Source organism: Microtus oregoni, unplaced genomic scaffold (genome assembly GCF_018167655.1).
Source record: "Microtus oregoni isolate MIOR12 unplaced genomic scaffold, Mior012 000001F_ref0000356, whole genome shotgun sequence".
Taxonomy (NCBI): Eukaryota; Metazoa; Chordata; class Mammalia; order Rodentia; family Cricetidae; genus Microtus; species Microtus oregoni.
In genome coordinates, this window is record NW_024543060.1 from 74692467 (window position 1) to 74949679 (window position 257213).

Sequence of the window (257213 nt, forward strand, 5' to 3'; positions counted from 1 at the left end):
GTGCCATTTAAGTCTGAGTCAGGCCCCTCTCTGTAGCAAACTCCAGAAATAATGCTTCATGGCAGATTCACCCACGAATTAGTTGAAAAGAACCCAAATCATCAACAAATTGAGAATATGATCTCTCTCTTTTTGTAGTTAGCCGTGTGGTGGTAGTGTTCCTGTTTCCTGGACTTGGATGACCTTATTTTGTTGTACCCATTTGCTGTAAATTGGATATAGGATATTATACTTCTTACCTAAGATAGTATAGAGTAATAGTTTAAGAACAGCATCTGTGGGAGAAGAATTTCCTGCAGTCAAATTCCTTTTCTATCATTTACCTGCTCAAGGTCTGTTGTGCTTTTAAGCAAAGTGCTTCATCTTCAGACACAGCAGGTTCCATGTTTTTAAAATGGTGATATTTTGATGTCATGTTTTGTTCCTTCAAGTTTCGTTTACAGAATTTCTATTTCCCAGTGGAACGGCACAGGAGACGAGGCCTTTAAGAGGCAGTTATGTTTACAGGAGGCCATGCGCGAGGAGTCCCAATGTTGGGATTAGTGTCCTCATAATAGTCCTGTTTTAAAACTTTTAAGAAAACCTCCATGTTCTCTCTCTCTCTCTCTCTCTCTCTCTCTCTCTCTCTCTCTCTCCTCCCCCCTCTCTATCTCCCTCCCTCTCCCCTCTCCCTCCCTCCCTTTTTCCCTCCCTCCGCCCTCTGTCTCTCTCTCTCTGATTTCATACAAATTTTATATTTTTCCTTTGACTAGTTCTGTTAAGAATATTTTGAGGGGGGGTGGTCCAAATGCTTAGTGAGTGAAGATGCTTGCAGTGTGAGTTTAATGACTCAAGTTTGATCCCAGGAACCCATGTATACGTGGAGGAGGGAACTGCTTAACACACACACACACCACCACCACCACCACCACCACCACTGTATTATTAATGTAAGTATCTGAGCAATGGAAAAGACCAATAATGTGTAATAGTATCCCATATTCTTAGATCATACTTTGAGGATTAGGAGGGAAGGGAGACCTGTTTGGAGGGTGCCATCAGATGAAACTGAAGACAACCTAAACATACACTATAAAGTAGGAGTCTGAGAAACCGAGTGATACCCTAGTCAGTTCATCATACTGTATCAAAGTACAAGGTGGGTATTTTATCAATGATGGAAGTTCATTCTTCAGTGTGTGGAGTCTCGTAAGTCCATGGTTCTGACTAGACTCGGAGCCTGGTAAGGACTTGTCTCCTGATTTATAAATGATGCCTACTGGCTGTGCTATCACATGGCAGAGGAGGGCAAGACACATGGAGCCTCATTTACAAAACTTAATTAGCACATATCAATTATGCACAGCAATGAACTTCACTATGATGTTTTCATATGCAATATTATAGCTCAATCACGTTCACCCACCTGCTACGTTTTTTTTTTCTTTCCTCACTCCCACCAATCCCCTCCCCTCTTGCCCACTAAGCTCTTCTTCTCTTGCTTCTTTTTATTTTCATTTATTTTGCTGATCCAATGACCTTCATTAGGGTCGTTTACAACACAGGCATTTTGAAAGACGATGTGTTCTGTTTTATATTTCGGATGCATATGGGTGCATTGCCCATAAGTATGTCTGTGCACTATGAACATGCCAGGTGCCCGTGGAGCGCAGATGAAGGTGTCAGATACCCTGAGACTGGAGTTACACATTGGTGTGAGCTGCTCTGTTGGGGCTGGGACTTGAACCTTGGTCCTCTGGAAGAGCCAGTGATTCTCACCACTGAGTCATCTTTCTGACTTCACAGGAACACACATAGAATTTTGTGACTAGGAGCATGTGCGCCCTAATAATTGTCATGCCACCGAAGAAACTCCCTCCCCTTCTCCCATCAGTCATAAACGTCACATAAACCCTCTGAGAGGGCTGAGGACCCATGAGACACTCTCCTTCCAGAATAGGGTGTTGATGGGCCCACGAACCTTCTTATTTATTTATTTTTACCCCCCTTCACGAACTCCTTCTGTTACTACTCTCCCTATCCTTCCACCCCCTTGCACCCATCTTTGAGTTTTGAGTGCAGCGCACAACCTCTGTCTGCGCTCTATGTGCTACCATATAGAGATCCATTTCAAGATTTAAAAAGAAGAGAGAGAGAGAGAGAGAAAGACCGCTCTAGTCACTGGTAAGAAGCCCTTTATTCTATAGCACCCTGGAGGCTTATATACCCAACAGTCAAGTGGGCCAACAGGTGAAAACCTTATCCTCTGATCCTCAAGGCCAAGGCAACATGTGCTTGTGAAGCAGAGCTGGTAAACAACTTTGACACAGCTTTCAGTAACTCAAATCAGAAGGAAAGTAAAGATCTCTAGCAGGGAAGAGCAGCTGGAAGCCAGGACTCCAAATGGTCCCAACATTTGAGATTAATTTTTTCTTTTTTCCTGCACAGGTCCGGCTTATGTTGTCCAGCTTTTCTTGGGAACAGACTGCACTGGCATATGGCCAACTTATCAGGGGACGCATCAGCATACAACAACTATCGAATGCCAATAGTTGCTCAGTTAGTGATGTGATTCTGTTGCTACCTTCCCACCTCTACGCTGGGATTTTTGTCTGACTGGAAGTTGTTCGGGACTTTTGCACGCTGTCACAGTAACTGTGAACTCATGTGTCATTCTTCCTGTGTCTGGAAAACAGCTTCCTTGATGTCATCCCAGACTCTTACAGTCTCTTCACCCGCCTCCTCCGCATAGATCTCTGAGCCTTGAGGGAAGGGATGTGATGTGAATGTTCCGTTTGGGGCTGAGTACTCCCCAGTCTTTTATTTTTGTCCTCTGTGATGAACACAATCTTATAGAGATCTTAGGCAGGTAATTACAACTGCCATGAGTTCAAGAGTTCAATCGCCAGTTCAGTCGCCACGTTGTTCCTGGAAGTCTGTCTCCTGTACACCGCCCACCACATTCCTCCAGGTCCTACAGTATTTCAGCCCCTTCTGAGACATTTTCAGAGCCTTGGCAGGGGTGTCATAGATGTCTTACTTACATCTGGGCATTCGACAGTCACTTATTCTCCGTGCTTTGACCAATTATGAGTCTCTATAATCATCACTTATTATTGTTTAAGCTTCTCTGATCAAAGCTGACAGCAACACTAATTTAGAGCCATAAACAGTTATTTATTTATTTTTGTTTTTTTTATTTATTTTTTTTAAATTTATTTATTTATTAAGGATTTCTGCCTCCTCCCCGCAACCGCTTCCCATTTCCCTCCCCCTCCCCCGATCAAGTCCCCCTCCCTCATCTGCTCTAAGAGCAAACAGGGTTCCCTGACCTGTGAGAAGCCCAAGGACTGCCCACCTCTATCCAGGTCTCGTAAGGTGAGCATCCAAACTGCCTAGGCTCCCACAAAGCCAGTAAAAGTATATGCTCAACTATGTTCATGGCAGCATTGTTTGTAATAGCCAGAACCTGGAAACAACCTAGATGCCCTTCAACGGAAGAATGGATGAAGAAAGTATGGAATATATACATATTAGAGTATTACTCAGCAGTAAAAAACAAGGACTTCTTGAATTTTGCATACAAATGGATGGAAATAGAAAACACTATCCTGAGTGAGGTAAGCCAGACCCAAAAAGAGGAACATGGGATGTAGTCACTCATATTTGGTTTCTAGCCATAAATAAAGGACATTGAGCTTATAATTCATGTTCCTAGAGAAGCTAAATAAGAAGGTGAATCCAAAGACAAACACATAAACAGTTATTTAGAAGGCAATTTGACAGACACATCATGTCCATTTAGCAAAACAACAGTAAGTAGTTTTGTTACTAGGGACTATGACATTCTCAGCCACAGGTTTTTGACCAGGTTTATACTCCCAGATGTGAATTCCTTCCTGGGGAATAGGCATCAAATACAGTCGGAAAATGGCTGGTTACTGCTATAATAGACTTGCCACTCTTTCAATAGTGGGCTCATCTTTCTTGAGTGATTGGTATAGACACAGGGGTCCACAGGAGAATGAGTCTTGATGCCAGGTCCTCAAGTGGTTTGCACATCACCTTCCAGCTCTGTGGGAGCTCGCTAGCAGGGAAGGAACCCCCAGACCGGTCTCTCTGGGTCCTACAACCAAGGCATGTGGCTTTCTCAGCAATAAGGTCTTACCAACTAGTTCTGGAAGACTACCAACAGTAGGAATGATTTGGCTGTATGGCTTTGCGGGGGGGGGGGGGGAGAAGTCTCATGTCTCTGTAACCAACAACATACAGGGAGGCAACCCAGTCCGATATTTCCAGTTAAGGAACAATGGTTTCTGGGAGCAGCTTTATTTACCTAGACAGGAAAACTCCATTCAGCCCTTAATTTTTTTTATGAGCATACCAAATGAGCATACAGAATGATGAATGGTTTCTTCATACACACCATTAGTTTTGGTTGACCTACCCCCTCACCCCCCTCTCCTTCATCTCCCTGCTTCCTTTTTTGCTTAATCCGTTCTACCCCATGCATTCTTCCTTCCAGTTTCATATTGAATACACTTTACTCCCTGTTTTAAAAAATCTCTTCCCACATCATGGGTCTCTACTTACTTTTGTACTAAGCACATCTAAAAAAATTAGGAGGTTAGATCCACATATTAAAATATGAGATATACGTCTTTCTGAGCCTGAGTTACTTAACTGGATATGGATATAATATTTTCCAATCTAATAAATTTCCTGCATGTTTAATAATTTATTTTTTTTATGGATGAGTGATCCATTGTACCTACGAACTTCATTTTCATGATCCATTATCTGTTTTATTTCCTTGCTTTTATGAAAAGAACAGCAATAAACGTGGATGCGCAATTACCTTTGTGGTTCTATAGAAATAGGGAAATATTAGAAATATCATGGTATATAGCCATCATAACAACCATTTAAGATAGTTTATTTATTTATTTTCTCTTTTGCCAGATGAGTACACCTCAGTCACAAACTGACTGGGAAAGTGCTACACACCAGAAAAACACACACAAGTAACAGCATACAGACTGAATAGATCGTATTTATGATTTAGGAATGCACACATGAATATATGACAGCCACTAGCAAATAAAGAGAGCATGAATGTTAAAAACAACGAGGGGTTTATGGAAGGGCTTGGAGAGCGGAAGGGGAAAGAGGAAATGATATAATCATAATTTTAAAAATAATAAAAAAGAAAGCTGCAGAACTGGAGTATGAGCCATTGCAGACTGGGATCTGAACAACCAAGTCATGAGCACTGCCGTGTCTCCATTCACCCTGTCAGTAGATGGAGGTCTCCACGATCTACTGAATTTAATTGAAATTTTCTGCATTCAGGTTCTTAATATATATGCAAACATATACCAGGCATATATAGTTGAAAATTTCAAAGACAGCATAGAATTTGTGTCCCTGCCATGGTTTCTTTCTACCAATATTCGTATGTCGGATTGCTAAGCCCGGAGGTAATGGTATAGACATGAGGCTTCTGGGGGACGGTGGGTGATGAGCAGAACATCCATGAATGGTATAAGAATTCCTACAATAGAGGCTCTGGACATATATGGGCTCTATATCTTTATACCCCATTTTATGTGTTTTTTAGACTAAATGGATTTCATTAAATTAATTTCAGAATCATTTTCTCTAATTATGTTTTTATGTTCATGAGTCCCTGCTCATGAACTTTCTATGGAGAACATACTGAACACTCTTTAATATGACCACATTCCTTCTTCTGTATTATTCTTACAAATCACATACTATGGGTCTCCTATTTTATTTTTATCACTTCATTTAACATTGTATCTTTTAAAGCATGTATATATATTGGAATATTTTTCTGTTATATTTTCCAGTGGATTTTTATTGAGGCTTAGGAATATTGGATATCACCATTTTTTTTCTTTTTTTCCAAGGCAGGGTTTCACTCTAGCTCTAGTTATCCTGGAACTTGCATTGTAGAGCAGGCTGGCCTTGAACTCACAGACATTCACCTTCTTCTGCCTCCCGAGTGCTGGGATTAGTGGCATGTGCCACCACTGCCCGGCGATATCACTCCTTATACATTGTTTTAATCCACAAATCTTTAGATCCGTAAAACGGCAACAGATGAATATGAAGAGTCTTGAATTTTCTGAGTTGACAACTTTAAGTTTCACGAATGATAATCAGCTGAATGGTGTATTTTGTAACATGGGAATAGCATTTCCCTCAAAATGATTTAAAAAATCATGGATGAGTTAAGCTTTTCTGCCTTTTCTTCACATATTTGTACGCACGCTTGAGCTTGGCTTCTCTACTCTTGCACTGTTTTTAGTTTTGTTTCAGAACACAGATAATCTGGCTTTCTTTGAAAATCAAATACAAGTACATGTACCTTTAGAAAAATTCTGTGTTATACATACAATTTTAAAGAAAATTTGCATAATAATGAGATTTTATTTTCATATAAAACATTAAATTGTAACCCCACATTGGATGCTGTAGAACATAGAGAATCCTCGTGCTTTTCAGGATGGATATCCTGATTTTGTAATCGTCAAAGCTAAGGAGGATTTTTCACATAAAAACATAATACAAAATGGCAGAAATACATTTAGGACCCTTTTAGAAATTGTTAAAGATTTCATCTTAAACTTAAGCCAACATTATTTTAACTACTATTTTATGAAACTCAATTCAGAAACTCACCCATCATTTAAAAGTCAAACCTTTTAATGTAATACAGTACAAAGATACACTAATTCGATTCTTCATTAAGGGAGAATGATGGTAGGAAAATATTTAAAGTCTTCAGTGTCCTTTAATTACCCCATTATGTTTCTAATTATACCACTACATTTCTCTAAAAGCAGATAATATGGCATATTCAGCAAAAGCACCGCAGCTCATCACATCTTCTCCCGAGTCTGAGACGTTAGACAGAAGATACCATGTATCTGAACCACAGAACATGAAGATGTCAAGCTGGTACGCATCTAGCTTCCAAGATGCAGGAAGGTGCCACGTCAGCTATGGGAGAAGAAGAGAGAACATCAACTACCCTTGTGAGTGTTGTGAGCTCCAGTAACGACTGGCGTGGTACAATGTGCCACAGGTGCAGTTGTGACATGAACAACATCAGGACAGCTAGTCACTCTCTGATTGAACTTAAGTCCCACTCCACAGAATGAAACCCATACTTGACACCATTATTAGGCTAAAAACCTATGGCGAGACAGGTCAGAGACCCTTGGCAAGGACGTATTATTATGCTGTTTAATGAACACAGCCTTAAACCAACGACTCTTCCCCATATAAAGTAGCTGTTACCACCTTCCCTCATCTCCACTGTTTCTCTCCTTATCCCAGCCTTCATCTTCTTTGTTCTGGGTCATCCAGTCTTCCCAGCACACTTTTAATTAGTCTCCTTGCTTCTTCTCCCTCTCTCCTGACTTTTTACTTCAGATTTTAGTAACGAGGCTGCTAGGATGAGCATTTCAGTCTCTGGGCCACACTGTGTGCCTCCTCCCCTCAAAGCCACCCCGGGGGCCTCTCGCCACATGGCGAGCAAAAGGCAAGATTGTAAAGTTGTTGAAACTACAGAAACAGAGCATGGAATGATAGTTACCAAAGGCTGGGAAGCTGCGGAATGAGTGGTCAGTTGAGTTGTTTACCAAACAATACAAAATTAGATAGGAGAAATAAATTTAAAATTATGTTGTGGGGGGGGGGGCGGCGGAGAGATGCCTCTACAGTTATGAGTCCTGACTTCTCTTACAGAGGACCTAGGTTTGGTTCTTAACGCTCACATGGTAGCTCATGACCACCCGTCACTCTAATCCGTTACTCTAATTTCAGTGAATCTGATGCCTTCTCCTGACCACTGTGGGCACTAGCATGAACATGATTTATCTGCATAGATGCAGGCAAAACTGCTTACACACATAGGATAAAATAAATGCATCTAAAAAAAACCTCCTTTGTATAAGATGATGATCGTAATTAATGATGATAGAGTGTATTCTTTAAAAATGTCAGGAGACCCCCTATCAAAATGATGATGATGGGAGATAACACCTTTTTAAATTTGCTATATATGACAGTCCTGTAATGTATGTATGAATCAAAATATTATATGGCCTATGATAAATAATTTCATTTGTTCATTAAAAGGGCCATAAAGGCTCCCAAAGTTGGTCCTTCTGTGGAACTCTGGTGTTTGCTCTGTCCCTTCTTTGGCTCATTTTTCTTGTGTCACATGACTCTCTTGCTATTGTTTGAATCTATCACGCACACTGCCCCCTTCAGGCCTTTGAACTCCCTGTGCCGTCTGCTTCTGTAGCTGGATCCCCAAGGGTCACCTTCTCATGGGGTCTTCTGATCCTTCATCGGTTTCATCTGAGTTAGTACCCTTCTTCACACTTCTATTTTATTCTTTATTTCCTTCTCACATTGGTTTCTTTCTTTCCCCTAGACTGTTTATCCTCTGACATAGTGTTCATTTATTTATCTGACTGTGACTTGGCTCCCACACTGGCCCCTTATCAGTCAATTAAAAGCATTCTCAGTAGGAAACGGGCCGTTTGGTTGCCCATTTTCCTCCAGTACTTTATACGCTAATTGCCTTATGAGAAGTATAGAAAATTCAGTAGTTGAATAAATAGACAATAAAAAATCTTTGCATTCTTAAGGTATTATCCGTGTCAAAACTGGCTTTAGTTGTCACCTTTACACACCTGGGAAGGGGGAACCTCAGCTGAGGAATTGCCTTGATTTCTGATGGATGTAGGGAGGCCCAGCCCACTATAGGAGGTCCTATCCCTAGGCTGGGGGACCTGTGCGACATAAGAAAAGTAGCTGAACATACACCTGGATGTGAGCCAGTAATCAGCCTTCCTTTATGGTCTCTGCTTCAGTTCCTGCCTTTAGGTTTCTGTTTGAGCTCCTGTCCTGGGTTCCCCTTGATGGTAAACAATAACTTATAAGTTGAAATAGAGTTTTTCTTCTCCCAAGTTGGTTTTGTTCAGTGTTTTGGCTCTACTGTAGAAAGCAAAGGAGAACAATCATGTGAATTTTGGAAACAACAGCCATCACACCTGCAGAATGGCGTTGGGGGACACCCAATTCATTGTATATTTAGAGTCAGTAGATTAACGAAGTTTGAGGGTCCTTGGGTTAGTTCTTGGTTTTAAGGCTGTGTTGTTCTTCTTGCTCAGGTCCAATATTTCCGATGAAACCATATCCCTAGCAGCGAGTGGATTGTTGCTTAAGCTTCCTCCAGGTTTACAGAAGTCTCAAGTTGGCTGCAGCTGCCAGCAGGCTGCCTCGACCTGGCCACTAACCTCTCCCCACTGCCTTGGCTCCGCGTTCTGTTTGTGGTTCACGGAGATATTTATCTTGATTTTGTACCCAGCTAATGTCCTAATGCTTTTATCTTCTTTATATAGTTCTAATCATGGCTGAATGTTTCGGAGAGAGAGGGTGTGGTAATTTACGAACTCACTGAACTCTTTTAGAGTTAGAAGCTAGAAGTCACCCTACATTTCTAAGCAAGAGTCGAATCGTTGCCATATTGAAAAGTCCACGGGACAGCACATAAAAATTCAGATTTACAGTTTAGCTTGGAAATTGGTAACATCTGGCAGCAGGAGGCCTCCGTTTTCATGTGTGACAAGTGCTTGGAGGTGAGTAAACACCGCGAGAGGCCGTGGGTCATGTCCTCTACTGGCTGCCAAGTTCTCACGCTGCATACTTTCCTGGACCTGACAGGGTGACTTCACTTGGTTGCCTTATCTGTGTGACCCCTGAAGGTCTTTTAATTTGTGGTCCCTATTTTGAGTACACCGTGAGCTAAAGCATCAGGCGATTTATTAAAAGGTTAAAAATAAAACCTGCGAGTCAAAAAAAACTTGGTCTTTCTTTTGAGCAGGAGGGAGAGAAAGAGAGACAGAAAATGAGAGAAAGAAAGAAGATAGGAGGGGGAAGAAGATGGAAACAGAAAGAGAGAGAGAGAGAGATGGAGAAATTATGAGAAAGGGACCAGGAGGGGGATGAGCGAGGGTGGAGGAGACAGATGAGAAACAGGCAGGGAAGAAGGGAAGAAGGGGGGGAGGAGGAGAGGATGAGATAGAATGTGTGTATATGTGTACGCAGGTGAATGCATGAGAGAGAGACAGAGACATGGAGACACAGAGAGACAGAGAATTTGATGTTCCTCCCCCGTTTATGAGTACAAAGCTTCAAACCCTCCCAAACCTGCATTGTTCCCATTTTAGGTGAGAATATGCCACTAAGGAATGTTTTTCCCATAAAAATGTCACATGAAGCCGGGCGGTGGTGGCGCACGCCTTTAATCCCAGCACTCGGGAGGCAGAGGCAGGCGGATCTCTGTGAGTTCGAGGCCAGCCTGGTCTACAAGAGCTAGTTCCAGGACAGGAACCAAAAGCTACGGAGAAACCCTGTCTCGAAAAATAAAAAAAAAAAAAAAAAAAAATGTCACATGAAACTTTATATCATGGTGCCCTGGAATAGAGGGAGGTGTTTGCACAGAGAGGAGCCGGACCCAGAGCCTGTAATGTGTGTTCTTTCTTGTCAAGGTAAATCTAACTCACCCAGACAGAGCCGACTCATTTCATGATATTGATAAGCTTCTTATCTTAAGTGAAACTGTGAACTTCCGATGTTTTTATGAGTCCACACCCTATAGGTAATCAGCTCCTTTTGTACATGAATACAAACGCTTCATGGTAAATCACGACTTCTGCCCAATGATGTATCATTTTTTTTTTTTGCCAGGGTGAGAATAGAGTAGACATTTGCTGGGGGTGATCATGAGGTAGACGCCTGCCACTTCGTGCGTCGCGTGCAGCATCAGGACATCCTGCTTCTTACCCTGCTGGTCTGTCATCATGCTAGAGGTGACCACGTTCCCCATTTATTCAGTGTAATGTTTTGAAGTGATTGCTTAGGCTTGGGGTGTTTTCCTATGGTCAGAGCATCCAGGCTTGCATTGGTAGTTTACACAGCACTGCTCACCACGTCCTGAATACTTTCCCCGGAGACTCTCTGCCATGACTTTCTGCTTGTATAACTTTTCCACTTACTTGTACTCTGATAAGGACACTTATCCGTGGTCCGGAGGGCTTATTTTGAGAATTCATGTCATTGGAAATGGTGCTATGTTATATATAAACACAAGCACCCATACGTGACACATTGGAGCTATATGTTTGAAGTTGTTATTGTATCTCTTTCCTGTTTCATCAATATTCTCCCTATCTAAAATTTAGAATGCTTTCCCCAAAAGGGAAACATCACCACAAGGTTACCCATTTCGAAGGCAGACCCACTGCATGAAAGGTACTTAAAGAAAATTAAGCATCAGTTAGAATTAAAGCTGAACATTAAAACATCATGACTAATAGCACAACCTTTAGCCCAATCTTATTTTTCTCTTAAACTTGTCACAAATATTTGTTGCTATTTGTCATTTTTGTTTTGTTGTTGAATTACAAACTCCAAGGGTTGAGTCCGTTCAGCGTTTGATCTCTCTTTAAGAGGAAAAAAAAAAACCTTTATTTATTTAAGAACTAAAAGTCATATTACAGTGTTTTGAGGAAGTTTGGTTTGATGGACAGAAAAATGTTTTTGTTGTTGGTTGGTTTGTTTGTTTGTTTTGTTTGGTCTTTTTGATCTTTCTGCATCACTTGATCCTAAGGTGAATTAATCCTTTTTGAGTCATCCGGACTTGTTTTTCTCTTACATCAGGACATTTCTTCCCTGAAGTTCTGCCCGCGTCCGTTCCCCTGCCTGACTATTCTCACGTATTTAAAGTCCTCATCCTCAACCTTCTCCAGTTTGGCTGTTGATCCTACTAGGTTACAAGGTCTTTTTCTCATCCACCACTTTACAGATTAGCCTTGCTTGCCCTCTGGAGCTGCTGGGAAGCCCTGGAAATGTATCTAGTTGACCAAGACACCAAGGTGTTTGTTTCCCTAGACTTTCCCAAGTCTCTAGGACAGGGCTGTCAAGTAACTTCATATGCTTTGGATACTGGCAAAGGTGCGATAGATGTGTATACTTACTGAAATCCACTTTAGCATTCAGAATTCATCTACTGCAGTTGTAGAGTGATCTCTTCACCCCTCTCTCTCTCCTCAAATTCAACAGTATGTTTGATCTTATTTGGACGTCTAATTTCTTACTCCCATTAAGTCTGATATGTAGCCAGCGCTATTAGTATTTCTTGAGAGCTGTCACACATACAGACTCCCAGGTCTCTCTCTCAGCTCAAATCTTATTCCTGAAACTGTCAAGAACACCAGTCCTTGAGAAACACAACCTTAGTATGCTGTTCTAGCCTCTTTTTTACCTCTTTCATCTCTTTCCTGCCCCCTTCCTCTCTTCCCCATCTCTTCTCTTCTTCTCCCCTTTCTTCCTTTTTTTGGGACAGGTTCAAGGCTGATCTTGAACTCACTTTATAGTGGAGAGTGACCTTAATTTCTGGTCATGTAGCCATTATCTTATGGGTGCCAGGATGACAGGCATGTACGATGTGATGCTGGGAGTGGAACCCAGGCTCTCATGCAGGCTGAGTAAGCTTTCTCCCGACTGAGACTCATCTCTCCTTGTCCTTTTGTTATCATTTATCTAGTTTCTAATCCAAAGTCAATTGTGGAAGTAATGCTCTCGCAGATACTCTCAGCTCCCAATGACTCATCGGTGTGCCTTCTTGAAGTCCATAACCCAAGCAACCCGGAACAGCCCACAGATGCCACTGCTTGGAGCAGAAAGGTGCCAATGCACGCATCTCATGAAGCCTGTCATTGTCCGTGTTCCTGGCAAGTCTCTTCCTCTCTGTGACAGCTGTTATGTGAAAATTCTGCATTCTATCCAAGCATCATACTTTCTCAGCTCCCCATTTTAAACAGATGACTTTTCCCTCCCACTTCCAGCAGAAAGCAGAAGGCATCAGATGGGAACTCCCTCAGCTTCTTGCTACTGATCCCATTTTGTTCCATCCGGGCCCACATTCTCTTCTTCCTCTATTTTTGTATTTGGATATCAGCTGATCTCACCACCTGTGTTTAGAATCCCATCCCTCTCACTCGGTTCCTCATTTTCAGTGATCCTTCACGCTGCTGTTTACCGAGCATCTCAGGCAGATTATTCACAGTCATGTAGAAACCTATGCACTCTCCTTCGATCTCAAAACAGCTCTTTCTCGAAGACCATAGCCTCTTCAAAAACCCCCTTTGTGTTTTCCTCCCAGGGTTTTCATTATATAGTGAATTTCTTGTCTCATTTCTAATTCTTCAACATCATCCAACTTGGCTGTTGTTCCTAGTTAGTAGCGCTGGCCAAGGTCACCAGTGACTCCCATGATTTAAATACAGTGGACGCCTCCAGTTCTTTATTTCTGGGTTCCCACCATTTTTGTCCATTCTTCTCTTTTGGGTGTGACATAGGTGTTCTGTTTTCTTCTAGCTTCTAAGACATCATGCCATTTAGATTTACTATCTAGCTTTCTAGCCTTTCCTTCTCTATTACTTTGTTGAGTTCTCTTTCTCTAGCGATGGTAGTAAGCACTTTGTTCTTTCCATTCTGTTCTTTATTAGGTTACATCTCTACACTGGTTGTGATCGAGCATAAGTTTTGAGTGCGTCAGATTTCTTTTCATCAAGCCCCAGCAGGAATGGTAGAGAATGGCTCAGTCCATAAGCACTTGCCTTGCCAATATGAATTTGATTACAGAACCCACATAAAAATGCCAGGAGTGAAGGTACATCTTTGTAATCCTAATCCCAGGGATGTGGAAAATGAAGATCTCTGGAGCTCAAAGGTCAGGGAAGCTAGCGCAATCACTGAGCTCCGTGCTGCTGAGAGAGAAGTTTCTAAAGAGGTGGATAGTGTTCCTGAGGATAACCCCTGAAGCTGAGCTGCAATCTCCATTTGTACATGCATGCACACACATGTGATTCTGCATACACATGCACCCACTCTCACATAAACATACACCCAGTTCTGCACACGAATGTGCACACAACCACATGCATTAAAAAGCCAGTGTCTGTGCAATGAAAACTAGCAAAGGAGAAGGAAGTTGAATTTGAAAGCAGGATCTGTAAAGCTTTGGTCAAAGAGGCAGGTGTCCAGAATCACCTGCCTGTCCATCATTAGACTGAAGTGTCTTTTACATGACTGCCTTGGCATTTTCCAGATGTGGGTGCCTGGAAAGTAATTTCCCGTAAAGAGGCTTAGATAGGGCAGAGCTCATAGAGCTAAGAGAGCTCAGAGCTGGAGACTCTACTAATCTAATTCTTGTCAATGTGGGCATCAGAACTGTTGGTAGGTGATCTGTAGAGTGCATTGCTTTCTTGATCATGTATCCTATTTTACATAGAATGTTTTTTATACATATGGCCCAGTGTTTATTAGTTGTCTGAGAAGTCCTAAATCTACACTCAGACTCATGTGTTTTTCACATTTATACCCAACTGTCTATTCAAAATCTTTATCTTTGTCTGGGCATCTCAAAGGATGCCAGGATCAACTTGTCTAAGCCACATCAATCAACAGAGCTTGCCAGATTTCCCTCTTACATTTCTGTGAAGCCATTAACTTTTTTTTTTTAATTCCATTGACACCACTCTAGCACACAGCACTACCTTCTCTAGCCTGGACTTGTGCAAAGTTATTCTATTTGGTTTTCCAAGGTCCCCCTTCCCCGCTTCTGCAGGTTCTTCTACTGTGGCCACACAGTGCTTTCGAATGAAATTTTGAGTCCATTGATTTTTTGTTTTTGCACCCAAAATCCCTTCAGTGCCTTCTCAGAATTACTTCTGGAGAGAGGCTAAGATAACTTTGAAGGAATTATCAGTCTGTGTTCTGTGTCCACTTCTAATTTGACTACTCTTTTGTTCAGTTCCTATATTCCAGTGACAACGTGCATGCCCCAAACCCCTGGGAAAGGGGGAATTCTCTCAACACTGTTTCCTTTGTTAGAAATAATTGCCTCTCGTTCTTCAACTGATAGCTTTTCCATCTCCAGCCTCATTTCTCCGATAAGACTTCAAGCCTGACTCTTGTAGCATTTTGTTTTATTTGTTCATAGTACATATGTTAGAATGCTTATGTATACATACCCATGATTATTGAAATAGTGTTTGACTTCATATAAGTACTCCCTGTGAGTATAGAAAACCACTTCCATTTTAAAAATATTCTCAGTGCTTAACACTGACCCAGAATGTCTCTCCCTCTCTCTCTCTAAATATATATATGTATATATATACATACATACATATATATATATATATATAAAAAATTCATGAAACCTCCTAAGAATACCTGAAAGGTTTGTTATCCACCATTCAATATGGAGTTTAGTGCACAAGACTTCTACCCTAAGCTATTTAATAGGCTCTTAATTCATTCTGTCCATTAAAGAGGTTGAATGAAGTCTGAAGAAGCTCACTCCATGTCAATCTTGCGTTACAAGGTAGGTGGGGTTTGTTTCTCAGAAGGGTGACATAATGGATCTTAAGTGTATGAGAATCTCTTTTCCATTTTAGATATCTGACTGATTATGTATATCGACTAAATGACACCATCAGTCTCTGTTGTATATAAGCGGAATAAAGCCTGCTTGTATACTGTTTCCTGGGCTGGGTACAATGCCCTTCTAGGGGCACAGTTCTTAGCAAGCAAACCCTCGCTAACCTCCCGTTAACTACCACTGAGCAGAGTTGTAGGAAAGCTACCGTAGGAATGTTTATTCTAGCTGAAGGCTGCAGAAACATTGAGTTTGTATAAGCCCGTGAAAACTGACGGATGCATTTGATCGAAAAATTCTCAGTGTCATTAGCCTGCACAAAGAAACTTCACCCAACTAGCCAGGTCTAAGGCTGCAGCTGGTGGTACCCATTTAATGCAGCACAATAAACCTTTCAAAATGCAAATGCAGAGCAGTGCCTTAGTCATCTGCAGCTTCAGGGGAAATTGAGAAAGCCAAATGCAATTATGCAAATGGGGCAGCTGCCAATGAAGGAGTTGGCCAACATCTTTAATTTTGCTAAGAGGGATGTTATCAATTTATGTATGTATCTATCTCCATCTGCCCCTGGAGAGATAATGAGTTCTTCAGGGTACAGAGTGAAGAGATATTTTTCATGGAGAGTCACTCTATATAAACAATAATGCGGATGCCAAGGTACATATAGCATCCGCTATTAAGCAGACACAATTATGCATTATGCTGCATATAATTAGACAATGTTAAAGTATTTGGTCACGGTCTAGAATTTCATTTATAAATGAGTTTTTATTTCTGCATTTTGAATACAGGAGTTCAAGGTCAGTCTTGACTACCTAATGAGTTCAAGGCTGGCCTGGACTATAGGACACTTTGTCTCCGAAATCAAAAGCAGAATAACAAATGTTAATACATAAATCGATTGATTCCCTTACTGTAGAATCACTTGCTTGGGTACTAGCAGCATACTGGGTGTTAGGTGTACAACCACAAGCACAGTTCCTAAATTCTTAGCGTTTATGATGTAATAAACATGGCAGAGCTTAAACAAGCAAACACACAAAGAACGTTAAAGCCATCGATGTAGCCAGTCAAGTCAAGGAGATGTGCCCAGGGCAGTTGCATGAAAGAGGAAATGAACTTCAAGTGTTGGATATCATTAAAGAGGTCAGGAGGGGCTTATTTGGAAACTGGATGTTGGAGCAGGATGAGAAACAACCTTGACAGACAAAAATGAACACCGGAACTGGACATTACCCTATCCATGGGGAAGAACAAATGGAGGACCGGTGAGGTTACAGAAGTAGCAACACACAGAAGCCAGCCATGACTTGGGCCAGCAACAGTTATAAATGCTGTTAGTGATGTGTTAATATATTTGGCTTTCCTTTTTCGAGTAATAGAAAATGACAAAGTAGCTGACTAGAAGGTAGCCACGCCCAATCAATTGCCATTAACTCCTAAGTTAACGCCAATTCAATTCAGACTATCAATATATACTTGCTAAAAATGTAAGTAGAATAGCAGATGCACACGAGACTGGTGCAGAGTTTGCTTCATTTCACATCTTTGTACTTGAGAGTTGTTGTTTTGTTTGTTTTGTTTTTTTGAGATAGGATCTTACCTGACCTTATTCCCACAGTCCTACTTTGATCACCCCAGTAGTAGAATTACAGGCATGTATCCTCCACACCCATCTCATAATTGAATAATTTTAAATGCTTTCAATGTAGATGGCATGCTTCCAGGAATAGAAGGACAGGGAGATTATATCTATATATCCCTATCTATCTATCTATCTATCTATCTATCTATCTATCTATATCTATGTATCTATCTATCTATGTATCTATTCTATGTATCTCTCTATCTATGAGAGACAGTGGAAAGTATAAGGTAAAGTTTGGATATTCCAAAACAATAAAATAAATATATGGTTAAGTCTGGGCGAAAAAATTGTCTAGTTTGAATTCCAAAGAGATACTTGGAAATAAAATGAAGATAAGTTTTAGGTTTTGAGTCCCACTGTTTGGTTTTGTCAACCTTGCATATCTCTATCCTAAGACAAAAAGAAAAACAAAAGTCACTCTACTCCATATTGGTGATAGGGACTGGCTTCCTCTCTGAGTTCTGGGGATAGCTGATCAGGGTACTCCATTTCTTGTCCTGCATTGATTGACTTAGGGCTAAGAAGGGACAATAGGAGTCATTTTTGAAATAATTTCTGAAATGAATAGGAAACATGTATTTCTTGGGGGTGGGATGGGAAGATTACTCTGTTACAAGAAATTAAGATTCAGTTGTATCCCTTCCCCTTCTTTCCTCCCCTCCTCTCCTTATTCTCTTCTTTTCTTTACCATCCCTCCCCTCTCTTCCCTTCTTTCCTCTTCCCTATCCTTTCCTTCCTTCCTTTCCTTTTTCCTTCCTTACTCCCCTCTCCCACGTCCTCTTCTTCCCTCCTTTACCTTCCCCTCCCCTACTCTGCTTTCACGCTCCACCTTTTCTCTTCTTTTCTTTTTCTACATAGTCACTTGTCTTGACCTATCACACAGACACACACACAGACACACACACAGACACACACACAGACACACACACAGACACACACACAGACAGACACACACACACACACACACACACACTCCTCCTTCGCTTCTCTTTTGTGTTTTAACTGCTATAGGCTGAGCTCTGCTGCTAGTGTCATTAGATCTGTTTAGGCAAAGCTCGCCCTTGCCTTCTGTATTCAGAATCTGTTCTCTCCTTATCTGCATTGACCTCTCGGCAGCACTTGGCACTGTTGATGGCTCTTGCTTAGAAGTGGTCTTGCTCCTTATCTTTCCCGCCATGAGCCTTCTCTTTCATGGCATTCCTTCTAGCTCTCAGGGTGTTCGTGTTTACAGCTGCCCACTGAAGGTTCAGTCTGTCTCATGACCTGGACTAACTAATGTTAGAACTTTCATTTGCTGGATACTGACTTAGTGCCAAGCCCACCAGCTTATGTATTTATAGTAACTCTTTGAGGAAACTGAGATCCTTGTTCTCTGAAGTGAAGAGGTGAGACCGAGACATAGCTTGTTCAGGGTTGTGCAGGTTGGAAGACATGGAGTCAGGACTTCTGTTCACAATCTTCTTTATGATGAGTAGTTAGGATAGTGGTGAAATTATGATATACAAGCAGAAAAGTGAATAAATGGGATGGACTTTAATAAAGTATATTTACTTTATTAAATTTAGTTATATTTATAGTTAAAATGTATGTAAAATGGTTTTTTATATACATCTGAGGTACCAGCACAAAGACAAAATCCAGAATGTCTCCAGCTTTCTAGACCGTTTCCGTCATCACGACATCTTACAGATGTAAATGACATCCAGGATTCTCACGCTGACCATGAACTTGGCCTGTTTTCAACCTCAGATAAATAGAATTGTGGAACCTTACAGAGTATGTGTGGTATGTTTTGTCATTAAGAGAATGTAAGAAAAGCTCGTTGCTAAACTTTAGTTTTATTGTCTAGACACACCATTATTCTATTCTCCAAAGAGCATTTAGCTTGCTTCCCATATTTTGCTACAACAAATAGTGCATATGTATATTTTTCTGTACCCATTTCAGTGGCCAGCATATGCATTTCTTTCTGCTGTTTACCCAGAAGTGCAATTTTTGGGTTATGAAGCACCCTTGGAATGGTTGTAATTGCCTCTTTTGAATAATTTCCCATCAAGTTTTTGAAACAACTAAGTCAGATAGGATCTTTCCAATCTAAAGACATAAATTTCTAGTATAACAAGAATGGTTTGGGTTTGAGAGATTTCCCAGTGATTAAAAACACTGACTGCTCTTCTAGGAACCTGCCTGGGTTTGATCCCCAGAACTCAAATGACATTCTACAACTCTCTCTAAATCCAGTTCCAGGGGATTCTACACTCTCTGTCCTTGACTGGCCTCTGCCCTGCTTGTGGTACACAGACATACATTCAGGAATACACTCATTTCAATGAAAATAAAGAAATCTTTAAAAAGAAAGCTTTTCTTGCTTTTATTGACCACATCTGCATGTATCCTTCAGTTAGATATTTTTAAGAATGTTTCCTTATGTGTTTGTACTATGTCTACATGTGTGTGTGTGTGTGTGTCACATGCACGCAGTTGACATGGAACCAGAAGAAGGCATTGGACTGTTGGAACTGGAGTCATAGCCGGCTATGAGCTACCTGGTGTGAGAAACCCAGGTCCTCTACAAGAGTAGGGAGTACTCTAAAACTGCTGACCCCCAGGACAAGTTTTTAATTTTGAAAATTTTATTCATTCTAAACACAATATTTATCATTGTCTTAGCATATCTAATCTCCTTCCCTTGCCCTCAAAGAATCTGCCTGAGTATAATTCTTTCTGGGCATACTTTGTTCTATTATTCCCCGCCTCCCCCTTGAGACAAATGCCTTATCTGCTAAGCAGTTGTCACGTGTGTGCCTGGCTTTTCCCTTCCACCTCAGGTGGAAACATTATTCTTACATTAAGAAAATAGTAAAAGGAAAAATTCTGTTCTTGCCATTGTTGAAACCGTCTTCAGGGAGGGGAGATTCAGCTTCAGCGAGCGCTGCACTGGTACAGTGCTCCGATTGTTGCTCCTTTTTGTGTCAGCCGGCTGTCACGACAGAAGACCATGTGTGATGGATCACATACTCCTCACCCAGTGCTGCTTGGTAAAGGAACCCCATTGTGAGGGCTACATTTCCAGTGTATGCCTTTGAATAAAGTCTCTCTTCATTCTTTGAGGGATTCTTCTGTCCGGCTGGTATGCATAAGCTAAAGCCTACCATTACCCAGCCAAAATGTCATGTGAACATATGCCAGCAGAAAAAAAATGCTCCAAATAATACCCCCATGTGTTGGGTTGACTTATATTTGATCCGTGATTGCGTCACTCACTTTTCAGCTCTTCTATCCATTTCATCTAAGGGAGCCCCAAATCGCCCAAGCACCTAGATCTACTGTTTAACAGGCAGAGGAAAAAAAAAAGTCTGTATTTTATCCTTCCATGAAATTGCATGTTAAAAATGAATTTATATTTGTAATATAAAATTATGCATCTGACTACTGTGGGAATACATACTTCAAGGTCACCAAGCCCTTAGAAAACAGCAGTCCTTTGTTGGGTTTGAGTACTTTTCCAAGATTTTGACATTGTATTGCACAGTGGCCGGCAACATTCAGAGTCCTGGAGATTACTTCTGAATAGAAATAATAAGAAAAAAAAGTCCCTAGAAATGAAGGTTTTTAAAAAAGTTTTTGTTTTACTTTTGCAAATGCATTTAATATCTACATGAATGGTGTTCCACTAACTGGTAAGAAATTTTGTGATGATTTTGAAATGGGACAATAATTTTATTTGGATTCTAGAATATGTGATCCAGGCCTCTGACCAAGCTTGCTTGACAGGGTTGAGTAACTTATGTCTGATATTTGGTCCCTTCAAGGTTTCTCTCTTATTGCATGTGGTAGCTGTATTCCGGGGGCAGAGTAAACATCAGAGGAAGGGAATTCCTCACCACCATCTTGGTTATTTCAGTTGCAAACTCTAAAACTCCTGGCCATTTTCTTCATAAGTAATTTTCAGATCCTAATATCTTTCTCCTCGCTTTATTCAGATTCACTAGGGTGACCAGAAATTTTCTTTTCCTTCGTGCAGAGGACAGTTTCTGTTTTTTGTTTTCTTTAGTACATTGGTTTTCCCAAGAGAGAGGAAGATCTGTTGTGAGCTGGTAGTTGGTAGAGTTGAAATCTCTTTAACATCCCTGAAGTCATCACAAGGGTTAGAGGTCTTGACTCAGTACTTCGGTTTCCATGATAAGGTCATTTAAGAAATTCATTCATTCTAAAGTTCCAGGTTTCTGAGATACATGTTGACTTTAACAGACACCCTACTTCCCATTGTCACTGCTATGCCCTTTTCCCATTTCTTTATTGACTATGGTACGACTGTAATAATGACCTAGGTTTCCTGAGCCAGCCATTATTCCAAGCACTTTGTATATACTAATTTAAATATCTACACAATAGCTCTTACAGATACTCCTGGGGTTTCTGATTCACTTTTAAAGAAAATTTATCATTATTATCTTAGCTTATGAATGAAGAAATTCATTTCTAGGGTGGTTAAATTCCTCAGTCAAGTGACAGAGAGAATAAAGAACAGAGGAAGGAGTTGAAGCACATGGAATCAGTGATTAATAGTGCTTGCTATTCTTGCAGAGGACTAGGGTTCGGTTCCCAGCACCTAAGCCAGGCAGGTTACAATCCTGTAACCACAGCTCCAGAAGATCCAACAGCCTCTCTCGTATCTATGGGCACTGGCATTCCTATGCAAATACACATACCTGTGTGTACACCCAGCTAAAAATGAACTTTAAACTGCCTAGGCTCCCACAAAGCCAGTACGTGCAGTAGGATCAGAAACCCAGTGCCATTGTTCTTGAGTTCTCAGTAGTCCTCATTGTCCGTTATGTTCAGAGAGTCCAACTTACTAGACCTGGATGGAGGTGGGGGGTTCCTTGGACTTCCTACAGGACAGGGAACCCTGATTGCTTTTCGGGCTGGGGGAAGGCTTAATTAGGGGAGGGGGAGGGAAATGGGAGGCGGTGGCTGGGAAGAGACAGAAATCTTTAATAAATAAATAAATTAAAAAAAAAGATTTGAAAAAAAAATGAACTTTAAAAAGAAGTGAGCCACGCTTCACTTTGCCAGGTAAAGCTGTGAACATCAAACGGATCATTTGGTTAACCACACTCACATGGTGAATATCACCTTGTAAATGTTCAGTTGATGGGATTGTGAGTTTCGCTGGGTGAGCAGGCCGAGAAAAGGTATAACAGCGAGAAAGGGAGGTAAGGTGTCTGTAATGTTTACTGTGGCTTTCCTATGTCTGGATTAGCACTTTCCAGAGAGTGAATGAATGCATATGTGATGGTCTAAAAATTGATCCTTGGACAGTCCTAAGTTGGGCACATTTGACAAAACCTAAGTTGTTATAAGACTGTCCTTAATACTCCCATGCAATCAATGATCCTCATAGCTTGTTTCAGTTGTGATAATACAATTGACATAGTAAAAGAGGGCTATTAGGAGAGAAGCCAAAATTCTGTTTCTTTTAAGAGTTTTTTTTTTTTTTAAATCAATTTTTCTTATTAAGAGTAATCGTGTTGGCCTAGTTTTCTTTCTGTTGCTGGGATAATATACTCCGACCAAAAATAACATAGAGGAGGAGAGAGTTTATTTCATCTTTCAATTCCAGGTCACAATCCATCTCTGGGGCAAGTCAGGGCGAGGACTCAGGGCAGAAACCTGAAGCAGACACCATGGAGGAATGCTGTTTGGTACCTTGCTTAGCTAGCTTCTATAGAAAGCCCAGTACTGCCTACCCAGGAAAAGGGTGTTCCTACAACAATTGCCAATTAAGACAATCCCTTGAAGCCATGTCCATAGACCAAAGTGATAAAGACAATTACTCGATTATCCCTATTTTGGGTGATTCTAGGGTGTACCACATTGATCATACTACCTAGGGCAGATGCCTCTCAAGAAAAAGGAAAGCAAAGAAGAAGGAATGGAAGGACTGATGGAGGAAGGTCATTGGCTAATAAAGGAACTGCCTTGGCCCATTTTATTGGTTGAAAGATAGGTGGGAGGAGTAGGCAGAACAGGACGCTGGGAGGAAGAAGAAGTGAGGTCAGACTCGAAGGCTCTCCTCTCAGGAGCAGACGCCTGAGAGAGATGCCATGCCCCGCTCCCAGGATGAAGCTCCCACCCAGAATGGACTAGGCTAGAATCTCCCTGGTAAGCACACCTTGGGGTGCTACACACAGATGATTAGAAATGGGCTAAATTAATATGTGAGAATTAGCCTAGAAGAGGATGGGCCAAGCAGTGTTTAAAAGAATACAGTTTGTGTGTTGTTATTTCGGAGCATAAGCTAGCCGAGCAGGCAGCCAGGGTGCTGGGGATGCAGCCCCGCCGCTGCCTTTATTACTACAAAGGACAAGAAAAGGAAAGGAAACCTGTAGGAAGTTGCCAAGGAGGTGTAAATTTGTCATGGATAAAAGCAAGGAATCACACTGATTTTCCTGCTTTGAAAAACTAATGGTTATTTAGTACTTGGAAATTTTATGAAACTATTTCAAATTTTGAGACTGGTTTCAAATTACTCTTTTGAATGAGTACCAGAAATAATGCTACATCTAAAATTTTTGGTAATTAATCTTTATGAGAAGACTCATTCCATTAGAGAGTGCATAGATTGGCAAATATTTTTTGTATGATAATATTTTGTAATATAGTTTAATGGCTGTTATTATTTGATGGATAATAACACAACTTTTAAGTTAATTAAATAACACATTTTCATCTTTAATGGTTCAGGATAGTAAATAGTTTTTATAGCTACGTGTAATTAGCTAAAAGTAATTGCCAGATGATTGACAAAGTGATAAGTGATGTCTATTTTTCTTACATATTTTAATTATGTAACACTTCTTCTTATAGAACAGCAAAAGGTCAAAGTTCAGCACCCAATGAGCAGTCTCCATATTGCCATCACAGTATCGGTCAAGCTCTGAGTCTTTGCATGTCCAGATAGAGCTCTATTATTTTTATTGAGAAAACCAAACCATTATTTTTGCAAAATGATGTATTTTTGAGTTACACTAAAAATGTATAGCTTCATTGTAGATGAAAATTTAATACTAAAGCAAAATAAATCATAGAAATATGTTCATCTTCATTGCCTAACAATTGTTCAACTATTATAATTCTTATAGTTCAATGATTCTCCACAAGTTTCTGTTTTCAGTATGCCTGTAGTGAAAGAGCTACTTCCTGTTGTTGATTTACTCGTTAAATCAGTATTTAAAAATGTACACATTTTCATGCACATGGAAAATCATATACTTAATATGCAAATTGGTTTGTGTGCTATGAATTCATCGTATGTGTATTCTAAAATGAGATTAAGCCAAAATATCAGCAAGAAAAGTATTAGAGTAAGGAAAACCAGGTAGGTTACCCACAGACCTTTTCTTTGCTCTCTATCCCCCTACCCAGTTTTATACCCAGCTCTGAAACAGAACACCCTTGGCAGCATCCCATCTCCCATCAAGCCCACAGATCCTCCTCCTTCTAGCCTTCCTTCCCCAACTTGTTGCTTTGCCCCAGACCCTAATCTCTCTTGCTAACCCAAAGGACCTCTCCTCCCAGGGGAATAAATTGGCTGATGATGGGTCCACACCTGTCCTGCTGCTCCTGAAATCCACCCCACCCCAAGTCTCATCCTCAGCTCTGTAGCAGAAAACACAGTGCAATCTGCTTTTCCTCTCAAATCCCACATCAACAAAGCTCTTCTCTCCCAACCCTCCTTTGCCCAGCTCATCCTATTATCCCAGCCTCCAACACACCAGCATAACACAAGAAAACAGTCCCCAACTCCAGCAGGCATCCCAAGCTAATCCAGAGGCAATACCTGCCAGAAACTAGGTAGACTGCCTTTTCTCCTTATGTTCTCCAGATGCAATCCCCGAGTCTCATCCCTAGCTCTACAGCAGCCAAGCAGCTGCCCCCAAACTCCATCTCCCTTGGATCCCACAAATCTTTCCTTTCTCTAGCCCCTCCCCCAATTCGTTGCTTTTTCCCAGGCCTCAGCTCCAGCAGGCACTCCCCATAAACACCCCTGCTGAAGCCGGGGAAAACAGGCAGCACACAACCATCACACTCTTCAAAATAATCAAAGGGAGAAACAGAAACCAAGGAAGAAACCTCAGCCCAACAAAGACAAATTCAGAAACTAGCACCTAGAACTAAAATTATCCCAAGCCCAGATGCCTAGATGTCATTGTAAAAACACAACCAACAACAACCAGGGTTATATGTCTCCACTAGGACCCAGCTGTCTTACTACAGCTGCCCCTGAATGTTCTAACATAGCTGAAACACAAGAAAAAAAGACATTAAAAACAGCCTGTGTGAAGATGATAGAGGTCCTTAAAGAGGAAGTGAATAAATCCATTAAAGATATCCAAGAAAACACAAACAATTGAAGGAAATGAGTAAATCCCTTAAAGAAATCTAATAAAACACAAACAAGGGAAGGAAACAATTAAAACTGTTCAAGACCCAAACATAGAAACAGAATCAATAAAGAAAACCCAGACTAAAGAAGTTCTGGAGATTAAAAAAAAATACAATTCATACAGGAACTAGAGATGAAAGCTTTACCAACACAATACAAGAGAGGGAAGACAGAACCTCAGGCATTGAAGAAATGATAGAATAAATAAATATATCAATCAAGGAAAATATTAAATCTAAAACCTCCTAAAATAAAACATCCAGGAAATCTGATACATTGTGAAAAAGACCAAACCTAAATAATAGAGAAAGGAAAAGAATCCCAGCTCAAAGGCCCAGGAAATATTTTCAACAAAATCATTGAAGGAAAATGTTTCTGACATAAAAACGGAGATGTCTATACAAGTACAAGAAGCACACAGAACAAGAAATAGATTGGACCAGAAAAGAAAGTTCCCTTGACACATAATAATCAAAACACTAAATGTACAAAGATAGAATACTGGAAGTTGCAAGGAAAAAAAACACCAAATAACATGCAAAGTCAGACCTATTAGGAATATACCTGACTTCTCAGTGGAGACTCTCAAAGCCAAAAGACCTGGACTGTTGTGATTCAGACTCTAAGAAACCACAAGTTCCAGCCCAGACTATTATACCCAATAAAACTTTCAATCACCATAGGTGGGGAAAATAAGGAATTCCATGAGAAAGTCAAATTTAAATATCTGTCTACAAATACAGCCCTACAGAAGGTGCTAGAAAAAAACCTCCAACCTAAAGAGATTAACCACAATCATGTGATACAGGGAATAAATAATCTCAAACCAACAAAATCAAAAAAAGGGAAACACACACACACCACCACCACCACCAACAACAAGAACAGCAAAATAACAGGAATTGTGGAATATTCCTTTACACTCTGAAGATGTCACTCTAATTGGTTTAATAAAGCCAAATGGCCAATAGTTAGGTGGGATGTTCAGGCACAGAACATGCAGAAAGAAGAAGATGCCAGGGATGCAGAGCAAGCAACATGGGCATTATAAAGCGAAAGTAACCAAGTCAAGAGGTAGACTAGAGGATACGGGTTAATTTAAATTATAAGAGCTAGTTAGGAGCAAGCCGAAACTATCAGCCAAGCTTCATAATTAATAATAAGTCTCTGTGTCACTATGGGGAGCTGAAACTCCCAAGGAGAAAGCTTGTCTACAAGGAATTTACAATCATTGCTCATTGATATCTCTCAACACCAGTGGTATCAATTTCCTAGTAAAACGACACAGACTAACAGAAATGGATTTGAAAGCAGAATGCATCCTTCTGCTGCATACAAGAAACCCACCTCAACATCAAGGATAGATATTAACTCAGGTAAAGGGTTGGAAAAAGTTATGCCAAGCCAATGGACCTAAGAAGCAAGCTGGTGTATCCATTTTGATGTCTAACAGAATAGACTTCAAACCTATACTAATCAAAAGAGATATGGAAGGACAGTACATACTCATCAAAGGAAAAAATCCACCAAGATGACATTTCAATTCTTAACATCTATGCCCCCAAACACAAGGACACCCCAATTTGTAAAAGAGACACTACTATAGCTTAAATCACATAATGACCATCACTCTGACAGTGGGAAAATTCAATACTTCACTTTTACCAACAGACAGGTCATCCAGACAACAACTGAACAGAGAGATGCTAGAGCTAATAAAGGTTATAAACCAAATGGACTGACAGATATTTACAGAATATTTCACCATAACACAAAAGAGTATACCTTCTCTGCACCTCACAGAATTTTCTCCAAAATTGGCCACGTACTCAAATACAAACAAATCTTAGTAAATACAAAAACAGTGGAATTAAATCCCTACATCTTCTATGACCACCATGGATTAAAGCCAGATATCATCAACAACAGAAACAATAGAAAGCTTACAATCTCATGGAAACTGAACAGCTTCCTACTGAATGAAGAACAGGTCAAGATAGACCTACAGGAGTGAAAGACTTTCTAGGATTCAATGACAGTGAGTGCCCATCACATCCAGACTTATTGGACACAATGATAGTGGCCCTGAGAGGAACATTCATAACGCTAAGTGCCTACATAAAATGTTAGAGAGACCTCATACCAAGCGACAGCAGGAAACTTCATTATCAGCCAGTGACAGTGTGGCTACTGCAGCCACCATTGGGCAATCTCCTCATGCGAATGCACTATATCCCCTTATAAAAAGGAATCACCTCTTCTCCCTCCTCTCTCTTCTTTCTCCTCTTGCTCAGTGACTGCCCCTGCATCCCCATCCCCCAATAAACTTCTCAGGTGAGCTCTGATACTTGGTGTGACTTGTGGCCCCCCTTGGCTCCAATTGCTAATTCCATTGGTTGAGGATAAGACTACTATTAGTTTAAAGGTAAATTTCAAGCGAGTTTTAATTAAATACTGGCTTGGTGGATGGGCTCTGCCCAGGTCCATAGCCAGGTTCCCTGGAATTGGCCTCAAATTAACTTTTGCAAGGTTTAAAGAAGGAGAACCCATAATTCATTGCATTTTCCATCAGGTCCAATTAGGGGAGAGCATACATCCTGACATACTTCCTGTCTACATACCTACTGCCTACATGTGATTTAGAACGCCCGGTGCATATGGGTGAAATGATTTGTTTAGGGGAGTGAAAACACATGGCTTGTTATCTTCCATAAACAACAGCCTCCAGCATTTCAGGAACTCTCTGTCTTTGGGCAAGGGACTTGCAAATCAGAGGCATTTTTGTTTCACGGATCTTTAAGACAAAGTAACTAAAACTCAGATGGTAATTTTTACTCTCACACAAGCCTCTAAGGTACAACATGTAAATTGTTATTACAGAGGTATGTAATTCAGAAGAGAAACATTGGACCCAGAAGCCAAAATACCTAGGGTTGAAAGCTTCTTCTATTGCTTGTTCAATGTTGGACGACCTAAGAAAAGTACTATTGAAAAATTAAAATCCCACCATGTATCTGTTTCTTTATCTAATGATGGGAATAACATACCTGAAAAGAGCATTGTGATGAGTGAACAATTTAGTACACAAAATTAATAAGAATGATGCTTTACATACAATAAACAACAGGAAAAATAGATTTGATAAATACAGCTTTTTTTTCAGTGTCAATATAAATTAAATAGTTCAATACAAGGCATTACAAAGTAAGTGTGAAGATTCCATTCAAATTAAGATACAAACATCCATAGACACAGAAATCAGAAGCTTTCTAATAGCTTTTCAAACATTTTTCTGAAGACTACTCAATTTTAACAATTTTCTTTTATTAAAATATTATCTAAATGTACATAAGCATTACACTAGTCTTAAATTCTCAGGGCCTTTAGTTCCCACATGACAATAAAATTAAAATAAATGGAGGAAACTATAAAACAAATAAAATGGAAATTAGAGACATTAATTTAATGTGATAGATGACGCTTTGTTGAAAGGAAATTGCTACTTATGAAAACTCATTTTTATAGCGTTGGGTCATATGAATCTGGCTGCCTGTAATATATTGTATGATGACTCACTTTTACCATCTTAAAAAGAGTTGGAGTACAAGGAAATCTCTGAACAGACTTCTGTGATGTCACCTTGTCTTCATGTGCCATGGTCTCATCACCTAAGGATCCAGGGTGGCCTTGAACTCACAGAGATCCACCTGCCTCTGACCCCCAAGTGCAGGGATTAAAAGTGTGTGCCACCACTTCCTGGGCTCTATGACTAACTAATGACTTAACTCCACACTCTGATCTTCAGGAAAACTTTGCTTATGAGATCACAAACAAAATATGACCACGTCACACTAGCAAACAACATAATTCTTAGACATTAAGAAATGTCTCTTTGCATATATGATTGAACTCCTGAAAATGCCATTGTTGATGGAGCATTTAAAATGACATTCATTGTTCCTGCATTCAAAAGCCACAGTAATTGAGACTGCTTATTTTTAATCAAACTCCACCATAAACTCAGCAAATCAAAGTTATACAGAGTTAAAATGAAACAATTACTCTATAGCAAATATTTGTTCAAATTTTACATTGAAAAATTACCTTTGACCTCTGAACTCTCGGCCATGTAGTGAATTCTTCCATTGTCTGAATTGTTCATTCCTTGGTGAAAATGTTAACCAATCACACTGCAATATCAGATGCTAAAAGCAAGCATGAAGTGTATCTAATTCACAAAGTCAAGCAAAGAAGAATGACCAACCAAACAGCTAAGGTGGCATGGAATGTATCGGTTATAATATATCAGCAGAGCAAGTTTAGGTGTTCAGAATTCAGGGGTGGAAATAGTGTAATATCATGTCCATTTTTTTTGCTGTGAATATATATATTTAAACAAATGAAAAAGGGGAAAGATGAGCCAAATCTTGTACATTCTTACATGGTGTTTGAATTTAGTTTTGTCTTTTACGTCTGGGAGATATGTTAATTCTTGAACATCGACATAGAAAGGAGAGCAAGATGCAAATTTCATATTAAAATGTTATGTAATCTTCTGTTTTTAAAAGTCAACTGAAATCCTCATAAACAGAACTTCCAAAAAAAAGACAGAGACACGTGTTAGTGACATATAAGAACTAACATATTATCAAAGGCAATGTGCTAAATTGATATATGGATGCCATATGTAATGATCAAGTCAGTGGAATTGTCATCTACTGTGATGGGAACCTTTACATTTCTCTCTCTGTTGTGTTGTGTGCGTGTACATGTGCGTGTGTGTGCACATGTATGTGGGTAAGCATGCTTATGTATTCTCAGCAGTGCGGAAGCCAGAGCTTGTTTGCTGACCTTGAAGTTGTTCATCTTGCTTCTTAATCCAGGATTTCTGGTTTCTCAATAGGTTCTTCGGATCACCTGTTTGACTGGGCTGACTGGCCAGAGAGCCTCAGGAATCCTCATGTTTCCATCTCCCCAGCACACGGCACCACACCTACTTTTTGCTCAAACTCAAGCTTGCATGTCAGAAAATTTCCTGACTGAAGCTTCTCCTCTGCTCCAGTTGTGAACAATAGTTAGTCTACTGTGTTGTAACACTAGAACTGATGCTACACATAAAACCAGTTTGATGTCTGTTACCTAGCTTCTACTACTTCCTTCTTTCCCCCTACCTAACTTCTACTGACTTTTGGCTTTCTCTCTACAAAAATCAACTCTAAAATAAAGTTCTGCATATAAGGGAGAACATATGGTATTTGAATTTTTGCGCTTAGCTTATTTCAGTTAACACACTCTTCCATATTGATGCAAATACAAGGATTTCATTTTATTTACACATCTAAATATATTTTCTTGTGTTGCATGCCACAGTTTCACTGTGTATCAGTTGCTTCTCTTGTTTCTGTAGCCAGTTATATGACAAAGGCTACTGCAGTGGTTTGAATAGGAATGCCCCTCCCCCAAGCTTTTGTATTTGAATGTTTAGTTCCCAATTGGTGAACTACTTAGCAAGTATTAAGAGGTACGGCCTTGTTAGAGGAGGCAGTGGATTTTGAGGTTTCAAAAGGCCATGCTTCTTGCTATGATGATAAGGACTAACCCTCTGAAACTGTAAGCAAGCTCCTGATTAAATGCTTTTGTTCATAAGTTGCCTTGGTCATGATGTCTCTTCATAGCAATAGAACAGTTACGAAGAGAGAAACTTAAGTGGGAAAGGATTTATTTTGGCTCTCAGTTTGAGGATGTAGTCTATCATGATAAGGAAGCCATGGTGGAAGGAGTTGAGACAGCTGGTCACATGATATTCACAGTCAACCAGAGAGTGATGATTGCCGGTTTTCAGCTTTTTTTTTTTTTTTTTTTTCCAGTCTGGGATCCCAACTTATGGACTGGTACTACCCACAGTTGAGTGTGTTTCCCCACTTCAACTAACCTAATCTAAAGCTCCCTTGAACGTATGCTCAAAGGATTATCTCCTACGTAACTCTAGAGCCTGTCAAACTGTCAATATTAGTTGTCACACCTTGATTAACTTTATGTATCTCAGCTAATGAAAATTTTTATCATACAAGTCTTTCATTTGCATGGTTAGAGTCACCTAAAGATGTATTATTTGAGGCTGTTGTGAAAGGTGTTAGTTCCCTAATTTTATTCTCAACCTGTTTGCTGTTTGTATATAAGGAGGGCTACTGAATTTAAGTTAAATTTGTATCCAGTCTCTTTGCTGAAAGTGTTTATCAGTTGTAGGAGTTCCCTGGTGGATGTTTTGTTCCTTGATTTCTGTTTCCTCTCTGATTTTAAGAGGAGTTTGGTGGCTGTCTGTTGCTTGGTAGGAAATTTTCTGTGAGTCTGATACGTACGAGCACTGAAGTTTCCAGGGACAATGTGTTTCTGTGCATTGGGGGGCTGACATTTTGGGATGGGGATAGGATGTGAGTTTGACAGGGGTTCATAGGAAGGAGGAAAACAGTGTTCTTGCAAGATATGTTCATTTAATCTTCTTGTCATTTAAATGTTTTGCTTTATAAGAGTTGCTGTGGTCATGGTGTCTCTTCATAGCAAGAAGAAACCCTATCTAAGACAGAGGGGATTGGATCCTGAAGAAGAAAGACAGAGGTAAAATCCATTGAAATGTAGCCTACCTGCTTTCCTGTTTTCCCTTTCTTAACAGTATATCTTAAATATCTTTCAATAAACGTACATGGCTGTCATTAGTCTATTTTGTCATCATTGGTTTAATTATTTCTTTATTTTTATGTCTGGAATTCTTTACAATTTTTTGCCATGAATGAAAGGCATAATCAATATAGTTATATATATCCAATTATGTAAAACTTGGTGACTATGTCAGTCAGAATAAACCAAGTTATGCTTTGTTAAAAACTTATGACTAAATAAATTAATTTCTTCCTCATGTAAAGGTCATGGCAGGATTAGGTGAATCATCTGAACAATTATGCCTATGTGTTTATTCTGAATTAAAGGATGCTTTGATCGTATGTGTTACCTATATCAACAAATACTTTTATAATCACCGTGTTAGAAGAATTATGAGCTGGAAAGGCAGGTATTGGCAATCCTACTATCCTGAAGATAACCTTTGCTACCATATTATTAACCCAAGAAAAATCAAATAGTCATGCTTACCTTCATGAAATCAGGGGATGCCACTTTTCTCTGGGCCAGGAGCATAGTGTAGCTCAATACTGCTATACAGAAGACGTGACCACCACAGTGTACAGGGCATCTCAATACTGACCCACAGAAAGGGTGACCCAGAGGCTGAGTCACTGATTATGGGAAAGAAGGGAGTCCAAAATAACAAAGAAGTTGTAAACTTAAGTAAGCAGAGGGCAACATTAATCAAATGGTATAGGTTTCATCTGGAAATGATCAGTGTGACGTGGGCTTCGGGAAGGAATGGAATCAGAAATAATATGAGCCCTTGACTGGAAGAGTGGCCCAGCAAGTGCTGGGGACAGGGAATTTTCAACTAGAGAAGAAAATGGGTGATGGTGTTGAGAAGATAGCGAGAAGCTATAGTCTCAGCATAGTGGGCAAGCATCTGGAGAGCAGGTCTGGGAAATCCATGGTTGATGGCCACTGAAATTCTAGCTTTGCAATTGACTCTGGAAAATAAGATAAGGTTCCAGGATGTGATTCAGGATCAGAGATGTAATATCTCTATGAAGTATGACAAGACCACTTCAGTACTGGATCTGAGTTTATGAACATATTAGCTATTTTCTAATTCTAGAAGAGAGCAGCTATTATTTTTAGAGTAACTATTTTTGAAAAATTAAAAACACTGTACTATTGTTGCACACACCACGATATATTCATTTGTGTTGATCATCTCTTTGCGTAGAATCACTTTCTGTCCTAAATGTCGCATTTTCCAGGGAGTCAGCCCCATCTTTCTCCCGTGACTGAGTCTCATCAGCTTCTGCCCTTTCTCCCTGGTAATTCCTCTTCTAAACCTCTATTAGGTTCTCTATATCACTGTTATTGCCATAGCTCAAGCCAGAAACCTATATCCTGGAGAAGTTAAAGTTTTGTAACAATCTTCAGTCACATTGACTGATTCTAATTTATCACCCATACTGTAGGCTTCAAGTCAGAATGAATAATACGTACACCCCGACTGCTTTAAAATGATTAAACTGTTTTCTGTTGACTTTAGAACTGAGGAAAAAACTAATATGGTGTTAATGATCTACAAGCACATTAGTCATTTGATCACAACCTACATTTCCTTTTTAAACTCAATGATGTGCCTTGGTCATCCAAAATGGCCTACACTGACTGTCCATCTGTGGTCCTTCCTGTCCCTGATTTTGCAAATTCTATTCCTCTTCTGTGAATACTATCTGCACCATTCCCCTCTAGATGGTTTGACCGTGTCTTCTCAATCATTGCTAAAGTGTTCTTTGCCCAGTGGAACTGCCTCAGTCCATTTTCTGTACTTTAATAGAACTCACGTGCCTAGGAAATTTATAAAGAATGAAAGTTACTCACTGTTTTATGTAGCAAGTTTTCTTGTTGGACGATCTTTGGATTGCCAGCCCCCAAATAAGGACACAGAGACTTCTCGTTAATTATGAAAGCTTGGCCATTAGCTTAGGCTTGTCCCACTAGCTCTTATAACTTAACCTGCATAGGTCACAGAAACCATTGGCTTTGGTGAGGATCCTTGGAAGGAAAGTAAGTGCCCACTGAGAGGACAGATGGCGTTACATTGCTAAAGGTCTACTTGTGAAGGTTGATGGTTATGTCATCAACCCTGAGACCTTTCCCAAGAGCCTCAAGCTTCTTTGAGTTGTAGTTTCGCATTCTGTGAAACCATTGTCTGTGAAGGTCAGCACCAATAGGATGCTGTCTGCGTTTACTTAAACACACCGCCTTCACACACATCATCAAAGTTAACGTCCACACTGAACCTTTGAGGCAGATTCTGTTTTTTATTCAGTTTTATAGAGTATTACTAAGAGGGGGCAGAAGAAAGAAACAAATAGAGTTCTCAAGTTGGAGTCGCATCTCTTGCTAGTCAGTTGACACTAGGATGAGAGAAGATTCCAGCACTGGTGGTTGGTAGAGAAACAGGGGATCCTGATGTGCTCTGAGGCACAGTGGCTGGAACTTTATACTGGGTGGACTGGGATGGAAACTCTGATCTATGGGTATTATATCACATGATTTTTCAGAGGTGGTACAGATATTTTTGGAGGAAAATGGAATCTTATGACTTTTACCTAGTGACATTTGTTGGGGACCATCCTTGACAAAAACCACTCTAGCCAGGGTAGATGTATGGGGGATTCAGACATATTAGTAAAGAATACGAAGACATGTGTGAAAATAATAAAACAGAAACCACAAAGAGTACCAGGAGGGAATTCCAGTGAATACTGAAATCATCTGTGTTTAATTTCCTACATGTTTTTATACCCCAATACAAAAGAGGGAATAAGGCAACAAAAGACGTCTTTACCGTGATACAAAGGATCAAGTTAATGCTTTAACACTTTGAGACATCAAGTTGTTAGCATTCTGTTTAGGCAGTGAAGCGAACCTAGACCAAGTATCCTGAAGGCAGCCACTCCCCAGGTAACCTCATATCACAAAAGAAGAAGCAGAAGTACATTTGTATATCCTGCCCATCTGTCAGGATGAAATTAGGCTCACATTTTTGGGCCTCCTCTGACATTGATGCATTAGACAAAGATATCTCAGGGGACCAAATTATACACTACAAGTAAAGTGTGGAAGCCAGAAGGAACGTCTAAACAGCATATTGAGACTCAGCTGTAGCAGTGTAGACAGGAAAATTCCAGAGAGATTTGTGAGTGTCGGGAGTCTGCTTCCCTAGACTCAAGGTTTTGCCTGAGGAGGAATAGGACCCTGAGACTTCAAATAGGGATGTCCTTCTCACTGGACCTAAAAATCTTGAAATTCCAGATTTTCCTGAAACTCATGGTCTTTTAGAATTGATTTCCTTGTCCTTATTAGAAGCCATTCCCCTCCCCTTTGTGTTCCTTCTCCCCCCAATGTTAAAAGCTGAAGAAGACACCTGTCTAAGCATTATATCAGGCCCCTTCCTCTTTCTCCATATCAATTTCACCATTAAAAAGAGAAATTTGAACAGAGGCACCCTACCCCTAGAAAGTAAATACAAAAAACAACAAGCAAAGCAAAGCAAAACAAGCAAACAGACAAAAAAACCCCTACACATCATAGCACGGAAGGTCACAGTGAAGCACCCAGGTTCCTTTGACCCTTTGGGTAAAACATCTTCCTCAGCAATTTACACATAATCTTGTTGAGCATACTTCTATTTATATTTTTGTTACATAATGTGCATGAGCACGTTCACATGTGCGTGCACACGGTTTTCAATGCGTCTGAGTGCCCGGGTAATTCAGTGCATATCCAAATGTCTGTAGCGGCACATGGAGACCAGAAGCTGAAGTCCAGTGTCTTCCTTGTTTGGCTTCTGATGTATACATTAAGGCAGAATCTCTAGCTGAAACGAGACCTCACCAATTTGGTAAGTCTAGCTAGCCAATTTGCTTCCAAGATCCCCTGTCTCTGCCTCCCAAGGGCTGACCTTAATTATATTCTGGCTGCCATTTCTGCCTGACATTTATGTGAGTTCTCACTGAGCCATCTCCCAAGTCCCTTGTGTGTCTATTTAAGCCTTATTGCATACAAATTTTGATTTGTTAATATTCAACTCATGACCAATAGCACTGTACTTAGCGTCTGAGTGAGTCTGACAAATTCTATTATCTTTGTAATGTCCATTCAGCGTAGTTGTGCGTAGGTCTCAATAGCAGGTCAACAGTATGTTTGCTTTAAACAGCAAAATGGGGGCTGGAGAGGTGGCTCAGAGGTTAAGAGCATTGCCTGCTCTTCCAAAGGTCCTGAGTTCAATTCCCAGCAACCACATGGTGGCTCACAACCATCTATAATGGGTGGGGTCTGGTGCCTTCTTCTGGCCTGCAGGCATACACACAGAATAGTATATATAATAAATAAAAAAAAAAAAAAAAAAAAAAAAAAAAAAAAAAAACCAGCAAAATGATGAAAAAAGTTGAAGGAAGGAAAGCATATGGCATTCTAATAGACCTCGAAATGATACTTTTTGCATTACAGGGGTTCCTACTCAGTTGAGAACATACTATTCTGTGTATTCCTCAAAAGTATGATGAATATTGATTTGGTGACTGTGGTAGTGGGTGGTCATAGTGATGGTGGTGGTGTTACTGATAAATTTTTAACACACACTGAATCCATGAATAATAGAGACAGACTGTATGTTGTCAACCTGGAGGGCTTCATTGAGGAATTGAATGTGTGGTTAGTTGGAGCTTAGTAATGAGGATGGGAAAAATGGACAAAAAGAACGCAGTTCCTCATGGGTTCTGGTCCCATCACACTCTCCAAGTCCTGGTCACAGATCTTCTCCTCACTCTAGTATGCCTTGTTGCCCTAAAACTGGATCCTTGAACTCCCCAGAGTATTACGGAAGGAGTTCTCCAATAAGACACAAGAGGCATCAAATTTATAGAATAAACATTATTCAACTTTTCTTCCTATCTAAGATAAACTTCTGAGAATTAGAGAAATCTGGGGATTTCATTCTTGTAAAAAGATTTTATTTAAAAGGCTTTGGCCCATCCTATACTAATATTCAAACAAGAACAGATTATTGCTATTATTTTGTTACTATCCTCGCACATTTGGCAGAGCAGAGATAAAACACTGGAGGGTGGTTAAGGGAGGCTTTCGCGTCTTCCACTCCCCGAGTTAGCTTACATTATCTTTGGCTGTCATTGTTAAGTGGGAAAAAATGAGCCCCCTTCACTCTTTATTTCAAACATTACATCTTAATAGTGATAAAAATAGCATGTAGGTATTAGTCAAAGATTTGTTTTTTCAAGACTTGGCTCAGTACCAAACTAAAACTTTCATGTGCTCCAGGAAACCTAGGGTTTCTCATAGGTTGCTATTTTTGAGGCCTGTTGCCATGACGACGGGCTTTACATCAGCAGACAGAAAGGATGAGGTATGAGTGATTTATGCCCACTGTTTGATATTTTAGGTCACTCAGCACTGCTCTTTTCCTTTTCTGTAGAACGAGTATACGAATATTTTTCTTGTAGAGCTTTTGGATCTTCAGATAAATGAGTTAAAAAAAATCCGCCCTCTATAGTCACAGTCAGTGGCCATCTTGCCACACGTGTGGCTAGAAGCTGCCGTGGTCCTAGAGAAGAAACAGGAGTTACCGTTGCTGACGATCTCTATTGAAAACCATGCAGTGGAAACGAAAAGTCTACCAAGCATTAATTCTGTAATGCTAAATTGGGGATAAAAGCATTTAAAATTATTATTAAAAGAAATTAGCTCAAGAGTGACTAAGAAGAACTAATTTGCCTTTTAGGGTTAATCTTTTCCTTGTTAAGTCCAAGACCATGGAATGGTCACTAAATAGGAAGGTTTGTTTCCCTTACAAAGGGGAAGCTAGCAATTCTTAGGGGTTCACTTGTGGCCCATGCTCTGTGGCCATCTTTGTTGCTGATTATACTTTAAAGGAAAACGTTCACTGATCCAAAAGTCAGTTTGGATAAGGTCAGTGGTACATGTGCCTCCGACTTGCTTCCTTTTCATCTTGGGCTTATCTCTTCTGACTCCCCAGAGCCCAAAGGTCAGGGGTCCCCACCATTCAAAATGAATACGATGACAGTCTGAAATTTTGTCCAAGAACTCAGGGCTTTGAACGGTCCACTTGGTAGCAAATACTGTAACTTGAAAAGAGTATTTATACCGAGCTATGAACAGTGAGTGGAGGTGGAAATACACTTACGTAGTTGATTATAACTATTAAAAACACCCTGCCTTCCAAACTACTAGAAAGCCTTTGAATTTACTGGTAACTAGTAACAGGTTCTGTATTTACAGAAACCAGTCACTTTCTTAGTTCCTTCAAGCTGGAGTTGGGCACAAGTCATTTTTACAACTCTAGAATTTTTTTTTTTTCTGCAGAGAAAGAATGATACAGCCAGGCTGTCATTATTATGCAAAAATTAATAAATCTTTCTCTATTTCTGTTGCTCCAGTTCCTCTACTTTCACTCAGTCCCTTCCCAGGGTTCTCATTTCAAAAGGAGACAATGCTGATATAGATACAAAAACCCTTTCTTTCAACAGAATGCCATCTGCACACGGGCAAGCCTAGTTGTCATGCCTGCTCCCTGGACCCTCTTGGTTTCTTCTCTACCTTCCCTATGGCCACCACGGCTCAGCAAAGAAGCTTCACTTCACAGCAAATGGGGCCATCATCAAAAACTACAACTGGACATAATACAGAGATTGATAAATTGTGGGGAGCATCTGAGTCTATGGCTAAAGGAACAGCATGGAAGAGGGGGATGAGGCCGAAGAGGAGAAAGAGGGGGAAGATCTCAACCAGAACACCAGGAAGTCGGCTGTGAAACAGTCTCTCTCAGAGATGGTTGCATAACAAGACTGGAACAATGGAGCAAAATCAATAAACACGTTAACATGGGAGGGAGGAAATTTTATGAGGCCCCATCCCTAGGCAAAGAAATGAAAGAAACCAGTGACTGCTGGGAGAAGGGGATTAGCCAGAGCTGCTTATCCATACCAAGTGGTCATTCCTGAAACCAATTACGTTCAACAAACAACAAAAGCAGACCCATCAGGTTGTATCTATATATTTGTGCATACACATACATATATGTGCATACTGTTACATACAGTAATACTCAATGAAAAAGGCTATCATTTTGAGACTGGGAGGGCATGGGAAAGATTGGAGGGAGGGTACCCGGGACAGGCTGGAGAAAGGAAAAGGAAGGAAGGAAGTGATGTAATTTTATTTATTTGAAATGTATTAAAATTGAGCTTCAAAAACGATTTGGAAAAATAAAAACTCTCTTCAATTTTCACAGCTTTAATATGTATGTAATATATAATGTACACATGTGTAAACATCTTCATATATTCGCCTCCCTCTAATACAGAACAGACTTGGTACTTAGGATTATTCTCTTTAAAAATCAAACTGAATTAACTCTGGGTTCTCAGTCCCTGCTGATCAGAGAGCATTAATAAACACTTGATGAAAATCTTGTAATTCCAGCACGCTGGTGAATAAACATTCAGAGAAAGGCGAAATGGAAAGCCCCAGTTTTGAAGAGTGAGCGTCTCTTGCTGCAGTTCAAATGTTTGCTTTACAAGCACATTAGAAGTTCCTGCAGAACCCCTTGCTCTTATATACAGCATATATACGGCTTGCTCCTCCTACGGGGAGGCTGATGCTACCAGTAGAGTTTAAACAAAACGTGTGGTACAAGTCAGCACAGGCCGAATGCCTCTGAGTTCTTTTAGTTCTTGTGGTGGCCAGTGGGTGGAAGGCATATGCAGGTTTTTTTTTTTTTTTCCACAAGGAATTCTAAGTACTCTGAATACCTGGTTGTAAGAATCAAGGTGGCCACATACCTTCTCATTCTGGAACTTTTCCTTCTCGCCACCCCTTCTCAACATCCTCCCTTCTCATGTGAAGGCTCTTGAACGCTTGCCAAAAATAGAAAGCTGGGCGGAGACTGTCTCCCCTCTCCTCTATGTTTTATTACAGGTACAGCATAATTCAATAAACATGATTATTTTTCTTCTGATAACAAGTTTATCTGGAGGCTGTGAGGAGGGACAGTATGATATAGATAGGAAAATATGTCCTTGGTTCTGCATTCAACTCATATAATCTAACTGTTACAGTGACATTTTTATTGTGAAAGCTGTGTCTTAAATCCTCATGTAAAAGACAAGGTGAAGTCTCATGCAAGGGGAGTATTTGTTAAGGACCAGAACTAATTATAAGGAAAAGTTGAGCTGTGTGCCCCCCCCCCGCCCCAAAAGGGAGAAGTTGCAGGAGGTATAAGGCTATGGTATTGATGTCTTTGTTGCATTAAAAGAGAAAACCCCTTGGGAAGGGCTCAGTAATTTGTTTCCTTTCACATTTTAGAAAAAATTCTGGAGAAAGGACGTTTGGTCTCTAAGGATCAAGCCATGGTCTTATTTCTAAAATGTACCCTTGTGTTCTTTTATGCAGCCGTGTTTCCAAAACAAGTCTTTTTCTTTCCCCTCTCCTTTTCTACAGTCTTCTGCAACTTCTAGACCCCTTGACTGACACATCTATGAAGCCTCCTGGACACCTTCGCGTGGGGGTACTCAGGCTACTGAAGGTGGTTACCAAGCCACATTGTGTGGCCGAGCAGTTCGCTAGTTCCTGGGGTGTCACTTTACTCATGAGTGCGCAGAGAACACGCAGAACCCACCTCCCAGACCGGCTGTGAGACTCTGGGAAAGCACTGGACAGATGTGGGTGTCCCTGTTCATCTGCAGCAGCCCAGGGACTGACAGCATCACCACTGTGTTATTTCTGTCTGCTTGTCGCATCAATGACCTTACTACTCCCACGTTTGACCTGTTCATATGTTCCGTGTGTGAATTTCATCAGCCAGAGGCGTGGGATTAGCTTTTATTCTCTCCTTTCCATCACGTCTCTGCTCAACTTATTATCAAATCTTGTGGACTTATATTTTAATGGTTTTGGGACCCATCTCATTTGTCTCTAAAGACACAGTCTCTCTTATTTCAACTACAAGAAGACACTTTGGGTGATCTCCTTGAACCCACTCTTGCATCCTGTCTCCTTACCATTGCCATAGTGATTGAAAAGAAATTTGACTGTGTTCACCTCAGCTTTTACAGTTTCTTGGATGCCAAAAGCGTTTACGAGAGTCCTACTGCCTGATCACCTCTTAACATTCTTTCTTTGCTCTTGGACCTTGTCACACCTATCTTGTTCTTCTTTCTCCTATCCTCCTCCCCCTCCTACTCCTTTCCCTCTTCTTCCTTTTCCCCTTCCTTCTCTTCTTCCCACCCCTTTCCTCTTCTCTCCGTTTCATGTTTCTGACTGCAAGGTCTCCTTACTTGTTTTTCCTCACTTCCAGAATATTCTCTTTTCTCATCCCATGGTTGATTATTACTAAGTATTCAATGCTTAGCTTAAATGGCATTTCTTTGGCCACATAACTCTTTGTCATATATTCAAATTAATTCTTGTCTTCTTTCCCTACGATTCATTTAAAATGTAACCATGCCGCTTCCCAGTTCCCTTTTATGCGAGCATACAAGCTCCATGAAAGCTGCCTTGTAACTCCTCTTCGCCTTCTGCAGAATGCCCTGAACATATTTGGCATTCATTAAATGTTTAGTGCCTGACTTTGCTCACTTGGAAACTTAGAAATAGTTGAATATGTAGGAAGGCCTGTGTTTTAAAAATATCCACACCAGGTGTAAGGCATGTAGCTTAGCGATAGAGTGCATAAACGAGACACTGGATTTAATCCAGTACCCCCACCTCTCTCCGTATCTTTGCCAACAGTGGGTGTAGTTCTAGACAGTTGACAGAAAATACTCAATAAATGCTAACTTTTATGATTTACTTCTGAACATTCAAGTTTGATTGGACCTTATGGCTTGAGTTTTACATTTTAATGTAGTTTGTATTGGAGACAGTCTGATACTTCCCTGACCTACTGACTTCGCCTACCTAGAGTTGTTCTGTGAAGCTGAGAATTCTGTGTTCATTTCCACTTTAATATGAAAACCATTTTAATGCTCCTAGGTATGAATCCTGAGCTAGGTGCTATGAGGAGACATAAAGAGGCACTATGCAAAGAACCAACCGAAAGCATCTTCCCAACCAACAGAGGAGATAAGAGAAGCATTTGGATATCATGATTAGCTGCTTTTGCTGTTGATTTTACCAAAATCCCACCAGAATCTACTTAAGGGAGGAACACTTTAATTTGAATCACAGTTTAAATCCATCTTAGTTGTGGCAGAACAGCTCAGCTCACATCCCGTAGGGACAGGAAGCAAGATTATGAAAAAGGATTCAGTTAGTTACAATAAGTGTCAAGGAGCTCCCCCCCCCCCCCCCCCGTGACCTATTTCCCGAAGCTTGGCCATCTCTTAGGCTTGTAGGATCTCCATAAATAGCATTCATATCATGAGCATATGCTTAACATATCCAAGTCATAATAATATCCAAAGGCAATAGATTCATGGTGGGGAGAGGATCTACTAAGGAACGTTCTAAACCCTCTTCTTGTTCCCTATCCAAAACTAGGAATTACAATCGCTGTAACTATTGTAACTGTAAGCATCAAGATTCTTTGTGTGTCATTGCTTGCCTACAGTCACTCAGGGGAACTCTAAAAATATTTGAACTTGGCCTCAGTTTAATTTGAGATGCCACAGGACATGCTCTGTGCTGTGCGTGGTAGCAGGCGCATACATATTTGGGGAAGGACCCAGCTCAGTTAGGAGAGAAGGCCATGCTTCCTCATTCTTTCAGGAAGGCAGCCTTGGGTGGGAGGGAGCTAACAGCAAGGTGTTAGGGCTGGGGAGGAACTGCCTACTCAGGCATGTCAGCACAAGGCACGTTCTTAGATGTCTATTAATGCCACAGAGAAATGTTCATAATCATTTTATAACATCGATCTTCAAAAACATCCAGGTGAATCTGTTTTTAGATTAGTAACCAAAATGTGTTAGAATGTATAATAAAAATGTGCTGAGAAAAAAAATGTGACTGAATTAGCAATTCTTGGCTTTGAGTAAAATTTATTTAAAGCTGTTCTAAGAATATGTGTAATAGAAGTAAGTGTGGATTATAACATTTGTGCAGGGGAAGCTACATCAAAATAAATTTAATTATAAATCAAGCATAAAATGTGGTGATAAATAAATCCTAGGGCTCATCTTTTATTTTAAAGTCAAGGTTATAGAGAAACAACTTAGGGTGCTTGCCTAGGTCACACACTAACTGTTTGGGGATGGTATCTTCCACACTGGCTAAATTTCTAAAGGAAGTGGGAATAGCGATGTTAATTCTTACGATACTATTTTAAGATAACTTACAAGTTTAATCTTTGTTCTGCTCATTATCGTTAGTTTTGAACAGTGTATTAATCAAGTTTCTCTAGAGCATCAGCTCTCAACCTGTGGGTCGCGACAGATCCCCACATATCAGATACCAGGCATATCAAATATTTACCTTATGATCCTAACAGTAACAAAATTACAGTTATGAAGTAGCAATGAAAATACTTTTATGGTTGGGGTCGCCACAGCATGAGGAACTGTATTAAAGGGTCACACAGCATTAGGAAGGTTGAGGACCACTGCACTAGAGGAACAGAACAAATATAATGAATATAATTGAAAGGGGGTTTTTAAGACGGGCTTGCATATTGCCCAGTATTGCACAATAGCTGTCTTTACACAGAAGGGGTTGAGAACTTGTTTCTGTTTAGTTCATGAGGCTGGGTAGCTCAGTCATCAACCTGGAGAGACGCTGGTCTTCATTCCATGTTGGAAGGCAGGTGGAGTTTGGTTCTGACATCAGGGAAGAATGGCGGTCTTGTGGCAGCCATCCTTCAGATGAAGTCTCTAGCAAGATGCACAGGGAAGCAGTCACAAAGCAACAGCTTTTTCCTTGGAGCCCTCTGCATCTAGTTAGCCTAGGAAGAGGCTGCCCGCATTTAGTGCGGGTCTTCTCACTTCAGTTAGCTCAATCAAGAAAATCTCTCACAGGTGTGCCCAGAGGTTTGCCTCTTAGCCGATAGCAGATCTAGCCAACTTGACAACCAAGATTACCCATCACAGTGTGCAAATTATTGTAATGACATTAATCAATAAATTGAATGAATTACTTTATAATCATATCCTATATAAATACTGAAATATATATTAAAATTTGCAATTATCATGAACCTTGATGTTATTATAAAAACTTACAATTTTAAGGACATTTTTATATCTGCCAGGTAGACCTGGCTTCCTCTCAGTATGCTTCTCTTTGCCTACCCAGGTTTCATGATTCTGGATAAGAAATGGTAAATTGCTGTGATTCTAGTTAAAGAACACTTGCTAACAGGAGTTTATGGGACAGTTGCCAAAAAACCTTGGGCTTTACTATCAATATGTGACATTATTTTCCCAAGAAGTCTTGAAAGGCTGGTTCCCAAAGGCACCGGGAAAAAAGTCACTTGCAGATAAACCATTTTTTTTCCACCAAAATATGAGCAGAATACGTGTTGTATCTGTTCAGTTAAATACAGGACCAGAGATTAGGGTATCATTCAAAATGAAAAGAAACAAGATCCACAGATTCAAATCACCACAGCTATATAGTACTGACTAGCACGTTTGTTGACTCCAGAGTCATGGAACTTCATAAGAATGTTAGCATTCAGTGTCTGTGTGTGGCCACCTTCAAGCAGAGATGACAAAGGGAGGCCTTTGGCCCTTGGCAGCCGCTTCCTTGGATGAGATCATTATTTTTCCCTGTCCTCATTGGGACAAGGTAACCTCTATATTTCAAGGACTGTCTTCATGCTGATGGCATAGCATCTGGTCCGCAGAGGGTCCCAGAGCCTCAGACTGGTAATCATTTTTTAGGTCTAATTCTCAGTGGATGGTCCACATTTTTGTTTATTGTGCTTTTCCAGAGACTATCTTTTATATCTTTCTTCTTCTTTTCTGACCATAATTTTAGTTATCCTTTCTTTGTTTTCTATATGCATTTCCTAAACCAAGATACGCACAGTTTTTTCAGTACATATCCTACAAGAGTTGAAGACTTTTGGAGCCATCCTGTGATACACAAACACACACCTATATTTTATGTGGCAATAATGCTCATTATGTGGGATGCTTTGGATTATATAATTCCACACGTTATAACCTTTTTGTCTATATTTAGCTAATCATTACATTATAGGAGACAATGTAGGAAAACCAATTTAGCCACAAATACTATAACAACACTACCTAGTCTATAAAATAGTCTTTGAGGTATTTTCTTTCTTTTTTTAAAATTTCATTTTACATCCCAAACACAGTTCTCCCCTTTCTTCTCTGGCCCCTTTGCCATTCCCCTAGCCCTCCAGCCATCCACTCCTTCTAATGGGTATGGGCTCTCATGGGAAGTCAACCAAGTCTGGCATTAAATTGGGGAAGGACCAAGCCCCTCCCGCTGCATTAAGGCTGAGCATGGCATCCCTTCATAGGGAACTGGCTCATGTACCAGGCAGGGATAGATCTTGGTCCTACTGCCAGGGTCCTCTCAGATAGTCCAAGCTTCATCACTGTCTCCCTACAGATGGAGGGCCTAGTTCTGTCCCATGGAGGTTCCACAGCTGTCGGTCTATAGTCCATGAGTTTTCATGAGCTTGGTTCAGCTGGCTTTGTAGATTTCCCCATCATGATCTTGAACTCCCTTGCTCATATAGTGCCTCCTCGCTCTCTTTGATTGGATTTCTGGAGCTCAGCCTGGTGCTTGGCTGTGGATCTCTGCATCTGGCCTCATCAGTTACTGGAGGAAGGCTCTCTGATAATAGTTGGGGTATTCACCAATCTGATTACAGGGGAAGGCCTGTTCTCATACCTTGGTTAGTTTACTGGAAATTCTGTTTATTATTTGACAAATTAAAAGAATATTTCTGTTTACCAACAATGTATTTGTTTTAATTGTTCACAAATTTTATAATAATAAATTGTGCAGGGTGTTTTGTCCTTTAGTTTGTTTAAGCTGAGATTGCCCAGATATCTGGGACCAACTGCTGGCATGGCTGTGAACAGAATTGTCTAAGATGGCAGTATGAGTTTCTTACTGCTGCCATAACAAATTATTTTGAACACTATGTACTGTTTCCAGATTATTGAAAGCAAAAACCCACTTGTAAATTTTAGTTTTAGAAAGTTGGCATGTGGATATAGTTTTTAATTCAGGCATTGGATTGATTTCTTTTCAGTGAACTGACTTTAGAATATTTGAGTTTTGGCCTATTGACTTGATCTTTATTAAGGACATTATGTCATTTGAGTTTTACTGAAATTCTGATCAACACACTAATACGGAATAATTCTTTTTGTGGGGGACAAGTGGGTGGGCGCACTTCATATCCAGTCTTCTTGGTACAAATGATTTTAAATGCTATGACTCATATTGTAAAGTGTTATGTGTTGCCATTTTGACCCAGATTCGTGTCGTAAAACTTGATCACCTAGCTAACGTGTTATTTGGTAGATTTTTCTATTATTTAATTATGTTTTCCATTTGCAGTTGGTCATAGTCTATATGGGCTTTTCTTTCAAAATGTGTAAAAGTTCTCTGCATCAAACATTTACCCAGTGATTTTAGGATCCGTTGATGATTCTTGCTTGGATTAATTATTATGTGACTGATGACACCAAGGTAAATTTCTAATATTTGTAACCTTTATTTTTTATGCGTACAGGTGTTTTGTCTGCATGTACGTCTTTACACCATATGCGTGCAGTGTTGACAAAGGCCAGAGGAGGATCAGAATCATCTGGCGCTACAGATGGTTGGGAGCCATCATGAGGTGCTGGGAATTGAACCTGGGTCCTCCAGAAGAGCAGCTAAGGTCCTTGAATGTTGAGTCGTCGCTCTGGTCCTAGTTTTCAGATGGTAATGTTCCTTCTACGTGCGCATATTGGCTATTTCGTGCATTGCTGGTTCAAAATGCCTGGGAAAAATAGCTTAAGGAAAGATATTTCAGATAAACAGCTTAAAGTTAATTTGACTTATGGTCTAGAGATATACTCCACCATGGTGGGTAAAGAGCAAAAGAAGGGGCATAAAGCTCCTGGTCACATGACAGCCACAGTCAGGAAGCAGAGAGGTCAATACTGGAGCTCAGCTCACTTTCTCCTTCTCTTCAGCCCAGGACCCCAAATTATGGAACCATACCACCCATATTTAGGATGTATTTTCCACCTGAATTAATACAGTCTAGAAAATCTGCCGCAGATATCCCCAGAAGCTTGTTTCTGTGATTCTAAATCCCATCAAATTGATAATCAAGATGAGCTTTTGCTTTTTAAAAAAATAATTTAGTGTTATCATTATTATTCTTGATGCTCAACTTAGCTCAAATCTACTACAATTGGGGAAGGGAGAGAGAGAGAGAGAGAGAGAGAGAGAGAGAGAGAGAGAGAGAGACTCCACAGACTGGTTTGGTATACCCTCTGTCTAAGATACAAAATCACTAACTTTTCTTTTGTTTTCTGAGACATGGTTTCTCTGTGTAGCCCCGACTGTGCTGAACTCACACTATATACCAGGTTGGCCTCGAACTCACAGAGGTTTGCCTGTTTGTGGCACCCAAGTACAGTCTTTGTTTGTCTGATCTTTCCTTGCTAGGACACTTTTCAGAACTCGTATCTACCTTGGGTCCCAAATCTAGGGCCTGGCCTAGTCCAGCGAGCTCTTCAAGTGCTATCCCTCACCGCCAGGCTGAGGCCAAGATACACAACGATGTGCCAGCCAGTTCCACTGTGCCTGATTTCAAATCACCTATGCCATATCCAATCGCTAGGCCTAGCCTAGCCTGCATATCTTGTGTGTGGGTCCAACTTGGTGTGTCTACCTGTTCCTACCTTGCCTGCTTACTCCCCAGTCCTCAAGGTCTAGCTTTCATAGTACTGGGAAATGCTGTGACAGAAACAGTTAATACAACTTGTAGTCCTGTCCAGCTTTGATGCCTATGAAACACAAGGGAAGAGGGAGCAGAAAGATTGTAAGAGCCGGGGACTAGGAAATCTGCTGCAGGGTGTATCTCCTAGAAGCTACAGCATAATACTTCAAAAATATGGCTGTGTAAACCAGACCAGAATAATGATAACACATAGACATGCTGACTTGGAAAGCAGAAATCTCATTGGGTCATACCCTTAGACAAGGGCTATAGGCAATTGACAATGGAGAATTAGTCTTCCACAGCCATGAGCCCCCTAATTGGCCATTCAACACCAAGTACTCAGCTCTGAAAATATAAACATACTACAACACTAAATTCAGTAGGTTGTACTTATATATTTTTGCATTTATATGTTATAATAATAGCTAAAGAAAGAGACATGAAGACAGATGTTTAGTCAGGAAACATCATTGTTTTATGGGATATTAAAAATACCCACACACTGGCTTTTAAACCATTAGGATATTGAAATTGAATTGACCCCATATCTTCAATTCATATTTCAGTATTGTCCATAGTAACCACTGGTTACATACAATTTCAAAGGAAGAGAGGCACAAACCTACCACATGCCTAACAGGGAATCTTCAATGACAGTTACACTGATGATTACACCAAACATTATAATTGTTACTTCATTTTTATTTTCATTGTTTATGATGCTGGAAAAGGAACTTAGGACCTCATTCATGTTGGGTAGTACTTTAATACTGAGCAATATGCTCATCCTTAAAAGTGTACCCATGTATATGTGTGTGCATATGTGTACCTATTTGTGTGCATGTAGACAGATGCATGTATGTGATCCTATCAAGCTTAATCACTAGAAAGCTTATAAAAAATACAACCAACACATCAATGCTAAGACTTCAACTATTCTCTTAGATCAGGTCCCTCAGAAACTAAAGGGTGAGGTAAGGAATCTGAGAAAACTTTCTATTGGGAAATCAATTCAATCCCAAGGAAACCATTGTGAAAAGAAGAACGAAATAGGGATAGAGAATCAAATGACAATGTCTTCTGGCCTGGTCTTTGAACCACCTTGTACCACACATGACTGCTTAATCAGTCTCGGAGGGCCTCTTTCCAAGAGGCTGAATTAAACCATTGAGCTCAGGGATGCTATTGTCCTATCCTGTGGAGAAGAATTTAACCTTTAGTTCTTATGTCCCATTGCTCGGAGGATTTCCTCTAAAATTGTTTACTTCCATGAACTACAGTTGTGCTAGTGTGTTTTCTGAGCACTTGCGGTGTGAGCATCTGCCTCAGTGGGGAAGTCGAAGGCAAAGAAGATGGAGGATGGTCTGTTTGCAGGGAGTCTGGGCTATTGGAGAAACTTATTGACGCTTGCACAAAATTTGTCATGGGATTGGACAAAAACTGTTGAGAGTATCTGTGGCGGGATAAGAGAGGTGTCTGATAAAGCCACATTTGTTTCTGCATTTGAATCAGATCTCTGTTTTTTATTTATGAAGTAGAGACACAATAACTATCTATGATACATTAAAAATATAAAATAAGATTCATTGTCTATTCCCTAAATAAGACTTTTTTTTCTGTTTTCATATTCATGCAGCATATGAATGACTCAGGATTTTTTGGTTTAAAATGTTAGAAAAACTTGGACTCGGAGCACGAGCAAGGAACTCAGGACCACGAGGGGTTCACCCACACACTAAGACAATGGGGATGTTCTATTGGGATCTCACCAAGGCCAGCTGGCCTAGGTCTGAAAAAGCATGGGATAAATCCGGACTAGCTGAACATAGTGGACAATGAGGAATACTGAGAATTCAAGAACAATTGCAGTGGGTTTTTGATCCTACTGCACGTACTGGCTTTGTGGGAGCCTAGGCAGTTTGAATGCTCACCTTACGAGACCTGGATAGAGGTGGGCAGTCCTTGGGCTTCCCACAGGTCAGGGAACCCTGATTGCTCTTTGAGCAGATGAGGGGGGGGGGGACTTGATCGGGGGAGGGGGAGGGAAATGGGAAGCGGTTGTGGGGACGAGGCAGAAATCCTTAATAAATAAATAAATTAAAAAAAAAGAAAGCTATGTACCTACATATTGTACACATGTAACATATAAAGCACATTTATAAATTAAAGAAAAAAAAACTTGGACTTCTTCTTGCTCAGCAATTACATTAGGAGACTTTTCATCCTGACCCAATGTCCACGATGGCCATTGAATCTTTTATCTCATCCTCCCTCACCTAAGCTACCATTTTCCCTCAGGTTTTGAGTACATTTCGCTCGGAACAGCCACTTGATGTTTCTCTCTCCTCCCGCGACATCTTTCTTTTGCCAGAATAATCCTCTGGAGGCATCTGGCCATATATATTTTTTCTTCTTCAAAATATCAATTGCTTCCAAGAGTCTATTAAATTAAATTAAGCCTCTTTCTGAAGGAGGCTTACACAAATTTACACAAATTAATGAAATCTGGCTTTTCTAGTTCCTTCTATTTCAGCAGTATTCTTATACTTAATTGCAGCCCCCAAACTGGATTTCCAGTATTCTTGGACACACTGTGCTTTCTTAAAGCATAGCCTCATCTTTATTCTTTACCAGTCTCAAGAGCCTTTCTTGCTACCACTTTGAAACCATCCCTGTTTTTTCTTTTTTTCCAGACAGGAAGCATAGGTACCTTGGTCAAACCTGGTTTCATCATGACCACCACTGAATCTGTTGCCTTGATATTCTTTGCCTATCGTGTGGGCTATCATTTATTATTGGTGTTATTCCCCCCCCCACACACAAAGAGGTGGAGGGTTATCCAGGGTACCCCTTAATAGAGCTACAGTACTATTTCAAGTATCTCTCTAGTTTAGGACCTAGGTTTAAGGCTGGGAAAAAAAAATAAATCGGGCAGGATCAGATGATGGGGATCAGAGGGAATTATACTGCAAAGATATTCATCCTTTGTCCTTCTAAATGAATTATTCTGGATCATAGACATCTATGGCAAGATTTTATTCCCTTCTGTGTTGAGAAAGATGTTTTACATGATGGAGACAGATACAGAAAAGTGTTTTAAAAGATAGCCGGGTGGTGGTGGCACACATTTTTAATGTCAGCACTCGGGAGGCAGAGGCAGGCGGATCTCTGTGAGTTCGAGGCCAGCCTGGTCTACAAGAGCTAGTTCCAGGACAGGCTCCAAAGCTACAGAGAAACCATGTCTTGAAAAACCAAAGAAAAAAAAAGAGTTTTTAAAGATAGTATCTAATATTTGCTGTTTTGGACCATCTGGTAAAACTGGGATGGGGACGGAAGAATATCAGGTAGTGAATCCCAAGGCGGCCAATGAATCTCCTATATCCACAGTGTGCAATTACAAGCTGACAATAAATGCAAGACATTTATAAAATGTGGCAAATAATAGCTCAAACAATTAGTGTGGACACAGTCATCTGACATCGTTATGTTAAAGTCACATGAAATCCGGCTCCGTTGACTCACTTCCAGTCCTTGGCTGTCATTTGCTTTAGTTGGGTGGAGCTATTTTTACTAATCACCCGGGGAGAAATGAGTCTTACTGCATGGAAGCTAACATTTTGTACTAGTTAGAACATATTTTGGTAGGAAAAAGATGAGGGCTAAAAATAGCAACCTGGAAAAGTCATTTTTATCAGGCCTAGTTGACTGAGAAAGGTCTTAGAACTCTAGTCTTAAAGATGAGATCTGTTTTTCTTTTTAGTTATCTCAAGAGTGATGAATAAAAGATTATTTTTTTGGCAAATGGAACTTTATCTATGGAGAGGACATTTCTTCTAAGGAGAAAACTGGCTAATTTTGGCTCATTTCCCTAGGGTCCCAGTTTCCTATCTGATGGGAATCGAGGAGCTCGATTGTTTATACTTGAGCAAAGACAGTGGGGCCACTCTCTAGAGAGTGACCTTTTGCTCTAGTGACAGCAGCAGAGTCTAAGATTCCGGAATTAGGATTGTAGGGCATTGGGGGTGCAGCTTCTTGAGCCAAATGTGATGTAAATGTGAGTTCTGGGAACACAGGACCTGTCAGTTTCGAATCTGTTTCTCCCTTCACTTCCGTATAGGATTGGTGATGTATCAGTGTGCTGGCTGAGCTCTTGGACACCAGATTCAGCCTGGTCTCCATTTGGTGTATGTTCAGATCCCGGTGTCATAATGGCAGAAAAGGTGTTTCTCCTTCCACCGATGTGATAACTAGCAATAAATGATACAAAGCAGCAAAACCAAAATCCCTATGCTTATGCACCAAGAAGTCATAAGAAAATGTTTAATCCCTAAAGGTGACCATTCCCATCATTTTGTCATCCTTCTTTACACTCTCACCGCGTTGTACTGATTTGTTGACAAGCACATCATATTTCACCAGCAAATTCTGTATTGACTTACATATTGTTAATCATTAATGTATATTTTTGTGTGTGAACAGGTGAGTGTAGACATGCGTGCCTGCGTGTGGATGTGCATGTGAAGTTGCTCTCCATCCTACTTTTTTGAGACAGTGTCTCTCCTCAATCGGAAACTCACCCATTCAGTAAGATTACCTCGTCAGAGAGCTCAGGGAGTCTCCTGTCTGTGTCGACACCTCTGGGCTTGCTTCCCAGCTTCAGCTTTTGTGTGGGTGCTAGGGTTTGAGTTGAGCTCTCCATGCCTACACAGCTAGCTCTTTACCAACTGAGCGATCTTCCCAGTGCCTATCTTTTCTCTACATGGTAGGTGCTATAGTTTGGATCCACAACATCCTTCAAACACTCATGCATTAAGGTTCTCAGCAAAGCATTGTTGAGAGGTAAGAAATATTCTCTCTTTGTCTTTTGATTAGTTTGGATAGATGTTTGTCAATCTTGTTGATTTTCTCAAAGAACCAGATCTTTGCTTCATCAAAATTAATAAAATAAAATTAAAAAAAAAAAGAACTTCAAGTAGTGAGACCTTAGAGATGAAGCTAAGGGATCTGGGACGTACCTTTGACATGATATTGGGAGTCTCTCTCTCTCTTTGCATTACAGTTTTGCTTTGAGGCAAATTATTTTGCTTCTTCATGGACGCCTCATTGCCATGTGTTGTTTCTTGCCACAGAACGACAAAAGGGCCAAGTGACCATGGAATGAAACTTCTGAAGCTATGAACTGAAGTAAACCTTTCTTTCCTGTAAGTTGATCATCTCAGGTTTTTGTTACAACAAAGGAAACTAACTAATACAGCAGGTATTCCTTACAGTTTTACTTAAAGATGTTATTTATTTACACGACTGTTTTGACTTGGTTTAGAAGATACAATTCAACTAAAAAACATTGATGCTGATTATGTATCTATCACTCCTTAAAATCCAGATATCACAAACTTGTTTCTTTGGCTGTCTTTACAAATTTAAGAAGCTTTGCTTGATTTTTTTTCTTTATGACCAATTAATCTTCTCTTATAAATCAATGCTTGAGGTTTTTAATCTGAAAATCAAACCTTTCACATGTTTGCACATTTGCTTTTTGCTAGAGGAACAGATTGTAAGTAGCAATAGAGGAGGGGTTTGTATCCTTCTGTTTCTCACTCTTGAGTACGCGTGTTTCCACCATTTCCTGGGTTCCTTAAACTTGAAAAATGTACAAACTCCTTGAAGATACACATATATACATACCCAGATATGTATACAGGTGCACATTTACACATACATACACACATAATACACACATATTCACACACAACCTAAGGATCTTCTCCCCTCTGGAAAAAAAATCACTCTCCAGTTTGAGAAAGACTGCCATAAGAAAGTGTGATTTTATTCTATGGGAATTGTTTTTTATATAGCTGTAAGTGGATTGTAGATTTATAAAGGAGTAAAATAAATGATTCCATCAACATTAAAAAATTTCATATTTTCACGAACGTTTTTTTTGTTTTGTGTGTGTACTCGGGTCTTTTGGTAGTACTGGGACCAATGGAGTCTTTGGGGCAAGACAAGGGGAGTGGTTCGAGCTCTTGCGTTACCCGTTTTCCACTCCCACAGTTGGTTCTGTGCTGTATCCTTTGGGGGGGGGGTGGCTGCTATCAGAGCTGGGATCTTGTTCCCTCTGGAATCAGAAGTGCTGGGCATTCAGAGTTTGTTCCCTCTCTCTCCTCAACTCATTCTTGAAGGTAGCATAATTTCTATGGCTGGCGGATTGGAGTGGAGGGACGGGATAAGAGTAGACACAAAGGCCCGACTCCTTGCTTCAATTCAGCTCCAATCTGAGGAGATCATCCCTCTTCTGAGGACCCTGTGGGACGCACCATGGCCTGAGCTGAGACTGCATTTCTGTTTCCCATGTCTCATCCGATTTTATTCAAATCCTTGTAAGCATAACTGATGTAAACATCCCCAGAACAATCATTCGTATGAAAATATCTGGCTCAAGAATCCGTACCAAAAAAAAAAAAAAAGGTGAAGTCAAGGAAATACTTAATTCAAATAAAAGAGAACGATTTCTAGCTGTGTTTAGTGTAAGGCAGGACAAGCGGGTCTGCTTCTCAGTCAACAGATTATCTTCTCAGCTCCTTCTTCGCATTTTCCGAAAAGGAAATTCTTGACTCTAACCCGTGAACTATAGATGTTGAATATCTGTGAGAACCTCTTCATTCTGGGACACAGTTTCTCGGAGCTCTCTTATCCCTCCCTAGAGGCGAGGATCTGCACAACAAAGTGGATTCAGCTAATTCAGGCCAAAACAGACGAACCCCTAGGACCAGCTCAAATGATCTCGTTTGGTTTTATGAACTGGCAGAGTAAATAGAACAATTAACGGCCAATCTTCACTCTGGATCATGTAGGTGATATAAAATTATAACGCAATGTTAAAGCTAACAGAGCTTAGCTGACGTTATGAGCATGGCAATACAGTGTAAATCAGGAATAGGAGTTTCTCCATGGTTTTATGGGGGACTAGAGGCCAATCCTTTCATCCTTTAGTAATCTTAAGTGGGAACAATTTGTATTGAGTTCCAGTAGCTGGAGGTGTGCCTGAATTACTGAGGAGTAAGAATTTGAGAAACGCACAGGGAGAACACAGGGCAACAGTGCTCAGAGTGGGAATTTAGTTTTAGAGCGTGATCTTGTAAACATGAAATAGAAAAGAATGCAACATCATCCTATGACTTGTACAAATAATTAGAGCCTCAATCCATCTTAGGCTCCATCCATCTCATTTGAATCTTTGGTTTTTTTTTTTTTTTTGGTGTGTGGTTGATTTTTTTTTTTTAAAGAACTACAAGTACCCCTCCCCCCACACCCCCAGGATAATTGCCAAATCTATTCTCTTCCTTTGCATTGTTCAGGTAAATTAACCATATTTGAGATAATATTTAGATTGACATACCTGGGCACCTCTACCATCTGAATCAAGTTCTAGGGTAACCTTCCAACATATGTACCAGAGAAGAAATAAGTGAGCTGTCACCCCAGCAGCAAAACTTCCATGTTCCTTTTGCCTAGCCATCGACAGGTGTTGGGATGAGCAGTGGAACACAATGGTGACACCAAAGGCTGTCATTTCACTATGCTGTGGGGGAAAAAAAAAACAACAACCAGAAACAAGATGAGATGCCTAGTCAAAATGGAAGTTAGTCATGAGACACAGTGCAAGCTCCAGGGCTCGGCTAATTATTATTATCAAATGAAAGAGCTGGTTTAAAATGTGGCAGCCAAGAAGAACTCCAGATGTAGACTGAAAAGATAATTTCTTTGCACGGTCTTCGCTGATGGTGTTTATACAAGTGAATGTCAAGGTAAGCTTGGCAAGCAACAAAAGAGATGAGTCTCATTCCTCGGGCCCCAGCCCCAGATGCTGTCTTTTACCTTTGGGAGTGTGCGCGGGTCTGCGGCTGGGTTTCTGCCGGGGAGAAGTATGCAAACACTCAAGGAGCAGCAGCACAGTCATTTGTCATGGGAGCTTTGTTTTCATTTCTGTGATTTGGAAAGACCAAGTTTCCAAAGGCAGAGGTCCGTGTCATTGCTCGGCACTCGAGTCCTTGCTTGCACTCTGGACGCTGTAAAGCAGCTAGGTTAGAAAAAAAAAAAAAAAAAAAAAAAAAAGATGCATTTGGATGAAAGAGCGTGCAAGCTTTGAGTCGAATGTCCCCTTCCCGTGTCTTGATTTTATATCAAACAAAAGCAAGATTGTTTAGAGAGTAGAAAGGTGTGGAGAACAGTTGTCAGGACCTTGGCTATTTTTTACTTTATGCATATTTCCCCCGGGCGACTGCATCTGTGCCATCAAACACTATGTCATAACCCATGGAGCCAACAAGTATTTTGAAGCGAGAGTACCAATGCCTTCTAGAATACGTTGAATTTAAGAATAAATGTGCCACCTAATTTACCCATTAATTGATTGGATTATTTGTCTATTTGCTATTGAATTCTTAAAATTCTTCCTCTATTTTTGATCCTTTGGTGGGTAAATATTTGCCATAGATATTTTCTCCCATACTAAAGGATGTCTTCTCTGTTGATTGTTTCTTTTGTTGTGCAGAACTTTTAAATTGGATTTATTTTCATTTATCAGTCCCTGCTATTATTTTCTGACCCACTGGAACCCTACTTAGAGAGTCCTTGCCTAGGCCTACATCTTTTTTTTTATTCCTTTTAAACATATTTTTTTTAATTGGTTCTTTGGGAATTTCACGTCATGCGCCCCAATTCCATTCATTTTCCAGTCCCTCCATATCCCCCCTTCCCCCTTGTAGCCTCCCACTACCAAATTAAAAGAACAAAAACAAAACCGAAAAAACTCACTTGATTCCTTCTTCCTTCCTGGCTCTCCATCACCTATTCATTCCTCTTTGCAGCACTGGGAGCTGTAGTCTGTCATGCAGTATACCCTTTTGCCCAAACAGCTTTGCTTGCAAAGATCATTGCAATGAGTTGTTGGTATGGTTCAAGGTCTCCAGCTTCTGGTACACCATCAATACTGGACCCTTGCCGGAATTCCCCTTAGACCCTTAGATAACCTGCTGTTGCCCTGAGTCATGGATATCAGGCACGACCAGTTCCTTGTCTCACTCCAGCAAGTCATACTGGTGTAGATGTTGGGGTGGATCTACTCTGAGCACTGGATGTGGGCCTGCGTGGTAGCTGAGCTGTTCAGACTGGGCCTCAGCTAGGACCGCCCCCGCTCAGGTGTGGGGAGGAGCTATCTCTTTGTTACCTTGGTGAGGGTTGGTCTTGGCTCTCCTGAGTATGGGGGGCAGGCACAGCTCTCCCAGGGCCTGCGAGGGACAGGCCAGCCCAGCACAGCCCTTGAACTTCCACAAGCTATACCTACATGTTGAAGTGCTTATCTCTAGAATTTTAAAAGTTTCAGGCCTTACATTAAGGTCTTTATCTAGTCAGAATTGGTTTTGTACATAGTGGAAGATATGGATCTATTTTCCTTTTTCTACGTGGAGTTACCCGGTTTTTCCAGTACTTCCTATTGAAAGGTTTCTTTTTCTATTTGTGTTGCTCAATCTTCTGTCAGTTTGACACAAGCTAGAGTCATTTGTGGACATTCAATTGATTGGCCTATAGGCAAGTCAGTCAAGCATATTCTTGATTAATGACGAATGTGGGATGGTCCAGCTCACTGTGACTGATGCCAGTCTTGAGCAGGTGGTCCTGGGCTGTAAAAGAAAGCAGGCTGAACAAGGCAAGAGGAGCAAGCCAATAAACAGCAACCCTTCATAACCTCTGCTTCCGTTCCCATCTCTAGATTCCTGCCTTGAGTTCCTTCCTTTGACCCCCTCACTGATGAAATGTGACCAGAGAGAACTGTAAGCTTCTGGTCATGGTGTTTTAGTTTAGCAATAGGAAACTAAATGGACATGCATTAGGCATTTTTGTCAAGAATGAGATAGTAGTAACTATATGGATTATTTCCAGAATAACTAATCCATTCCGCCAGTCTTTATGTTTCTGTGTTAGTACCATGCTGTTGTTTTTACTATGACTGTGTAGTACAGTTTGCTATCAGTTAGATATTGTGATGCCTTCAACATTGCTATTTTGGCCTAAGATTGTTTTTAGCTATTTGTGGATTGTTGCTGCTTTCATACAAATTACAGAATTATTTTCCTAGATCCGTGGAGAATTCCATTAGAATGTTGGCTGGACTTTTTATTGAATCTGTAGATTACTTTTGGTCAGGTGAGTATTTTCTGTTAATTCTGTCAATTGAAGAACAGGTAGGGTACTTTGTAAGATAGAAATAAATACAGATAGCCAATCCATACACAAACTTTTTCAATAATGTAGTCATGACGTGATGTGGGATGCCCTTCTGTATGCTGTGAATATGTTTTATTATCAATGGTTAATAAAGAAGATTCTTTGGCTTCTAACAGGACAGAATATAGCTAGGCAAGAAATCTAAGCCAAGATTCAGGGAGAAAGATGGCGGAGTCGGGGAGATGCCGGCAGCTTCTGGAGAAGCAAGAGGTGGTGGTATAATATAAACAATAGAACAAGCGTCGTGGTATAATATAAACTAATAGAAATGGGTTAATTTAAGTGTAAGAGCCAATAGGAAGTCTGAGCCATCGGGCAAACAGTTTGTAATTAATATTAAGCCTCAGCGTGGTTATTAGGAACTAGCAGGTGGGAGAGAAACCTCCAGCTCCAATGGTGGAAATACAAACCAATCTGCACAGAGATTCCATTTCACACCAGGCAGATAGAATGATTAACACATACATATTCTCTCTCCCTCCCTCCTTCCCTTCCCCCCTCTCATTTCCCCCTCTCTCCTGGTAAAGATATGAGGGGAAAGGAATGTTTGTAGTGTGAATTAGCTCGGTGACTTAGAAATCAGTATGGGGGTTTCTTTTTTTTTTTTTAGAATTTTTTTTTTATTGAGAAAACGAGAAAAAAAAACAAGTTTCCACCTCCTCCCAGCCTCCCATTTCCCTCCCCGTCCCCCCACTCCTCTCCCCGTCCCCCCACTCCTCTCCCCCTTCCCCCACTCCTCTCCCCCTCCCTCTCAAGTCTGAAGAGCAGTCAGGGTTCCCTGCCCTGTGGAAAGTCCAAAGTCCTCCCCCCTCCATCTTGGTCTAGGAAGGTGAACATCCAAACTGGCTAGGCTCCCACAAAGCCAGCACATTAAGCAGGATCAAAACCCAGTGCCGTTGTCCTTGGCTTCTCAGCAGCCCTCATTGTCTGCCATGTTCAGAGAGTCCAGTTTTATCCCATGCTTTTTCGGTCACAGTCCAGCTGGCCTTGGTGAGCTCCCAATAGATCAGCTCCACTGTCTCAGTGGGTGGGTGCACCCCTCGTGGTCCCGACTTCTTTGCTCATGTTCTCCCTCCTTCTGCTCCTCATTGGGACCTTGGGAGCTCAGTCCAGTGCTCCTGTGTGGGTCTCTGTCTCTATCTCCATCCATCACTAGATGAAGGTTCTATGATGATATGCAAGATATTCATCATTATTGCTCTAGGATAGGGTCATTTCAGGTTCCCTATCCTCAGCTGCCCAAGGAACTAACTGGGGACCTCGCCTTGGGCACCTGGAAGCCCCTCTAGGTCCAAGTCTCTTGCCAACCCTAAGATGGCTCCCTTAATTAAGATATGTGCTTCCCTGCTCCCCTATCCAACCTTCCTTTATCCCAATCCTCCTGTTTCCAGTATGGGGGTTTCTTAAAAAATTAAAAATATCTTGCATACTCTCATCATGGAATATATGATACATAAATTTGTGAGGGATTATATGGTCCATAAATTTGTGGTTGTGCCTCCAAGTAATAAAAGTTAAGTTACTATAAAGATAATTGAATATCCATGTTTATTGTTTCACAGTATCCAAACTATGGAATCAGCGTAGATGCCAACGGCAGACTGAGCTGGCTAGTGTTTTGTCCACTTGGCACAAGCTGGGGTTATCTGGGAGGGGGAAACCACAGCTAAGGAATTGACTCCCTAAGACTGGCTGGTAGGCAAGTCTGTGGGACATTTGCTTGATTTAGTGATTGATGTGGGAGAGTCAGGCCTATTGTGGATGGAGCTTTACCTGGTCTGGTGGTCCTGGGGTGTATAAGAATGTAGGCTGCATGAGCTATTAGGAGCAAGACCTGGTCTGGTGATCCTGGGGTGTATAAGAATGTAGGCTGCATGAGCTATTAGGAGCAAGACCTGGTCTGGTGATCCTGGGGTATATAAGAATGTAGGCTGCATGAGCTATTAGGAGCAAGACAGTAAGCAGCACATCTCCATGTTTTTCTCTAAGTTCCTGTCTCCAGGTTTTTGTCAGGAGTTCCTGTCCTGACTTCCTGGTTGCTGGACAAGCAGTAAGATGAAATAAACCCTTTCCTACCCAAGTTGTTTTTGGTCATGTTGTATTACAGCAATAGAAAGGTACTTATGATATAGATGGATGATGAAAATAGTATGTGTATTACATACATACACACAATTTTCATCTATAAAGAATGATGTGTTGCTTGCTGGAAAATGAACAGGATGAAAGATTATATTACAAAGTCAGACACTGAAAGTTTTCTTTCAAGTGTGTCATCTAGAGGCAAGGTGAAGATGAAAGTAAAATGGCATTATTACGAATGTGAGGGGCAATCATGGGGGTTAAACGATCAGCTATCATGACAAGCACGTGCAAATGCTGCAACAAAGCCCCGCCCTTTGTGTAGCTACGAGGTATTGAGATGCTGATTATAAAGCCAGGAAGACACCACTTTGCAGGCTACTAGGCATTCCATAATGAGGTTGGGATGCTGCTTCCTCAACAGCGATGTCTTGAGTGACTCTTTCATGGTTTTAACTTTACCTTCGTTTCTAAACTTACCTACATCCTCTGATATATGTAACCCAATTTCCTCCTCGCTGTCGTTATTTCCTGATGCCTGAATTTGGTCTCATCGCTTCCTGAAACTTTTGACAGTCACCAGTGATGCTTTAGGACGAGCATGTGAAGATGTTTTAAGGCTGACTCATTGTTTTGCCCTTTCCATAGCATGGGTCTTGTTGATTATCCACCCTGTCGCACAATGCTTCCTTGTTCTCTAAATTCCAGTTTAAGGCTGTGAAACCGACTCTCAAAAGCAGCATGTCTTCTTCAGGTTAAAATCATGAAGTCATTTTTGATGCACCTCCACCTGTTTCCTGTTAAGCCTTCCTATATTTCTTTTGTAATATTCTGCCTTTATGACTTTAAATCTCACAATTCCTACTGTCGTCCGAGTCCGGAAGCATGCTTGTTCTTAACCGAGTTTGCTTCTTGTTCCAATCATTCCTGAAAACTACTGTGTGTTTTTTCGTCCACGAACCCCTTTTTTACTGAATAAGCTTTGCCATCATGTTTGGTGGCTGGATTCAAGCTAGTGGCAAACACATCTGTTCTAATGATACATTTTTTTTTTTAATAACAGAAAAGCACTTCCTGTGAAGATGTAGGGAAATAGCATTTGCCGTGAATAGATTAGGGCATTGCTGAAACCCTCCTCAGAGAAGCTTCTTGCAGTAGATGGGAACAAAGAGAGACCCACAACCGGACAGTTCGAAGAGAGTAAGAGATTTTGGAGTGCTAGGTCCTAAATGGGATTTTTTTTTTTAATCAAAGCCCTCCCCTCAAGGCTCAGGATATGAGTGGAAAAGTGGGAAAGGGGGCTTTAAGAGCCAAAGGAGACGGATGACTCTAAAGAAGCCGTGTCTTCCAGGACAACAGGATTGATACACGAATGAGCTCACAGAGACTTTGGTGGTATGCCCGGGACCCGCACACAACCCGCACAGACCTGCGCCAGATGGGATACAGTCCTATGAGGGGGAATTAGACAAGCATTCCTTCCACTAACCAAGAAGTTATTTGCAACTGATGCCTTCTGGGAAAAGCAAAATCAGTTTTCTCCAGTAGAGTGTCACTGACTACGTCAACCACACTCCAAGATAGGACCCATGCCTAGGAAGAGTTGACTAGAACAAAATGAACTCTTTGATTTGTTGTTGTTGTTGTTGGATTTTTGTTGTTGTTGTTTTGGTTTTGGCAATTTTTGTTTTACTGGTTGTTTTGATTATTATTATTTTTTGAGACAGGAGAGAGAGAGAGGGAGTATTAAATTGGATAGTGAGGAAAGTAGGGAGAATCTGGGGAAGTTAGGAGAGTGAAAATACAATAAAATTATATTGTATAAAAATTCTGTCTGTCCTGGAATCCGCTTTGTAGACCATGCTGGACTTGAACTCACAGAGAGAACTCTGCCTGTCTCTGCCTCCCAAGTGCTGGAATTAAAGACATGAACCACCTCCATCTGGCTATTTAAAGTTTTAACACTCAAATGTTCATAGTAGCTTATTTTCTTTATTTGTTTTAAATAATAAAGTAAAATATAATAAGCTGAAACAAACACTAATATCAATTTGACAAAACAAACAAACAAACAGAAAGAAAAGAGCCAAGGGGAAGACATAAGAAACAAAGACCCACTCTTTTGCACACTCAGGATCCTCATAAAAACACTAAACTCAAAGCCATAATCTATATGCAGAGACCAGGTACAGAACCGTGCAGGATCCAAGCATCCATCCGGTATGCATACATACATTCACAGGCAGAACAGTTAGGTTGGCAAGGTTGAAGAAGACTAAATAGTGAGGTTAAAGTTTCCTAAGCTACTTTGCATCATTTCCCCATGAGTCCCTTTATATAAATTTGCTGTTTTAGCTATCTCAGCCAGTTACTTGTTTTACAATACATCCCCACCTCTGGAACATTACTTATCTATCAAGCGATTACATGATCTTTCTTCCCAGACTACATGATTTTTATCTTTTCTTGGATATTTACTTCACAGGAAAGATTACCAATCAGTTCTTATTTAAAAGAAACAGGAGCAAGTGTCAGCTAACTTAGCTCTCTGTCATCCACATATGGTCCTGAAGAATACAAGAATTCCAAGCATACTGGGAGGCTCACAGATTCCCGCTTGGCCAGGAAATCCATGCAGGCATTAAGGAAGTCTTGAAAGAAGCAAGTGTCATGGCAAGATGAGCCTGTTCAAGACTATCTTCACTACTGCTGCCATGACCTTGACCTTACACTGTCTCATGACCTTGACCTCAAAACTCTCCAGCTCCCTTAGAACACCATAGAGCATCCAGTGAGGCTCCATTCCCTGCTTGTCCAGTGCATGTTTCCCTTTGGGGTGGAATCTCTCATAGACTGACCTGCTCTTTAAGGTTTATTTGGTATATTGCCACCAACATTTAGTATTGTTTTTTTTCAATATTCTTTATGCTCAAAATAATGTAAACACCTTGAGGGTAGAAACCTTATCTCTGTATATCCCTATACTCAGAAAATGACTTTCCACATTGCCTGTACAGTTATAGAATATTATTTTAAGATGTGTTATATTTGTTTACGCTTTGGAACATTTGTTTAATGATGCGAAGATGTGTTGCATTCTTTTAGGTTGTATTTGTTTAACTCTGTGAAGCTGGGTTACTTTGCCTGTCTAAACACCTGATCTAACAAAGAGCTAAATGGCCAATAGCGAGGTAGGAGAAAGGACAGGTGGGGCTGGCAGGCAGAGAGAATAAATATGAGAAGAAATCTGGGAGAAGATCAAGGAGCGAAAAAAGGAGAGAACAGCCACCCAACCTGACAGTCAGACATGTAATAAGAAGGAAAGAAAAGATATACAGAAAAGGTGAATGGTGGAAACCTGGAGGCAAAGGCAGATGGGATAATTTAAGAAAGTCTGGCAAGAAACAAACCACGCTAAGGCCAAGCATTTATAAGTAATAGTAAGTTTCCAACTGTCTTTATTTGAAAGCTGGGTGGTGGGCCCCAAACGAGTCAAAGAATAAAAAACAAACAAACAAAACAACACCTGAACTGCAATAAATATGTTTTTTAAAGATTATATTGATCATATACTTCTTTTTAAGGGGTTGGCATCCTAGGAGAATTTACGGCGTGTCTCAATTATTTTCATGTTGAATAAAACAAAAGATGGCAAATAGCACTCATCACACACTATTTGTCAAGGAACCATGGAAAGAATATTCTTTTCTATAGCAAGAATAAAAACGAAAACACCTGGGGTCTACTTAGCTTTACAACTGTGAACGTGTATAACTCTGGGTGACTTCTGCTCACTTTTACATCCACTCCTCAGCAACCAATTACGGTGGGCACCATTGTTTGGGTCTTATAAAAGAAATGGATAGTATTAGGTTCTAAAGAGATGGCTCAGGAGTTGAACACTTGTTGCTTTTCCATTGGACTCAAGTTTCAATTCTTGTCACCCATGATGGATGGCTCACAATAGCTCACCCTACAGGGTGTTGGACACCTCTTCTGGCCTCTAAGGGTAACCTCACACACATGAAACTATGCATATACATAGAAATAGATTTTTTTTAACAAATGAAATGGGTATTATTGGTTATAGAACTTTAGGAAGTTTCTCAAAGTTTCATATCATGTAAGTGAAGAACTGGAGCCCAAAGCCTCTTGGGTGTTTTATATTGTTGGGGAAGCAACAGCAGAGGGAAGGTCTCCTTTCTTTGAGGATTGATTCCTTCAGTTTCTTGGGATTCATTATGAGCTCATTTGAAATGCAGGTTCTCTAGACCTCTACCACCTCAGCAGCTGTGGAGGAAGGACTGGGAAATCTGGATTCCAGCAGACTCTCCAGCTGATTACAGAGCACAGCAATGTCTTAGAACCACCAACTGATATTCAGTCTCTAAATGAGCATCCTCACGTGGATTCGCACATTCCTGGGCTGTGCTGATTGAAACCCTACTACCTGACAATTGAATTCTTTTGAATATCACTATTTGTTTTATTAGTGTTTTACCATATTTTGTAATTCTTTTTCAAACGTCATTCCTTTATTTGTATCTGTATGGATATTTTTCCTGTATGTATCTACAGCACATGCGTGCCTGGTGTCTTCAGATGCCAGAAAAAGGCGTCAGGTCCTCTTGGGCTGGAATTACACACGGTTGTGGGCTGTCATGTGTGTGCTGAGAATCAGACTCCGTATTTTTAAACCTTGTACTAATAAATTCCTAGTTTTCACTGATTTTTTTTCCCACCCTAGAGTTTTTGGTGGTTTTCAAATGTTCTAAGCATACTCATGATTTAGTATTTGTTTTTTTCTCTGCTTGGAACGTATTTTCTCCAAACAGCCTTAAACAAGACTATAGGTCATTGTTCAAATTACCCCTACCAGAGAGACCTTTCTTGCCCAACCCTTCCGGCTCTGTCATCACTCTCTGTGATTTGTCTTTCTTTTTACCTATAATGGATTTTCTAGGCTTCTGATACACTATATGTGCCTTGTATTTATCTTCAATTCTTACATTTTCCTTTCTCTTCTTCTGTGCCACTAGAAGGTAAAATACACAATAGTAACGATTTTTTATCGATTGTGTTATCCTGTATTTCCAGAGACTTGAAGTTTGCTTAGCACATAATAATAATTCCTAATTATTTTTGGGCTAGATTAATGTTCTCGCTTACATATAATTATACATTTTATCAATTTTGTAAATGAGATTTTACTAATCTAGAATGGCTACTTTTTTCTTTTATTGAAAATAGATTTCTTAGCCAGGCGGTGGTGGCACACGCCTTTAATCCTGGGAGGTAGAGGAAGGCAGATCTCTGTGAGTTCGAGGCCAGCCTGGTCTACGTGAGCTAGTTCTAGGACAGGCTTTAAAGCTACAGAAAAACCCTATCTTAAAAAACCAATATATATATGTATATATTTCTTTTTTATACAATATATTCTGATCATGGTTTCTCTTCCCCAAGCCCTCTGAGATTTCCCCCACCTCCTCTCCCATTTATCATAAAATGTGGTGGTCATTCAGAATCAAATCAATAGGAAACATTCAGAATTTTATTCTATTAAGTCAGCTGTAGTTAGCCAAGAGTCCTATGTGGTCTTTATAATGAAATGCTAGTGGCTACTATAATTTCATATTATTAATGAGTTTCTAGGCTAGTAGAGGAAAAAACGTCACCTAATTGATGTTTTACAAAACACACAATTACCGCTTAGTTACAGATGCTTTTAGGATAATTCTTGCTGAGTAATTGTTCCTTTTTGTTTACATAACAAAGGCCATTGGTAGCAGGTTTCAAAGGGATAGCTTTAGCTGCCTGCTTTGATGAACTTGTTTAGGAACAAAATTGACCGAAATCTCCTGCCAAATTAGATATTTGACCCAAAACGGATCAGAGCACTGACGTTTAGCTTAGTGCTCAGGACTTAATCTACTTTTCAAACAATAATTAATGCTGAAAAATATCCGAGTGTTTAATTTTAATCCTGATTTTACAGATGAGGAGCCAAGGGGGAAGAAGTTAAAGGGCTTATTTAAAACACATTACAGATTCACAGCAAGCCGGGACTCCATGCGCGGTTCTCCGCTCATGTTTGGAAATTCGTTCCTGCCTTGATCTTCTGCTCGTACAATCGCTAGCGTTTAGGCCTGAGAAGTTGGTGATTGATAATTGGCCTTCTCCGGTGCTAATATGCTAACTGGAAGCTTCCATTAACATTTGATCTCTGCGCTGAGACCTGGCTTATGTTCATAAAAAGTGAATCTCTAGCTGAATTTGTATCATTATTTTGGTTTCTCCCAACCCTTTGGATAGAAGAGTCAAACTGGTAGGCTCCATGAAAAAAAAAAAATCACAAAGTTCCACATATATGTTAGCAAGAGCATATAATTGTTTACAAAGAAATCAATTAATCTGGGCTCATAATTTCTTTCTCCGAGGCATAGATTCATCTTCATATAACACTTGTAGACTCTCACAACGCAGTCAAAGAGAATGCAATAAAATGCTCTATTTCTTCACAGGGTACAGAGAATTTCTGCTGAAGCCTGCCTGCCGTTGGGTATGGGCTCCTTTATTTTAGGAAGAAAGGCTGCAAAGTGTCCAGCCACTAACTTGCTGGTAAGATTATTTTGTCTCTCCCCTGCCTTCATATGTGTGGTTTGCTCCTCAAGGGATGGTTATGGTAAAAGTTCTCTAGAAAAGTTGTCATAAGAATTAGGTGAAGTGGTCCCATATGATTGTTTAGCACAGTGCTTGGCATGTGGCAGGAACAGTGTCATTATTAATGTTATCCGTCCTCCTTGATATTAAATGATGATGGCTATTAAGTGACGATGGGAACAGTATCCTCAACACAAACAGGAATGGGGATAGTACGTGATTATTTTTCCGTCCTTGTATTCCAAAGACTGTCTATGAACACTTACCCTAGTCAGACCTAACAAAGGCTATAATATAACTATTACCTACTTTAGTTGTCAAATGATTCTGGTACTCAGCACAGATATTTCAAGCTACAATTAAGCAGCCAAAGTCAAGGAAATACAATCTTTCTCTTTTAGAATAAGAAAGAAATCGCAAGAGCACTATAACTGGCTACAGCTGATCAGGGAGTTAGTTGTCTCTAGATAGTGGAATCAAGAAGGAAGGCAAAAATGCAAAGTTACTATTCATTTGCTGTATTACCAACACAGATGCTTTCTGAGTGTCTGTGAAGTGGCGGATGCGTAGCTAGTTCCTATCCTAAGCACAGCGGCTACACATGTCTAGGAGGATAGACACGCAGATTGTCTTGCTTAATAAATCATCAACTTCCTTTCAGTGAGTGAGATTGGAAAGCTAAAATTCCACCTTTCCCAGACTCTATTAAAGCAGGGATGTCTGTCCGATGTGATGTGAATTAAGGGTATTGAACAGATTCATGTGAGGCTCAACTCAGATCTTTAATTACCCTATGTAGCGAGGAGGAGGGCAAACACCTGTTTTCCCTAGTTCCTGGAACCAGGGCTGTTCTGGTGCTGTGTTATGTTTTACTCTTTTGATTTTTTTTTTTGGCTGTTTAGTCTTTTTTAACTTTTTTTGGGGGAGCCCACCACCTGGTTCCCAAATAAATCACACACAGAGGCTTATTCTTATTTATGAATGCCCAGCCTTAGCTTGGCTTGTTTCTTGCCAGCTTTTCTTAAATTATCCTGTCTACCTTTTGCCTCTGGGTTTTTATCTTTGCTTATTTCTGTATATCTTACTTTCACTGTTACTCCGTGGCTGGCTGGGTGGCTCAGTGGCTGGCCCCTGATGTCCTCCTCTCCTTGTTCTCTTGTTCCTCTTCTTCCTCATTTCTCCTTTTATTTATCCTGTCTGTCAGCCCTGCCTATCCTTGCTCCTGTTTTGCTCTTGGCTGTTCAGCTCCTTATTAGACCATTAAATGTTTTAGGCAGGCAAAGAATCACAGCTTCACAGTGTTAAACAAATGCAGCATAAACAAAAGCAACACACCTTAAAATAATATTCCCTAGCAGTTCTGAAGGTAGCTGTTGTAGAAGCTGCTGTCTCAGAAGTCTGTTTCTGCGGTTGGGCCTTGGCTGTTTTCCTAGTACACTTTGCTTAAGCTTATTAACTTAGCTATTCTAATCATTCTGTAAAACTCTTAATATTTGGGAAGGGTAGCATTCTCTTTCTGTCCAGAAAGGCCAACATGGATTCCATCTGCTGTAACTGAGCCTTGACCAATAAAACGGTTTTCTCCTGGTTAGAATTTTCAGGGTTGAAATTTGAAGGCACATGGAATGAATTCCAACTTCATTCTTTCTTCTCATCCTTTTTTTTTTTTTTTTTTTTTGCCTTGGTCAAACTCCACTTCCCTTCTTAAATATTCCCTGATGCTCCCCAGCTAATTGACTTTCTTTGATCCTCTGGTTTTACAATTTAATAAGCGTGTGGGTTTGTTTGTTTTGATGTATTCTGTTTAATTTCCATCTTGCCTTCCTACTCACCAAATGCAAATGCTTTGTGGGATGCAATATTAAAATATTACTTAAAGTCCTTTGCATTTTCACGGTGCTTATCAGGGTGTCCAGGTGTAGTGAGGGCTGGAGGAATTTACTCAGTATTACCTAGGCAGGCTCCCTTTGAAACACTGTGCCTGGGGGTCCTTTACCAAGACTTTGGACAATAACACGCTTGCTGATGTCTGCTCAGTCTCTTTTCCTATTTCTTGAGCTGCAAACCCATCCGATCCATAATGCCCATGAATTTGCACTTGAACATGCTGCTTATACCCTAGGTCAAGCATTCTTCAAACGGGATTCATCGCCTGTACCCTCAAGCCTTCCTTTCCTTTCAGATTGCTGTTAACGAGCAGGAGACCTCGTTTTCCACACCATCTAAGCAGTAACAAGTTGAGAATAAAGTTGAACAGCAAGGATTCCAGAGGTAAGGGGACCTGGTTAGGCTCACCCTGGCTCTGTCACCTGGTGATTTGACTAAGTGGCTTCATTTCTGATTACTTTAGCTTTTTGTATAAAACGTGACTGATAACCACCCCTCCTGTTAGAAGGCTTGAATAAAGGAGACTATTAGAAAGTGCTTATGGTGCCTAGCTCATAGCGAGCATGTTTAATATTACCGAATTTTTAAATTATCTTAGTGTTGTGTGATTCTTATTAAATAAGAGATTAAAAACCCAATGTCTCTCAGAAAATACATAGAAGTCAGTACGTTTTCTATTTATGCAACATCTACCCACTCCACATTTATGAAATTAAATATAGAATAACTTCTTTAAACTCATCTCATCTACTAACTTTAACCTCCAAAAATTTAGCTTCCACAGATAGGGTTAAAACCTGGAAACCTGTTAATGAAGTATGGTCTGCTTTTGGAGAATCATAAAGACCTACTGATGTTTATATAGCTCTTCCAGATGAACACTAAAACTTGACAAACCTTTTGTACCTCTTCTTTTTAAAGGGAGGTACTGACTATAATTTGTTAAATTTTGTGAGCTCTTTTTATATTGTATAAAGTAGGATGGAAAAAGAGGCAAAAAGTTTTAAAACTAGGAATTGAAATAAAAGCAAGATGTGTAATTATCCTCCTACTATCTTTTTTTTAAATATTTATTTATTTAGTATATGGTATTCTGTCTGTGTGTATGCCTGCAGGCCAGAAGAGGGCACCAGACCTCATTACAGATGGTTGTGAGCCACTATGTGGTTGCCGGAAATTGAACTAAGGACCTTTGGAAGGACAGGCAATGCTCTTAACCTCTGAGCCATTTTTCCAGCCCCCTCTCCTACTATCTTTTAACCTTATTTTAAAACTTTGTTATCTGCTGTACAATACATAAACTTGCTGATACATGAAGACATCCCACCATACCTGAAGCCTAGACAGGTTAGTGAACATGTATATGGAGTTTAGAGTTGTCTTTTTCCTCCTTTATTGGGAAAATGACTTCAGAAGACTTGCTTTTTAGCCATTAAGACAGATCATGGAAATAGAAAATCGGCGCATGCTCACTGTCTCCTGCTTTTGACCCGAAGATGTTGTTGCTTCCAGAAAATGTTATTGCCCTGAACCCCACTCTTTGCTACTCAGGCTCTGCCATGGTCCTGCTCAGTACACACACAGTGAGTAGAAAGACAGGAGTCTTCTGATACCAGGCAGACTTTTGTTTACTAAAGAGAGCCAGTCTGTTTCTACTTCCCAGTCATGTTCTGGGGATCTCTGAGACTCAAAGATCTACTATCAGTTAAGATTTTTTCATGTCTATTTCACAAAGGGAAATTACTTTCTTTTCTTCTTCTTCTTCTTCCTTCTTCTTCTTCTTCTTCTTCTTCTTCTTCTTCTTCTTCTCCTTCTCCTTCTCCTTCTCCTTCTCCTTCTCCTATTCCTTCTCCTTCTTTTAAAGACAGTGCTTCTCCAGGCAGTACCTGCTGTCCTGGAACTTGCTCTGTCCACCAGGTTGGCCTCAAACTCAGAAAGATCCGCCTGCCTCTGCCTCCAGATTGCAGGCATTAAAGGCAGGCACCACCACCATCTGACCTATTTCCATCTTTTAAAGCTAGCATCAGAGTTCATTTTGGATTTGCTATATGGTGGTTTGAAAGAAAATGACCCCCAAAAGAAGTGCCATTATTAGGTGGTATGGTCTTATTGGAGTAGGCGTGGTTTTGTTGGAGGAAGTGTGTTACTGTGGAGGAGGGCTTGGAGGGCGCATATATGCTCAAGCCATGCCCAGTGGGGCCAACCACTTCCTGTTGTTGCCTGTGAATCAAGATGTAAGGATTCTTAGCTACTTCTCCAACATCTTGTGTGCCTGCATGCTGCCTTGCTTCCTGCCACAACGATAATGGACTAAACCTCTCTGAACTGTAAGCAAGCCACCAAAGATGAAATGTTTTCCTTTAAGAGAGTTGCTGTGGTCATGACTCTTCACAGCAATAGAAACCCTAATAGGCTTTGTAGGAAGCACAGAATGGCCATTCTGAGGATGTTTGGGTTGTGTTCTTTATATATTCTATCTTCTCTCTATTCTATCTTCGCTCTTGGGGTCAGTCAATTTAGGAAAAACTGAGACAAAGAGAGAGAGCTATCTTGCCCACTTAGTATACCCAGTGGGAGAAACTTAAATTTCTGAAACGTGACTGCGGGTGGGGGTGGGGGTGGGAAACTTGATGAGATGTGGAAGGGGGGTATGAGAAGACTAAGATCAGCATTCCCCATTAAAACCCACTAAGTCGCGTGGACTCTTTTAGAAACTACAATAAAAACTAAAAAGATCCAGTAAAATAAATGTTGTATTTTCATTTTATGTGCCATGTCATCTTTGGACACATGGAGTCAGCGATTGTATACCGGACACTGCAGTTGTATAGAGAGGAGTATTGAGGCCAGTTGTCTGAAGTTCTTCAAAGAGATGTAGTTAAGGTTCTGAGTTGTGGAATGAATGGAATTATTAACTTAAATAGTCTCATTCATTCCCACTCCTATATCAGTAAATCTAAGGTTTTTTTTTTTTTTTTTTTTTTTTTTTCAGCACAGCTTTTTTCTGTCTATCCTGGTAGGGGTTACTATTTTCTAATCACTCAACCACTGATGCAATGTTTCTCTCCTACTTTTTAAAGACCAGGGAAGCCAGCTCTTATTCATTATTTAGTCCAGACACTTGTATGTGTGCCTTCTATTTCTGCATTTGGCCTTCCAAAGGAAATGGGGCTGTGTCTTCTTTAGTTGGGTTCTTCATGACAGGGAAAATGAAAAGAGTCATCAGAAGGAAGCTGTGATGGAGCTAGGGACCCAGAAGAGAGGAGCAGTTTGGGTGGTGGGTGAGCCTGAGGCATGTGTCTCCCAATCCGTATTGATGGGGGATGGGCTCTTTCTTAGGTAAATAGTGAAACTTAATCAGGAGAACATAAGTCTACTCAGGCAACTGGTAGTTTTTTGTAGAAAGGGGTATAAATGGCAAGCTGGGAAAGATGTGTCATGATGAACTAATCTAAATATTCTAATGTGGGAAAATAATTTGGTAATAAAGGTTGAGCTAACCTACTTGACATGAATTGGCATAAGGCTATACATGGTCTTTTTTCCCCCTCATGTATAATGGGACTCTTCTTATATTTTGCAGCAGATATGTTAATGTTTGTGAGTTCTTCCCCATGTCTTCATGGGAAGTTACATCATAATCTAAAATATTCCAAAGATTCAGAATTTGAAACTATAATCGTCTCTTAGATTTTCAAGGGGGACTCACTGTGCTCTTGAATTTGGATTTGGTGCTGGGATGAGTGGAAACAGCTTTTCCTGGTACCCCTTAAATCAGCTTGGGGCATTGCTGAAGTTGTCCATCTTTATTTAAAGTGATACTTGCAGAGACAGAAACACCCATTCGATTAAATAAGTGTTCTTATTCCCACTACCCCTCTCTGTATATCTTCTACCTCCTGGGATACTGTGGCATTGGATATAGTTCTTGACAATAAGTTCTTGCATTGCAGGCCTTCACAGGAAACTCCGGAGTTAAGAACGCTGTTCCTCAGGAGTGCACCTCAGAGTTTTGTGGTGACAGTAGAGCATATATGGATGTGGGTCCATCATGACTGATGTTGGTTGCTCTTGGTGACACAAAGTCAGAACGGGGATGATAAACATGTGCTCAGTGGTACCCCACAGTCTGATTGCTTGCTTTCTTTTTCCCTCCCTCCCTCCCTCCCTCTTTCTTTCTTTCTTTCTTTCTTTTCCTCTTTGTTTGTTTGTTTCTCTCTTTTTTTCTTTCTTTCTTTTTTGTTTTTTTTTGAGACAGGGTTTCTCTGTGTAGCTCTGGGATCTCTGGGTATCTTAGAACTCGCTCTGTAGATCAGGCTGGTCACAAATTCACAGAGATCCACCTGCCTCTGCCTCCTTGAGTGCTGGGATTAAAGGCATATGCCACAATCGCCCGGCTGAGGTGAGCCACTCTCGTGTTGTGCTCCTCAGGGCTGCTGCTTCTATGTCTAGAAGATTTGTCATCTTAGGAGATAAAATATTAGTCTAGGAGGGGATAATTTACACTCCTAATACAACTCCTTGCTCAGATATTTCTTTGTGCATGTAAAAGCACTTCAAAATGCCCTGCCACTTTGTGCCTCTCTTAATACGATGTCTGAAGTGGGGAGGTGTCAGGAACTGCAGAAAGAAGTATGTCCTCTTTCAAACAGAATCCTGCCTGACCTCAGGTCTTTGTTCTCTGTAAATTTTCTCCAGATTTTTTTGTTTACCTTGCCGAGCCAAATTTCTTTCAAAAGAATTATAGCTGTCCTCTATGTGAGATTCATTTTAAAAATGCTTCTTTGTCTATGCAGCTATGGTAGAATAATGTGTTCTTTGCTGAGCAGAATGCCAAGTAATTTCTTATTCAATAAAAATGAAAAAATGAAGCTGTTCAAAAGAAACTTCCAAATTTCTCTGCAAGCTAAGCTTCAGGGAGATGCCCCAGCAGCCCCTGGGGACCAGTAAGTTCTGCCCAGGACCTCTCCATCTTTTTATCTCTCATCTGGGCAGTGGGCATTGTGATAGTTACTGGATGTTTGTAATTTCTAAGACAAAAAACAAATAGTACAAATGCTCGAGGAATCCTTGCTGCTCTACTTTATTCAAAGCAAAAATCAGAAGTAGTCTTAAAATTCACTACCACTAACTATCATTGGTTTACAGTGAGTGGTAGGGGCCAGGACCTCATTGGGGTCCTGGGTGACTGATGTATACAAACCCATTCGTTCCCTGAAAAGATGCTAGCTCACATAACAGTTTCACACATTATGAGAAAGTGCAGATTCTCAGAAATCTCATGTCTGTACACAGTGTTAGTGTACAAAAATAAGCATAGAAAACAAGTAGGCAGAGGTGCTTTTAAAATGTCTTTTATAAAAAAGATAATTTCTGTAAATGATGCTACTTTCTATGTATGTTTTAAAGAACCAAAAATGCATCTGAATAATGTTTAATTATTTATGAAATTATTTATAACTGACATAATAGATAAAAGAAATCACAGCAAAATTATTTTTAAAAATCCTCATGAGAAAAGGTAGGCCTAAAGAAACCAACACAGATTTTTGCATAAGTCCAAAATACTGTTTTATGTGGAGACATTTAAGAAAGAATTACAGCTACAAAAATCAATGGACATAGAGCTATCATGCTTGTATTTGAATTAGCACTGTCTTCCTGGAGTGTGGGATTTTGTCTCTGCTTGCTGTCTCTCTTTGTCTGGGCTCCTTGCTGTGAATGGTTCAGAGTGAAAATGATGATGGCAGTGAGAAGTGAAAAGAAGTACCAAAGTCAGTAACCATGGTGAATGTGGATGTCTTTCCACCTTAGGGGACCTGTGAGCATGGCCTTCTATTTACAGAGAATAGCATACAGGGTTGAATGAAGTCCAGCAAGAAATGGTTGAGCATCCACTTGCCCAAAGCTTTGTCGTCCACTTCACAGGTGCCAGTATAATGAGTTGGTTAGTTAGTGAGTATAGTTAGTTATTATGGTTAGTTCTCTTTACAACTCTGGGTCTTAGTTAATATTAGTTGTCATTTCCACCCTTACTTTTGAGATGAAGATATTAATACCATAAGTGTCAAGCAACTGTCCCCCTTTAATTCAAATAGTTCAAGATGAGGCATAAATGCAGGTGTCTTACACTTTTCCTTTTGTCTTCTCTCTTTCCTTTTCACTGTACCATTTCCTACCAGAGACATCTTGTCAGTGAGGACTTGTGACATTGGACCATCTTCTCTCAGTGAAGAAAGGTTGAAAGTTGCTTGAGCATGTTGGGCTCATGGACAGAGAGAAAGGCCTGACCTACAAAAGTATCACTGGGAGAAGATTAGTGGTTTATGGGGTACTAGGAGTTGGGTAGCAGAGCACAGAGAACCAGTTTTCTGATTTCTTTTACTGTCAGAGATCACCCTCAAATTGTACGGTTTGATAAGGAGGAAAGAGGACATTAGGAAAGTGGAGGGCAGATGCCTAAACAGTTTGTTTCATTTTTTGCTAGTGAAGATCTTGGTGTTTTTTTTCCCCCTTCCAAATTCCAGCTCAAAGCTGAAAGGGCAGAGGTGCTGGAACAAATAGCGACAAAGACACAGTATGTTCTAAACCATGTGACAAAGTAGATGCAAATAAATAGCTGAACTTGAGGGCATCTGTCCAGAAGAATTCAAGAATTCAGAATTTAGCCTGTGATTCTTGGGTGATTTATTGTCATAGATGACTTTTGCATGTCCCTAAAATTTGAGGATCGGTATCAGACTCAGTTTCCTGATTCAAAAAGATCCAATCTTTAAAAACCATATACATAGACTTTATTAGTCTTTAGCACCATTTTAGATTTACTATGAAGTTGAGAGAAATGCACATAGATTCTGCATGTATGGTAGTGTCAGTCTTTTGGGGCTGCTAGAATGGATTTCCCTCTGTGTGGTGAGTAGACAACAGAAATGTGTTTCTTATAGTTCTGGGAGGTGGAAAAACATAAGCATGCATACACAGATTTGGGGACAGATGCAGGTCTGGAGCTTTGTTCATAGGCAACTATGTGTTCACTGTGTTTTCATATGGCAAAGGAAGCAAGGAGCTCTATGGGGTCCCTTTTATGAAGGCACTACAATGGTGAATTAATCATCATTGAGTCCCCGTATCTGACCCAACACCATCACTCTGGGGATTAGGGTACCAATATTAGAATTCTGCAGAGATATGTATAGTCTGCAGCTGCCCTTCATACTCCCAACATCTCTCTCTGTCAATAGTCTCCACTAGAGCTGTTCATTTGTTACAACTGCAGAACCTAGGCTGACACCTTGTGATCATCTAAACTCAGAGGTCACATTAGGGTTTCTTAAATTTCTCCCATTTATGGCCCCATTCCCCTGAGAAACTTTATGTGACCTTGGATTTTTAAGTGTATACATAATAGATATTCAAATAAAACATTTGTTAATAAATAATAAATAAATTTAAAAACTATCCTTTGGTATACATAAAATTTTGTCATATATTAGGGAGAAACACAGTTGCCTGCTAATGAGATGGAAGCACTTGTCTATTATTATATAAAGGATGGAATCTTGTTTGAGTATTTGATACTGCAGGACAGAGCATCTTCAGCGTGTTTCAGAGTTGATCAGTATTTTAATTTTATAGTCATCAAAATTATGTGATTTCACATAACTATCTAGTCCAAAATGGCAACTTATGGTCATTTCCGAAATAACCATAACCTGAATTGCAAGACAAAGTTTATTTAATAATTTTTTTAATGAAGCTCAAGTCAGCAACTCAGACTTTTTTGTTTGTTTGTTTTATTGAGACACAGTTATTAATTGCCCAAGCTGTCCTGGAACTAGCTCTTGTAGATTAGGCTGGCTTCGAACTCACTGAGATCCATCTGCCTCTGCCTCCTCAGTACTGGGATTAAAGGTGTATGCCACCACTGCCTGGCTATAAGGCATTCTCATGAAACATAATCCCGAGATATATTAACTTGATACTTCCATGTTGAGGCATGAAGATGTGAAAAGGTCTTATAGTTAAACCATGTGTTTCTATAAGAGTGCAAACCCTTGCATCTACAGTAAACCATCACAATTGCTAGCAGATGATAGTCTAGACTCTGAAGTTGAGGAGCTTTAGACAATACGCACTGGCTTTGCATGGCATAATGGAATATGTGATACAGAATGTGTGTTCAGAAGCACAGCTTCAGTGCAGTCCTACTGCGCAACATTGGATAATGCTCACATTCATTGTGTTTGTTTTTGAAATAAATTTTGGTTGTTGTATGTTGAAAAGTCTTTTACTGGTGCCATTTAAATGGTGTGTGTGTGTGTGCGTGCGTGTGTGCGCGCGCGCAATAGACTAGTTACTCCCTTCAAATGGGGTTCCCTCTTGGTGCTGTGACAGTCTATGGGTTTGTATAAGCTCATTTGAACATGCATCCAATACAGCAATGTCATAGATAACAGTGTTTTTCTTGTCTTAACCCCCACCACTGTGTTCTGCTTATTTATCACTATTCATCCTCCCCACTTTCTACCCTCGAAGTGATTTCTCTCTTCATCTATTTCTGCAATTTTGTCTTGACTAGGATGTCACATAGCTGGAATCACAATACGTAGATTTACACATTGTCTCTCCCCAGTTTGTTACATGTATTCAAGCTCCCTTCCTGGCTTTATGTGGCTTGGTGGAGCATTTTTTTTTTAAATTCAAATAGAGATCAGGCCTGAAGAATTCCCAGAGGAGACAAGAACCAGTCCAGCCTTATAAGTGACTTTATCCTTGTTTCACTGGCAAACAGAAGTGAAACTGAACCTGAGCTATTTCTTGTAAATGTTAATATTAAAAAAATGAAACAAAAATTCAACCCATCAAAGCTACAAATTAACTTTTAAATGTATAGCTAGGGCCATCTCTCAGTGCAGACCAAGTAAAGGCAATTGTATAGCCAGAACTAAACCCAATTATTCCTGTTCTACTTGTATATTGTCTTATAAAAGATACCCACTTGCAATTCTACTTCCAATGCTGTGCCATCCATAAAACATTATTTGTCCAAGTAAATGCTTTGTAATTCTATTGTCCCACAGCTCACCTTTAAATAATGTTGACGACCATAGACTTATTTTGAATAAGACAATTTATTAATTTATGTACATGCTTTCATAAACAAGACTGTTAAATATCCATGTAGAAAATTGTGTGTGTGTGTGTGTGTGTGTAAGCAAAACTGTAGATTCTTCTGGTTAAATACTAAGAAGACTTATATTTCCACGGAGGGGGAAAATGTGTGCTTGGTTTCATTAGCCAAACCAGGGTTGGGGTTATAACTTGGTTAGCGTGTTTGTCTGGAACGCACAAAGCATGATGGTGCAGATCTATAACCCCAACTCTGTAGAGGTAGAGGCAGGAGGATCAGCAGTTGAAGGTCATCCTTGGTTATACAATGAGTTTGAACTGTGCTACAAAAAACAAGACCAAACAATAGTAAGCCGCTTCCAAACTGTCTTGCAAAATGACTGTACCATTCTGCATTCCCAACAGCGACACATCAGAGTGGCACCGTTTTGTTTTTTTTCAGCCTCTGGGTTCGAGCCATTCTATAGATATGTATCCAACAGCTTCAGTTTCCATTTTCTGAAGTCATATGATGTGAACTGTCTTTTCCCATCCTTGGTTGCCATCTCTGCCTCTTCTCCATTGTGGTATCTTCATGTCTTGGTCCTGTATTACAATTGGGGTATTTGTTTCCTTGTTGTTGAACTTGAAGAGTCCTCGTGAATTTTGGACGATGTTTGCCTGTTGCAAACAGTTCTTGCTGCTCTGGAGCTTATCTTCTCATTTTCTTCACATTTTTTTTTTCATCTTCTCAGTTACTTTTTTTTCATGGATCTTGCCTTCTATATTGTACTTTTTAAAGTCATTGCTAAGTCACCCAAGGTTCCTCCTTTGTAAGCTTATAGGAGTTTTCATTTTAATTTTAGGGTTATTATCTATTTTGAGACAATTTTCATTAGGATCTGTTTCTGGATACATTTTAAAATGAAAATAGCAGATTCTAGCACCTTCGTTGAAAAGACTGTTCTTTGCCGGAGATAAATTGACTTTATGTATATATATATGAGTCTACTTTGGGTTCCTTTTGTATTCTGTTGATCTATTCATCTTTTGTGAATGTCACTGTCTTGATGATTGCAGTCTGACAGATAGTCATGTCACTTCTTCAGCTTTATTTTTCTATTTTATTAGCAATGTGTTGGTTATTATGAATCTCTTGCCTTTTTTACGAGCACTTTGGAATCAGCTCATTGACATCTGTGAAACGATTCGCCGGGACTTTGAATTGGATGCCTTTGAGTCTGTAGGTCAAATCTGGACTCGCAGATGTACAGGTTCTTCTGGGCAGATTCTCCTTCCTTCCTTCCTTCCTTCCTTCTTTCCTTCTTTCTTTAGCCCTGAGTTCATACAGCACTGCCACCTCTTTCGTCTGCACACCTTAGAGGTAGTAGACACCTACTGACAGAAATTGCTCTGTGGCTTCCTCATTCATGCCTGTTTGCTCAGCTCCTGTCATCTGTGTGATTGATGCCCTAAGTTAAACTTTCTGCTATGAATTCTGAAATGGTTCCTGGTTCACTGGCTGATTCCTTATTGATGCTTGAATAGAAAGTACTTAATATAATATCTGCACAATAATTTTCTTTATGCAATGGATATAAACAAATAACTGAAGTGGAAATTGGTTGATCTGTAAGAATTTTAAATCTGAGTAAAGTACCACAGGCTCCTAACCTCTTTTTCATAACTTCTAAATCTAGAAAGCTTTGAAAACTGAATTTAAAATAAGTGTGTAGAAAACTCATTTGATTGCAAATTCTGACTTGAATTGATAAGAAGCTACCTGTACCTTCTATATAGTTGTTTCATATACAGGCTTTATTGAATAAAAAAAGATGAATGAATTTGATTCCAGAAGAGAACCAGTGGGGACGTCATGAGTTCAGTTTCAGGAGACTCTGTTGAGGAAGTATTACAGTGAATGGAATTTGCACATAAAATTCCAAGTGACTCAGGGCTCGGGAATCCATTGGATCCAGGTGTAGGGTAGACTTTGTAAGACCCTATTACATTTAAATTAAGAAAGAGTTGTCTTTAAAATAGTCCTCATGGAAGGGTGAATGGCAGAGATGAATAGAAGGAGTATTCTGAGTAAGAAGAAAGCTATGAAGAAAATCACAGGAAAAGGGAACACTAATTAGTACATGTATGAAATACTATGTATGAGCAGGAGTAGGTAAGAAAGAAAAATGAGTATTATATAAATAATAAAAACATCAGATATTGAATATTACTAATAGGAAATTGGGAACTTTTAAGGCTAATAACTTTGATGTTGTGCTGAAAGTCATTACATGACTGGCTTGTGGTGGAAATTTTGGAGATGGGGTTACAATTTAACAGGCTGCTTTAGTAGAATAGGCCAATGAATTGAAATAAAGCAGCATAATTTTAAACAAATACAGATTATATGAATATAGAATCTAGAAGAGGTGATAACTGACTGGATGGGCATGGCACAGAAGGGGAAAGGGTGAGTATTTAAAGTGCTGTCAACAGAAATCTCCAAGGAAGGGGGAGGAAAAGAAGTTGGGTGATGAATGCTTAAGTTAGGATGTACTGAGGAACCCAAATACGAAAGCCATCTGGAACTGGTGGAATTTACCGAAGATGGCAGATAAATACGAGCTTCCCTAAAGTTATCCGCAGATTCATGGGTTATACAAAAGGGATTTCAAGTGTGTTCGTCATTTGAATTTAGCATATGGAAATTTGACTTCAGAATGGGGAGATCTGCTTTCACAAGCTCTTCAAAACAAAAGTCTTGCCAATGCTACCATTTAAAATAGATTTCTGTAGCTAAGAATAGAGGCGCCTGTTTCCACATTAACAATTCACTTCCCTAGCATATACACTGTGGCTTTAGAAGTGCAAGCTGAGGGGACACACAATTACAAGACGAAATTTCAGAATGAGTTCATGGTTTAGACTTTGTGATGATTTTGCATTACGCACCAAGGGCGGTATGAAAAGCCTCATTCCTCAAAAGTGGTTTTATTAGACAATTTCCCCCTTCCTTTGTGCAATGCCAGCCACCAAAACCACGGACATATTTTTATCGTTGCTCAAGTGGCATTGAAACCGCACTGCCACAGTGGCAGATGTGCCTCTCTTTATGGAGACAGCGCCTTGCTTACAGGCCAACATGGTTTTTAAGCTTACAGCTAGTTCCTTTCCACCACGTGGGTCTCTTTGCGGCTGGGATGGAATAACCTGTGATATGTGTATAGCAGGACACTTACATTCGTTCGCTAGGACTGTTGTGACAACCACCACAAACTGAATTTTGCTATTCTAGTTTTGGAAGAGAGAAGCTTGACACCAATGTGTAGTATGAGAGAGTGGGGACTCTTTGTTCATCCCAGCTGCCTGGCTAGCTTAACCCCCGAAATAATCACACAGAAATTGTATTTATTAAATTACTGTCTGGCCCACTATCTCTAGCTTCTTATTGGCTAACTCTAACATCTTGATTTAACCCATTTCTAATAATCTGTATTGCCACTTGATTGTGGCTTACCAGCATGAGTCTAACCAGTGTTCCTCTGGGGCAGGAGAACCATGGCATCTGCCACACTGCCCTTCTTCCCAGCATCCAGTTTTCTTTTCAACGCCTATCTAAGTTCTGCCCTATCAAAAGGCCAAGGCAGTTTCTTTATTCAACCAATGAAAGCAACACAAATACAGAAGGATCTTCTATACCACCAGCTGTTGGTGAGGTGGTGGGATCTATTCTGGGCCTATGTCCTTTGCTTATGGACACTGTCTTTTCCTGTGTCTGGTCACATCATTCCCTCAATGCTTGCCATTCTCTCTGTGTATTTTTATTTTTTTATAAGAACGTCAGTCACTTTGGATCAGGGTCTACACTGATGTTCTCATTTTGATATATTACTTTTATAATGACCGTATGTCCAAATAAGGGCACACTCTGGGATACTCAGGAATCCACTGTGTCTTTTTGAGGCACACAGTTCCAACTATAATTGTATATTGTTATTAGGTGTGCTCCTATGATGTGTGCGTCCCTGTTCCCCATTGTAACATGTAAAAGAGACTGCTACATGAGTTCAGAACTGGGTAGAAATAGCAGCTGTGGACTCATAAGGGTCTCCTGGATGATGGTCTGGCCCAAGTACAAAGTGGATTACCAACTGAGAGGTGACCGTTTGTTTATGGAGACGTCTCTTTACTCTACAATAATGATATTTTCTTGGTCTGGGAGTGTAGCTAAGTGACAGAGTACATCTCCGGAATGCATGAGATGCTGCGTTTAAGCTCAAGCACTGAATTTTTTTTTCTGTAAAAAAATAAAAATCATATTATGAATGCATCACAACTGTTTGTGACTAAAAGCAATAACTTGGTTATGGAAAAACTTGAAGAGTGGCATTTTATTTTACTTGATTGTTACAATCATTCTTTTAAGACAGTGTTTATTGAAGCATTACTTTCAGTAGCAACAACTAGAAGAAGCACTCCTATTTATAGAATGTGTAAATAAACACTGTATATCCCTGTACAGTGGATATATTGTGCTTCCCATAGTTAACTTTTATTTACCTATGGTAAGTTTCTGATGGCTAGGCTTTGTTCTTTTCCCAACATATAAATTACTTAAATGAATCAACTGTAGAACATATCATTTGGGAGATTCTATTGTTACCACTGCTTCATCATTCAAGGAGAAGAATAAAAAAAGAGATATTTTTATTGGGGTGATGATCTCTAAATATCATAAAAACACTGCAGTTTTAGAACCTAGACACTGGCAGAAGGAATCCAGTCCCTTCTTGTACAGCAACAAATCGAGGCTCAAAGGGATCACATTTCTGAGTTCACCCTGGATATTAGTGTCTATGAACAGGAGTGTTGCACAGTAGAAGAGTAGGCACTGTGAACTGAATCTTATTGCTGTTGTTTCACACACCACAATCTTTAAGATCTCCGGGTCAGGGTCAGTTGAGGGTAGGCTGATCTCAGCGAGGCTCAGCTGGGTGGTCCTGTGCACGATCATCTGGGATCACTCATGGGTATGGACGTCAGCTAATGTGGGCTTGGCTTGGCTGGATAACTGGGTTTTGTTTTCTGTGTCTCATTCCTCCCTTGGGACCAGTGGGACAACTTGAGCTTGCTGTCAAGGCCATGACTGTGGACCACAGGAGCAAACCCAACTACATCAAGTTCTTTCAGGATATGTTATGGGCTTCAAATTCTATTGATGAAGTCAAAAGGCTGCTGCCAAGGCAAAAGAAAGAAGAAATACTCTTTTCCCTGTGGGCAGAATTGTGAAGTCACATGGAAAATGGTATTGATATTGGGAGTGCTATGATGAATTAGTGTCAATGAAGAATTAATCCTACCATAAATGGTACAAGATGGAAACAGGAGGAAAAAAAGAATATATGGGTTGTGTTTATTTCACTCTAAGAATATGGCACATGAATCTTTGCTTCGTGAAAATTAGCTCTCAGTTTATTATAACATAATTCACAATATCTGTATTACTGAATAATTATAAAGAATAAAAAGATGGCACTTATAAAATACTAGTCTTTGATCCATTTGGACTTGAGTTTTGTGCATGATGATCGATAAAGACCTCAACATAAAGCCAGCCACGCTGAACCTCATAGAAGAGAAAGTGGGAAGTACACTTGAACACAATGGCACAGGAGACCACTTCCTAAATATAACCCCAGTAGCACAGACACTGAGAGAAACAATTAATACATGGGACCTCTTGAAACTGAAAAGCTTCTGTAAAGCAAAGGACACGGTCTGAAGCCGCAAAACAACCCCACACCAGTAAAGAATTATGGATAATAAAAAAAAGGTTATTTATATGAGGGAAAAAACTTACAGATCGCTGTCCCAAACAACAGTCCTCTCATCACAAACAGGAAACAGAGAGTCTAGCAGCTGGAAGCAAGAGAGCACACAGGGTTCCAGCTGCTTTTTAAAGAATAAGAGACCACGCCCCAGCGGGCTGGTATCTTAAAGGCTATTGGCTGAAGGAGCAGAATGTGCTCCCACAGCACTGGTCAACAAGACAAAATGACAGTCCACAGAATGGGGAAAGATCTTCACTACATCAGACAGAGGTCCGATCTCCAAAATATACAAAGACCTCAAGAAAAATTGGTCATCAAAAGGACATATAATCCAATAAGAAAATAGAGTACAGACCTAAACAGAGAACTATCAACAGAGGAATCTAAAATGGCTGAAAGACACTAAAGGAAATGTTCAACATCCTTAGTCATCAGAGAAATGCAAATCAAAACAACTCTGAGATTCCATCTTACACCTACAAAAATGGCCAAGATCAAAAACACTGATGAAAACTTATGCTGGAGAGGTTGTGGGGGAAAGGGAACACTTTTTCATTGCTGGTGGGAATGCAAGCTGGTATAGCCCCTTTGGATGTCAGTGTGGCAATATCTCAGAAAATTAGGAAATAACCTTCCTCAAAACCCAGTAATACCACTTTTGGGTATATATCCAAAGGATGCTCAATCGTGCCACAACGACATGTGCTCAACTATGTTCATAGCAGCTTTGTTTGTCATAGCTAGAACATGGAAACACCCTAAATGCCCCTTGACTGAAGAATGAACAAGGAAAATATGGTACATTTACACAACAGAGCACTACACAGCAGAGAAAAATAATGGCATCTTGAATTTTGCTGGAAAATGAATGGAGCTAGAAAACATTATTTTGAGTGAGGCAACCCAGACACAGGAAGACAATTATCATGTGTACTCATTCATAAGTGGTTTTTAAACATAAAGCAAAGAAAACCAGCCTACAAATCACAATCCCAGAGAACCTATACAACAATGAGGACCCTAAGAGAGACTTACATGATCCAATCTACATGAGAAGTAGTAAAAGACAAGATTTTCTGAATAAATTGGGAGCATGGGGACCATAGGAGAGGGTTGAAGGGGAGGGGAGTAACAGGGAGGAAAGCATAGACAAAAGTTGAGCTCAATAAAATCAATTAAAAAATAGTAGTCTTGTAGTATACTTTGAATTATGTTAGAAAATTTCCAGTGTATACTTTGGGGGCCAACATATCTAAAATTAAAAAAGACAAAAGAATACAGCAAATCAAGTATATAGTGATATTTTTGCATTAATGAAGAGAAAGAATAAGGGGAAACTTTCCTGGCATTAAGAAATTATTCAGTAAACATGGATGGAAAGGTCAGAGAGGATATTCCAAGGGTAGAGGGGGACTGGCATAAAATCAAATGTGAAAATGATGTTGAATATCTTTAGATAAGCTCATTCCCTCTGTGTGAGGAAGAGGCAAAACACAAGAGAAGACCCATGGAACTTGCAACTTGGTATGTTTTACTTTTCTTCAAGCTTCTAACCTTTTTTCAACTTTAATAACCATTATCTCTAACCCTTGCTAGAATGTGCATATTCTTAAATTCTTTACTTATTAATTACTCCCCAGGTGTCTCCAGTGTGTAAAGCATTGTATCTGATGTGGGCAGGGCTGTCGAAGAAGTTGAGACGATGTGTTTGTTTAGAGGTAAATGCCAAAGAAACTGATGTGATCCAGGAGTCTAGACAGCCTGGATTTGCTTCCCAATAATTTCTCTTCCCTCCTCTCCTCTCCTCTCCTCTCCTCTCCTCTCCTCTCCTCTCCTCTCCTCTCCTCTCCTCTCCTCTCCTCTCCCCTCCCCTCCCCTCCCCTCCCCTCCCCTCCTCTCCTCCCCTCTCCTCCCCTCCCCTTCCCTCCTCTCCCCTCCCCTCCTCTCATCTCCTCTTCTCTATGGACTTCCCTATTCTGCGCCCCAGGCGGGTGTCTACTAACAGCTGCAGCTGAGTTTTGTGGCCTTCTGGCTTCCATTTGAGTTTAGGCCAGAGGATGTGCCAGCGGTGGCCAGAGGCTGGGAAGGCCTTCCTGCTGGCCTGAGGGCTGGACTGACTCCGTTCATAGAGGTCCACTTCCATGCAGCAGGAAGAACCAGGCTTCTCTTAGAGCTCCAGCGGCCATCTCCCCTGCATTCTGGGAACTGCTTCTTCCCTTGGCCTTCAAAGCCCACTCCTGTTTCTCCTGAAGTACTTCTTCAGTTCCCTATACACACTTTTATAGACGGCCCCTTTTTACTCAGTCTTTTTAATCTTTTTATTTTATGTCATCTGTGTTGTGTGGAGACCCTGACTGGGAGCTGAAAGAAAAAGAATTCCCGTTATAAAGCTAAGAAATGTGTGGAAGGTCAAATGTTGATAATACATTTTCTTTGCAAATGTGGGGAGTTCTGGGGTTGTGATACCTTATTTTATTTTTAGGTACTTTCATAAATTTGATTTTGGGTTGGAAATGCTTTTTTAGTCTATACTATTTGACTTTCCTGAGATACTAAGGATAGCATGAGCTGTGTAGTACAGAACCTCTCCCCTCTCCTCCTTTCCTTTCTCTTCCTCTAAGACTCTTTGCTTCCCTCTTTTTTTTGTTTCCGCCCCTACCCCCTCCACATTACTTTCCTTAGTTTCTGTGTGGAGGAGATCAAGAAAGCAATGTATCAGAGCAAAGTGATGTTTGGGCAAACCTGTAGAAGTATTGATTTGTGGAAAAAAACATAAACATTCAGGAAGATAATTTGATACTCATGATATCGTCCTAAAGTTTTAACCGCTAGTATTCATGCTTATGCATTATACTTTCTCATACCTTATAGGTTCTAGCCCAAACACTCTTCTCTCAGGAACTTTTATGTTTCTTAAAGCTTCATTCAAAATCCTAGTCTACTTCCCCAACACCCTAGGGATTCTTTTCTATCTTTTTAAAATTTCCTTTTATAATTCTGATCTATGGTGTATTTGAAATAGGGGAAAGTGAATATTCAAAGAATTAATATTTATCTTGCGTTTTCCATATAGAAAAACTCAGAGTAGCACGCAAACACCTCATGTTGAATCTTGTTGGGAGCTCACACTTACTGAATTAGGGAGAACGCAGGCCTGCCATCTGTTCCTGTGTGAAGCTAAGCCTCTTTAGATGGAATATCAGACAATAATCTTATCTGTTGTCTCAATGTTGCTTATTGTGTTTGCTGACTCATCCTTTGATGGTCAGTTTTTGTTTACATGATGTCACACTGACCCCCTTTCTGTCCCCAGACCGTGCACTGTATAATTATCCTGACTCTCTTTTGATGATGTAGTTTTTTCCCCTTCTCTTTCTTCAACTTCTCTGCTTCAAATGAGCAAATGTCTACTCTAGTTGACTGCTCTCATAAAAAAGATCATCATTCAAATCTCTCTGGAATAAGGTTGTTCTCATCACACAGATTGGGAATCGAGGCTGAGTGCTTTACCAGAATCATAATAACATTGATAAAAATGATAGTTGCTAAGGTGTAGTTAGTTGGAATTTCTGCTGTTTCCAAATTTTGTGTCTCACTTTGTAAGTTAACTTTGTGTTTTTTTTTAATTGAGAAAGTACTTGAGATAATTAGGTTAGAAAGATAAAAATGACTCATTTGGCTTAAAGTTAAGGGGTTACTGGTCCAGTAATGTTTCAGGGAGGGAGGCTGAGGATATACACATTGCTCTGAGCCTCTGATGAGACGACACAAAACGGCAAGTGTATGACAGAGCAAACACATGAGCTAGGGGGAAAGAAAGAGGAAGAGACTGGCCCTACTTCTTAAAGGTTGCTTACATTCCATAACCTCTGTGCTGGATAGTTTAATGTCACCTTGACACAAGCTAGTATCATTGGAGAGGAGGGAGCATCAATTGAGAAAATGCCTCCATAAGATCAAGCTATAGGCAAGCCTGTAGGGTATTTTCTTCATTAGTGATATATGGGGAGGGCCCAGACAATTGAGGGAGGTGCCCACCCTGGGTTGGTGGTCCTGGGGTCTGTAAGAAAGCATGCTGCCATGAGGAGCAAGCCAGGAAGCAGTACCCCTCCATGGCCTCTGCTTCAGCTCCTGCCTCCAGGTTTTTGTTCTGTTTGGATTCTTTCTCTGCCTTCTTTTGATGATGAACAATTTCGTGGAAGTATAAACCAAATGAACCCTTTCCTCCCCAACTTGCTTCTCGGTCATGATGTTTCATTGCAGCAATAAAAACCCTCACTAAGACAGTCCCACCATGTGGGATCTCGTAAAATATGCTCATACAGTGAATAAGTGCAGAACTCGTAATATTCCCTAATTACTGGAATTGAGAAATAACTTAAAAGCTGTCACAGTTTAGAACAGGAGGAGAGAAAAGTTAAATGGTGGTAGACATCGATACCACAGAAAAACGCTATGCTATGAGAAAGCAGGAGAGTTAGATCTTGGAGAGCTAACACGTAAGTAACCTTGAAATATAAGCAAGACCTCCCTAAAAGGAATGAATTTCAGGTTGAGAGTATTAATGCTGTCTTTATTTGAAATTTTGGTATTTCCATGTATTTTCATATTGGTTTTGATTTTTAGGAATTGTGTTTAAAGAGTTGTCTTGACCCTTGGGGTCTCGGTAACCCTTTGAACTTTCTTCCAGCAGTGAATGAAACTTCAGCTCACTATTCTCCCAGGAATAGTTGTGACATTTTCCATGAAGTCACGGGAAATTTAGTGAGTAAAGGGTGTGAGTCTGTGGAATTGGTGGGGACATGGCGAGTGACCAGAGATGGGGCTTCACGTGGTCCTGAGGTGACTTTCCCACAGACTGAAAGCTTTTACTCTCATTTTTTCAAAAGAAAAATTGAAAGCATTTTTAAAAATTGAGAGAGACGTAATTAGATTTGATTTCTGGAAGATCCTTTCAGAGAGAACTGAATTGATGGGATCGACACTGGAGACAGAGCAGGAAACAAATAATTTCATCAAATAAGAGAAAGAGAAACTTTGGGAACCCAAATAAAAGCAATGAAGATAGGTAACGATTCGGGGCAATATGAATTTATAATTGAGTTTTTCTTTTGCTAATTATGCAGTTGCTAGCTTGTTTTTCAAAGAAGCCTCAGGATCGGTGTTAAGACGTCATTGTTTGATATTCCTTTTAATGTCTTGCCTGTCTTTAGTTGAGGGGTGAAGTAAGAACACATTTGCACCTCTTCAACGCAATACCTTATCTGATGAACCCTGCCTTCCTTTGTTCTAAAAACATCAGCCTCAGGAAACCTCAGAATTTATCTCACTTAGCGTCCTACCATCTACTGAGGTCCAGAAGTAAAATAAGGGTGACAGTCTGAGGACTTGAGTATAGTCTCTGGTTACCTGACAACCTTCTCTTGTTAATAAATGTTTCAGCTCTGGGCAAAAGAAAAGACCTCTGTAATGTCAATGTTGGATTTATCCTACTGTAGATTTTTTCCCCTTCATTTGTTGATTTAGTAACAGATTTGACCCTATGAGGTCTTTAAAAAATTATAGCCTAAGTTTTATAGGAGTAAACATTGCTTTAGTGAAGGCAGCAAATATCTTTGAAAGACAATTCGCTCAAACATAACTCAACAGAGGTTATGTCATGCTTCATGACTTAATTTGTGCTAAATAGGTCGGGAATATCAGAGTTGCTATTCCGGGATGGTAAGCTATAATAATTTGAAAATAATAGATAAAAAGGATAAAGGTCTGGGGATGATGGCATTTCATGTTTCTAACCAGTTTGCTTTATGCTTTCAACAATATTAAAGTATGAGCTTGCAAAGACTAGAGCTAAGGCTGTAGCACGTTTTCCTGGAAAAATGTGTCATGTTGAGAAGCGATAAGTAACTTTATCTTGGCAGTGGCTCCTGGCTCCCTTGGAGCGTATTGTTTAATAGATTTTTCTAAGTGTTTTCCTAATAGGGCATCTTCCTCACAAGCCTCAATGCCAAGTGCTTTATCCTGGATATTACATGTTCACATTCAGCTTACTTAGGGAAGGGAGTTGAACAGCTTCTAGTGAGTTTGGGGAATAGAATTTTCTAGTCATGAGGGTCCTGCCATCTTTGTCCTTCCTCTTCCATCCCTTCCTTTTCTTAACTTGGCAAATTGTCTTTTCCAGAAGTTTCAAATAACATTTCTACATTTGTAACTAAACTATACCAACTCATTCCATGTTTCTGAGACCTAGAGCTACAGGCTTACCCACTCTCTGCACTTTTCTAATGGGATTGCTCATTTTTTTTTTGTCTACTTAAACTTGTAGCATGTGATCAACCTTTGATTCCTCCTTTTCCTTTTTTTTTTTTTTGTCTTTCCGATCTCCCCACTCTCTTCTCTCTGCATGGCTGTACTCACAGCCGTCACAGTAGGGCACTTGTTATGACATGCCTAGACCATCAAAAACCTCGTCCCATTGTCCTTCTACATGCTTTTGCCTCTCCCTATTCCTCCAATTTCTTCTCCAGCCCAAGAAGATGATAATTATTATGTTACTCTTCTGTCAAATTTAGGGGAGGGGATTTAGCTCAGCGATAGAGTGTTTATCTAACAAAGAAAAGGTCTAAGATTTGGACCCAAGCACTGAAAAAAAAAGTCAAAAATTATTATCTCAGGGCTAGATAGACAGTTCAGTAGATTGTCTTCCAAGAACAAGACCCTGAATTCGGGCTGAAGAACCCCACAAAGCACAAGAAACCAGGTGCAGCAGTACATGTCTTTGGTGTCAGCACTGGGAAGGTGGCAACAGGTGAATTGTAGGGTTTCTTGGCCAGACAAGGTTCTTCAGGACAGTAGCAGACCCTTCTCCAGGGGACGGTGGATGCTGCCTGAGGAACAGCAGCTGAGATTGCACTTTAGCCTCCATATGTGTGTTCACATGTTTGTGCATCCCCTCCCCCACAGACAGACATGTACAGACACACATACATGTATGTGTGCAGGCATACCCACCCACCTTTGTCTGCTTTTCCTTTTACCATTTCAAGTCAAATATCTCAATCCTAACCTATCTTCATTTTATTGTGTTTTCTTCTGTTTTATGTTTGAATTTATGTAGCATAAAACTTGGTGTGTGTGTGTGTGTGTAGTTCTGGGAATGTTTTCATCATCACAGTAAGTAGGTTTTATCTTTCTCAATTCTCATCTCATGATGTCTCTCTGTATCTACACTCTTCCTTCATCCTTATCCTCATCAATCCTTGGTCATTTTTATATCCTTATACTTTTTCTTTTCCAGATCATGCTGCAAATAGAATCACATAGCTGAATCTGGTTCTTTCCAATAGGATGATGAAATTGGGATTGATCCCTTTCCTTACACATACTAATAATTCATTCTTTTTTTTATTGTTGAGCAACAATCGTTCAACAATAATTGCTTTATATGGACCACCCATTTTCTCATTCATTCATTCATTCGTTTGTTCATTCATTCATTTTCCCATCCATCTATCCATCCATCCATCCATCCATCCATTCATTCATTGAAGGATATTTTATTTTATTTTGGGAAAATTAGATTTAAGTTAAATACAAATGTTTATATGTAGCTGCTTATATGAATATGCTTTTATTTCTTTAGAGTGAATACCTAAAGGTAGAATAACTGAGTCATTAGTACGTGCATATTTGACTATAAGAAACTGGCAAATTATTTGGTTGAGTGAGCATACTAGCTTAGTTTCAGGAGCAATGTTATGAGCATTCCTGTTGTTCTAGCATCACTAGCACCTTTTAAAAATGTTAATTGAAATAGAATTTCACTATCTTCTCCCTCTCATTTCTCTCTCCACCCTTCCCAAACCCTTCCCATACCCCCTGTCCAGTTGATAGTCAAAGAAAGTTTCCAGCGACTCAGGAACAAAGTTTCAGTCAGTATAGATTGATTTGCAGCTGACCAGTTAAAATCTTTCCAATGGCTAACCCAGTGTTCATCAGAGGAGATGATGGTTGTTAGCTATGCTGGCTAGCTTGTGATTTTTGTTAGTGTTGGACAGCAACTGCTTATCCATGAATAGAAATTCACAATTCAGAGAGTTTTGGTTGTAGAGCTCTTCTCAGATATCCCGTACTTACTGAAGCCCAATTGCATATATACAATATGCTTTGCCAAACACTGGTATTAATTTTAAAGACTTTTCTTGATTATTAGTTGATATACATTTAACAATATATATTTAAAATGTGAGATGATTGAGTTCCAGTCCATAGGAATACATAGTTAGACCCTGTGTTGATTTTTTTTTTTTTTTGAGACAGGGTTTCTCTGTGGCTTTGGAGCCTGTCCTGGAACTAGCTCTCTAGACCAGGCTGGTCTCGAACTCACAGAGATCCGCCTACCTCTGCCTCCCGAGTGCTGGGATTAAAGGCGTGCGCCACCATCGCCCGGCTTAGACCCTGTGTTGAAAAAACAAAAAACACAGTGGTAAGTTTTAGCATATGGACAAACTCATCAAGATATACAACCACAACAAAGTAAGTGATATTTTCATTATCACCAAAAGATTTCTTATGCTTCTTTGCAATTTTTCCCTCCCATTCTGTTGAAAAGAATGATTCTCCCTCCTCCTTAGCTAGCCATTAATCTGCTTTATGTAATTATACATTAGTTTGTATATTCTGAATTTTATGAAATACACTATATATTATATGCCTTTTTAGTTGAGGTTATTATATTCAGCATATATTTTGATGCATGTTCTAGAACACATAAAATGGAGTATGTAAACATTGTAGATATACGTCAGCATATTAATACATTCATCTTGTCACAGCATTTAGGCCGCTTTCATGTTTGTCTAATACAAAAAATTTCTTTGGATATTCATTTGTCATTTTGTGTTCATAAATGATTTTATTTCTCTTTGTTAAAAGTTGAGAATAGGACCATAGATCAAATGATAAGTATATATTTGACTTTAATTTTTTTTTCAATAATTTTGTAAAATGATTGTGGCATTTTACAGTCCTCTCCGCAATGGATGAGAAATCTGGTTGTTTCCTATTATAACTAGTGACAAAACTGATAATTTTTATTTCAACCTATACTAGCATAATGAGTAGTGATAACATGTTTTTATGTGCTTATTTATTGTCCACATATTTCCCCTTATTTTTACTTTTATTTATTTATATTTGAAAAGCCACAAAGTTGGGATGGGATAAGGAGATGAAGGATAGACCTTGAAGTAGTAATGGGGAGGAATGGAGGGTGAATATGGTTTAAATACATGGTATGAAATTCTCAAAAAATTGATAAAATATTATATAAAATTATTTTTCTTGTCTTATTAGCAAGTTTTAAAAAAATCTATCAAAAACAAGTTCTTGGTCCCATTTTTAAGCTGATTGTTTGTTTTCTTGGTATTTAATTTTTGAGTTCTTTATACATTCCAAGTACTAACTCTTATTCAGAGTAATGATTCCTTTCTCCCCAACTTAATATTTAAAGAATGTATTACAAGGTGATTTTTTAGTTGGGAAATAATATTTTTGAGATATGTCCTATAATAATGAAATATCAGGTAGGCTGAAAGCAACAATTAAAAAAGATTAAGTAGAGTAAGATAAAAATTCACTCAAATAAATACTACAGTCAATAAAAATTACTATAAAGAACAGCTGACAAGGAATATTCTTATAAGCCATTTCTTTCAAAAGTATTGAAAATTAAGGCTGTATCTTTGTGGTTCCCAACCTGTGGGTCGCGACCTTTTGGGAGGTCACATATGAGAGACCCCGCAATAAGCTATTTATATTACCATTAATAACAGTCGCAAAATTATAGTTATGAATAGCAATAAAATAATTTTATGGTTGGAGGTCACCACAGCATGAGGAACTCTATTAAAGGGTCGTAACATCAGGAAGGGTGAGAACCACTGCTCTATCTTATTTTATCTAGTAAGGATAGTTTAAAAAAAATGCTTACAGTCAGGCATTGCGACTAACACCTGTAGTTTTAGCACTTGGAAGGCTGAGGCAGGAGGATTGATGTCAGTTTGAGGCCAGTTTGACTGGATTCCTTACCAACCTGGGCTACAGAGTGAGACATTATCTCAAGAACAACTCTACTAAACTAAAATGAACATCCTCAAAAGTGAAAATCACGATGTTATTATAGGAACACCCCTATTTTCATATGGACTTATGTTGATGTTAGGATAAAAGGCAACTTCTTGACTAATGAAAAGGCACCTGTAGCCTTCATGGCTAGACTCCAGTATAAAACCCAAACTAAGCCAGCATTTCAGACACAAACTAGTTTCATCCCAAACAATATTTCCATGGTCACTACTTTTCTTTTCTGTTATATATTTAAACTCAGAGAAGTTAAAACTGTATGGCGTGGTGATTTCCACAGCAAATGACTTTATGGCAATTCTCAAAACACCCTTTACTCCTGACTCTTTCTGTCCTTCTGACGAAACCGCTATCTTTACTTGTATTGTCTATTCCTAGTTTATTTTCTCACGTCTGAAAGCAGGCTTTCTGGGAAGAGGAGAATCCTCCCTTCAACAGTTGGAGGAGGGAGAAATGGCCCATTTAGGGGAAAGAGTAATTAGCATTACTGAAACTGATGTAGTCTGCCTAGGCTTGTGCTACCCAGAGCTTGTGATTCTTGACTCTCCAAAAACACTGGACTCCAAGCTCTCACCCTTTAGTTAGAGTTGAACCCCCATGCATGATTTGATGAGTTAATTATTGGGGGTGGGGTGGAAAGAGTAGCACCAAAGGGCTCTTTTGAAGCGGCCTTGCAGCTTCAAATTGAATAATAGACTCATAAGCAAAGCTTGCGTCATGGCCACACCCCCCAACACACTCCTTTTTTTTTTTTCTGTTATGGGTATCCAATATGAAAAGAGCAACTTGGTCACCCAAATGACAGATATTAGACTGTCCCTAGTCTACCTTGGTGTAGGGACTCAGAAGATTTAATTCAGTTTTAGAAAAAAAGAAGAATAAGCTTACTCTTCTTGAAGTTAGTAATTTAGTAATTGAAGGTAGAAATGTCTTTCAAGAGGACAGCCAGCTTCTTGACGTAAGATCCCGTCTCTAGAAGCCCCCATTCATTCAATATGAGAAAACAGCTACCTTTCCATGCGATGGGACATGCAAGGTGAGCCAGAAGGAATTGATATTGTATTGATAAGGGACAGAGCGGAAGTAGGTGTCATGTTTAGAGACATTGACTCTGAGGTCAGCCCACTTGGATTCTGATGCAAGGTTTGTCCTCTTACAAGTTAATATTAATCTCACGGTGTTGCAATTTCCTTATCTGTGAAATGGGATCATGACACAATGACCTCAGAATGCTGTTTTATTAATGCTATGATTAAGTGAAATGATATGTACAAAACTTTAGTGCCGAGCACATTTGTCTTCAATAAATGCTAGTGATACGTATTTTACAAATGACAAACAGCTGTGTCTTCAGGCTTATGTAGGAAAATATAATAAGATTTAGTTGATGCTTTCACAGTATATTACAGAAAGGTTTGTGGTAGCCCTATAAGACATTCCCTAACAATCGTATGCGTTCTAAGAGATGCATTAATTGTCATTGGCCATTAGAGTATTTCCACAAATTGAATGGCTATGCTATCACTAGCAGATACAATCTTATGAAATCATCATCTTTGTGTGGACAGCTGTTATCCAAAGTGTTGCTATGAGACATGACTAAAATAATAGTAGAATAGAGAAAGAAAGAGTTGGGTGAAGTCAACAGGGCATAGGTCATGAACGCGCGCAGCCCTGTGAGTCATATAGTCAGCTGCGATTCCATCTGGGAGAAAAAGAGTTTACAGTAGGCATCCATGACTAGCTCTCCAAACAGTCTTTGGGGCAATGCCCTTTCTGAATTTCCTTCTGCGCCCTATTGTATCTTATCAATGTAGCAATGGCTTAATTTCTCCGAAGGAGGAATGTTTCTAGAGCTGAACTCACTACCATTTCTTCCAAGTGAGTTGTTTCTTCCTGGATTCCTAATAGGCTAAAGGTTTGACTCTGTGATTAAATTTCAGATAAGAAACCTGAGGTTTACCTTTGTCCCTTTTGGCCTTCATCTGTTCAATAAAGGCATATTCTGTATTTCATAGTGTCCCCCACCAGGTCCATCTTCCTGTCTCATTGGCTGATCTCTTTGGATTCAAGTCCTCACATTTTACAAAGTTTTTTTTTTCTTTTTTCTTACTCCCTGGTTTTTCTTCTGCACTTTCCCCCCTCTCATCCTGCTTCAATATCTTGGATACATCCCACTCAGATGCATTGTCCCCAGAGACAGAGTAGTCATATTGCTTACCTGGAAGCTTTGTGGGATGGCTCTGTGGGCAAAAGCATGAGTGATCAAGCCTGATGACCCAAGTTCATTTCTCAGGTCCCACAGGGCAGAAGGAAAATGACTGAATGACTGGCTGACTCCCACAGGTTGTCCCCTGATCTCCACTTCCAGGTGGTGTTGTACATATGCACACACACACACACACACACACACACACACACACACACACGCTCTACACTCATTATTAAAAAAATTTAAAAGCTTTGAGTGGTTTTCATTACAATCCAAGCCAAGCAAAACAACCCGATAATCATTTTCATCCCCTTTAGTCTTCTTTGGTCCTCACAAACACCTAGCACTATTCTATCTGCTATTCCGCCGTCTCTATGATTCTTTCCTTCGTTTTGTATATCTGTTATGTATTCTCTTCCTTTTTATATTGCACACGACACAGAGGACACTACCTTGCTAGGGCAAAGAGTTCAGCGAGAGCCGACCCAAGAATTTTGGTTCCTGAGAATTCAAACTCTGCTGCCCTCTTTTGGTTGCAACAGCCAAGAGTCCCAACTGCCAAATACGGAATCGTGCTGCGGGCCTGACTCATCTTTTCCTTTCGGAGAGCTCTCATGGAAACAAACAAGACAGGGTGAACTAATTCCACTCTCTTTTCTCATTTTTCCCTGACTTCAAAAGTTATTTGTTTAGGGAGATAGGAAGACGATAACATCAGAGCAGGAAACAGAACCTTCTTATAGTAAGAATAAACTCCAGGAAAGCCAATGGTTACTTTGACCACATCTATTACTCCTAGGATCTCCAGATTAACACAGACTTCCATGTTTATAAGGTAGGAGCTGACCAAAGCAAATGTTCCTAAAGGCCCTTTCAGATTGAGAATCAGAATTCCTGATTTAGGGACTGCAGAGGCAAGGGCAAGGTTATTTTTCATACTTAAGTATCCACATGAGTAAGAAAGAGAGAGGATGGCCTAGAAGGTGAAATTCTCCTCCTTTAGATCTCCTGTGTGTCAAGCCTGCATCAGCCATTCTGTTCTTGAAGATCTAGTAGCAGCAAAGCAGAGGAGGGCTTGAGCCCAGCAAGAATGAATGCCATATTTTTAAGAAATGATTTACGGATGAGACATTGATGGGAAAGAGCACCCCAGTGACTGAGGGAATTTCGTAGGATAGAAGTTCTAGGGTTGTTGCTTTTCGAATGCTCTTACTGTGTCTTTGTTATGAATCGCACTGCCCATCCGAGGATACAGACAATGACAGCGGGCAGGCATACACTATTAATAACAGGGCAGCTCGATTAAGAGCGGCCTTGTGCTTGATCTCACATGTGAATAAAACCCAGCTTCCTTGGATCTGAAAGGGAAAGGCATTCCAAAACTGAAACTCAGCGGGTGACAGGAAGGCCCGCACCTCTCGGAGGAGACGTAAAAAAGGCTGGCATGACTGGTGCCTCATGCAATCTTGGCACCATCGTCGATGAGGAGCTAAGGTTAGCAGAAAGATCAGGTGTCCCACATGAGAAAAGCTGTTCTCCACTGTCCTGAGAAGGTCAGCAGATCCCTGCCCCTTCTTTTTGAAACATGATCTGGGGTCCACAAACAGCCACAATGAGTTGGATCGCTGCCATGTGCTCTAAATTGGTCTAAAGAAGTTGACTTAGTGCCAGGACTTGATACAGGATGCAGCTTGAAATATTTGGCTGGGGAGGGGGTTGGGCCTTCTTTTTCATTTTCAACAATGCTATTTGAAGAGATAGGATTGTACAGGGACATCAAAGAGTAAATTAAGTGTGACTTGTCATGCGCCGAGCAGAGGAGAACCAGAGATGGCTGAAACTTTTTTGTGTTCGATTCTAGTTCCTGTAGACCACTTAGCTGTATCAGGAAGGTGGTGTTCCTTTGAAAAGAGGCTGACCTCCTGAAACATGTGCATACACCTTGTGGAAAGGCTCATCAGCAACAAAGGCTATCAGTCTTCCAGGCAAGGATGTGACTGCAGTGGATAAATACGGTGTCTTTTATTTGCGTGTGAATTGCACGCAGCACCTCAGTGGAGCTGAACTTTCGCTGTATAAATAAAACCATCTGGTGTATCCGAGAATTCCAGTCTCCAGAGAGCAGGATCATAAACAATCGATCCTCCCCAGGCTTGTCAGTGTTTTCGTCGGAGTGAAGCTTTCCCACAGGGCTGTTCTTCTTGTTCTAGCCTTTGTACTTTTCAAAAGAGTTTATAACGTGGCTTTTCCAATCTGGCGTTCTTGGGTCTGAGGGAAGAAGTCTACACCATCATTTTTTCAGTGTGACAGAGGAACAATGCATCTTTTCAGGTGTTTTGATTGATGATGTTTTATTAAATATACATGCAGGCAGATTGATAGAATGCTGGGAGAGGATGTTTTCTGATGGGAAAATGAGACAGAGTAGTGACAAGTTCAAGGTCCCAATGTCCCTTAACTATTAGCTTCTAAACATGATCCAGATTTTGTGAGTCCCAGTTGAATAATCCTTTTTTTTCTCATGGTGACTTTAATTTGATGTTTATTTTCGTTTCAGCATGGTTAGCAAGCAAGTCTCTGAATTAAATATGGAGAATCCAGTCTTTGACCAGTTGACCAAATAAGATCCAACACCGGGGACATTTGTTAAGTTTCTTGAGATTGGATTTCCTTTCTTGTTTTTGTTTTAAATCTCGCCTGTCTTTCATCAACAATAATGTTCACTAGCAATCTACTTCTTAGAAAAATAATTATGAAACTAGAATATAATGGCTTAGAAGACCAAAATGGACTCTTTGCAAAAGTCACATCATGGAATACTGACTAAAGAGTATCCACATTCAGAAAGCTGAACGAGGGAACATCTGGGAAACTCTGGGAACAGATGAAAAGGCTTGGGTCCCTTATCTAGAAGGAAGGATTTCATTGGTCTGGGCGGGGCTCCCTAAGATGATTCTAAATGTTCAGGCTTATGAATAACTGTTGGCAGCACCTGGAATTTTTGCCCCTTCTTTGTTCAGCAATAATTTGAAGTGAACCTGACATCAGGTCATAATAGGAAAGAGAGTTTAGGAGGAAAAGAGAATGGTTTAAATAATGGGAAAGCTCATTCCAACCCAGTTTCTAGATTGCTGTTGTAGCCTTAGTGAGCGTTTTGAAATAAGACTCCCCTTATAGAGACTTCCCTTTTCAGCTTCAGAAAGAGATGGCCAAGATCTCAGGTTTAAAAATTGGTTCTAATATTATAGACTCTTTCTGTTTTTTTTTTTTTTTTTTTTTTGGTTTTTCTGACACAGGGTTTCTCTGCAGCTTTGGAGCCTGTCCTGGAACTAGCTCTTGTAGACCAGGCTGGTCTCAAACTCACAGAGATCCGCCTGCCTCTGCCTCCTGAGTGCTGGGATTAAAGGCAATCTTCACCACCGCCCAGCTGATTCTTCCTTTTTTTCTGGACATAGAGCAGTGTTGTTATTGGTGTGAATTATGCTGGCACATCATGGCATTTGTGGCAATTATCTTCCCTGCTGGATGCCTACACTGATACTTGCTGAGTCATATGTTTGGGAACAGTTTGTGCCCTGGATCTTAGCGGACTCAGGAAAGAGCTTCCCCCAGTCTGGGAAAAGGCAGACTTCAAGTAGTACCAGGTTAAAAACCATAATGCTTCAAAGTGATATAAAGTTACAAGGGAGCACAGCAAATGCTCGTAGCTAATGTCCGCCTTTTCCTTTGAGAGTTGAGGCTCCCCTGTTACCGAGCAAGTGTCTGTTGCTTGGTGAGAATCTATTACAACTTTAGCTTTTTACCAGAATTAGAGGCAATAGGTCACTACATTTCAGCGCAAGAGTGAACACATGTTTTGCTTAGTGGTAGTATTCTTAGTGGTTCCTTTTAAAACATAATTCTTCCGTTACTTTGTAGTTCATGCTTTTCCCAGGCTGATGTAGCAAGCCCTGCTAAGTCTGTAGTTAATAGAGAAGCCAGCCTTTCTATTCAGTGAGGCTGAGTCTCCTATGAAGTAGGCTTTGCACTCCCACAGGGAAATAGGCAGAAGGCATGGGGTTTGCCGTCCACAGGCCTCAGACTGCTCTTTCTTTACCTTCCAGAGTTGGCTAAACCTTGCCAAAGGACATCTTGAAGTTTGTTTTTATAATGTGGCTCTAAAATTATTGGATAGTGCCCAGAAAATGTGTTGGAACAAGAGAGGAAGAGCTGAGTGAATTAAAAAAAAATAGCAACAAAAAAACCCCTTAATGTTTCTTAATGTATTGATATCAACTCAACAGAACCAAATATGGTTATACGTTATGAAGTTTTATTCTGTTTGATATTTTTCCTTTAAAAATGAAACGTTTGAACAGTTGACCTCCCAAGATAGGATACTGAGTTTTTATTGACATCTGTATAGGTTTTGATGATGTTAGTTATAGAAAGTAATGGAGATCAGCAGGCGTGAGTTCTGGTCCCAGCTTTGTGACTTTGAACAAACGATCGTAAGCTCAGGGCATAGGGGAGGAGGCTGCAGGACCTGCTGCAGCAGGTGAGATTTACTTCCCATTGAATGGCAGGTGAGCTCTCCTTCAGAATTGCACTCAAGGACACCGGCTTCTGAATGTCGGTCGTTTTGTTAGTCATCTGCCAGAGGACTCAGGTTCTTCTCAAGAACACACTATTTAGCAAATTGCTGTGAAAGACACATCAGTTTCAGCTCTGACGGTTGTTTTTTCCTTTCACCTCTCATCCTTTCTGTCTATGGAAACCATCTATTTCCCAGAGCTGTATCTTGGAGATTTGGACAAACTATATCTGTCACAGTGGCATGTACGCAAGATAAACGGTGAACTTTAAGAAGCGGTAGTGAATTTTTTTTCTTTTGGTGAGGCAGAATGAACCCAGAGGAAACTTTCTGTTCAGCTATATCTTCTCTTGTCAGGTCATACCACGCCGATGGTTTTCTATTACCCACAGAACCCGAGCAGTACCAGGAGGCTCTGGCTTACTTGTCCAGCCAGAGTTGACCCCATACCCCTGACCAAGATGGCTGTTGTCCAGCCTTTACCAGGAAGCCCCGTTTTCCCCACAGAACTTTCTCATCTCCTGATTTCAAACTCTTCTTTCTTTCCTCTCACCGTAGGATGTTGCTTCCTCCCAGTCTTAGTGGATAAATGTATTAGATTAAAAGGACATTTCCATTTGGAAACACGGCTACTGGTAGAATACACTCTTAGGCCTTATGTAAAAGTACAGTTCTCCAAGGTGCTGGTGAGAGATTACTCAACTGCAACCCTGGTTACCAAAATAAAAATAGCTCGCACTTTTAACAAGCAGAACATTTTGAAAGAAAATGCTGTGTTAAATGGAGCGAAGAAAGAACATGTATATTTTTGTCCGATGTTTTATTATATTTTTAACAAGATCAAATAGCTGTCAAAAAGAAAAGCTTATGGTAGTTTATTAAAACGATTACAAAAGTAGAAAGTGGCTTTTAAAAATCCTACTTGCTCTTTGTGTGTGCACATGAGCGTGTGTGTGTTCGCACTTAAGTAGTGCTGTGCACAGAGGCCGGAGACCGATGATAGGAGCTCAGCTGCCTCCCCCATCTCATTCTGTGAGACAGAGGCTCTCACTAAAACTGCTTATTGCAGTTCCGGTAGTCTGGCTGTCCACGGAGCTTCTAGATGCCCCGTCTCTAATTCCCTGGCCTGGGACCGGAGGCATAAACCCCCACACTCTAATTTTTACATGGTTGTTGAGGATCTGAACTCAGGGACTCGTGTTTCTGTGGCAAGTGCTTTCCAACATCTTTCCAACATCTCCAGCTGCTCATATTTAATTTTTTAACTTATTAAAAACTGAGAAGTTCAGAGTACATATTTTATGACTAAAAACATAAAACTGGCCCTCAGAAAATCAACAGTTTTCCAGCCATAGATGAAATGGGCATATTCACAATATTTTTAACAAATGAGATATGATCTTGAGAATCATTAGTATGATTATAGCAAGAATTAGTGTGTTGTAGACATCTCTGAGAAGCCCCTTATACCCCTTAAATGGAAGAACTCAAACTGTCCTCTAGATGGAGCACCAGGCTTTCCTTTATGAGGATAAATTTTCGTATTTTTGTGAAAGTACTTTTAAACTTTCATTTTAACAACAACAAAATAATGTAAAGAACTGAATTCTTCCCTGTGGCATTTATTGCTGTGAATCCTACCTTTTAATGAGAAAAAATGTTATATTCTGTGACGTAATTTATTTGTGTAAGCACTGCAGCAAAGTATATTCGTGTTTAGGTTTTATCATGAGTTCACTGAGTTCCAGAACCTCTTGGTTTCAGGTCCAAGAGCTAGGGGAGCAGGAGGTGTCTGCAAAGGACTACGCTGTACCTAGAGGAAAGGGTATTAGGGACTGGGACTGTGGGTATAAGGCCAGGTCCCTTGTCTAGTTGGAGACATTTCCAAAGGTGACTTTAGGGTCTCCCAGTAACCTTCGTGAGCACAAAATCTAGATCTCTGAAGCCGTCCACTATACCCATCTCATTTTATGAAAGAAACGGAGACTGAGTGAGGTGGCTGCTTCTCTTCCCTTGATGGAGGTGGTGGTGTAGAGCACAATAAAAGCAGCAGTGTGGTGAATCTTTCTTGTTTTTCTTGCCTCTTCCTAACATCACTGTCTTCTTTTTGTTGTTTTGAATTTTGTTCCTCTAAGGATATGGAGTCTTTGGAAAGCTTACCAAGGAAGCTGGGGTGTCCCGGGAAACTTCTTATGTGTAACCAGACATTAAGCGTGTGACCAGTTGGTCCCGTGGGGACTTCAACTCTTCGGCAGTTTGTAGGAAACACGAAGCCATGGGAATGTCTGACTTGAGATGGATGATAACCTAGGATCTAAGACACCCGTCTAATCGTCCTCACAGTTCTGGGGAATTCCCCTGTAATTTTCTGGCAAGTTCCCTTTGTTTCTAAACCGGCCAAAGTTAATTTCTGATGTTTTTGTAGCCAGAGAACATTTCTGTCATGTTCTCCAACCACGCAGCACGATCCTTACACTGCAATTTTAAAGAACTTGGAAAGATCACCAAGGATAATTCTAACTAAGCTACACAAGAAAATCAGAGCGCTTTTCTCTTATGACCCGAATAAGAAACATAACCACAGCTATGCATCTTTTTAGCTGTGAGTTTAATTATAGTTATGACTAGCTAACAACATAGTTATAATAAATACGTGTATAAATGGAACTTGTTTTCTGTTATATGACATTATATCAGAGAATATGCTAAAAGCCATATTGTGATATAGCTTTTACACTGATTCTTTTCTGATTGTAAAATTAATATGTATTTTGCCAAGTTTTCCCCCAGGTCTTAAGAACTATATAAAATGAATAAACTTTAGTGCATTTTCCTATTGAAAATGATAGAAAAACAAACTCCATGTTGCCAAAATACTACAAGCAAGAAGCCATAGCAAAATATGATGGTTGAATCAGACTGAAAGGATGAGAAATAATGAGACCTGGAAGATTTTTTTTCACCCTTTCAAATCATTCTCACAAACATCTGGCTTAGCACTGCTATTTAGAAAATAAGTTATAGAACCTCATATTTTCTTTTTAGTGTAATTCCTTTTCATGTATCTAGCGAGCAGACCATTCCCCCTTGGAAGAATTAAGAATGTCAATTTTAAAATGAAGTTGATGGTTATTAGTTTCTTCGGCTGAATTAGAACGAATCTATGGACTCACCCAACATTGATTTGTGAGCTAACTTGTCTCCTGTATTCACAGCAAACTCTCCTAGAAGTCGCCACGTCATTCATACCTTGTGGCATTTGAAGACAGAGTGCACAATTTTGCCGGGCCAGGACGTGCAGAACCCCGTCATCAACGTTGACTTCCAAAAGTGACCAGCAGAGGGCTTCTCTGTGCTTGCAAGAAATGACTTGCTAATGGGCAATACCTGGCATAAGTGGAAGAGAACTGACTTGATTAAATATAAGCTCAGGTTAAGGGAAAATCAGTTTTCTGAATACAAGCTCTGCTGGATAAAAATAAAGTAGAAAGATTGGTTACATGAACAAAGTTTATGTGACTCTTGGCTTTAATACTTGGCTTGCTCATGTTCTCCTTGAAGAGCATGAGGCAAATGTCATAGAGAGGAGCATAGGTAAAATCCAGCAGTGGGTGAGGCCCACTCGTGTTAGCTTTTGCTATATACAGTGCTCTAATGAGGCTTTTTAACTGGGGTACAGTTGTGTACTTGATCTAGTTTTTATTGGCTTGTGAACAATGATTAGGAAATTCGCAGGAATTTTACGAGCCAGCTGCAATTATATTGTACTCAAAGTTGGCAAAACTGTGAAGATTTATATCATGGGAACCCACAGATGCTGCAAACCATGGTCCTTCACGTTGCCCAGCGTGCGAAGTATTTACCTGTATTCCACTGGGTGTAAAACCCTGCTCACACCAGATGTCAGCACAATCGCCATTGAAAGTGTGATCCATCCCTTTACAAGTCCATAGATCTACTGGGCTCTTGGTCCACTGCTAAGTGAGCTGGAGGCTAGAGCTGGCAACCACCCTGGTCTCAGGAGTGCACAACAAGGAGTGGAGAACGAGCTGGTTAATAGAAGACTTGATGTGCCTGGGAGCCCTGATCTGCAATTGCTGTCTCTGTTTCCCTGGCTTATTTAGCCCTCCCTGGCCATTTACCGGGTGTGGTAAATGACCTTTTCCCAGGAATGGTTAACTTATGTTTTAGCACTATCCTTAAAATTCTGCCACCTTTCAGTGACACTTCATATGGCCTCTGACATGGTTGATGTACTAATACTGTTATTCATACACGTAGTGGGAGTTCAGATTTATTAACGCCACACTCAGCTTGGTTGTCAAACTAATTTGACTTATTATTAATTAATATTTATTAAAGACAGCGTGTCATGTAACCTGGGCTTCTTTTGGATTCACTATGTAGTCCAGGCTGGTTTAAAGTTCTGCTACTCAGCCTCTCTAGGATTAGAAGTGTGATAACTGGGTGGTGGCGCACGCCTTTAATCCCAGCACTTGAGGCAGAGGCAGGGAGATCTCTGAGTTTGAGGCCAGCCTGGTCTACAGAGCGAGTTCTAGGACAGCCAAGGCTACACAGAAAAACCTCATCTCAAAAAACAACAAGAACAACAACAAAACATGTGAGCTATATCCCTGCTTTATTGCCTTTTTGCAAACCAACAATCTGATTTTCTATGTTAGAAGCTTCCTTTGGGATTCTAAAGGTGACACACTAGCTCTGTTGAAGACAGCTCCCTGTCATGTGTTTTCTTGCTGTGTGTACCTGTGTGATGTGTATTATGTGCCTATTAACGCACACCCTGGCTTTAATACTCCTTAAGATCCCTGCCTCCTCAAAATGGTCCCCTCTTCAGCATCCTCTCCTATCTTGTCAGCACTTTATTCTTTATGACACAATTTCTATCAGCTTTAAAATAACCACCCAAAGTCACTTCCAGTACTACAGGTGATGTCAGTACTCTGGAGGCTGAGATAAGAGGATTTCATTATCAAGGCCAGCAGTGTCTACAGAAGAGTTTCAGGCAAGCTTTGCTGCATAAGATCGCCCTCCCCACCCAAAACAAACAACACCTGACTGGCCAACTAAACCAAAATTGTCGAACAAAAAAGCCAAACGAAGCTAACCAAGCAGCCACACAAACAGAAACTGGATGACAACAAAGGGTACCTGTATCCATTTTCATGAATAAAACAACTTGCAGTATATATTCATGATATCCAAAAATGACATTACTGCCCATTCAATTAGTTATCCCAGAAAGCATCCTCCCTTACATTTCCTTCCTCTGAGAGCCACATTTGATTAAACAGCAAATTCTACTAGTTTATTTCTAAATATTTCTGGACTAATATCTTTCTTCAGGCTGCACATGTTCTATCCTAGACCAAATGGCTCTCATCTTTTAGGGACTTTTACCATGCCTGCTTTTCTTCATTTACGGGTGTCTTTGAATACAGACTGGCTTTTCAAGTTGCCAGAGACAGATGCGTGTGTGTAAATGTCTCTGGGTTCATCCTTGCATGGGTGTGCACACATGCATGCAGTCCTCTGCTGCTCCTTTGCTTCAGATGCTCCACTAGCTTCCGTGGTCTTTGAGAAAGAGCCCAAAGGCTTTGCTTTCTCCTCACTTTGCTATCTCCACCTTCCAGCCCTCCTCCCGGCACTCCCTTGCCCATTCTTCTTCATATACACTAGGTCTCTCAATCAGCAACATAAGCAATTTTTCCTGCTTGGTAGCTTGGGTGTCATTTAAAAATCACCTTTCAGACCTTCCATTTTTTCCAACTGTCTCAGAACACCTTGACTTTAATCACATTCCCCATAGTTAATTAGTTTTAGAATGGTTTTTAATGGAACTTATATTATGGGATTTTTGGGGGGGGGGCATCTTATTCTTCTCCTTATTTCCTTTGTCTAGTATTGTGACACCCTTTGGATTAGCTTTCCAAGTGGTTTATATGTCTTATTCTTTGATATTTCATGTCATCTAACATAACATTTTAAACCATAGTAGTGAGATCTCTGAACTATTATTTATCATTTTTTTGTGACTGGTTGGATTTTCCCATCTGTCTGCGTCTAGGAATTTCTGACTCTTCTTGTCTATATGAACAGCAAAGTAATTTAGTTCAACCAGAAAGTAAGCCTGTTGTTAGACAATAAAACACAGAGCATAATGGTGTAGGAGAGCCATTCTCCCCCACCTTTTAATTTTTTATTTCTAAAATTATTTTATTTTTATTTTTTTATTTTTTATTTTTTTTTGGTTTTTCAAGATAGGGTTTCTCTGTAGCTTTTGGTTCCTGTCCTGGAACTAGCTCTTGTAGACCAGGCTGGCCTCGAACTCCCAGAGATCCGCCTGCCTCTGCCTCCCGAGTGCTGGGATTAAAGGCGTGCGCCACCACCGCCTGGCTAATTTTTTATTTCTAAAATTATTTTATTTTTAAAGGTTATAATCAAATTGCATCATCACTCCCCTTATTTTCCTCCCCTCCAACTTTTCCTATGTATCTTCTTGCTCTCTCTCAAATTCAAATATGTATAAGTGCATGCGTGTGTTGCACATGTAAGCGTGTGTGTTTGTGTGTGTGTGTACTGTGATCAGGACATGGAGGAGAGTATGAAAAATAGCTGCCATCTTCAGTTCTGCCCAGGCCCTCAAAGGGAGGGCCCACAACCTGAGGACGGCCAATAATTTTTGTCTCTATCATTTATATTTAAGTAAATGCGAAAGATATGGATCAGTTCTAGGATTAGCCATGTGTTCATTTTATAGAGACCTAAGTGCTTATATTGGTGGACAGAGGCTATAACTGCTCCTTTGCTTCTATAACAAATCGCCACAGACTTCATGACTTAACACAGCACAAATGCAACTGATAGGCCTGAATATCAGAAGTCCAAAATGGGTTTCGCTGGGCTCACAACAAGACATGGGCCGAACTGCTTTCTCCTTTGCCTTTTATGGTTTTCGAGTCTTGTTTTCTTTCCCCATCAGAGCTTCACTCTGACTTTTTCTCTGCCCTTACCCATCTTTACCCTGGACTCCCAGGTGTTCTCAAGGATAATCTCATCTAGCAAGCATAATCACGTTCTTAAAAACCTGTGTTTCTTGAGTAATCAATTTTCCTGGTTCTGAGAATTAGGGACGTAGGCATCTTTTCCTCAGGGTTAGCGGAAGAACAGCACACCACACCTATTCAGTGGGAGTTCTGAAGGTGTGTTGCCAATGGACCAGAAGCTGTAAGAGGGAGGATTGCTTTGGAGAAAAAAAACCTAGAAAGAGTAGAAAAACTAACCATGCCCATATCATCTTCCCAAACAGTTAGCTTCTGCACAGTGGGCAGGGATGCTCACCTTTAATTGTCCCCCCTTAGTTTTCCACCTCTGTTTCTTTGTTTTCAAGAGGAATTTATCAACTCCCACTGTACTTATAATTTGCCTGTATTCCTTCTTTCCTACCTGTTTTGTGTTCTATTTCCTTAAAGCCAGATGCTCTCATTATCAAAATGTGGATGCCTGATGCCCTTGGAGTCAATCAGAAAACATGAGCTGTAGGGGAGCTGGGCTTGGGAATCCGTGTCTCTAACATGCTCCCTAGGTAATTCTTGTACACACCAGTTAAATAGCTACCACTTTGTTCTAAGTAAAGTTGATAAACTTATCTTGTTAGAAGAGAAGACTAGAGAAAAGCTTCTAAGGGGACTAGGACATTGTCACTGCAGCCTTTGGGAGGTAATAACAATTTCGTATGCCACTCAGTAAGAGTCTTATTCAGGCTGGGAGTAGGGAAGAGGTCACATTAAGATAAGGGGGTACACACTTGGGTTCTTGACCAACTGTTATTTGATTCTCAAAACACAACGAAGAACTTGGTTTCTTCTGTTGTTTTCATATTGATGTGTGTTCTGCTGGAAAATCGCGGAAGACCGTATCCCCAAAGACCTTTCAGAACCCACCATCCCAATGCAGAGGACGTGATTGATTAAACTGACTTCAGGCACTATCCAGAGGTTACATTGGCAGCCATAGTTAGCCAGATTGTTACTGTTTGAGCTGGAATCTTGGTGCGATAGCACGGCATTGAGGAATCTGACTGGTTTGGTTTTATTAATATCATTTTGTTATTAATATTAATCACCAAATTTTACTTGGATAATTTATGCAATATGATCCGATGATGAGCTGTTTTGATGTTATTCCTTAAAAAAAAACCACAAGTCTTGCAGTTATTTGTTTTGGATAATTTTCCCTTATAATTAAGCTGGGAAGGGAAGCCACAATTAAGCTGATAAAGAAAACAAATATTTAAAGTACATCAAAGGAACAAAACCTGTCTTTGATGGTTGGTGTTTTGGTTTTGGCAATATGGTAATTCATAATGATCTTTAAATTTACCACTTATAAAGCCGGGAGGAGATACATAAGATGGTTAACCACAGAAATCACTTGATGCTTCCACATAGCTCTAAGGGACATTCCCAGAAACCAAAGCCAAAGCAAGAAGAGGACTTAGATTTCCTTCAATATGAAGTCATGATTATAATTCAGACTCTAAGAACATTTAGGCTAAGAAACAAGAAACTCCTAGAACATATGATAGCAGTAGGTACATTTTTAGGGGTATGGGGGGGTGATAGATACATCCTAAACTCTGGTGATAATAGGATTCTCCCAGAAAATGCTAACCATATAAACAACACACAGTACTGCAAAACCGTTGAGAGAAGCAAACTACAATCCATGGGATTGAAACCATTGCTGCTTGCTCCCCAGGACCTTAAAATACTTTCTCCCTGCAATTTTAAAGCAGGTGCACACAAATACTCATGATACAAGCAAGGATCACAGGCATGAGAAACTAGTTCCCCTCTCTCTATTTAGTACCTCGTGCAATGTTCTAGATCGTGTAAATCCAACATATTGTAGTAGTCCAGCGAACACGAGAGGTGCAGAAGTAAGATGTTGACAAGAGGAGATGTGTTGGAGGAACATTACTTCTTTCCCCATTGGATAGTGCAAAGCCAATCACTCTACAGCAGCCTGGAAATGAATGTCTTTATAATCTATAGCGTGGTGACTTTTGGGTCTAAACTTTAAGTTGAAGTAATGACAAATACAGATATGATTTATGAAATATTACCTGTCCTCATATGGTAAAGCTAAGATAGATCTCACATCTAAAATAAATTATATGAAACATCTCAGGCATAATCACACAACACACAGCTTGAAAGCATATGTACAATTCTTCAGATTATTTTATTGTAATAGGTAATCTTATATTATTATAGTATTATAATAAAAGAGTGAAACTCATAGTGCTAAAATTCATCTTAGAGGTATATTTTTTGGTATCTCAATGACAAGACAAATTCTGGAAAAAAAATCATGGAACCAGCAATGTGTTAGGTTTAGCAAAGCAAATGAGGAATTTCATTTGTACTGAATTTGAATTTCACTAGTAGACTGTGATATTGTGGCAATCACATGTTAGCTACTGTAGATGTGATCTCAATTTATGTAAATGGATATTACATAAATATTCTAGGGAAATACATTTTCTTCCAAGGCAACGAATTTTATTACAAAATCCCATTATCATTGATACACACACACACACACACACACACACACACACACACACACACACGCCATGAGGTCAGAGTTTTCCCATTCTTGCAAGTTGTTTTGAATGTGGTGGGTTGGGGCCAAAAGGTTGTTAGGTGTCAACTTTCTGAAGCTCATATTCCATGTGGGAAAATGCACAGTGCTTTGTGGCAAAAAGGGAACTGTTTATTGCTTGCATTTTGTGCTTGACTCAGGCTTCTTATGAACTTAGAATCTCTTCATAAACTGGCAGATGACTCACATTTTGCCTAAGTTCCTTTGTCAGGGTAGAAAGAAATATAAAAGCTGTCATTCTGACGGCAATAATCGCACATAGAAATAGTCATAAATTCCTGTTTTGTGTCCCTGGGTCTAATCTTTCATCTAGACGCTCTGTTCTGTTGGAGCTATTCACGGAAGCCTATTTTGCTTATTTTAATGCTGACTACCATTTCAGGTAACAAGTTCAGGATGGAGTTAGTTGAAAAAGAACTTGGCATTTCGTTATTGCTTTCTTTGTCATTGTTTCTTCTTCTTTTGAAATTTCTTCTCTATGAAAAGCCTCGACAGAGAGGAGTGGAGAGAAGGCACACAGCAAGCCCCTACTTATAAAAGAATGCTACGTTGAGGATTATTTTCTTTAGGGTGGTAATTTTTACTGCTTTGTAATAGACAAAACACCTTCCGGTTTCTGAATACCGAGTTTAAAAACAGAAAAAGAGAAAAAAAAGTCAGATGATATAGTCTTGGAATTTTCAATTTTACTCAGTGAAAATTGAAGTGATACTTTTGAATCAAAAGATACCAGATGAAATTTGAGGTGAAAATTCAGTTATTAAATTTAATTAATTTTTTGTGCTCTCAAAGTTTATATGAGAAATGTGAAGTTCACCTGACTTTCTAGGCAATTTTCAAGCGCACTAAAAACAACTAGGTTCGTAATCCAACTATCAAATCATAAAACTTCACTTTGATTTCAATTCAAGAGTTTTCTATATGTGCATCATTTTTGAAAAAGTTGTTTCAAGGCAAGAAATCGAGGTGTTATTAGCTAGAGAAAACAATTCTGAATTATGAATTCCAACATCTGTCACATCATACACTGTTTCATAAGCAAAGCTAAGAAGAGCTGTAGACTAGCCAGGGGAAGGGAAGCAAAGGCTTAGTAACATATGTTGATTTATAGCATTTTACACAAAAAACTTACTTCCTTAAATCTGAGAAAGTTCTTTGGAAGGCAATTTTTCTTATGTTCTAAACAGAGTGTAGCCATCGCTTCTCAATTAGTCTATATTGACACATTAAAAAAAGAGATGATTTTGTAGTTTTGACCGTGGCTTAATAGATACATATTTCTGGACCATGTTTAGAATGTAATCTTGAGTTACTAACTTAATTATCTGTGCAGACTTAGTTGTCCAATTAGTTCAAGGATAACAGATGATGGACTTTTTAGCAAATATTATTGAATGCATGCTTTACTTTAAAACATATGCATTAAAACTTCAGAAAGAGTGTGTACGTGTGTGTTGTAGACAGGCACGTAGCTATTTTTAATGCTATTTGTGTGTATATTTCATGATTACTTTTTATTGAGTGGGCATACATTTTTTGTTGTTGTTGCTTCATGGAATTAGGTGTTTTTCATTAATGGAGAATTAAGATCGCATGGAACAATAATATCACGTGATCAGGGAATGTGGGACAATAACAGGAAACGGGGTATGCACTGGATATTGAATGTTTCAGTCATTGGATACTTTGAACTTATTGCAGAGCAAGTGTCTGGGAAACACCAAACAGTAATAATTGCTATGTGGTACTGATGTTGTCAGATGCTTTTTCTTATTGTAGCCTGTCTGCTGAGTGAGAGGGACAGGGGCAAGGTAGTTAGAATCTGCTCTAGGAAATGTGAACGCACTGCGTAAGCCTGGCGTTCATTTGTTTGTGGGCTCAGAGCATCTCTTTTGTTGCTCAGTATGAAGGATAGCATTTCTCTGATGCTGCCCTCGGCAGTCAATCGCTTCTGGAGAAGCGTGCCCAACTGCGGGAATAAGACCTCTTTCTTTGTGATCTAAACAGGTATTTACCATTGAGGATGGATAAATAGAATATTAGGGAAAGTTTTTAGTACGTGCTGAACTGTTTTGTTTCCTTCTCAAATCTGCATTCGTTCTAAAGTGTTTAACAGCTCTCTGGGCTGATGAAACCGTCAACTTAATTGGACCGTAATAAAATTTCAGTCGAAAATACGTGCACATAGTTTTAATTTAATTTTTAAGAATAAAATGCTATATTGTAGACACTGTAGGGAAAGTTGATTAGATTTCATTCCACCTGTCCTCGTCCTCACAGGCTACTCTTTTGTGACTAAGAAGATGTAGATAATGAACCAACACTTAGGAATTCAATAGTTATTCCATGACGTTAGAAGACATAACCAAGTATTGTTTGGATGCTCGCATCTTGCAAGGTTACAACAGGCTGATATCAGATAAAGAGGTGTGTGATGTGCAGGTGTGTGGCCGGCTGTAACTGATACGGGCTCAGGCAAGAAGCTGCCTTTCATCGCTAACGAGAGACTCAGCCAAAGGACTGAACGTGAGTTCTACAGCCTCAGATGCTGTGTGTAGCAAGGTGGGGTTTCCCTTCAATCCCTTTATCCCATAACGGTGTTCGTCTGCATCTGAGCCCACGACGAGCACTCCCACTTGCAAGATGTCGTTATAGTGGAGACCAACAATTTGGCTTCCGTTCAGGGAGAGAGAGAGAGAGAGAGTCCACTGAAATGAACATTGTGAGAAAGCTCAACTTAATGGTACCTTGGAGTGTTTTCTCGTTTCAGGTGTTGCTGTTTTCCTTACAAGGTAAGGACTTTCGTGTTTTGACCTTTATTTATCGTGAAGGTCATTTATCATTTATCTTCATTCTCTCTTGAAATTTATATAGTTTCCTTTTCAGTTAGTTCTCAAGCATTCTGAAGTCATTAGAATAGGTATGTACTAAATAACATTCAGGCAGTTTTACTGAATTCTTAAGAATGCAGAGAATTTTAAACCTTTTCTTGAAACTTTTTGAATTTTCTTTAATGACTATTTAAAATCATGCCTTTGTCATTATACTATCAGTGTAACTTACTCCTATCAAACACTTTGCAATTATTTCCTTTATTTAATTAAGCACTTGTAACTTTATGATAGAGGGGAATAAAGTGTTTAAACTTGCTTCATGTTATTAAAATCTAAAAGATTAGCATTTGAGGTTGTGAATTAATTTTCAATTTTTATAGCAAGTTTATCTATAAGCTAATTTTTATTCAGTTTTTCATGGAGATGGCATTTATTTATATCTAATTTTTACTTCTTGATCCCTAAGAAAGAGTCTATGTTTTGGAGCTTAGGGGGAAATGGGAAGAAATGACGGAAGTGTGACAGACTCATCCAAGTTGCTATCTTCCTCTTACAGTAGCACCTTGTTCTCAAGGAGAACGGTGTAGCTGCTATGCTGGAGGGACCCTGAGATTGGCTTGTTCACCATGATCATTGTGTGGCTTGCTTTATAGCATGCTCCAGCCTGCCAACTACTAAGCTGCAGGGCCAGAACTCAAACAGTTCTGTGATTCCATGCCTAGCCCTCACTTCCTTGCGTGATGCCACTGTAGAAACCCGCAGACCGTCACTATAGTTTCTGCCTTGTTGCTCGCCTCAGGTGGATCACAGATTCTTCGCTGGTCGGAGTCCTCTAAGAGAATAAAATAGCTAATTGCGAGTCTCAATCCACGTTTTAGAATCTGGGTAAAATGATTTGTTAAGTAGCAGTGTGTTGCAGTCTCACAGTCTGTGTTTATCTCTGGCAGGATACGTTTGTGCATCATCTATCCTGACAGAGACATCCGAGTGAGTATTTCTTTATCTCTCTGTTCTGAAACTCCAAAGCAATGAGACTATGCCAAGTTCAACAGACGGCTTTGTCTGTTTTTTTTTTTTTTTTAATAACAAGTGAAACATTGACCCGAAGCTTGAGATATTCTTCTTTGAAAGATTTCCAAATATTAGAAATGAATGGGCATTCCTTTCCTGTTTGTAAGAAGATCTTGGTGTTGTCCACTGCCCGTAGGTCCCAAAGAGACATTTCTTTCATTTCATAGATTTAAAGAAGTTATATCCAGTAATATGTCTCTTTACGTTTTCACATTTATTATTGACTGCTAATGTATTATTGTTAACATCAATTAAAACTGATTTTAGTGCTTAAATGACTAAAAATGGTTCTAGTAATAAATAATGAAATAGTTTTAACTGCTTTGCTTAAAAGCAGAATTATAGTAATAGGATTTTAAAAGAATACTTTTATTGATAAAAATAAAATAAAAATATCAAATCCCATAGCTTATGTTATGTGTAACTTAGTGAACTAATGATTTGATTTGGATAGCTGGCAATTAAATATCCTTACATTTTTATATCATGCTACTTTTAAATGACATGGAACAGATGAAATTTGAATATTACATTTGGAAAAGTAAATGCCCCCTTGATAAATATTTACTTCAACAAACTCACAAAGTTCTAGGGAGACTAGACTATGCCTTTCGGTGATATAATACTACATTATTTTGCTTGTTACTCAGTCTCAAAGTTCCTTCCTAAAATTCCATGTATATCAGAGCCCAGTGAGATTTGGGGCCAGTCCCGAATTTTGTAAAATGAGACAGCTTCACCACCCAAATCTCACCCTTCGGAAGAGGGGAGGGGGTCCTTTAAATGTTAAGCCAAGAAAGGCCTCTTTGATAAAGGGATGGAGATCTGGACACAAACACCAGCTCCCTCTTGGGAAAGGCTGTTCAGGTTGCCCAGGGGCCTCTGACTACACAAGTTCTTTGTGTTTTCTTGCAGAAGTGAGTTCCATGAAAAGGGACAGAAAGGAGCTCTGTTAGGACCGCAGGTAGGTTAAGCCTCAGCTGGAGCGAGGCAGAGAAAGAATTCATTCCATTGTGGCCTCTGCTGTCACATCAACAATGAGACCTTTGTGGAGGGAATGAAATGCTAAAAACAAGACAGGAAGAAGCGTGATGGCCTGAAGGCGTTTCTCTGCAGCTTTTATTGTGTTTTATTTTTTGCGACCCTGCACTATATTCTCGGTTCTCATTGACTTGTTTGGAATGAAACGCTTTTTTCTTTCTCTTCATCCACCTCAGGAACCCACACATAGGCTTCAGTGTTGATGTCGATTGGATACAATCTACTTGCTGGAATCTTTGAATGATTTAAAAATTAAATACAGTATTGGGCAGGACAGTAGCAACAAGGCAAACACACCTAAGAAGAAATGGAGAAAGACGGAGATGATATGAGTTAGATACATCCAAAGGGCACTGAACATATTCTTATATACTGACAGACATCTTTTGTAGTTTCTAAAAAATCTAAACTATGGCTATTTCTGAAGAGCAGCTTACTGTAAATTTGAGAACACTTTGCTTGCTCCTTCTTATATATAGAAGGGATACTGAGTAACACGATTGCCGCATCATCAAAATATGTTGGAATGTTCAAGTAAATGAGCTTCAGGAAATATTTCTCTATGAAAGACAGATAATAAACTAGAGATTTAGTGTGGGGAAGACTTTCTTTGGGGAAGTAATATGACTTGAGTATTTATGTACTTAACGTTCATGGGAACCCTTGACAAATCCTGAAATCCAAACGATTTCTCTTTGGAAATTATTTTCACTTATGGGTAGATGTGTGTCTACATGCCAGTATGTATACCTGAGCCCGAAGCATTGGGTTCCACGCGCTGGTCTTTCAGGTGCTTGTTGAGTCGCCTGATGTGGGCACAAGTAACTGAATCCAGTTCCTCTGAATTCAGCAAGTGCTCTTAACCAGTAAACTGTCTCTTTAACCTCTGAAATACGATAAGTATTTCCTGCTTGGTACACTCATCCTTTGTGGGTATATTTTATTAGAGTAAACTGAAGAAAATGAATAGATGCAGAAGACAAATGGGTAGCAGTTTTTCTCTTACTGCCAGCCCCCAAATCATGACATGGAGACTAATTGTTAATTATGAATGCCTGGCCTTAGCTTAGCTTATTTTTTTCTAGCTAGTTCTTTTCGGTTAAACTTAAATTAAACCATTTTTATTAATCTATATGCTGTCCTGAGGCTCGTTTTCCTCATCCATACTGTCTATCCTGCCTTCCTGCTTCCTCTGCTCTGGCTGACTGGCCCCCAGCTGCCTGGCTCTTCTTTTCTCTCTGCCCGCCAGCCCCATCTGGTCCTCCTCTGCCTAACTATTGGCCATTCAGCTTTTTATTAGATCAACAAGGCGCCTTAGGCAGGCAAGGTGTAATAGCAACACATCTTTACATAGTTAAACAACTATTCTGTAATACAAACAAATGTAACACATCTTTACTTAGTTAAACAAATATTCTCTTCCAGAACACAAATACGATATAATATATTGACAATTTAGAAGATAAAACAAATTCATTTTTTTTTTGTTGAGATTAGAGATTCTCGTGTGTGTGTGTGTGTGTGTGTGTGTGTGTGTGTGTGTAGTTTGGTGTATTTGGACATGTCATTGAGACTGCGCCTGCAGCTCACAGGGTTTGCATCTCCATGTCATTGATAGATAACTTCCATGATGCCCCGCAGGCTACTTGGTACCTTTGTTCCTGTGAAATCTAGCCAGCAGGAGGAAGCTTTCTGCTCCACTTGGTTTCTTCATATCCTGTGACCAAAGTTTATTGTCCATGACTTTGGCATTTTCTGTGGATGGATGGAGATTGAAACATAAGCAGATACTTATGCTTCCATAGGAAGTACTTCATCGACAGAATCATCTTCCTTGTCATGGGGTCTTAAAAAAACCTAGAATAGCCATGGAAATAATAATTCAGTTTAAGGAGAATTCTGTATTTCAGAAGCCGCAGTAGGAGGATGATTGGTTTCAGTCTAGCCTGGGCTATGTAGGGATACCATGTCTGAGGACAAACCAAACCCCCAGAAGAATGCTTGTGTACAAAGCTTCTTGTCTATCGTGGGTAGCAGTTAAAATGAGTTTTCTGTGATAATTTTGAAGGGCATGCTTGCCGGTAGAGCGTATTAACCAAAAAGTTCATCTGTATAATTCAGTAGAAAAATATGGTGGTGAAGATAAAAAGCCTCTTCCATTCTGGTGAGTGAACACTCTGGACTGAAAAACTTGTGTGAGCTGGGCCCTAAATGGGCATATAAAGAGCCCCGTGGGTGGAACCGACCCAGTGTGCATTTACATGTCATGAGTATCTATTTAATCTGCCTACAGGAGTTAGGCTAATGCCTCCCCTCTATTACCAAGAGGGGATGCACTTGCTTTGCCTTGGTGTCCATTTTAGGCAGGATGAAGAGCAGGAGTCTTGCTTGCCCTTCTGTTTCCTGTAGTCTGTGAATGCATGTCAAGATCAGTTAACGTCGATTAAGGTCTCAAAGGAGAAATATGACAGGGAGCAACGAGGTCACAGTCATGTAGTGCACTGCTTAGAAAGAGGCTGGAAGGCCACGCACGTTGAGTTCATTCCTCAGCCGTAAGCAAACAGCCCTGATGGATGGATAACTGTCCGCAGAAATATGCTGGTAGTGACGTCAGCAAGGCAAGCCTAGGCACAGACTTCTATAAATGGCAGGCATGTCAGTGTTACAGTGCGTTCCCTGTGCAAGGCACACGTCTGTGGTCCCGAGCACCCTCCTGTGGAGGTGTGACCAGGAACAAGAAAGAACAGGCTGTCCTCTTTCGTCAGTTGTGTGAGAGTGTGTATCCACTGCCACATTCTTTGTACTACATCCGATAATTCTCCTGCAGCAGGCACTGAGGCCAACCAAGACTTGGGCTGAAATCACATTCCTATCCACAGTTCTGAACAGCATGAAGCACATTCCCATTTGAACAGTATCTTTTGTTCCAGTTCAGTTGGTACTTGTGGCTGACATGCCAGGGGTCATGTTTTATACATATAAACAAGAATAACCATGCTTGTAATTCAGAAATTTCATGTCTCCAGGGATCTGTGAAAATAGCATTTCTGTTCAAGTGGTTTATTGAGCCTGAGTCACCATGAATTATTTGATGTTATGTACATAACACAAGAAAAAAAATGCCCCACTTATCAAAGTGGTACACTATTCTAACTTCAGATATGCTCTGAATCTAAAACTGAGTATGAAACATTATACAAGTGAAATGCATTATGACCCTGGGTAGACAGAAGGGATGTTGAGTTGTCAGGGAGCTGGTGTGCTAAGTGGTCATTGGGATTTCCTTAGAGAAGGTCAGAGTTGAGTGGAACAAGAAAAAAAATACATGCATTTGCTTGAGTCCAGTGTTATAAAGTATATTAAGTTTAAAAATTACATTTCTTTGTCTTTGTGTGTGTGTACACAGGCATGCGTATATATGGAGAGAGAGAGAAATAAAAAGAGAGAGGGGGGAGGGAGGGAGAAAGGGGGGTGCTCTTGTGCTGTGGCAGATACATGGATGTCAGATGACAACTTTTGGGAACCTCTTCCTCTTTCCATATTGTGATCATGGGAATCCAGTTCAGGTCATTGGACTTTACCTGCTGAACCATCTTGACAGCCTCTATATTTTATTTTCAGTTAGTAATAGTAAGGAATAGCGAGCCTTTCATTTTTTTAATGAACGATGATATTATTAAAGTGGTGATTATTTCGCTTTACACTTCTGATTCTATAAGGGAGATACTGCTATTCCTTTTTATTTATTGGGCCATGAGGCTACATGGAGTAGATAATTTATTCAAGTACTTAGGTCATTGGGAGGCAGAGTTGAAGTAGCTATGCATTTTTCAGACATCAAAGATGATGGATTTATTTCCATTGCAAGGATTGGCCAAACAGGTGAAAAGATGGTCTATGCTCAACAATGTTGATGTCCCTTTGAATTAGGCAGCTGGAAACAATATGGTGAAGGTGAGAATTAAACTTGACACCATGGTGGAACCATGGTCATAAACTGTTGGCTGAGTCTAACTTGTTTGAAGCCAAGACAAATAAAAGTGGATGAGACTGAGCAGCGGCAGTAAAACATGGAGGATAAAACCCAATTTGTGAGGAGGAACTAATGAACGTAAGAACTTGTAGCTATAGGAGGGGAAAAGGAGTTTAGAAGTGAATCTTTAAGAGTCTTCAACAAATGGGAGCGTTCTAGTAGTGTCAGGTAACATAGGGTGAGTTCGCCTGTCAAAGAATGTACTAATGGTCTAGGGAGGTGGCTAGGTAGGTACCTTCCATAGAAGCCCAAGGACCTGAGTTTAGATTCCCAGTGCAAAGCCAGGTATGGCCTTTTACCACTAAGTCCAGAGTGGGGAGAAGGAAACAGGAAGATCCTTGGAGTTGATTGGCTAGTCAGTTTAACTGAATCCCTGGGCTCTAGGTTCAATCCCTGTCTCAAAAAATAAGGAGGAGAGTAATTGATGAGGTCAGCAAATGTCAACCTCTGATCTCCGTAGGGAAAGTGTGTACCTACGTGAATGAGTATACACACACACACACACACACACACACACACACACACAGAGAGAGAGAGAGAGAGAGAGAGAGAGAGAGAGAGAGAGAGAGAGAGGAAGAAATACTGAAACGGAAAATGCTTTAATCAAGCTTCTTGCGTGTGAGGATGATCAGAATCTAGAGAAGAAAGGACCTAGCTCCTCACATCCCATTACTCTTCATTCTTATCATGCATCCCCTTCCAGTTTTTCCAACATCATCATCTACCTAATTTGATAATCATGTGGCAAGGTTGAGTCTATGTCTTCAGGTAAATATAAAGTGCTCTTGGTAAGGATACAATCCTGCATTATATATGCAATTGGGACTGAGTTGGACTAAAATGCTCTAAGTGATTAGCTCTAATAGCCTATAATTATTTGCAATAAGTCTTACACTACAATATTTCATAACGGTTGTTTAAAACAATATCAGCTTCCTTGCTAGTCTTCTGTGGCGAGCACTAAAGATTAGAGGACCCTTCTTTACTTCATTGTTATACCACACGCTGAAGCAGGTGTCAAGGCTGTTCCCATTTTGCACATGGAGACATTAGGAAATCTGCCTAAGTAGAGGTAATGTAAGTCAGAAGTGTTTCTGTGAGTGGGGTTCTCGCTGTCTGGTCCATAGGCTCGTCATCACTGACTGCTAGTGTACCAACTCTGTGCCTTTCCCCCCTACCTCATCTGGAAATGTCAGAGGACTGATGCCCTTCTATGGAAAGTATCAGCTAATATAAATACAGTGCTTCTTTGGAACCCTGTTCACAAAGTAATGATGGGCGTGGCTAGGAGCAGAGGGGTTGAGGTCACAGAGGACAAATATCTTGCCCAAGTCACCCACAAGACAGAAAGAAGACTTGAAACCAATTTTAGGCATCACTCCAAGGGAACCCTTCCTATCTCACTGAGACGGTCTCAACGATAGCTTTCTGCGTTAAGTCAGCACTTGACTTGACTTCATCGTTTCCATATTTGCAGACGCATTCCAGAACTTTTTTATCTGCACGTTTGACGTATGGTAACTAAATGAGCTAATTTGTGTTTTTATTTCTCTGCTTTGAAGTTTGAAGCAACCTCTCCGAGATACTTTTTCCATGAAGCGATTAATTGGGGCGAGAGTAAAATCAAAGGTCAGTGTGGAGATTTGTTCCTTTGTGTATGGTTTCTGTGGCCATCCCTTGGGGGGGGTGTATATTAAATCAGTTCTGATTGTTTCCATATTTATTGGAGGGTACTGAGCCAGGGTAGTAATAATAGCAATCGTTTAAGCTCCTGTCCTATACACATCCAAATTATTTTTAGAAATGCCCAGAGCTAAACATTTAGACAAAGCGGATGACAGTGTGACTGGAGAAAGCACCAGTGGGTATCAGTAGCTTTTTCTCTTGCTCCGAGTCAGTGTGACCTGTTCCTTCACTCCCTGGCATCCGAATTTTATCTCAGCAGTTTACCAGTTCCATTACATAGACAGCTGATGGTCACTTCAAATGTAAAGAAGCAGAAGTAATTCTTATCATTATGTTTAAGTCATAGTGATTAGTTTTGGATTCAATTTGATATTTACTTTCAGGAGAGTAAGCAACTTTGTAAATACGTTTTGAAAAAGACGTATTTGTTTATCTAAATATTTAGACACCGACCCATTTGAAAAATTTAAGACTATTTGATCCAACACAAAGTTTAAAGGTAGGTGTGTCTCTTAAAGAAAAACCAAAGTGCTTGGAAGTTTGCGAAAAGCATTATTTCTGCCTATATTTTGGTGAAATATATTTTGTTTTAAGTTAAAACAGTTCATTTGTTTTCCTCATCTAAAATTTACCTGGAGAGCTTAATGCTTTGAAATGTAGATAAGTCAGTGGATTATTTAGGGGCAAAATGATAGCAAGACTGAGTCCTTCTTGTGGTTGGCAGACTGGGTTTATAATTGCAGCTGGGAAGTGTCTTCACCATCTTCCAGACAGGCCTAGCTTCTTCAGCAACATTTCACAGTGACTCAAAGACATTCTTTTCACTCCTGATGTGTTCTTGGGGTCCTTAGGACTCATTTGCCTTCTGAAATTCACTCAGGAGATACCTGTGAAATTAGGAAAAACTCGTAGCAATTTGCTTCTTCTTTTTAATTTATTTATTTGGGACAAGCTTTCTTTCCACAAAAAAGTCCTGCGTTGCTTCTGCCTCATCTTTGTTAAGCACAGATCCCAAACACTGAGTCATTTATAACTGAGCCTCAGTATTCATGGGCAAACTCCAAACGACATGTGACACCCTTCTCATCAAAGGTGGGTGTTTCCTTCTGCATTTTAGACTGTACTTGAGCCCTCCCTGAAGCAGCAAAGTCTGAGTTATTCTTCAGCACAGCGCTTGCTCCGGGAGAAAGTACTGGTGGGATGCATTCCAAACTCGGTACAGGGCATCTCCAGCTTGGGTATTTCTGGTTCTCATCATCTGGGACAGGGATTCCTTACATGGGGACTTGACCTTTGGATTGCTCGAAGGAGGCTAACCTCTCCTCACAAAATACTTTGGGATGCAAAAGCCTGTCTCTCTTGCTTCATAGGACACATAATGAAATGAATAGATAGAGATTTGATGGCTTAATTCTTATGCACCACAAGGCAAAAGGCCCAGGGTTCTGTTTAAGTTAATAGTGTTACAGTTAGTCCAAGCTAAATCGTGACATATTGTGTTTATATGAGCTTGATCCATGCCAGAAGATAAGTTATTGCTTTGTCCCTCAGGTTCTTGTCCTCATGAATGCCTTAACGGGGCTTTCTGTTCTAAGACTGGTACGTGTGACTGTCAAATATTCCAAGCTCTCGGGACAAGGTGCCAGATTGGTAAGTTTCAGGGATATTTATGAGAGAATTATGGGATATGAAAGAGAACATTAAGTCATGATTTTCTTGGAAGCATTGGTCCCCTGGGATTTGGGACATTAACTAGACAGCTCCAAGTTTATTTTCATCAATTTGAAGGAATTCAGAAACACTGTAAAAGAGCATAGCTGTATGTGCTTTCCCTTCCCACTGATCTCTGTTTCCTCGATTATTTTTTTTTCTCCTTTCCGTTGCACTAACCCGTAGGACCATCTTTTCAATTTATGTGTAGCTCTTCCTCAGTATATTTCACCTCAAGCTTCTCTTCTTCTTATTTAATAAGTTGGATATTCCGTATATAGACTAGAAATAGTACTGAGAGTTCATCAGGTATGGAGATCATTTTTCTTTTTAAAATATTTTTATCCATAATGTCTAAGGGGGGATCTTATATTAATAATTATCAACAGATATTAACTGATATTTTGCCATTTGAAAGATTATATGCTAGGCATAAAACAAAGTGTATTTTGAGGAATACAGACATGCTTCGTTAACTAGTGGTGTGTAAGAGGTAAGCCATCCTTAAACATGAGTACCCTCGAGGAAAGCGTGGAATGTAGGATTACACTGCCAGGGATGATAGCCAACAAAACGAACTCATCAATGTCTTTCCCTGAGTGGACCAAAGTTGGATGGAGCTGATAAATTTAGGGAAATGTTTCAAAAAGGAGGAGACACTAAACACTGGCCCTTATGTTTCTGTTTGCCTTAGTGTATACAACAATTCACCAAGCGACTTTTTAGCAAACATCGCTGCTTTTTACGTTATTATAAAGTGAATCATTTAAAATATAAAAATATGAAGGGTCTGTGAGATGACTCAGCAAAGAATCGCCTTGTTGCCAAGTGTGATGCGGGGAGTTTTATCCCCGGAACCCACATATTCTTAGGTAGAAGGAGAGAAGCAACTCCACAAAATGGTCCTCAGACACCTCCTTGCTTTGATACAATATGACCCTATACACCCCACACCTACAGCAAAAACACCAATGATAATGCATAACATAAATAAAAATAAAATCGAGTAGAAGTTTATCTAGAGGAGAGACATAATCCTAATAGATGTCCTTTGATTTAAAATAAATATTGCTTGAAATTTCACCCATTTGAGATCATCATTTTCATGATTCCAGGAAACAAAATGAGTAATGCCTCCAGCTCCATTTTCCAGGCATATAAACATGATTTTTTTTGCCATCATTAATTTTCTCTCTGGATACCATAAAGACATTTTTGAAAGAATTATGGAGGCTGTGGTATTCTGCTGCTGCCCACGCTGCTCTAGGATACTCCATGGTGACCTTTTTTTCTCTTCTGACTCACTCCTTTGCGTTGCCGACATCACCGTCTTCTTTTGGATTGCCTTCCTTACTATTCCTTTTTTTTTTCCTGAATCTTTCTCTTGGAAACAAAAATTAGGGGAGTTTCTAACATAAGTCTTGTCTTCATAGCAACTCAAAGACTGGGTTTTCTTAAAGAGTTGGGTAGTTTTAAGAGCAGCTGATACTTCAATGCCACTTGTGTCTTCCTGCACCATGAACTACCCAATTGGGGAAAAACACTTATTTCAGTGAAAATTACAATGACTTATCATGACTGAACATTTTGAGATAGCTGTGATTTATTTTACACTAATATTATTTATTTATTTTACACTAATAATACTAACTATTATTTAATTTCTTTTTAGTCCCAAACATGGGAAGTGGCAGAGATGGCATTTGCAAAACCTGGGGACAGTATCACTTTGAAACATTTGATGGGATCTACTACTATTTCCCAGGAAGCTGCTCTTATATATTTGCAAAGGACTGTGGTAATTTGGAGCCTCAGTACACTGTATGGGTAGGTAGTACTCAAATTTCATCAATCAAAAAATTACCTCTGGAAAATAATGTATTTTAAAAGTATTAGACAAATGATGAGTAATGGACAATAATTATAGAACACTCAGGGACTCACTTTTAATGGAATGGTCCAATTTTGTGGTCATATTAGTGTAATTCTATTAAGATGATGTCTGGCGTGCTAGCAACAGGGACTGAATCCATGAGAGGGTATCTTACAGGCTGTAGAGAAATATATGCTGATTACCATAGCTACTCTCATCAGTATCCCTGATATGGTTTTTTTTTTGGTAATTTGGAAGAAGGTAAAGTCAGATATTAATAATATTATTTATATTTTCTCCTTCCTTGCTATTTTGACTTGAGACGTCCACTTGTTTTCGCGTTTTTTAAATGCCCCTCCTGGGCTAAGGAATGTAGCTCATTGGTATGGCAAATTTTTAGTATGCACAAAGCCTTGGTTTGGATCCTTGACTCCAAAAATGGATGAGTAAATAACACTATAAAACAAAAGCAACTCTTGGTGTGTAGAGGAAGCCATGTTTATGACAGCAACTACATGAATTACGTCATTGCTAGGTAGATTCGTGCTGCATGATAGAGCTCACAGAACTCACACTAGGCTTCAGAATTCACAAGTCCAATGAAAATATCTCAAAATTCAGTTGCAAAAGAGCAGTAGCTGAAGCAAGGGCACCAGAGACTTCCTTTCTTGTTTATCAAGGCATCTCAAGTCACAAGTAGGGGAGTACTGTACTGTCCAATTTAAAAACTAATTATTTATAGACAAAATGTTGAAATCTGACCTGTGTTTTGCTTCTAAATCATGTTGTAGTTGTCTGAATTCCCCCTTGCCGGAAGATGAAACATAAGTATATATAACTTTTACAAATCAGTTTAGAGTGAGGATTTAATTATAAGGATCATTTATCATATTCACAAAGCAAACAAAAAAGCTTATTGTTTCTTTGATTTCAGGTTTCATTGTTTCGTTCTGCCTTTCATAGTATAGACTAACTTCAGGTGATAAACAATCTATGACTATTTGTTTACATTTGAGAATACATGCTTAAAAATTGATCCAGAACCGCTGACATTTGCAGAGGGCTTGTTTGCCTAATGTGAGGCTGAGGAAAGACACTCTGGTTTCATTAGCAAATCCCCCTTGTGTTGATAACTATCAGTCTTCTCCATTTGTTCTCTAAAGAGGAATCCTTCAACAATCTGGATAGGATTGGATAATGGTTTCTGGATATTGAGAATATTTCAGTCAAATTTCTTCCCCTAGCCTTCATATTTATTGTCTTTTTTGGTTAAATATGTTTCCATGTTTTGTCCCACAGTTTCCCCTCAAGCCCCATCCTTTCTAGAATTTTAGTGTCTAAGAGAAGTTTTCCTTAGCCTGGCATCTAAAATCCTCTCCTAAATCTTGATGTATATATACTATATCTTCGCCTCACCTAGTACTTTTTTTTTTTTAGTGTAATCAACACTAAATATTTTATCTCTATTTAGTTGCACATTTTACCTCTTTTCCTGTCATGGGATAAAAATTTAAGGGAGGCATTATTTTTGTCTGCTTTATAGATGGAAATAGTTCTAGAGTGTGTGTTAGATACATAATAAGTCGATAACATTTACCACTTACAGCCGGGCGGTGGTGGCGCACGCCTTTAATCCCAGCACTCGGGAGGCAGAGGCAGGCGGATCTCTGTGAGTTCGAGGCCAGCCTGGTCTACAAGAGCTAGTTCCAGGACAGGAACCAAAAGCTACGGAGAAACCCTGTCTCGAAAAATCAAAAAAAAAAAAAAACATTTACCACTTACATATTAAATTAATATATTTAAGCTTTCTTATTATTAGTGATTTATTATCCTTTTCATATTTGAAAGTTCTTTTGCATTTGTTTAGTTACCCATTTTTCAGTTGCTTTGTAGTTTTATGACTTATATTTTGGCGTTGGAGCCTTCTGAAATGAATCTTGAGCTAAGGAAAAGAATAACATTCACTATCTCTTTTCTGCTCTTTCCCTGCTTTGTGTTATATTCCAAGTAAATGGAATTCTTCCTAATGTCTGAAGTAGAAATTTATTATTTAAATGGTTTCTTTTTTTCTAAAGCATTTGGGAATAAAGAGAATCAATTTTTATTTTAAGCGAAGTCATATTCACTTTGTCAGCCTATAAATATTGCTTGCGATTGAACACCATTTAACATTCTCCCATGATAGTCCATAGATGCCCTAACGGGGCATAAATACTCCAAATGTGTTTCCTTGTGGTGTTTATGATTCTTTTGTCAAACTAATTTTTCACAGTATATATCATATAGCTTCAGAATATTATTATCTAACATATGGAAGCTAAGGTGAGCACACAATGTCCTGAATAACTTGCATTTTATAAAATTATATTGCTCCATTTTTTGAGGCAAATATTATTTTCCTCTCAAAAACCTTAAGTGTAAGAGTAGTTCTTACTTTGTAGGGTGTCGTGGGGCCTGTGATGCTGCAAGTTGTAACGATGTTCCAAGGGTTTAATTGCCCATGTGGATACTTGCGGTTGTTTTCCATGATTTCCTTTGTGTTTTTCTCCCTTCCAGGTCCACAACAGCCCAAAGTGCCTTGGTTCTGTGTATTCTTGCTATCGTTCCATCAGCCTATTCTTTTCGAACCAAGAAGAAATTAGAATTTATGGTCACGAAATAAAAATGAATGGAATTAGGTAAGACAAGAAAAATATGATCTGTGCAAATGACACCAGAGGTTGATTGACAGTTCCGAGGTCTCAGACTGAAAGGGAGTGGTGGAGAACAGGAATAGAGGGTTGACTTGTGCAGTAGTGTCAGAGAGACATCACACCTTCCGTGGCACTGGAGCCCACCAGGCAGCTGGGAATCTAGCTGGTCCACAGCCTGGTATTCATGATGCAGATATATTTGCAAAGGTGCACCTAGGATTGAAGATGTTCTCCTGAGGGCACAATCAAGAAATGTCTCTATATAATTTAATTCTGATTACTTTGGGCCTCTTCAATATTTTCTCTTTCCCTTCACAGAACATGGTACAAAAATTGACTTTATTTTCTCTTGGGAAGGATTCTGGAAGCCCTCCCAAGTCTATGACAATGAGTTTTGGGCGTCACTTGAGAGTTTCCATCGAAGCCTTGACAAAGACTCTGAGCCAGTAAATAACTGTCCTTGTTGATAGATCAGAGCAGCTACAGTGGCTTCCTGCCTGCCTGAGAGTTGTAGGGAAGGGGATGTTTATGTTACAAGGAGATTTCATACAGTTAGAACAGGGAATCATAGGGAACAATTTCCTTTCTGATCTAAATAATTACAAAGACATCCAGTGTAGAACATTTCCTAGCTCAGCTAGGCCAGAGAAAGTAAATATAGTGAGATGGAACAGTTTTATCCATCCTTCAGAACTCACTGTTAGTTGTGTGAACCATGGGATTCCTTCCAGGGTAGGATGGTGATGTTGCTTTTCCTCCAGGTAGAGTCAGCCAGAGGCAGGAGCAGCACTGTAAAAAGGTGAGCCTCAGGGAACATTGTTTCAGTCCTGCAAACAAGAGCAGCCTTCACCATATTTGGTGGTTATTTAATTTTTGATGCCTTTTCCTCTTGATGCAAGGTCTTGCCATATATCAGCAACCTTCTGTGTCATAAACATCAAAGAATTAGAGGTAGCTATTTTTTTTTCTCTTCAAAATACATATTGAATTAAATTTACAGAAAAAAGAGAGCTGGCAGACAGAGGTGGCTGGCAGTTAAACACAGCAAAATTCCCCTCCCCAGAGCTACACCTCCCATGAATTAGCACCCCATTAGTGTAAAATATGCTCATAAAATATGATCCACTATTTTAAAATACAGATCTTTTATAAACTTGTAAATTCAAACAAGGAATATTTTTATTGCTGTTTCATGCTGACTTTTGCTATGAATTCTTTACATTTAGTTTTTAATCATAACACTTCTACTTGTCACTTATTCTCTAGCTATAATGCATAGTTATTTCTATCTTCTTGCAACTATTGTCTATAAATATTTATATGTAAAAAAAAATCTTTGTGTAAATGGTTGGAGGTATTAGTGTTTCTTTGGGAATTATCTATAGTTTGCTTACTTTTGCAGTTTTTGTTGGACAGAGCCCTGCTCTTTCTAGAACAGAAATTACTAATTTGAATTTTGTAGAGGAAGGTGTGACTACATCCGTTAACTGCCTGCCTTCCATCATGGTTTATAAATTTATTTTGATATAACTACCTTCATAAAAGTGAGCGTCTCAAATTTATTTTACGATTGGGACCTGCTCTTTACAGCCTCGTTCATAAATGGAAGGAGGACAGGGTTCTTTTGCTTTCCAAGTGACTCATTTTGCTTTTGCAGTGCCCATTTGGTTAGTTCTTTTGGGTTGGGAATAAAATCAGAGCTCCAGGATACCTGCATATTTTGACTATCATTTGTCTGTACTTTAGAACTGTTAATTTTTAGATTACCTTTAGCTGTCTGGATCAAAAGTATTCTTTAACCCTTATTCTATGATGTTGATAGAGCTAGTTTCCATGTTGAAAAGATTATATGCAACTTTCTGCTGGATTTTGAAACAACCACTAAGTTGTAAGTATTAAGTCTACATCAGTGGCATCTTCTAATCTAAATATTAATAGAAATCTAAATATTGTCTTTTAATCTAAATATTAAACTTGTCAACAATGTTGAGGTTTCCCATGTATTTAAATGTTTGGGGATCTCACTCTGTGTAAAAATTCTCTTTCGCCTGAATTGTCATGAGAATCTGGTATGTGTAACTATAACTTGGCTGTGGTTCAGATATTAGACTGTTCTGTTTTTTTTTTTTTAAGCTTATCTCTGCCTCAGACAGTTGGCCAGGTGTACTTTGAGAAGCTAGCCGACTACATTCTGGTGAAAACTACCTTTGGCTTCTCATTGGCCTGGGACGGAATATCGGGAGTTTACCTCAAACTGTCCGAAGACCACAGAGGGAAGTCCTGTGGCTTGTGTGCAAACTACAATGGCATTCAGTCGGATGACTTCATGATTCAGCAAGGTAAGAAGATGGAGCACGAGAAAGGGGTGGGGGAAGGGGTGTTCTCTTTACACCCCTTCGGCCAATAGCAGTTAGTAGCCAGAAGACTTGACCAATTGTAGAAAATCCCTGGCTACCATCTGTCTACTCTGGTGATTCCAAGTGGAGATCAAGTTGGAAAACATTTTCTGATTCCTTGACAATGTTTTCTAGGTTGAGATGCAGGGCTTGCTCACATAGCAAATGTTAACTGAGCATTTAGCTGGCTTCAGGAGTTTGAGTGATAATATATACACTGTCAAGGGGACTTGGGAGCTGCAGTGAACAAAATGTGGAATTCCCCATCCTTGGAGTTCATAGTCTAGTGATTTAAACCTTTCGACTTGAATGCATTTACTTTAGGAGAAAAGTTATTTTGTATTCAGTCTTAACAGTAATAAATTAAAATGACTTCCAAATGATAGTTTTGTAAATATGATGAAATGAAGTCAGGCTTAGCCACTTTGCATAGCAACTGGGAAAAGTTTTATATACCTTCCTAGTCACTCACTGTGTCTAAGGCATGAAACTTACCTCGGTTAGTCACTAGTAATGGAGTCTATTTCTGTTTACAGACTCCTGAGGGGTAAGAGCACAGGCCATAAGCATGAGTCAAGTATACATGAAGAAGCTAAATAAAAGAGAATATTGTTCTTAGTACCAGGAGACCTGACCTTGTACCTCACTTCCACTCTTACATATGCTTGAGATTGGATCATTGAATCTTCTTATTGCTGTAAAAGAGGAACACAATAATTCTTGACTTACAGAGTAATAAGTGATAACAAAAATATACTTTATCGTTTGTCATAATGTTTAATATGGCCAGATAGCAACATTATTCCTATCCCTCATATCATCTTGTAAGGCTTTTAGAATATAAAATTCTTAATTTTCGAACAACGTCACAACCTCCAGCATAATGCAGCTTTAAGAGTTGGAATAGATGTTATTAATTGCAAACAACTGCATTTAAACCACAATTTGCTATATGATATTGCTAGTTTTGCTTTACGAAGTTAATGGTAGTTAGCTATTTATTGTACTTTAATGGGTGTTAAAAGAACATTTTAGAGCATTCTAGAGTATTCTGCAAGTCAGAATGTGGAATAAAAATTCTGCTTTGCTATTTATTACATTTTTTTTATTTTAGTGATGTGGCAGCATTTATTTTCATAGAGTGACAAGGATAAAGTGAGATAGTGCCTGCTAGTATGTAGCTTTCTCATCACACAGAGACCACTCAGTTCATTTCATGTCCTTTGTAATTGTCTCTAGTGTCTCACAGGTATAGAAATATGTCTTTGTATGTCTTTTACAAGCCCTTAGTAAAATGCAAACATTTACTCACACTACGTGGGTAACTTATCGTCAGGGCTAGTTAACCAAGAACTAGAGTAGAGAGCCTAGCTCCGCTGGGCCAATGTCCTAATATGTAGAATAGGAATAAAGAAAACAACCCACGGTGCCTCCCAGTCTGTTAGTATCTAATGAGAAAGTGGCAACAGAGGTGCTCAGGAGTCTGTGAGTTCAATATGAACACACAGGATGAGGAACACTGGGGAATGGTCACTTTTATCCATTGAGGGCTGGGAATGAAAAGGTTTACAGATTTTGAATCTGGAGCCTGTAAGGAAGGAGTATTTGGAACTAACATGGAGTCAATCAAATGGCAGTTTGGGATGAATTTTCCTCATCTATTAATTTTCATGAAAAACATAACAATCAGTCAAGTTCTTAGTGTGGGAGTTGGACAAGATTGCTTTGGATGAATGACATCCACCAGGACATCCAGGAGCCTGGTGTGGAGGTGAAGATGGAGGACAAGATCTACTCTTGTTAGGGATAGGAAGACAGGATAGGCATTCATATGTAGTGCTCTTGTTAGGGGCAGGAAGATGGATTGGGCACCCGTGTGCAGGAAGATGGGCTGAGTATCTGTGTGAAGGAAGATGGATTGAGCATCCATGTTCAGGAAGATGGGTTGGATATCTGTGTACAGAAAGATGGGCTGAGCGTCTGTGCAGAAAGATGGGTTGAGCATCCATGTGCAGGAAGATGAGTTGAGCATCTGTGTGCAGGAAGATGGGCTGAGCATCTGTGGCAGGAAGATGGGCTGAGCATCTGTGTGCAGGAAGATAGGCTGAGCATCCACTTGCAGGAAGACTGGTTGGGCATCCGTGTGCAAAAAGATAAGTTGGATATCCGTGTGCAGGAAGATGCTGGGCATCCGTGTGCAGGAAGATGGGTTAGGCATCCATGTATGGGAATATGGGTTGGGCATCTGCTCAGGAGCTGTGGGACAGAGAGTGGTTTTTGGCAGTGAAGTAAGTGAAGGTAGCAAACAACAGCCTATTAGATGATGAGCAGCGGGAAGATTGGCAAAGTGGAACTGAGTTAGTGCTGAGTTGTTGACAGGGAAGTCGAAAGACTCTTGAATGACTGTGGGAGAAGTCCAGAGACCAGCAATTGTCTCAAGGCAGAATTATTAAAGAAATCTCATTTAAAATAACTTGTAGGGACATAAAATGAATATACTCTTCTATTTCTTCCCCTTGGTAAAATTCAAGGCAATTTCCAGACGAGAGCATGTCTGCTTTGGCTCTAGTGTTTGTCTGAAAGGCAGCATGCCCTTTGCTGGTCAGATCAAGAGTTGCATAGTTAGCTGGAATACTATTGAATATGCAGATTCCCAGGAGAAATGAAAACTGTATTTCTCTTTGCACCCCTACTTATCTTTCAAAGATGACCTCAGAAAGAAATGAAACTTTTCAGAATTTCTGTTCAAGAGGGAAGAATTGAATTTGTTGTTCAGTTGGGAATTCCGTGTTCCCAGGTTATGCCTTGGTCTTGCTTCACACCAACACAAAGGTCCTGGTCTACTCTCACGTCTCCAACTTGAAAACTAATAGTGCTTCTTCACTATCAAAAGTGTCTTGATGTGCTCAGCGAATAATTTTACTTTTAGCATCTTCCACAGGAGGCATTGTGATTCTGGTTTAGTCTGCTCCTGAACTAACAGATATGGATTTAAAGTCTCACAACACACAGCACATATGACTCTCTTACTAATTAAATGTAATATAAAAGGTTGAAATAATTGGGACTTTTGAAAATATTTTTATTCTTCAGACCATGAAAAAATGGTATTCTAAAATGAAATACGGCTATAGCTTGACTTAAGGAGATCATCAATTTTTCCACTTTAAGTGTTTTACAACAGCTTTTGTTCTGTGTATAATGTTTCCAGCAATTCCAGAGATCATGAAGAAGGCAAGACATTTTTGTAAGATCAAGAATGTAATTCAGTAAATATTGAACATTCATCCATATTCTTCATTTGTTTATTTGGTAAATATATTTTGAGCATTGCTTTATGTTGGATATTAAACTAAGGATACAAGAACAAAACAGTGAAGCTGGTCTCTTTTATTGCCATAGAAAGTAAAATAAATAAGGAGACAAATTAAAATATAATCCTTGGGAAAAATACTAGTCTTGATGGAAAGTAGGAAATGAGATAAGAACAATAGAACAATGTGTGTTGGCAGTGATCTAGAACTCGTTTTCAGAAGGTCACATTCAATGAGCCCTAAATGAAGAGAGGAAACTGGTGTAAGAATGTTTTTAAAATTTGTTCACTTTTACAAAAGAAGGAATGGGGACTTCTGGCCTTGTACACACCACACAAGGGTTCTCTCCCTATGCTACACCCTTGGCCTTTTTTTCCTTTTGAGACTGACTCTCATTAAATTACCTAGCTGGACCTTGAACTCACTTGTCGCCAGGAAAAACTGAGCTGGAAGTCTTCATGCTTAGCATCCAAGAAGAGAGGTTTTGAAGGAGGAGGAGGCCCATGAAATCTTGGGCCCCGAGTTGCGAATGAGCAGCCCCCCAAACCAGGTTATTGGAAAGGACTGTGTAAGAGCTAGAGCAGGAGGATGAGTCGGGGGGCATGAGGTGGGAATGGCAGGTGCCCACCCCGTGCAATCTTCTAGGTTATAAGCAAGCTTGGAATGTAATATAAGGAGCAAGAATTCCTGTAAACAATGAATTTAATTGGAGTTTGCTAGTAACCCACAGATATTAGCTTCCCTATCTTAAATTGGTCAGGAAAAGTGGGGCAACATTTCACTAGAGATTTGGATTCATTAGTACAGTTATTGCCACCCGCGGCTGACCTGTGACCATCAAGTCTGGATGGTAGAAAACCAAAGCTTCAATCCGAATTTCTTCTGTCTTAGTTGTTTCTGCTAATCCCATGAGATTTGAGATTCAGCCTTTGTCTGAATATGGGGCAGGATTAATTTTTGTATCTTGTCTTGAACTTATTCAAAGACCCAGTGGTGACACACTTAGGCCTGATCTGTTGCAGGTTGTACACTACCTGTTGGATCATATATGAACTACTAAATCTTGCCTCTTAATTATTCTGGGGTCAGATAGACTTTTTAATTCTAGAATCTGTTTAAAGCATGTTCAACCTATTGTTCATCATATTTAGGTGAAATAAGTTCACTTCTTAGCATTATTTTCTTTGGGTTCTTTTCTAGTCCTTTCATTGCCTATAGGGGTGTTTTCTGAAAAGTTTTTATGGTTTCAATACATTTAAAAAAACTGTTGTTGTTTACTCTCCAAATGAAAGAGAACTTTAAAAAATGTGTGCCTGTGTTTGTGTGTGTGTGTTCAACTGTGTGCACATTCATGCACAGATAGATGTGTATGTGTACACATATATGCATTTACCTGTGGAGACCAGAGGACAGCATCATGTTTCATTCCCAGGAACATCATGCACCTCCTTTGGAACACAATCTCTCACTGTCTTGGAACTCAACAAGTGTTCTTTTTTTTTTCTTTTATTTATTTATTTGTTTTTTTAAATTTATTTATTTATTAAGGATTTCTGCCTCCTCCCCGCAACCGCTTCCCATTTCCCTCCCCCTCTCCCGATCAAGTCCCCCTCCCTCATCTGCTCAAAGAGCAATCAGGGTTCCCTGACCTGTGGGAAGCCCAAGGACCGCCCACCTCTATCCAGGTCTCCTAAGGTGAGCATCCAAACTGCCTAGGCTCCCCCAAAGCCAGTACGTGCAGTAGGATCAAAAACCCACTGCGATTGTTCTTGAGTTCTCAGTATTCCTCATTGTCCGCCATGTTCAGCTAGTCCAAGTGTTCTTAATGTTCTGGCCAGTGTGCTGTAGGGATCTCTTTTTCTCAGCCTCCCTAGCATTAGAATTACAAGTGTGCACCATTGTGCTTTGCTCCACACGTTTACACGGGTCCTGGTGATCAAACTCAGGCCCCCATGCTTGTGTGGCAAGCACTTACAGGCTGAGACCTTTTCCTCGTCTCTGAAGAACAATTTTAATAAGGCTTATGAAAACGCCTCTGTTACAATCTGACACAACACCGTTTATGCTTGTTTGCAATAGAGGACTACACAGAAGACATTGCTACGTTTGCAAACAGCTGGATGGTGCAAACTCTAGATGACCCTAAATGTATACCCACTCCCTCAGACTTTCCAAATCCATGTTCCAGTGGAATGCCAGCATTTGAGGTAAGTTTGATACAAAAAAAAATGAGCATGTTGGACTTCATCCAAATCTTTTTTAAGTATTTAGCATTAGTCATTTTAGTGCAAATGCAGTATAATTAAATTACTGAATTCAGATCATGGAATTGCAAAATGGAATGGTTTCACATTCATTTCAGAAATAGTGGCTAAAATGCAATCCATTGATGCAGTAATTAAAAAAATACATAGCTTGAAAATTGTTCATTACATTTGATGAGCGCAGACTATCTGCCCTTTACTGGTAAGAACTGAGTCGGCAAGTAGATTAATACCAAGAGAAGGCGAGAATTCTTGTGTACCAGGAAGATGTTCTGATGATTGGCATCTGTTTCCCACCACACAGGCAATCTTCTTCAAATGCCAGATATTGTTGCAGTTCCCTTTCCTGAGCTGCCATGAATACATCGATCCATACTTATATATTGCCAGCTGTGTTAATGATCTGTGCAAGTAAGTGAAACAATGGGTATTTGGAGCATATTTCTTTATGCAAAAACCCCAAAATACAAAACAAACAAATACAAAAAGCCTCAAGAGCAGATGCACTTCTGTGATGTAGCCACGTCAGCAGCTAGCCATAGAGGGCTAAGTGTAAAGCCCAGACTGGACTAACAGCTAGTTATAGGAACGGACTGTCTAATGGGTAGCTACATGTTTCACAGAGCGGGAGCAGAATCGAGTGGCTTTAAAACATTTTGTGCCACTGTCCACTTTTTTAGATTCTAGAGGTGTCTCTAGAAACTTCTATGCAGTGACATTTAAAAATCCTCAAAATAAAACAATTTTATGAAGGAAACTAATGAAATAGCCATCGAAAAGGTGAAAGGAATCAATATTTAATATGTGTATGTGCTTTAAAATAAATTTCATATTTAATAACAGCTGAAATTTGACATCATGGATACAAACAATAATTTGTAATTTCTACAATTATAACGAGAAATTAGAACACATGAAAAATAAATGAGACATGTTGCTGACAAAATCACCTGTGTTGCTAACATTTTGTGATTTGATTGATGCCTTTATGCACAATTGAAAGAAATGCTGAATTTCGATTGGAGATGATTAGAAACACACCTTTAATGTTTGTATAATTCATAGTCACAGATTGATTGATGTTATCCCAGGTTAACAACACCCAGAATAGGAAGTTGTCTAGGCAACAAATTGATCACACTGTGTTTATCATAGCATTTAAGACAAATTACCTATTGTTGAACTATTTTTAAATTTTGTTTATTTTAAATTATCAAGTATATATGATTAGCCATCTTGAAGATTCAAGAGTACATTAGGGATTTTGTATATCTGAATATTGAATGAGTCACAAGAAATGTAAGTTGTGTACTTGAAAGCTTTTGTAGATGAGCTGACTAGGTTTTAGCTGAGTAAAGCCATTTGAATTTTTGATAGCTTGTTAAGATCTCTGCTTTTATCAAACACAATTTAAAAGAAGTCAAAATAGTTTGAAATTATGTTACTTGTAAATACTCTTCTTTAGATCAATTATTATAACAGTATATTGAATATACTAAGATTTTCCAAATATTAAAATAAACTTATTGGCTTTTGGTTTGCCTTTGCATAGAGTGCAGTCAAGACTTGACTTGGTAGATGGTCTCCAAATCCACGGGTTCCTAAACAAGCACAAAGCTCTCAGTTAGCTTCTCCTCTCCACTGATGGTCCATGACTTATTATGCATTTTTACAAAAACCTCTTTTCTCTCTTTTTTAAAAATAAGCACTGATTGTTATGCCTTTGTTCTTTTACTAAAACTGACCTTTTCCCTTTCAAGATTCGCAAAGGTGGGCTTGTCCCTTCTTTCCCATTTATATAGAATTAAAAATTATTCTTCTTTCCCCACAGTGGTTTGTGTTCATTGTTTCAAATTTTCCTAAGTTGCTCTGCCATAGGCATCTTTAACATGCATTTCTTTTTGTAGGCTGAGATAAAGACTCATTTGGTATATTCAAGAAGGTCACTCTCTATTCATTAATTTGGCTGCTCCAATAGCCAAAGGAACAGTGGATAAACTTCAACAGAATGTTTATACTTCTCTCATTTAAAAGTTCAAGCCAGTAATTGCTCTTGGATTAACATCATGGCCCTTTTCCATAAACTTCACAGTGACTTTGCAGTCTTGTTGATACAGGGTGTCCTTGTTTCTGTTCTCAACTTCAAGGCCCAAACTGGCTCCTCTTACGTCTTCATGTTAACTATCAGAAAGGGAGAAAGGAAACAAAGGGACAGTATTTTTAACCTAGAAGATTCATATACAATCCTCATTCTTAGTCTTTTGGACCAGAATGTAGAAACATGCCCCATACCTAGGTGTACAGAAGGCCAGTAATGTGTCTTGTATTCATACACTCAGGAAATATGCAAGTTGCTAATAATGAAAATAAGGGAGAATAAGAGATAAAAGCATTTCTCTTCTATGTCCACATCATATAAACTCCCAACTTTTTATTTTAGTTGTTTTGAATCTCTGATTTTTTTCTTTCTCTATTATAAATAGAACAGAGCAGTCTGGTGCAGCTAATTTAAACTACATTACCTTGTGGTTTAAATTAGCTGACCTTTAAAGTATGTGTCTGAGGTGAAAAGACTGGATTGGTGAAAAAGACAGATATTTTGATATTTGTTACATCGTCTCAAATAAGAAGAAGGGCCTTGTGGTTGAGTTTCATGGACAATGCCAAAACAGAAGAGGAAACTCCCAGAATAAGTTTCCACTTCTCCTGGTATTTCCTTCTGGGTACTCTGTACTCCTCCTCCTCCTCCTCTTCTCCTCCTCCTCCTCCTCCTCCTCCTCTTCTCCTCCTCCTCCTCCTCCTCCTCCTCCTCCTCCTTCTCCTCCTCCTCTTTCTTCTTCGGAAATGAATGATTCTTTTCTTTACCTGGACCATGAAACAGATTCAGAAAGATTCTGTTTGATGAAAAGGTGGATTGACTATGGGCACACATTTGTTTCTTGCTTCAGCAATGATGGCTCATTGAAATTGACTTGACGCCCATCTTTTGTGCATCCTAGCTAAGCAGTGTGGTACACATGGAATCATAGAAACCATGTTCCTATAGTCTCTCCTCTGAAAGCTCTGTTCTAGTGGGGTAGAGAAGTGGGTTCCCAACAGTGGCACCCACCTTTGCCTCCTGCTTGTGATGGACACAGAGAAATCAAGGGCTGCATACTAAACTCCACTGAAGATGTAGAATTTGATGGAAACAATACGATCCTTGTAACTATGCCTTCTGGGTTTGCTTCTAAAAACTTGGCAGCAAAAAAATGATTTTTAATTTTTGGCATGTAAGAGTCAATCAAATTAGAAACAACTATTATTTAATGCTTGTTTTTCTCACTGGAGTTAACATCCAAATGGAAAATCAGCTCATTTCCTTTCACTAAGTTAAGATAATGAATTCCTTCTTGAACAGTTTGATGTATTTTGTTAGGTGCCATAAGAGTGTGTGCCTCAGATAGTGCCTCCCTGGAGTAACATAGATTCTCAGTAAATGACAGATATTTTGATATTTGTTGCATCGTTTGGCAAGCCCCAAATCACTTTCTCTGTTAACTTTCAAAATTACTATTAATTGTAAGAAACACTTACACCTTTTAAGGTAAACCGTGAGATTTCAAGGTAAATCTCTTCCAGAAATGCAACAATTTTTGAAATACACTTACTTCCTTTCAGGAAGACTTTTCTGTTTTGTTCTCTGAGGATTTTCTGAACCCCTGCAGTTAAGCGGACAGGTTTCTTTTTTGCCTTCTAAAGCTCAGTTAATTGGACTAGATAAGCTACTTGGCTCCAATTACAGTAGCACAGAATAAGGGCAATTTGAGAAGGTGGCTTTTATAACAAAGACTGCAGACGTTAAGAGTCATAGAGTGGAACATTCTTAAGGTCATTATCGTGTAAGACGCTTAACGATCCAATTTTGAGTACGGACCAGGTTGAAAACCAAGCTCGCTACCTTGTTAGAAACCTGTTTATTTTGAAAGCGCCTAGTTAATCTGCTCTGGGAACTGGCAGATCCCATAAGAAATTATTGTTTAAAGAGCTTCTAGAGTGATGGCAAAAAAAAATAATTAGAGATAATTTACTTGTGGCAACGCTGTAAAAATGTCCAGCTTGGAAATCTCCTTTGAAATCTTAAGTTAAATATTATTTATTAAGTCTTTGAAAAATATTTTGGACTGTTATGGCAAGAACTGATATGGTATGAGCATAATCCTTAGGAGGGCCACAGACTATTGGGCAATTCAGAATGAGGTGTTTCCAAAAAAAAAAAAAAGCTCATTCTTGATATTTTTGTAGAAATACAATTTTATCTGTTTTTATTTCATTAAATTTTGTATCTGCATTTAATGACTATTAAATTCTAAGATGTCTAAAATATTTTGTGAAGATGTAAAAGCACATGTGAAGATTTAAAAAATTTAAATATAAATACTTTTCGTTATAGTATAGTATAGTAAAGGGAAAGGCTTTGATAAAGGTGTGGACGTACATTGTATTAAATTTAGGTGGGTGTATTCATCTAGGATCTCTTGTATGTGTTTTCAACATTCTTGTCTCCTACAAGGTACGGCATGGAAGATAATGCATTCTGACATTAACTAATGTTAGCGTCTTTATTATACAAACCCTCATTGCTTTTAACACTCAGGGGGGTCTAAGGTCCAAGGAAGATTTCTGTCTAGATTTCCAAGTGTCCCTGGCTCAGTTTTCTCTATCTTTTTTCTTTTTTTATTCTTTCGAGAACGGATGATGATGAAACTTACTGTCGGGCAGCCACGGAGTACGCCAGAGCCTGTTCTCACGCTGGCTTTCCCATTCAAGACTGGAGGGACGACTTCCCAGCATGCAGTACGTTTGTGGTTTCCAAGCCATGTAGTTTACAAAAAGTTTCAGTCTTATCCTAGAATCCAGCTTGCCTAACTTCTCTAACACACTGCAAAACTTTAAAAAATGGCTGACATAGTTGTAAATGTATCTATTTCCTCGACCCCGTTTTTTTTGGAAAAATTGACTTGTCACCCACTGCGTGCCCATTGCAGTTGATAAATGCGACGACAGCTTTGTCCACCGGGACTGTATCAGCTGTTGCCCCCCTAGCTGCACGTTTGAGAAGCAGTGTCTCGGGAGCAATCTTCACTGCCTTGATGGATGCTATTGTGCTGACGGTAAGCGCCTTGCGAAGAAACCCTGCCTGCACTCCTCTGTCGTGGTACTCGGTTATGGGAAGACCACATCTTGGTCTTATTGTCCATTCCCTGGACATCAGAGCAACCGCAACTTCATACCCTCGTAGCATTCAATCTTTTAAGTGACTGAGAGGAACGTTTCCTCTTCTTCAATAAAAGGGTGTTTGTTTTTTTTTAATTTTGCAAAAAAATTCAGAAACTTGGACACTAGTATTTTTAATTCCCAAGGTGATGAATGTATTCTTTTACTATATCATAGTACATTATATATTCTTATTTCCTGGACTGTGAAAGTGAGTTTGGGAAAGACCCTTCCCATTTTTCCATGATAAGATTTTAGTTCTAGTTGTAGATTTAATATTTGAAATGAAAACGACAACAGACAGTAGAAGGGAGCTTTAAAGTTATTGTATGGATAGACATCTATAGAGAAGAACAAAGCTGTTTTCTAGCTTCCTCTCTCTCTTTCTTTGAGTGTGCACATGAGTAATTAATTATTGTGCATGTAAGCATCTGCATGCGGAGGCCAGAGACTGAGGTTATGTGTGTGTCTTTATTACTCTCCACTAGTTTTTGGAGAATGGGTTTCTCTGAACTGCGGAGCTTGCCATTTTGGCTAGACTGGCTCACTACCAGGTTCTAGGATTCATCTGTTCAATAACCCAGGGCTGGGATTTTATGAGCGCATCACTAGGCCTTCCTTATCTGCATCCTATAGTTCCATACTCAAACCCTGTACATACACAGCAAACACTTTACCCACGGAGCCACATTCTCAGTCCAACATGTTCCCCACCCTTAAAAAAATACAAATTAGGAAAAGAAGACTGGGCATGTAGCCCAGGGCTAAAGTACTTCCCTAGTATTCAAAAGACCTTGGTCAATCCCCAGGTCTCAAAATGAAAAAACATAAAGGTGTTAAGTGATTTTCCCAGCGCCTTTTTTGACTTTCCAGTACGGTGAGCCAATGGTAGTCTTGAGGTGTTTGCTTACAGTCAAACCCTGGATAAGGCTGTGGCTTCAGGGCCTAAGTCCATATGCTATGGTAGGCCAATCTTTTTTCCTGTAGAAACTTGCTATGAATAAAATCAGTGCATGGAAAAGCTGATTTAAATTTTGCTCCATCCTCATTTACCTTCACAAAGTTTTTTTTGTTTTGTTTTTTTTTCTGTTCTTTTTTAAAAAATTTATTTATTTATTAAAGATTTCTGCCTCCTCCCCGCCACTGACTCCCATTTCCCTCCCCCTCCCCCGATCAAGTCCCCCTCCCTCATCAGTTCGAAGAGCAATCAGGGTTCCCTGACGTGTGGGAAGTCCAAGGACCACCCACCTCCATCCAGGTGTAGTAAGGTGAGCATCCAAACTGCCTAGGCTCCCCCAAAGCCAGTATGTGTAGTAGGATCAAAAAACCCATTGCCATTGATCTTGAGTTCTCAGTAGTCCTCATCGTCCGCTATGTTCAGCAAGTCAGGGAACCCACTAAGGCCAGCTGGCCTGGGTCTGAAATAGCATGGGATAAAACCTTCACAAAGTTTTAGCAAATGCACTTCGTCGAACCAGTGAGTAGCACTGTTCTTTAGTGTTTGCATAATAGTGTAAATCTCATTTATCTATCTTTGGCTGATCAGAACATAAACTAAGGATATACTATCTCACTTCTTTCTCTTCCCTTAAAGTCCAGGAAGCACTTTTCAGCTTCCTTTCTTCTCTTTGATAGGCTTTGGGATTTTGATGGTTAAGTACAGGGAATCAAAATTGAAATTTCATTGACGTAAGCCTTTATAAGGGAGACATGACTGAGAGCCAGGTTGCTAGAATCTTCCCTGACAGTCAAGGAGCTTTTGCTTCTAGCACCTACTATAAGCAAGGTCTCAACACTTGACTGAATTGTTGTATCTTCAAAGAATGTAACCCTTACTATTTCTTTTGAGAATATAACCTTTATTTTTCTTAAACAGGCCTCATAATGGACAATGGGACTTGCATCTCCTTGGAAAGTTGCCCATGTAGTTTCCATGGGTTAGCTTATTCAGTTGGCTCAAAAATTGAGCAAGAGTGCACCGAGTGGTAAGTGGTCCATGGGTAGAGAATAGTTTCTAGGTACCATTCTCCTTAACAACTTGGTCATGACAGTTATCTTGTAGAATCTACCCATTGCTTAGTTTCATCTGTGAATTCTGAAACGCAGTTTGTATTTTACTTGAGCTGTACACGTTCGTTGTCTTTATGTGTTTGTATTCTTATTATTTCCCTTGGAAATTTCATAAAATCCTCTGCCCATATGCCACCCATCCCATTTTGTTAATTCATAAGCATTACTTCACGCATGCTTTTATTCTTAGAACTAGGTGGTGGCCCTGGGATTACATACTGGGTACTTTATAAAGTGACTGTCTATTGCCAATTTTTGGTCATGATCAGTAAGATTTACAATTTCTTATCAACCTAGCCCAGGCTCTGGGTAAGCATGAAATTCCTCCAGGACACTCCCAGGCAAATGCAGAATGCTACATGACCATGGTCCCTTTCTCTTTGCTGTCAGTATGCACAAAAGGCATGCCATCGTATAACTAACCATGTTCTCAGATGCTGGTGTCATCAGAAACCCTTTCTTTCTCCAGAAACCCCTCACTTTGTCAAGGTGGGAAGAAGCCTATAGTCTGTGTCTTCCACAAGAAGACATCTCTTTCCTCTTGTCCGTGGCTGGTGACATTAAATAGATACATAATAAACAGCCATTTATGAACCATCTGGTTTATAATGATTAGTCTAACTTTTTTAGAATACTAGTCAGATAATAGAGAACCTATTATGTTTTGTCTATTAATCGATATATTGAGGCGAATGTCAGCATAATGTCTGTGTCAGGCTAATATCTTTATGATTTTTTTTTAGTGTATGTGTTGGTGGAGTTTGGAACTGTACTGAGCATGACTGTCCAGGTAATTTTTTCAAATGTTAAAAACCAATCTTGAAATCTTAAAAAGAAGTTTTTAACTTGGAAGGGAAAACAACAGTGATTTTTATGAATGCATCTCATATATATTCCAAAGCATGTAATAACATAAAGTTTGCTTGAAGAGGATCATTGAGAAATTGAATACATGGTACCATTGAGTAGGCAACCTCGGTAAAATTTTGTCAAAATGGGTAAATATAATGCCTAAAACTACTTGGAAAGGCTATCATTTAATAATTTTTAAATGAAATTTAATGACTTATTTTGAAAACTAAATTTACACTTTAGATTTTCTTTTGAGTTATGCTTATTTATTCTAAATTGTTATCCTCCTGCTGTTCACGAATTAACACACTCTTTCCTCCCTCCTTTCTCTGTGTTCTTCTCTTTCCTTATTTGTTTTGGATAGTTCAGTGCTCTGTTGTGGGCGACTCTCATTTTACCACCTTTGATGGGCGCCATTACTCTTTCATTGGCTTGTGCCAGTACATCCTCGTGAAAGGAACTGGAAAAGATAAATTCACAATTACTTTACAGAAAGCTCACTGTGAACAGGTAAGCGCTAATGCCCAACGGTAAGCAGGGGAATAATCACAGTTCAGACTCCAACTTCACATTCTGATTAAGTGACAACTCGGATTAATAAAATAGATTATTCTTAATGTGTTGATTTTTAATATGTCATTATTCGTAATATATCACAAAAGAATGAATAATGCTCACTGTTAGTCATGACATATATTGATGATGTGGTGAACCTTGACTTTAGATGTATTTACATTTGCAAACAAAAATAACTCAAAGTTATTTATGTATGTTCTTTTTTGAAACTTAATACATGATTTCACTATGGGACTAAGCCTTAATTTATTGTCAAACTCTTTGTGTAACAGGGTAGTTTTTTTTTTATAGGATCCAGTAGGTTTCATATCATTCCAAAGGGATACATAAAATGTAATAATATAATATATAATTCTTTGACTTATTATAATATCGATGTTGGATCTTTTCTTTAAATAAAAACATCATTAATCTGTTATAAAAGGAAAAATAATTTCAAAATTTTACCTAAACCTTTAATAATCAGGTCAGGTAATCCTATAGAAGAGTGGGGATGGGTAAAGGATTGTAGGAGCCAGAGGGGTCAGGGACGTCACAGGAAAACTCACAGAAAAAAAAACCTGGGGTCCACAGAAACTGAACCAACAATCAGGGAGCCTGCGTGGATTTCACTTAGGACCTCTGCATGTATGTTATTGTTGTGTGGCTTGGTGTTCTTGTGAAACTCCTAATAGTAGGAGAGGGGGCTGTCTTACCTTCTTGTGCCTGCTTATATTGGATCTTTCTTTTCCTATTGGATTACTTCATCCAGCTTTCATGTGAGGGAAAAGGCCTAGTCTTAGGGAAACTTGATTATGCCATGGCTGCCTGATAGCTATGAGAGGCCTTCCCTTTTCTGAAAGGAAACGGAGGAATGGATTGGGGGCAGTGGGAGGAGAGGAAGGTGGAATGAGGGAAGAGACATTGTAGTTAGGATGTAATATGTAAGAGAAAAATAAATAAAAAATAATTCCAATAAAAGGCCATTTTCAACAATCCCCCCCTCCATAGTTTATTTTATTTTATTTTTTTTAATATTTATTTATTATGTATACAATATTCTGTCTGTGTGTATGTCTGCAGGTCAGAAGAGGGCACCAGACCTCAATACAGATGGTTGTGAGCCACCATGTGGTTGCCGGGAATTGAACTCAGGACCATTGGAAGAGCAAGCAATGCTCTTAACCACTGAGCCATCTCTCCAGCCCCATAGTTTATTTTTGAGAGAGACTCTTGCTATGTAGTACAATCTAACCTAAGATTTTTAACACTCTTCCTTCCTCAGCATCTGGAGTGCTGGGATTATTCATGTGAACCAGCATGCTTGGCTCCAACTTGATTCTTTCATTGATATTTATTAGTGTTGAATTAGCTTTAGAATGAGTCCTACATTGTTGGTTATACAATGCAATTGTCTTTCGTGACAAGTTTGTCAGTTGTACTTGCTAAGTGATGCACCATGTATCTTAGAAGACAATTGCTGGCACTTGACTGAAAATATTGCTATTACACAGTTTCTGCAATCTGTATCATATTTGATATATTATAGCCAACCATACATTGCGAGGGGTGGGATTACATGTAATGGATTAGGTATCAGTTGTTCATTATATCTATCACCAACACCAAGCCTCCATTATAAATGAGAAATTATTTATATGTACTCTTTTTTCTGTCTTCCCCTTTCTCTCCCATCCTTCTCCCATCTTCTTGCCTCTGTCCCTTCTTTTCTATCACGAACACTTTGACTTTTATGCAGAACCTGGGTTTGGTCTGCCTTCAGTCGATAACTCTAATACTGGAGGATGATTTCAACAAACAAGTGACGCTCAGTAGAGGAGGCCAGATCCTCACCAGTCCCAACCACGGCTTCACTCTGAATGGTAAGAAGCAATGCTGTGCGTGCATTAGCATCAATAGCAAGCACAATCTAAAGATTTTCTTCTTGTTCGATGACAAAAACATTTACTGGGTGCTTGTGTTGTTCTACCAAAATACTGGAGGCATCATATTTACTATTTTTCTCAAGTGGCCTAGAGTTTGCACAAGCAAACAGATTCTCAAAATAAAATGAGATAGACTCAAAGATTTGTGGAGGAATTTGAGGGTTTGAAGGAGGAGGAGTAACCCATTCAACACTGGGCAAAGGGCTTTATGGGTCAAGTGAAGATTTGAAGCTGAGAAATTCTTAGGGTGAAAAACTGAGATAGTGCTGTGGAGGGAAGTGAGGGATAAATGTATGAAGCTTGTTTAGGGGATAATGTAACCAAATTGACATTGCTACATCATTGAGAGAGCCAACAGAGACTATCCAGAGCTGACATCAGGAAAGCGAGTGGGGTATGAACAGTGTGTCGAGGGCTTTGTATGTGGTAGTTTCCTGAGATGGACCTTGTTGATGTCCACATCGCAACATAGATATTAAGGATATTCTTTTGCTCTCCCAGTGAGAACTCTCAGCCGTGTTCCAGCTTGTGTTCCAAGTCACAAGTCAGTGTCACGCAGGTATCATGTGAAGAAAATTCATATAGAAATCAATATAAAATAGTTACCATTTTATGAAATGGAAATCTCATACACTTTAACCAAATAAACAGTGAGTTTTAAGGAGTTTCTTTTGTTTTCCTTTTTTATGACTATGAGGACAGCGGTGTGGAAGTGATTTTGAGATGATATCAGCCATACAACATGAAGCATGCTGTCTAGTGAGGCATGGCAGAGCCGAGGAGGAGATGCTCCAAGGCAGAGAGAGCAGAGACGGGGAAGACAGACTGATGAGGGTCTGTCAGAACACAGTGGCCGGCACTTACTGCTGGATTCATTGGCGATGTTTGGGGAAAACAATGAGGAAAATACAGTGGTCAAAGATTTTTCAGGTTTATGGCTTTAGGGACCAAATTGAGAAATTTAAAATCTTTAAAAAAAATTGACAGAGGAGCAAAGAAGAGCTTTTGGTGACAAAGTCACTCTCTTAGTTTTGAGCATGAGTTTGTCTGTGTTGTGTCTCATAAAATAGTGATTACCAAGAGCTATACTTTCCATTTCTTTTTGTTGGCATTCACAAGAATATGGAATATATGTAAGGAAATTGATACTTCCTAATGGATCATGGCCACTTTAGGATAGCATCACATGTCATGCTACACCACAGCATACACATACATACATGCACACACACTGCATCCCCATAAACACACACAAATGACATATACACACAAATATTTACAAACACAGGTCATATGCCACACCTCCACCCCCAACCCCCCCATATAACTATACCCCTCATCTCTGCTATACTATTCATTCCTTCCACACACAAACATATACACGTACACCACACACAAATACACACACTATAAAAAATGATTAGAATTCAAATATCTAAGATCTACCACTTTAAGGTGTTTGACAATGGAAATTATGTGTTGATAACAGTCCATATGGAATACTGCCAAAGACTGAGAAAGTGAGAGAGAGGGAAGGAAACAAGAGAAAACAAGAAGCCACTAGGAAAGATTCATCCCTGGAGCATAGACAAGTCCTGCCAACTGGCTACACACTTGCAGGTGTCATAGAAAGAGAGGCCTACTGTTACCCTTGGTCATCTCAGAACACTGCCTCTGTGCGACAACCCTCATTTATATATGTTATTTCCCTCCAGGCATTGTGGAAATCCAAACCCTCTCATCCTTATTCATTCTTTTGAGAACCACCTTTGGCTTAAAGATCCTGTTTGCTATTGATGGAGAAAGAATTTACATACAGCTTTCCAGTGCATGGAAAAGAAGGACATTAGGGCTGTGTGGCACCTTTAACGGCAACATCAGAGATGACTTTCTGTAAGTGTGATTTATGTCCAGCTCGTTGAGTTTAATGACTGTCAGTTTAGAGGAGGGCGATTCATTAAAAAATGTTTACATAACGGATAGGAGGTCAGCAATCGCTGGCTAAGCACTTCACATATACCATCATATTTAATTTGTATAGCCAACCCCCATTAGAGTTCTTGTCTCAGTAATTAGAGAAGAAACTAAGACCCCAAGGGGACAAAAAAGTCATTCAAGGTCACTTAGGATTTCTTAAAGTTTTCCCACTCAAGATCCCTTTTATCCATGAAGTTTTATGCAGTACTACATAATATATATATATATATATATATATATATATATATATATATATAAAATATATCAAACATATAGTGATAATAAGCTATAAGAAAAATTATTTTAAGCAATTCTTTGCTATAATATAATTTTACTGTTTAAGATGAAAGCAAACTTGCATAGTGAGAAGATGATTGTGTTTTTACACAAAGAATTGAATTGAATATGTCCTACTGCAGGACATACAGCCAGATTCACCCAATATTTTGGTTTTAAAAACATCAATATTGAGAATGCTGTTTCACATAAAAATGTAGTAGAAAATGGTAGTGCCGCGTTTAAGGTCATTTCAGATGTTCTTGAAAAATTTGTCCTAACCTCAAGCCAAAATTTGATGACTTTTAAAACAAAACTCAAATCAACAAGTAAGATGCTTAAAAAAAAAGCAAGCATTCTATCAATACAGTCTAAAGATAACATTAATTTGATACTTACATGAGGGAGGAATTATGGTAGAAAATATTAAAAATACACTTTCTAAAGCAAAGCTGTTGTTTGCCTAAGAGCAAACATCTTTGTGCAGTTTAAACATTGCAGTTCTCAGCATACAATATTCTCCAGGCAGAGATGAGGTGCTCCAGGCAGCGTTTGTTGACGTTGTATGGCATGACAGTACGTAAAGCGGGTAGCGTGCGTTGTGTGGCACGTCAGTACGTGAAGTGCGTAGTGTGCGTTGTGTGCTGTTGCCGTAGAGTCACGTAATGCCTCGCAACTGATTGCTGAAACACCTTGGAATCACAACGTATTTAATGTGATGTGATTGCGTGTGTGTGTGTGCTTGTGTGTGTGTGTGTGTGTGCTTGTGTGTGCTGTGCAGGTCAGGAGTCAACCTAGAGTGCTGCTTTTCAGGGGCCACCCACCTTGCTTTTTGAGGCTCTCTATTGGTCAGGAGCTCCCTGATTAGTATAGGCTGTGTGCTCGAACGCCAGGACTCCAGCTGACTCTACCTTCCCAGTGCTGGGATTCTAAGTGTGCACCCCCATTTTCTACAGGGATTTTAGGGATCAGAAAATGTCTTATGTAGCCCAGGATGAATTCAAACCTGCAGTGCAAGCCAACGTTGGCCTTGAACCCCTGATCCTTTTGCTTCCACCTCCCAAGCATTGGTATTATAGGCACCTGTTCCGCATATGACCTCATTTGTCTTGGAATTTAGTTTGGGTGGCTGGTTTTTCAGAACCCTTTGATTGCTGCCAAACTTTTCATGACCACCTTTCATTTGCACAACTCTATATGTGTCATGACCACACTTTAAGATAAACTATGAACTAGCCCACATTCTGGAGTGATGCTTGACTTGACTTTATGCAATGGGACTCAGGATGTGGCTCACTGCTGCCTCCTGTGTGCTCCTCTGCTACATAGCAAGTTCAGTCATCTGCTTTTAGAAACTTGCAACCTTTTAGAAAATCCTAATGTCATTTGTATTAATTATTATTTACAGTACGTGCTGGTTTTGTTTGGCACTGCTGTTAGTTATGAGACAAATTCTGGTGTCTAAGTTCGTTGGATTTTTCTGAAAATTGCTGTTGTGTTGGCAGAAAAGCAATAAATTACGTCTGTCTCCTTGATATGAGAATATGCTTTTGCAAAACCTGTTTGAATCAACAGTATCTAGTTCAGGGTCATGTTGTGAGTACTGGTCCTTTGGTCCAAAGCCTCCTGGGAGACAGTTAAGTGATGACAGGGTACTTATCCTCTGCAAACTGATCTTGCACTATCAAGGAGGGATTTTAACCATTAGAAAACATGGAATTAAAAGCTAACCACCCTGATGGCTGTCAGGAGTGGTCGGGAGCTGGGCTGAAGGTGGGGCTGGCGGAAGGGAGTTGTTGACCAGTGGATGACTAGAGATCTTCCACCCAGCACAGGAACAAGCGTTGATGTGTTAGATACTTAAACATTGCTAAGAGGCTAAATGGCAAATTTCCTCATGCAATAATGACAAGAATATGAGGTGACACCTGTGTCTGTTAGCTTGGCTCAACCCTTGCAGAGTGGATACGTGTAACGTTAAAGAATTGTATTGTACATACTAAATACATACAATTTTAAGCTGGCCCGTAATATCCATATAAAAGATTCTAATGATGAACTATTTGGTGACAGGTGAGAAGCTAATAGTGCACATAATATATTGAGGTAATTTCAAAATAATAAATGTTGCCCTTCGTGGTCATAACCAGAAATAGAGTATAAGCTTAGAGGTCGCTGTGGGCTGAGCATCCAGGGAATATGTCATAGAAGAGCCATTCTCTAAATAACATGTGATTTTTTTCCCCCCAAATAACTCCACACATAATCTTTCCCTCTGTGGTTTTTCCCTTTATAATCTTAATTGTAAACTCTGGTTTAATAATCAAACCAAGCAGACAGTGTTTGCTTTGTAAAATTGAGTTTATATCTAGCTGAAGTCAAGTCTGGATTAGCTGCGAGAAGAACATCATTTATTGGTTTTTGCACCAAACTGCCAGGTTTGTGAGCATTAGGAGGCACTACCCTTGGTCACTGTAAGCGTAGAACTTGCTCATCCCCAATAGACAGCCGAACTGAGCAGAACTTTTAACCATGCATCAAGAAGTTCACTGAATGTGTAATGAAACAATGAGAGCTGATGCTTTAATTAAAGTTTCAAAAGTAAAGTTTATCTTACATTATCTCTAACGCAATTTATTTACTTTCAGATCTTTTTTTTATTTACTTGAAGTTAAAATAACAATGTGTCTATCACATTTTCAAAACAGAAACCAGGCTAGGAGGCTTGGCTCAGATGTCCAGAAAAGACATTAAGCCCTCTTTCTTGGCCTTGTTTGTCAGAACGGGTTAGCAGTCAGAGTTTAACAGATGGCAGATCTGTCTGCCACTCTCCGAGGCACCAGTCCCCTCCATGCATAAACATTCAGGCGCGATAAGGATGCAGGATAATATTTCAGTCAGAGATAACTCTTCAACAGTGTTTAGCTTTTCAGCTAAAGTAGTTAAAATTCTTTACTTGACAAAGGTTAATGCCAATCTACAAGCATAGTTTAATGGAAAAGTATTAATTGAGAATTTATTTTACATGCCCTGTCAGAGTAAGTCAGGTATGATGAGCTGAAAGACCATTTTATAAAGTGAAATACAATAAATAAACAGGCCTACATTCTGGTTCCTATCTTTAACCAATTTATTGTTTTAAGTCAACCAAGTGAAATAAGAGAGCCAGGCTCCGGGTAGCTCCTCCTGGGAACCCTGAGATATTTTGCTTTCCCTGGGAGGAGGCAGGGAGAAGGAAGGCAAGGAGGAACATAAATAGAACTCAGGCAGTTTCTTGAATTTTAATACGTTCATCTGAACAAAATGAGACTTTTATTTTAGGCTTCTCATAGTTCTTTAGCATCCTGGGGGCTTGCTGGGAAATAGGAAAAGGAAGGAGAGGATGCACGGGATGAGGGGAACTGTCACCCAATGTCTTGTGCACCGTTTTCTTTCTCTCCTTTCTGTGCCATTGAAGAACTGGTCTCAGCTAGCTGGTGACCGAAGCACTGACCTTTTAGCGTGCTGTGAGAGTGGAAGTCAAGCCTAGACTTCTGCTCAGGCACATCGTGGCTGTGAGCACAGGCCTATATATCCTTCAGGAGACTGGATTTGCTTTCTGGATCTGTATAAGTAGACTTCACAGGTCCTGGACTAATAGGAAATCACTTAGCCAATGTTGTCTGTTGAGTTAATGAGTTTTGAGGGCCCCTGAAGGTGGAACTTCATATTTGCTCCCTTGATATTGTAGTCTCACTTTAAAAGGGTGGTTGTATCTCTTCTGTTTTGGTCTACTGAGGAAACTGAAGAAGTGAGGAAATTTGAAGGAAGGGTGACGTTCTATCATTTTTTACCCCAATTTTAATAGTATTAATTTTGCTCAGTATTTCAGGCCTTATATAAATTGATATAATGAGTCAAGAGTATAAACCATTTTACCCTATGCTATTTGCCATTAGCTTGAACAGACCATAGGAACTTTGCACTTCTACATTCCCACAATTACCCTAATCCACACTCAGACTGGTTTTGGTTATGTGGGTACTGTGGGAGCCAGGACTGATCTTTTGTTTTCTTGAATACCAGCTTAATGAAACTGATCAACATTTCTCTGAGGTACTTTTTTGCTTCTTTTATAAAATGGGCATAAGGAGGATTTCTTCACAAAGCACAAATGAAGATTCAATCACATTACATATGTCGATAATTTCACACCTTGAAAAATCTCAATAATGGGAAGCTGAAATGTTTATGTTTCTTAAAAATTGCTAGCAAACTTGAAGTTCTAAGATTTACTTAAATATTAAGTAAAGGAACATTTGCTTATTTGAATATTTGAAGGATATGCACGAATAAGGTGAATAAGAGAGACGATGGTGAACATTTTCTTGGCTTTCCAGCTCTCCATCGGGCATGATAGAAGGAACCCCACAGCTTCACGCACATGCGTGGAGAGTTTCCTCCACTTGTTTTGCTCCTGTCCACGTCCCGATGGTGGACCCCTGTAATATTAATCAACAGAACAGTAAGTCTTCCTTTTCACATGTAGACTTAAGGGGAGATGCTCAGTATGTTACTCTAATTTTATAACATTATGCTATGATTTGAAATTATGATTTATTCATTATGTAAGAGCACTCACTGCCATTCCTTATGTGTTTTTGTTCAGTCATATGCCTACATCCATGCCTGTTAAATGTAATTAGGGCTATTTAGAAGAACAGAAAACAACCCATTACTTTGCATTTAAAAATTTATACACCATGGGTATTTATAATTTTTCTTCTTCTTAAACACAGTCTGTGTTTTGGGGTTTTTGGATGCTGGGAACACTCTAACACTGCTGTCAGACTTTGGGGATGCTCAGCTTCAGTTTCATGGTGTGATAACTCAAGGACATCATGGATTTATTCCTATGCACAGCATCTATTATAGCTTTATGAGCAGGGAGTCCATAATTTAGTTTGGATGTGCTGGGAAGAACAGATAATCTTGCTCCCAACACTTAAAAAAATTAGATGTTTTTAACTTGATGAGGAGGATTGTCAATCTTGCTCGTTAATCTCAAGAGTACTGGAATCTTGGCCTGTATCATTTATTATGTTGACATCCCATTTCCATTTTTCCTCCATTCCATTCTGATACTTTAAAAATGAATTTACTTCTTCAACTAATCTCATTTGGCTTTTGATATCTTGTTTCTAACAGTGACGATTTCCTTCTTGCTGTTGCAGCGACTTTATTATTTGTCAAGTTGCCCTGTAGAGGTTTCAGTGGGGTTCTTGCAGAGCTGTGCCTTCTGGCTGTGGTTTTTATCAGCCTCCACTGTGTCCGTTTTACCACATTTTTCATTGCTTTGTGAAGTAATAAGGGCGGCGGGGCTGCGTCCCCAGCACCCCGGCCGCCTGCTCGGCTAGCTTATGCCCCGAAATAATTACACGGACACTGTATTCCTCCAAACACTGCCTGGCCCATTCTCTTCTAGGCTAATTCTCACATATTAATTTAGCCCACCTCTAATCATCTGTATGTAGCACCCCAAGGTGCGCTTACCGGGGAGATTCCAGCCTAGTCCATCCTGGGTCGGAGCTTCATCCCGGGAGCGGGGCATGGCGTCTCTCTCTGAGGCGTCTGCTCCCGAGAGAGCTGTGGAGTCTCTGAGCTCACTTCCTCTTCCTCCCAGCGTTCTGTTCTGTTTACTCCTCCCACCTATCCTCTAACCAATAAAATGGGCCAGGGCAGTTCCTTTATTAGCCAATGACCTTCCTCCATCATTTCCCCTTTTTTCGGTTTAAACAAAAAAAGGCTTTAACATAGCAAAATTACATATAACAAAACAGTTATCAAGTAAAAGTTACAATAATCTTTATCATAACTAAGGAAAACTATAACTATAACTAACTATTCTTAACTCCATCAAAGACTCCAGAAAGATATAATATTACCTAAGTAAACAAGAACTAAGAAACTTCAAACTCTAGAAATGACAAAGACATCTCGCTGCCTGGACAGTCACCCAAAGTTCTTTTGTACCGTTGGGGCATCCATCTTCAGCCTTCAGGCCCATGGTATCCAGCAGACATTTCCATAAAGCAGGAAAATTCAAAGTCAGTTCAGTCACTATCTGTTGTGTCCTGCAGAATGTCTCGCAGACTCTTTCAAAATGAATCAGGAACCCCGAAAGATCATCTCACCTTAGGCAAGTTCAGTAGTCCTCTCTCTGCGGGTTCTCTGTGTCCAGTTTATGCAATAGTCCAGGCAAGAGCAGTTTCTTGCCCAAATGGCTATCAAAACTCCATAACGAGCCTCTTCAATGCCCATCTTCCTCTTGAAGTAGATTGGTGCTGCCAGGAGCAGAGTGTCTCATTGTCATGAAAAGTCCTCAGTTATTAAAACATTAAATGTCCTATTCTGTAATCTTTGAAAGACATGAAGAATGTCTATCTAACTGAAATACATCTCTATATATCTAGAAAATCTAACTAACATGACTACAAGCTTTACTATTATCGATGATTATCCATTAACAACCTATATTTCTTAATTATACAGTACATATTTAAATGAACTACACAATCACAATACCTTAATCAAAATCAGAAACACTTATACATATAACAAAATTGACCTTAAATCTCTATCAATAAAGCAAAATCTATACTAATGCAAATTATTCATACCTATATCATATCCCCCTTTAAATGTAAAAGAACGTTTATAAACCATATTTGGGAACATGGGCGCAGTTTTTTCTTTCCAAACTGCTTCCTGCTGAATGGGGGCGCTGTTAATCAGATCATTTAGGGTGTAACCTGTGTGCCAGGTTTATCTCAGTTGGCAGTTGAGTGAAGTAATTTTTTGAAGATGTTCACTGAAACCCTTCAGGAGGGCGTGGTCCATCATACCACATTGGAATAGAAGAAATGAACAGCGTCTCATCCTCTGTGAAAACAAAATAAGAAACTCCTTTCCAAAGCATCATGTCCTTAGATCCAAATTTCAAAGTTAAGGCATTTTCAAAGTATCTATGTTGGATTAGTTCAGCAGCATTTATAAACAAATATCTTTTAGCAGTTGTTTGTCCTTCCTCAGCATTCAAACGATTCAAAGAGAGCATAATAGTATACAGTATCAAGATTCTCTGTGTATTTTCCATCATCGTGCGGCTTTATTTTAATCTCTATTTCGTTTATTTTTACTTTTAACTTTTTGTTTTTTGAGACAGGTTCTCTGTATCTTTGACCTGAAGTAACTCTGTAGACCAGGCTGTCTTTGAACTCTCAGAGATCCGCCAGTCTCTGCCTCCCAGGCATTGGGATTAAAGGTGTAAACTACTACACCTTGAACTCACAGAGATCTGTTTGCCTCTGCCTTCTAGGCACTGGGATTAAAGGCGTGTGCTACCACACACAACAACTCTCTTCCTTTTTTTTGTTTTTTATTTTAAGAATGTCAACTTTTAGTCTGCATATATTTTTAACACACTTTAAACCATTCAGAAATTTTTTCTGTCTTTGAATCTCTCTTTACTGTATATCTCTCTTTTTCTGACCACATGAATCTTTAATTTACCAAGCAATCTCAGTAGGACTAAAGGCGTGGCTTTGCCAGCTAGATCCAGTCCATTCCTTAGCTTTCCAGCCTCATGGCTGAGGTATCGGCCAGAGCCGCATTCAGTGCCACAAGCCTACAGTGTTTCAATGTCCCTGTCAGCAGGCGAGCTTAAGCAGCCTGTGCTTGCAAACCGTACGAACCGCCTGTGTAAAAGAGTCAGAGTTTGCCCTGGCAGGACAGCCCAGAAAGCCGGCATTTTTAAACGGCGCAGCTTTTTTCCTGCTTTGGCTGAAAACCGAAAAGCATGTGTTCAGCTTTTCGTCAACACCGTTTAAGTGTTTCGTGGCAGGACCTCTTAATGAGCTGCAGGCTTTGCAGCTAAAGCTGAGTCAGGAAGCCTCTCTTAGATGAGGCGCTTGCTTGCCTCTAGCAAGCAGAGTAGAACCGAGAAATTGCTGCTACCAAGAAACCAGGCACAATGCTTTCACTTTGTTCTAGAATTACTTCCCAAGCTGTCTCAGGCTTTATGTGGAAGCAGTTGTCCACGTGGGCGCCATATGTAATAATAAGGGCAGGCGGCTGGGTTGTTGGGGACGCAGCCCCGCCCCCGCCCTTATTATTACAGCTTTGCTTTCACACTTGATGCCTTCTGTGGTGTATGCTTTAGAGATTTTCTTTTTTGCTTTTGCTGTGAACTATGATTTCTTGAAAATCCCAAACACGCAAATTAAAAAAGACCCAGGAAGAAAGGAAAAATCGATAAAAAGACAGTAACTTTGAACCAAACTCTTGATATTTTCTCACAAGGATCTTCTTGAGTTACCTCTTATACAACAGCAGCATGATTTGATCTACAGTTTCTTAGGACACAAAGGAATGGCCTTATCAGTGTGTTCTTTTACTCTTTCAGGATTCTTGGGGTTAGGACTGTGTCTCCCAACTGTGTATAGTCATTTGTTTTGGATTTGCATGCATATTTAATGCAAAAATAGTGTTTAGGTAACTACCAGGGTTTTTATTATTAATAAATATGTCAGATCTGGGAGGAGTTGGAGGAAGAGTTGGGTGGTGAATATGATGAAAATGCATTGTATTAAATTCTTAAAGAATTAGTAGAAATACGTTATATTGCAATTAAATATCCTTGGTGTCCTCAACAAAATCAATTCAGTATTGTTCTTTGAAAGTAAAACTATCTGATGTCCATCTGCCTCTCAGTCACAATGACAATATAAAGACTGGTTTTTATCTATGAGGAAACCAATGCATGTAAGGTACACTTACATCAAGGAACCACATACCCCACCTTTTCTCAGTTTTCTGAAAGATCTTAGCTCCCTGATCTGGTCAAACTTGTTTTGCTAGTCCTACACAGGAATGCGTTAGGTCAAGGACTGATTTGAAGTTGGCGATTGTACAAACTTGCTCCAAACACTATAATGACAAATACTATAATTCAAATACTATAATGATATTTGTGTCTCCGAGACTTCAAAATATATTCCAACTCCTAATCATTGTTCACCCATTCTTTCACACATAGATTTATTAACCAAACAAGAGTGAGCTATTCACGTTTGCTAGATATTGGCCACTGCATTGTGTAGATGTTGAATCGAATGACTATGACATCTGCCCCATTGTCTTTCACCCCTGAGACTCCATCAGAAGGAATGCAATGATTGCTAGACCTGGAGTAAAGGGTTTTCTATAGACTTGTCGGCTTATCCATTATCTGGAACCACTTTTCTCGTGCTCAGAGGCCTGGAAGTCATATTTGCCAGGTTCTCACAACAGGTTTCCTGAGGCAATCTTCAGGTTGGGGCTGCCTGAGGCTACCACTTCTGTCAGTCTTTCTATTGCTCAAGTTATTCAGGTACACTGTAGTTTTGGCTAAAAGACAATTGAATGTGGCTTCAGTGTTGTTACCTAGGTTACTCAACATATTGACTCTCATTTAAAGTAGCAATACAATTCTAAGAAAGGGAGATACTTGAGTAGGTTCAGTACCCCATTCTTAGGGTAATTCCTGGCCTCGTATACGAAAGATTCATGGCTTCTTGTTCTGTTAGTTGGCTATGCAGCCCACTGTGACGTCATCCACCAGGAGCTCTTTGCTCCTTGCCATGTCTACGTGAGTCCAGGGCTGTACTATCAGCTGTGCCGCCATGATGCATGCAAGTGTGGAAGCTCCTGCCTGTGCAATGCTCTTGCCCACTATGCTTACCTATGTGCCCAGCGTGGTGTGCCCATTGATTTCAGATCACAGATCTCCTTCTGTGGTGAGTATGGCAGCACAGGAAGATGACCAGGTAACTCTTGATAGGTTTGTATTCAACCATTGCCACTTTTGACTTTATTAAAGAGATGTCAATATTGTATGTAAATTATTTGAAGTATTCTTATAGTGTTTAAGTACTGAACATAAATGAATACAGAGTTTGTTTAAACTAGATATATGTTGGATAAATGAACTTATAACACAAGGATTGAGTACTATAGTGTTTGCTTAGTATGTGAGGTAGAGAAGTAGAAGAGGTAGAGAATATGGTAAATGTGATGATGACCAAACTGGTTAGTTTTGTCAACTTGACACAATAAGAACCATCTGGGAAACAAGAATCCAACTGAGGAAATGCCTCCATCAGACTGGTCTGTTACCATAACCGTGAGACATTGATTGTGAATTGATGAAGGAGAGCATAGCTCACCACGGGCAGCGCCAAACCCAGATAGGTTGTTCTTGGCTTGTTTAAGAAAGGGTAATTGAACATGTGTCTGGAAACAAGTTAGTAAGTACCTTTCCTCCGTGGTACTCGAGTCCGGTCCTGTTGGTATTCCTGTCTTGGCATTTCTTTGTGATGAACTGTAGTTAGGATGCATAAGTCAAATAAACTCTTCCTCTCTCAAACTGGTTTTGGTCAGTGTTTTATCAAAGCAATGATGAGCAAAGTAGGCTAAAGGAACAGCACTATGAAGATTTCAATGTCACACAGGAATTTACTCAGACTGTTAAAGATATCATCTGTAAGAATGAATAAATATGGTACAGGAATCAAGAATGGCACAGAATGTCTAAGTTAATGGCCTCTCGAATAGGAATTTCACTTCCATGTTATACCCTTAATGAGGCCATCTTTCTGTTTGTCTATCTATTCATTCATTCATTCTTTGATTTTATTATCAAATCTGTGATGTGTTTATTGCTGCAAGATAGTGTTTGCTGCACGACTTATATCTACTTTGGACCTGTGAGTGAGCACATGTTTCTATGCGTGTGAGATTTTGTAAGTGACGCTAGTTTGTCCACAGCCGTGGTGTGTCAGAAGGGCATGCTGTACCATCACTGTTCCTCATTCTGCCTCCGCTCCTGCACCTCCCTCTCCTCTCCTGAGCAGTGTAATGACGACTGTGCGGAGGGATGCAACTGTCCCGAAGGCAAATTCTACGAGGACACCCTTAACTTCTGTGTGCCCATGTGAGTCACAGAGACGGCTGGACGGCAGCCAGATTGTGTCTGATTTCCCTCTGATAGGTCAAATCAACTTTTGCTCATGGTTCTTTACATGGCTAAGTATCTTTCCCCTTGTTTTGTTATTTACTTTTTTTCTTAATGTGCTGAGATACTCACAGAAAGATACAGAAAGCAGTTAAAGATTCCACCAGTTAATCCTGAGGCTTTTTCCTACTTGATTTCTCCACACCCAAAATCACTAGCAAGAATGACATTTTCCTGTCACGTGTGGTAAGATTATAGGGTCCATTCTCAGAAAGGTCTTAGCTCTCAGAGGAACCGAAGACTTTGGTTTGCACATAGGAGTAAAAGACACAGCAGATATGTTTTTTTCTGAAATGCATTCAGAGACTTTTCTTAGGACTTAACGAGCAGTTCAGAACTATTTTGATCTTCAGACTCTCTAATTACCATGTCCAGTTAGTTTCTGCTATTTGCACATTGGAATCGGACCCTACAGTGGCCAATTGCAGAGCAGGGAATCAATTGCCATTTCAATTGTGTTGGAAAAAATTCATATTTTATTTACTTCACCTTTCTGCTTATAGCTATCACTGCCGGTGCCATTACAGGGGGAGCATTTATCAGCCTGGGGAGCTCATCCCAACACCCTCAGGATTATGGTAGGTGTCAATGAATATATTAATTCCATATATATCACATTGGAACATGGAATAGGAAATGCCCGAGACATGTACTGGTGAAACAAAAGCCCTTTAATAGGTTTTGGTTCTTTAAGAGATGTCAGGAGTGGGGTAGTAATTCAGACTGCATCCTGAGGGCTTATAGGTTCATGGTTCATCTACTGGCTCAAAAAAAAAACATCAATTCTGGAATGGATCAGAACAATAACCTACATAGGGGTCACTTATCACCTCCTGACGTATATCAAAGCTGGTCCAATAGCTCTGATAGGATAACACCCATTCCAGATATAACCTGTCTACTAAGTGAAGACATGTCCACATAGCAGGACCAGTTTATCTAGACCTCTCTCCCAGAATCCTTCTTCCGGCCCATTACAGGTTCTCACAACTGATCCGTAGGTGTCGATAATGCCAACAATTGTACAGAGCCAGAGTTTTTATATTTCCACTAAGCGTTAGAATCTTTCTGTCTGATCTAAGTCATACCCCCCCCTTATCCTTTAGAATTGTTCAGACTACCTAAATGTCAGTTATGAACAGATTTTTAATTTTTTTCTCTTAAGTTTTAAATGTATTTTTGTGTCAAGTATGTCACACTGTATAAATCAAATTGCATCTTTCCCCCTGTTGCTAGAAGCACTTGGGCCAGGCCATTCACAATAATGTGATATTTTTATCATGATGTCTCTCACAAGGCCGCTTGCATGGAAGCGTTTGATAAAATACGTCAAAATGAAATAGTTGTCTTCAATAATTATCTATATGGATCACACTTTGGCGATCTACAAATTAACAACTTCTTTACTTCTAGCCAGTGCTCAAACGGGACTGTGAAATGTGACGAGCCAGCAACCCCCTCTACTGGTGAGTTTCAGATAAAGATTTTCCTGTGGAATGTGTATCCCAAGAAATGGCTCAGTGGTTAAGAATGCTGCCCGTTTTCTACCAAAGGTCCTGTGTTTGATTTCCAGCAACCACATGGTGGCTCACAACCGTCTGTAATGAGATCTGGTGCCCTCTTGAGGAAGAGACCTGGTCAGTCGTCCTCATCAACTTAGACCATTAAACCCAATATGGACAAGTTCAACAGAACCGCCATGTACGGGCTGCCCATGCATGCTTCAGCATTGCCAGGGCAAAAATTCTATTCGTTCAGTTTCACGTATCTCAAACACTGCCTCTTACTTACTAGAAGGCATCCAGTCCCTCCCAGGCTTTGTTACCCAAGCACATGCATACAGTAATATCATGTAGTCAGCATAGCATTCCAGTGTTTCCTGACTGTCTTCACATCAAGAGTTAGAGTATATGAGGGACAGTTAGAGGTGAACATACGATGCTGCCCCTAGCTGTGGTTCTCAACTGTCCTGATGCTACAACCCTTTAATCCAGTTCCTCATGTTGTACTGGCTCCCACCCGTAAAGTTACTGAATCGCTGCTTCATAACCACAATTTTGCTACTGTTATGAATCATAATATAAATACTTTTGGAGGGAGAGGTTAGCCAAAGGGTTGTGACCCACAGGTTGAGAATCTCTTGATTAGAGCCACAGCTGATTATGTAACCTTTACACTGTCCACTCAAGCACCACTTCGGGTAGCCAAAAGGTTTGAGGGAGCTAGCCCAGATGCTGGCTCTACCAGTGCTGTGGATCAGAAACATGAAAACTCTGTCTTAGATTAATGCTTCACAGTTTTTAATGCATGCACAAAGTGCTGATGATCTTGCTGAGACCTAGGTCCTGATTCTGATTCAGGAGCAATGCTAGCGATTCTGAATGTCTACAAATGGCCAAGACTATGTCAGTGCTCCTGGGCCCTGGGGTGTGTCTGGGTAGCAGGGTTCTAGTATTAGTTGCAACGATCTGAAAATAGCATAGGATAAGAACATGGCAGCACACTCCTATAGGCCAGCAGTGAGGGGGTGGAGATAAGGCAATCCAGATTGCAAGGCCAGATTCAGCTATGCTGAGTTAGAAGCAAACATGGCTTATGGAAAATCCCATTATAAAACTGAAAAGTAGAAACAATAGGTTTATAAAATATATCAGTTACCATTTCTCTTAGAATGTCACCTTCCCAATAGAGTCTGTATTCCGAAAATCTTCCAATTAGGGAACTGTATGAATCTGTATTCCCATCAGATGAAGAAATAGCCTCAGACTTTCAGGGACTACAGAACAATTCTGGGCAAATGACAGTTCTTGGTTTTCATTCTGTTAGGTAGTGAGATTTAGGCTCGGCTACTTATCTGAATACGCAGCTATTTATCATTATAACTCAGCTGTGGGCTGAGCCTTGTGGCGCATATCTACCCTCCCAGTTAAAGAAGCTAAAGCAGAGGGAGGGAGTTAAGGCCAGCCTGGGCTACAGAGTGAGAGCCTGTTTCTTAGAACCCAAAACTAAACAATAAGATCTCCTTTGAATTGTGTGTTCTGGATTTACTTTGTCATGATTTGGGTCAATCTGGAGCTTCTCAACAGGCCCCATATACAGGGCTTCATAGCTAACAAGAGCTACTGGAAACCTAACTGTTCACCCCTTTCTTCAACAAAGCTCATAGTTGAATCAAAGATGCCTAGGTAGCCTGCTTTTTCAATGGAGTGAGTCCTCACCGTGCTATTCCTCTATGTAAGGGTCTTGATTCCTGACAGACCCAAAGACTTCTGGAGAAACAGGAAGTCCCTGTCATGCCTCTGTAATAGTGGTTACTTTTGTACTTTAGGGAATAGTAAAAACTGATGAAAATAATTATTATAGGTTAGGCAAGTTCAAGGAGTAACATATATTGATGATCACTTTATAATTGCTGAAATATGGGCTATAGTTTTTAGCTCTTAAAAATTGGTATGTTTGAATTAATCAACATACCCCCTTTTTTGTACTTCAAGAAATTAAATTTATTTAATTTATTGACCTTTCAGGGAAAGTGGGTAAGATTTTCCAGTTTGAAAAAGGTTTTGGAAATTTTGATGACTGAAAAACTCGGACTAGATAATGTTGCTAAGCTCATCAACTCAAGGATCAATGAATGAGAGCATCCTTTACTTATAGCAATGATTTGGTCCATGAATTTTGTGCTCAAGTGTGTGAAGCCAATACAAAGTTAAAGCCATGTTATCCTTGCTTGTATTTGAAGTTCACGCCTGCCCAGAAGGGAAGGAATACTTTGACTGCAGGTTTCCTGACCCCGAATTACCAGCTGGTGGTATAAATTGTGAGACCACGTGTGCAAACCTGGCCATGAACTTCACCTGTGCCCCATCCTCACCCTGCATAAGTGGCTGTGTTTGTGCTCCAGGGTGAGTTCCCTTATCTTGCTAATACGATCATTTAAGATTTTCAGGAAAAGTACGGGTTCTTCAAAAATATTCTTGGGGCCAGCCAGATGGTTTAGTGGTTAATAGAGCTTGCCTTGTGAATCTAATGACCTGAGCTGGATCCCTGGAAACCACATAAAGGTGGAAGGAGAGAGATGATTCAAAAAAGCTGTCCTCCTACCTCCATAGATAAAGCAGGAGACACTTAGGCCCATGTATGCACATCTTCACGGACTTACACACACACACACACACACACACATACACACACTCAAACTTACTTAAAAATATTTTAAAACCATTCTTTCAAGAATAGTCGAAGTCTTTGTTTTGACCAGCGGTTAACTTTGAGTTGCTAGCTACTAGACTATTGTAACTATTTTACTAAGCTAACTCAACGTTGTGCAATGTATCTGGAGTCACGCACCGAATTGAAGAAGGTGCACATTTTAAGATAAGGTTGGGATTTCTCCCTTTTCAGTTGCAGGTGGGAATATGACACCATCAATTACCTTTTCTCAAAGCACTATCTAGGTATACATCAAATACGTTCCATTGATGCAGGGATCATCAGTGACATTGATTTGTAATAGTGAAGAAGACTGATTTAATTATAAACATTTCAGGTAACAATATTGAGGCTAGACAGGGGGTTGTTTTAAGTGGGAACTCTGACCGCATTCACACCGGAGCTCGAATTCCTGCTCTGCTACTGTTAGCTGAATGATTTTTTTCTACACATTCCTCTGAAGCCTCAACTAGATAGGCATTGTAAGATCTGTAATATATTGTAAGATAAGTGTGTGTGTGTGTGTGTGTGAGAGAGAGAGAGAGAGAGAGAGAGACAGAGAGAGAGAGAGACAGAGAGAGAGAGAGCGTGCATGCGTGCGTGTAGAGTGTGTTCAATATATATGAATCACAATTTAATTGCAGGATATCTATTCTTCCTTCATTTCCTTCAGTTACAGAAATACTGTGTACCTGTGGTACATAGAATACAGAATAAATAGACAGACAGAATCTGAATGCTGTTAGTGCTCATAGAATCAGGTCTCCTTGGCTCTTGCTTGTCTAGTGATGGATAGAGAGAGGGCCATCTCAGGTAAATGGGTCACTCATTCTTCCTCAGTGAATATGTTCCACAAAGACATTCCCAGGAACAACTCATAAAAGTCAGAGCACAGGAGGAACAGGCCTTGTTGCTTGCCTCCCAGGAGAATCACCTTTATCTAAATGGCTGCAAAGAGCCAAGTATCTGGGAATGATATCAGTCTGTTTAGAGAAGGGCATAGGAGGGAGAGAAAGAAGGTCACAAAAGACAAGAGCCTGCACACAAGAAGAGCAAAGACAGGTGGAAATCAGGCCATAGAACAAACAAGCAAGGAAAACAATTTATCTAAAGGACAAGGGAAAGAAAATTTTTATTGTGGTCAAATAATTAAAACCTGCAACATGACTTGGTCTGTTTGATTGTGACTGTTGGGATGCATGACCCGTTAAAACCGTATCTAAATTTTATTTCAGCGTCTGATGCTGTTTGCTACTACCTTTGACTCTCAGTTCAAACTTGACATTTATTTCCTGGCTAACCTTATTAAGAAACGTAGAGAAGTGCCACCTCTCTTTCCGTAATTATATTGAAATAGCGCTAGAAAGAACGGAGATGCTTCTGGTTGTTCAGAAAAAAAAAACACAAACAAACAGAAACACTTCTAGTAAAAGGTCAGTGATGGTAATTAAGTTATCTTCTCTTCAGTATGACCTTTTCTGGCTCATGTTGAGACAATGCCTTAGTATATCATATATTTTCTGGGATCCTGATAGGTTTGGTGGCTGTAAAAGATCTACACAGACCTAGTTTAGAAATCCTTGCCCTAATGCAAAATCAAGAGAAAGTCAATATAGATGGCTTCAAATATTGGTCCTCCTTATTAAATAACCTTGGGGCACATTTACCCAGTTTCAATTTCTTTTAAAAATGAGTGTAGTACTGTTTGTTTCATGGATGGCTGAGTATATCACAGCAGACCAGTTACACAGTAGGAGCCCAGTCAGTGCCCATTGCCCGCTTCTCCCACCCCCCAGCCAACCAGAAAGACACAAAAGGACAGTGTCTTCCTCCTTCTCCCAGGCTTTTAGTAGGTGTGAAAAACTCATCAGTCTTCCGTATAATCACTCAAGACTATTGCTGTGTCTGGGTCTACAGAGATCGTGGTCCATTTGACTGAAACAACTAAGGTTTATGAAACAGTATTTTGGGAAAGGGATTTAGGGGAGGCATTAAAATACATGTGTAAGGTGAAAACAGTTTACTGTAGTGCAGTGTCTTTAGGTTAGTGAGCCTGTGGTGTATTTGAAGATAGTGTCTGTGTAAAAGTAAACAAAAACACTTGCTTTTGTTATTGGGGTCTTTATCACCCATATAATCAAATATTTAATCCACTTGATCAATCCTCAATGAGGAGTTGATACAGACTGTTAAGTGCCGAAGCTGGTGAGGAAGTTAGGGACAGAGAAGACTGAGAAAAGAGAGAACTAAAGTGAGACCTAAACGATGAGAATAATAATAATAATAATAATAATAATAATAATAATAATAATAATAAAGATTTAGAGTCAAGAAGATGGACAGGTTTGGATGAGTGAGGTAAGGGTGTGGAACGAGGGGAGTAGCTGGTCAGTAGGAAAGAAATTGAATCAGACAATACATCATTGGCACACACAAGTTCCTTTCTCCAGTCTTTCTCAACAAAAAGTCTATTTCATGGCTAAATGATAACGAATACCACTTTTCTCCTGAGTGGTGTGTAAAGTCTAACAGACTGTATGCACCCATAAGAAAGCACCACACTGTATACAAAGCTATGAGGACAGCAGAGGTCTAAAAACACACGCGTGGTCATTTATGAATTCAGGATTAAAAACGTTGATGGTAATTTTTTTTATTGTTCTGGGGATGGAATCCAGAGGTTCATAGGTGTTGGGCAACTTACAAATATTGATGTAAATCCTCTTCAGCCCTTAGCCCCATGTTTTATAACATTAAATTATAGCATTTAAAAAATCATAAAAATGCATTCTATATATTTTGGTAATGATATATTTTAATCATTTGTTTTTGTTTTATTAAAATTATTTAATCAATTAATTATTCATATAAATATTAATATCTGTTAATTCTTGAGGTTCACTCAAATGTTGCATTTTATTGACTTTACTATATAATTACATAATATTTAAAGCATCACAATTATATTTATTATTATTATGCTTGTTAATTATCTTAATTTATATACAGGATTTTAGGCAAAATATAAGAATATTGAAAAATTATATTTATAATGAGGGTATTGATATACATATAATCTATGCAATGTAGATTTATTTAACCTTAACATCAGAACATTTTGATAGCACCTTATTTCCTCCAATATTATGAGTTTGAATTGTTACATTACTATTAAATTATATGTTCTAAACATTTTATAGTACTAGATATCTTTAGATAGTTTGTTCTGTGGTAACTTTTTAAGATGGGAAAATGCTTCAAACCACACATTCCAAACAGCATGCTAACATAAAGGGAAGTAAAATACTTGATATATTTCATTTAAGTACACCTAAATCCAACTGTCATAATTTTATATCTTAGCATCGAGAAACAAGCTTGTTTGCTCTCTAAATCCTTTAGCAGAAAATATTATTGTTGTCATAATTTATTGTTTTACCAGGAACTGTCAGACAACACGGCCTCTTTTAGTAGCTAATAATGGTGACTGGGCCACCCATTTTCTCTTCAAATATGTTTTTTCTAGAACAACTCGCCATGTTAACGAATGTGTTTTATAATTATTGTGCTATATAACAAGAGGTCAAATCATACCTGATCATGTTAATGGTATTTAGTTAGTACTGTGATACACCGGGACCTTATAGGGGAAAGAGGGGAAGACCAGATTCAGTTTTCAATGCAAACACAGAGGTGAGTATGATAAAATTAGAGCCTGAGAGCCCGCCTGATGCTTGCCTGTTTCTCTACTCATGTGACCTCTTCATTTGAAAGAACGGCCGAGCACAAGGGAAAGTGCTATGTTCCCGAAAGCTGTCCTTGCGTCTGGAAGGACTGGGAGTATGTCTCTGGGGAAGTCATCTCCACGCCATGCTACACCTGGTAAGGACAGCCATTTATTCCGTGGAAGTTTTCCTCAGCGATTGTATTGACTTCAGTTGTTTGACTGCCGAGACTTGACGTGTCTGACTAGCAAGAGGGATTCATAACCAAGCTTGCCCGTATTAGAGCTGGAGGCTAATGGATGTTGAGTCACTAATTTTTCTGATGGGATAATGGCATTTTAAGTGCATATTTGTTAGCCTAGAAGTAGAAAATAAGACAATTTGGCAACAATAGGAGAAACATCACACACATAAGAAAATGCTAAGGGTTACTAAGAGCTGGCCTTATTCAATAAAAGTTTTATTGTTTGGAAGTCAGCGAGAAAAGTGTCATAAAAATAATTAATTTTTTTGCTAAAATTTCTGTAAAATATATGCAAGTGTTCTAAAATTTTGAATATAAAATCTTGAATTTAAAATTTTCATTCAATTGCCTGTTTTCTGTGTGTTCCAGACTTAATTTTGGTGTCTGGTACTATAAATGAAAAAAACATAACAAATTTTTCCCTGTAATAGGTGTTATCAGAATAAATTGGTGATATTTATAAGGATTATTGACTCAGACTGCGTCTAAGAACCAATTAGAAAATTGCTACTGCTGCAGTGTTGGCTCCCAGTAGAGCACTGGCTGCTCTTGCAGAGGACACTGGTTTGAGTCCCAGTTCCAGGGACTCCAAGACTCTCCTCCAGCCTTCACATGTCCTCTGCTCCCCATCGTACATAGAAATACGTTCAGGCAAAACATACACACACACACACACACACACACACACACACACACACACACACACGTATATAATAAAAATAATAATTTGAACCTAATTTTTTAACAAAACAATTATTGTTATCTTTCAATAGTGTTTGTCGGCGGGGGATGTTCAATTGCACGTATTATCCATGTCCTGCAGTGTGCACAGTATATGGGGACCGGCACTATTATTCCTTTGATGGGTTGGAATATGATTACATCAGTGATTGCCAGGTGTTTTTGATAAAGGTTGGTCATAATTACTTTCTTGGTTTGAACTCAACTCATATAAAGACGATGTGAAGAACAGCCCGTTGTCCATGGCATATCACATTAGTATTTACTACTACTAAAACGTAGGAAAGCCATAGTGTTTTCAACTTATTGCTCAGCTTTAAATTCTTTTTAAATTTTCTTATTTGTAATGGACACACTAATTCTTCAGCCCCGTGCCTTTTGCCTTGTCTGTGAAATGAAGATAATGAGTATACCGATCCCAAGGATAGAAAGGGCTTGATTACACAGTAATTGCTCATTAAGTATAAATTATTTCAATTATTGTTAGCTTGGTGCAATAAATATACATATAACTCATTAAAATATATATTTTATTCTTATGAATATAAAAACCAAGAGAGATTATTTTTTATTCTAGAAATGCTATTTTGATTATACTTTGGCAAATTCCTGGATTTGTATATATATATGAGAAAGTCTTAAAATTTCTTATATATAAACTGTATAGATAACCTATTTGCATAATTTGTTTATCCACCACTGATCCCAGAATTTAATTTCTAAATAAAAATATGTAATTTTTTAAGTGAAGTCACACAAAAACGATGAACTGGACACCATCCACTGGCAAATAAATATGCAATTAATGTATTTTTCTGGGCATAGCCTTTATGTCACCTTATGCTTATGTGTGGTTCCGTTCTGTGAGCTCTTCTCTAGGAAGTAGAGTAATTAGGTATTAGAAGCAATCCTAGTTAAGCCATTCGTTCAATGTCTGGTTGAAGATCAGTTCACTTAGTCAAAGAAGACTTGAAGAAAACCAGTTCCAGAATTGTATCTACCTGTTTATCTGGCAGTGTTCTTTTCCCAAAGAACATTGTTTACTGAGTTTTAGGACTAAGTTTTTGCTGAATTTTATTGGTAATTTAAACAAAATGAACTTAATGGTGAATAATAAGGTAGGAAAATTTCTTATGATTTTACCATGGGAAATTTTACTGAAACTAATAAAACTATATCAGGGCCCCAAATGTTTCAGGACAAATTGACTATGACACTCATGATAAGCTAATAAAACAGAAATCTAAAAAGGGAAGCCATCTCATTTGGTCATAAAACACAATATTGTGTGCCAATGGTAACTTAGTGATTAAGCAATTTAGGCTAATTTTCATAGTCTTAAAATAAGATTATGTCCAATTTCTTGGTGCTCAAATTCTTTCCAGTTTCACTTTATTAGTGGTAATATTTCTTGATGCTCACATCATGTGCCAAGACTTCCCAAGGCCAAGATGTCCTTCTGGAAATATCAGTGCTTCTTTTGAGACTGGAGGAAGTATATTATTTTCTTTCTCAGATTTCAGAGTTGAACTCTAATTCTGTGAGCTCATAGCAAGTAGCAGGTACCTGTTAGACTTCTTCCCACATAACTTCTTTTAGATAAGGATTTCAATGTTCTCCTTAGCGGATCCTTCAAATGTAACTGAATTCCCTCAGCCCCTGAGAGCTTTCTGATTTCATTACTCTGAAAATTTTAAACATTGCTTATATTTTCTCCTCCGTGATGCCTTATGTGTTTTCTACAATGTCAGTCCTAGACTCAGAAGCTGGGGTACAGTGTTGAACAAAAATTCATGTGTGTTCACTTTTATTTGATTCTTGGGTCATAGGGAGAATATTATTTAATTTATATAAAACTACAAAGAAAATAATTACTTAGATGTGAAATCCAGTTTAAGGACTTTGTGTGTGTGTGTGTGTGTGTGTGTGTGTGTGTACATGTGGATGTGCAGTGGCCAGAGGCAGATATTGAATATCTTCATAAATATTTCCCCATTGTATGTTTTGAGACAGAGGCTCTTATTGAACTTGAGATAAAAATTTGGCTATCCTTGAGTTCCAAGAATTTATTTCTTCCTAAGAACTGGAAATGTAAATATGTGCTACTGTGGCTTTTTTGTTTGTTTGTTTGTTTTTTGAGACAGGGTTTCTCTGTAGTTGGTGCCTGTCCTGGAACTAGTCTTATAGACCAGGCTGGCCTCGACCTTCCAGAGATCCTCCTGCCTCTGCCTCTAGAGTGCTGGGATTAAAGGCGTGCACCACCACCGCCTGGCTGCTTTTTTTTTTTATTTTAATACAGATTTGGTGACTCAAGTTCTCCAGCTTATATACCAAACGCTCTACTGACTGAGCACCTTCCTCTAAATCTTTTTTGTGTGCATCCTGTTTTCGAAGTCACCCTCGTCTTCTTGTTATTCTTCTGATTCCGTTCCTCTGTTTCTGATCACCTGGTCCTACTTTTGGGCCTCCATTCTCCAGTCTCCTTCAGACTCTGGTTCTAACGGATTCTATATTTTTATGTGTGTTGCTTGCCTGAAATTCTGCCCTGCCAGAGTTTCATAATATCGTGCAGCTACAAACCCTTCTTTATTATTTGTTGATTCATAGGAACCTATCAGCAGGGACTTGGTATGGAATGGTTTACCTTAAAGGCAGTTCGGGCTCATGTGGGACAGGTGTTGACAATGGCCTGTCAAGCACAATACTTTTCTACTTTGAAAGGTGCCAACATCTCAAGTTTTGGAATCCTTCGGAAGACTATTATCTAACTGAGCTTTTAGAATGAGGAGAATAAAAAACTTTGATATTGACCTTTTCCATCTAGCTTTGTAATTGTTCCTGTGTTGCCTAGTAACTCTGCCACATTATTTCCAAACCTAATATTAACTTGAAGTAGATCAGGAGGGGGAATTATAGACACAGGACTCTTAGCATTGCTATTGTTTCGGATTTCTGTCAGCATAGCAGGGTGTTAGGAGACAGACCATGTAATATAGAATATTTCTTGACATTTCTGATTTAATATAAAGAATAGACTAATGCTGAGTTACTTTGATTAACGGTAACAGAAATGTAATTGTAATAGAAGCTTTGTAGCCCACTTTTCTTGTCTTTTAATCTAAATAACTCTTCCCAAGAGAAAGAACAAACAACACCCTGCATTATATTTTCCTTTCTGCTTTGAAAACCATTCATAAAAACACATAAGTGTGGGATTAATTTTTTAGTAGAACAATGCTATAATCATCTTAATGGCCCTCATTATGCTGCTTTTCAAAGTTCAGGCAATGCTTTGCAGAAGGAGCATTCAGGAAGAAGCCAAGAGCTCCCAGCACCCATCAAGGAGAAGTGAATCACACAGACACATTAATTATTCTGTCAGCACTGTTCACCAAACCTCTCCTGTAGGCACTGCTGCTGGAATTACTAACAAGCAGGAATAATTTGGCCAAACTAGGAAGCATATTGATTTAGGATTCCTATTGCTAGCAACCATGATTAAAAAGCAGAGAAGGGAAATGTAAATGAAGGGGAAACTGTAAAGGCAAAGGGAGAAGCTAGGGTTGCTTCATCCAAGGTAGCATGACAAGAGAAAGAGGGAGAAAGGTGATCAGACATTCTAAAACTGTCTCAGCGCTTGGAGGTTGAGGAAGGGAGACCTCCACCTCCAGGCCCCCCCTCTGCATTCTAGGAAAACCTATTCAGAAGCTAAAGGCTAAGAAGATACTAGTGCAAGACAAAGTTGATCCACTAAGTTGAAATTAGACATGAAATAGGAGAAAAATAAAAATGAAGGAAAGGAAGTGTTCCTGGGAAGCAACATCTTTGGACATCCCTTGCATGAGCATGGATGCTGGCCTGCCCTTGTAGTGTCTTTCATGCAGGTGCAGGCCTGTGTATGTGTGGTACACTCTAGTCTACGTCTCAGCTCAGATTTCTGCCTCCTTGAAAATGCGTGATTGCAATTCAAAGCTTTTCTCACCAGCTAGTGGTATTCTGCAGGTCATAGCTCAACGTGTAGTTCAGTGACTCTTGGGCTAGGCTCCCAGAGTGAGCCATGATGGGAGGGCAGTGGGCTCTGGAGCCACTCAGCTGTTAACTCACATGGTGATGAGGGCTTACATTCAAATTGAAAAAGGTTAAATTTCTGTAAGTGACTTATTATGTTAGCGGTTATATATTGATAAAGAGAATATAATGGTTGACAAGTGGAGCTATGATGGTTCTGAAAACTTTGCTGGAACCAAATTTAAAACATATTAGGTTAATTATTTGAAGACTGGTATTCCAATAGAATATTTTCTCAATTTCAGTTAAGTATAATTTTTATTTTTGCTTTTGTCATATGATCTTTTTCAATTTGAATGTAAGTCATTATATAAATATTGGTTATCTTTACATTTGTTAATAAAAATAACTGAAACTATATATAGTATACATTTGTGTCAATAAAGTGTTCTTGACATATTTCAGAGTACAGATGATTCTGATATCTCTGTGATTGCCCAGAACAAGAAATGCTTTGACAATAATATTGTTTGTTCTAAAAGTGTTTTGATATCAATTGGGGACACTGAAATCTACCTCAATGAGGCTCCTTACAAACAGGTAAGTGAATTCTTTCTTTCACAATAATCCCAACTTGTGCTACTGATATAGAAAACGGACTAGAAATGGTTTCTATACTTGGATACCTCTGATTATAAGTAGTTAGAATATTTAGATTTTTTTCTTCATTGGTTTGTGTTGTTTTGATAAACCATACATGGTTTACATCTTCTGCTTATATTGTTTGTTGTCATATTTCAATTATATCTACTAATTTTTCTTTCCATGATCAATTTTCTGGTTTTGAGAATCACACCTATTATGTGAGTTCCTCCAGCAGCCTCCAGTCTGTCTTCCTAATTCTCCAACCAGCCCCTTCCCCTTTATTCCATCCCATCCATTGCAGCAACAGTGGCTTTCCCATACAGAAATCTGATTTCCTATGTCAATTGTGCTTCAAAATTTTCAGATGTCTTTCTATGCCCTGCCAGGTTCTCACCAATTAGGCTCTTGTCCATCTTTCCTACCTCGTCTCTCATGGTTTTCTTTTTCAATCCCATATCTCACATAGGTTGAATCATTTTCCAGTTATTTACATATTCTAGGTTCTTTTTACTCTCATCTGTACCTCTAGAGAAAGTGATTTATGAATACATCTGTCTGTTCTCCATATTCTGTACAGTATGTCCCATCTCCTTCAGGAAATGTTTCAGGATGCTCTCAAAGACCCTGTAAGATCCCCTTCAGCCCTTAGTCAAGTTCCGTGTGTGTTTTTCTGTCTTCCCGTGTATCTATGAACAATATATGAAATAAGATCATTGCATCTTTCATTTATTCTTGTATACCAATAATTTGTCCAATCAAAAGATAGAATCCATTTTATTCATTCATCTACTTATTTACTAATTCATCAATATCCTTACCATATACTAAAACTTGCACCCAATTTCTAGGCTGTCTTAGTGAAAAGACACTGCTTGCCTTTAATATACTCAATAAAATAATGATTCTCTAAAGGAAATAAGATTGGACAATGTGATGTGTTACGTCAGGATCTACATAAGCTCCTAGAAGAACACCTGGGAAAAACCACTAACACTAAAGCAACCCTCAATTTTCAAGGAGATTTGGAGCATAGACTTGGGAGTGACTGAGAAGTGATTTAGCGCCTCCACCCATCACCTACCTGCTGTGCCATTCCAGCAAAGTTTCTTGGGCTTCTCAAATTTCAGCTCCCCTCAGCGTGACTACAAAACCACCTTCTTCGGTCCCATGAAGATTACAATGGAAGTCAGTAAAGTGAATTTTAAGGACTGACCCCCTTCCTTTTATTATCCTTATTTTCATATAGAGTCAGAACCTGAACTATACACCGTAAGAAGAGATGGATGATGATAGATAATAGACAAATGACTGGAGATAGATAAACGAGGATCGGTAGATGAAGAGCTCGAAGGATAGCATTGCAGGAATGATCACACTCAAAGGAGCAGAGTTGAAAGACAAAATGTCATGGTTGGTTTAACAATTGGCTTGGGTTGAAACAAAGCCCCTGGGATGACAGAGCAAGGGTGTGGCTGAGAATCCAGAAAGCATGTGGGCAAGAGGGCCTGCCAAGGGTTCTAGGCTCAGATTGGAAGCTCCTGGACAGCACAACCCATGTGCGCTCATTTTAAAGGCAGTGAATTTGTGGATTTGAAGTCTGTGGTCTGACGATGGTCTTTTAAAGCTCACTGTTTCAAACAGAATTCCCAGAACACCATTTTGCCAAGTTTTCTCTGAAACAGATCTTCATGAAAGTCATTTGGAACATTTGCTGTAAGGATCAGTTTCTGTGTTCTGCCTCAGCCACTGGAATGGCTAAGAGTAAAAAGACATGGCAGGAAACATGAACCCTCATGCTAAAAAGAGGGCTATTTCTCAGTTTTAAACAAAAGGCCACACTTTTTCATTTTGGATAGGTCCTGTAATTTGTGTAATCTGTCCTACCCCTGGATTGTTTTTTGACATTTTTGTTACTTTGGATTTAAGTCTTACCCCAAATTTCTGCTGTAGTTTTAGAACCTTGAATCTCAGGTAGGAATGCAAAGAGTAACAACTCAGCAATCAGACAAGACAAAATTGCTTCTGCAGTCGTATTGACATATATTTTAAGTAATCCCAAATGTTCATCTTAGCCATTAGCTAGATATTCATTTATAGGTGAAGGTCTCTTTATGATCAAGGATGCTTTTTCAAAAGGGGAGAAATTGGTTAAATGCTCATATAAAGACAATTTGGCACATTTCTGAAGTGGTAATTACAGCTCCGTGTAATTCCCAGCCTCCAATTTTCAGCTGTACACAGGTGTTGATGAATCTCCTTTATTTAGACTGCGAGGAATGAAGGAAGATTAAGAAAAGTCACGAGAATAGTTTGGTCCCAACAAGTTCCCAGCTAAAATGTCTTTCCGGGAGATCATAAGTAGAAATCTAGCAAGTGCCACTTGCTTCATAAACTAATGGGCTGTTCATCCAGGGAGATGAATAAACAGCCCTCTGCCCTTTGTATAAATGCACAATTATAATTCAATCAAACGTGCCAATTAAAAATCTTTTACAAATTTGCCAAAGCTGTGCTCGGAAGTGTTTTAGTGATCTTCATTTCTGAACTGATTTTTCTAACATCATTTAGTTTTGTTTGAAGTGCTAGTCTTATAAAGCCCAGATTTCTACTTTGGGCAGTTCATTCTTGACTCTTTCAGATAGAAGCTTTAGCTGATGAGCTGAAAAGCAAGGATCACAGTCATTTCTTTTGATTAGGAAGGACATTCTTGTCACAGGCTGCCTCACCTAATGAAACGAGCATCTTATATCTAATGGCAACTAGCTAAAGGTGTGCTTTTGATTTGGAGCCAACTGATTTAAAACCAGACTGTTGGGATGGGAAGAGATGACAAGGCCAGGTCAGGTGACAAATGCAGCAGCAGCAGCAGCAACAACAACAACAACAACATCAACAAAAACTACCGAAAAGCACAATGACGCTAAAAGTTGATGCCGTAGCAGAATAATTTGGTTGCATAGCAGGTTATACAAATTGTTGGGCATCCATCAAATGAAAATGTAGGATCCTTGGGGGAAAAGCTTCTGTCCCCCCTTCTTTTTTTTGGTGAGGATGTTTTTCTATTCATTGACATGTGCCCTTTTGAGCACAGATGTCCTTTCAGGGTGACTGTAGACCTCCCTAGTGTGGAGCTCCTCCTCTTGTCACTTTTGGCACTTGGGTCCCATCTTCAACCTACCATTGTCCTCACTTTTTGGTGTAGATGAAGTATAGCAGTGGTCCCCAAGCAGAGTCCAGGAAGCAAGAAGCTGAAAATCAGTGCTGAGAGGCGGGAGATGGAGGGCATAGAATGGATGTGAGCAAGGATGCCGTGGCACAGATGTGGGATCTTTATTCCACTGGGCTTGACTCACAAATCATAGATTCAAAAGAAACTTGATTTCAAGATGGAGGTTACAGAACTTTAGAACTCTAAGTGCGGGGTCAGTAAGTCAGTTTATTTGGGAATGAGAGATATTGTATGGCCTCATGACAGAGGAAACCAAAGAGGGAATCAATCAGCTATGCCACACTCTGGGGCTATAGTACTTAGCAGGAGGATATCTAGTACATAGATTTGAGATGGTTCAAACAATAATTAGATTAGTCTAGCCAGTGAGAATAGGTAATTGAGGGGTAGAAGATTTTGAGGCTAGGTAAAGCCAGTTAACAATATGGATAGCTATATTTGCTGTGTAGAAAGTAACTATAAACATAATCTTGGTATAGTAGATAGAAAACACCTTATAAATATGACTATATGACTAAGTCTAATTTACCTGTACTTTGGAATGCTTGCTTCAATACCACTCTAGACATTAGACATTCTCCCACTACACTTAGTTATATTTAGAGAAGAAAAATGAATAAAAAAATTTTATATGTTTCCAATTTTTGTTTCCTTCTGGATAAATCAGTTTTTTTTCTCATTAATACAACCATGCATTTTCAAGATTACTTTATGAGCTCTATTCATGGCCATGGTTATAATGACAGGTATTCTCATTTCCCAGGGTATTCCCCATCTAATCCCTTTTACCCTTCCTAGTTTCAAATGATTTCCCTTGAGTTTCCAAATCATAGGCTATTAGTTCTTTGATCAAAGCCTTTATTGACTGTATTTTGAACAAGTGATAGTTACTTTGTTAGGGTTACTTGAGTGTTGAGTCCCCAGGCTTCCTTTGTCACGGCACTCATGCTACAGCTCTTTACTGCTTTTCTTAGTCCTGAATGTATCCTGGACGGCCCGGCATCAAACGTTTGTCTAAGTCATCCCTTCAGTTTCTATGTCTTCGTTTCTTCTCCATTCTCATTGCAGCTTTCTATGCAGATTCTTTCCCAAGTATAACGCCTCCCCTTGTAATCCCTCTAAAATCTCTTTGATAGTAATTCATCTCTCCTCTCTCTGTCTGTCTGCATCTCTATCTCATTCCCATATGCATACTTCCATGTATGCCCGTATATGTATATGTATGTATATATATATATATATATATATATATATATATATATATATATATTTGTATTGTGCTTTCTGTTTTCAGTTATCAAACTTCTTAATCTTGAAATTTTCATTGGACTGTGAGAGCACTGTATCTTACCAAATGTAACAATTCCATTTAAAGAATTCATTAATTCATTAAAGAGTTTAGTAACATTGGAAGACTGGTTTTATGCTATAGAATCATAAGCAAGGATGCATTTTTCTTTCGAAGGGAAGGCATGCCTTTTCTTTATCCTCAGTCTTTTGTATTCATTATCTGTTCTTGTTTTCTGTGTCCTTTCTCTTTCTCTTCTCTTCGTTGTCACTGGATTATTTTTTTACCTTCCCCATGGTCTCTTGTTGAGCCCATCTTGTTTCTATTATGAATATCATTCTAATGTATTTCTTACTTAATACATTGTTTTTGTATTAGAGAGTTAAAAAACCTAGCAAACAATCATGTTTCATAGATACTGGAAAGCTTTAATGCTTCACCTTTGGTTAGAGAGTGTGATATCCATTCTAAGACATTTAATCCTTTTGGAAGAAGCAATCAGGTTTTTTCTTGGAGAGCAAGCCTGCATACCAGTTGTGGAAGGCTGGGCACAACATAGTAGTATACTTCCCAGAGGAAGATATCACCATTCTGTGGGACGAGAAGACAACCATTCACATCAAAGTTGGGCCACAGTGGAAGGTAGGCCGGCCTAACCCCTAAACGGGATGCAATAAATGGAATTGTGTTGATCTTGTTTATCATGTTATTTAGAAAAGAAAGATCAGGGCTGGAGAGATGGCTCAGAGTTTAAGAGCAGTGACTGCTCTTCCAGAGGTCCTGAGTTCAATTCCCAGCAACCACATGGGGGCTCACAGCCATCTATAATGAGATCCGGTGCCTCTTCTGGCATGCAAGCATACATGGAAGGAATGTTGTATGCATAATAAATAAATAAATCTAAAAAAAGAGAATATTAATTAAAAAAAGCAATATCTAACAAAAGATTAAATTTCTTAGGCAAATTCAGTTTTAGAAGATCTCTTTTTGAAAATAAACTATAGAGAGCTAAGTTTGAATTAAGCTATATTTTCAAAATTCCTAGTAATATAATATTTTAGGACTCCAGGAATTGGGTGCGGTCAAGCAAGTGGTGTAACAGTACTACTTAACAATATAAAGGAATAGACTATTAGTTTGCATAATCTGGGCCAATCTTATTTTGTTCTTTTTTTTTGCTTTAACACCATACTATCTGTTGTTGTTTCATTCACGTCTCTTCTTTCTCCTCCCTGGAGTTTGTTATATAAGGTTTTTTTTTTTTTTTTTTTTTTTTGGTAAAAAGATTCACTTATTATAATAATGCTTTCTTTATTTGCTTCATCTTGTAGCTTTTTAAAAATAAATTCATATATAGTATAAAATTGTTGTAGTACGTGAATAACAGTAACGTTAAAATTACCTTTATGGTTCTGTATATTTTGAAAACTATATAGACTCTTGGTCTAATATTGGAGCTTTTTACAAAGCAAGTCTACTAATACTGACTTTTCATCCAGGCGTCCCCCTTATTGCTAAGTTTTACCTCCACCTCCACAATCTGGAAAAAAAAAACCATTCTATTTCCATTGTTTCTATATCCATTGTGTTTTCCTTGCCCAGATATCATTTATGTGTAATTTTAGTAGTTTTTGAGATCTCCCGTCTTTGACTTGGCTAAATAAATATAAAATTCACCCATATGGTATTAAATAGTGTTTTTTTTTTTCACTTTATAGTATCATTGTAACCTGTGGTATGGATGTGCCACGGTTTATTTACCCATGGGTGGAAGTGGTAACTGGTCTTCTATAGAGGCAGTTTTTAAGACACAGGTCCCTTGCACTGTCTGCTTTTCTGAACATGGGAAGTCGGTCCATGTTACTTCAAAGGGTTCCATTGCAGGCATCACTATGGAGGAGAGACTTCAAGGAGTATCAGTTCAAAGCTTTAAGCAGAAGTTCCATTCTTGTTGGAATGTCTCCAGTTTTGAACTTCTTAGAGGATCCTGCCTCTAAAAGCATTTTTTTTCACAGTATTTTGAGTAAATCCAGTAGTCAGTGCTGATATGAATAGATCCCACAGCTACTCCTTCATCATTTCACAATCTGTAGTGACCTAAGTTAGTTTTTTGTTTCAACATTTATACTGTTACAGAACCTTAAATATATAATCTAGTAGGTTTTTCTTCATAAAATTATTTATGCTTATATACAAGATATGTGTATCAGTATATGTTGTATGCACATGTATGTATTAATATACTTCAGTATATGCTTTTCCACTTACACTGTTAGAAATATCAATGCTAAGATGCTATAGTTAGTGTGGTTTATAAAATATTTGGGGGCAGTTAAATATTATAAATGTAATTTATAATATTTGATATAAAGCTGTTTCATCAAAATATCTGTTTTAAATTATTTCTATGAAAGTTGTTTATATATCTTAAGTCATCCAAGTTTTTTTTTTTTTTGTTTTTTTTCGAGACAAGGTTTCTCTGTGGTTTTGGAGCCTGTCCTGGAACTAGCTCTTGTAGACAGGCTGGTCTCGAACTCACAGAGATCCAAGTTTTAATACATGTGAGTGTTAGAATGAATATAAAATTTTTCAACGTAATTTTATTTCTGTAGAACAAACTGGCAGGATTGTGTGGGAACTTTGATAAGTGCACTTCAAATGATATGACCACATCTAATAACCTGGAAGTGAGAAACGCACAGGTGTTTGGGGACAGTTGGGCCTTGGGGCAGGTGAGTTACAGAATTTAGAACAAACCAAAGAGCATTCCAAAGAGTCAAGTTACTTAGTTATTTTTTACAGAATGTTTTTATAAGAATGTATAGTGATGAACTTTCATACTTACTTTTCTATGTAATTCTTATGATAACTTTATGGTGCAAAAGTTAATATTAGCCCCACATTTCAGATAGAAAGATTGTGTTTCAGAAAGGTTAAATGATTTGTTCAATACAAATTAATGTACAGAGAGTAGCAAAGGTGACATTCAGATTTATATCTTCTCTCATGTCTGTTCAAGCATAGCAAAATATCTTCTGCTTTATATCCATTCAGTAGATTTTGTTTAATATGTATTTTTTTGTTTTTTGTTTTTATTTTAAGATAGGGGTTCTCTGTAGCTTTGGAGCCTGTCCTGGGACTAGCTCTTGCAGACCAGGCTGGCCTTGAACTCACAGAGATCTGCTTGCTTCTGCCTCCCAAGTACTGGATTAAAGGAGTGCACCACTACCACTTGTTCAAGATAATGTCTTTTATTATAATATAGATACAGAATATGAATATGATAGTCTCTGCCTTTAAGAAATCTCAATGCTTAAGTCAGTAGGTGATTTAGAAAATTACCAAAAATATATATTGATATAGATAAGCATTTTAGTAGAGGTTGTTACAGTCCAAGGAGGATTCCTGGAACAATTGATGTGGAAATAAGGCCTTTATCATGTACAAGATACAAGAAGATAAAGTTTTTGCAGTGGTTTTCAGCCTTCTTAATGCTTTGACCTTTAATACTGTTTATCATGTTGTGATGACCCCCAAAACCATAACATTATTCTCATTGCTACTTTATAATTATAATTTTTGTTACTGTCATGAATTATAATACAAATACTTGATGTGCAGAATATCTGATATGTGACCCCTGTGAGCGTCACAACCCACACGTTGAGAACCACTGGTTTATGGATAGGAGGATGGAGGAAAGGGAGGGAAGTCCCCTGGCTGATTTGAACTGAGATGGAGAGAGTACAGGGTGTAAAAACATCTCATAGTGTTCATATGGTGATGACATAGGGCTAATACCCTAAAGACCAAAGATAAATCTTAGCAGGGGCAGAGGCTTTTATAGTACAGCCAGGTTAGCTCTTGGGGGGGGGCATTTAGAAAACTGTAGAAACTTGAGACCATAAAAAACAAAAGCTCCCAATATTTGTTGAAGGACGTTATTGAGAAGGATAGATTTAGAAGACTCAAAAAAAAAAAAAACCCTTACCTTCTGGTATCAGAAATATCAGCTGGAGTTCTCCCCTAGACAGGACAATGAGGAGATAAATGTGTGCAGAAGTTGGGCTCAGGATATACGATGTATTGAGAAAGAGGTGATGGAAAGATTTTAGCTTGAAGCGCAGGCAATAGCCCTGACATGTATATAGGAGAGATTCATGTTCATAGAATTTTTCATGAAAACACTGCATTTGTAAAAAAATTCAAAAGATTAATTTCTCTCTCTAACATCACTCTGTTTAATATTTAGCTGTTTCTCAGAAGTGATTTATGTTATTACTATGTAACCTCTATCGATAAGAACAGGAAATGGGTAAAGAATGTTGAAAGAGTTAAACTGTATTCAATGCCACTGTCATGGGTGTAGGGTGCTTTGATTTCAGAGTCCAACCCCTTTAAGGTCTTTCATTTCCCTTTGCTACTCAACAGTGTGAAGATCCTGTTGAAGCACTGAAGCCTTGCGAGGCCCACCAAAACAAATTTCCTTATGCCAAGAAAGAGTGCTCCATTCTGTACAGTGATGTTTTTGCTCCGTGTCGCAATGTGGTAAATTGAGAACTTTCACTGACATCTCAAATATAGAGACGTGCCGCTGCATGTGCTGAGATGAGTGGAGGCAAATCCAACAACTCCCGTTTCTCAGGTGTCCTATGGTCATCGCTAGGGGACCCTTGTTAGTGTTGCTTCTCTGTGAGCAACAGGATCAGTTGACCTCCTTTCTTCCTCAGCCCATCTTACCTAACAGTGTGCATCTGGAAATGATCATCACAACTCTAGTTCATGAAATACAATTTATTCACAGTGTTTTTTTTAAATATGTATAAAACAAAAGGGGAAATAGTCGTGTCTCTGTCGTCAGAGAGTATTTCAAATGGACATTCTTTTCAACGTAAGTATAGTTTAACAGGATTCCTGGTGACATATTTAAAATAGTTTTAGAAGCTATTTTAAGAACATAACTTAAATATCTAAGCTCCTTCCTCATATGATAATTTGGGGCCCCAGTAGAAGTTGGGAAAGTAATTTAGTACAGTTCTTAGAGCCAAGAATACCTCCGCCACATGCCCCCTGTTTTCTCAAAGAAGTTACTTGTGCATTTTTTGAGTTGTGAGGCAGGTTTGCTGTTTAGTTCCTTGGAACACCATTTTTACTTGAAAGAACAAATTATAGAAAAATATAGTCATTCAGACAAGAATATTTGGCAGATATTTTCTTAAGGAAAAGAGAATAAGTCTGAGACTTTAAGGCAAACATCTGATGGCATCTGTTGTCCTTAAAAATATTTAAACTTTTTGAAGTGAAAAATAGAATTTTGCAAATCTTGGTTCCATTGCTGTGGATTTAAAAGTTTTGAGATACTTTTCTGAAAATACAGCTGATTGTTGTAGGAGGATGCTTGTTTGTTCCCAGCTGCTCAGCCCTAAAATAATCACACAGAAATCATATTATTTGTAATACTGTTTGGCCAGTAGCTTAAATTATTTCTTGCCAATTAATGTTTTAAATTAACCCATCTCCATTAATCTGTGTATCACCATGAGGCTGTGGCTTACCTGGTAAAATTCCGGCATCTGTCTCCAGTGGGGCTGCATGGTTTCTCCCCAACTCCGCCTTCTTTCTCCCAGCATTCAGTTTAGTTTTCCCAGCCTAGCTTTGATCTGCCCTGCTTTGCTATAGACTCAAAGCAGTTTTGTTATTAACCAATGGTATTCACAGCATACAGGGGGAATCCCACATCAATGATATGATATGAATTAATGTGACCTGTTGTCTATAATTAAATGCATTAACATTCATACCTTTGTACACTACACATTTTTTTCAAATAATCAATGCCCAATGATATGGAATCACACAGGAGTTAAAGATTATTTGACTTTAAGGCAAGTTAAGCCTAAAGAGTTTAATCAAGCAAAGTACAGACTTCATTGGTGTGATTTCAGACATCCATTTCAACCTAGTCTTTGTGGATATCAATGTGGAATTTCTTAAAAAATTAAAACAAGAACTGCCCCATAACCCAGGCACACCGCTTATCACCATTACAAAGAATCTGCGTCCTATTATGGAGATACTTTCTCATTCAAGTTTATTTATGCATATTCAAAGCAGCGAAGCAATTCTATCAGCCATTCAGATGTCCATCAACAGGTGAATGCATAAACGGAAATGTGGTATCTGTACACACTGAATCTTATTCAGCGGTAAAGAAAAATGAAAGTAGATGGAGCTGTAGTATACTACGTATGGACTCAGAAAGGAAACAGAAACTGAAACCCATGTTCTATCTCTTAGACACATCCTAGCCTGTAATGTATACATGTTTGCATATAAATAAATGTAAGAGGATAAAGTCTAAAAATGTAAGAAGGAAGCCAAGAAGGTAATTAGTAGGTGATGGGGAAGGATAGGAAGTGAGCTACAGGACAAAGGGACATAAAAGAAGTAAGGATTCCCCCCTCTGTCCCCAGGAGGCTGTGAGGGGGGAATCAGGGATAGTGGGAATGGGACCATGAAGGAAATGTGGGGGAAGAGAAATCACTAAAACACGATTGCAAATGCCATAATGCTATCTAACACAATATATCCTGGTTTTTTTTGTTTTTTTTTTTGTTTTTTTTTTAAATGAAACAAGAAAGCTACAGTTATGGATATAGCCTAAAAGATTATTATCAGTCACCCTCCCAATGTATTAAATATCATTGACTTTCTAGTTATACGTACATAGAAAACTTTCCTTGGATTTTAACCAAAACCAAGCCACAGCAAAAATAGTACAGCATATCAAATGGGAAATCAGATATGAGAGTCAAGTTGTGTCTTGTGAAAGGATGTTAAAGAAACCTGCAAAAATGTAAAACATTGCTCTCTCCACTATTTTAATTTTGCTTGATCAAATTCAGGGTTTTACTAAAATATGTTAACATGTAATGAGTTTATAATTATTATTTTAAACATCTCAGGGGTAAGTTTTTTTTTTTTTTGTTTTTGTTTTTCGAGACAGGGTTTCTCTGTAGCTTTGGTGCCTGTCCCGGAACTAGCTCTTGTAGACCAGGCTAGCGTCGAACTCACAGAGATCCGTCTGCCTCTGCCTCCCGAGTGCTGGGATGAAAGGCGTGCGCCACCACCGCCCGGCTCAGGGGTAAGTTTTAGTATGATAACTCTGCTATAATATCAAAACGTTTTTAGGAACTTAAAGGGAGTCCAGGACGGCTTGCTGCATTAAAAGGACATGGGTAGTCTTGAGTCCCGTTTCTAAAGAGGCTCCATTTTGAGATTTTTATGCCTTTTGAGACCATAATTCCTTGACAGGCAATATGACGTTCATTCCGGACCCATGCCACAGTCTCAAGGCTCCTCTCCTGGATGCTACTTAAAAGATCAACCCATGCATTGGCGTGTAACATGGAACACAAATAGCTGACACCAAACCTTTCTTTTGTGACACATTGTCAGCCCTCTCTATTCAATCCAGTCAGTGATTTCACAAGTGCAATGCAAAGGAAGCAATTAATTGAATATGAGACTTCTTTCTTTTTTTTTTTATTGAGAAAAGGAGAAAAAAAAAACAAGTTTCCACCTCCTCCCAGCCTCCCATTTCCCTCCTCCTCCTCCCACCCTTCTCCCCCTCCTCCCACCCTTCTCCCCCTCCCCCCACTCCTCTCCCCCTCCCTCTCCAGTCCAAAGAGCAGTCAGGGTTCCCTGCCCTGTGGGAAGTCCTAGGTCCTCCCCCCTCCGTCCATATCTAGGAAGGTGAACATCCAAACTGGCTAGGCTCCCACAAAGCCAGCACATGAAGTAGGGTCAAAACCCCGTGCCATTGTCCTTGGCTTCTCATCAGCCCTCATTGTTCGCCATGTTCAGAGAGTCCAGTTTTATCCCATGCTTTTTCAGTCACAGTCCAGCTGGCCTTGGTGAGCTCCCAATAGATCAGCTCCACTGTCTCAGTGGGTGGGTGCATCCCTCGTGGTCCCGACTTCTTTGCTCAAGTTCTCCCTCCTTCTGCTCCTCATTGGGACCTTGGGAGCTCAGTCCAGTGCTCCAGTGTGGGTCTCTGTCTCTATCTCCATCCATCACCAGATGAAGGTTCTATGATGATATGCAAGATATTCGTCAGTAGAAACTGCCATTGCCACTCACTCACCACCAGCATACTGCCATTTAGGAGACGAAGAAGTAAAAGAAAACAAAAAATGTGAAGCGCATTTAGAAATAGAGCAAGCTGCTTTGATGCCGGGTGATTATGCCAAGAATGAAACAATCCAACAATACACTTTTCATAAGTCTGAAATCTGCCCTATTGCGGATGTCAAGATTGATCGCTCTGTTATTTTTACTTGGTTTGCTAGTTGTCTGAGGTGGCATTTGTTTAGTAACTCCGTTTCCTTTGGCAACACCGTGGGTTGAGACAATTAGGAATGTGTGGGTGGCGGTATTATGCGGATGTCACCCATCGTGAAAAGTGGGCAGTTTCTCTTCTCTCAGCCGTTTGAATGTAATCCCAAGCGGCACTTATTGAAATCCTATTATCTTCCCTTTTACTTCCAGATCGATGTGACCTCTTTTGCCAAAAACTGCCACGAAGATACGTGTAACTGCAATTTAGGTGGCGATTGTGAATGTCTCTGTACCAGTGTGGCCGCCTATGCCTACAAATGCTGCCAGGAAGGCGTGCCGGTGCGCTGGAGGTCACCCACAGTTTGTGGTGGGTGTCTTGCCTAAGACGTCATTAAGTGGATAGTTTTTAAGAAGATCCGAATTATTTGTTGTTTTATTTGTTGTTTTATTTGTTTATTATTTGTTGTTTTATTGTTGTTTTATTCCATGGAACTCATGGAAACACCGTTTTTAGTTGTCTAAATTTCAGAGTCTTTTGACAGTCAAAGAGAAAGGAATTTGCTGCTTTCTCTTATGTTTGACTGCTGCTCCTGCAACTTCTGAAACAGAAATTACATACCATCCTCATAGAAATTGATTGTGATCCCAATCCTCTTACGCCTGTGAAGCTTCATCCTTCTGATAATAAGGATGTTCTCTTAAAATCCCATCTTGATTTCCTGTCAGCTCTGACTCCTTAATAATTTTATTTACTTATGTAGGGGTTGAGTCATCTGAAGAACAGATTCCAATTTGGACAGTGTCTATGACTGACTTCTAAATTGCCAAGCATTTTTATCTACTTTTAAAATAATGTCACGAGTCCTCTTTGTGTGGAACTCCTAACAGCAGGAACAGGGGACTGTCTCTGACTCTTTTACGGGCTTTTGGAGCCCTCTTCCTCATCCTGGGTTGCATTGCCCAGCCTTAATAAATGGGGAGGTGCTTAGTGTTGCTGCAACTTGACATGCCATGTTTTGTTGTTACTGATCGGAGGCCTCCCCTTTCCTAACAGAAATGGAGGAGGAGTGGATTAGGGGGTAGGGAAAAGGCATGAGATGGGAAGGATGGACTGAAAGGAGAAGAGGGAGGGGAAACTGCAGCCAGGAAGTAGAATAAAAAATAATAATGTCATGAAATCTATCTTGTTGAAACACACCATCTTAAAAATAACCGTTGAGTAAGACCTGGATGTGTGCACCTGTTTCCCGGCACTTGAGAGGCTGAGAAGGGAGGATCAGTGTGAGCAAGTTTGAAGCTGACGAAGGCTTTAAGCAGGATTGTTTTGAAAACATCAGCTTTACCTCTGCGTGAACGAGTCTGTGTTCTCCCACAGATGCCCACACAATCGCCTTTGCTCGTAGGAAGTTTCTAAGCAATGATGTCACTCTCTGTTATTTTATGTAGTTATTAATAAATGCCTGCCCCTTTGTTGCACATTCAAGGACAAATAATATGTAATTTATATGCAACTCATTATTTATTTTTCTTTCTTTTAGCTCTTGATTGTGAATACTATAATGAAGGTATGTGACACATTCATGACTATCACTGCAATGGTCTGTCAGGCGCATTTTCAGATAAAACTTTTTGAACAATTTATACTGTGAACAAAACACAAATAATTCATGAATCAAAGTTATGAAAGCTTTTCTTTCTACATTTGATCTAGTTTAATGAGGACTGATGCTGAATTTATTTTCTAAGAATCAAAGTGTGTAATTTAGATTATTTGTACTTAAAAGGTCTTCCAAAAATACCTTTGGAATGATGCAAATGAACAAACAGTTTAATTAATTTTAAGTAAAATGCAAAAGTATATTGAAGGCATATCTTGCTTTATATAACCATTCATATAACTATGAACCCTGTTAAAATGTTTTAAAGTTTCCATAGTTTTAAGTTCATAATTCCATATATTTGCAGTGAAATACAGTGGTTTTTTTTTTTTAATAAACACACAATTGAATGATAAGGTCAGACGAATTAGCATGTCAGTCATTTCAACATTTACTCGTTGTGGTGAGAACACTTAAAATCCTTTCTTCTAGCTGTTTGGTATTTAACCAAAAGTAATAGTAAATTCTTTTTACAAAGTCAGTACAGGATTTTGGTGTAGTTTTCTCTGGTTCTCATGTACCTGGCTTGACATTGTGCATAGTAAATACTAGTTACAGGGCAAGAACCAACTGTTACTTGTGTTGTGGGAAAATTCTTACTACTCCTGTTCAGCTCCACCTTGGCATGTGGACAGTCTTTCCAGTCCCATAGCTATGCAGGAGATCCAAGAATTTCACTCATACTTGGAAGCTCTTCTCTCATAATCTGTGTGGCTCCAGCTGCTCCATGGTGACCAATTCTAGGTGATATTAGTATAGGGGACAGCACTGAATCCTTCCCTCTCCTGGTCTTCCAAAAATGCTTTTTTGGAAGGCATCTTATTCCTCCAATCCTGTTATCCCCTCCTCGACCCTTTCCCCCTTCTCTGGACTTGAGTCTTTTAAAGGAGGAAAACCTTATTTTACATTCATTGAACATTTTTTCCTTTCTTACCTAGGGTGGGATAGAAGATAAAATTGTGCTTGAGCTAAAAATTAGAAAAGGGGAAAGAGAAATTTATCAAGTGTAACATGATAAATCTTTTAGGAGATGATCCACCATGCTCATGGTAACTCCGAATGTAGTCTACAAGGCAAAAATATGCACACACCCATGCAAAGTATATAGTTGGTCATAATGTAACAGTATGTATCACGATTCATAAGAAATTTCAAAGTTTTACTATACTCAGTTATATTAAGGATACTAGTAGGACAGAAATTACATAAAATAGCAATTTAAAAGTATCAACAAACATCATTTCTTTACTTGTTTTTATAAGATGAGATTTGCAAAAATATTTCTCTGATGAGTTCTATGCCTGGGTCTAGGCGTTTTGTTTCCTCTTTATTTTAGACTCACCTTCTGTTGAAAATTAATAATTCCCCAAACCGTAAAATATTGGATATTGAATCTTTGAATTTTTTTTCATGCAGTGCAATTAGAAGAGCGTTATAACATGAGACCATTAGTACAGATAAAAGTCTTTAAGGTTTTATTTTATTTATAATAGCCATTTAGTGTGTGTGTGTGTGTGTGTGTGTGTGTGTGTGTGTATGCTGTGTGTCATAGCATGTGCGTAAAGTCAGAAGATATCCTTTATGAGTTGGGTTCTATCTCCAACTATGGGCTCTAGGGGTCAAGCCTACTCCACCAGGCGGGTGTAGAAAGCATTTTATCTGCTGAGCCATTTCATAAGCTCTGATACAATTAAACTTCATGTGTTTATTGAGGATATCAGTATCCTTGGGTTTTAGACTGGAAAGCAACCTAGACAAATTTCTTCTAGAGGAGAGAGAATTTGAAGACTAAAAGATTAAGTCATTTCCCACCTTGTTTTGTTTTATATGCATAAAAATTTCATAATGCACTCATGTACATATTTACATACATAAATACACACATACATTTATTTTTGTATAATTTAATTAATATATTTTAAATATATACACTCTCTACTATACTACTTTTATTTGAAAAACTGGTTGTTAGTTAATCTGAATAATTTTTAATTGCCAAATATTTATGGAGTATTTTTCTTTTTAAAAATTTAAAGTCCCATGCTAATCTATAATTATCCTGCTTGTAACTTCACCAGGACTTGGAGAAGGACCATATATGCTGGCAAGCTATGGGCAGAGCGGCCTTGTTCTAGGTGCCAACCTGACCAGTAGAAGCATTTTCTCTTTGCCAAGAAGTAGTAATCGTGGTAATTTGTTTTTTATTTTTATGATCACTCCGGGCCTTTTCAAAGAGAAGACATCTTGTAAGTATAATTGAAAATGTAAATATAGTTATTCACTTACACGTTTTCATTAAATATTCCCCAAGTAATAATTAGATGCTTCATACGCTATGACATTTTCTAAGTTCCCCAAATAATATAAAACAAAATTTTGCCATATGTATTGGCATTGCTATGTTAGAACTGCTCATTCTGAGTGTTTTTTTTTTTCTTTTTTCTTTTTGGTATTAAGTAACTCACTGGTTAAATGTTTACAGTATGAACCACAGAGCTTACTTTGAAAAAAAAATTAAAAGACAGTTTATTGCTCACATTTAATTTTAATGGGAGGTTAAAGTGGAAGGGAAAGGTATGATTGACATCAGATGGCTGAGCATGGAGGCACATACTGGAGTGTAGATAGTCAGAGACGGCCTCTGTCCCCGGCCACCTCCTCTGTCCTGGTCTCAGGTGTTGACTCTGCCTTCATTTACTGGCTTGTCCTAGCAGTTTGTGTCCTAGGCTTGTAACTACCTGGCACCTGCTCTTCCTGGTGGGTGTGCCCCTTCCAGCTAGTAATGCCAGGCTACGCTTCCATTGTAGTCTAGCCAGAATCACCACAGCTGCTTCTACAAGCTCAGGAAAAACAATGTGAAATGAATGAATCTGATAAAATACTCACTTTTCTGAGAAAGTGCTTCCAGTTTTCAGATTTGAATGATACCTTCTTTCCTGTAAAATGACCTCTGTGTTCTTCAAGCATCTATCAGTTTGAAGTTTTAATGTACATTAGTTGCAACTGTTTTTCCTTGTATAAAAATTTATTTTATTTTATTTTGCATCTCTGTTTCTCAGTCATGATATTTGCAAGTGTTAAGGACAAAAATTCATGTCTTTGGTAACATTGCACTTGATAGATGTCTTGATTTTATAGTTTATAGTGACGCCCGCTTTTGAAAGGGACAAATAACTTTAAAAAAATTAACTCAATATCTTAATAAAAAGTGTTTATATGGGTTTTGATCCTACTGCACGTACTAGCTGTGTGGGAGCCTAGGCTGTTTGGATGCTCACCTTACTAGACCTGGAAGGAGGTGGGAGGTCCTTGGACTCCCCACAGGGCAGGGAACCCTGACTGCTCTTCAGGCTGATGAGAGAGGGGGAGTTGACTGGGGGAGGGGGAGAGAAATGGGAGGTGGTGATGGGGAGGAGACAGAAATCTTTAATAAATTAATAAGTAATAATAATATTTAAGTGTTTATAGCAGGAATCTTACATACATAAGGGACAATTTCAAAGCAAACTGATAAAATGAGTCATCAGGCTTTGAATAAGTATGATTGCATTTTATCTGTTTGTCATCTTTGGAGAAATAGATTGCACTATTGAGTAAATAACATTTTCTCAGTGTAGCAAGATCCCTTATAAGGCCCAGTTTTCTTCTAAGACCCCATTGATATCAAAGTTGGTTACACTTTTAGATTAGTCTATTTTTGATCTCTTACTCTTTTCCATCACATAGGTTAGTGGTTTGCAGGTTTTCTATGTGAGATTATTACAGCTTATGAATATAGATTCTTATTATTTTTGCATAATAGATAAATTCAAAATGAGAAAACCTGTCAGAGATTGGGTTTGGGAGGGTTGGTTCATTGTTATTCACTACACCTAAAGCCTTGCCTTTTCTTTTTGAAATCTCATAATAAATGTCCGATGTGCCTGAGATGGGCATTAATTTTGTGAGGGGATGTGTTTGATTATTTTCAACCTTGCAAATACCTGTGTTCCCCCGAGACTCTATGTCATCAAGACACTCTGTTTTACAGCATTGGCTCTGGTTTCCTTGGAATCTGCGGAAAGGCCAAACTACTTTCTCTATGTTCACGACAACGGCACTCTTAGCTTGTTGATGTGGCAGGCAAGCTCGGCGTTTCATCAGAGGGCAACATTTTTCCACCACCAAGGCCTCTGGATTCCTGGTGCCAGTGCATTCGAATTATACAGCAAGAAAGGCTTCTTTATCGTTTTCACGGGTTCCAGTGTCAGAGTGTCAAAATACGATGATTCAGCAGAGTTCAAGGAGTCAAGCAGCTTCAGCATAGAAGGTGGGCTTCCTGAGCGAGTACAGACACATGTGCCATGTAGACCTTGTCAGATGCCAATGCTAAGAATCTGATTCTATGAGCACACTTATGTGACCCTAACCCTTCTACCTATCAGGCTACTCAGCTAACTGGGTGAAATCATACTGATTTTTATCTACTGTATTAAATGCATGGATATAAATGGCTTAGAATAACGTAACTAACATTATAATTATTTTCCCCAAATATTGCTAATAGTACTTACTAGGCTTTGTCATCAAAACCCACTCACGTCCCATGAAATGGTCTAGTTTTTGGATCTACGTTTTTCATATAACACAGCCTCCTATTAATCTAATTCTTAGACTTGAAGACAGCATTATTTATCTTTGTCTTCTGATTTCAAGAGTGTCTCCATTCATTAACCCCTGCAAAGTCTCCTTAGTTTTGTAAAAGCCTGGTGTGATTTCCAAGAAAGACTGTTTGCAATGTACAGTTGAGGAGATTGCTTTCTGATATGTGGGACTCTGAAGGTTGGGGATAGCCAAGGTTATCTAGGGACATTTCTTTACCCTTTCGGCTCTTGAATAAAAGTACTGACATGCCTGTATACCGTTCTGTAGAATGGTGTGATTATTGTACTTGATTGTATGTAAAGTTGAACCCCGAAGCCTCCATTTCCCCTTTAATCCAGAAGTCTGCTCTACTAGAGTTGGATCTAGCAGCCCCACTCAAGGTCAAGCAAAGGACAGTGGATGACGTCATCAGAGACCCTGATCACTGGAGGCTTCGTCCGCTGAGAAACTCTTCTGGTCCTCTTGTTCCTAAAGTCAGTCCTCCTTCAGGATCCATGAACCAGGAACTCGAGCTCAGCTCTGCAAACACAAAGAATCCTCTGAAACAGACCATTTCCTTCCCACACTTTAGAATTGAAGTCTTCAGGGAGTAGATTCGGGCACAGATATCTCTTATGTAGAGAAAAACTTAGGCTGTGCCAGAAGGTCTTCTCCGTGATGTGGGAAAGAGATGTAGTGCCAGAGCTTGTAAGAGAAAAGTCTTTAAACCAAACTATCTAGAACTACAGGGCTTATCTTTCTTTTTTTTTTCTTTTTTATTTTTTTATTTTTTTTTATTTTTTAAATTTATTTATTTATTAAGGATTTCTGCCTCGTCCCCACAACCGCTTCCCATTTCCCTCCCCCTCCCCGATCAAGTCCCCCTCCCTCATCTGCTCGAAGAGCAATCACATAGCGGACAATGAGGAATACTGAGAATTCAAGAACAATTGCAGTGGGTTTTTGATCCTACTGCACGTACTGGCTTTGTGGGAGCCTAGGCAGTTTGAATGCTCACCTTACGAGACCTGGATAGAGGTGGGCAGTCCTTGGGCTTCCCACAGGTCAGGGAACCGTGATTGCTCTTAGGGCTTATCTTTCAATCCCACTGATTTGTTGTTTGTATTCAAGCAGGACTTGCCACGTAGGAGAGACGTGCTGAGTTCTGTGGGAAGGACGGTGGTGGGACACGCTCCCAAGAGTTTTGTCTTGAGATGTGTGTTTGGTCATACTGTTTTCCTGATTGTTTGGGGCTGGGAAGATGCTAGAATATTATAAGGAAGGAATGTTTCATTTCAGATCACAAATGATGTTCCTCAGCCGAGTTGTGCAGGATAAAATAGAAGTAAAATTTCAGCATAAAGAGTAAAATTCTCAGCTACGATATTGGGGAAATCACTGAAAGCATAAACATGAGAGAAAGAAGGGCGTTTAACTCTTTGGAGGCTAGATCTTCATTTAGTCGCTCAACCCAAGCACCCAGATATTCTGGTCCCCAGGGAATTGTAATGCTTTTATCTGACGGAATATTATGATGAGAGAGAGGTCAAACACAACACGGGATCTTATCAGAAGTTATTAGTTTTCAAAATGTATGTGTCAATATGCTTAACTCTCCTTCTTCTTCTTTGCTCAGAAATCCAGGCAGTGGTACCTTACAGGAGGATGTGTGAGTGGAGATACGAACCTTGTGCTACCCCTTGCTTTAAAACGTGCAGCGACCCCGAAGCCCTAGCCTGTGCTTTTCTTCCACCGTAAGTAACACTGGTGCATAAACCTTTAAATTCTTTGAGGCTGGATCATCTCAGCCAGCAGTCTTGAAACTTTTCTGGATGTAGAACTCAGAAGAAACTGCAATAGAGATGCTCTAAAACACTGGATCATCTGGGCCATCCACTCCTATTAGATTTTTCAGGGGGGGGGCTTCCCTGATCAAACCTTATTTTTCTTAACACAGAATGAATCCACAGCCTCTCACTTCCTGTGGAAAGGAAAACAAAGTAACATATCTCTTGGCTTAAGTTTTGAAGTCAAGTCATTTTCAGAATATACAGGTTGGAAAAATCCAGCAGCATTTATAATCAAATGTCTTTTGGGAGCTCTTGTTCCTTCCTCAGCAGCTAAACATTTTAAAGATGACACAATAACAAACGGTATCCAGATTCTCTGTGTATTTTCCACATTTACATGGAAGCTAAGCAGTGGCAGACGAGAGCTGGGAAAGCTATTGTTTCTCCAAAACCCAGGTGGCTAGGTTTGGGTTCCAATTCCTAGAGCTGGAATTCCAACCCTAGCTCTGGCCTGGGCTGGTGGCTAAAAAGCCTCAGGTAAAAGGCTTTTTTTGTAATTTGTACCCTAAAAGTTGGGTACCAAATGTAATTAAAAACTCAGAGAGGGAAATTGGGGTTCAACCTGAATATCAGAAAAACAAAGCAGCCAGTCACTGGCTCTTGCCTCAACCTCAGTCCGAAATGGCGATCCTGCCTTCAGGAATCTCAGAATGAAACTGTGTCTGAGAGCTGTCGCCTCCCATTCTCTAGGGCTCGGATTAAAGGGGTGCACTGTCTGCTTTCTATGGCAACTAGTGTGGCTACTGGGATTAAAGGTGTGTGTTACCACTGTCTCATCTGTAAGGCTGACCAGTGGGACTGCTTTACTCTCTGATCTTCAGGCAAACTTTATTTATTAAAATACAAATGAAATGCCACTACACATGTGTATGACTTCTTCTAGGAACTTCAGTTCCCAATAGTGAAAACTGGACAACTCTTGGAAAGTTCAAACCATCTAACTCCATGGAAGACCATTTTGCCCTTTGATGAGATAAGGAAAATATTAAGATGAGAAATTTACTTCTAATGATACAAAATTTCTTTTTTTTTGTTTGTTTTGTTTTTTCGAGACAGGGTTTCTCTGTGGTTTTGGAGCCTGTCCTGGAACTAGCTCTTGTAGACCAGGCTGGTCTCGAACTCACAGAGATCCGCCTGCCTCTGCCTCCCGAGTGCTGGGATTAAATGAGTGCGCCACCACTGCCCGACTCAAAATTTCTTATGACTGAAAATTCTTCATAGGGTCTAGTACCCTGGACATGAGGAAGAGGCAAAATGGAAGCAGGGAGTGTAAGCATCTTTCATAAGAAAGGGCAAATGGACCCATAGTGGGAGGGGATATTTTGAGGTCATTTTATACTAAAGACCTAGGAGTGTTTTTGCAGAATTATTATTACTATCAGTACTATGAAATGTTCCAGGCATGTGACTAAGTAAGGCCTAAGCCATCTCAGGAATTCTCAGCCTTCACAAAGGAGACAGACACATAAGCAGGCTCAACAGTTTGGTAAGAGCTAGAGAAGGGACCAAAATCAGCAGAACATTCAGGTGGCGTTCTTCAGGGCTGTAGAATGGCTAATCTCATCCCCCCTTTTTAGAGCAGACTAGCTGAGGCCCAGAGAAGTCAGTCACTCAGCTCTCCCTAAGGCACACAGTTTGAAGAGAGAGCGTCTGATCCACTGTGCCCTGTTTACCAAGGGCTATGAGATGAGAGGAATGAGGAACTTCTGATTTGTTATCTTTAAATTGAAACTTGTGTGCGTGCGTGCACGTGTGTGTGTGTGTGTGTGTGTGTGTGTGTGTGTGTGCATGTGTGTCTAAAGAAAGAAGTGTGATTACCTTTTGGATCTCTCAGAGTCACAAGTGCTTCTCATCATGCCCCTTCTGTGACCACATGGTAATGATGACCCCTGAAGAGGAAGTGAACAGAAGACATGTGTTTGTCACTAGGAGAAAAGCCAGTGGTAACAGGAAGTGGTGTTTAGGTGCCCTTATTCCTTTTGTAGCACAACCAGTGTCCGAGGTGACTGATGCCAGCTCCCCCAGTGCCTCCAGTGTGCTTCCTTGAAGGACTTCCCTTTCTGGAGAGGTTGAGGGGTGACTAGAAGATGCAGGGCAGCTTCTACTTGCCAAGCTCTCTCATTTGTGCATAGCCCTTGCTGTCTTGTCCTCTATGCTGACGTGTCTCTACCAACTCTTGATTGTTCCCATGGCCCAAGGGGACCCATGCACTAAGCTCATTCAAGGGCCCAAATGAATGGTCAGTCATTCTTGTCTCAGATGACTTGAGTTTCTGGTACCAAGCAACTGTTAAAGATCAAAGTGTTCCCTGAAAATGAAAGCTGTTTATGAGAAAATGTGTCAAGCAGTATACTGTGGAGCACAAATATACATTCTTCTTATTAAGTATCTTTTATAGTCATTCCTTTACACTGAGGTATTCTATCTATTTGTTGGAAGTTGGTCATAATATTAGCTGGATGACAAAGTAAAGAGAAGTCTGTTATATGTGACTATGGAGTTACTGATAAGGGATAAAATAATGGCTTTTGGAAAATGGCTTAAGAGGATAGGTATGAATTTTGTCCTCTACAAAACAATTGCGAAATAATTGAGTTAAATAAAAAAAAAATAGGGATGACCTCATTTAACGATAACCTACTGGCTTTAGCTTGTCAAATTTCCTGTAACTTTAATTTTTCTTCTGCTGCCTGATAAAGTTTCAAATGGGATTATATTGTCAATTAGAATTCCATTCTTCTAGTCCATTGTATGATACAGGCAGCTGAACGTGTATAAGCTCTTTGTATTTTAAAAGATGCATTTGTACGTGTGGAATCTAAGATATTGCTAACTAACTGTTCCTACTTAAGCCTGTTTGGCAGGAGAAAGCCTTTGCCTCACAAACACTGCCCTCTGCTGCTGACCTGTCATCGGTTCAAGTTAGTTCATGTTCACCCTGAATGGAAAACTGCACGTCTTTGTCCAACCTATTAATGCCTCAAGCAATTGGAAGTGTTTAGAGATTATTAAAAATATTATTACAGCCTGCTAGTGCATTTGAGAGGCAGATAATCAGGCCTTTTCCTATGAGGATTTGCATTAATTCTCTCTGGCATGTGTGAATCTAATAATTAGACTTGGCTGTACAGGGTGGGTTATAGTTCCTTCCAATAAAGAAACATTGGACTCTGAGATTCATCTGGGTGACAGGAAAATAGGATTTCACTCAGACTTTGGTCTCACTCCTAGGAAGAGCAGTGACCTACATGCCATCTTTAGGTTTGTGCACCCAGTGCATAAGCCCATGGCATCTCGAAAATTTTGAGACTGTCCCTTTACTTCTGTGACTCCTACAAGTAATGGGGTTTCTTATTCAAGCCACACACTTCTTGGGTCTTAAAACTTGTCATTCTCCAACTCATAATTAGATATACTCTCACCTATATCACTGAAGGAATTTGGGTACAAATATTAATTCTGCCAAGAACTCGCACCTCCGCTGTTATTCCTCCTCGTCTGTATGAAAAAAAAAAACCCTCTTCTGTGAACCACTCCGTTTCTTTCCCTGTGAGATCTCAATTCTCCTTTTAGGGAGGTTAGGGCTGAATAGTAGGCAGCGAAAGCCACTGTTGATGTTGTCTGTCCTATAAACCTCCTCAGGACAATCATAGTCAAACTTCATAGTAATCTGCTCAGATATTTGGAATATAGAAGTGAGAGAAGAGTCAGAAAGATGACTCCATGATTACGTGTGCCTGTAGATTTTAGATAGAATCTGAGTTGGGTTCCTGTTCTTCACAGTGGATATCTCACAACTGTTTCCAGGGTATTCCAGGGTATCTGATACCCTCTTCTGACCTCCGTGAGTATCTGTACACACATGACATTCTCTCTCTCTCTCTCTCTCTCTCTCTCTCTCTCTCTCTCTCTCACACACACACACACACACACACACACTTAAAAATAAAGAAGTAAAGTTCTCCCAAGTATCTGATGAGGAAGATTTTTTAAGTATACTAAACCTCAGCTGCAAATATTTAATGCGAATTTTTCTATTTACACTTTATTTCATTTATTTTTTTCATTTAAAGGGTTGAAGGATGTTTGCCGCACTGCCCCAAACATATGATCCTGGATGAGGTGACCCTTAAATGTGTTTATCCAGAAGACTGTAAGTGTGGACCTTGCTGGATTTACTGTTTAAAATGAAAAGCACAGATAATTTTTTCCTGAGAAAAATAGCTACAGTCAGAAGTTTGAGAAAGACAATAACTTATTTCAATTTCCCCGTCATCGGGCTGTTTTATAACTTCCCATTTATTTTCTAAAACATATCTATGTTGCTTCTCCTATCTCTTTCTTGTGATTTATTTTTGTTAAGACTGAGAGATTTTTGATTTTTATTGAGCTCTACATTTTTCACTGCACTCCTCCCTGTACCTCCCCTCCCCTACAACTCGCCCCCAAGGTCCCCATGCTCCCAATTTGCTCAGGAGTGCTTGTCTTTTTATACTTTCTACTTCCATGTAGGTTAGATCTAGGTATGTCTCTCTTGGTGTCCTCATTATTGTCTAAGTTCTCTGGGATTGTGATTTGTAGGCTGGTTTTCTTTGCTTTATGTTTAAAAACCACTTATAAGTGAGTACATGTAATAATTGTCTTTCTGTGTCTGGGGTACCTCACTCAAAATGATGTTTTCTAGCTCCATCCATTTTCCTTCAAAATTCAAGCTGTCGTTATTTTTTCACTGTGTAGTACTCCATTGTGTAAATGTACCACATTTTCCTCATCCATTCTTAGATCCAGGGACATTTAGGTTGTTTCCAGGTTCTGGGAATGACAAACAATGCTGCTATAAACACAGTTGAGCACATGTCCTTGTGGCACGATTGAGCATCCTTTGGATATATACCCAAAAGTGGTATTACTGGTCTTGAGGAAGATTGTTTCCTAATTTTCTGAGAAATGGCCACACTGACATCCAAAGGGGTTGTACCAGATTGCATTCCCACCAGCAGTGCCGAAGTGTTCCCCTTTCCTCACAACCTCTCCAGCATAAGTTGTCATCAGTGTTTTTGATCTTGTCCATTCTTACAGATGTAAGATGGAATCTCAGAGTTGTTTTGATTTGCATTTCTCTGATGACTAAGGATGTTGAACATTTCCTTAAGTGTCTTTCAGCCATTTTAGATTCCTTTGTGGAGAGTTCTCTATTTAGGTCTTTACTCCATTTTTTTATTGGATTATTTGTTCTTTTGATGACCAATTTCTTGAGTTCTTTGTATGTTTTGGAGATCAGACTTCTGTCTGATGTAGGGTTAGTGAAGATCTTTTCCCATTCTGTAGGCTGTCGTTTTGTCTTGTTGACCATGTCCTTTGCTTTATAGAAGCTTCTCAGTTTCAGGAGGTCCCATTTATTAATTATTTCTCTTAGTGTCTGTGCTACTGGGGTTATATTTAGGAAGTGGTTCCCTGTGCCAATGTGTTCAAGTTCCCACTTTCTCTTCTATAAGGTTCAGTGTGGCTGGCTTTATGTTGAGGTCTTTGATCCATTTGGACTTGAGTTTTGTGCATGGTGATAGATATGGGTCTATTTTCATTTTTCTACATGTTGATATGCAGTTATGCCAGCACCATTTATTAAATATGCTTTCTGTTATCCATTTGATATTTTTTGCTTCTTTGTCAAAAATCATTTGTTCAAAGGTATGTGAGTTAATATCCAGGCCTTCGCTTCATTTCTATTGGTCCTCCTTTCTGTACTTATGCCAATACCAGGCTGTTTTCAGTACTGTAGCTCTGTAGTAGAGTTTGAAGTCAGGGATTGTGATGCTTCCAGAAGTTCTTTTATTGTACAGGGTTGTTTTGACTATCCTGTTTTTTTTTTTTTTTTACTTTTCTTTCTTGTTATTTTTTTTTCCCTTAAATAGTCCCCTTGAAGGCAAAGAGCTGTCTGTGTTAGGCAAGTCTTCTTTATGTCAATACAGATTAAGGCCGGGCACCTCTGTTTCTTTGCAGGCATACCACTGATTCCCACAGAACCTGCGTTAGCGCCACCAGGTAAGGAGCCATACCCAGGGATTTGGGGAGTGCTACAATTTTAAACAGCAAAATTAGCATCCAGCAATACAAGCCTGAGCCCATTTATCCCAGCTGCTAGTACATGGACTACCAAATTGACAAAAACCCCAGAGGTGACTTTTGTTTTTATTAAGGGGCTGTGTGTGGATTCTGCAACTGGCCCAACTCTTTCTCCATTTCAGATTATGTAGGTTAGTTACTAAGGCTTCTTCCAAACTTATGGTAGTGGAGTTGGCTTTCAGAAGATGTATATAATCCAGGTTTCCTCTGGAACTTTCCTTGATATTTTGGATTCTGTCCAGACTTCTGAGGAAGTATATGGGGCTCCTACCCTCATATTCCTCTCTCATTGTGAAACTTGCTCCATGAAATGATTTCATAATTCCACTCATAGAGACTTGCTGAGATTAATATGCTCCTCCTGGGTTGTGATTTACAAAAGTTTAGTTTCAGATACTTATATTTGGTTAGCCTCAGTTGAATAATATGCCTGGTTCTCTCTGGGCACTTGGTTAGGGTGGGGATGGTTTAAGCTCATAGCCTCTATCTTATTATAAGTAATTGTTGTCAAAGTATTGTAAAACAAAGAGCACTCCATGTGTATAGCTTCCAACCAAGCACGAATCAAAAGTATTCAGAAAAATATTCCTGCGGGTTAATGACATATAGAATGTTCCTCTTATGTAGTAACATATAAAATATAAACATATAAAATGTTCCTAAAATATAAGCTAAATTATTGTTCATGTAGCTTTTACATTATACTAGGCATAATGAAATTGAAAAAGTGATCCTGAAGTATTTGAAAATACAAATATTCTGGAATAGTCAAAATCATCTCCAAAAAGACTCAGGGAATGTGGAGAGTCACATGTCTCAGTTTTAAATGTCCTGTGTTTGTCACGAGATCCCAGCCAGCACAATTCTACAGTCAGATATGGCTGGTAACCCCAGGGATGAATTTAACATCGTTGAAAGCAACATTGACCTGGAAACAATGTGTCATTTGCGTTGAGAAACATGCAACCACCAGTTACTAGATTCCTTTCTGATTTTGTGTTGTGACTAAATGAGAAATTGATATGATTTTACTTCAAAAATGACATTTAAGTCTTTATTAAACCTCACTCTCTGCATGAGTCAACATCTAGACATATGATAACATGAACACTGTTTATATGATCAATGAGTGGAATTTTAACTGTTTTTCAAGTTAAAGACTATAAAATTGGACACATGTAAGGTTTAACTGCAGAATTCACTAAAATTGCATAAGTTATCTTGTAGATTATGATAGACTGAAAATTTCTCTTAAAAAATGTGTATGTCTTCATCTCCTATTGGTCTATGTGTGGCATTTCATGGCAAATGGACTTAACTGATGTGAAGTGGTTGATTGATTTGTGACTGGACTTTGACCTAGGAGTCTTGGCCTGAATTATCCACATGGGTCCAATGTAGTCACCAGGTCAGGAAAATGATGTGACAGCAGACACAGGAGAGAGGGAGAGAGAGAGACAGTGACAGAGGCAGAGAGAGAGAGAGAGAGAGAGAGAGAGAGAGAGAGAGAGAGAGAGAGAAGGGAACATGAGCCAAGGACTCCAGGTAATCTGGAAAGGCCAAGGAAACAGTCTCCCCTAGAGCTCACAGAAGAAAGCTATACCAATGCATTGATTTTGGCAATCTCATTTCTAAAGCTGCAATATTATACATTGCTGATATTTTAAGCTTCTAAAATTTGTGATAATTTGTAACAGCAATGGGAACCACTGTGCAGTCTTTTAAATCCTGTAAATGTTAAACTACATTTCCAGCTAGGGAAGACTCCAGCCACTTGCCTTGGCTGTCCTGTTGTTCTTCAGACCGACTATTTTAGGCACAATGTCAGTACCGATAGAGGATGTTAGAAAGTGTCTTGCAGATAAGCCTGTTGAGCCTGTGTGTCAGTCTCTCCAACACACTCACACTGGGTTGCCACATGGTCCTACAGAGTATCATCTGTTCCGCCTGAAAAGAGACTATGCTGGAGGTTGACAAGTGAAAGGGACTAGATTCACAAATTAACATTGAAACCCAGTGGGGTTTTGTAGCTCCTGAGGGGTATTCAGTGATTCCCTTGATATTTTCATCTGTTCAGATAGTTGTGCTACATCATCCTATCAATGAGACTGTTTATAAAAACATCACTACGTGGTGGTATTCTAGAATCAGGAATCCTGAGTTAGAATTTGCCCATGCTATTTACCAGATTTTTCAATGGCTTCGTTTCTACATCTGCAAAATTACAAAGTTATTTTTATTCTATCTAGTTTGCTTGATACCTGAAAGGAATGAGTGAAATAGACAATGTAAAATTTCTAAGCACGGTTTTAAAAATCACATTTAGCATCCTTTCGTGGTCGCTCGCACCCCACTCACAGGGACATGTTTTTACTTCTTGTAGATGAAGACATGGTTACTCCGTCAGATGTGACTCCAACAACAGGTTTGGAATGTGAGGTATGGCTGTGTGTTTCTTTTAGCTGCTCATTGTTTCTATAGCACTTACACAGTCTGTGTATCATTGTACAAACACTAACTCCCTTTGGCAGTGTATCCAGTTAATTGCTAAAAGAGAAACAGGATATAAATTTGTAACTGTAATTTCATTGTATGTGTGTATTGTGTGTGTGTGTGTTTGTGTGATGTTTGGGCATGCATGCTCACATATGTGTATCATGTTAAAGCCAAAGGACAACTTTAGGTGTTGGTCCTTGGGACTCATCCACCTTATTTTTTGACAGAGTTTCTCAAAGACCTGGATCTTGTTGAGTAAGATGTTCTGGTTGAACAATGAGTCCAGGCATCTACTGTCTCTGTCTTTGCAGCTCTGAGTTTACAAGCATGCACCTCCTACATGACAGGCTTTTTAGCAGGAGTTCTAGAGCCTGAAGTCAAGTTTTATGATTGAAAAAAAAGCACTTTACTTATTATTGCATCTCTATGATACACAATTGTGCTCTCTTAACTAGTTTAGATAATTCTTATTAATTGATTTCTGATGGCAGTAACAAAAACAAAGCCATGGTTAAGTAAGAACTTAAGACTATTTCCTTGATAATTTGTCCTATCTAGTTTGGGTGTTTGAAAAAAGAAAAAAAAAAAACCTCTTGCTTAAATGTCTGATACTTCTGATCTCAAGTGAGTGTTAATGTAAATCTTAAGTATATATTGATTATTACAGAGATGGTCTGACAACAAAAGTTGGAGCGAATTCTGAATTATCTTTCAAAAGGTTTTGGTTAATTGCGTGTCTACTTACGAGAACAATGTCAATGCGAAATGTAAACTCCAATGAAAGCATTAGCTGAGCTTGCGAACTTAACTGGTTTTGCTCTTCTGTTCTCAGCCTCAACAGTTTGATCCTGTTTACAACTGTAGCCAGTACATCTGCCTTAATATGGAATGGACCTTTTACAACTGGTCGCTGAACTGCCCAAAGGACTTGGAAATGCCAGATTGTGGATTCCGGGGGTGGCCTGTTCAAGTGAACAGTGATATATGCTGTCCCGAGTGGGAATGTCCCTGTGAGTTTGTGTTTCTCATACGGTGAACCGTGTCTCTGAATCAGAGAACAGTGTTGAGGTTTTTTGTTTTGTTTTGTGTTTTGTTGTTTGTTTTGAGATTATCATGTCAATACACACACACACACAGAGAAACACACACACACACACACACACACACATCCCTTTTCCCCATATACCTCAAGTATATTTTAATGAGGTGTTTTAAAAAATGTTTCCTCATTTAGAACAGAGTGCATTAAAACAGATTCAGAAAACTTGAAGGAAACAAGGCAGATTCTTGTATGAACAGAATGGATCTTGTAATTGACTGTGATCTTGCTTCCCTGCCTATAGCAGGTATTAGCATCTCAGGAACTTGTTACGGCAGAGTGCTTGATCCCATCCCTAGATTTTCTGGTCCTTGGAGTAGGTCTGGGTAATTTGTGTTTAAAAATGTATTTTAAAGCAATTTTACACACACTTTTATGTTCTTTGGTTAAAAGTCTCCCTCATTATTTTCTCTTATCTTCCTCTCCACACAGAGATTTAAGCTACAAGAAGAGGAAGTTATATTTCCCAGTAAGGTGGCCACTTGTACATTGTCCCCACCCATGGAAATAATCCCCATCCATGATCACACAACAAATCCCAGTTAAGTGCGGTGGGACACACACACACACACACACACACACACACACACACACACAAATACAACATGAGAGTAGCAGGGGAGTTGGAAAGAAGGTATATTTTTAAGAGAGAAATTAGTTCTAAAATTCAAATAGTAATTTAAAAACTTCCACTCCGCACGATTTTGTCCTAGGTCGGTGCTCCATGTTGTCAGAGCTGAGCATCATCACATTTGATGGAAACAGTGCTGCCCTCTCCAGCAAGGCTTCTTACATCCTAGTAAGAATCCCCGGGGAAATTGTAGTTGTTCACATTGAAAAATGTTCCACGAATCAGGTAGGTTATCACCCATCTTGTGGCCATTTCTTCCTAAATCTGTAGCTCATGGTAACATCCTGGATTCCACAGTGATAAAATACTAAATGAGACTGATCTCTTAGTATTGAAACAAAGGAAGTTTTCATGGAAAGTATTTGTCATAGATTTATAATATTACTCTGATGGTTTTGAAGGATAATCAATGCATTTATTTTAAATGCGTGTCTTTCTTTATTCCCCCAGAATGGAAATGCCCTTAAAAAGCCAGTGAGTATCTGTGAATAATTTTGTAAGCTCCTTTTGCCTGTCACTAACACTCTTTAACATCATAACACTTTAATTTGTTTCCAAATGAAGGCATCTTTTGGAAGAATCTCAGGACTTTGTTTTAAGAAGCTAAACGTGACAATATCTACACACAAAATACTTATCAACAGAGCAGCAAGAAAGGTAAGAGCATGCAATTAAGATATGTTCTCACATGGGATTAGAGGAGGAAATTATGCAAAATAATCATCTCCACAAAAGGAGAAATTAGATATGCGTGGTTTTTTTTTTTTTGCTGTCATGGAAAAGCATATTTTTGTCATGGAACGTTAAAAGATGTGTTTCTTAGTTTGGTACTTTCCCTCCATCTATGTGAAGGCATTTCAGATAGTTACCCTCCATGGGACCGATGGAGGGCCACATTACACCTGCTGCGCACTCTCAGATGATGTGTGAGCCACCAAACTTCATCTTCCAGAGCTAAGATTCATGTTTCAAGTCAGGTGAAGGAAAGGATGTGGAGAGGAAGGAGGACAGTGTAGAAAACAGCAGTAGCAAACACATGTCAGGGAGAGCCTCAGCAGAAAGGCAGACTGATGGCTTGTTCAAGAGCGTTGACACCATTCTATTTTAATGAATAAGTACTAACTTAAAAATAAAAATAACATATTCAAATTTATTCTAATAACATAAACAAAGCAATGAAATGCTTGAAAGGAGTTGAGTGATTTTATAGGAAAAGATATAATCTGAGGAATCTGTTTAGCATGTAAAATTGAATTGTCCTGAATAAATTGGAGCATGGGGACCTTGAGAGAGGGTTGAAGAGGAGGGGAGAGACGGGGAGGGGAGCAGAGAAAAATGTAGAGCTCAATAAAAATCAATAAAAAATAACTTAAACAAACTGACTTGTCAGATGAATACATCATTTAGATCTAAATGGCTCAATCTAAAAAATAAGGAAAAATGTACAAAGGTTTTGCTTTAAATGGATGGCCTACTATCTTGCTTTCTATACATAATTACTGCATCGCCACAATTCCCTAGATTCTATGATGTAATTAATATTAAAATGAATATAAAATAAGATAGCAAAAGAGTTTAACTAAGTAAAACTTAAAATATGCAAGTATGGTAATTTTTAGATGATAGCCCTTGCATTTTTTATTTTGATAGAAGTTGATAGAGTATATAGTAAATAGCCTCAAATATAGTAAATACTATTATTTTGAGCATTTGGTTAGAGGAGATTATTATTTTTTTCCTCAGTTGAACTTATTCCTGGACAGTTGCTGGTCATTTGTTAAATTAATATCCAGCTATTAAGAATATTATTTGAGACGTTACAGCACTGATACTAATATGAATTAACCTGCAGTTGTGTGGCTTTTGTATTATTGTTTGCTGATTGAAAAATAGGAGGTATAGGGATTAAAATTATGAGCGATATATCAGAGAAATACAGAAAGGAAGTGATATACTCAGAGAGGGGGTCAAACAGGCCTATGTGGAGGAGATGAATCCTGAGGTCTTAAAGAATGGGAAGAAACCAGGGAATAGAAGAGGCAACAGGATTAGGGTCCAAACATGGAGACCCAGAAGAATGCTGAGAGTGTTAACTACCAAAAGTGCTGTTACTTATAGCTCATGGTTCTATATCATGGTAATGACCTCAAATCATTGTTTTTTTTTAAAAGTATAATCTCCTTGGGCTGTCTACATTAAAATATCAAGTAGACATGCTGAAAATTAAGTCCAGAATCTCAACAAAATCAAAAAAGCAGAATCACTGAGATTCTTAATCTTTGTTAAGTTTGAAAGATGGTTCTTCTGAACATTATTACTCTTGAATCTTGGGTTAGAAAAAAAAGGATCTCTGTCTTAAATTAATACTAGTAAATAATGGTCTGGTCATCATGTTGAGGGAATCAGACTAAAGAAAATACGTGAAACAAATTTACTTTTCAGGAAGAGTAAAATACAAAGAGAGAAGACTGAATATAGCAAGGCGTAGCAAAGGGTCAACAAGAAGACTAGAAGTTATCAGAAGATGTAGGGTGGCAGAGAAGTAAACTTTTACACACTAAAAAATCCTATATTATATAAAAGGCTAATTTTATTTTCTTTATTTTAAGAAATCTTCCTTTAAGGGCTATATGTATGTTATTCTAGGTAGATGTGGATTCTATTGTCGTGCCTTTGCCCTTTTCAAGTCAAGAGCTGTTCATAGAAGATTCTGGCACCATGTATGTGATTACTACTCCTGCCGGGTTAGTCATAAAGTGGGCTCACCTTACAGGAATCATAGACATTCACTTCGGACCCAAGTTTAACTTGTCGTCCTATACAGAAGGACTCTGTGGTGAGTTCTGATGTTGATATCTCTTGTTTTCTTATGTGTTTTCCTTTTTACATTACATTGTTTTGGACACCCATGGCCCACTTTGCAAATTGAGATGTGATGGTCATGCTCAATGATACATGAGAGTACTTTAGGTATCAATGACTTTCAACAAAGGCTAATGAAGTAAGGAAATGTATTTCAAGTTAGATATTCAATTTAAATTCACATTTGTTATATCTTATTACATATGTATTAGTCATCTTTACAGAACATTCTTAAGTTTTTAAGTATATTTTAATTCACTTAATTTTAGCTTGCATTAATATATTGGTCCCAGAGTTATCTTAATTTATGTGATTAAAACACAATGTATAAAGATAAAACGGCTTTTATATATTTGTTTCTTTCTTACATTTGAATGTTTGAAAATGGGAAAAACATAAGCCATTTGGAAGAGTTTAGTGTTCTGAATATTTATGCCAGTTTTATCATAAAATGTATGCTTCATGTTCACCATTATGCCTAGACTTAATTTTATAATATTCAAAACACACACACATGAAATTATAAGTCAAACTAGACATATCTGCAGCCATATAACAAAAGTTAGAAATTACTAGATCTTTTGTGTCTTAGAAAGTACAGTATAAGGGCCCTTTCACAATGTGATCTAAACACAATATTACATTTTTTGGAACTGAATTTTATATTAATATTTTGTTAAATATGGTTTATATATTTCTTCACCTACCAAGAATATTTAACATTAAACGTAGCACAAACTTCTGTGATGATTTAAGATTATCATCCTCAAAATAGTTATTATTGAGTGTAAATAATAACTCATTATTTTTTGAGTAATAAACTCAACTTTGGGAATTCATAATCATTCCTAGGATCTATCTCTTCTATATAGTATGTTTTTTTATTTGATTTTCATGATATTTTGCTCTTATGAAGCCAGTCATTTGGCTAACTAAATTCTAAATAAACAGTGTAGGTTAGAGACTAGGGTTACATTTGTGCTAGTCACAGATCGTTGCCTAAGTACATAATTACTGTGGTAGATATATGGTTAATTAAAGTGATGTCTGTGTTTCATCAAGACTGCTAGTCTGAGTGCTGGCTGAAGAAGCTAGTCAAAAAGAGTGAGGCCCAAACTGAGAGGATGCCAGATGGAACGCCATTATTATATTTTTTTATTTTTAAAAATTTTTTATTTAAAAGTTTTTTTTTCATTTTACATACCAATCAGTTCCCCCTCCCTCCCCTCCTCCTGCTCCTTCCTACCTTTTCCTCACCCAACCTCCCATCCACTCCTCAGAAAGTGTAAGACCTTCCATGGGGAGTCAACTAAGTCTGGAATACCAAGTTGAGGCAGGACCAAGCCCCTGGTATCACAGTTGAGCAAGGTATCAGTCCTTAGGAAGTGGACTCCAAAAAGCCAGTTCATCCTGGTCCCACTGCCATTATTGGCATCAAATTCTTCATAGTATTGCAAACCCCTTGCATGGTGGTTAAAATGAAAACATTTTTGAAAATGCATTTAAAGCTAACACATAGTTTTGCTATTACTTCTCATTATAAAAGTTTAGATGTAAAGAACAGAGACTACTTTGATGTATGAGGTTATCTAGAGAATCTGACAGACTTTACTCTTGATGATATTCCTGTCTTGGGATTATAGTTTGAAGCTTAAAGAAAATGTTTAATTCACATGTTTTATGGAATAAAGTCCCGAGAATTAAGAAAAATGACAGTTTAAATTAGGGTGGGATTTGGGTGAGGTTTGATTAGGGCCCTGGGGACATTTCTCTATGCTATTTTTGGCTCTAAACTCCACTGTTGAATAGTAAACTAATTTGTCTGGCCTTTCTCAAAGAAGCGCAAAACTAGAGCACACCAACAAGTCTGAATACTTTGAAAAAATAGTATCTCTCACCACCAATCCTAGTTCGTACACTGACAGTGATATCCTAATATTGAATAAATCTTTGTTCCTCAGGTGACTGCCATCAACTGCCTAATTTTGTCTGAATTGTTTATGATCTGTAATTTATAATTTGTCTAGATTATACCATTTAGTTTCTTTCCTCATTGCTGTTATATGATATCCCAACAAAAGTAATTTAAGGGAAAGTATTTATTCTGATTCACAGTTGAAAAATATGGTATCCCATGGCAGGGAAATCAGGACAGCAGAAGCTTGAAGCAACAGGCTGTGTTATACTCACAATCAGGAAGCAGAGAACCATGAATATTTATCTTTGTTTGTTCTTTCTATTAAGTCTAAAACCCAAGGCCTGGGACTCGTGCCTCCCACTTTTCGTCTGGATCTTTCTACTTCACTAAACCCAGCCCACATATTTCCTCACAGACATGCACAAAGGCTAGATAATCCCTCAAAGGTCTGTCCATAGAGTGATTCATAGATGATTCTACATTCGCTCAAGTGAATAGTTAGCACTAATCATTTTAATGACCCATTCCTGGAGTTATGTCATAAACTACATAATGGAATAGAAACAACTGTTAAAAAAAACTTTACTAGGTTTAGACCAGATTTTGCTTGTAGAATGGAAGACTGGAATTCATTCATAAAACATTTGCTGTTCTAGAAAGTATTTAATTTCATTTTAATTCGATACTGTAGAAGCAAAATATTCATATACATGATTTCCTTCATATTCACTTAACATATATATTTAATAAAAAAGACATAATTTTAAAGTTTCTATCAATGCCAAATTTAAGAGATAACCAATTGAGATGCTTATAATTTCATTCAGAACAATTTGTTTAAAACCAACTATTAAAGCCAATTGAGTTGGTGATAATGAAGGTTTTTGCCATCTAAAAGCTGCATGTGCTTTCAAGGAATTTGCAATGACGACCCAGATGATGACCTCAGGATGCAGAATGGCACCATTATTACCAACATGGAAGACATAGAATTATTCATCGGAAGTTGGGAAATTGAGAAATCATTTGAAGTCACAATGAGAAGACCCGTTAGGAATTGTACTGAACATGATTGCAGCCATTGCATCGAGTTATTGAACAGAGACGTTTTCATTCTGTGCCATGACAAAGTAAGTTAAAAGTAGCCAGAAATGAGCAATTGCATTTGAGTTTCTGAGAGAAGGAAAAGCCCTAGGCTTCCAATCCTGCTATGGTATTATACTGAAAATAGCTTCTCTCTGGTCCTTCTGTCTGTACATTTGAAGTTCAGAGATGTTTAATCTTCATAAACTTATAGAGACAGGAAGGATAATTGTAGTTTTTTCCTCCTATGCTTTGTTAGAATTGTATAACTTTCAGGGAAATGGAATTTTCCCTGAATAAATTTCTCTAGCTGAAATAGATCACTGGTACTTGATAGCCTTGTGTAAGAATGAAGACAGTGAAGTTTTAATTGATTCCTATGATGCTATCCTCTAGTGTGAATAACACAGCCATCACTTGATCAATTTGATTGATTTTTGTGTGCTCTTGTTTCCTCAGTTTATGAACTCCCCCCTCCTCACTCTCTTGCTTTCTTAGTTTATGTGATTAGTAAATAGATTCAGAGATCCATGTTGATAAAAAAATTCTTGTTAAAGAGAAAAGGACAAACTAATACAAAATTTTGTAAGCCATTTACACTAGCATGTATTAGGAATTGTGCTAGAATTCTGTGATGCACAGATAAGGTCCTCACTGTGCCTCTAGTTTAAAAGAAGGGGAATCTGTTGTTGTAATTTGAGCGGCGGGGCTGCGTCCCCAGCACCCCGGCTGCCTGGCTAGCTTAAGCCCCGAAATGACAACACACAAACTGTATTCATTTAAACACTGCTTGGCCCATTTCTATCTAGCCTCTTCTAGGCTAATTCTCACATATTAATTTAGCTCATTTCTAATCATCTGTGTAGCACCGCTAGGTGTGCTTACCGGGAAGATTCTAGCCTACGTCCATCCTGGGTTGGAACTTCATCACGTGTGCCCGGGAGAGGGGAGCATGGCGTCTCTGCTCCAGAGAGCAGAGCTGTCGAGTCTGAGCTCCCTTCCTCTTCCTCCCAGCATTCTGTTCTGTTTACTCCTCCCACCTATGTTTTAACCTATCAGGGCCAAGCAGTTTCTTTATTGCTTAACCAATGAAATCAACAGATTGATATATGACACTCCCACATCAATCTGTGAAGTGATAGTTATAATACATGGTATGGAGATACGTATGAGTTCAGCTTTAGGAAAGCCTTCAGGAAGATTCACACATCTGAGCCATCTAAGACCACATATTGCCAAAAAAAGGAGGGGGGAGAGAGAAAGATCTCGACACTGAAAGCAATGTGGATAAGAGAATATTTGGTACAAAAGTCCATGCAAGGAGAATACTGAGGCATTTTGGTGCAGCCTATCCAGGTGAAGGGCAGTCTAGGGAGAAGAATGAGTAAGTTATAGTTCAGAAGAAACCCATGTGGACGACCGTGCTAGGCAGGCAAGCATATTCTACAGTCATATTTTAAATGCATGCACATGAAAGTGAACACACATGCACTTTCTTGTTATTTAAATCTGTTTTAAAGCATCATCAATTCTTTCCTTTATAAATTCTTTTTTTGGGGGGTGTGTGTGGCAAAAACGGTTTTGAAAAATTGAGGTTTAAGAGAAACTTTGATGATGTTAATTTACTGCTCTGAATATTTTAACTTCATTGAAGTCGCGTCTCATGATGCAGCTCTGGCTAACCTGAACTTGCTATGTAGATCAAGCTGGTATCAAACGCATCAATCTTCCTGCCTCTGCACCCCATGTGCTGGCACAAAAGGAATGCTCTGACCTGATATTTCAAATGGTTTTGGGTTAGCTCATGGCTTTTGGGGAAGTTGAACATGACAGATTTTTTTTAATATGGTAAAATGCATCTCTAGGTCTCACCATTGGACTTTTGTGAAAAGATGTGGATCAACTACACCTATCTCTGGAGCTATGAATGCGATGCCATCTCTGCATATGCGGCTCTGTGCAACAAGTTTGATATCTGCATTCGGTGGAGGACACCTGACTATTGCCGTGAGTGACCGCTAGCACAGTGATATCTTCTAACCATTCTAGAACCTCCTCCTCTTCCCAGTCCGTCGTCCATTTACTTTGAGTCACAGAATGACTTAGGAAATCGAACGTGAATGGAGAATGAAAACAAATGTCACCGTGAAAGAGTTGTCACTGAGTTTCAGAAATAAGAGGGAATTTGGCTCTGTATCCTTCTTCTGTTCCCCTCTTGGTGTGTTACCAGAGGAATCTCCACTCTTGATTCATCATGAACATCTAGCATCTCCAGTTTCACTAGACACGCTGAAATTGTTCCCCATCAAGACTGTACCAATTTATACCACCTCCCACAAGTTGAATATTCATTTTTTAACAGTGTGACATTTTATGAACAGTAGAAATCAACAAGAATTATTAAAACATCATTTAGAAACTGCTCAGCAATGCTTCTTTTTGGCAGTAAATGATTAAACCTCTATAGGCAGTTCTCTCTCTCTCTCTCTCTCTCTCTCTCTCACACACACACACACACACTTAGTATGAGTTACACATTTAAGGAGTGTTTCCATAATTATCTTGCAGAGAAAATGAGAAATTGTATCTCTGGCTGCATGGTGCAGTAGTTTTGTAATAGTCGACTCCATATATTTATGTGAAAGCTACTTGGACTGAAAATTAAAAATATATGTTTGATATGAATTAAAGAAACACTTTCAACTACAACACTGAGTACCATCTAGATATTTGAAGGATGCCTTTGAAGTCACCAGGCTTACGTTATTTGTTATGCAGTAAATGAAAAATAATCTTTAAAGTGAAACCACGCGAAATTTGTATCTGCACTGCAGGCTGATTGCTCTTTCTCGACCAGAATTCACGTAGATTATGTTGATTATTAGCAAATTCTGTCCTTTATTGCCGACAGCTTTGAGCTGCCCGGAGGGAAAGGAATACCAGCCCTGTGTGAGGCCCTGTGAGGCAAGAACGTGTCTCAATAAATGGTTCTATGGGCACTCCTCCTGTCTGAATTTGAGAGAGGACTGTGTGTGCAAGAACGGAACCATTCTTCACCGGCCAGATAAAACACTGTGCATCCCAGAGCGAGAATGTGGTAAGGACCCAAGCGCAAAGTGATTGCCCAGGAATCCAGCCATCACACGTGTATGATATCTTTTAAATACTGGAAATATATGCTGAGGAAAACTCATCAAAGATTGCCCACGTGTTGGAAAGGAAACGAATTTGTAATTTGCTTTTAATACGGATTGAGTTGGAGTTAAAATTAGGATATTTGATAATGATGGTCCTCAATCTTTAATAACTAGGAAAGAGCAAGGCAAATTAAAAATTAAAAGTAATTTGTGGGGTCAATTTAAGTTCTAATTATTTTTTCTGTGGTGGTTCACTTTTGCCTCTGTGATTCTGAGGCTGTGAATGGAGAAATTAACAGGACTTAGTCCCTATGGTTATAACACAGAAACATAAAATAGTTAAAAAAAACATTTTGTGCATTCAGTGTCTTAAGAAATTAAGAATGCAGGAAATGGCAGATAGCATTATTATCTAGGGAAAACACTTAACTACTCTATGTTCATATTCAAATTATTTTTGGCATATTTTCTTTATGGTTGTGACTGATTAGAAAAGCGCAGAATTCTGAAAGTTGCAACACAGCACTTTGTCAATCATTTGGGTCTTAAACCATGGCAAGAAGAAAAGAAATTTTGCTAATGATTAAATGGAAGGGCAGGTAGAATAGAAATGTAAGGATACTTTGAGAAACAGGTTTGTGACTGCCAGTAAGGAAAGTGCCCATGGAAGGTTGTAGAAAATAAAAGTGTTTTCTGTGGACTTCATATCAACTTTGGTTAAAGAGCAATGCAATGTACTAGCTGAAGAAAGAAACAGAAGAATCTGAGACAGTATATATTCATGACCTGCATTTTTATTGGTGGAAGAGTAATGATCCAAAATTTAAGACGTCATGACTTGACTTGCTGTAGTGCCAGGTTGTAAATGAAATAACATTGTTGATCTTTTAAAGTGTGCACTGACAGTGAAGATCAACCCCGCAGTGCTGGGGAGATTTGGAATGGGGGCGTTGATGAGTGTGCCCTCTACAAATGTCTGGAGGATGGAAGCATTATTCCGATAGAGCCCGTCTGTGAAGAAGAGCCCTCCCCCATTTGTGAACGAGAAGCTGAAGTTGTCATGCGCATCGTTGATAAGCTGACCTGTTGCTCTAAAGAAGTTTGCGGTATGTGGATAAACTCGAGCCTTGTAAATATGTATGCCAATGACTGTGAAAAGCACGGCAGGCTAACTATGAAGTACTTCCATAAATGTCATTTTCTCAAAATGGGTTATAAAATTCATGTTAAAATACTTGCCAGTAACTATTAATAATATTCAGCAGCTTATGACAAAAGGCAGGACTCTGAACCTCTGGTTCATGACAATAAAGGGTGCAAGAAAATCCCAGAGGATCCTTAGAGCTGGTGCAACCTCTTATACAGCCAGTTTTGTTTCTGTTGGGCTTCACTGGAGTGAAAGCGCCTTTGGTGGAGCCAGTTCCCCACTCTGAGATGGCAGCATTAGACTCCAGTTGGGCTCACTGCTACTGTAACACTCTCCTGCTTATTTCTAGGCTGCGACATGACCTTGTGTGACACAACCATCCCAATATGCACGGGTAGTCAGAAGCTGATGGTTGGCTATAGCGCTCTTTCTTGCTGTCCACAGTATGAATGTGGTAAGTCAATCTATTAGGGAAAATAAAGCTCACGTTCTAAATAGCCGAGGAGGCTTCCTTCCTCTGGGTTTCTATGGATGGAATTTATTGTAAAAGATCGTGAAGTTGCTAATCGCTAAAAATGCCTTTATATTAAGATTGTCACTCAATTCAGAGAGACAAAAGCAATAGTCTCATTTTAATTTACCCGTTGTTTCCCTCATACAAATTTTCAAATGTATTTGTGATTCTGCAGAGTGTGATACAGTGAAATGTCCCAACATTTCGACACCAGATTGCAGAGAAGACCAGTTTACGCTTCAGGTTCAACAAGGAGAACCCTGCTGTTTCTACCCTTTCTGTGGTGAGTTCTCTAGAGATAATTGTTGCAAGAAGAGAAAGGAACTGGGGAGCATCTATTTGCCGTGACTCTCATGGGACTTGTGGCAAGCGGTATTATGTTATCTTGTAGGGATTGCTCTGAATAAAATTGATAGAAAGCAGAGGACATCGTAAATGACTCTCAATAGTGTTACAGCCAGTACTTACCCCATCAACAAAGCTACGTGTACCTCTCAAACATGATCCAAATAATAGAATACGGGCTTTTCTTTAACGAGGCAGATATCTATCTTTCGAAAAGAAAATTTAGTGTGGGATAGTCTAGAAGACTTAACTAGAATAATATATAAGACCATTTAATAACTTAATGTCTACATAGCATCTGTGAACTATGATGATTTCTAGAAAGCATAGGAGAATCAGACACATCTAGGAAGTACCTAGCACAAAGCATTATGTTTGTTCAACTAGAAAGTTAATAATAAGGAAAACTCTTTCCCCCCAGTTCAAGAGAATCATCACACCAGTAATCAAGACATTTCCTCGAATTCCATTGTTTCCTTGACTGCATGTGTCTAGATTAAATTCCAACAATGATTTAAGGGCAAGTGCAAGAGTCAAGAGGAAGAAGAGATGTCACCTCTGTCTGCATCTCGTTCTAGTGTTCCTCCATTTCTCATTGAAATTCCTTTGAAAGAGATTCCGATAATCAGGCAGGGGTTTTCCCAAATAGTAACTGGTCAGGATTCGGCCCATTTATTAATAGTCTTTGTAAGAATTGTGTAGATGAGTCATTTGTCAGAGTCATTCAGAAAATTATCACATCTGGAGGTAGTTATGAACAAGTTCCTCCCACACTGTTCAACCATAAGAGGGAACAATCAATGGCAGAAAAATAAGGTAATTCCAAAAATATCAATCAATTTATGAACTATGATATCAATTAATCAGCACTATGAATTTTGCTTTCAATAAGAACAAATTCTGGAAATAAATGGCTTATATTTCTGATAAGATATCCTCTTTTGCATTGTGCTTGTAAAAGTATAAAGACAGTAAAGAGCTATGTGTTATTTTCCTACTTTCCAATTAACAATATTATACTCAGTTTTGGTATAGTTGATAATCTGAACTAATCGTTAACTTGATTTTAGTTTAATATGGCTTTGGCTTCTTGTTTAATCTGCAGTGTGTGAAGCATGCACAGAACCAGCTCCGCAATGCGCTGATGGAGAATTCCTCACAGTGGATCTGAATACGACACATTTGTGTTGTCCGCAGTACTCTTGTGGTAAGGCCATCTGAACTAATTAATATTTTAATGTGTCAACAAAAAGTCCAAAAAGAGATAGATGTTTAAGAAGTCCAATGGTGCTGTTAACTTAGACTCCTTTGTCAGGCCTTTTCACTTATGAGCTGGGCAAGATCAACTAACGATGGCTGAACCCATGCTAGCCATAGGAGCACATGGCAGTGAGAAGTAGAAGAAACCCCTGGGGACTAGAAATCCTGCTTTGCCTTGGTAATGACAGCAAGCTAATGAGGACTGGCAAGTCCATGAGATTCATCTTTTCATCTTTTCCCATTTGATTTTTCTTCCTAGTGTGTGAGCCAAATCTTTGTCCTCCGTCGTTACTCAACTGTGCAAAAGATACGGATCTGGTGGGAAAAAATGTATCTGGACAGTGTTGCCCAGACTGGCAGTGTGGTAACTCATTTCATATCTTAAAGTTTTGCAATAATGAGCTGATATGTTTTGACTCAGGTGAACATGTTGGTTTTTTGCCTTTTAGAGTGCAACTGTGAAAATCTTGTCATGCCAACTTGTGAAGTGGTAAGAATGTATATTTTGATTGCCTTATTGTGTTGTTCAAATTAGTATCCTCTCTTGATCGTTCTCATTTCTGAATTATTCAAAATTCATGGAATTTTCCTTGTTATATTATATTGATGTGGATGGAAATAATGACATTGCATCATTATACTTAACCTTTTATAGTTTCTTAAAGAAAGTGGCCTTGCAAGGTGTTCTAGGCTTTAATACTAGCACTTGTGAGGCAGAGTCAGGTGGATCTCTGTCCGTTGGAGGCCAATATGTCTACATAGTGAGTTCCAGGCCAATCAGGGTTACATAATAAGATCATTCAAAAAATGATGTATAAAATATATTATACTGTAATGCAACAATATTGAACAGACAATTTAATCTACTAACATTATGTTGGTGAAGGTCTCAGTCATTAAAAGGAAGTAAACTATTTAAAAAAAAGCTGTTTTAACATAGAAAGGCTTAAATAATTCTTCCAGAAAGTGCACTTCTAATACATACTTTATAGTAGAGAAAGAGGTTCAAGCATGTAACGCTGCATCTTTTCTGGAGTTATCTATGAGTATATAAAGAGAAAAATTTCAAGAGTTTTATGTTTTAAGGCAACAAGGTTGACATAGTTAATAACAGAGTGTGACCAGTGTATGATACTTTGCATGCCTTTCATCAAATACCTACCTTCATTCATGCTCTTAGGTTTTAAAAAGAAGATGAGTTCCTACCGTCATTTTTCAGAGCAGATATTGTCTTCCACAATGACATTATATTTACATTTTCCTCTTTTTCTTAAATATACTCTCAGCCCATTCAGACATCCGAAACCCAAGTTTTGTTGGAAAACAGAGGAGGAGTAGCATCAAGCAACGGATGTCCCTATTTTATTTTCACTTTCATTTAACTTTACATTTTCTCAGGTGATACTATCTATAGTTTCCACGGAATGCTGGGGATTTACAATAACCTCCAGAGTAGTTACTTTTCTCTTAACCAAGTGCCAGGAAAGAAGTGACTTAAGAAAAGATTTGGCCTCAATGTCCAAGGGATATGCCCCGTGATGTAGCGAAGACTTGGCAGCAGGAGAGGGAAGGAATAATCACATTATTTCTGCAAATGGACTTTGGTGTTCAACTGGTGTCTTACCTTTTTCTTACTTATCCAGTCTGTGATACATTCCATGGCATAGTCCTACTCTCATTGAGGGTGTGTCTTTCATCATTATTAAACTTCACTAGCAATACCCTCATAGGCAAGGCAAGAGCTGTGTCTCCTAATGGATTTTTCAGGTCATGTTTACAATGAAATTTAGCTACCATAGATTTTATACGAAGTTTTCATCTGATTTGTGTGTATTCCAAGCACATTTGAATAAAAGTAGGATCGTGACTTCTATGTCTCTCAGGTTCATACTTAACATCAAATCTTCAGGAACTAAATTTTTATATCATTTCATAAATAAGAAAGTTGAAGCTTATAAGGGTAAATGATTGATTGCCAGGATTCAAAGGGTGTGTGTGTGTGTGTGTGTATGTGTGAGAGTGTGTGTGTATTCAAAGGGTGTGTGTGTGTGTGTGTGTGTGTGTGTACTGGATCCTTGGCCAGTACTTTTGTAGCCCACAGAATATTTCAGATTAGATCTGGGGAATTTCAGTCATGACTATTCTTACACAGAGCATCTCTGCTAGCCTTGAAGATATTTAATGTCTTTTGCTTTCAGTGTAGTGTAAACCAGTTCTACAATAAGAATGGCTTCATGTCCAATTTGAAAAGTTGGGTTGTAACACATAGTGAAAGGGTAGGAGATATGAGAACCACTGTGCACTGCTTGGGGTGATGGAAAACTGTGCACACAATTCAATATCAGTGTCTTAGATCACTGGGTTAGACTGGGTCTTGGACCATTTGGTCCAAGAACTTACCCACAAGAATGAAGTGAATGCTGCACAAAAATTTGTTTTTAAATATCATACTAGCCAAAGAGTGAAAACAACCCAAGACTATAGAGTTTACTACTAACCTTAAAGACCTGTGATGCTTATACAGCAGTAAACCATCTTATCGAATGTAATGTTAAGTAAATAATAAGGATGTATTCGGTGGGTGGAGTTGGATCCCTAAGAGATAAATCTACCTATAAATATTTGGGTATGGTCTGAAAAGACTTAGACAAAGAAGGGAATATTATTAAATTGAAATTTGAGCTTTTGAGGAAATACTGTGTGTAATTATGTCCTTGATTATTAAAAATTGAAAATTTTAGTAAGTAACCAGTATAGAAACATGAAACATATCTCTTATTTTATCTTTAGAGTACCATTTGCATGGTAGAATTTGATAAATAGTTTTTGAAAAAATATTTCATTAGAAAATTTTCTTGCCAATTTTCTTGCAATTGTCTTTAAAGTCATAAAAGAACAAATGAATTAACACATGAAATTACAATTTATAAAACACACAAAAATATAATGTATTAGCTTGAAGAGAAATGAAGATAGTCATATGGATTTATTAGAATAAGTTCTTTACATGAAAAATAAAATTCATTTTATTAATATGTTTATGAAGATTAAAGGCATTGTGAAAAAGGAAATGCTTACAAGAAAACACATGAAAATTTAAGCCTGGCCCTATGATTGCTTAGAGCACTAGTTCTTAACCTTCCTAATGCTGTGACCCTTTAATATAGTTCTCATGTTGTAGTGAGCTCCCACCATAAAATTATTTCGTTGCTACTTCATAACTGTCATTTTGCTATTGTTAGGAATCATAATGTAATATCTGATATGTCCAATGGTCTTAGGCGATCCCTGTGGAAGGGTTGTTAGATCCCTAAAGGGTTCATGGCCCACAGTTTGAGAACCACTGGTTTTGAGGCTGCTAAACCGCTTCCAACGGGGCGAGGTTTGAGTCTCGGTCATGACAAAAAGTTACTAATAGCTTATATAGTACTGTTGGAATCCAGCTTTAATCCTGACTACTTTATATACACTGGCCTATTTATTTCTTTCCATAATGCTAAGTGGCCAGCAGCAACATTATGTCTATTTTATAGATGAGGGAAATAAGGCACAGATTGGTAATTCGCAGTTGTTCATAACTAGTACAAAGGGAGCCACGTTGCAATCCTCTTCCTGAGTTGGCTATTAGACACAACCTTAGACTCATTGCTTTTATTCTACATGCACGTCATAGCTGCCGTGCTGGGATGTAGACCTAAGAGCTCTGGACTGCCTCCAGAGAGCAGATGAGCACATTTCAGGGCTGCAAGCTTCTTTTCCTCCAAACTGCCCTCTGGAATCTCGGAATCAGACACATTTAGTAGGACTTTAAAGTTAGGACAAATTATAAACAGCATCATGCCCTCTTTCATTTATTTAATAGATAAAGAAATTGAAGTTCTAAGAGATTGAATCGTCTGTGTTGGGGAGATAGTTCAGTGGGGAAACTCACTTCACAGTGTAAGGACTTGAGTTAGGATGCACAGCATCAATGTACTTCAACTGTATCCCCTGTCCACAAGAGGCAGAGGTAGAGGAACCCTGGGGTAGGTTGGCTACCTAAAAAATTGATGGTACAAGTGAGATACGTTGCCTCAGTGTATAAGTTGGAGAGTGACCAAGGGAGGCACCCACTGTCCTCTGGTTTCAGCATACATGTACGTTCTCAACTACACACTCAAGACATACATGTGCCCATGCATACAAGCATGTGTATACACATACCCCCATTCAAGCATTGAATAATCCACAATAACATTTTTATTGTGATTTTTTTCCTGAATGCTCATCAAAGCTAAGCCTACCCCTAGAAGGTTTGTTAAGTATCTGGGTGAAATTGCTTATAATGTGTATTTTCAAAAATGATCATGATAAATCATATGACAATTTCTTCCTCATAGGGAGAATTTGCCACAATAGATCAAAACTTTCAGAGTGACTGTGGATGTGTACAGTATCTTTGTGGTAAGTGTTTTCTTAAATTATTACTTTTAAGTAATAATTGTTTCTTATTTGTGTTTGTTGCTTTGCATTTAAATATTTAAAATATTTTCTTTTAGAAATATGGTATTTATATTAAGTTGATTGCCAGTATTCTAATAAACAACTCTTACTTTCCCTTCATAATATCTCAAAATGTTCTGAGAAATTTGATAAGTCAGAAAAATGAATTTTTCACCCCAGAACTGGAATTATTTTTCAAAGTCACTTTAAAATATGCTATCTACACTTTGGTCTTAGCCAAAATGCCTTGAAACACTAGATCTGAGGAAAGGGAGATTGGGGGTAGAGACTTGGGGGGAGGGGAAGAAGGGGAAATTGGTCAGTGTGTAGTATATGAGAGATGGATAAAAAATTATGCTATCTAAAATTGTGCATATTTTTGCTCATCATTTTATGATTAGTATTATCATTTGAAAGCATTAAGTGCTGTATTTTCCTACATTTAGTGGATCCACAGAATGTAGACTGTTTCTTTAATGGTTTAATTGTTTTAAACCATTTTAAATTTTGTTTAAAACAATTTTGTTTTAAACAATTTTGTATGTGCAAACAACAGCAAGACCTCAGACTTAGAGGCAAGGAGAGCCCTCTTCCAGCTTGCCACCATTCATAGCTGGTAGTACATTATCCCTGAAGCACTAAGAATGGAATCATTTCTGTTAGCATAATGATCATTAAAATCACAAAATGTTACAGAGTCCCACAATGAAGGGCATTACTATTACTGATTTAGACTCTGAATCCATCTACATCCACATTAATAGTGGGCATGATCTGTGTTCTGGAGATGGAACAGAAATGCCTTGCTCATTCCCAAGACCTCATACTTCTGGAAGTTGCTATAAAATAAATCTTTTCAAGCATGCTAATACAAGTGATTTTACAGATTAATTTTTATTATATATTAAGGAATAGATGTGCTTATTGGTGTGGTCAATGTGGTTAAATAAACTGTTGGGTTGCTAGGTATATGTATCATCTTACTTGATTTTGAAAATTTGGTTGATCACAATGAAAATCTAGTCTTGAATATAAGTTCTATTGATTGGTAAATACAAAGGATAACATTGTGGTTTTTTTTTTATTGACCATTCTTTAGAAAAAGATAATGTATGTGTGTTTCAAGAAGTTTCAGTATTGAATCCTGGCCAATCTCTGACAAAGTATTTGGAAGGGGATTTTTGTTATACAATAGAATGTCTGGAAGATAAAGATAACAATACAGGCTTTCATACTTTTAACGTTACGATGGTGAATTGTTCAAAAACCTGCGATGTTGTAAGTATTCTTATAAGTCGTTCTGGTGGTCTAGTGAGTTTAAAATTTCCAGTTAGAGAGTGTGAGCTTGTAAATGCTTTATGGGTCATACAATTGAATAGCTCCTCAACACTATTATTTTATGAGGTATCTATTTAATGCAGATTTTCGCTTTGCTATGAATGACCTTGAACTTCAAGAGTTGTAACGGAGAGCTTTCTTGCTTGGTTGACCTAAGATTGTCACACCTGCTGGATGATTGTTTCCTGTAGATGTAGAGGTTAATATCTACTTCATTTATACCCTGTCTATCTAAAGAAAACTGTTTTTTTTTTGAAGTTGCTCACATGCATTTTTAGAAATGCTTACAGACATTCAGAGAGAACATCTTCAGAACTAACTCATTAAGATGCTAGTATGGCTGGGTGACTAATACTGTGCCTGTTCATTGTATGCAGCACCAGATTTACACCCCATCTCTCAGTGATTATGACTGCTGTGGAACCTGTAGAAACATATCCTGCAAATTTCACATGGAAAATGGAACGTCAGTTATATATGAGGTATGAATTTTTATTTTCTACTAAAAATATCATCTGTCATACCTCTGCCCACATTGCACACTCATACACAGTGTCTACCTCCCACATATTAGTGTATTTGTTGTATCTTAAATTTTTTGATATTTTTGATAATTTTGGAACAATTTGTTCATATTGCTTCCTAAGGTAAATTTAACTTGTACTCTCACAGTTTTCCAGGTATAAGAAATGAGTTCCGGGAAAGGCTTCATCAATTATGAAGATATTAAAAATTAGTATTTTATGGAGCCATTAAACTTTTAGTTTTGATATATTGGATATTGCTATTTTCTAACTTTGCATATTATTTTTTATCACCCCCAAACTTAAAAATTGGGTTGATGGAAGATCTGATACCTTTTATAAGTTAAGATAGGACCTAGAGCAGTGGTTCTCATCCTTCTTGATGCCGTGACTCTTTAATACAGTTCACTACACTCATGTTGTGCTGACCCCCAACCATAAAATTATTTTTGTTGCTACTTCATGGCTGCAGTTTTTCTACTGTTATGAATCATAATGCAAATATTCTGATATTCTCAATTATTCTGATATGCAGGATATCCAATATGTGACCCCCAGATGAGTTTTAACTCACACGTTGAGAACCATTGATCTAGACCAAAGAAAGTGATAGAGTTCCTCCATTATGAAACCAAACACTTGCAAATTTGTTCTCTCTCTCTCTCTCTCTCTCTCTCTCTCTCTTTCTGTCTCTGTCTCTCTCTCTCCATATGTGTGCATGTGTGTGTTTTTGAGATACAATTGGGGAAATTTTCAAATGTAATATGCCCCAAGGAGCTCTCTGTCTTGTTGTGGACTTGGTTGAATATTTAATGAATTTAGGTGTTCTAAGGAATGTAACAGATCTTGGCATGGATAGCTGTCACTTTCCTTTTCTTTCTCAGGAGGGGAGCTCCTGGCACTATAACTGCACCACGTATGAATGTGTTAGGACTGACGAGGGAGCCACGATTCTAAACTACAGCATGGTGTGCCCTCCTTTTAATGAGACCGAATGCAAACTGGTTTGTACTTCATTATATCTCAAGAAATTCTGCGTTAACTGTAATCTAGGAAGTATTCATTAGACTCTTTTCCAAGGTCCTACAGACACTGTAGATTATTTGCTATGGTCAATGTTTTTTTCTTTGCATAAATAAAATATCTGTTGTAGTTCTTTAGTTTGCTATTTTGAATTTAAATTTGACTTCCTATGAATGGATAATTTGCTGTCTCTAGGTTTTTATGTAGATATTGAAGAATAATTGAAAATTCCTTTGGACAGCAAACCCAGACTCCCTTCTAATAAAGATAAATGTGCTACCTAATTGAGTTTTACCTTGTTTTCTTAGACAAACACATAGATGTCTTGTGTCTTTAATGTACCTTAACCTAGTGATATTTACCTTGCTTCTCTGACACAGGCCACTGGAGAACTTGGTGCTTTTCCAGATTCTAGAGTTTTGCTCCATTTCACCTGCTGTTTTCTAAAGGAAAAATCAGTTAAGGGGAAGACTTTTAAAGGGTTATGATTTTTATTTTAAATTAAACCTTTTCCAGTGTTAATTACTTAGACAATCAGTCCTTGGTGAAAAACAGGATTTATCCAGTTGCATAGAGAAAAAGCCTAATCTCACAGATTTTTTTTCCTCTGTAGTCATACCCTTAATAGTGATGGCCAGCAAGCTATCACATGTACTAAAGTTATATTTAAGTTCTGAAAGATGGGGTTTGTTTGAAAAATAAAGTATTAATGAAAAATGTATCTTCTTGACATTTTATGATATTTAAAAGTTCATTCTAATTTTATAGATTAAATAATTTTTTAGAGTTGAAATGAATGACAACGTGTTAGAATAGCTTCCATTATTTTATTATCTTAAAAATATTTGAAGCATTAAAAATATTCCTTAAATAGCATTTTTTAGTACTTTTTGTATGAAGGTAGAGGAAATACAGTTTTTGAAGAAAATATTGTTACAAAGAAATTCTTATTAGGAATTGTTAACCTTTAATTATTTTTCTATAAAGGCTTTGTGATAACTGATAAAATACTATGAGAGTTGGCTTTCAATCCCAGTTTAAGAGGAAATGGATAAACACTGTGTCTTTTCCCTTTTGCTCCTTTTCCAGAATGAAGGGATTGTCAAGCTTTATAATGAAGGCTGTTGCAAGATCTGTAAGTAGGGATGGAGTCCGTGCAAAAGTAGAGTAGTTTTCATGACTTATGTGGTTGTTGGGGTCTCTGAACAGTCTGTTCCTAAACTGTATTTGGTAAGGTCTGTCATTTAAATGCTCTTACAACGTATGATTGATCGTCCTGTACCCCAACTTTTTTTTTTTTTTTTTTTTCGAGACAGGGTTTCTCCGTAGCTTTTGGTTCCTGTCCTGGAACTAGCTTTTTATATATTGTGATGTACATAAACATTTTTATTTAGATAAATTCTCATTTCATTTTGGACATTTCTTTATTGTGGCACTTCTAGAAAAATCATAGCCTAGTATTTTCTTTAAAATTACAATAATTGTATGTGCATGGGTGTTTTACCTGCATTATGTCTGTGTACCACATACATGCAGTGCTTACAGAGATACAGAGATACCGGATGCCCTGGAGTGACACAAGGTTGTGAGCCATCATGTGGGTGCTGGGTACCAAATCCCAAGTCCTCTAGAAGAGATGTCAGTTGTCCCGAGCCACTTGTTCAGTGATTTGGTGATGATGGGCGAAAATTTAGTTCCATTGTGTATAAACACCCTGTCAAGTCATAGATAAGCTGCACCCCAAAAACTCCCAAGAAAGTGGAAAAGTTCAGCATTTCACACCTTGATGTCTATTTTACTGTGTGACTTTCTAGCCTCTAACCTAGGATTTTCATAGGTTTGAGTTTCAAGTTCACTATGGCCTACTTTGCTTGGAGTATGCTCAATTACACAAACTTAAGTAGTTTCTGATAAGAATGACATCGAGACATCAATATGGACATTCAGGAAAGTATAGTATCTTCAGGCCATTTGAACAAATCTTTAAGTCTGTATCTTTGGAAAGTGCCAACAATGAATTATGTTTAAATCCTGTATTTACAAATTTTCATGGTCATTAGTTAGCTACCTGTAATGCGTTTTATATGTTTTAATTACATGTTTATTTTCTTGGGATTTTGATTAATTTAAAGACTGACCTAGAATAGAGGACTATTCAACCCACCATTTTATTTTTTAAAATATGAACTTATATGAATAAAAAGTAGGAATTTTAAGAAGAGTTACATAGGTAGAAATTTAAAAATTATATAGATACTTTAGGTAAAGGACATAGTATAATTTTGGTTGATAACATCATTGCAGAGGAATGGATTACTAAATACAAGCTGAAATATTTCTCAAATAAGATTTGTGAGTATCCTGAAGAACTGAATTTCGTGAATATATAAAGATAGAATATTTATTTTGCACAAAAGTCCACTGCAATAAATTCTGGGAATCTTTTGATTTTCTACCCAAGGAGGCCAAACTTAGTTTGATAGTGTACAAACACCCAGTTAAGTCATAGACAAGCAACCCCCCCAAAAAAAAAAACCCAAGAAAGTGAAGAAGTTCAGCATTTCACACCTTGATCTCCATTTTACTGTGTGACTTCTAGGCCTGTTATAACACGTACTCTCACAGAGGAGGTGACCTAAACACCAGAAATGTACTGTTTCAGAGATCTGGAGTCCTCAAACTTTGATGTTGGCAAGCTGCTTTCTAACAAGTTCAGTCAGAAAATAATCTGTGTCCCTGCCTCTGTGTGTGTGTGTCTGTGTGTGTGTGTGCACGCACGTGCTCATGTGCATACATGTACACATGTGTACAAATTTTCCCTTTTATATGGACCAGTCAATCTGCATTAAAATCTCATATTCATCTCATCCTCATTTTATCTGGCCTTGTGACCAGATAAAAATCACACGTATAGCCCTACTGAACATAAGAAAAATTGATGGACACAATTCAAATGACAAAAACTATACTAACTGGGCCTTAAGAAAAGTGGCTATTTTATTTTCTAGAATCTGAAGAACCAGCAAATGCAATTGTTTTCTGTTCATTGAAAATAAGAAGTTTTTCATTCAGTGTTCTCTGAGTCACATGGGAGCTAAAGTTTGTCGATTATCTACTGTATTGGGAACGCAGGAATTAAATTTAGCTGTAGAATCTAAAGAGACTTGTATTTATATATTTATATAGTCTTACTTCTCACCCCTTGGACAGCTTTGGAATTGAATCTCTCCTTTCGATAGGAGATACAGACACAGTTATATTCCAAGTTAAAGCCCTGATAATCGGCCCCATAATATCGTCCTACGAGAACTAATAGAGAGTTAGTGTTTATTTTCCGAGGGCAGACAGGGGAATAACTGGGTTGCTAAACTGGTGAATCCCACACCAGTGTTCCTCATCCTGTTAGACATGCCCACAGCCCGTTCATAGAGGAAGGTGTAGCTTCCTGAAATGATTAGGAAATCAAGCCCCAGAATAGGAGATAATATTAATCAAACATGGGTATAGTTCAACTCTGCCCACCTCTTTGAGTTGCAGATTAAGAGCAAACTGCTTCAGTGTCTCTCATCTGGTGGGTAAGGGAACGTGAAGTAGTTGATAGTTCTTTGACCCTAGAGAAGCTTTGTCGCAGCCTGAGATTCTGAATGGCCACGTTATGTAGTGGAGACGGCCAGGTTATGTAGCAGAGATTGTAGAATTTAGGTACTATCACAAGTGCTATGAATACTAAACATACTTACAATGAAATCTGCGAGGAATACACAGAAAATACCTCTAGGAATAAAATGTTCAACTAACCAGTAATGAATAATGTTGTCCCATATATTTATTTATTTATTTATTTATTTTTTATTAAGAAAAGAAGAAAAAAAAACATAAACAAAAAACAAGTTTCCACCTCCTCCCAGCCTCCCATTTCCCTCCCCCTCCTCCCACCCTTCTCCCCCTCCCCCCACTCCTCTCCCCCTCCCTCTCCAGTCCACAGAGCAGTCAGAGTTCCCTGCCCTGTGGTAAGTCCTAGGTCCTCCCCCCTCCGTCCATATCTAGGAAGGTGAACATCAAAACTGGCTAGGCTTCCACAAAGCCAGCACATTAAGTAGGATCAAAACCCCGTGCCATTGTCCTTGGCGTCTCATCAGCCCTCATTGTTCGCCATGTTCAGAGAGTCCGGTTTTATCCCATGCTTTTTCGGTCACAGTCCAGCTGGCCTTGGTGAGCTCCCAGTAGATCAGCTCCACTGTCTCAGTGGGTGGGTGCAGGCCTCGTGGTCCCGACTTCTTTGTTCATGTTCTCCCTCCTTCTGCTCCTCATTGGGACCTTGGGAGTTCAGTCCAGTGCTCCAGTGTGGGTCTCTGTCTCTATCTTTATCCAACACCAGATGAAGGTTCTATGATGATATGCAAGATATTCGTCAGTATTGCTCTAGGATAGGGTCATTTCAGGTTCCCAATCCTCAGCTGCCCAAGGAACTAACTGGGAACCTCATCTTGGGCACATGGGAGCCCCTCTAGGGTCAAATCTCTTGCCCACCCTAAAGTGGCTCCCTTAACTAAGAATTGTGGTTCCGTGCTCCCCTATCCACCTTTCCTTTATCCCAATTCTCCTGATTCCCCAAGTCCCCCCTCCTTCCCTTCTACCTTTTCTCTCCCCATCTCACCTTACCCCCATCCCACCCCACCCCCAAGATCCTAATTTTCTCCCCGGCAATTTGGTCTACTTCCCTTAGCCAAGAGGATAACTATATGTTTTTCCTTGGGTTCACCTTCTTACTTAGCTTCTTTAGGTTCACCTATTGTAGACTCCGTGGCCCTTATTTATGGCGAGAAACCAATTATGAGCGAGTACATCCCATGTTCATCTTTTTGGGTCTGGGACACCTCACTCAGGATAGTGTTTTCTATTTCCATCCATTTGCATGCAAAATTCGAGAAGTCATTGTTTTTTACCGCAGCGTAGTACTCTAGCGTGTATATATTCCATACTTTCTTCATCCATTCTTCCATTGAAGGGCATCTAGGTTGTTTCCAGGTTCTGGCTATTACAAATAATACTGCTATGAACATAGTTGAACAAATGCTTTTGTCATATGATAGAGCATCTCTTGGGTATATTCCCAGGAGTGGTATTGCTGGGTCCAGGGGTAAGTTGATCCCGAATTTCCTGAGAAACCGGAACACTGACTTCCACAGTGGTTGCACAAGATTGCATTCCCACCAGCAATGGATGAGGGTACCCGTTCCTCCACAGCCTCTCCAGCAAAGGTTATCCTTGGTGTTTTTGACTTTAGCCATTCTGACAGGTGTAAGATGATATCTCAAAGTTGTTTTGATTTGCATTTCCCTGATTGCTAAGGAAGTTGAGCACGACTTTAAGTGTCTTTTGGCCATTTGAACTTCCTCTGCTGAGAATTCTCTGTTCAGTTCAGTGCCCCATTTTTTAATTGGGTTAATTAGCATTTTAAAGTCTAGTTTCTTGAGTTCTCTATATATTTTGGAGATCAGACCTTTGTCTGTTGTGGGGTTGGTGAAGATCTTCTCCCAGTCAGTAGGTTGCCTTTGTGTCTTAGTGACTATGTCCTTTGCTTTACAGAAGCTTCTCAGTTTAAGTATGTCCCATTTATTCAATGTTGCCCTTAATGTCTGTGCTTCTGGGGTTATACATAGGAAGCGATCTCCTGTGCCCATCTCCTGTAGGGTACTTCCCACTTTCTCTTCTATCAGGTTCAGTGTGTTCGGGCTGATATTGAGGTCTTTAATCCATTTGGACTTGAGTTTTGTGCACGGTGATAGATAAGGGTCTATTTTCATTCTTCTACAGGATGACATCCAGTTGTGCCAGCACCATTTGTTAAAGATGCTTTCTTTCTTCCATTGTATACTTTTAGCTCCTTTATCAAAAATGAGGTGTTCATAGGTTTGTGGGATAAAATCCGGGTCTTCTATACGATTCCATTGGTCGACTTCTCTGTTTTTATGCCAGTACCACACTGTTTTCATTACTGTAGCTCTGTAATAGAGTTTGAAGTCAGGAATGGTAATGCCTCCAGAAGATCCTTTATTGTATAGGATTGTTTTTGCTATCCTGGGTTTTTTGTTTTTCCATATAAAGTTGACTATTGTCCTCTCCAGATCTGTGAAGAATTTTGATGGGATCTTGATGGGGATTGCATTGAATCTATAAATTGCCTTTGGTAGAATTGCCATTTTTACTATGTTGATCCTCCCAATCCAAGAGCAAGGGAGGTCCATCCATTTTTTGGTATCCTCTTCAATTTCTTTCTTCAATGCCTTAAAGTTCTTGTCAAATAGATCTTTCACTTCCTTGGTTAGATGTACCCCAAGATATTTTATGCTGTTTTTGGCTATTGTGAATGGTGAAGCTTCTCTGATTTCCCTCTCTGCTTCCATATCCTTTGTGTATAAGAGGGCGACTGATTTTTTGGAGTTGATCTTGTATCCTGCCACATTACTAAAGCTATTTATCAGCTGTAAAAGTTCTTTGGTGGAGTTTTTGGGGTCGCTTATGTACACTATCATATCATCTGCAAATAACGAAAGTTTAACTTCTTCCTTTCCAATTCGAATCCCCTTGATTCCATTATGTTGTCTTATTGCTATTGCTAGAACTTCAAGCACTATATTGAAGAGGTATGGGGAGAGTGGACAGCCTTGTCGTGTTCCTGAGTTAAGTGGGATGGCTTTGAGTTTCTCTCCATTTAATTTGATGTTAGCTGTCGGCTTGCTGTATATAGCTTTTATTATATTTAGGTATGACCCTTGTATCCCTAATCTCTCCAAGACTTTTAACATAAATGGATGTTGAATTTTGTCAAATGCTTTTTCAGCATCTAATGAAATGATCATATGGTTTTTTTCTTTCAGTTTATTTATATGCTGGATTACATTGATAGATTTTCGTATGTTGAACCAGCCCTGCATCTCGGGAATGAAGCCTACTTGATCATAATGGATAATTTTTCAGATGTGTTCTTGGATTCGATTTGCCAGTATTTTGTTGAGGATTTTTGCGTCGATATTCATGAGTGAGATTGGCCTGTAGTTCTCTTTCCTGGTTGAGTCTTTGAGTGGTTTTGGTATCAGAGTAATTGTGGCTTCATAAAAGGAGTTTGGTAAAGACCCTTCTGTTTCTATCTTGTGGAATACATTAAGGAGTATAGGTATTAGATCTTCTTGGAAGATCTGGTAGAATTCCGCATTGAAACCATCTGGTCCTGGGCTTTTTTTGGTAGGGAGGTTTTTGATAACCTCTTCTAATTCTTCGCGACTAACAGGTCTATTTAGATTGTTCACCAGGTCCTGATTTAACTTTGGTATATGATATTTATCTAAAAAAGTATCCATTTCCTTTACATTTTCCAATTTTGTGGCATATAGGCTTTTGTAGTAAGATCTAATGATTCTCTGAATTTCCTCTGTGTCTGTGGTTATGTCCCCCTTTTCATTTCTGATCTTATTAATTTCCAAATTCTCTCTCTGCCGTTTGATTAGCTTGGATAGTGGTTTGTCAATCTTGTTGATTTTCTCCAGGAACCAGCTTTTTGTTTCATTGATTTTTTGTATTGTTTTCTGTGTTTCTATTTTGTTGATTTCAGCCCTCAGTTTGATTATTTGCAGTCTTCTACTCCTCCTAGGTGAGTCTGCTTCTTTTTTTTTCTAGAGCTTTCAGGTGGGCTGTTAAGTCTCCAATGTGAGCTTTCTCTGTTTTCTTTAAGTGGGCACTTAGTGCTATGAACTTTCCTCTTAGGACTGCTTTCATAGTGTCCCATAAGTTTGAGTATGTTGTTTCTTTATTTTCATTGAATTCCAGGAAGACTTTAATTTCTTTCTTTATTTCTTCCTTAGTCCAGGTATGGTTCAATAGTTGACCGTTCAGTTTCCATGACTTTGTATGCTTTCTGGGGGTAGCATTATTGTTGAATTCTAACTTTAATCCATGGTGATCTGATAAGACACAGGTGGTTACTAATATTTTTTTGTAACTGTGGATGTTTGCTTTGTTACCAAGTATGTGGTCGATTTTCGAGAAGGTTCCATGAGCTGCAGAGAAGAAGGTATATTCTTTCCTATTTGGATGGAATGTTCTATAGATGTCTGTTAAGTCCATTTGATTCATTACCTCCATTAATTCTCTTATTTCTCTGTTAGGTTTCTGTCTGATTGACCTGTCCATTGGTGAGAGAGGAGTGTTGAAGTCTCCTACTATTAGTGTGTGCGGTTTGATGTCTGCCTTGAGTTTTAGCAATGTTTCTTTTATGTACGTGGGTGCTTTTATATTAGGGGCATAGATGTTCAGGATTGAGACTTCATCCTAATGAACTGTTCCTGTTATGAGTATGAAATGCCCCTCTCCATCTCTTCTGATTGATTTAAGTTTAAAGTCAACTTTGTTAGAGATTAGTATGGCCACACCTGCCTGTTTCTTAGGTCCATTTGCTTGATAGGCCTTTTCCCAGCCCTTTACTCTGAGTAGGTGCCTGTCTTTGTGGTTGAGGTGTGTTTCTTGTAAACAGCAGAATGTTGGATCCTGTTTTCTTATCCAATCTCTTAGCCTGTGCCTTTTTATAGGTGAGTTGAGTCCATTGACATTAAGTGATATTAATTACCAGTGGTTGTTAACTCCGGTCATTTTTTTTTTTAGTCATGGAGTTTGTGTGTTTCCCTTCTTTGTTTTGTGTTGGTGAAGGGTCTCTAGATGTCTGAGTTATTGTGGTCATTGTTGGACTCCTTGGTTAGTGATTTTCCTTCAATTACTTTCTGTAAGGCTGGATTTGTGGCTGCGTATTGTTTAAATTTGTTTTTATCCTGGAAAATTTTATTTTCTCCATTTATAGTGAATGAAAGCTTGGCTGGGTATAGTAATCTGGGCTTGCACCCATGGTCTCTCAGTTTCTGCAGTACATCTATCCAGGACCTTCTGGCTTTCATGGTTTCCATGGAGAAGTCAGGTGTAAGTCTGATAGGTTTACCTTTATAAGTAATTTGGCCTTTTTCCTTTGCAGCTCTTAATATTCTTTCCTTATTCTGTATGCTTTGTGTTTTGATAATTATATGGCGAGGGGATGTTTTTTTTTTGATCCAGCCTATTCGGTGTTCTGTATGCTTCTTGCACCTTCATAGGAATATCTTTCTTTAGGTTGGGAAAGTTTTCTTCTATAATTTTATTAAATATATTTTCTGGACCATTGAGCTGCCCTTCTTCTCCTTCTTCTACTCCTATTATTCTTAGGTTTGGTCTTTTTATTGTGTCCCATATTTCCTGAATGTTTTGTGATGAGAGTTTGTTGGACTTGCTGTTTTCTTTGATCAGTGTGTTTATTTTCTCTATGGTATCTTCAGAATCCGAGAGTCTTTCTTCTATCTCTTGTATTCTGCTGGTTATGCTTGTTTCTGTAGTCTCTATTCATTTACCTAGATTTTCCATGTCCAGCCGGCCCTCTGTTTGTGTTTTCTTCTTTGCCTCCATTTCAGTTTTCAGGTCTTGAACTGTTTCCATTATCTGTTTGATTGTTTTTCCTTGGTTTTCTAGGGTATCATTCACTGATTTATTCAATTCTTCAAACTTTCTGTTATATTTCTCATCCATTTCTATAAGGGCGTTTTTTACATGCTGTTTAAGGGTGTCAATCACTTTCATGAAGTCAATCTTTTCTCCTTCCTCTTGATTAAGGGGTTCTTGTCCTCCCGTTGTGAGGTCGCTTGTTTCTGGTGGCTTCATGTTGCTTTTCAGCTTGTTGGGCGAATTCTTGCCTTGACGTCGGCCCATCTCTTCTTCCAAATGCTCCCCATGGATCTTCTTTTACCGGATCAGGTCTCCTTGCCTTCCAAACGCTGTCTCTCCCCAATGTTGGCTCTCTGGCGACTAGAGATCAGGCCTCCGTGCTGGTTGGGCAGCTCGCAAACAAAGCCCCTACCCCACTTGGTGCAGGCAGGCCACAGAAACAAAGGAACTGCTGCCCGCCCGGGGAGCCCGGGGTACTCGGACCCAGCACCCAGATAGGCTGGGCTGGGCGATGCCACGCGCCAAAAGAGGGCAGTGGGGGCGAAGTGGGGAGGGCTCTGGACGGAAGCTGGGTGGGCCAGGAAGAAAGAGGCAGCACCCAGGGAGTAGAGGCCCTGCAGAGAGCCCAAGAAGGACAGGGGGCCAAGAAACCCCCGAGCTCCCCGTCCCATATATTTATTGAATTAATTTTCCAAGGTAATTTAATTTTAGCCGGTTTTAACTGCCCATCTTTTCCCCAAACCAGAGTAGTTTAGCTTTACCCCTTTGAATTTCATATCAGTATGTTTGACTAAGACTTTCATGCATAAAGTCACATGAAAATTGATAATGTATCTCCACTATTTCATAAACAAGTATATTGAACAGAATGAATCAATGACTTGCCCAAAGTAACAAGTCGCTGACCGAGTGAGGTCTGAATCCTGGCCTTTGGCATCTTATTCTGGGCTTACATCACTGTCAAACATTGTTAAACATATATTCCTGGTGATATTATAATATAACTCTCAGTTACATATTGATGCATACTACTGTGTCATGAATGATTGATTATAGGTGTTTTTATTTGAAATCATGAAAGACCATTTCAGAGCCACAGAATAAAGTATGAATCACTCATGTTTCACAAAAGGCTGAAAATTAAGTTACTTAGCATATTAATGAGTACTTAGAATATATCGTTTTTAACCCCAGTTTTATTTAAAAATTGTTGTGTATTAGTGAATTATATTTTCATATTTTATATTTGCACAAATCATAGTTAAGTATAAAATTCATTATTTCACATTTGTAATGTTTTTTGACTAATAAGGAGAATGATCATTCTAAGATAATGAGTTAAAGAGTAAAATTCACTATGAATCTAGATGAGCCAAGCTATATAAAAGGAGAAAACAGATATTATGCATGTAATTTCTAAGATTAGAGTTTGAAAAAAAACCACTAACTATATGTGTTAAATAAATACACCAACTTTCCAATTTAATTATATTTGTGCTTTAAATTTGGAAAGCATTTTACATGGGCTTGTAATATTTATTGATTATTTTTATTTGTAATTCTGTGGAGGTATGAGAGTGTTCACATGAATGTGGTTCATGGAGGGGCCAGAGGTGTCAGGTCCCCTGGAACTGGATTTCCAGAGAGTTGTGAGCCATTTATGTGAGTGCTGGGAACTGAACTCCAGTCATCAGCAAGGACTCTTAAGCACTCATCCTTTTATCCCCTTTCTTAGGCTTTTTAATGAACAAATATATTCTCTATTTTTTTTCAGGCAAACGAGAAGAAAGAATATGCCAGAAAGTGATCATTAAATCAATCATAAAGAAACAGGATTGTTTAAGCCAGAGCTCTGTAAGTGGGAAAATAAAGTTGGTTACATAAAGAATATTTGTGTTTCTGGAAATCTGTGGCAGACTAACATGCCAAGAAAACAGCAACATATAGTATTCAACTTTGAGAGCGTTCCTATCCTTTAATATTAAAATATCTGGTTTCTGAAGAATTATAAATTATTCTTAGCATAAATAATCAATAGTTCTCAGTGATAATTGCAATCTAGAGAGATAAATGCAATCTACATATATTAGAATATTTTCTCTGAGTAAAATTACAGAGCTAAAGACAAAATTGTAGTCAGAGTTTTTACTTTACTCCTTTTGGTATGGTCTACTTAATGCTATGCTGTACTTGTACAAGAACGGAATACCAGGGACAATAGGATTATTGGGCAGGAACTTAGTTATTTCATATTTCTATTCAGTTATGCTTGCACAATTCAGTTTTGAATTATGTAAGCATTGCTGTATTCAGGATGGCCACATAAAAACCCTTTGGTGTATGTATGAGTCATATTCTAATGTAGTAGTTCCACAATCTTTTAAACATATAAAAGATTGGGGCATGAAATGGTTAAAAAAAACAACAAAAAACAAACAAACAACAACAACAACAAAAACCTCTTACGCACTCTTTGGAGGAATCAAACAACCACCAATGCCGGGCGCATTTAAAGATCTTTATTTTTTTCCCTCGTTATCTGTCCTCGCAGGTGAGTGTGGCATCTTGTGATGGGAAGTGCCCGTCGGCTACCATATATAACATCAACGTGGAAAGCCACCTTAGGTTCTGCAAGTGCTGCCGAGAAAACGGGGTGCGGAACATCACCGTGCCTCTGCACTGCTCGGGAAACGGCACAGAAGTCATGTACACGCTCCAGGAGCCGGTAGACTGCACGTGCCAGTGGAACTGAGCGCTTCCATAGGAAGAACTCTGCACAACAGTGCCGTGCCAGGCGGCATCAGCTCATCGCGCTTATGCAGGCACAATGACGGACATACACTATGCAACGATAACGTGTTCCTAACGCTATTGGAACCGGACAGCCTCACAGTCGGTACAAACTGTGTATTGTCTCCATAGAAAAATACGATTTATAGTTTTATGCCGGAGAATAAAATTACTCCAAGTTGTTTAGCTGAAATGCTGTTGTATTTATAATTGCAGTTTTGGGCGAATTAAAATATTCTTATAAAGTAGAAGACTGTGTTGCTGAATTCCTTCCATTTCAGTACCTAGTTCTCTCTCTCTCTCTCTCTCTCTCTCTCTCTCTCTCTCTCTCTCTCTCTCTCTCGATTTGTAGTCTGCCACAGCTGTCTAAATCAAGGTAGACTTTAATTTCTACTGCATACTCTGGCCAATGTGATTGGTTATAATTGGCTGATAGATAACCACAGAGTTGTATGCTTAGAAACAGAACGAAGAACCAGGTTGTTAGTTTAGTTAACACTTCACCAAATCTTAGGAATGTTACTGCAGACCTCTCTCAGTTTTCCAGGTGTGACCTTACCAAAAACACTTTTGTGACTTCTAAAAACACACGTAGCAACAATGTGGTAAGCTTGTGTTAAATACTAGACTACTTTCTAGGTCTTTTTGGTTCTGGTTTCATTTTCTTTCATTGTAAATGATACAGCAAGGAGACAAAATATCACATAATCTTCCATTATTAAATAGCACTGGATAAGATTAAAAAGCTTAAATCCAATATCCATTTAGAATGCCACACCTGCAATAATAGCTATTTCAATAATGAGGAACAGGAGGACATAGCATCAGTCACTACATAGAGGAAGACTTGGAGCTATATTTTTTATACCATTAAAATTATTAATTATATTGTTCTTATTTAACATTTAGTTCCTTTATTTATAACTGGGGACTATTTCTAAATATATCGGTCCTCTCTGAAACCTGACACCTACCTTTGCCATTAAAGCTGCTGCTTTGTCAGTGAAGAGTGACGTAAAATTATCTGAATGTATTCATAATGTTAGAATGCAATGCTGTTCTCTGAAACGACCGTGAATCGTTGACATTTGCAAATAATCTGCTTGGAGATCTTTGCAAACTCCCAAATTCTTTCTGGCACGGAGTATACAATTATTTGAGTTTCTTCCTGAGTCAAAAGAGAATGCCTCAGTGTGATTCTGAATGCCAATGAAGTTCAATGTCAATAAACGGACATTAAAGTTTCATTGAAAAGCCAGTGCTTGGGGCTTAATAAGTGAGGGTCGACTTGAGCTGAGTGACTTGTTTTCAGACATTAATGTTTCCATTTAAAAATGATGCTTCCAAGAAATGCTGTGGTTATGAAGTGTTTGGATCCCCAGGCTTGCTAAGAAATGGGTGAGTGTTTTCTGGAAAGTCCCAATGTCTACTGTATATGAAAAATGATTTAACTTGTGTGTTTTAATATCAGTGTTTTCTTTATCTATATATATTCCTGTATCTGTGATTATTAGCATAAAGATTGAATTAAATGTCTTTGTTTAAATATATTAAAATTTTACATAAAATGTCATGGATGTCAAGCAGAAGTATGTAATATATGTCATCTACCACTTTCTTTTAAATTCCACTCTCTATTATTAAATGGAGTGAGAAAAGAAATATTTTTCTTGTATTTTATCAACAACAAATAAACACATGTTGAAGTTCTATGGTGTATTTGGTGCTGTTCTAAACAATAAGAACAGAGGCAAAACAAGACATATAGGCTCTTTGCTTTTGTACAACTTAAAGTTTAAAAGGAATTCAGTATTTAACTAGTTACGTAGATGAGGAAATCTAGTTGGAGACCTAAAAACTTACAGGAATGTAGTGTTGGTTATCTTTCAAGTCAGCAGAACTGTAAAGATGGACTTTTTTAAAAATTGATTTTATTGAGCTATATCCATTTTTCTCTGCTCCTCTTCCCTTCAGCCCTCTCCCATGGTCCCCATGCTCCCAATTTACTCAGGAGATCTTGTCTTTTACTAATTCCCTTGTAGATTAGATCCATGTATGTCTCTCTTAGGATTCTTATTTTTGTCTTGGGATTGTGATTTGTAGGCTAGGTTTCTTTGCTTTATGTCTAAAAACCACTTATGAGTGAGTTTATGTGATAATTGTCTTTCTGGGTCTGGGTAGCCTCACTCAATATGATGTTTTCTAGCTCCATCCATTTGCCTGCAAAATTTAAGATGTCATTATTTTTTTGGAGATCAGTCCCCTGTCTGATGTGGGGTTGGTGAAGATTTTACCCATTCTGTAGGCTGCCGTTTTGTCTTGTTAACTATGTCCTTAGCTTTACAGAAGCTTTTCAGTTTCAGGTGGTCACATTTATTAATTGTTTCTCTCAGTGTCTGTGCTACTGGGGTTATATTTAAGAAGTGGTCTCCTGTGCCAATTCGTTCAAGTGTACCTCCCACTTTCTCGTCTATAAAGTTCAGTGTGGCTGGTTTTATGTTGAGGTCTTTGATCCATTTGGACTTGAGTTTGTTCATGGTGATAGATATGAATCTATTTTTATTCTTCTACATGTTGATACGCAGTTATGCCAGCAGCATTTGTTAAATATGCTTCCTTTTTTTCCTTCTTGTCAAAAATCAGGTGTTCGTAGGTGTGTGAGTTAATATCCTGGTCTTCTATTGGGTACCATTGCCTGTTGTTATGTCAGTACGAGGCTGTGTTCAGTACTGTATCTCTGTAGTAGAGTTTGAAGTCAGGGATTATGATGCCTCCAGAAGTGAAGTTCATTTATTGTATCAGAATTGTTTTGGCTATCCTGGGTTCTTTTGTTTTTCCATATGAAGTTGAATACTGTTCTTTTGAGGTCTGTGAAGAATTTTGCTGTGTTTTTTGCTGGGCATTGCATTGAATCTGTAGATTGATTTTGGTACGATTGCCATTTTTACTATGTTAATTGTACCAACCCAAGAGCATAGGAGATCTTTCAATTTTCTGGTGTCTTCTTCAATTACTTTCTTCCAAGATTTAAAGTTCTTGTCATATAAGTATTCCACTTGTTTTGTTAGATATTTTATGCTCTTTGTGGCTATTGTGAAGGGTGATGTTTCTCTGATTTTAAAGATGGACTTTTAATGATGGTTATTGGAACAGTTGAATAGTCACTTGAACAAAAATTATTGGGGCTTATATATTCACTGACATCAGAATGAACTGAAGATGAAGTCATAATTTCTACGTGAGATGAATAGAAGCTAGTGGGGGCAAGCGTATAGAGAAAGGAAAGCAACAGGACCTAGTTAAGTAAAAAGACCTCTGCCACTTGGAGGTCATATAAAAACAGCAAAAGAAGGAGGCTGGGAAAGAACAGGGAGAGATTAGAGTAAAGCTTGGAATAGTAATGGGGAAGTCACAGAAATCCAGAGAATGCAAGAGATTGGAGTAATCTGTTAAAGGCTAATGGGGAAACCAATTTGTAGAAGCAGAGTTTATCATTTATTGTTGTTGTTGTTATTATTATTAAAAACCATGTTGAAGAGGCAGAAGAGTGACTGGCAGGTAGAAAATTCTCCATGTGCCCATTACACTGTTCACACTGCTCCCACATCATGCTTATCCTTCTACACCTGACGGCACTGGATAGTCTTGGACCTTGGTGCTTGCTTTTCTACCTGGCTGCTGAGGAGCTTGGACAGGTACCTCATAGCCCAGGTCTAGCGTGCCCAGTCAACTCTGCTTCTCGGCTACTTGTAGACCTCCTCCCCCACCCCCCACAGCAAAGCTTGTGAATGACCTAGAGCCCGAGGTGACAAAGGGGAATTCACTTCCTGTCAGATGAACCTGTGAGTGACAGGCATAGAACCAGCAGGTAAACTTGCTTCTTCTATCCGTGCTCTCCTAAGGTGCAGGGCTTCCATTTGGCACTTGAATTACTTCCGTGTTTCCTGGAAGGTGTGGAACTCTCTAGCAATGGCTTGTGCTTGGTTTTATGGAGTCTTCCCTTCAGTATATACACATACATTTTGTACCAGTATTTCCCGATTAGCTAGGGAATATGATAAGATACTATTTTTTTAAAATATTTATTTATTATGTATACAATATTCTGTCTGTGTGTATGCCTGCAGGCCAGAAGAGGGCACCAGACCCCATCACAGATGGTTGTGAGCCACCATGTGGTTGCTGGGAATTGAACTCAGGACGCTTGGAAGAGCAGGCAATGCTCTTAACCTCTGAGCCATCTCTCCAGCCCCGTTAAGATACTATTTTTAGCATATTAAATCAATAAGGTTTTTTGTTTATTTTATTTAGCTATTTCCTATGCCATTTTGAGAGGAATGGGAATCAAATTTTCACGCACTGTTTATTTATTTATTTATTTATTGTTGTTGTTGTTCAGCCTCATCTTATGCTTGTCAGCTCTTATAACTTATTTTAACTTGTTTCTCTTCTTGTTTGCTTTGGGGCTTTTCACCTTTCTTTAATTCTGTACATCCTACTTTCACTGCTTTCTCCGTTTCTGACTGGCTGTTGCCTGCCTCTCTCCTCCCTAACCTAGATGCCTCCTCCTGCTTATTCTCTCTGCCCACCAGTCCTGCCTATCCCTCTGCTGTGTAGCTATTGGCCGTTCAGATTTTGTTAGATCAATTGGGTGCTTTAGGCAGGCAAAGCCACACATCATTACATCGTTAAACAAACACAGCATAAGCAAACGTAACACATCCTTACACAGTTAAAGTAATTTTCCTCAACGTGGACCCCTCCATCCACCTGGGAATTTAGCAATCTGAGTATAGTTCATTTGCAAAGCCTCATTTCAGATAGCTTTCCCATCTCAGAGCTCGTAGTCTGGGTACGGACATAAACACATGAAAGGCAAGTGTTTCTACTAGGACAGAACGATGTTCTAGAAAACAGAAGTTCAGATGTTGATGCTCTGTCAATTTCAGTGAGTGATGCGTCAGGGCTCTATGACAGAGAGAGAAGAGGAAGCTGAAAGAGTGAACGTGATGAGGGGCATTGTAGGTCACGGACGGACGGGCTTCTCAGTAAGTGTTCTGCAAAAAGATCATATGTTTATTTAACTAATATCCTTCTGATTAACCCAAAGAAACTTGTGCAATCCAAAAGGAGACAAGATCAATGTATTATTATTATTATTATTATTATTATTATTATTATTATTATTAGTTTGGAAGTAACTGCAGTGAGCCAAGACTGACCCAGGTAGGAAAGATCAGCGAGCCAAGGCTAACCCAAAGAGGAAAGATGACAAATGTTACCTGGGAAAGATGATGCTGAATTGCCCGTGGAAGTCATTCAGACTGACACATACCCCTCCAGGAGCTATAAATACAGTTTTGAGTCATTGGAGAGAAATGAAATCCTAAGCGGTTTGACTGGAAATCTTGAATATGGCTGAAAACATGAAGATGAATGAGATGGTCCCGATCAAGTTTGCTTTTAAGCTGCAAGTCCAGAAACGTTCAGAAACTTCAGTGAAGCCGACTAAAAAGATGGAAAACAAACAAAACCCCCACAGAAACAAAACTAAAACAAAATCGAGGAAGGTCGAAGTCAGGGCGGGTCACTGAGGAAGATGACGAAATTAAAAATGCATGTGCAGGCCACTTGCCAAGCATGGTAGAAAAGACTAGGGTTGCATTCTGTTAGGTCCCACACTCCAAATGTCAATGCTGCTGACAATATTGTAGATGACAGACTGGTCTCAGCTCAGGCCGGACTCTGACCCGATAAACTTTACTCAGCGTTCCTAGGAAACCTAAAGTAGGTTTCTCTATGCCAGGGAAAGCCATTACTTTCCTATTACATCCCCCACCTATGCAAAGGGCGTCTAATTCTCTATAAACTCCCACAGATCAAAGTCCCACACCGCTTCCTAGGCTGTTGCAGCTCACTTCCCTTCCTCCTTCTGTAACCCCTTATAACTGCCAAGACTTTCTCACTGTTCTTGCTGGAGAGCTAGCCATGACATTTGTGACTTGTCCCGGAATAAACCTTTCTTTACACCTAGGGGGCAGTCTAATTCGGTGGTTTCACCGCGCCTTTGCTAACACATACGAAGTCACTTGTATAACCTTAACCCCAAGCTAAGGCTGTTTATAGCCACGTGATCTGGTTCTGTCTCCCTCCTCTCATGAGATGCCAGGTTCTCGCTTGCGTTGCTCTTCATCGCCTCCGCTTCCCTCGCCTGGTAAATTCTGAGCACAATTCTCCACTGATGTTTGGGGACTGCCTCCCACTCTCCCCCTCTTCAGTTCCGCGTCTCCATGGAGACCTTTCACTCAATCCAACCCCGGGAGACAGCGTGGTGGGCGGGCAAAGCACCAGCACAGCCAGGAAGAGGCTGAGCTCAGCGAGCAGGAGGAAGGGCGCTAGGTGGCTCTTGGATTGTGCTTTGTGATTCCGAGGACCTCCCCTGAGCAGGGTCGGGGTCTGGGCAGGTTGCAGGGCTTCGAGATACCTGCAGGCATCCCTACCCTGCAAGCCCTACGCTTTGAATAGCTAACCCTAGCTGAGGTTTCAGCTCTTTTCCTTCCTGCGTGCCGGGGTGCCTGACCACTTAGGCCAGGTTAAGCAATTTAGAAAACTGCCCTTGAGAACAGCCAGACTCTTTCTTTCCACAGTTAATCAGAGTCTGCACCACAAGGGCGGCAAAGTCTCTCCACTCTACCTTCCTAATCCTTACCAGCACACATCTCTCACATTCTAATTTACCTGTACAGGTGGGGATGGATACTCAGTGAACAGAACGCTCACGCCAGATTGCCAATAAAAGTAGCTCTGTGAAAGCTCTGGTTTTGTGGCAGGGTCTGAACGATTGAAGGTTGGCGATTTCTTTTTAGGTGTTTTTCTAAGGCAAACACATGCTTGATGGGAACCGAGGAGGATTTTGTAGGAAGAATCTTACTTTAGGGTGATCATTTGAATGGATAGAATATATATAGAAAAATCAAAAAAAAAAAGAATATATATGTGAAGTACAGTTCCTCCCTCCCTCCCTCCCTCCCTCTCTCCCTCCTTTCTTTTTTCTTTTCTTTCTTTCTTCCTTTCTTTCTCTTTCTTTCTTTCTTGATTCCTTTTTTTGTTTTGAATTTTGTTTCCCCCTTCTTTCCTTTTTTTTTTAATCGAGGCCTTGACACAGGGTATTTATTATTCTATAGCTGATAATTCAGGCGAACATATTTTTAAGTCTGACCTGAGAGTTGGGTTTCTAAGGCCTGCCTCATGAGCTTTTAGGCAAAAGTGTTTTAAAAGTAAATTGAGTTGAAACTGCCCTTGCATATTTTTCTATTTAAATCTCAGTTTTATCAACAGTATTTGCAATACTTTTCATAATGATGGTGTCATTTTAAGCTGTGAGGGATTACTTCCAACGCTGTACCCATGCGTGGGCGTTCCAATTGTTCTTCTATTGAGGTTAAATAGTTCTGCACAATGAGATGTAATTTTGTGTAATTGTCTGCTAATTCAGTTTATTTCTAACACTTTCTTCATATTCAATTAAAATGATTTCTTGAAGCAAGTTATTGTCCTACTTGTCGAAAAGTACTGAAGCTTCTAATTTTATTAGATGGTGAGTATTATGTACCACATACTCATTAATGCCTTTACACTCACCTGGATGAGCAATCAATCCAAACTGAAAAGACAGAATATTGAACTAACCTTTCTCTCTCCTCTCTTCCCCATTCCTCTCTCCCTCTCTTTCTCTCTCTCTCTCTCTCTCTCTCTCTCTCTCTCTCTCTCTCTCTCACACACACACACACACACACACACACACAGAGCCAAGTACTTTAGTTTTTGTTGGGACCATTTGGAGTCCTGTTCTGGCCTCCAGCTGCTCTTCCCTGCTAGAGATCTTTACTTTCCTTCTGATTTGAGTTACTGAAAGCTGTGTCAAAGTTGTTTACCAGCTCTGCTTCACGAGCACATGTTGCCTTGGCCTTGAGGATCAGAGGATAAGGTTTTCACCTGTTGGCCCACCTGACTGTTGGGTATATAAGCCTCTGTGGTGCTTCTTACTAGTGACTATAGAGGTCCGTGTCTCTGTCTCACTGTCTGTGTGTCGTTGTATGTTTCAATCTCCAGCCCTGCTCCCGAAGTTCGCGAACTGTATGGTAGGGCACAGAACACAGACAGGCATTGTGCGATGCAGTTTTGAAGCTAAAGATACGTATCTTTGGTTGAGCTGCAAACACTTTACTTTCCAAGTGGAAAATCAATTATTCTACTGCTCTGGTTGCACTGTATTAAGATAAGACAGCTCTCAGCAAGGCCTTTTGACAGTTATTAACAGTCAAGATGCATCTGACTTGAGTCTGTCGCTTTGGAAGATGGGGGATGCACTAAAAGGAAATAATACTAACAAATTCAATTCCTAAGAAAGTTTTCCTTTGTTAGGTGTTGCAGCTATGTGCATATGTAAATAACACCGTTTTCCTTTCCTAACAAGTACAAGATTGGCCAGCAGGGAAGGGAGAAGAATTTGGAAAAGGGTCTGACAGATGAAGCATTTCAGGGCTGGTTTTTCTATTGTGATAAAACACAGGTCTGTCTTGGTGTCTGTGGGGAGTCAGTCCAGCAATGCTGTGGTTGCTCAAGTGTTTGAGGCTCAAGTTCCTTATATAAAATGACATGGTATTTGTACATAACCCATGGGTATCCTGTTACATACTTTGAACCAGGTCTAGAATATTTAGGATATTCCATACACCACAAACATTACACAATAGTTATTATATTCCATTGCCTAAGGAACAAAGCAACTTTTCCCAAATATTTTTAATCTGAGATTTGCTGGGTCCCCCAGAGGTCTAGAGGGCTGACCCAGTATTAATCTCTTGAAACTTTAAATCCCTTTCTATTTTTTTGCAATTAAATGAAAATAAGTCATATTGGATTCTCTAATTTATCAATCATTTTCGTAATTTATAAATAAACCAGGGACCTAAAATGACTCAAAGTCAACCGTTCTGCACCCAGATGTCACATTATGTGTCTCATCTGTGGAGCACACACCATTGCTCTCCTAGGTATTGAAAGTAGAATGGTGGTAAGCAAAGGCTGGGGAGGTAGGAAAGAGGGAGAGATGGGGAAAGATGAACCAATGGGTACCAAGTTGCAATTAATAAGACTAGTCTAGTGTTCTGCCTTATAGGAAAGTGTCCACAGACAAGGGTTATGCACTGCATTCTCATAAAGGATACAGGATTTTGAATACTTTACCCAAGATAAGTGGTGTTTGAGACAGACACATTAAACCTGATCATGTAAGGTAAACATGTAATGACATACAGAATACCTCAGAGATATGTGTAATCCCCACATCTTTATGTATCAATCAAAATAAATTGAAAGAAAACAATAAATAGCCAGTTATACCCTGTACTTTCTGAAGGATAGAGAATTATTATCTGGCATATTTTTATGGTAGCTGACAAGTTCTAATCAACAATGTAAAATATTTCTTTTCTCCTTCATCTTTCTACTGACTATAAGCAATGCCAAAGGACTTTCTTTAGAACTCCTGATTTGTAGGATTGAGGCATCAACCAGCAAGAACTGATGCATTATCTCCTCCAAACTAGCCATTGTCTCCAGGCTTTCTTGATGCAGATCACGAAACCAAAAATGAAGCAGTTATACCAACGTTTTCTAGAAGATGAAAACTTTTGAAACCAGGAGACCAAGAATAGAATTCTTTGCAAGATTGTCTAGTCCTCTGAAATAAGAAGAAAGTGGAAGCATTTAAAAGTGAAAGAAAAATAAATCTAAAGTTGGGTTTCCTTTAGAAAGAAAAACATCTGTGTCTTCTTCTAATGGAGTTATAATTGCACACTAATTCTGCACAAGTAATTCTAGCCGCTACTTTCAAATGGTTTAATTGGTGACAACTCATTTCCTACTTGATTAATAGAAACATTAACATTTTTATTGGCTTGGGAGATGTATGAGTAAAATACACGGAAAACCAGGAGGTTTGTACTGTGAAACCTACAAATATGTTAATGAGGGTAGTTATATGACAATTACATTGCTGAACTTCTCTTCAGCATGGTGTGTTTTGGTAGAGTCATGTTCACAAGGAAAAACAGTTATCATAAAATGACTGGTGTCAGTAAGTCATAAAAGATAGATCAGCAACATGGCAATGCCCTTAAGTCCTTCACCTCTTGTAGACATTTAAAAAAGAAAAAAAAATGGAGAAGAAAGTACATTTGTATCTTTACATCCTAGGTCAAAGAATCAAGTAATCATATGGACTGGTCTCAATGATGTGAAGTCAGTAAATGTTGACCATTGTGATAAATGGAACTTCTGTCTATCTTCATCCATTCATTCATTCATTGCTATTTAGTCCTGATTTCATTAATTCAACAATGTTTATGATTTCATATACTAGACATAGCTCCTGTATCTATAGAAGATTTCCGTCACCCTCTTTGGTAGGCATCAGGGTCTTGGGATGATTATCTTTTTATTACGGTCTTTCCTTGATCGGTCTAGAATTCACATGGGTGAGATCAACTCATCGATTTCATAACCTACAATCTTATCCCTCTCAGTTATTAACTCACCTTCCTCCTATGAGATTCAGACAAGCACGTTATATTCTTAATGAGTGGTTAGTCTTTCTGGCAGATATTTCAACACTGCCAAGTTGAATGTATGATATCCCTCATGTCAAACGTGTTCCACTTCCTGCATTTGTCACCTCTTCGACAAATATAATAACTTAACCCAGTGAGGGCATTTTTTCTCTTTCATTCTTTTCTCTCCGTATACCTAATGTTAAGATGCTATTTTTTACTAAAAGATCTGGAGGTTTTGTTTAGCATCAGTGAAATGAAGCTTGGGCATGGCATTTTTCTTCAGTTTTCCGAAATTTGTGGGATGTCTCGAAAACTTTCATTCTGGTCTGTGATTTGCCTCATCCCCTAGCACATTCACCGTAGCCAGTTGGCTCCTTTCTTCGCGATCCTTCTACTTCTTTCTAGCACTCAGAGGATCACCTCAGTGTAACAGAAAGAGGAATGCTAAGTTCCTGAGAAATCTGTTGTGGTTGTCACAGGCAAGCTTGATTGGTGAGCATGGGTGAGTGAGCATGGGTATGTCGGCATTGGTGGGTGAGCCTGGGCGGTCGAACATAGGTGTGTCAGCATGGGCGGGTGAGCTTGGGTGAGTGTTCATTTCCGTTTCTAAAATATTGACTGCAGATTTAAAAATATCACTTTGTTGAGGCTTATGTTGATTAGTCAAGGGTATTAATTCTCAGGGTCGAACATGGATTTGACTATCAAATCACAATAATAGATATGGCTTCTAAATCCGAATCCATTGAGTCCACTTGAACTCTTGAACATTGTTTAATCTCCACTTCTTCCTCCTAATGCTTCTAGAGAAAGGTTAATACTTTATATTAACCTTGACTGTATAATAAATTTATCACAAAATTTTCATAAGAGAAACAATTGATAGGAATACTACTTCCCTGTAGTAGTATTAGATCTGAAGAGTAAGTTGCCACATTTAATCAGAGCTTTAGTTTCTCATGCAGTCCAGCGATCTGACCTCTAGGGGGCAGTCTCATCATAGGAGTTTTGGAAAATTCACTTCCAGTCTTTTCACATGGAAATTTTTGAGTCTTTGTGTAGATCACCATTATTAATCTATCGTGTTATTAATATTTACATTTATACCATTTAATATGTCAAGTATTTATAGACTATAAAACACTACTTTTTAGAAACAATGCATCATGAAGCACATATCCTGAATGAAGGGAGTATTTTGTGCATCCATATTGAACATGGTCTATGTAGTTACTTTATTAAGAACAGAATTTAACCATCTAAAATGCAAACACTCTACAGTTGAAATAGGAGGAATCAAAGCCCTGTCTATGCACATCCATAGCAAACATCCTATATTCACTGGGAATACTTCATATTCTTTGAAAACAACAGAAGCTTCAGCTTAATGTTTATCCAAAGCAAGAGCACTCATTCCATGTATCAAATACCAGAGAAAACATTTTCCCAACTGGGTACTAGGCAGCAGGTGCTTTCTCTTCCTGGGACTTAGACAAAGCACCCTTCAATTGCCAAAGACTTGGTTGGAACCCTTACATTTTCGGAAGGTGCCTTCTCTCTAGCTGCCAGGTGCCCTGGGAGGAAACATTCCCTGCTGTGTAATGGTTTGATGAATGCTGGAACAAAAGAAAGGTGAAGACGGGTCTGTGTGTGTTTACTTTTTGGGTCATTTGCTGTGTTTAGTAGTGACTGTAATCTTATATACTGGCATGTGTCCAAGGTTAAGGAATCCTGCGCTGTTTTCCTCTCTTAAGGTTGAGAAAACAAGCTTTGATCCTCTATCATTCACTCGGAGAGTTGTTTGTCAGTAGCAGGACTGAGATAGGCGCTAGAGATGGGAAGACAGGAAAGACTGAACGTCTGTGGCACAGAGCAGTTCCACGTAGTGCGGACACCGAATCCTAGTCACTGTCACACAGGTTTCACCCTGGATACACTGGGAGCGCAGAGGAGAAGCAAATAACCCAGTGACAGAGGTCAGGTGTGTCGCTGAAGACTTCAGGAATGGCATGCACTCAGAGCATGTAGACATTGGGTCCCAAAGACTATACTGGTCACCCCTTTCTCATCCCCGGGTCCTGAAATCCCTGATAAAGATACATTTGGAAGCTTTCTCAGAGTACTGTCCTCCAATCCAAATGGATTAGTTGCTTCTGGATGTAAGCCTTGAAAATAACCATAGTTCTCACGAGGCCTTTGTAACTGAAGAGGGTTGTATGGAATTCAAAGAGGAAACCTACCGACGTGCAAGTGATGACAGAATAAAATATAATTGGAGAGGAGAAAGTCTGGCAAATGCACCTTGAAACCCAGTAGGTACCATCTGGAATCTGTTATGGGAAGTTTACTGAATACTTACTTCCTCATTACCACCCGGGATGGAAAAGGCAGGAAGGTTCCAAGTTACAGCTGGATGAACGGATGGAGATAGTGCATCGATTTCATGTCTGAGAATGCTAATTGCCGACTGTGTGGAATTTCCACACAGTATGGGCCCTGGGTAAAGTGGCAGAAGGGCATTAGCGGCTACTTAACAACTTAGAGTAAATGCCATTGTTCCAAACCAGATGTTACAAAGAGAGAACTGGAATAGAAAGACCGTTCTCTAGAGGAAGAAGATGCTTTCCAAAGTGTGTGTTTTAGAAGAAGGTATCTGCTAAATAAGAAAGGGAGACTTAAGGAACCATCAGGTGATATATCCCACTTATCCATAAATAGAATCGAAATAAAACTTGGCCTGAAGGAAAATAATAGGAACCGAAAAACTCTAAAGATTCAAATATGTTCTAAATAGCAAGGCAGAGAATTAAAGTACAGCAGCTCTTTAGCAGAGGTCAGGGAGAGTGTGAGTGATGAACAAATTCTTCCTTGAGACTGTTGCCAGGGCCATGTTTCTAAAAAAAATGAAATGACATGATTGTTCAAAAACCCTGTTGCCTTCAGGACACAGTCTAAACTTGCTGGCACGCAGAGCTTCTGATGGACAGTTGCTGCAGAAGTGATGCATCCAAGCCCACAACTATTTGCTTCTCACGCACATCCCATGTTTTAACTACCTTGGTTGCTGCCATGTGATGGGCACTGCTCTGAACATGCTTGCGAATTAATTTTATTTAATCATTACCTTGACTCTGTAATGTAGAAACCCAGAACACAGAGAAACTGAAGAGCAGAAGGAATTTGGGGCTCCTGCCGTTGGATGCCCACTTTGTGTTTTATGTATTGCTCATGTTTTTATATTTACCTGGAATTCCCATTGCCACTACCCCTACTCTGTCACATGTAGTCGTTCTGGCAAACTTGTAGTCTCTCGAAAGATTCAGACAAAATGTGTTTGCCTCTGGGAAAACTTCGTGGAGAATAAACCTGATCATTTTTATCTATGCTCTGAGCCAGAGGCTTAGCGTGTCTCTAGACCAGCTCATATTTTGGATTCTAGTTAGTGATCTCTTTTTCTGAGATTTGGAACTTTGTGAAATCAGGAATTGGGGCTTTATTTACTTCATTTGAGCACACATATCAGAAATACTTGCTTAATACTTAAGAAGATTAAAAAGTTACGGATTCTTATTTGTTCAGAATACTATTTTGAAACAAAAAATGAAAATGGTTTATGTACATTGCACATAAAATCTCTGAGACTATCATTTCTCTTATTTTTATAAAAAATTAAAGTGCAATGCCTGGATAGTTGTTATTGCCACAAATTCTAGAATCAGCAAGACAAAGGACACAGAAATAATCTTAAGACTTAAAAAGTGCTCATCATGATGAGTCATCAAGTTGAGGCAAGGCCAAGACCCTCTCTGAAGAGTGAATGGAGGAGATGAGGGGGGAGCAAGAGGAGGGGAGGAAGGGGAAAATGAAAGTTGCAGTAACGATTTTATCATTTGTTCAAATGCCCAGTGCTGGACAATTTGATGCTACACTTATTACAACTGTTTTTATAAAAGAAGATAATAAGGATTGACATTTAACATCAGAAACAGAACACAATTTGTTCCCATATCAGTGGAACTGCGTTAAAAAATATGTATTATGTGCATAGACGAGCAATATCTATTTTATGATTTGCACAAACTTTCTTTGAGAAATGGTTTCACTGTATAGCCTGGGTGGGTCTTGAACACACAGGGATCCCCCCTGCCTCACCAGCTTGATTGCTGGTATTACAGGTGTATGCCATTATGCCCAACCACCCAAACGTTTTCTTGATTTTGATTTGTGTAGGGTCAAATAATGAGTAGTTTCTACACATGTAACTGCAGTCGTGTTCAATATTTTTCTTTCACAGTAATTTTAAGATCTCACTTGAGAGCAGGAACTTCCGTTGTTCCGGTATGCAGGTGGAGCTACCCCAATACAAGATTGAAGAAAAAAAATTTTTTTCTGTCTATTAACAAAACACAATTTACCTTTTAACAGATTTTCAGTGATTTCACCTAAGAGTGGTAATTTGAAAACTAGATTGTGTTCTTGAGTCCAGGACCTCTTTTTACCATCTTACGCATTATATAGCTCTACTTTTTAATATCTAAGGCTGTACTTATTTGCCATACTTTAGTTTGTTCATAGAGAACTAGTACACAGCTTTTTTATTTTTCATTTTTTTTGCTTCTTTGGTTATTTGAAATTTGTATTTGTTGCTATGTAGCGGTTTTTACATACCAAGTAATTGCATTTGAAATTCATATTGATTTATTATCCCTTTAACTCACTTGAATTTTTGCAAATACTAATTTTGAGGTTTTGAGGTGCATGGAGTTTATAGAAAGTCACCTTTGAGTTGTTCTACAAATGAATGATAAACAATAATGCCCTAGTCAAATCCCAAAATGTCCTAGAAACGTGGGTCTGAAAATAGTCAGTTTCTTTATCATTTTCTCTTAAGATTTTCCATTTGCATGCGCCATGTCATCACCATTTGTCAATCTCCTTAAAACCATGACCTTTCCTTCTATTTCTGTTTTAATTAGTCTTCCATGACAAAACACAATTCGGTGTCATGAAACCTCATTATTTTGATTGTATTTTAGTATATTTATTATCAGCTCATTACATGTTACATTGCACTGTATATATTATATATCGTGTGTGTGTGTGTGTGTGTGTGTGTGTGTGTGTGTGCAAGCATGAATGCCACAGCTTGCAGATGAATATCAAATGTAACTTCTCTTGTGGCAGCTTTGAGGCTAAAGCTCAGGTCATCAAGATTGATGCCAAGCACATTTATCCCCTGGGGCATCTTGTTTTAGATGTTATTTTTGCTTATAGTTTTAATGCTCCTTTAATATCGGTGTTGTCTATTTCCCTTATTCATATTATAAATTATACTGAATAACAAATTTCAAAATATTTAATTCTTGATTATGTAAACATCAAAAGGTGATATGAAATGGCAAAATAAATCTCTAAAATGGTAATCTAGGGTATGGCTTTTTCCTAGATAATTCTGATTTTTTTTATTATTGATTATTTGGAGATTTCACACAATGCATTTCTCAGTTCTCCCAGGTGCACTCCCAACTTTTGGCCTTCTCCAAAATAAAATAAGAGAAAAAAAAAGAAAAAGAAAAGAAAAAAAAAGGAAAAAAAAACCCACTAAGTCTAATTTGTGTTGCCCATCTACTCCCTGGAGCATGGTCAAACACCCAGGGGCCAGCCCTGATAATTCTGATTTGAAAGATAGATGGAATCTCCAAAATGGTGGAAAAGCACATTACATTTTCTAGCAATGTTGCTTCTTTCTTCTTTGGTGAAATGGAATGCAGAGGCGATCCTTTTTTCTTTGTCTAGGCTTTATGCATCTGTCCTTTTACCTCAGTGATTCTCAACCATCCTAATGACACAACCCTTTGACAGAGTTTCTCATGCTATGGTGACCCCCATCCATAAATTTATTTTTGTTGCTACTCCATACCTCTAATTTTGCTATGAGTTGTAATGCCAGTATCTTTGTTTTCTGATGGCCTTAGATAACCCCTGTGAAAGGGCCATTCGATGGCAAAGGGTTCATGACCCACAGGTTGAGAATCACTGCTTTAGGCTATGCTCATACTTTCGTGAAACTTTAACCTATTTCTTATCCTTTGAGTATCAGATTTATTACTTTGTATTTTCTTCTACGTAATTTACCTGTCACATCGAAATGAGATGTTTGCCATGGCATTTAACATGGCTACCATTTATAGTAATCAATTAGAACATTTCAGGAACTGATACTGAATATATGAAAAATACTTTTCACTTTGGATATAAGGATAGATTGATTAATAAACTACATCATCTTTTCCTTGCCATGCATTTAATTTTCTTTAACAAGATAAAAGAAGGAAACCAGTAACTAGGAAACATCCAAGAGTAATTTGTAATTGGTGTGTTATGTGTCTGGCATGTCAGTGAATATCTTAAGGGGAGAGCGACTACTCTTCACAGACATTGTCTGGAAGCTGCTGATGGAAATTTTCAGCATTATGAAATCATACACACACACTGAGCTTCTGCTTTTATGGTATGTTATTGGGACGCTTGGAGGAATTAAACTTGATTTGTTCGTGCTGAAACCAATACTGCTGCATTCTGACATCAGATGGGAAGGAAACTAAATATGTCTGAACTTTATTTGCTCATGTACGCTGTGGAGTCCTGCTTTAGAGAACACCCGATAGCTGAATCTTTTAATTGATAGGTCCAGACAGACATGCAAGAAACAGCCGAGTTCTCCATCCTGGTTCTGGCCAATTTCCAGATCATTTCTATTAGGATTAAAAATGGTTTCAATAACGGTGCTTCAAACACACGAGAAATACAGACAGAAAAGTTGTAAGCATATTTCCTGTTTCAATATTCAAATGCTTCTTTGGTTCGGTAAGAATAATTTGTTAGACTTTGCTCAGTTTTAGCTTGTGGACATTGACTCTGATTTTTTACTGCTTCTCTGCTATAGATTTCCATATCTTTTGCATTCTTGTGTGAGTGCTGCCGGACAATAGAGTTGCTAACAGCCTGCTGTCTGCCAGATTTTCCAATTGTGCTTTAATTTCTCCATTGTTCCATTAAACAGTGAATGAAGCACTTCTTTTCCAACGCAAGCAAGCATCCCAGCAGCAGATGGCGGCTTACACTGTGGAAGCCACGGGAAATAGAAGATGATTAAAAAAAAAAAACAACAACACAGAGAATATATGCATTATGTGATTTAAAGTTTATTTTTATGAAAGAAAGGTGACATTTTATTTAAATTTCGATTAGTTTTCTTGACGATTAACTTTGTCACAGTTTGATATCTACTTAGGATATATACTAATAATTACGTATTTTTGAGGTTGCCTTTGCACAAAACCAACATGCAGTGTACTCCCCCACACTTTAGGAGATCGGGAACCTTTAGATACAACACTACTGATAAATGTATCACCTTTAGTTCAAAGTTTTTTTTTTAATTTTTTAAAGAAGAAAGCAAACTATCTTCATTTCATTATACACACCCAATTCAAGTTCCCACTCCCTCTCCTCCTCCCATTCCCTCTACTTACCCGACCCCCTTCTCACCCCCCCCCCATCCACTTCTCAGAGAGGGTAAGGCACATTGCTTTGGGGAAGGTCCAAGACCCTCCTTATTATATCTAGGCTGAGCAAGGTATCCATCCAAAGAGAATGGGTTCCCAAAAAGCCAGTACAAGCAATAGGGATAAATCCTGTTGCCAATTCTAGTGGCCCCTCAGTCTGCCCAGTCACACAACTGTCAGAGGGACTAGTTTTGTCTTAGGCTTGTTCCTTTCCAGTCCAACTGGAGTTGGTGTGGTCCCACTAGCTCAGGTAGACTGTTTCAGTGGGTGTCCCCACCATGGTCTTGACCCCTTTGCTCATATTCTCACTCCTCCCACTCTTCAACTGGTTCAATGTTTAAAATGACCTTTGATGAGGTTTTACTCTTTCGACTTTTAACGTCTCACATCCGCTAGGCAGAGCAAAAGAAATATTTTTGTTACCCTCTGAGTTTGCAGAAAGTTAGCACAAAGGATGAGTGTGTTTCAGGGCTGTTTGAAAGCAGGTAGTGCATGCTACAACAGTTTGATTTTATTGTTTGTGTCCTCAATGCTGTGGCCCCAAGTGAAATTGAATTTATAAGACCTAGAAGAAGTTGAAGATAGAAACTGTTAGCAGGCTTACAGCAAGTTCTTCTGGATGAAGACAATAGTTCCTGCGAAGGCCTGATGAACGAAAATAGTTTGCCTGCCACTAAAATATATGACAATATGGAAAAATAATAGTACTGAGTTCCTTAGACTGCAATATCAGCATTGCATGTGTGAATGTGTGCATGAAAGCCACGCCAATGCATTGAAATAAGCAGAAGTTAGAACAAACTCAAGATGCTTTTACTGGACTAAATTAGAACAGCGGATAGCAGCACACAGTAGCACTGTCAGTGTAGAGAAGTAACAACTCATGGCATTTCCTTGTTTGTGCAGATAATATGAAGTTTTAATCTAAGTGAACTTTCTCTATGCAGAAAATACAGTTTAACCATTTGTGCTGAGGCACAAAAATTTATTTCTACAATAGAAGATGGAAAAGGCCAAAGCACGGATAACATTCTTTCTACAGGTGGTATGAGAAAATAGTTTTCCAAATGTTTCTGAGATAAATGTTTGAAGAAGTGGCTTTTCATTACCTGGAGGAACATTCACATTTAATAGCCTTCCTCCAGGGACGGACTTTTTAATTAGTGCTATGACTAAGAGAAGCTAAAAAGGGGAGCTGTCTTATTGTCGCCATGGCCAGCACTGGCGAATTCAGTTTATAGTTAATTAAAATCTACAGGATTAAAAGCAAGGGAATTACTATGTTTAGAGCCAACATTTTGTTAAAAATGAATGACTCAGACGTGGGTGCTGTCAGCTTGAGAAGGAGCGGTGGTTTTCATGGGGAATTTCTGAGTAATGTTCTCACCATGGTCACATATCTGTTAGACAATCCTGGGCAAAACCATTAAGCTCCCACTTGGAAAAAAAAGGAGAATTATTCTCACCTAGATAAGAAAATCTTATTAAAATACAATGCAAAACTATTTGGGAAAATGCAAAGTATTCAAAGCCCAAGGCACATTATGATGAAATACCCAATGTCTTCTGAATGCTTTGGGTATGTATGTCTATTAATAATTTTCGAAAGAAGATGTTCTGGAAAGTGAAAAATGGAAGATGCTGTCTTTTAATTGCATTATTTGGATCCAATTAGCCTTTTTCAATATTATAAATATCATTTACATATATACCTGCTACAAACATATAGCATCAAGTAAAGTGTCCTGTAGTGATATTTTGTTTATGTTTTAACAAATAACGCTTGTCTGAAGATCAGAGTACAGAGCTAAGCTACCCAGAGGTCACGGAGTGGTGGCACACACCTTCAATCCCAGGATGTGGAATGCAGAGGCAGAGGGATCTCTGGGCTACACTAAACTGAATCTGTCTAAAAGAGAAACAGGTGATCACTGAACTTGGGATCCCATGGCTTTAATTCCAGCACTGGAGAGGTGGAGACAGGAGTCATACGGCTGGGTGGAAAGAGGAACATAAGGCAGGGGGAGGCAGGAGCTCAGTGCAGCCTGAGGTTTGGTGGAGACAGTTGTAGTCTGGGGATCACCCCTGCAGTCTGAGGAGACAATCTGAGGGCAGGATCACCCTTTTGGTCTGAGCATTGGTAGAGGAAGAGGGCTCTCTAGAGACTGGCAGCTCTGCTTCTCTGATCTTTCAGCTTTCTCCCCCTAATACCTGACTCCGGGTTTTATTTACTAATAGCAATCAGAATTCCTGTTATAATATCCTTTTAGTTGTGGGACTCCCGGTTCTAATAAAGTTTGTTTGAGTGTCCTTGTTTGCTTAGCTGTGAGAGGCGATTTCAGCGTAGAACTTGGCATGTCTGGGAAAGGGAAGGACTTATAAATGCAACAATGGTCACATCAATTGTGGAAAATAAGATAGTTTGAACAATTATTACACGTCGGCACGGAATTGTGCATTTAAGTAGCTGTGCCGAACAGGTGCAGATTTCCCAAGTGTAGGTAAGGCTTGGAGTGGCTCAGAACTCA

The 257213-nt window shown here is 39.1% G+C and overlaps 1 protein-coding gene across 4 annotated transcripts; it reads left to right on the forward strand.

Moving 5' to 3' along the window:
* The first annotated feature begins 113421 nt into the window (after positions 1-113421).
* On the forward strand, positions 113422-236794 carry Otogl (otogelin like). Of its 4 annotated transcripts, XM_041670772.1 has the most exons (59): positions 113422-113500; positions 114490-114529; positions 115529-115577; positions 121250-121316; positions 122925-123023; positions 124756-124910; positions 127513-127634; positions 129783-129988; positions 135439-135566; positions 135928-136034; positions 140353-140459; positions 140651-140776; positions 142756-142864; positions 143693-143739; positions 144166-144311; positions 146116-146239; positions 148018-148195; positions 152935-153059; positions 158161-158370; positions 159401-159566; positions 160151-160225; positions 161061-161113; positions 163390-163552; positions 167634-167741; positions 168602-168740; positions 173043-173177; positions 178232-178381; positions 180352-180471; positions 182171-182287; positions 186290-186446; positions 187618-187644; positions 189816-189983; positions 191768-192046; positions 193997-194114; positions 198284-198363; positions 200211-200281; positions 202351-202354; positions 202723-202772; positions 203662-203839; positions 204642-204784; positions 205010-205033; positions 205124-205216; positions 207206-207395; positions 210255-210469; positions 212288-212429; positions 213334-213519; positions 214453-214665; positions 215056-215160; positions 215396-215503; positions 216671-216772; positions 217085-217189; positions 217275-217315; positions 221205-221268; positions 222407-222585; positions 223023-223127; positions 224054-224173; positions 225282-225327; positions 235486-235565; positions 236263-236794. In XM_041670772.1, exons 1-59 carry the CDS (start codon positions 113422-113424, stop codon positions 236461-236463), a joined length of 7044 nt encoding a protein of 2347 aa, XP_041526706.1. In that variant the 3' UTR covers positions 236464-236794. The 4 variants fall into 4 exon arrangements, with proteins under 4 accessions (XP_041526706.1, XP_041526729.1, XP_041526715.1 ...); XM_041670795.1 differs by lacking the exon at positions 173043-173177; XM_041670781.1 differs by lacking the exon at positions 202351-202354 and having other exon boundaries at positions 113449-113500; positions 200211-200252.
* Positions 236795-257213: the final 20419 nt, after the last annotated feature.

Bases quoted from the DNA above. Each gene is read 5' to 3' on its own strand.
- Otogl (XM_041670772.1), top strand. From the start codon at position 113,422: ATGAACATTGTGAGAAAGCTCAACTTAATGGTACCTTGGAGTGTTTTC. The intron at 215,504-216,670 runs GTGAGTTCTCTA...TTTAATCTGCAG, and splicing joins CTGTTTCTACCCTTTCTGTG to TGTGTGAAGCATGCACAGAA. The intron at 222,586-223,022 runs GTAAGTATTCTT...CATTGTATGCAG, and splicing joins GTTCAAAAACCTGCGATGTT to CACCAGATTTACACCCCATC.